Here is a 288,358-nt window from a genome sequence, read left to right as displayed (position 1 = left end):
GTTTTAGATCTGGATAAATCTGGGGGAGTTGGGAGAGAGGTGTTACTGTTGGCTTTCTCCCCTTTCTTTTTGGTACAAAACATAATACGATCTTCCTGCAAACCGCACTCAGCCTGACTTTTCAGCTGGTGATACAATGACATAAAAGCACCAACGTACATCAAGTTGTCAGAAAAATAACAATTGTGATTTGGTATTATACTTCAAGGATCCATTTTCTGACCATTGTTCCCCACTGTCCACTTTATTTTGAGACAACCACTGATCACAATATTACAATTACAATTATTTCTTTTTTTTTTTTTAAGGATGCATCCACGAGGGGAGAGAGGAAGAATTTTCACTGACTGCTTCCCATTTTCCATTGGACAGCTGCTCACACTCAGCTTTCACATTAACTAATCAAGAAGAGAAGGTAGGTCATGTAGGACATGAGTCTGTACCTTGTTTCTGCCAAACTGCAGCATCTACATATGAGGCTGATGATCCTTATACGTAGTTGCTCTCCAGCTAGCCATAGGGAAGATATGACACCAGTCCAGTGACTGTCCCTTTATGTCCAGATGTTCATTGGATTCCTTAAAGTATTGAGCTGTTGTACCACTTGCTATCACTGGACTTTCAGAGGGTCAAGGCCAGACCTCTGATAAAATCACCAGTACATGCTTAGTATCTGGTATCCTCCCCTCAGACAATGACATTGAGTCGTTGGAATGCACAAGGCTAATGTAGAGTCCCAGCCGGGGTGCCAAAATTATTATCCATAAGTTTGTGCCTGGTACACAGATTCAATAAGAACACAGAGTCAGAATCTAAATTGTTTTAATTAATCTAGTCTATTAATCAGTTCTTCACAGAATCAAATACTTGGTGATCATTCAGAAAGAAAGCACACCTCTGACTGGAAGTACCTTTATATATATGCAGCTAACTCGTGAAACTCTCCCTCTGCTTACTTCTGAAAATTTGTCCTAGGTTGCTTAGCTTATTGCCTGTTGTGCTGGACAGCTGAGCTCCACTACAACTGCTGTCTCAACCCCCGTACTCAAAGAAAAAAAAGGGGAGAAAATATAATAGAAAGAGCTCAAAAGATGAAATAAGGACAGGGAGATCATATGCCCATTATCATCACAGGCAAAGCAGACTCAGAGTAGGGAAATTAATATAATTTATTGCCTATCATTAAAAGACTAAAACAGGTAAAAACTAAAAGCAAACTAAAAACACCTTCCCCTTTCAACACTCTTCTGCCTCTTCCTCCTGAGCAGCAGACAAGAATGGGGAAATGAGGATTGTGGTCAGCCCATGGCACTTTATCTCTGCTGCTCCTTCACAGTCACTCTGTGCCCCTGCACCATGTAGGGTCCCTCCCACGGGACGCTCTCCTTTCCCAAACTGAGCCTGCGGGGGATGCCCACAGGCAGCAGCTCTTCAAGCACTGCTCCCACAAAGCTCTGTCCCACGGGGTCCATTCATCCATCCCCCAGGAGCAAACTGCTCCAGCACGGGTCCCCCATGGGTGGGGGCAGCTCCCCCCAGACCCCCTGCTCCTGCGTGGGCTCCTCTCCACGGGCTGCAGCTCCGGCCCGGGGCCTGCTCCTGCGGGGGCTCTCCATGGGCCGCAGCCTCCTCCAGGCCACATCCACCTGCTCCACCGGGGGCTCCTCCACCCATGGGGGGGCTGCAGCGTGGAGATCTGCTCCATGGGGGACCCATGGGCTGCAGGGGGACAGCCTGCTCCACCAGGGGCCTCTCCCTGCACAGCCCGCAGGGGAACTGCTGCTGCCTGCCTGCCTGCAGCACCTCCTGCCCTCCTGCGGCCCTTCTCTTGGGAGCTGCAGGGCTGCTTCTCTCACGCTTTCACAAGCCTCTCTCCCAGCTGCTGTTGCACAGCAGTATTTTCCCCCCTTCCTTAAATGTGCTCCCCCGAAGCCCACCCAGCAGCACTCCCTGCCTCGGCTCTGGCCAGCAGCAGCTCCTTTTTGGAGCCATCTGGAGCTGGCTCTGCTCTGATGCTGACAAGATGGGGCTGCATTCCTTTCCAAACTGGCTGTCATAAAGGCCTTCACCTTTGCATTACATTGAGGCAGCGGTGATCTCAGCCTTATTGTAGTTCTCTGCGTAATGTAGCTCCCAAAAGAGATCCCAAGGTCCAGAACAGACATGGAAAGAACTGGTGGGTTGTAAGGAAAACAATTGTATTCCATCCTACAGCAACACCAGAGCTGTCTGGAGAGTTTAGGAGTCATCTGAATTTTGTTATTTGTGTTTGATCTGAACTAAGGAAGAAAGGACCAGTTACTAGAAAAGAATGCATGCTTGACAATGATACAACCAGATGGGAGGCTGTTTGATCTGGGTCTGTGGGTTTTGGATCTGTATGCTGTTGAGGAGATTGTTGGAATTCTGATTACAGAATAAAGAACCTCCAGAAAGTGCAGGACGCCAGTGCTGGAGAGCACGGCTCACAGTTTGACGCTTCCTGGGACTGCCTAGCACATTAACAGGTCTCGGCCCAAAATGGCTGTGCTTCAAAAAGGTTTCCCTCTCTTAAGCATTTGCTGCTCTGCACTTCCTTTTCTTTCACTGGAGAGTCAGATCAACTGGTTGCTTTGCACTTGGACATGTTCCTTGGAAAGCTGCTTAAACTCTCTTCAAACCCTGGACTACCTGGGAATTGATTGCTTCCTCTAACTGGCACTGATGCTGTAGCTGGATCCCTCGAAATCCCATTTGACTGCTTCTGCTTCCTGAGCAGGTGACAGAAACTTTCACAACCAGAGAGCAGAGAAGAAGGAGTTGGAGTTGTGCATAGGGGAAATATTTGGAAGTTTTGAAGATGTTTCCCCTGCTCAGCTGCCAACCCTACGTTAACCAATCACCTGATCTTTTGCATTCCAGTGTGAGGAATGTTTTAGCAATTTGTGTCAATAGAGAGCTTGAAGGGAAATGCGTTCCTTTCATACATTGTAAACTTTGATTCTTGCCCTATTTGGAAGACCGAGCCATTTATAACACCAGCAAAAGTCTCAAATCAGTTAGGAAGGAAAGTTAGTTCTGAAAATACTCAGTCACCTCTGTGCATGCCAAACCCTTCATGGCACTGTGCAAAACGCAGATTGCAGTGATGAATCGCGTTGTGGAATGAATGGCAACATACATATTTGGCTCCAGATCCAAAATGTCACTTATTTGGCCATTTTATTTAGGGTAGCACTCCCCTCCCCTCCCATTCCCTCCCTGGCCCATTCCTTACTTCCCACCAATACCCACCCCCTCCCCTCCCTTCCCCTCCCCTAAACTCCCCTCCCGTATACTCCCCTCCCCTAAACTCCCCTCCCCTAAACTCCCATCCCCTCCTCTAAACTCCCCTAAACTCCCCTAAACTCTCCTAAACTCCCCTAAACTCCCCTCCCCTAAACTCCCTTAAACTCCCCTCCCCTAAACTCCCCTAAACTCCCCTAAACTCCCCTCCCCTAAACTCCCCTAAACTACCCTCCCCTAAACTCCTCTCCCCTCCCCTAAACTCCCCTAAACTCCCCTCCCCTAAACTCCCCTAAACTCCCCTCCCCTCTCCTCTCCTAAACTCCCCTAAACTCCCCTCCCCTAAACTCCCCTCCCCTAAACTCCCCTAAACTCCCCTAAACTGCCCTCCCCTCCCCTCTCCTCCCCTCCCCTCTCCTCCCCTCCCCTCCCCTAAACTCCCCTCCCCTAGACTCCCCTCCCCTAAACTCCCCTAAACTCCCCTCCCCTAAACTCCCCTAAACTCCCCTCCCCTCCCCTAAACTCCCCTCCCCTAAACTCCCCTTCCCTAGACTCGCCTCCCCTACACTCCCCTAAACTCCCCTCCCCTCCATTCCCCTACACTACACTCCCCCAAACCCCCCTACACTACACTCCCCTGCAGTCCCGTCCTCTATGCTCATCTCCCCTGCACTCCCCTCCCCTGCACTCCCCTCCCTACACTATCCTCCCCTACACTCCCCTCCCCTACACTCCCCTACACTCCCCTCACTATCCTACACTATCCCAACACTATCCTACACTAGCCTACTCTCCCCTACAATGCCCTACATGCCCCTGCCCTGCCCTGCCCTCCCCTCCCATTCCCTCCCTTCCCCTTCCCTCCCCTTCCCTCCCCTTCCCTCCCCTCCCTTTCCCTCCCCTTCCCTCCCTTCTTGTCCTTTTCTTTCCCCCTCTCTTCTCTTCTCTTCTCTTCTCCCCTCTTCTTCTCCCCTCTTCTCCTTCCTTTCACGGATCTGAACGCAGAAGGGGGAGAAGCGTAACTCCAGATCGCTTCAGTCGCTCTGGCAGCTTGTGTCACTGGCTGATCCATGGGAATCCATCAGCAGCAATCGGAAGCGTTCCAGCTGCTGTGGTACCAGTCAGGGAACAGTCTCAAACTGGGAAGCGCTGACTTCCTTCCGCGGCTCAGACAGGTGACTTTCAATTTCGCCCTGGCTGGGTTGTGTCCCCTTGCTCTGTCCCCACCTACACTGCAGTTTGCTTTAGAAGCAGCAGCACGGTTTGGCAGTAGTTCCACTACTTCCATTTTCGGTGATTTGGCTTGGCTCGCCAAGTGGTTTCTGTCAACAGAACACAAGAAGGAGATTTTGGTTAGAAACAACTACATGAGGAGCTCCTTTCCACATGGGCAATGAATATTTATCCTTTCCTAATGGAGACTACAGTGGAAGAGATAAGGACAGATCATTCCGAGAGATTTTTCAGAGAATTGTCCCTTGGGGGTGCTTAGTCCAGAGAACCAGAGTTAATCTGTCCAAAGTACACCATGGAAGCACTCTGAATTACTTCCTAACAGAAGCATGGCCTTACCATGTCTGATACGGCTTTGGCTGGTTTCAGTGTTCTTCTTCACTTAATAAATACCTAAATTAAGTACTGTCCTATCAAGCAAATACCTTATTCTCTTGCTATCTCTGAGTTGATGGAAGACCCAAGACACTTGGCTCTTCACATCATTGGAAGAACCAAGTGTACTTCCAATATTCACAGCTTCGGAGTAAATGGAGATGAGGTTGAGAGTGGATGAAAAACACCAAGTGTTCTTCCCATCTTCACAGCTTCTAAGCAAGTGGAGATGAGGCTGTGCAAGAACCAAACAAACTGCTGATCCAGAAGCAGCCTAAAGACTGTCTTTAAGCAGGGCCTTGCATTCTTCATCTTTCTACCATTACTCGCCTTCAAGGGCATGATCGTTATCTTATTGACTTCCTACCACTACAGCAACGCACCTGCTTCTCTCACAAAACTTACGGGTGGGAACTGGAAATACTCACCAGTATTCTGTATTTCACTCCTCATCTCAATTCTCTTTTGGCCTGCGAAGCTTTTCAGATCAGAGATGAAGATCAGATGTAATCTGGAGTTTGGGATACTGCAAAGGAAAAGAAGAATCATCCTGAGAACTCTTTTCAACCTCACTTGCAAGCGCCAAAGTCAAGAATACCAAAAGGAAAAAGGATGCCACTTGATCATGGTAAGCATAAATTTGAGCACAGGTCTCCTCTAACTGAAGCGAGGTTAAACAGGTTCCAAACAAGGTTAAGGAGCACACCCACAATCATTTCCATAAAACTGTGTTTTCAAACAAATGGTTTCAAGATTTAGATTTTCTTACAAGCGACGAATGAAAAATAAATAAAGAAAAGAAAATGACCGGGACATGCAGTCTAGCTTACTCTAGCTTACTTTGGCTAGTTCAGAATCTGCGTCTTGGGTCACAATCAGGAAGCAGCATTGTGCAGAAATGCCAAAGCCTCCCCAAACTTGTTCTATCTTCATCAACAAGGGCTTTGATACTGCTGCCTCCTCAGCAACATCGGCAATTGACTAGGAAAGTTGGTGTCCACCAGGTCAAATCAGGACTAGGAAATCCCTCTTGCCACAACTGCATACTTGCACCAGAGTTGGCAGGTCAGAGCGATGGACAGAGAAGCATCTAGAAGAGTGTTAGAAAACAGACTTTAGAACAGATTTCCATCAGCCCAGGAACAATTACTTGCTCATCCCTTCAGACTGAACTCTAAGTAGAAGCAGGTGATCCCAAGCTGCATTCCTGACATCTATGCTGCAAAGTCATCAAATGTGACATGTTATTCTACCAGTCTGTAACGAACATAAACAAGAGTTTGAGTTGAGGATATTGGTTTAGAATTAAGCTCAAAGTGTTAGTCCTTTGATATGTTTTTGTCTGCAAGTGTTTTCACTGTTTCCCAGACAATGTCTCCAGCAAGCTAGCTGTTTGTTTCATTTGTTCTGTTCTGTTTTGTTCTGTTCTGTTTTGTTTTCTCAGTAAGGTTTCTTAGAGAGATAAGATTGAAGTGATCGTATTGCATGCCCATCCATCCCTCCCCTTTGCTTGTCCAGAGCTTTTACCTTGTCTACCACGATGCATGAACTTGGTCATAGGCACAGCTGTTTCAAAGACATTCTGCTGCTAGACCTGTTGTGAAAACAGAGAGCTAAGTATTTGGACGAGAACATGCTTCCACCTGCACTATGACCTCCACAACTAGATATGGAGCCATATCAGCCAGAAGGAAGTTTCCTTCACAGCTGCTGCTTCTTACACTATCTGGACTCTTACTTTTACTCTTACTTGCCTTTCCTGCATTAGCACAAAAAAAAAAAAAAAAATAAAAAAAAAGAGATTTGGAGATTACCTTTGCCATCTGATGTCTTCGTTTCCAGAAACTACCCTGAATCACCTTTATGAGAACTGTCCCACACTGCAAGCATGGGTGTTGCAGTCAGGCCAGATATGTCCCTTCTACGTCAATAACCAAATCTGTCAAGTTAAGAACATGGAATTAATGAAAAGGAAATCCTTCTATTTTGATCTGAGTTCACTTTTTTTTTTTTTTTTTTTTCTGTTTCTAGACCAAGAAGAACCAGCAAAAGTCGGGTGAAAAATGAAATGAAAAATGTTAAGGCCAGGCAGCTTGCTCACTGCAAGTGCTAATCTGAAAGCAGATGGAGTGCATCTTCATACACTCCATCCTGAGACACTCCACTCAACAGGCCAGACCAGCTGATGAAGTGCATTGCTGTCCTGAAGCTTCATGTGATGGGCTACTTTTAAGTCTCTTGTTTATGCTGTAGTACTTGAGGTCTATGGCAGGACCACAGCACACTCTTATTTGTCTACCCTTCTCTCTTGATCGTGTGTGGGAAAGAGAGAGCGTGCAGAGGCCCTCAGCCACATCTTGCACCTGTCACTCTGTGCAGCTACATCACTGAGCCAAAGTACCAAACTTCATGCTTGTGAAAGGACTTTACACAAACTACAGAAGACTAAGATGAAGCATCCAAACACTTACAGAAGGGTGGGCCCTCTCGATGCACCTCAACGTGGGATCCACAAGTCCTCACGTGGTTTCATCCAGCACACTTCTCTGTCCCTCCTCGCTCAACTTGCTCAGAGGCAGCTGTTACCAAGGTGTCACAGTGACATCATTCAATTCTGTTTCTGAAGTCATCACCGTAGGCCCCTGGCAGCGGCAACACAACACTCTCTGTTGCTAATGTGAATGTCTCAGAAACAAGTAGAGAAGTACCACTCTCCCCAAGCTGACTTTAATTGGAGTAGTTCCAAAATTATTCCTGCCCCCCTACATCTGTGGAAGGTGTGTGATAAATCTTTTCCTTAAGAAAGGATTACAAGCAAAAAAAAGCTTGCTTCTGATACGTTCCCCTTCCTTTTAGAGCTGTTCACCTTTGATTTCCAAGGAAGAAAAAAGAAGGTGAAATCAACAATTCTCCTCCTCCGAGTTGGGAATATGAAATAAGCCCAATTATTTAGGAAGCCTGAAAAAGGAAACTATACATTTCCTTGTTAAACACCTTGTTGCTTCTGAAAACTTTTCCAGTACTTTGCAGCTGCAGTGCTTTTTGGTGGGTGGGCAGCCGAGCTCCATCGCGGCCACTCTCTCCCTCCCCCTCCTCAAAGAGAAAGGGAGAGAAAATACGATGCAAAGGGCTCAAGGGTTGAGACAAGGACAGGGAGATCGCTCAACAAGGATCGTGATGGGCAAAGCAGACTCAGCATAGGGAGACAGGAAGATTTCCGGCCTAACTACTACTACTCCCAGGCTAGCCAAGTGAGAACCAAAGGAAAGAAACCAAAACCACCTTCCTTCCCCCCATCTGACCTCTTCCAGCTCCTCCCCCCGTGCAGCGCAGGGGAACAGGGGGACTGGACTGGGGGTTGTGGTCAGTCTGTAGCACTTCATCTCCACCACTCCTTCTCGGTCCCTCTCTGCCCCTGCTCCACGTGGGCTCCTCTCCACGGGCTGCAGCTCCGGCCCGGGGCCTGCTCCTGCGGGGGCTCTCCATGGGCCGCAGCCTCCTCCAGGCCACATCCACCTGCTCCACCGGGGGCTCCTCCACCCATGGGGGGGCTGCAGCCTGGAGATCTGCTCCATGGGGGACCCATGTGGCTGCAGGGGGACAGCCTGCTCCACCAGGGGCCTCTCCCTGCACAGCCCGCAGGGGAACCGCTGCTGCCTGCTTGGAGCACCTCCTCATTCCGTCTCTGCTGACCTTGGGGGCTTGCTCTCACCCCTCTCTCCCAGCTGCTGTTGCCCAGCAGTACTTTCCCTCCCTTAATTCTGCTCTCCCAGAGGCCCAACCAGCATCACTCGTGGCTTGGCTCTGGCCAGCAGCAGGTCCCTTTTGGAGCAGCTGGTACTGGCTCTGCTCTGACATTGGGCAGGTTCTGGGCTTTGCTCACAGAGGCCACCCCTGCAGATCCCCTGCTACCAAAACTTTGCCACGTAAAACCAATGTTTCTGTTTAATATGCATGGTACAGAGAACCAGTATGTGTGTGGGGGATACCACTTACCATATTTCCATTCATTTCTATTTTGATGGGTGTGTTTTTTAATATACTAATTGCTCTTAATGAGCAAAAGTTTACTATGGTTCTGTCTGGAATCATCATCTATCCACTTCCTCATTCTTGGTTTTGTTCCTTTTCTCTTTTGCTTATTCTAGCTCAAGGCTAGTGGTCTTGTTTTTTTCAGGTCAGTACTACACTTATGTCTTTGCTTCTGTGTGAAATAAAAGTCTTAAACAAGCAGTTTAACAAGAAAACACCACTGACAACCATAAAGACTTAAATGTACAACCCTGGTAACAAGAATACCAAGGCAAAAAAGAAATGAAGAAATAAAAGATTCTGGGAGGAATGTCTGTGACAATAAAGACTGGCTAAAGAAATCAGAGTACTTTAAGCAGCACATTCTGCCCTATTTTTAGACTCTTGTATTTTGAGTGATTCAGTATGCTCTCTTGCTCTAACTCTGACTTGTTTATGGATCTCAGAAATCCATTAAGGAGGATGATGTGTACACATGCAGGGGTTTAGCCTCATGTTTTCTGAAATCTATGAAGAATATCTTACATCGGGTTACAATTGATTGGATTTAATAAGATACAAAATACATGGATGAATATCTCTTAACTTTGCTTGGTTCCAACTGGAGGAAGTTGGAAAGACTTGCCTCAGACAGAATAAAACTCAAATGCTCTGGAAAAGCAAGGAATACAATTCTGTCAGAATTTGACCTTGTTGAGTGACAGATTATGTTAATTCTGTAAAATGGCACTTCCTGGACCTGAAGTTGCTTTCTCTTTGAGAGGCTTAATATTTGCACTGTGCTCCACCAGAAATATTTAGACAGCTCAATTGTAGTGTTCAGGGTTGTTTTTTTGAATCATTATTTGTAAGTCCAGAGACGGTCAGGAATGTACCAACTCAAATTTTAAACACTGACTTTTATTTATTTATTTATTTTTACACCATTCCTTGTAAGCTATGAGCATAAGTAGAGCTTCTTGCTAATAAATAGAATTTACTAAAGATAGCATAAGGTTTATTCTTCTAATTGTAGAGCTCAGAAACAAACAAACAAACAAACAAACAAACAAAAAACACATAAAGATTATTTTCCTATGTGCATATAATGTTATAATGAATGCTAAGAATCTGACCAAACATTCTTCTAGACTAACTACTTATGCTACCACTGACATTGGAATACCTCAGGGTTCTCATGATCATGTATCACAAGAGACCATGTCTGTCCAGGTAAAAGAGAACAGGTTGAGTGACATCGCATTTTAGTATATCTGTGCATTTTAGTATATCTGTGGCTTACTCCTCCAACATCAGGCTATCCTGAGCGTCTGATAAATCCCTAAAGATGGGTATATATGTGGTCTACCTTGACTTCAGCAAGGCTTTTGACACCATCTCCCACAGCATTCTCCTCAAGAAACTGGCTGCTCTTGGCTTGGACTGGCGCACGCTTCATTGGGTTAGAAACTGGCTGGATAGCCGGGCCCAAAGAGTTGTGGTAAATGGAGCCAAGTCCAGTTGGAGGCCAGTCACTAGTGGCGTCCCCCAGGGCTCGGTGCTGGGGCCGGTCCTCTTTAACATCTTCATCAATGATCTGGATGACGGCATTGAGTGCACCCTCAGTAAGTTTGCAGATGACACCAAGCTAGGTGCGTGTGTCGATCTGCTCGAGGGTAGGAAGGCTCTGCAGGAGGATCTGGATAGGCTGCACCGATGGGCTGAGGTCAACTGTATGAAGTTCAACAAGGCCAAGTGCCGGGTCCTGCACCTGGGGTGCAATAACCCCAAGCAGAACTACAGGCTGGGAGAGGAATGGTTGGAGAGCTGCCAGGCAGAGAAGGACCTCGGTGTGATGGTGGACAGTCGGCTGAATATGAGCCAGCAGTGTGCTCTGGTGGCCAAGAAGGCCAACGGCATCCTGGCTTGTATCAGAAACACTGTGACCAGCAGGGCTAGGGAGGTGATCGTCCCCCTGTACTCGGCTCTGGTGAGGCCGCACCTCGAGTACTGTGTTCAGTTTTGGGCCCCTCGCTACAAGAAGGACATCGAGGTGCTTGAGCGGGTCCAAAGAAGGGCGACGAAGCTGGTGAGGGGCCTGGAGAGCAAGTCCTATGAGGAGCGGCTGAAGGAGCTGGGCTTGTTCAGCCTGGAGAAGAGGAGGCTCAGGGGTGACCTTATTGCTCTGTATAAGTTCATTAAAGGAGGCTGTAGTGAGGTGGGGGTTGGCCTGTTCTCCCACGTGCCTGGTGACAGGACGAGGGGGAATGGGCTAAAGTTACGCCAGGGGAGTTTTAGGTTAGATGTTAGGAAGAATTTCTTTACTGAAAGGGTTGTTAGGCACTGGAACAGGCTGCCCAGGGAGGTGGTGGAGTCACCATCCCTGGAAGTCTTCAAAAGACGTTTAGATGTAGAGCTTAGGGATATGGTTTAGTGGGGACTGTTAGTGTTAGGTCAGAGGTTGGACTCGATGATCTTGAGGTCTCTTCCAACCTAGAAATTCTGTGATATTTTTGAAGTTGCCCACCTACCCTGTATCTGAATGGATGAAGGTGGTTTTGTATGTATTTATAAAGCAGTATATATAGACTTCTGTACAGAGGCACAGTGATGTAATTCTTTATTGTCTTCTTTTCCTGATAGCTTGTAACATATATATTACATTTTGACTACTTTGATGCTTCTGACAACAGTGTTGTAATGGCTTTCAGAGACCTATCCACAGTTCTAAAGCTCTCTTTCCTGAGTATAAATGGATAATCTGTAATCCTTTATTGTCACATATGGTTATTATTTTTCTTTACCTTGGCATTTACTTCAAACATCAAATTTCCAAGATTCAGTTTATTATCCATTCAAACTGTTTTGTAAGATCTTCTGGAAGTTCTTGAAGAAGACAGGAAGATATTCTGACAGATGTCTGACTCCATATTTTTTTCCTATATTCATTTGTAAATGTCTGTACTTGACACCATTAGAAACAAGATATTTGGTCAGACTCTGTATGACTGTGTTCATAGCCTTCCACTGTTCTTCATTGTCAGCTTCTGGGCTGATAAAGTGAATTTTCTGAGATCACATTTCACATTATTAATGACATACTATTAATAATTCACATTATTAATGACGTACTATCTGGTGGCTTAATTTCTAAATTAAACCACTTGATCTGGTGGTTTAATTTAGAAATTATATTAAGACATCTTTTTTTGGGGGAGAAAAAATTTAACAAAGAAAAATTAGTTTTATGCATGCATTTTGCCTTTGTTTTTTGCAGAAGATAAGACAAATATATTTTCTCACCCTAACATCTTTGGAGAAGATTTTAATTTACACTGCACTGCATAGTGACCTTTAATAATAGGCATGATTACAACTATGGTCAAAACCACTTGAGCTGTTGAGGCTTACATAATGGTTTATGCTTAAGTAATGTTCGGGAGATAGGCAAAATTTACTCTCTCCTGCACTGCACTTGTGAGAGAACAAGAATTGAGTAAGGTCAACTTTTTTTTCTGCAGCATCATTTCACTGCTCAGAGTAGTTCCACCCTTCCCTATTTCTCATTAGTATTCCTTCCTTTTTATTTGAAAAAGAATAAATAAGTTCAAGTAAAACTGTAAGCTTTCTACTGTTCTGCATTCTCCATGACAGAGAGGACTGAAAAGATTCATGTCTCCCAAAGGCTCCCTATTTTGCCTCAATGGTAAATGCTTCTGTCTGTTCTAAGATTTTACATCATCCTTCTGCCTGGGAACAATTTCACTGTCCCCTTCTTTTAATTGTCCAGGAAAAAAAAATTGATCTGAAATATTTCAACTTATTTCAAGCAGCTGTTATAACATGGTTAGTTAATTTTCAACGTGAAAATACTGTCTATTCTATCCATTCAGTGGGATTGACTTGATGACAGTGTGGAGAGTGTAATGTGGCATTAACATGAAAATGGAGACTGTTAAGTTTACTGTCTTCAGTGTGGTCTGAAGCAATATACAAATGTTTCCATGTGAAAGCACACCAACAGTTTTGATGAGCTACAGTCAAGGTGAGAAAATTTAAGCAGGATATGTATTTGTTGATTGATAATCATTATTTTTAAAAGGAAATGGTCCAAAACCAATTAAAAAAAAAATAAAGAAAAAAAAAGAAAAAAAAAAAAAGAAAAGTCTGTAAACTTTGCACTCTGTATATGTTCTAATGAAAATTATAATAAAATCCCCTTGTTACAGGTATGTATTTAATGAAAGGGCTAAAAAGTCTGAACAGAAATCCTGTCACTAAGTTTCAAGAGTTATCTGGTGCCATTTGACAATATATAAAAGGGCTGTTAGAAGCATTTCAGAAAAATGACATCAATCCAACCATTTAAAAATTAAACATTTTTTTCTTGATTTTGTGTGTTTGTCTTAGAATGCTTATCTTACAAACATGAACCTAGCTTCCAGTCTGCTTTGGAAGATTTTTATTCTTTAGGTGGTAGTAATGAGGTTAATTTCTTTACTTCAGTTAGTAAAATTTCTTCACTTCTTCAGTCGTAATTGGGGATAGAATGCTGGCAAAAACGGGGTTGCTATTGTGGAGACAATGTAAAGTTTTTGTAGTGATATATTCTTCCATCAAAGCGCAGCAGTTTTAGCTTCAAAGACAATAGCTTCACTGAAAACAAATAAAATAACCTTCCCTTTGATTTTTTTCTCTTTCTCCAGTGGCTTGTAATTAGGTTGTGGCTTAAATTTCTATAACATTTGATAGCTTACAGAAAATTTGATATTTTTAACTATTATAATTTTGGTTATATTTATTATGCATGTAAAAATTCTCTTTTTGAAGTTTGCTATGTTCTCAAACTTCATGGCATGCTGGAAAAATGACTTTCAAAGGATATTGTGCATTACATTAAAATTTGTAATGTGTCTTGAAAAAGAACTTTGAATTGAGTTCCATTTTGCATTAGAAAATAATCTCTCCATTTACCTTCTGAATATCAATCATTATTTATAGATGGTATCAAGATTAATCTTTTCAGTATGTTTTCATTTGACATCTTCCAATAGTCCAGTTATTATTTTACTTTTCTGAGACATTTTAATCTATTAGCCTTTTTGAGTTGGAAAATCCATATATATTATTTTATACATTATTTATTTACATATTAATATTTTCTATACAGTGTATGTCATTCCACATTGTGCTGGGTCTGGCTGCCTTTTATATTATGCTCTGCTTTTGACAGCAACTGGATATGAAATTTGGGTCTTCATTGAGCTGTGATGATTAATACCCTTTCCTTCAATGCTACAGGTAATTTAGAACCACGTAAAATGTATTTTCTTCTTCAGTGATCATTAGTTTGCTTTTACCAACTTTGAAATTTATTTAACATCAGTTTACCACTGACCATTTCATCATTGTCAGTTTTCATATATATGAAAGCAGGTCCTTTTATATTAGCTTTCTGTCTCCAGCTGAGCTTTTGGTCTATACTAATTCTTTGCATCTCATCCTATGACTGCACACTTCCTCTTGTAACCTCAGGTCAAGGAGCTTTTGAAAGTCTAAATAAATGATATCAATCTCTTTCAGCTATTCAATTTGAACACATTTATGAAGATGTAGTAAACTAGTGAAATACAACTTTCCTTTGCAGAAATACTGCTATTTAGAAACAGAAATGTTTTTAACTGTAAAATACACATTTAATTAATGCACTGTAGTTAATAACTAACAAGTATTAACATCTGATCTTGTGACCTTACTTGTGAAAAACAAGCAGCTATATTGGAAAATATTTTGGGTTGGCATTAAAATTAAGATACAGAAAATAATTTCTGTGATGGATGTGTCCTTGAAACAGTTATGAACATGATCTACTAAAGTCTTTCCAAAGACTACAGTGCAGTACCATGGATAGTATTTTTGTGAACATTTGTAGTTATTTTTGTGAAAAAATAAATCACAGATGGGGAAAATCAAAACTCATGTTGTTGAAAAATGAATAGATTCAGTGGTATGAGGGCCAACTGTGCTTGAATTTAAAGAAGAAAAAAAAAAAAGAAAAAAAAATTGAGCTCATGATATTAAAAAAATGCAAAAGCAGTGAAGAATAACCTGGTGTGAAAATCTTATGGATAAATTTATTATTAAGTGATGGGAAAAGAAGAGGAAGAGAAGAAAGACAACAAAACTTGCCAATTTAGTCTGTTCCTAAAATGATCTAATATATGTAGATGTTGAAGATACATATTTATTCCACAACACAAAGGACCTAATAACATATTTAGCACTCCACTTTCTTGACACTGTAGGAGCTCATGGTACTTCATGTTTTCAGTTCACTGTGAGAAAGATTTCAAAGCATGGTTCAGTGCTTTGCTGTACTGTACAGCAGAGAAGGTATATTGGATTTGGGAGTTACAAATGAAGAAGTAAGCAAACTGGATTAATCCTGGTAAGTAAGACTTGAGTCACAAAGTTAAGAAGATTATCCTGATGTTTTAGAGCAAACATTTTGATGTGACTTTTTGAATGGCATAACACTATTTTTTTTCCAAAGTTAACTTAAAGATGTGTTCAGTGCATTTTATAAGGACATACTAATGAATGTGTTTGCTCAGATTAGCATTTGCTCTTAATTCTAGTTGAAAAATTTAGGAGTCTCTGTTTAGTAAAATACAATTCAGTTTTTGCAATAAACACTGCAGCAGCATGGCTGAAGATAAAATGGAATATAGTTACCAGTCCTGCAAATATTATTTTCAAAAGCTTCCAAATGGTAGAAGTGGAATTTGTAGCATGTGAACTGATAAAGAAATATGATATAACAAATAACAGATTCTTTTTATTGCACTACTGTAATTTTAAAGTAACTTGAGTGTTTCAACAAAGTTACAGACATTTAACTAAGTTTGTGATTTTTAAATGAATTGAATTGAAATAATGTTATTATAGATAGAACAGGAGGGTAGGGAGAACACTCTTCAACTGACTGTGACATGCGTTATTTGACTTAAGCTTGAGCTTAGTATATAGTGTGAATGTAAGCACAAAAGATTTGTGACAGGTAGAGACAAAGGTACAAACGTATCTGTAATCAAAACATTATGATAATTGGTGCCACTTTAATGTTACTTTATTTGAAATTACTGCTATATCATCTCTTAATAATTCCATTTGCATGTATATAGAAATGCAATATCTATAATTTTGTATAACATTTTTCTCCTTAAAAGGAAGGAATAAGAGCTCACATACTAGACCTACTGAAAAAAAAAAAAATTATATATATATTTTTTTGTAGCGAGTAGACTAACCTGACATTGTCAACAACTTTTGATTTTAATATCTGATTTTTAATGCTTCCAAGACTTTTACAATAAAGAACAAAGATTGTACAGCTGGGTACTGACTTTATTTTTGATGAAACAATGTTAAGACCAATCTCTACTGTGTACTTGAGGGACAGATCCTAAGGCTATGTTTAAACATATTCAAACTAATTAGATGCTATTCCACTCAAAACTTTCTCAGGGTGATGTAGAGCTACAAATTTAATAAACTGCTATTTTGAGAGAGCACATGGAAACTTTTTTCCACATAGGCTACTCCCTTTCTTAGAGGTATTACGAATTTGAATAATTTACTTAATATTTTTTTTCGACTTTAGATATTGTGACAGGCTATTTTAAGTACAAATTATGTTCAGCTATACTTTCTACTGTTTACAACATTTAGAGAATAACCTTACCAGAAGAGAGTTTATGCCTCTATAAAGTAAAACAAATAAACTATCTGTAAATCTTTTTCTGTATATCAAGATTAGGTTTCCTTATAGCAAGTCCTGGATGAGGCTCGCTAGGGCAGTGGTCATAGCACAAAGACTGATGCTATTCAAGAAGTGCTTAGACAGCATTCTTAGACATATGGTTTACAACTCCTAGGTTGTCCTCTGTGAAGACAAGAGTTGGTCTTGATTATCCTCATGGGTCCCTTCCAAATAGGTCCCTTCCAAGTAGTTCTATGATTCTATGATTCTGTGATTCACAGAATGGTTAAGGGACCTCTGAAGGTCACCTAGTCCAACCCCCCCAGGAAGGATCACCTAGAGCACATTGTGCAGGATGGCATCCAGGCAGGCTTAGAATAACCTCTCCACAACGTCTCTGGGAAACCTACTCCAGTGCTCTGTTACCCTCACAGTAAAGAAGTGCCCCCTCATATTCAGCTGGAACTTCCTGTGCCTTGGTTTGTGCCCTTTGCCTCTCATCCTGTTGCTGGGCAAAACAGAAAAGAGACTGGCATCTTGACACCATCCCCTCAGGTATTTATACACGTTGATGATGTCTCCCCTCACTCGTCTCTTTTCCAGATCCAGTTCTCTAAGCCTGTCCTCATATGACAGTGTGTAGCAGTTAATAAATTCCTATTTTTTTTTTCTCATTTCTGTAATGCTAATTGGTGTAGCAAACTCAAGAAAGGTTCACTTTAAGAAAGATTTACCTTTTCGCAGCTTACTAAGGAGCATAGTTTTGGCCAGGGAAAAACAAACAAACAAACAACAACTAACAAAATGAAGTTCATATGGAACCTAGATTCATTTTTAGGGGCTTAGCAGTCCTGAATTCTAAGAGCAGTTTGAACAGTATAGTTTCTCAAGCTTCATGCTCAAAAAATATTAATTAAATGTTAATTTGGACTGTTTTCAACCAACTCAACTGTCTGAAATTGACAATTATTGCTTCAGAAACCTTTTGCTTATTACCATATTCATTTTAAATACTTAGTAAGATTTTAATTTACACAAAGAGTAACTTGAAAATTAAGCAGGATATTTAAAATTAAATGGAAGGTGAATTTCTAAATGTGTTGAAATAAGTGGAGAACAATGATTTCCATACTTTAAGTAGGTTAATATGTTGCCAAATCACCCAATATAATACTGGATAACTTCTTTAAGTTTCTGAAATTCAACCACTGCTATTATCTACACACGTAACAAATAGATTACAAGAAAAGTACTATAATGCAATATAATTATTCCTTTTTTTTTTTTTTTTTTTTTTTTTTTTTTTTTGGGGGGGGGGGAAAGCATAGATATTCAAATTTTCAACTATAAAAATACTTTTGGGAGAAGATATTCTCCTGTCTCTCTCTCTCTAAATACATTGAGACGTTGAGATTATAGAATATTATTACCAGTATTCAGAAGTAAATAGAGGTTCAATGACTTCTTTAAAGCTTTACTTTGCATATTGTATAGTACGTTTACTTCAGTTTCTCACTCATGGCAACATAATGTCAAATATTCTTATGTTTATAAATCAGTCAAGCACATTATTTATATAGTAATAATTATGTGGAACACTTTGCTAAGAATTATGCAGTTCATGAGTGCTGCCAACTTGTAAATATATTTTTAATGGCTGTGGTATTTCCAGACAGTTATATTAGAATTTTTCTTTAATTTCTACACTTCATTTATATACAGATAATAATAATCACTAAAAATAAGCTGTTGTACAGTTTGTAGAGTAGTTTTCTCTAGTAGAGGTGAGCTAGACTGGAAAATATATAAAATACAAAAGTACTGATTACAAGTAGAAAGGAAGATAACAAATTTTTCTTGCCGTTCTAGAGTGTTAAAATGGCAAATGGTGCAGAAAGAAATCATGGCTATTGCTTCTTCTTCGGTATGTACAAATATTTTATTAACACTGTCTATTCATCATTAACTGCTCCAAATCTAGGAGTGAATGATTAAGTATAAGCAGCATTTCTTAATTTTTTTTTTTTTTTTAATATCTTGCAGTGGTACTTTTATTGGTACAGTACTTGTTACAATTTGTCTAATTTCCAGACTCACAGTTTTACCTCTTTACTACAGTTTACTAAATAAAATCATATGGTTGAATAAAATGTGTGAAAGAACTAGGCATTTTTCACATAAGTATTTTGGCAAAAACAAAAAGGAAAATGGAAAGGGTGACTAAAACTCCAGTGTGGCTCTTAATGTTCTTTTCAAAGAACAGAAATGTGAAACTATTAAGTGAACACATGTATCTTATGACTTCTAGCGAAGAGTGGCCTTTGACTTTTATCTGTTTAGTAAAAGAGCAAGAGAGGATAAGAGAAGTATAAAAAATAAATAAATAAAAGATTATTGACTAAAAATCACAGTAAATGTCTGTGATGTGTTTTCCTTGGCTAACAGTCAGGTGCCCAATATGTTGCTCTCTCACCCTGCCTGCTCAAAAGGAGAGGGGGAGAAAATACATAGAAAAACTTTTGGGTTAGATAAATCTTGGACAAAATGGACTCAATGTAGGGAAGATTCATTTAATTTATTGCCAATTAATAGCAGAATAGAGCATTAAGAACTAAGAGCAAACTAAAACCACCTCCCCTTCACCCCTCCTCCTTCTCTCCCCCTCCCCCCCCCGCCTTTTTTTTTCTACCTCTTCCTCAGCCTGAATGTTTTTTTTGTCATTGTATTTATAGGGAATCAGAAGGCTATGACATAGCAGACTAAGAATGGAAAAGTATTGGTAAAATAAGCCTGAAGAGCCATTATGCCAGTGGAAATTAAATCTTGTATAGAAACTTCAGTGTTTCATGAACAACATAACAAAGTAGTTATCAGGCTCTGGGTTTGTCATGCCAAAAATTTTGAGCTGTGATTATGTGATACCTGCAATAGTCATATTTTCTTATGTAGTTCTGATTTCTAAAAAATTTTGAAGTGTTTTATCATATACCTGTAATCTAACCGCCTACTGTTGTTCTTTTTCCTCCTTAATTATCTGTATTAATATCTAGGGAGATTTTACTAATATTTCTGTTTTGTTACCTTCAATGACTTTAAAAATTCATGTTCAAAATTAAGGTTAAGTCAAAGGAAAGAATTATGTTCTATTTAAATTTGTATTTCCTTGCAGAGGCAATATGTTGATTTGACTCTAATATGCTACCATCAAACTAAAGATCAAATGTAAAAGGTGGTTTCCATTGGCAGAAATAGATTCCTTTCCCCCCCCCCCCCCCAAACTATGGCATAGAGATCTAAAAATATAAAAGTCACTGCATATATATATATTTTTTAATTAGAGTTTATTTTATTGCTTGTTACCTCCTAATGCCTGTTTTCATATACTGTGTATACTGCATGCCATACATTTTAGAGACATTTGGGAAGCATATTAAACACAAATGAAGTGAGTGTAGAAGGAAAGGAGAAGGAATAGGATGAAAGCAAATCATGTTAGCACCTTGTTTTGCTATTACTCTTTTAATTACTTTCTAATGTTTCCTTTATGAAACAATATGTAGACCAATATAGAATTTTAATGTCTTTGATTTTTTTGTGTCTGATGATTATAATTATTAGATCACAGAACAGAATCACAGAATATCCTGAGTTGGAAGGGACCCACAAGGATCATTGAATCCAATTCCTGGATCCACACAGGACCACCCAAAAATAAAACCATATGTCTGAGAGTGTTGTCCAAATGCTTCTTGAACTCTGGCAGGTGTGGTTGACATGATACTGATAATTTGGAAGTATGTTTCCCAAAGCTGAATAATATCTTGAAGAAAATATGAAGGCTTCATCCATCCTCCTGGCTTTGTCTCTGTTCTTTTTTCAAATCATAAGTTATCTGATGTAATACACCCTTGATTTTGTATTACTTACTCATTTATTGTGTCTTTTCTTTATTCAATGTCATTGCCTGATGTAATCACAGAATTATTTTTGGTCTTTTCCAGCCAAGAGACTATGAACTAGAGATCATTTTACTTTATACAATAATATATATTACATTCACTTAAACTCACACACTATTTTTTTTTTTTTAATCAAATGTGAACAGCTAGCCAAGTGTAAACTTCTCTGCACTCACTGCTTCAGAAGTTCACCTCCCACTACAATCCACAACAAGTAGCTTTCTAGCATTCAATCATACAATTACAGATTAAATTAGATTGGAAGAAATCCCTTGAGCAACCAAAAGCGGAGCTAACTTCACAGTAAGATCGTTCCAGATAAAAAGAATTCTGAGATGTTCTAAGGGCCTTATGAAGCTCAAAGTTTCTTATAAGCTTTAGATTTCTGGATTAGATGTCACTTAATGTCTTTTAACCCTCAACTTGCACTACATCCATTTTATGAGGTCTGAGCTTTAGCTTGCAGAGTATTGCGTATATAAGGATAAATGGTGCTATGCTCTGCTACATAAAATAAGTTCTTTGGCTTAGCACATAGGAGGGAATTTCCAGTTGTCTGAGAAATGCTTCTCTAGGATTTGAATGAAAACTATTAATTTCCTAGTTATCAGGAAGCCATAGGTTAACTCATAAGTGTCATTTATGGAGTACTAATAAGCTGAGGATGTTAATAGAATGTTGTTCTTGTTCTTGTTGTTCTTGTTCCTTTGCCTGTTCCCATTCCTGTTCCTGCTCCCGTTCCCATTATTGTTGTTGTTATTGTTGTTGTTCTTCTTCTATTAGTTGTTTTCTTGTGTACATTGTATCTATTTTATCATTTAGTCAAGTCCTTGCAAATATTTAGAACTATTATAGCAAAACTGAAAGAGACAGATTTAAGGATCAGTTTAATTTGCCTAACTTCAGCTACACGTTTTCCATTGTTCTAACCAGTTTAGCTGAAAGAGATTTGAAAAGGCTTTGCTTGTAGGAGTAGACAGAGAGGTTAGGTGGAGGCATTCTCAGTTTGGAGAGTCATATAAAAATCAAGAAGAGAGCTGTATGAAGTAAAATCTCTCTTTTATGAAAATAATTTCAAAAGCTGATCTTTGCACCAGAACTCTTAAAATTAACATTATCCTAAAAAAAAAAAAAAATAGATATGAAGAACAGATTTGATGCTTTGCTGGTAGTCATATAATTAAAGAGACTTGGAACCAATGGGACTCTGGAACTTGCTACAGGCTATATTTGTTCTTCCATATCTACAGATACTTTAAAAAACAATGAAATTTAGATGCATTGAAAGTTACAAATGTCAACAAATCTACTGTGGAAGAGTAATGTGATCCTCAAGATGGTTCATGGGCATGCCAGATACTACTTCTAAATGTACAACGATCTGTATACTATATGATTTTTTAATACTTCTTGCCATGGAAGTATTTGATGGTAGTCTGCTGGAGGAAAGTATTGCCTCTGTCATCTAAAATGACAGCATCACACCAGAAATAGTTACATAAGATGACAATATTTTTGTCTAAACCATATGATTTCAGGCAAATGGAATGACATAAATGAATTATATTTCCAGAATTTGTATTAATTGAATGTGACTTTTGAACTAACATTGTCATAAGTGTTATTCAATCTCCTACCCTTCACCAGTAGGCTCTGAAATCCAGTGATACAGTAATACTGTACAGTAATACTGTACAACTGTGGGAAGTATATCCTGGAATATTACATGTTGGACATTCATGTTAGGAAAAGGTAGCCAAGGCGAAAAAAACACTACTGAGTGTCAAACTACAGTAGCTCCTACTTGTCTGTTCCTTAGATCACGTGACTAATTTGTGAACATATAATTTAATTTACCTCAAACACAGCAGAAGAACAGGGGGACATATTTTGTAGAGATTAGTAGATAAAGGATTGGCACTACAGAGCGACAAACTACAATCTGAGCTCAGTGGGTATCACTTCCATTTGGCCTGCTGACTAGCACATTAGCAAACTTGACAGTCCACCACACGCTTAGCTTGGAGACAGCCACATGCTTCCTCTTGCTCTGCTGGTGATGAAGGACGTTGGAAATGGCTTTTAATCTTTTAAGGTCTGTTGTGGTAGGGCAGAGGTACAGGGTAACTGAAGGACAATGGGATCCAGGATTCTCCCAGGAGCTGATATTGAAGAAACCAGTCTGTAGAAACTGCACTTTGCAAAATCTGTTCAGAGGACACCTACTTAAAAGTTTTGCTGGTTGTATACATGCTTTATGTCTGTACAGTTACAGACTAACTAACTGTAGTGGGTTTACGTGGCAATGTTTTGGTAGCAGGGTGTGGGTGGGGGTGCGGGGGAGGGGAATGGGGGGAGGGGGCTTCTGCAAGAATCCAGAAACTGCCCCATGGTAGATAAGGGCCCCACTTCTGTCCAGAGCTGGGCCAATAAGTGATGTTGTTTGTGGCTCTGAGAAAGGGGAAAAAAAAAGCTTCTGCTCAACAGCATCTGTGAGAGAGTGAGGAGTGAGAAACAGCCCTGCAGACACCAAGGTCAGTGAAGAAAGGGTGGGAGGAGGTGCTCCAGGCACCAGAGCTGACATTCCCCTGTGGCCTGTGGAGAGCACCATGGCGAAGCAAGATTGTTCCCCTGCAGCCCATGGTATACCATGGAGGAGCAAGTTTCCATGGGCAGTATATGGAGAACACCATGGTGGAGCAGGTGGACCTGCCTTGAAGGAGGCTGCGGCTTGTAGAGGACCCGCACTGAAGCAGATTCTGGGTGGGACCTGTAGCCTGTGGAGAGGAGACCATGCAGGAGCAGGTGACGTAGTAGAAGTTGCTGCCCATGGGGGATCCGTATTGGAGCAGTTTGCTCATGATGGATGGACACCATGGTACGGGCCCATATTTTGAGCAGTTATTGAAGAGCTGCTGCCTGTGGGAAGCCCCCACAGGCTCAGTTTGGGAAGAATGGCATCCCGTGGGAGGGACCCCACGTGGCGCAGGGGAACTCAAGGGGAACACAAGGAGGTGCAGAGACAAAACGCTATAGACTGACTGCAACCCTCATTCCCCTCTTCCCCTGTGCTGCTTAGGGAGAGGAGGTGGAAGAGGGTGGATAGCAGGGAAAGGTTTTTTTGGTTTCTTTCCTTTGTTTCTCACTTCTCTAGCTTGTTAGTAATAGGCAGTAAATCTTAGTATCTTACTAATCTGAGTCTGTTTTGCTCATCACAATAATTGTTGAGTGATCTCGCCATCCTTATCTCAACCCTTGAGCCCTTTGCATTGAATTTTCTCCCCCTTTCCTTTTGAGAAGGGGGAGTGAGAGAGTGGCTGTGGTGGAGCTTGGCTGCCCAGCAGAGTAAAAGCAACACATTAACACTGGAAGACAACAAATAGTAGTATTACCAATAGTGTTTTCTGTAGAGCATTGTGGAGGAGTGAGTTTCTAAATTTCATCACTTATGCACAAATTTCTTTACCTGCACATTTAAGTTCTGGAAATGAGACTTGTTTGGGATGAAATTGGTAAGACTGCCTAACTTGCAACTACTGGTGAACAAAATTAATATAATATGAGAATAAGTCAATGCCTCAGAAGGTGTAGACCTACTTTCATGATGCGTGTGTTCTGTCAAAGGGGATGCAGTTGTAGAAAGCAAAATACTCTTGTTTTATCTGGCCTAGCATTGCCTTTAGTGTAAAGCTGTACTATCTGTAAAGAACATGCAGATGGTCTGTCATTTTCCCTTTGTTTCTTCCCTTGAGGTAATGCCTATGGAGATGCTGAAAGGTTTAAAAATTACTGTCTCAAAAATCTCATGCAATAGAAAGTAAAAAGTGAAGCAAAGAAACTAAGCAAAAAAAAAAATAAGGAACAACAGAGGAATGCATCTCCCAAGTCCACACAGGTAAGAAATGCTTGAGTTCCTTTAGTGTCTGAGCCTAGGTAAACCATCTTTTAGTTACGGTTTTCCTCTTATGTCCCTTCTGGGAAAAAAAAAAAAAAAAAAAAAAAAAAGTACAGCAGACAAATGGCTTGCTTGGACTGGTTGGATACTTTTAAGGTAAGATTCCTAAGAGAGGAAAGAGGGGAAAGGGATCACAATTTTAATAGGAAAAAAATGGCTGGCAGCTTCAGGAAAGTTGAGATAAACAATTGCATTTAAGGCAGCTACAATAATTTTCAGAAGTTTTGCTCTGAACCTTTGGCATTCCGGTCATTAACTTCTGCTTCAATAGTGGTTATTTAGATGTTATATTGCATTATCAAGGGGATTATAAAAGCCTTTTGAAACCAGCAGGTTCTACTTTACACTGTAGTAACCTCATCAATGCTATACCAATCATCACTAGATTCATTTTTTGCCATGGAAACTAATTTAGCTTGCTTGGAGAATTCATAATAGCATTTTCCTTTGTTGGGTTTTCTTTCTAACGTGGTGACAAGGATGAATCCTTGTGAAAGACTTAACTCTTTAACATACTGTATGTTCTACATACTATATGTTCTAGCTTTATTAGTATTATTATAGGTGTAATGAAACAACAGATCTTTCATTTTTTCAACATAGTCACATTAGAGTGAATAATTTTTCTCTTCTTGGTGATGATTTATAGGATATGAATATATGCCTATCTATTAAAAGAGCCCCAAGCCATGAAACTTGGATTTAGAATATTCCATATACACATATATTTCATAGCCATATTTACCACTGAGATTACTTAAGTAAACAAAAAAAACAAACAAAAACCTAAGAGTGAAATTAGAATCTGGATCTCAATCAGGAAATGACTCTTCTCACCAAAAACTTGTAAATGGATCTGAGGGCTTCCTTTGGTGTTCACTTTTGGTTGTTGTCCAAAAGTGTTGTTGTCTTCTAGATTTGAGGCATCTGTATATAAATTTTCTAAGCCATGGCAGAAGAGATTTTCTTTTCCCAGATCGTTATAATTAAGATGAAATGGATTAGTCAGTAACATAGTATCTTCTTAGATTATAATATGATATGACTTTTGCTTCAAAGAACATACAGTTTTACCTGATGCTCTATGATGCTAGTCCACTTCCAGATCAAAGGAGTTTTGCAAAAGGTCTCTTCCTCTGCCATGATATCAGAACATTTTTGTTCATAATAGGAACTCATGTTAACAGTTTCAGGATCTATTTTGCCAAATGACAGCAAATGGAACTTTAACCAACAGCAACAGTGCTCTGTAAAAACCTAACTGTAAGTGATTTACAAAGAATTAGTGACCTGGCACTCAGTGGATTGTGTAATAAATGCAGTGTTCTGTGGAGATCATGATTTATTGAAAGGAAAACCTAATCAGTCAGACTGGAGCTTCTGTGCCAACCTGTTTTGTAATTAGCCCACATGAAAGTACGATAAATTTATAAAAAGGCTATGTTTAATGACACTTTCCTTTTGAGGCTGTATACTCTCTATTTGTAAGGCTTTATTAAGACATCTTATATCTTTTAAAAGCAAAATTAGAAGTGTTTTATATTTGATAATTACTCTTGCTTTCTGACAGTCTTCAGGGTTTGTTCAATCATTTATTTTAAAAAGAGAGTGACTACCTTTGGAAACTAACCTTTAGTTTTAAGAGTACTGCTTTGCCAAATAAGAAAAATGTCTTCTGTGTATGTGCTTCGACAGCAATCTTGATGAAGGAATGAGTGAGAGTCTTTCCTACCTAGACTGAAACAGCTTCCTGCTAAACACATTGCTGTTTTGGAAACTGAATTTTTCATGCATTGGGTGCATGGAGCTTCTCAATGAAATGCTTATGTACAGATTACTGTGTATTGGTGTGATTTGTGTATTGACAGTAAATGCTAGTAGTAACTGACATCAAATCCACATTGCCCACAGTTGTGCTCCTGTGTATCCCTTCACTGTTTCTCTACCTCACTCATTCTTATGGCTCACCATTCAGGATCTGCAATGGCATTTCGATGTCTTCCATTCTAGTTGCATGATCAGCACAGTGCAGCTGTTCTGTGATGATTGTTGCTTTATTCCCTGAAATACCAGTGTTTTCCAAAACTTTATTATTATAAATGTTATTCTGCTATATCCTGTACAATATGGCGCACAGATGGTGCAGATGAAACCCATTTAAAAGTTGTATGTCATCTATAGAAAGATAATATTTCACATCCTTTATAGTAAAGTGGGTATTACTACCACTGTGTAGAGGTTTTATTTAGTTTGAGATTTTCTGCTGTGCTCTTTCCAAATTCTGCACAGACAAAAATTCTAATCAGACCAAAGATATGCCATATCCGGTAGTGCATTTTGTCAGGCCCTTGTACAAAAGGCTGTCATCTGATATATTGCTAAACCAACAAAATCATTTGGTAAGTGCCAGCCATATATTACTATTAAACTTAACTATAATTTGGTGAAGACCAAACTGGTGAAGGCTTATCTACCACTTCAGTGCTTTTCCATGTTAATGACTCCCTACCTCTTCACAACCAATATTTCTAAAGACAATAATCAGAAATTATTTGAGCCTCAAGACCAAAGGTTTTACTATACAACACTTCACAATTGCTTAGGAAGATTTTTGACAGTTTCAACACCTGTTAAGTTTAAGTAACTTCCACATTATGAAAAATAATCTAGGTCAATCTTCTTGCTTTATTGGTGAACAGCATGGCTGGAAGACAGAACGATATTGAGCTCTAAGTCTTTTTTATCTGTTTACTTTTGTGCTAAAGGCATAGAGGTAAGTCCCTATGCCTTTATCCCAACTGTCCCAACTGCCTCTATCAAAGACTATATAATAGAACAGTCTTGATACGTCATGGTGTCAGGACGCTTTTGTGGAAACCAAAATTTTAAGGTAGCTAACAGGCATGAAGTCTACTGACAGTTGTAAATGTGCCTATCAGATTACTGAATACAGAGAATACAAAAAATCTGACTTCCTTCACAGTTCAAGAGTGCTAAGTGTAGTTTTGCTTGTATCTTCTTTCAATCTGAAGCTACAGATGAGTGTTAATATACTACAGCAATTGCTCCTTCCTTCCTTTTTTTATTTTTATTTTTTTAATGGTGTCTTTGACATGGTGTCTTTGACATTTTTTAATGGTGTCTGAGATATGTGGAGAAATGGAAAGCGTTTCAGTGTGTATATAAGAAATACCACCATTGTATTATTAAATTCAGGTAATTTCACATTTTGATTGCATTGCTGAATTAGTTAAGGAAGTTACATTTAAGCCTGTATGTAATTTGTAGGTTGTTGTTCTGCTGAGAACTGTATGAGAATGTAAAAGTGATTTTTCTTTAAATGTCATTATTAACTTTGGTAATGTCTTTTTATAAGTAGCAAGGGTAATTGTGTAAATTATCACAGTGATTGGTTCTTTATTATTACAAATGACTAGCTGCTAAATCAAATTATTTTTGTTTGTGATAACATTGTTTGCAAATTTGAGTTTCTCCTGCTGAGTGTCTTATTTGACTGGATTTGGTTGTTGATCAAAAAGCCTCTTTGCCTCTAAACCAATAGCTAAAAATAGATCAGATACAGTCCAACCAGCATCTGTTGCATCCATAGTCCTGAGTCCTTTAATTCATACTACTGTTGTATCATGTACTTAACAAGATGTCATTGAGTTGATCATAGATACAGCTGATTTTTTTTTTCCCTTGTTAGGAGGAAGTTAATGACTTAACAGGTTGAGCTTTTAATGTTTGTTAAACAACATGTTATTTTAGTTTCCTCTCCAGTTTATGGACACACAGTAATACTAAGCCAATTACAGAGCTTTCATTTACTCAAACATTTCCCATAAAGTTTATCTGATTGTCATTATATTGCAATTATTTTTATTAATTATTATTTACTGAGTTAATCCAAGACTCGGAGAAAATGTCTTTCTTGTCCCCTGTGCTATCAATATTGAGACAGACTTCTGGAATTCTTAACATAAAGCTTCTAAGTATGGACTCAGCATCTGTTTGAAATGTCTGTGATCTGGATAACCTTGCTAGAAAATAAGATTTTGTTTTCATTAATTATGTTTTGGTTAGCTGCATTAGGGTCTATCCCATATACAGTCAGTGCTAATCTTTTGACAAACAAATTAGGAGATCACTTTGGAGTTTTATTTAAAAAATAAATAAATAAAGTTTACTAAATCTGCCCCTCTTCCCCTGATTGTTGCTGCTTCTTCCTTTTCCATTTCCCTCTCTCGAGGAGTAGTTGTACTTAGAAGTTGAACTCTTTGAATTCTGTGTCACCTTTTGAAGAGGTCATTCCCTGTTCTAGCAGGGAAAGGAAGGGCCTTAAGCAGACATTGATTGCACTGCTTCCTTTACACAGGCTTGGCTTCAACTTCACTCACATGCATTTACAGCACTGGAAATTACATGCCATGAAAAAGCTAGCTCTTATACAGCTATAAATCAGAGATAATTCTATTATGCTCTTTGGAATCAGATCAGAGAAAGTGAATGAAGACTAACAGCATACTTTTCTATCCAAATTATTCTCTGGAAGATACTAAGCAAATAAAGGAAACAACCTCATTTTGCGTAATACTTTTTTTGCAAAATACATACTTGATGTTTCCATATTCCTTAGCATTTTCAAGTAATACTTACCCTCATAAATGTGTGCCTCCAACTACCACAGATATCATTAGAAATAGCATTTAATTATAGAAAAGCTAATAGTACAGTTTTTCTTCCCCTTAAAAGCTACTTTGCTTGAGAATATTACTAGAACTGATTAACATTTTGTTTCTAGAAATTATGTAAATGTCTACTGCTTTTTTTCTGAGTATTATTAGCATGCTCCTTTAGTTGTAAATTTTGCTTTCTTGAAGAGTTTTAATCCTCCTGTATTTTCTATGCATCTCTAATTTTGGGACAGGACGTCTGAGCACAATGACAAAACACAATAACCATTTTTAACAGTAAGAGGGACATAGATCTCAGATAATGGCTGAAAGAGCTGTGTAGGATTCCTCCTCACCCCTGGAAGCCTCAGCAATGGAAAGAGCATCTGCAGGACTACAGCTTATACCTAACAGTAGAAGTCATACCTTGTTATATGATTATAGTTCTATAGTTCCCATCTTGGACAGAATAAGTATCTAATCAAGAATATAAAATTTGGGGTCTTCTTTATTTTTTATTTTTTGGGGTCTTCTTTATTTTAAATTTGGGGCCTCAATAGGATGGGGACAAATGAATCAGGAAGAAAAGAACACAAAACCAATCAGAAGATTCAGCATTTCTTGAAACCTTTAAGTCAGGCCTGGCTTTCTTATTATTTTTTTTCCAAAAGAGAAATTCAATTTTAACCACATTACTTGGATTTAATAAGGCTTTTTGTTTTGTTTTGTTTTGTGTCAGTGACAAATATTGTTTTTTTGTTTTTTTGTTTTTTTTTTTTTGGAGAAAAATAGATCTGGATAAAATAATGTGTGTGTTCCCCCACTGGCCCTGGAGTAAACACGGGACTTCCAGATGTTCAGTGTTATAAAATACGCTTTACTGTTTTTTTACCATTATTGTGGTAGCATTGATTTGTTTTACAGGTCTCTCCCCCCAGTATCCCCACTCCCCTGCTCCCTCCACCTCCCCATTTTGAGGATTAAAAACGTACAGAATCACAGAATCATCAAATATCTTGAGCTGGAAGGGACCCACAAAGATTACTGAGTCCAACTTCTGTCTCCACGCAGGACCACACAAAAATTAAACCATATCATTGAGAGCATTGTCCAAATGCTTATTGAATGTCAGCAGGCTCTGTGCTGTGACCACTTCCCTGGGTTGTTCCAGTGCTCAGCCAGGGCACTTCTCTCAGTGAAGAACCTTTTCCTAACATCCAGCCTGAAGTTCACCTGTCCCAGCTCCATGTTGTTCCCTTGCGTCCTGTTGGTCTCCACAGAGAGCAGAGCTCAGTCCCTGCTCCTCTGCTCTCCTCATGCGGAAGCTGCAGGCTGCCATGGGGCCTCCCCTCAGCCTGCACTGTTCTGGGATGAACAAACCAAAGGATTTCAGCTGCTCCTCTCATGTCTTGCCCTCCAGACCCTTCACCATCTTTGTAGCCCTCCCCTCTAACAGTTTTATGTCCCTTTTTTTTTTTACTGTGGTGCCCAAAACTGCACACAGTGCTCAAGGAGAGTCTACACCAGCATAGATGAAAGTGGGACAGTCCCTTCCCTCATCTGGCTAGCAATGCTGTGCCTGATGCACCCCAGGGTATTGTTGGTTCTTTTGGTGGCCAGGGCACACTGCTGACTCATATTCAATTTAACATTGACCAGATCTCACAGATCACTTTCTGTGGGGTTGATCTTCAGTCTCTCATCCACCAGGCTGTATAAAGTTGTATAAAGTTATCCCAGGTTCAGGATCTGGCGCTTGCTATTGTTAAGCTTCGTATTGTTGGTGATTGCACAGCTCTCTGGTTTGTCAAGATCTCTTTGTAAGGCCTTTCTGCCTTTGACCAAGTCAACAACTTCTCCCAATTTAGTGTCATCCACAAACTTATTAAGCATACCATCAAGTCCTATATCCAGGTTATTTACGAAGATATGAAAGGGAAACTGGTCTTAAAATGGAGCGATGGGGAGCCACACTACTGACTGGTCACCATCCTGATGTAGTCCCATTTCCTATAATCCTTTGAGCCTGACCCATCAGTCAATTTCTTGCCCTCCATATTATGTATATGTCTAGCTGTATGCTAGACATTTTGCCGTAGAAGGATACTGTGAGAAACAGTATTGAAAGTTTTGCTGAAATCCCAAAAGATTACATCAACTGGCTTCCCTTGGTCAACTAGGTGGGTAGCCTTGTCACAAAAGGAAATTAAGTTTATTAAGCAGGACTTTCATCTCATGAACTCATGTTGGGTATGACCAATGACTTTGGCCTTCCCTTGTGTTTCAATAACTCCCAGGATAATTTTTTCCATAAAATTCCCAGGCATTAAAGTTAGACTGATAGGCCTGTAATTAACAGGGTCTTTCTTGCCCTTCTTGAAAAATGGAACAACATTGCCAGCTTCCAGTCAATTAGGACTTCTCCAGATTCCCAAGACCACTGAAAAATAATTGAGAGGTCTCATGAGGACATCAGCCAGCTCTCTGAGTACTCTGGGATGAACCCCATCAGGCCATTGAGTTACATGCATCCAGCTGGGGCAGCAAGTTCTGCACAAGTTTAGACTTGGCCACGAGTTTGTTGTTACTGCAGTCTCAGTCCTCTAACTCAGGACACACCTGGGAGCCCAGAGCCCACCATCAGTGTTGAAGACAGAGGCAAAAAAGGCATTACATTTTTCTGCTTAGTCTACATCCCTATTTGTGACCATCCTAATCAAGTAACAGACACATTTCTTTGGTCCTTCTTTTGCTGTTAATGCATTAGCAACAACAAACTTTTTATTATCCCGCATACTACTGGACAGCTTCAACTCTAATTGAGCTTTGGCTGAATGAATTTTCTCCCTACGAAGGAAAACAGCATCTCTCTAGTCCTCCAGTGTTGCCTAACCTTGCTTCCAGTAGCTATGCATTTTCTTTTTCCACCTCAGCTCTAGATGAAGATCCTTGCTCAGCCAAGCTGACCTTCTACCCTGACTGCTTGACATTTGAGAATTGCCTGCTCCTGTTCTCTTAAGAGGTGAGAGTCACCAAACTAATAAACCACAATGCCTTCAAATGCAGTTGATTTAAGGTCCTAAGGAACCTTACTAACTGATTCACTGAGCAGCCTGAAGTCTGCTCTCCCCATTTCCAGGGTTGAAGTTTTGGTGACAGTTTTCCTTCTATCACCTATGATATTAAACTCAACTACTTCATTGTCACTATGACCAAGACAGCCACCAGTTCCCACTTTACCCACAAGACCCTCTCTGTTCACAAGCAACAAATATAGGAGGGCATCTTTCCTACTTCACTTCCTTAGTGACTGTACCAAGAAGCTATCATCAAAGTATTTTAGGAATCTCCTGGACCTGCTTGTATGAGCTGTATAGTATTCCCAGTTTATGTCTGGCAAGTTGAAGTCACCTATAAGGAGCCGGGCAGCTGAACTAGAGGTGCCTCTTAGTTCCTGAACAAATATTTCATTGGCATTGTTGTCATGGCTGGGTGGTTTATAGTAGACTCTCACAATGACATCCACTTTATCTGCTTGTCACATAGTCCTTACCCAGAGGCTCTCAACTCTCTTATCATGAATGACAAGCTCCATGCAGTCCAGCCTCTCCATTACATACAGAGCCACAATAAATTTTTATATATAATTATTTTATATTTATACTACTACTACTACTACTACTACTACTACTATTGCTTCAAACGTTATCCTGGTAATATACATTTTAACTTGTAAATAAGTTAGCTTTTTTCCTCATTTCCCCACAAATTAGTAAAAGCAATACCTGGACATTGAGCAATACTTGGACATTAAGAAACAAGCTTTTCATAGCAGAAGGTTTTTTCTTTTTTTTTTTCTTTCTTGAAATATATGTGAGGTTATATACCACTGTTTCCATTTTGCTCTTTATCTGCATGAATCTAACTCATTTATAATTTTGGGAACGATGAACCACATTTGCTAAAATCAGTGAAATTACTTGCTAGCACAAACTCATGCAAGAGTGAGGAAGAACGTTCTCCCAGAAAACATGTACATACCTCTGTTCCAATTAACCCGTGATGGCCCACCCCAAGCACACATTGCTAAATTAGGATTTATTTGCATGGATTTATTTGTCTGTATCTTTTTCTTCGTCAGTATCACACCTATGGTTACCTGGAAAATTCATGTAAAATTTAAACTTTGATGTGTCCTCTATTAAAAAGCCACAGGATTCCAGATACCTGCCTATCTCAAAACAGAAGCACAGCTATAAATCTCTCTTTAAAAAATTCCTGTGATGAGCAAACATGAAGTTTTCTGAAATTGACTGGGAATAAATCATCAGTACAGAATGATTACAATAAAGTGCTTATTCCTCAGATAACTTGCTTGGTTCATTGCTTGGATAATTAATCTCTTCCAGCAAGCTCTTTCCTCTTTCTGATTTATAAGCATATAATGTAGACATGGGACCAAATTAAACATTAGGTTTATACTTCAGAACAGATTATAACACAGACATTTTGTCTCTATCATATGTCTATTATAATTAAGCATGTCAGTCCCATAACAGAACTTTGGCAAGAAAATAGCTGAGAACACACACAGTCAGTCTTTAATGATTTTTTTTCCCATTCTAAGGTGAGGATAGTGTTGTTTTAGGCCCATTTTTATTGAAATTCAGGTTATTTTGAGACATTGTTTTTTTTGGTTTACAGTTGCTTACAATATTAGATGATGTGGCAGAGAAATATGGAGCAGTCATAACGTTGAAAGTAACTCTTGTTCATGTTCTTGTTCTTGTTCTTAATGTATTCCTTACTGAAGTTGGTAGGATGTACCAGAACACATTATTGGCCTGACTGTTTACTTTTCTTCTAAGGACATTAGCTCATCCCTGAACTACTACTTGATGTCTTTTATTTGTTTGTTTGTTTGTTTGTTATTGTATAATATTCAAGAGAATCTTACACAATGATTTATTCTGTATTTAAAATCTTTAATGTTTTGCAGCATAGATGAGACTCATATGCATTATTTATATAATCTGCTGATGATATTTCCTAATTATTCTACCAAGGACACATGATACTTGAGTAAACATGACATTTCTTTTCATATAATCAAGAATTCAACACAGGTAGTTAGACTGAGCTAGCACTATGATACACTTCACATGCAAAAGAATGTTTGTAAATTATATATAAGTTCTCGTGGCTGTGGTACTTGATTATATCTCTTACATTTTAGTAGAATTTAAACCTATAAATCCTATAATCTAGTCTCAGATCTTGGCAATTGTCAGCAATAAACGTATGAGTTCCAGATGTTCATTAATACTACAGAAATTGACTGCCAATTCTGTTTGTGTCACTGGTTATGTGAGAGCTCTTTTTCTCCTTGGAGTCCTTTCCTCTTCCAAGGATTTACAGCATGACCATAAAATGTTGTTTCAAGCTGTGTTTTGCCATACAAATGCCTTAAGAACACAATGTGTTTTTCATAAAATATGACTATTTGAATTATGTTGTTATATGTTTAAGAACTCATCTTTGGGATAAATCTTTACTATTTTTTCTTTCCTGAAATAGAAAATAATTTTGTTAGAAGTACCCAATTGACTTCTAAGCATCATCCTCTTCTCATTTAAGAATTTAGGAAATCTTTAGGAAGTCTTAAAAGAGACAAAGATATCATGGGGAACACTGTCAAATGCATTATCTGGACTTATACAAAACATTTTACACTGTCCCCCCATGATACCCTTGTCTCTAAATTAGAGCGACATAGGTTTGATGGATGGACCACTTGGTGGATGAGGAATTGGCTGGATGGTCACGCTCAGAGAGTTGCGGTCCATGGCTCAATGTCCAAGTAGAGATCAGTAACAAGTGGTGTTCAAAGATGGTTAACATCTTTTTTCAGTGACATGGACAGTGCAATTGCATGCACCCTCAGCAAGGTTGCCAATAACACCAAGCAGTGTGGTGTAGTCAACATGCTGGCAGAAAGGGACGTCATCCATGGGGACCTTGACAGGCTTGAGAAGTGGGCCTGGGTGAACCTCATGAAGTTCAACAAGGCCAACTGCAAGGTCCTGCACCTGGATCAGGGCAATCCCAAGCAAAAATACAGGCTGGGTGAAGAATGGATTGAGAACAGCACTGAGGAGCAGGACCTGGGGGTGTTGGTTGGTGAGAAGCTCAGCATGAGCTGGCAATGCATGCTTGCAGCCCAGAAAGCCAACTGTATCCTGGGTTGTATCAAAAGAAGTGTGGCCAGCACGGTGAGGGAGGGGATTCTCTGCCTCTACTCTACTCTTGTGAGACACTACCTGGAGCTCTGGGGTAAGCTATGCTAAGCCCTTTGCATAGGAAAGACATGGACCTATTAGAACAAGTCCAGAGGAGGGCCACAAGGACAATGAGAAGGCTGGAGCACCTCTCCTATGAAGGCAGCCTAAGGGAACTGCAGTTGTTCAGCATGGAGAAGAGAAGGCTCCAGGGAGACCTTATACTGGATTACCAGTACCTGAAGGAGGCCTTCAAGACAGCTGGGGAGGGACTCTTTAGCAGGGAGTATAGCGACAGGACTAGGAGTAGTGACCTTAAACTTAAAACGTAGATTTAAATTACACATGAGGAAGAATTTCTTTGCTATGAAGATGGTGAGGCAGTGGAACAGGTTGCCCAGGGAAGTTGTGGATGCCCCATCCCTGGAAGTGTTTAAGGCCAGGTTGGATGAGCAACCTGATCTAGTGGATAGCATCCTTGCTAATGGAAGGGGGGTTGGTGTTAGATGGTCTTTAAGGTCCCTTCCAATCCAAACCATTCGATGATAATTCTATGATTCTGTAGATGTAGCTATTTTTAATTTCTACTTATTTTTGTACTTAAAATCAACAGCTACAGTGTATCTAGACTGCTTTCCGTACAGAATTGGTAGCAAATCTGATTAACTATCAAGGAGACAATGTTAGCTAAACTCAAAATGTGGCATATGTTGCATTTTATTTCAGCTGTAGAAAGACAGAAGAAGTCTTTCAAGCTAGTAGGCTGTATCATTCTCGACTTCACTCAGAAGGAAGTGATGAAGATAGTAAGATGAGAAAAGTCAGTGGGAGAGAGAAATCACAAAGTCATCCTATCCTAAAAGAAATGGGGGCATTATGAATTTCTTTGTGGAAGAGTCTTTATCATACACTGTCTACAGAAGCAGTCTATTTGAATTGTTCAGAACAGATGTGTCTTCCATTTGTCTAAATTTTGGTGGACCAAGTCTTTCTCAACTACAGAACAAGAATTCATACTTTTGCTAATAAAATCAATACCTTATGTGAAATGTGTTATCAACATTTTAAATGGTAGAAATGAACATTATTTAAAAAGGAGGGAGTTGACTTAAAATTTTGTCATTTCAGTAGTGAAATATTTAAATGTGGAATTTGTTTCATTTATAAGTGGGCTATTTTCACCCTATTTTTTCTTTTTAATTTCTCCTTTATCACAGGACAGAAAGCATTTTTCTGGCAGATCTACTTTCAGGTCATGAACACATTTCATTCCAGGAAATATAGGCATCTACAATCCATTTAGTCCCCATTTCCACAGCATTAGATGTCATAAGGCAGAATTTTCCTTCAAGCTTCAGTGGCTTAGACTGAGAATCCTTTAATTTGAAAATTAGTGTTTCTTGTCGTATAGGCATTCCTGGGCTATAGGCACAAAGGGTTCGCTACTGTGGTAGTTCCTCAAAGTGAAAAATAGAAATGGAGATCCTAAACCAGTCATCTGAGTTTGGCTGGTCATGCAGCATTTAAAATACATTGTAGGTTTCTGGCAAGCAACTATTTTTTTTGAAATATATCTGATTCTCTCCTGTCAGGTAATGAGGTCAAACCTCTGCCTGTTTCCATATCGCTAGGGTTAAGCAGGTTACAGACATTTCTTTTATTATCAAACCATTTAAAGTCCAGAAGAAAATCCCTTCTCTGATTCTACCCTATAATTTTAGGGGAATCAATTTTTTATGTTGAAACACACCAAACAATTCACTTAGAAACTCACAGCAGAAGAAGGAGTAGAATTTCTTTCCTTTTTAACTTTTGCTAAAATAGATACTCATACTGGGTTGCGTTGTATGGCAAGGTTTTGGTAGTAGGGGGCTGAAGGGATGGCCTCAATGAAAAGAATCCAGAAGCTGTCCCATGTTAGATAAGGACCACTTTCAGCTGGCTCTAAAGGTACATAACGCTGGACTGAGCTGAGCCAGCAAGCAATGTTATTTGCACCTCTGTGAAAGCAGATTTAAGAAAGAAAATAAACCAAAAATGCTGTGCAACAGCATCTGGGAGAGTGACGAGTGAGAAAATGCCATGCAGCCCCCAAGGTCAATGGAGAAGAAAGGGCAGGAAGTGCTCCAGGCACACAGCAGCAGTTCCCCTGCAGCCTGTGGAGTAGCCCCCGGTGGAGCAGGTGGATGTGGCCTGGAGGAGGCTGCGGCCCATGGAGAGCCCCCGCAGGAGCAGGCCCTGGGCCGGAGCTGCAGCCCGTGGAGAGGAGCCCACACATGAGCAAGAGGTCTGGGGGGAGCTGCCCCCACCCGTGGGGGACCCGTGCTGGAGCAGTTTGCTTCTGGGGGATGGATGGATGGACCCCGTGGGACAGAGCCATGTGGGAGCAGTGCTTGAAGAGCTGCTGCCTGTGGGCAACCCCTGCAGGCTCAGTTTGGGAAGGGGTCCCCGAACTGAGGGGAGGAACCCTACATGGAGCAGGGGAGGGGGAGGAGATGGAAGAGGATAGGTGGTGGAAGCAGTTTTTACTTTGTTTTCTTTGTTTCTCACTTCTCTATCTTGCTAGTAATAGATAATACATATCTCTAATCTCCCTATGCTGTCTGTTTTGCCTGTGATGGTAACTGTTGAGTGATCTCCCTGTCCTTTTCTCAGCCCTTGAGCCCTTTTTCTCTTATTTTCTCACCCTTTTCCTTTGAAGAATGGGCATGAGAGCGCATTTGTGGTGGAGCTCAGCTGCCCAGTGGAGTAAAACTCGCCAGAGTTCCTACTGATAGTATGTGGATATAATTCTAGGTGTTCAAAACAATGAATTGACATGCAGAACCCTAAACATGAACATGCACCAATTATGGACATTACACATCTGACAATAGATGTACTTTAAAACTGAATGTGATAGATGAAAGTGGAATTTCCATATTTAGGCTACACAATTGAATGAGCTGTCTTTGACCTCCACTTGATTTACCTTGGATTTTCATTAGGAAAACTGTTAGAATGCATAAGTTAAACGAGTCCTGGTTTTCAGTTTATACAGGTTTTTAAGATGACATTTTCACTTCCTCTTACTAAAAGTTGTTAGCTATTTTAGCAGACACTGTAACCTGAGAATGATGTTGTTGCGTCAGCTTGTGATCACTGTAATACCAGTGGCCCTATTTTTAGCCTTATTCCATGGAAGCTGATCAAAATGAGTCATCTCATTTACAGTTAGTGCCCTTGTGGTCAAGCATATGAATGACAATCTAATTCTATTGACAGTAGTGTCAGAGCTAGAAGATACTGCAGCTGGGAATTCCAGGTAAAAGGAAATGGAGAGACTGCTGTCTCCCTGCTCTGTGTGCCTACACATGAAGTTCAGCACAGCTTTGAGGGCCTCTGAATTGCTGTAAATTGCACAGATACAATATATGAATGAAACTGTCTAACAGCCTATGTACAGGAGAAATCAATATAGGTAGAAATCATTTATAGAGGCATGTTCAGTTTCCCATGCCCATTAATACAGCAAAATAAAGGAACACTGCTTCTAGGTGACTGGAGACAGCAGCTCCCTCCCGTGCTGTCTACACAGCTAGGAGAATGTTGCTACTTACATCTTCGGTTGCTTGCCAGACCTGTGATGAGCCTTACGAAGAAATGATTCATGACTTACTGTCCAAACTGCCAGATTTTGTCTCCTTTATTATTTTTTCTCGCCACTTTTAATTGGTCTGGAAACATAAAACAAAAACAAAAACAAAAACAAAAACAAGTATGTTCCAGAGATCTCTGTATATTTTCCATTATTTTTTCTACAGTTGAGTTTTCTGTTATGAACTCCTAAATTTGCATATTACCTTAGGTTTGTTGTTATTTATTTATTTATTTATTTATTTATTTATTTATTTATTTATTTTTGATTGATTACAGAATCACAGAATAGCCAGGGTTGGAAGGGACCTTTGAAGATCGTCTAGTCCAACCCCTTGCTGAGGAGGATCACCTAGAGCACATCACGTGGGGTGGTATCCAGGCAGAGTTTGTATATCTCCAGAGAAGGAGACTCCACAACCTCTCTGGGCAACCTGTTCCAGTGCTCTGTCACCCTCACAGAAAAGAAGTGCCCCCTCATATTTAGCCAGATCATGTAAAGGTTAGTAGTGATTTGGGTGTTGTTAGATACATCTCTCTCTTTGGTGATACCTTCACTTGGTATGGGTAACATAATGCCTATTTTATTTCCTAAAATAAGATCAAAAGGGAAAAAAGGATGTGCAGTGCCAATAATTTCATAACATTTATAGCTATTTGATTGATTGTTGCTTTTTGTTTGTTTGTTTGTTTGTTTTTTGTTTATTTATTTGTTTGCCTACCCTCATTTTTTGAATGTCAACATTAGCTATGTTGGGCAAGGATATAATTCAAGATCCACTTATATGTTCATCAAATATCTAATGTATAATCACTTATAAAAAAAAATAAAAATAAAATAAAAATCTCCCAGCTCAGGTACTTCTCTTTTAGTTTCTTTTTTTTTTTTTTTTTTTGCTTAATTGGTACTTGGTCATTATGGTTCTTGAGATCTGTAGTCAGAATAAGTGGGAAGTCTGTTCCGTAGGATACAGTAAACTTAGTAGTTGCTGTAGTATTCTGTGTTGTATCACCTAATTTTTTAATCACCTTCCCACACACAAGGTTCTGAGCTCCAGGTGGTTTGCATGAATTCTGATTACTACACAGTGTTCAAGGAGATAGATTTACATTTTCAGTTGGAGATTTCCAATCTATTAATTAATTTTCCAAGAATTTTCTAGTTTCAAGACTTTTAAAGAATAATCAAAGAGTAATCAATGCAAATAGTGAAGTATTATTCAGACCAAAGAAAGAGATGACATATAAAACTCACAGACAGACCACCATTTTAAAAATGCCACTATAGCATCCTCTAAATTAAAAGGTTTATTTATTTATTTATTTATTAACTAAAAAGTTTCTGACACATGCAGTTTAGAGAGGCAGTCTCTTAAAAGATGGGAGAAGCAAGATGGGAGAAGCAGATTTTCAGCAGATAGAACTTCGGTCTTCCTCTTCTTTGGTTGGAACTTTGGTCTTCCTCTTCTATCTTCGATAACTATTTTAACCATGATGCTACTGGAAAAACGGGGGAACAACACTTGAGGTTTGTATATGGTTGATGTGATGCTGCATTAATGAATTGAAGAAAACACCAAATACTTTATTGAGGTTCTTTTATCATGGGTACCTATTTGTGATAAAAATGGCTCCAAGAAAGCTATCAACCTGACATGCAAGTTTTTTCATGACTATCATCAGATTTTACATATTTAGAATCATAGAATCATTAAATAGAATCATCTAGTCCAACCACAACCCTACCATCAATATCACCCACTAAGCATCACATCCAACCTTTCCTTGACCAGGGACAGGGATTCCACCACCTCCCTGAGCAACCTGTTCCAATGCCTGACCACTCTTTCTGAGAAGTAGTTTCTCCTAATTTCCAACCTAAACCTCCCCTGGTGCAACTTGAGGCCATTTCCTCTTGTATTACTGCTAGTTATCTGTGAGAATTGCTAGTTATTGCTAGCAGTAGCAATTACTATTACTAGTTATCTGTGAGAAGAGGCCGACCATCACAACTTCCTTTCAGGTACTATTTGACATTTTTAGGTATACGAAAGGGAAGGAATATAGCAATATTGTGAATTTGCCTATGGAATTTTCAAAGCTTGCTGTTTGTTCTCCTAGTTGAAAAAAAAAAAAAAAAAGAAAAAAAAAAAGACATTTTCTCAGAAAACTTTATCTAGAAACTAGTTGATATCATATGATATTAACTAGCTCATTCTTGTAGAGCATCTTTCACCAGTGTTAAAGGATCTGTTGCCAAGAAGCATAAAACGTTTTTTTGTTGCCCAGACAACCACTCTAAGGGAAGATTAGGTTACTCTTCAAGTCCCCGTTATATTGTCTAAAGAGATTAAAAGTGTTTTGTCAAATACGTATCTCTGATATATTTTCTAAATGAGATTTTAAAATCTAATAATTGCCTGTAATATCTTGTATTCTGCATTTAAATGCCTCTCTTCTTACTTTAGCTTTCATACTAACAACAGTAATAAAATATTGTACTGCTGCTCGAAAATCTTTAACCATGTTCTTTCTACCTTTCTTGGTCTCCCATTTGGGATATATGCTAAAAACAGAGAACACAAATGGGAAACGTTGATTTCAGGTTCAAATCCCTTTATGTCTAGGCAGTCCATAGGCAAATCCAACTCCATTCCTGTCATTTAAGCCCACTTGGTAAATCCTTAAATTGTAAGTGTTCCATGGTTTATAGGGCTTTTCCTTATCAGTGTAATTTGGATCAGAATCTGACTCAATGATCTTTTTTCTTTTTCATCTTTTTGTCAGAAGCATGGTCCTGATAATTCTATGTGTCGAGTTTAAATAATAATAATAATTTTAAAAAAGCCTCAGTTATAGGAAAAATCTCTTGTTTTCTTTCTTTTTCTTTTAGTGTTCCTCTTATCCTCGATGCTCCCACAGTAACCTTGATGGTGATACTTCAGAAAATTCACATACACTGAGAATGCAATTGTAGGAAAAAGGGACAGAAAGACTAGATTTAGCAATAAAATAGGTACAATTGAATTATCTTCTTCACAATTAGTTCATTCTTGAATTAAAACTTGGTGGTTTATGATTATTTTTTTTAAAGTTACTGGAGAACTGCCATGGCAGCTCAGCTTTTTTAGCCATTAGTTTTGCCATATTTACTACTTGTAAGAGGAAGGAAGGATCTGTAAAAATGACAAGAGGACTTGCACAAACCAGTGTTTTGTAACTTAACTGTTTGAAATGGAGCATTGATTTTCTATCTTTGTGAATATTTCTGTATGTCAGAATTATATAAATTTGTGAGTCAACTCAATTAGAAACTTCATCCTGCCATGAAGTGATATAGCTATTCTTGTGAAGCTAGATTTTTAGCTTGTGGACCCTATACACCACAGGCAGTAAACTGGCTATTGTTGTATTTTCTCACTCAGTCAATATAAATATAAATGGCCAAATCAGTTCGCCAAAAATGAACTAGAGAGAAGCTCCCAGACTATATTTGGCAGCCAGAGACATTGGCCCCCAGCCCGTGTGGGTTATATCATAAAGTCATAGAATCATAGTTTGGCTTGGGTTGGAAGCGACCTTAAAGATCACGTAGTTCCAACCTCTGTGCCATAGGCAGGTATACCACCTACCAGATCAGGTTGCTCAAAGCCCCATCCAACCTGGCCTTGGATACTTCCAAGGATGGGGCATCCACAGCTTCTCTGCGCAGCCTGTTCCAGTGCCTAACCACCCTCTGAGTAAAGAATTTCCTCCTAACACCTAATCAAAATGTTCCCTCTTTTAGTTTAAAACCATTTCCCCTTGTCTGTCCATCATTATCTGTCTGTGTAAAAAGTCTATTGGCATTTTTTTTCATAAACACCCTTTGAGTATTGAAAGGCTGCAATGAGGTCTCCCCAGAGCCTTCTCTTCTTCAGGCTGAACATCCCCAGCTCTCTCAGCCTTTTTTTCACAGGAGAGGTGCTCCAGCACTTTGATCATATGTGATCAGCACTTTCATCAGCACTTTGAGGCCCTCCTCTGGATCTGCCCTAACAGATCCACGTCCTTCTTGTGCTGGGGGCCCCAGACCTGGATGCAGTGCTCCAGGTGGGGCCTCACAAGGGCAGAGAAGAGGGAGACAATCCCCTCCCTCAACCTTCTGGCCACTTCTCTGTTGATGCAGCCCAGCATGCAGTTGGTTTTCTAGGCTGCAAATATACATCAATACATGAAAAGATAATTATGTATAATTATTTGTTCTTGTTGATATAGAAATAAATTTATAGTAGTAATTTGTTTTATGTAAATAATTTCTTAACATACAGTAACAGTAACTTTAGATTACTATCAGAGTAGGCACAACTAAGTTGGTAACTATAACATGCTTCTTACTTCTTACCCATTCCAGGAATTTGCATATATTTGTACAAAGTATCTAGTGTTGGACCACTTGAGGAACAATTAGAACTACAATACATCTACTACAACTAGCTGTATCTACTATTAATATAGCTATACTTGCTATCATGTGTCATTATAGTAATAGTGTCCTGGTTTCAGCTAATTTTCTTCCTAGTAGCTGGTAGAATGCTATGTTTTGGCTTAGGATGAGAAGAGTGCTGATAACATGCCGATGTTTTAATTGTTGCAGAGCATTCTTACACCAAGCCAGGGACATTTCAACTCCTTGCTCTGTCCTGCCAATGGGCAGGCCGGGGGTGCAGCAAGAGCTGGGAGGGGACAGACCCAGGACAGGTGACCCAAACTAGAAAAAAGGGGTATTCCATACCATCTGTAATCATGCTAAACAATATATAGGGGTGGCTGGCCAGTGGAGGAGGGCCGGACTGCCCAGGGTTAGGATGGACATCGGTCAGCGGATGATGAGCAATTGCATTGTGCATCACTTGTTTTTTACACATTATTATTAGTAGTACTATTATCATCATTATTGTTATTATTATTTTCCTATGTAAATAAACTGTCTTTATCTGAACTCACGGGCTTGACTTTCCCATTTCTCTCCCCCATCCCAGAGAGGGAGGGGGGAGGGTGAGCAAATGGCTGTGTGGTGTTTAGCTGTTGGCTGGGTTAAACCACGACGGTCCTTTTGGTGCCCAGTGTGGAGCTCGAAGGGTTGAGATAATGACAGATCTGACCAGAGTGTATTAAACTAAACTTGGTATAAGTATTAGACCTGCTTAACAGTTGCTCATCATAATGCTGATTGCTTTAATCTCAAGTCTGCTGCGCCTGTTTTCCAAATTGAGTATTATAGCATGTTATTTTCCGTATGTGCTCTCTGTCATGTTGTTTATTCTCTCTGGACCCTGGTTTAAGATCATTATGGTACTGTGCGTTGTAACAGTGGCTTATGAGACGATGAAATTTCTGGTCATGACTCCAACTTGGTATCGTACTCAGCAATGTTGTCAACTCTATACTTTGGAAACCATATCTCGGAAACTATTAGCAATTACACCTATTGCCTTTTTTCATAAGGGAGCCAATCTGTGGAGGGAAAAGGGAAAGATATTTTTTCTTACTCATTCACTCTCCCTTCCTCCTTCACCACTGTCTTATCCTCCGAGCTTGTTACAATAGTTCTCCAAGATATTGAATATCCTTGGGATACTCAGACCAGCATGGTCTTGTTATGTCTCCTGAATGTGCTTTGGGTTTTGTTTAAAAGTTAAACAACTACTGAGGAATCTCATCCAGAGGTCTGTCCTGAGGCAGGATAGTTGTGAGTGGCAGGACATATGGGAGGATTTGGGCAGGTTTCTAGAGCAGTGGGCACCTCCAGTGTTTTGGAAATTCACCCCTGAACAACTGCAACATCCTACAAAACTAGTAGAATTCTTGAAAAAAGGGTGTCATGATTCTGGCAATTCCAAAGTGACACAAATCACTGTAACATGCTGGGGTCTGGCCCATGCCTATCAAGCTGCAATTGATACTACTATCAACTTAGTGACAGACCCAACAGCCACTCCAACCTCTACAATGGATCCTGCAGTTGCTCCAACTCCTGCAGCTGCTCCAGTTCCAGCTTCTGCAGCCATTCCAGTTCCTTTAGCTGCTCCAGTTCCAGCTCCTGCAGCTGTTCAGCTCCTGTGGCTGGGTCAGAGAAATGAGCTGTAGCAGTGCAAGTTGCTCCTGCAGAGGGTATTCCAACCCCTGTGGTAGACCCTGTGGCTGGGTCAGAGGAATGAGCTGTAGCAGTGTAAGTTAACCCTGTAGAGAAGGTGAAAAAATGGTATAGAGATTCAGGTTGTTTAGAACGCAGAGAGTCTTCTGCTAAATCTAGGCATAGAGATGACAATGCTGGGCCATCAGGGATTCAGGAGGAAGAAGATGAGGATGCCGAAAAATCAACAGTAACTACCAGAAACCTATACCAGCATGAGCTACGAGATGTGTGAAAAGATTTTGGTCATTGCATAGGTGAGCAGCTTGTCACCTGGCTGCTCCAGTGATGTGACACTGGAGCCAATTGTGTAGAATTAGAGGGCAGGGAAGCCAGGTGGCTGGGATCCCGTACTAGAGATGCAAGCATTGACAACGCAATTGCAGATGGAGCACAATCTCACAGCCTCTGGAGATGTCTCCTCTCAGCTGTGAGGGAAAGGTATCCCTTCAAGGAAGAACTTGTATGTCTACCAGGCAAGTGGACCACTATGGAGAAGGGAATCCAGTACCTGAGGGAATTAGCCATACATGAGGTGATTTATGAGGACCCAGACCTTGGACAAACATCTAGAGATGCAGATGAAGTCAGGTGTACATGACCCATGTGGCAGAAGTTTGTACGGAGTGCACCATCATCATATGCCAGCTCATTGGCAATAATGGCCTGGAAAGAAGATGAGGAACCCACAGTGGATGAAGTAGCTAAACAACTCTGGCAGTACGAAGAAAGTCTCTCCTCTTCCTTACAGGCCTGTGTCTCAGCTGTAGAGAAGCTTTCTGAAGTGTTCCATCAACTTAAAGAGAATCTATCTTCCTCCCCACCTGAACAAACTAAAACCTGTCCACCAACTAAAAGAGAATACTTTGGAGAAACTTTCTGAAAAGGTTCACCAACTTGAAGAGAGATTATTTTCCTCCCCACCTGTACAAACCAGTGTCTCAGCTATCAGGGGTAAGCGTTCATCTGCACAAGAAAGATGATACAGTGGGTACACACCCTGTGTCACCCTGTGGTTTTATTTATGAGACCATGGAGAGGACATGAGAAAATGGGATGGAAAATCTACCATGACCCTAGAGGCATGGGTACGTGAGTTGCAAAAGAAAACAGTTGGGAAAAGGATTCTCTGAAAAGTTTGCTGCTCCAACTTCCAGCAGGCAGTCCTTCAAACACAGAAACGAAGAAGATTCTGACCAGGATTAGAGGGGCCCTGCCTCCAGCCAGGGGGAGGAAAGGGACAATCGAGTTTATTGGACTGTGTGGATTTGACAGCCTGGCACATCAGACACACAGAAGTATAAGACTTTAGTAGACACCGGTGCACAATGTACTCTAATGCCATCAAGCTATAAATGGCCAGAGCCCACCTGTATTTATGGAGTGATGGGGGGGATCCCAGCAGTTGACTGTATTGGAGGCTGAAGTGAGTCTGACTGTGAATTAGTGGCAAAAGCACCGTATTGTGACTGGCCCGGATGCTCCGTGTATCCTTGGCGGCCCGAATGCTCGGTGTATCCTCTTAGAAGAGGATATTTCAAGAACCCAAAAAGGTTCCAGTGGGCTTTTGGTATAGCTGCCTTAGAGACAGAGGGCATTGAACAATTATCTACCTTGCCTGGTCTCTCAGAGGACCCCTCTGTTGTGGAGTTGCTGAGGGTCGAAGAACAGCAAGTGCCAATCGCTACCACAACTGTGCACCGGTGACAATATCGCACTAACCGAGACTCCCTGATTCCCATCTGTAAGCTAATTCGTCAATTGGAGAGCCAAGGAGTGATCAGCAAGACTCATTCACCTTTTAATAGTCCCCTATGACCAGTGTGAAAGTCTAACAGTGAGCGGAGACTAACAGTGGACTATTGTGGCCTGAACGAAGTGACGCCACCACTGAGTGCTGCAGTGCCGGACATGCTGGAACTCCAGTACGAACTGGAATCAAAGGCAGTCAAGTGGTACGCCACAGTTGATATTGCTAATGCATTTTTCTTCATCCCTCTAGCAACAGAGTGCAGGCCACAGTTTGCTTTCACTTGGAGGGGAATCCAATATACTTGGAATCGGCTGCCCCAGGGGTGGAAACACAGCCCTACTATTTGCCATGGACTGATCCAGTCTGTGCCAGAGTAGGGGGAAGCTCCTGAACACCTGCAGTACATCGATGACATTGTTGTGTGGGGAAGCAGAGGAAGTTTTCAAGAAAGGGAAGAAAATAGTCCAAATCCTTCTGAAGGCCGGTTTTGCCATAAAGCAAAATAAAATCAAAGGACCTGCATGAGAGATCCACTTTTTAGGAATAAAATGGCAAGATGGATGCCGTCAAATCCCAATGTATGTGATCCACAAAATAACAGCTATGTCTCCACCAACTAGCAAAAAATAAACACAAACTTTCCTAGGTGTCGTGGGGTTTTGGAGAATACACATTTCAAATTACAGTCTGATTGTAAACTCGCTCTACCAAGTAACCTGTAAGAAGAATGAGTTTGAGTGGGGCCCTGAGCGATGACAAGCCTTTGAAAAATTAAGCAGGAAATAGTTCATGCAGTAGCCCTTGGGCCAGTCCGAAATGGACCAGATGTAAAGGATATGCTCTACACCGCAGCTGGGGAGAATGGCCCCACCTGGAGCCTCTGGTAGAAAGAACCTGGGGAAACTCAAGGTCAGCCCCTGGGGTTTTGGATTTGGGGATACAGAGGATCTGAGGCCCGCTACACTCCAACTGAAAAGGAGATATTGGGAGCATATGCTTCAGAGGTGGTCGTTACTGAAGCACAGCTCCTCCTGGCACCCCGACTGCTGGTACTAGGCTGGGTGTTCAAAGGAAGGGTCCCCTCTACACATCATGCAACTGATGCTACGTGGCAAGTGGGTTGCACTGATTACTCAGTGGGCTTGAATAGGAAACTCCTGTCACCCAGGAATCTTGGAAGTGATTATGGACTGGCCAGAAGGCAAATACTTTGGGATATCATCAGATGAGGAGGTGATCTGTGCTGAAGAAGCCCCACTGTATAACAAGTTACCAGAGAATGAGAAGAAATATGTCCTGTTCACTGATGGGTCCTGTCATATTGTGGGAAAGCATCAGAGATGGAAGGCTGCTGTATGGAGTCCTACACGACGAGTTGCAGAAGCTGCTGAGGGAGAAGGTGAATCGAGTCAGTTTGCAGAAGTGAAGGCCATTCAGCTGGCTTTAGATATTGCTGAACAAGAAAAGTGGCCAGTTTTCTATCTCTACACTGATTCATGGATGCTAGCAAATGCCCTGTAGGGGTGGTTACAGCAATGGAAGCAAAAAAAAATAGCAGCGCAGGAGCAAACCCATCTGGGCTGCTGCATTGTGGCAAGATATTGCTGCTCGGGTGGAAACCTGGTTGTAAAGGTCCGCCACGTAGATGCTCATGTGCCCAAGAATCAGGCTACTGAAGAACATCAAAACAACCAGCAGGTGCATCAGGCTGCTACGACTAAAGTGGCTCAGGTGGACCTGGACTGGCAACATAAAGGCGAATTATTTATAACCCGATGGGCCCATGACACCTCAGGCCATCAAGGCAGAGATGCAACATACAGATGGGCTCGTGATCAAGAGGTGGACCTGACCATGGACACTATAGCACAGGTTATTCATGACTGTGAAACATGTGCTGCAATCAAGCAAGCCAAATGTTCAAAGCCTCTTTGGTATGGAGGATGATGGCTGAAATACAAATATGGAGAGGCCTGGCAGATTGATTACATCACAATCCCTCAAACCTGCAACGGCAAGTGCCATGTACTTATGATGGTGGAAGCAACCACCGGATGGCTGGAAACATATCCTGTGCCCCATGCCACTGCCCAGAACACTATCCTGGGCCTTGAAAAGCAAGTCCTATGGCAACATGGCACCCCAGAAAGAATAGAGTCAGACAATGGGACTCATTTCCGAAACAAATAGTTAATAAAAAAAGAGATTTCTGTAGTTTTTCATGCAATAATCTAAAAATGCCTTAGAAAAGAGAACGAGTATTACAGTCTGCATAAAGGAGAAGCAAGTATGTTTGCACAGTGCTAAGTCATGCTCTGCTGAGAAAATCTTAGATCCAATATACTAGCTCAGACCCCAGAATTAACGCATTAATACTAATGCAGAAATCTGCCCAGATTAATACTACCAACTTCTCAGGAGAACTAATCATTCTGCTGACCTGGTTTAGTCTGCTTCCAGTTACAGAGTTAACTGTTCACAGAGCTGCACCATACAGATATCTTCTAAAGTTCATGCTTTCTGAAGGTAGAATCAAATGCCTTGATAGGCCTATTAATAGAAGTCATTGTCCATGGCCCCTTCCTTCTTCTGTCCCTGTTAAATACGCACAGGTGATAGTGAGGTAGCTAAGACTTTCCCTTACATTCTTTGAGCTGCCTTTCAGCTTTGTTGCTAAAAGCACTGCAATGGAAGAAGAGAATGCACCAAAAGCATTCACCTAGTGCGAGTACATGGAGCTCTAATGGGAGGGCATAAAAACTAGAGGAGCACTGTGAAGAGGATTCTTCAAAGAAACTAACTGAACATTCTGATCTTTGTATTTGGTATGCATTGACCGTGAAGCTAATGTCTCTCTACTGAGAGGGAGAAAGGAGCAGGCTTAATGACTATTTGTGACTTATTCCATACCTTTAGGATCACTATACAGGCTGCCTATCAACACTCTTTTAGACTTTTAAGAGTTCTTATAGTTTCAAGGACTAATGCCATACCAAAACTAAAACATTAATAGTTATTGTGAATTGACTGAAGTGAAATAAAACATACTTATATTATCGCCTTTCACTTGTAAATTGTATCTGCACATATATATTTGCAGTGTCATTTTTCTAAATTGCACATTAACTTTGTGTATTAAGATTCTCTAACATTGTAGTCTATACAGAATAAATTTATTAAGATTCTCATGTTTCAGCTTAAGCACTCTCACTCATCATGTCAAGTGTAGGATAATTATTTAGAACAAATTAGTTCTGTTTATTTGTTTTTTGTTTGTTTTCCCTCTGACTGACATTTCTTAAACATTTGTCTTAAAACAGAATCTTTGGATTACTCTTTACATGTATTGAATCCTCCTCATCTGAAGTAAATAACCTTCCACTTTTACATCATTTTTTTTCTCATAAATTGACAAGATAAGATAGATTTGTACATAACACCTTACATTATTTCAGTCAATTGATTTTCTGCCAGCAGAAAGTATGACCCATTATACAACAACATGGGAGGGCTTTCCCAGATGTTTCTGTGTGGATTCAACACATCAACTTGAAAAAGCAGACTGTCCAAATGTAGGCTCAACAACCAGCCCTTGTTTGAGGATGCTTCTTTTATAGAAAGCTTGAAAATACCACTGCTGGGGATGCTATGAATCCAGCACAAAACAGAAAAGCTCTTTATCCTCCCTTGCTCATCTGGATATTTGGTAAACCTTTCTTCCTCCTCTTAGGTACTGCAGTCATAGCAAGGATTTCAGCTTTTGTGCTTGTCTGATGCTGCTTTTAGTACTAGTCTAGCAGATGCTAAGCTGTTAGGTGGAGAGGGTGGAAAGGTGACAGAGTTATGCAGGTTTTTGCATGTACATTATTTATTCCACCTGGATGTTTGTGGTTTCCACCATTTTTCTGCATTGAGAAAAAAAGTTTAGTTGTTCAGTATGCAAACAGAATCCAATATATAAACCTGTTTTTCAGTAGTTGTAATCTGTGAGGCCAATTCAGTATTTAGGGTTGCTAGGACATGTATGAAAACATCCTGGTGCTTGGTTTTATGGCTGCTATGATCACTCATTTTCTTTGAACACTGACTAGGGTGCACAAGTTAATTATGGAAGGAGCTGATGAATTTTAAGTTCAATTGGAACCTCAGAATTCAACCAATCAAATAGAGTAAGACTTTAAAAATAGTTTAACCAACCAATCATATTAGATCTCAAAGTAATTATTTTTTAAATATTTATCTCTATCTACATCTGTTCAACTAACGGAAAACCAGAAAATTAACATATAGTACAAATCAGTAGATTCAGTCTGGAGATGACAGAATCAGAGACAAAAAACAAAATAAACTAAATTTTTAAAGTGTGCAGTTTGATTTGTTAAAATCCAGAAGAATTTATCAAAATAGGCAATAGCAAATTCAGTTCATTAAGACTTCTGTTCATGAAGTTCATGTTCATTAAGACTAAATACTCATGCTTTCATGATCAAAATTCTTCTCCAAAAGGACATAGTGTAAAATGATCTATCGTTTCACAAATGCAGAGAATTTAAATTTGCCTTTGTTAGGTACTTAATTAAAACACATTTGGAAAACAACAGCGTAGTCTAGTTTATCTTAACCTGACATGCTTTTGAAAATGTCGGCTTAAAAGTGTTATGTATATATTTGTCTAAGAGATGTTGGTGATATAAAATGTGAAAACAAAACTGGAGCTCTGAGTAGTAGAACTTTACTATTTGGTATCAGGATATATACCATGAGGCCTAGATCTTCCCTGAGGAGCAGCTGGTGATGTCAATTCCTAAGGTCTCCCACTTGCTGTATGAAGGGAAAGCAGTGGATGTAATCTTTCTGGATTTAAGTAAGGCCTGGCAGCCAAGACAGCAAACCACTTTTTGGGGTGCAATAAACACAGCAAAGCCAGACTGTCAAAAGAGGTGATTTTCCCAGTGCTATATTTAGTGTTGGTGCAGGCTCATCCTGAATATTTAGTGTTGGTCAAACTTCATCCTTAATATAGTATGATGTCTGGGGCTCCACAATACAGTATGAAATGGATGTTAAGGTACTTGAATGCATCTAGAGGAGGGCAACAAAGCTGTTGAAAAGGCTGAAGTCATGTCCTGTGAGAAGAAGCTGAAGACACTTGGGTTGTCCAGGTCAAGAGGAGACTTCATTGCTCTCTACAGCTTCCTGAGAATGGAGAGAAAGGTGTTGAGCTCTCCTTCTGGTTCTCCTGGTAACTGGTGACAGGATGAGTGGGAATGTCACAAAGCTGCACCAGGGAAGCTTCAGACTGGACATTAGGAAAAAACTCTTAACTGTGTGGGTGGTCAAACACTAAAACAGACTTTCTAGGCAGGTGGTCGATGCTCCAAGACTGTCAGTATTAAGAAACATTTGGATAATGCCCTCATTAATACACTTAAACTTTTGGTTCGTGCTGAATTGGTTTGGCAGTTGGGCTTGATGATCTTAGTAGGTCTCTTCCAACAGAATTATTATTATCTAAAAGTCCCTTCATTACATGGACCAATTTACTCATCTTTTCTGCACATTTCACAGAATCACAGAATCATCTAGGTCAGAAAAGACCTTCAAGATCACTGAGTCCAACCTCTGACCTAACACTAACAAGTCCTCCACTAAACCATATCACTAAGCTCTACATCTAAACATCTTTTAAAGACAGCCAGAGATGGTGACTCCACCACTTCCCTGGGCAGCCTATTCCAATTCCTAACAACACATTTGGTAAAGAAGTTCTTCCTAACATCCAACCTAAACCTCTCCTGGCACAACTTTAGCCCATTCCCCCTTGTCCTGTCACCAGGTACGTGGGAGAATAGACCAACCCCCACCTTGCTACAGCCTCCTTTAAGATACCTATAGAGTTCAGTAAGGTCACCCTTGAGCCTCCTCTTCTACAGACTGAACAAGCCCAGCTCCCTCAGCTGCTTTTTGTAACACTTGATCTCCATACTCCTCACCAGCTTCATCGCCCTTCTCTGGACTCACTCAAGCACCTCAATGTCCTCCTTGTAGCGAGGGGCCCAAAACTGAACACAGTACTCGAGGTGCGGCCTCACCAGAGCCGAGTACAGGGAGACAATCACTTCCCTAGACTTGCTGGCCACACAGTTTCTTATAAAAGCCAGGATGCTGTTGGCCTTCTTGGCCACCTGAGCACACTGCTGGCTCATATTCAGCCGACTATCAGCCATCACTCCCAGGTTCTTCTCTGCCTGGCAGCTCTCCAACCACTCATCTCCCAGCCTGTAGCTCTGCTTGGGGTTATTGCACCCCAGGTGGAGGACCCAGCACTTGGCCTTGTTGAACTTCATGCAGTTGACCTCAGCCCATCGGTGCAGCCTATCCAGATCCTCCTGCAGAGCCTTCCTACCCTCGAGCAGATTGACACATGCACCTAACTTGGTGTCATCTGCAAACTTGCTATGGGTGCACTTGATCCCCTCATCCAGATAATCGATAAAGATATTAAAGAAAACTAGCACTAGTACTGAGGCCTGGGGGGCTCCACTAGTGACTGGCCTCCAACTGGATTTGACTCCATTCACCATGACTCTTTGGGCCCGGCTATCCAGCCAGTTTCTAACCCAACAAAGCGTATGACAGTCCAAGCCATATACAGCCAGTTTCTTGAGGGGATTGATGTGGGAAATTGTGTCAAGGGCCTTACTGAAATCAAGGTAGACCATATCCACAGCCTTTCCCTAGCATGTTACTTTGTCATAGAAGGAGATCAGGTTTGTCAAGCAGGACCTGCCGTTCATAAACTCATGCTGACTGGGCCTGATCCCCTAGTTGCCCTGGAAGTGCTGCGTGATGACACTCAAGATAATCTGCTCCCTGATCTTCCCTGGCACTGAGGTCAAACTAACAGGCCTATAGTTTTCCGGGTCTACCTTCTGTCCCTTCATTTGTATGTAATGAATTTTATAATAACACTTTTGGACAGAACTGCAGCACTTAAATATTTATTTCTAGGATCTTTTCTTACTTCTAAGCAAAGACAAGCCAGGTTTTTCTTGCTGAGTTAATCTCTTTTGCTTAGAGTGTTCAGATCTATTCTTGAATCCATAAAACCAAACATGTGTCACCAAGCCTTCCATGGCAATACAGACTACAAAACTGGATAGATGTTTGTCAAAGATCTCCCACTTCAATAGCACAGAGCTTTTCTTTTCATGCGTTATAGATTTTTAAAAAGGAAATGAGTGATCTAATTCAGACTTTGAATATGGGTGTTGATTTGTCCTGAAGGATCTTGATATCAGTGCTTATGCTCATGTGAGTAAAGGATCTGAAAATCTTTTAGCTTAAAGAGCCTACATTATCTGCTTTCACCTTGCACATGCAGCTGAGAATTTGCTGCATCTCCATAGTAACATCCTTGCATATATAGTCTTAATGACACAAAGATGTATAGGTGGACTGGCAGATTCATAGGGAATAACAAAAAAATATATATATTAGTTAAATTTTATAGATAAATGACAGTTTTGTTTTATCAGTGTTAGAAATGAGGCAAGGGAAGTTTGTTAGTTCAGTTAAAGGTGGGAGTGAAACAATTACTTCACCAATTCCAACATCGTGGAACAACAGTTATAGAAACCAATTAAATAAATAAACTAAGTAAATATAAATTTGTTGGACTTAAGAAAGGAGACTGTCAATGTCCAGTATCAATCAGCAGTTAGACTGTTTCAAGTGTTGCATTCATTTCAGCCAAGCAAGAACTGGAAAAAGTCTGGGGCAGGGGGAAGGATTAGCCTTCCTTGAAGATAAAACTTCACCAAGGCTCCCTGTGCAAAATTTAAAAACACAGTGTCTGTTTTACATAAAGTGTTGAAATTTTATTTTTAAAATAATATGTGACATATCCACAGAAAGATCAGACCACAATACCCCCCTCCTAATCACTAAGTGAATAATAAGCCAAGAATATATAGATACCTGTATTTCTACCTTATGATTTTAATTTGCAAGTTGTCTCCTGAAGAAACACAACTTTATTGAAGGTCAGGCTTACAAGAGAATCACTGGGACCCTTTGAATTCATATAGGTGGGTTTGATTTCCAACCTGTCTTCCCAGTATTTAGTTTTCTTTACAGCAATACTTTTGTTATTTTGCATTTAAAAAAAAAAAATCCTAATGCATTAACACATTTTTTGCATTAATAAAACACATTTTTGTAGATTGATTTTTTTTTTTTTTTCCCCACAAACTTCACCCCAGAAGCAATTGCTCTATTTCCACCATTCTGAAACAAATTCCCACTAGAATATGAACTCCAGTATAGCTTGGCAAAGTCATAAGGAAGTGCCAAGCTGCAGTCCAAGCTTAGGGTTAAACAGGTTAAACATAACTACAGGAAGGAGTAAGAGTCGATACTTATGATACTTACACATCCTACATAAGGGGCAAGGAAACATGCCTTTCTTTTTTAGAGGATAGTTTAAGATATGCTAAAATTTAAGCTCAGCTTTTTTTTTTTTTTTTTTTTTTTTTTTTCCCTATTTCTTTTTAACTGCAGTACAGAATTCTGTTTTAAGGCATTCTACAAGATACCTAGTGAAAACATTTTTTTAGCCATCCAGAAGGGAAAAGGAGGTAGGACCATGCCAATGTTAGCAAATGTGCAAGTAAAGAAAGTACTTCATTTTAATTAGTAATGTCAGATTTGTAACCCTGCAGTTTTTCCAACATGAAAAACTGCAGCTTTAAGCCTTCTAGAATCACCAGTTCACTGCACCATAAAATAAGCCACTTACAAGACAGAGTCTCGGTGTATTATCAGTTTAACAGACCATAATATAAAAACAACTACCTCTCCAAAACTATTACCTTGTAATTATATTGATAACATTGAATATAACTGAAAATGAATGTTACCAGTGAATATTCCCATGGAGTCTTTTTTAATTAATTTACAATTCTTTCTGCTGATCCCTGACTCTGTATTGTCAGTTAGTGTATACATTATAAAGGCAGAAAACAGTTAGGATTAAATTTCAGAAACACTTAATGAATATAGAATCTACTTTACACACAAAGCCTGACCAGAAATGCTAATAAAATAATGCTATTATATGTCATATTTATTCTTACAAAAATAAGTCAAAAGAAATCCATGCTTATATAGCCAACAAAACTATAGAAAGAATTTGAATTAGTTGGTGTTTTTGTAATCATTGTACAAGACTATGCCATAGGTACAATGTTTTTGAAAGTCTGTATGAGAAAATGTAAGAATTAGGGGTTATCTCTTCTTCTCATGTTTCTTCTGTGTTTTGATACCTCACAAAATTCACTGTCACAGAACCAGAACAGTGATTTAACCATCAAACTTAGTATCCCCACGACAACTTTTCTCATGGATAAAAAAATGCAAAAGCCTCTGAGTAGTGAGATGCCTAGCTGTTAATGGACACATAGAAGCAATTCATCATGGGAGCTTCTTTTATGAAATAGTGAGTGGGATACTTTATCATAGTACCTCATTCTTAGCAAATTCTATGGATTATCTTTCTTTGTATGTCACATGATTCATTCTAAACTGGGCTGCAACAGAAAACAAACAAACAAACAAAAAAACCTGACACCCTCTACTCTTTCCCCATTCTAAGTTATCTGGGAGTACATGATATACATGACATATTTCAGAATGGTTGTTACTAACTTCACAAGCGTTAGCAATTGTGTACTCATTGTTGTAATAGCATTAGTACAACATTGTACTAGTTTCAGTATTTAGTTTTCATTACAAAATTGAGAACCTTTTTTGTCAAACAGATAAAGTCAGTCTGAATAGAGGGTTTTTTTTTTTGTGTGTGTGTGTATGTCTGTGTGTGTGTATATGTATTTCTTAAACCTAATTTATTTTCTAAGAGCCTTTCAAACTTATAATAAATCTCCCAAATACAACCTGCTAAACGTTTGGAAACAGGACTAATTCTGAACATTGTTGATTTAGCCCATCAAAAACTAGAATCTTTGTCACAACAAACAAAAAGTTATAAAATCCTATCCCTTGTCCATCTTTCACATTACTTTAACATTTTCTATTTCTGCCTTCTGTGGTCTGGGAAAACAATCAGTGTCAATGTGGAATTAACATTTACGTAAGAGGACATCTTTCACATGTTTGCATATGCCTCTTCTGACATTCAATGGACCATCATCAGATACAATTAAATTGGCTTTTTTCTTTTATTGTAAATACTGCCACTCAAAGTTTTCTCAGAATAAATACATAAACATTCATGCGTTAATTAGTTATATTTACATTTGTCATTCAGTTATAAATGCAGACACACAATATAGTAACCTCTCTTGGATTTGTTTGTTTGTTTTTGTTTTCAGTAAGGCACAGTGGAGAATTTTCTAGCTATAATAATTTCATAGAGTCCCTTTAAAATATATTTATAATCCTGTATTATTTTTTTTTTCAATAATGTATCACATGGTTGTCCTAACTTCACCATGACTTTAACAGAAGACTGTAACTGAAAATTATAATAAAGTATACATCTGTATACCTGCATATTCCTGCTTTTACAGAATTGTAGAATGACTTGGGTTGGAAGGAACCTTAAATATCATCTAGTTCCAAGCCCCTGCCATGCCACCCACTAGATCAGGATGTCCAAGGCCCCATCCAACCTGGCCTTGAATACCTCCAGGGCTGGGGCACTGACAAACTGTCTGGGCAACCTGTTCACTCACAAACCTCTGAGTAAAGAATTTCCTCCTAACCTCTAATCTAAATCTCTTCTCTTTTAGTTTAAAGCCATTCCCCCTATCACTATCTGCCTGAGCAAAAAGTTGCTCTCCCATCTTTTTTATACATCCCCTTTAAGTACTGAAAAGCTGCAATGAGGTCTCCTGAGAACCTTCTCTTCTGTAGGCTGAATGTCCCCAAATCTCAGCCTTTCCTCAGAGGAGAGGTGCTCCAGCCTTCTGATCATCTTCATTTTGATATGCTGTCTTCATGAAAGTATGATGTTTGGTTATTTTAATGTGTCTTGGAAAAGCATGAGGACTTTTTCTTACTGAAGAACCTATGAAATGACCTTCAACATATCTAAAATCTTTTGTTCTCTTCCGTGACATGTTAGATAAGCCCCAATCCTTGGCCACATCTCTTAAATACCTCCAGGAATGGAGACTCCACCACTTCTCTTGTGCAGCCCATTCCAATGCCTGATCACACTCTCTGTGAAGAAATTCTGCCTGATATCCAATCTGCAGTGAGGTCCCCCTGGAGCCTTCCCTTCTGTAGACCGAACAGCCCCAGCTCTCTCAGCCTATCTTCATACGAGAGGTGCTCCAGCCCCTTTCTTCGTGGTCCTCCTCTGGACCTGCTCGAACAGACCCACATCCTTCTTGTGCTGGGAGCTCTAGAACAGGATGCAGTACTCCCAGTGGGGCCTCACAAGGGCTGAGTAGAGGATAACAATCACCTCTCTTGACTTGCTGGCCACCCCTCTATTGATGCACCCCAGGATGCAGTTGGTTTTCTGGGCTGCAAGCCTGAGGTACACCACTTGTCACTGGCCTCCACTTGAACATAGAGTCATTGACATATTTCTCCCATCATATACTTTTAGTAATCAACAATCACATTCATCCCATTGTGTGCAGACTCTTCAAAAATGTCCCCCTGGAAATCTGTATACTTCTGCTACTTCCTTTGCTACAAAGAGACAAACTGCTCCATTTCTCTCAACTTTTTAGTAGCATTTGTCCTTCTGGTTGACCCTTTGATGATGACAATTATGCATCTGGCAGCACTGCTTTTGGAGACATAATGTTCTCCATGTTTATTGTTAAGAGTGCATAGTAGCATGCAGCTGGAAATATGCATCCTCAGAGGATGATCACGATATGGGTAGAAGTTTCTTGTATAATGTGAAGACAAATCATGGCCCATGATATAAAATGAACTCATAGCTTGCTGGAATAATTCATTTAGATGCATACAAAGATCCATAGGGTCTGTTTCCCACATGTCAGGTTTAACTAATGATTCTAGAGTATTCCTAGTTGATATAGCTGCTCATCAATTCTGAAAGCCTTGGACAGTGTTTTGCACTTTCTACAGTGTTTTGCACTTTGTTTCCATGTTTGGAAAACAGACAGTATAGCTCTCTCAAAGAAATTTGTAATGAGTGGTATGGTCTCCTCAAACTTTAGTTTACTTTGTCATTAACAAATAATTGTCAGTGATTCTTCCTCTGTGAACCTGAAAATGTTAGTTCCTGGAAAAAGCAATGCAGTTCATGGCACGTGGAAGGAAAAGAATAAATCCCACAGAACTCAAAGGGGAAAAAACTAATAATAATTGTATATATTAAATAAAAAAAAAAAAAAAGAAAGAAAAAAGTGATGGGGATAAAAATGATTATTGGCAGTGATCAAAGGCCACAGTGGGAAGCTGGTTTAGTCTGTGTAGTTGGAATCAGAAGAATCTTGTGTGTATGTATCCACAGCTCATTAATGTGAAATTTTCTCTCCTGCACAGTAGATAGTCTTGACACTGGCTGTCCTACCTTCCTCACAATGAAATGATACTATTTAGCTAAAATACTGTTATCACCAAAGAATTCTGTGTTCACTGTCTGATGCTCCATAAGGTATCGGTACAGTCCAGTTATGATTTCAGCAACAGAGAACACTACAGAAGACTTTAATTTTCATGCATATTCCAATATAGTCCACATGGTTCTTTGAAAACAAAGAACTGCCAGAGGTGCTTTCATTTTTCCCTTTACTCCTTATTTATGATTTTTTTTTCTTCTGTTTCTGCAGTCTTTTCAAACTATTTCTTTCCAGTGGTGTTAAAGATTATTTCTCTCTCAATGATTTTAACATTCTTGATCGTTACATCAGAATGGGGATGAAAAGAATGTAAATGGCTAAGAACTGAAACTTATTGAAATTAAAATATTATACTTTCACTAAAGAGACTACATTAGGTCACCAAAAGTGATGTTTAAAATGCTCAAGTATCTTGTATTTTATTAGCCCTCCTTTCATTTAAGCAAAGGGTCAAATAGACAAATGTGCATCAGCAAATTCTCACTCACTTGGGATCAGACTCTATCAAAAAGTAAATTGATAAAGTGAAGTAGTGGGACTGTCCCTTGTAGTAATAGCATGCTGGGTCTGCAAACACTGGACCAGAGTCTTTTAAAGTATATAATTTCATACTGATATTTTTGTTGCTAGTGAATTTAATATGTCTTTGTAAAATCATCTGTTTCATTTCACGGAATGTTGTCAGGTGGTTTCACACTGATGGGCAGCTATGCTCCACCATGCCACTCTCACTCTTTCCTCAAAAGAACAGGGGGAACAAAAAAGATTAAAAAGGCTCATAGGTTGAGATATTAACAAGAAAATTACCCACCCGTTATCATCACAGGCAAAAGAGACCCAGAATAAGGAATATTAATATAATTTACTATTACTAACAGACTAGCTGTGAGAAAATAAAACAAAAATCACCTTTCCTCCCTATCCACCCTCTTCCACCTCCCCCCCCTGAGCAGCGCAGGGGAACAGGGAATGAGGGCTGCGGTCAGCCCATGGCACTTCATCTCCACCGCTCCCTCATGGTCACTCTCTGCCCCTGCTCACTGTGGGGTCCCACCCACGGGATGCCGTCCTTCCCGAACTAAGCTTCTGGGGGCTGCCCGCAGGCAGCAGCTCTACAAGCACTGCTCCCACATGGCTCTGTACCACGGGGTCCATCCATGCCCCAGGCACAAACTGCTTCAGCACGGGTGGGCTGCAGCTCCCCCCAGACCCCTTGCTCCTGCGTGGGCTCCTCTCCACGGGCTGCAGCTCCAGCCCAGGGCCTGCTCCTGCGGGGGCTCTCCATGGGCCGCAGCCTCCTCCAGGCCACATCCACCTGCTCCAGCGGGGGCTCCTCCACCCATGGGGGGGCTGCAGCGTGGAGATCTGCTCCATGTGGCTGAAGGGGGACAGCCTCTCCACAGTCCGCAGGGGAACTTGTGCTGCATGCCTGCAGCACCTTCTGCCCTCCTGCTGCACTCACCTTGGTGCCTGCAGGGCTGCTTCTCTCACATTGTCTTGTTCCTCTCACCAAACTGCTGTTGCACAGCATTTTTGTTTCCTCGTTCCTTAAATCTGCTCTCCCAAAGCAACCAGGGTCACCCATGGCTTGTCTCTGGCCAGCTGCAGCTTGCTTTTGGAGCAGCTGGAGCTGGCTCTGCTCTGCTATGGGTGCTACTGGGATCCGCTCACAGAGGCCACCTCTGCAGCACCCCTTCCCCTGACCCCCCTCTCTCATCCCACCCCAAAGCTGTGCTACATAAACCCAATATAAACATAAAAAAAGCAGAATACAACTCTTCAAGTGTTGGATTCCTAAACCAATACACACAGAGTTAAAGTGAATGGAGAAATAATTATTGCATCTAGGTAAGCATCTAAATAGTGCTTCAGACCTCATTTGGTCTTGAAGACCTTTCATTCATTTAATTGAACATGGGACCATGATGTGAAACAGAACATTTAGGTCCAGAACATCCAGAACATATTAGCTACCCACCGAATTGATCCTTTAATTCTATCAGTTCCTTTGTCCTACAAAGCTGCTGCTGTTGCAGCACTCTCCTACTGCACTGTGCTCCTGTGCTCCTTCAGTTTAAGAACTGCTTTTTTTTTTTTTTTTTTTTTTTTTTTGAGGAAAAGGCTGTTTTTATGTTTTATGGGAAAGTACTGAAAAATTGTATTCTTAGCCCTTCTTGCTCTTAAGTGTTGCAGTATTGCCACAGTCAGCATGCTAATCATTAAGAACTGTAAAATAGAAAATAAATTATAACTCTCACTAATATCTAATAGTTAACATTTAATAACAGTGATTTTAAATGAGGTTTAAGTATTTTGTCTTGCTCCTTCATGTACAAAGCTAGGAAAGGATTATACCATTTTTTGATTCTGACTAGTGCACTAGTCAGCTTCTTCGGATGGTAGATAAGCATATGCACTGAAACCTGGTTTCAAATGCATGGTCAGATCTTAGAGATGCATGAGAGGTTACAGTATAAATATAACTTATAGCATAAATATAACTCTTTTTAACCTAAATTCTCCCTGGTGAAAGGGTAGATGTATAATATCAACCAGGTGCATTCATTCAGAATTCAGTCAGGAAATAGAAATAGAAGTAGAAATAAAAGCAAAAATGAAATATATATATATATATACACATGTAAGTAAAAGGTAAAAAATAAGTGCCAGCTAAACTGTTGTTCAATATATAGATCATTCTACAGGAACCGTTGTTTATTGCTCCAAGCTTTGTCCAGAATGTATCGATTTCAAAGTGGAATGTACACTGTGGACAGTTGCCTTCTGTAATGAAGGCCAGAACTGGAACAGGAAGTCTACGTGTGTAGAAGCAACAGATTTTGTAAGGTAGCCAAGTTTTCAATCCTTTAATGCTGCTCAGTATCTTAGTAAATTCATGAAAAAAAACTGTTTTTAGCTAGTTGGAAGGAATAGTTTATGCTGCTATATGTCAACATTTAGCTCTGAATGTAATTCTGGATTTTGAGTGTCAGGACTGACTATAGGCCAGTTCCTATTAGGGATTCTGCAAAATGTAATTCTCTTTTTAAAATGATTATTGCTATTATTTTTTTCACTGGAAATAGTATCAAATGGTATATTATAATAAATCAAAAACATAGGATATGAATTTTAATACATGTGAATTATCTTTCCTTGGATACAAAACTCTCTGGAACATAAAGGAAGAGACCCTGGAGTAAAACCTCATAAGAATGAAGAATGTTAACAGGCTTACCTCCTCATACAATTAAAAAATTTATGATTATAGTCCATGTGAAACGCAGGGTCTGAGCTAGTTTTTCAAGGCTAAAGTCTTCATATTTTCTTCCTTGTCCTTTGCTTGTAATTTCACAATTTATGAAAGTGGTTTCATCTTTTAATTAGGGCCTTGGCCCTGATTATGAGGAAGGGAGTTTGAGTGAAACTCTCTATTTTTTATATCATGATTGATGTCACCACACTTGTGGAGGAGAAATTAGTGCTATCATGGGTCAGCTCCCAGGTTCTTGGTATTGTTGCCTAGATTAGTAGCGCATTTGTTTGGAGATTATAATATTTTTCAATGTTGACCCAGCTGATGAACCTGGCAGGTCAACAAGAGGATTCTCAGAAGAATCCCTTGTCAAATGGATTGTTGAAGGATGTATAGCTCCCTTTCTTTCTATAACGTGTCAGTAGTGTTTCCTTAAGCTGCTCCCTGCAAATCAATGTTCTTGTCAAGGAAATAGATTTAACATTCATGTAGTTCAACAAAAAGGAAATGAACACTGTTAAACTTACCAAAATCTGTTGGAGACCATAATGCCAAAAGTGGGGCACATGTTTGAAAAAGAGTGATTTAAATACACTATATAACTTTTTAAATAAAGGCGGTGTGTTATCAATGGCTACTACACACTTTTTTCAAGTTCTTTTTAAACTTGCTCAAGTTCTTTTTAAACTATGTGGTTCCTATTTTCTTCCAAATGTCAACAGACATTGTAATTCTTATTCTACAGATACTGAAATTATTAGTAAATGTCTGTCTACCTTGTTCATGAGATTTCATGAGAATCTTTTTTATATTTCCTAGGAATCAACATAAATCATGGATCAAATTATTTTTTGTATCAAAACAGCTTTCATTCTTTTTTGTATTTACATCCTGACTGTATACCTTCTAGTTATGTACCTCTTCAAGATTCTGAATCAAATAATAATATTCTGTTAGCATTAAGCAACATCTCCTTTTCCCGCTAAGAAGGGCCAAGAGATATTTCTCCTGGTGCATGTTCTGTTGTCAGCTGGCAAACATCACTGAGACCACTTTAATTAAGCAATCCAATTATATTAAATTAATTGATGAGATAGTATTATTTACGATTATTTACAATTCTTTAAGTAAACTTTAAACATAATTAATATTAAAATTAACAGTGTGTATTTGAAAGTATTGTCCAGAATAAACCCTGAATTATAATTAGAATGAATTAAATCTATTTTGATTTGAGATCAATGTAAAACTTAGAAATCATATCTACATTTAATAAATACTGAGCAACAGCAAACTATAGTTTGATTTTTTCTGTCTTGGTTGTAACAATTAACGCAACATGAAATTCTAATGACTGATTTTGAAAAATAACTACCTTGAACAGATAGGTATTTTTACAATAATATTCTACTGAGAGGGGACGAGAAAATAAATACACTTCATATAACTGTATATTTAAGTTCATAATTATATAGAGTTATTGAATACTAAAAGTGGTAGAAGTCTGTGATTTGTTGCTGAACATTTGGCATCAAACTGCAATAATAGATGTAGGAAATGATTGTCACAGTTACACAGTTGCTTTCTTTGTCACATGTGTATAATAAGTACAATTTCTTATAAACATAAAAATCTCTTATTAAATGTAAAAAAAAGTAATGTAAAAATATACATTTTAAAATTATTTTGATGGAAGTGACTTTGATGATAGTATTTTAATAGTATTTTAGTAATAATTTCTTTGATATGTTCAATGTTAGAATTTAAATCAATTGGAACCCCCGATTTTTCAAAAGTTTTCAGAGACATTCACAACTGAAAATATGAGTGCTATTCTCCATTTGAACAGGTGTTTCTCTTTTAAGAGCTCTACACTGAGCCTTTACAGGTAATTAGGAACAGCCTGCTGATATTGGCACCTGTCTTTGAGAACAAACAGTACTTGCATAATTGTTTAAAATCCCATTTATTTACACTAACAGTTTACACATCTCTTCAGGAAAAAGAAAAAGGAGAGAGGAGAGGAGAGGAGAGGAGAGGAGAGGAGAGGAGAGGAGAGGAGAGGAGAGGAGAGGAGAGGAGAGGAGAGGAGAGGAGAGGAGAGGAGAGGAGAGGAGAGGAGAGGAGAGGAGAGGAGAGGAGAGGAGAGGAGAGGAGAGGAGAGGAGAGGAGAGGAGAGGAGAGGAGAGGAGAGGAGAGGAGAGGAGAGGAGAGGAGAGGAGAGGAGAGGAGAGGAGAGGAGAGGAGAGGAGAGGAGAGGAGAGGAGAGGAAGAAAGTCAACAATATTTGAAAGTTTTTTGTAATGATTCTGCTGGTAGGATTTTTACATATATCTTTAACAATTAACTAAAATGTTTATAATGTCATCCAGCCTAACAGTAGTTTACATTGTACATCCTTCACATTTTCTTATGTACTGGGTCTGGCTGGGGTGGTGTTAACTTTCTCTGCAGCAGCCCATGTAGAGCTATGCTCTGCACTTGCAACTAGATCAGCCCTGGTATCACACCAATGTTTTGTCTGTTGCTGAGTGGTTCTGGCAGGGTATCAAGACTACCTCCAACCCCGCCTCCTCCACCCCCACCCCCCCCAAAGATGGTAGGAGGTGGACAAGAGATGGGGAGGGAACATCAGCAAGGCAGCTGGCTCAAAGTGGTATTCCATGCCATATGATGTCACAATCAGCAATGAAAGGTGGGAAAGGGAAAAGAGAAGGGGGTGCTATCATTACGAAGATGTCTGTCCTCCCAAGCTACTGATACATGTATTGAGGCCATGCTCCCAAGGTGTGGCTGAACATCAGTCATTGATGGGAAGTAGAGAATAATTGTTTTCTTCCCTTTTTGCTTCCACACAGCCTTTACTTGGTTTTGTTTGGTTTGGTTCGGTTTGGTTTGCTTTTCACCCTTTTTCTTTTCCCTTTAATTAAACTATCCTTATCTCAACCTGTGAGCCTTTTTTTTATTTCCATCATACTTTCTTCTCCCCTTCTTCTTTTGAGAAGGAGGAGTGAGAGAGTGGTTATGGTACAATTTAGCTGTCCAGCAAGGTAAAGCTACTACATATTGCTATTAATATCAGTTTAAACATTCTTTTGATGTCAAAATTCATTTTGTCTAGAATACATGAAGAAGTGTATGTATGATCACAAAAGCACACGGGATCACAGAGTTTTTTAAGTTAAATGAGACCTATTGAGCTAGTGTTGTCCAACCCCTCTGCTCAAGCAGGGTTGGCTACAGCAGGCTGCTCAGATTTTGAATATCTCCAGGGATGGAGATTCCATAATCCCCACAGTTAACCTGTTCAGTGCTTGACAACCAGCCTCTCCCCTCCCCCCACCCCCCCAAAAAAAAAAAAAAAAAGAAGTCTTTTTCCTATGTTTGAACATAATTTATTGTATTTCACTTCACTCCTATTTCCTCTTGTCTTGTCTTTGGCACCACTAAGAAGTGTCTGGCTTCATCTTTACTACCTCCACAGATACTTATAAACATTTTTAACGTTCCCCTAAGCAGTTTCTCTGTGCTGAACAGTCCCAGCTGAGTCACAGCTCTCTCTACCTCATCACCTATGTCAGACTATCAAAGCCCATAGTTATATTCATGATCCTTTCTTGTATTTATTCCGATATGTTCGTATAAGCCACTTAAACTTTGTCAGATACCTGCCTGCTTATTTCTCCAGCCTGTAGAGGCCCTTCTAAATTGTGGAATTCTCCACCCAACCACTCTTCACTGCTTTATAACATCTGCAGACTTGTTGAGGGTGCACACAGTCTCATAATTGGGATAATTAAAGAACATGTTAAACAGTTGGCCTCTGTATCTACTTCTGGAGTATTCCACTAAGGACTGGCCTCCAGTCGGAGATACGTTTCCACCAATCACCATCCTCTGAGTCTGGCAGTTTTCAGTCCATCTCACTGCCCACTTATGAAGACTTTACTTTATGAGTCTGTTTGTGAGTGCTACACAGACAATGTTTGTTTCAAAAACTTAATAAAGTCAAGATAGTCATCTCCAAACATAATTCTATCAGGTTGGTTAAGGAGCCTTTCCCCTTCATAAATCAATGCACTTTCTTGTTATTTGTGTTTTTTCAGGAGTTGACCATTTTGCCCACCAGGTCCTGTGGATTTAAATATATCCAATTACCTTAAACATTCCCAGACTACTCATCCTCCAACACATTGCTCCAGAATTTCCCCTCTGGTCTCAAGATCCTAGGATTCCCAAAGTTGAGCCTTACCAGTAGAGGCTGAGGCAAAGAAGACATCAGGGACCTCTTCCATGTCTTCTGAAACCAAAGAGATTTAATGTTACTATCTGACCACACCTGTTTATCTGTCTAATCTATTTAACAGTAAGAACTCTGGAAGGTTTTGGGGGTTAGGAAGTGTATAGGAAGGAAAAACAGTATCAATTAAAAGACTCATCAACTAAATATGTTGGAATCAAAATGGAGATTTTGCCTCTCTTGTTAATGCAGAAAAATGGTTGCCATTTTAAATGAAGTTACCTATCAATTTCTACTCTAAACCATTTTGTAGATATTTCTTTTTGTTATTTCATCTTTACCTTATGCTGATTTTTAAAAAGTATATTTAGAGTGTTTCTTAAAAATAAGTGGGGGGAAAACAATAATTTTTTTTGCAATATATAAAAATTACCTATTATTTAATGCTCCTCTAAAAAGCAAAGGGCATTGCAAAATGAAATCTGTCACAAATATGGCACTTAAAAATCTTATGGTAGAAGAAATTGGGTTTGGGTTGAATGCATTATGACCACTTAAAATCATGTATTGAATTGTGAATCTTGCTCTCAGTAGGTTGAGTGAGCTAGTAGAAAAGTGCTGCAGCATACACTGGTATATGAATTATGTATGGATTGAGGTTGCCTGTTTGAGAAGTATCAGAGGAAAATGTCTGAAAAAAAAAAACAGTTCTTGTTTTTCTACCATTTTTTGTTTGTTTGTTTGTTTGTTTTGTTTTGCTTTGTTTTGTTTTCTGGGAATCAGTAAGAGCAGGGGCTACTAGCAGTAGGAGCAGGGGCTGCTCACTGAGAATAGTGAGGGAGCCCAGCAGGATCACAAGGCCCCTTCCCACAGGACCTGTGCAAGGCCAGTGACACAGACTTGGAGATGGTAGCTAGGTCCAACCAAGAATCTAGATCATAATGCACTACAATGTGATGAAGCAGGCGTGAGATCAAACCAGCAGGTAAATCCGTAGGCCAGGACTAAGACCAGATTAAGTGATGGTTAGACAACAGTACAGTCATAGGGATGGGGATCAGTGAGGGAGCTGGCATCAGACATAGACTTCAGGGAAGGGGCCAGACCAAGACCAGGCCAGGCCATCAGCCAGCCTGTGTGTCAGGACTAACACCATGGGGCCCATGGCCTGGCAGGGCAGGGCACTGGGGAGCTAGCACTGCATAGCATCCACAGGGCAGGGATGACAGCTCCAGCTGAGGCTGAAATGGGAACCTGGGATGTGGGTTAGGAGAGAGGAGGCCTCAAGGGAGGCCTACTGGTCTTCTCAATTTTTTTCTTTTTTGGATTTCTGTGAAAATTGTGATACACTTTATGGCTTAACATCTTCATTAATGATATGGACGGTGGGTCATAGTGCACCTTAGGCAAGTTCTCAGACAATATGAAAGTGGGACAGTTGTGCTTCTGTTCCAAGGCCCTCATCAGACAGGAGGTGTCAGACAGGAGTCTGAAAAAGTTCAACAAAGGTAAATGTAAAGCCTTGTCCTCCAGGAGGAATAGTTCCAAACACCAGAAAGGTTTTTACTGAGTTTAGGCACTTCTGCTAGACAGTTGCTGAGTAAAACTCTATTAGGTGGCTGTTTTTTGGGTAAAGACCTAAAATGCACCTCTTAAGCCTCAAGCAATCTCTAAAATTGCTTCTGCAAATTCATTTTAATTTTCAGTCAAAAAAAAGAAAAAAGAAAAAAAAAAAGAAAAAAAAAGAAAGGTTACTTTCCTACAGCAAATGGGTAATGAAAAGTGTTGTTAGTCAAAGCCTGCCTAGAAGCCTTGTCAAGTTTTATTACTGATCAGAATCGGGGAGTCAATTCAATCAGTTCCAAAGCAATAAAAATGACAGATAAATAAAAATAAAAAAGACAGATTTTTTAAAGATACTTAGATGCAAAAAGACACAACAAACTTCCAAATGCCTTCAAAAACATTGTCTTTGTCTTACCAATAATACTCCTGTTTGGTTCAACTACTGCTATCATTATTCATAGTGCAACATGAGTGAAACCTCAGTCACAACATGTGAAATCTGATTTCAATAGCTTATTTACTGGAATTAAGAACAGGATTTGTTATGTGATGTGAAAAACAAGTGAGATCCATAAATTTAAGTTTATTAGCCATTCTTGGGGCATTGCAGCAATTTCCATTTTTAATGGAAATACAGGTTTAGTAACTCCTGTGAAGTATGTTCTTTTCCAATTGGCAAAGAAAAATCAGTACCATGAGGTACATTTATTTTTGATTCATGCTTGTAAGTAGCTGGGATTCATTTTTGGCATAAGAAATAATCAGCAGGAATCTACATTTTATCTGAATTGTTCAGATTATTTCATTGTTTGTTTGTTTGTTTGTTTTTTCAGACTCCACAGGCTTCTACAAGTTAAGAACAATCAAAACTGATGCTACAGTAAGCTGTTCATCTGAATACTCCCAGAAGATAATTTTCACTGAAAATTTTCTTTAAATAACAAGTATTTATACTAAATAAATCTAACAAAAAAGTACAAAGCGCACATATTTCTATATGTTTCATTAGGCATGTTCTAGAAGCACAGGAACAATTTATTATGGCCAAGATCACCAGTGAAAGCACATGTGAACTGCTGGAAGTATTGTGTATTGCACTGTGTCCAAAATCAGCAGATGGTAAGTTAGAGAAATAGGATAGCTATTTTTTAGGACCCAGAGATGTTTGGCTTCATACTTTGTTTGGAAAAGGCAGGCTGTGGTGTAACAAGCAGTAAGGACAGTCTGTAAAAAAAAGTGAAATTTTAAGGAGATTGTAACAGCACCCAAGCAGATCCAAAATAACAGTCACATAAATGTGATAAATAGCTGATGCAATCCACATAGCACCAGGAGTACTGAACTCTGTGCCTAAAAGCAAAAGCCAAATGGATACATGTTATTTGTTTAAAGCTAGGACTTGACTTTCAGTGAGACAAATGCCCTAAAGAAATGTTTTGCATCACCTTATTCAAATGTGCTGTAACCTGTTGAAGAGAATCTAAATGCTGAAAAATACTACAGGACTCCTAAAGCATACAAATTAGTGATAGGTCAATAGCTTTTTTCTTCATAACCATACTCCCACTCAGACTTGACTGACTATTGAATTCAACTGAAGCACTGCTGCTGGATTCACAAATTAGTCCAGATGGTATTTGCTCTAAAACTCAGAAAGCTGTAAATCTTTCCTCCATGCATGCTCATGCATTTCTTCAGACCTCTACAGAGAATTGCCAACCCATCACATACACATCACCAGAACCAGGGACAGAGTGCTGTATATAATTTAATGTTCTATGTCATTAAAAAGATTTAAACATACAAAGTTATTTTGTTTTAAAGCATTTCAAAGTGTAACACCTCATTTAAAAGTGTTAATTTCATTCTATCTTTTTCTATCTATAATGTTTTTTAAAAGAAAACTTATTCCAGTAAAGTATGAGTGCAATTATGAGATTAGGGTGAGTGGAGTTACTACTATCTGAACAAAAAAAAAATCAACATAAACTTACAGATATCAAGTGAAAGCTTTATTTCCAACATAATTTTAAAATCAAATTATTGCTGTTTATATATGTATGTAAAAAATATGTAGAATATCAGTACAGTTTATTGCCTGAATTATACAGCTTGTGTATCATAATGTCCAAATCACTGGAAAGAGTAATGCTGGAAACAGTTCTACTGAATTTCTATATATATATAAGAAAAAAAAAAAAAAGCAATAAAGAAAGGAGAATAAATAGGTGTTAGAAGAAGGTTCCTTAAAATGAGGGTTCAAGCCATGCTCTATTGTCCAGCTGGAAAAACAAAGAAACCAAACCAATCCAGACAAAAATATTGTGTGAAAGAATAAGAAAAACAACAACAACAACAAAACACAAACAACAAAAAACAAACAAACAAAAAAACCCACCTCCTTTCTGGGTTTCTTCATTGGTTCAGAATCAAAATATTTCAGGAATGACTGCTTCTATTTTTGTTTGCTAAGGTAATTGTTCAATAAAGTGATTGGATATCGTGTGGCAGTCTATTGCTGGCACCAGCAGTATTGCTGGTCAACACATTTTTGTGTGGCAAGAGCTGTGGAATGAGTTTGTAACAGGTGAGCTTAACAAAACCCTATTCTGCAAATGTCATTTTGCATACACCTACCATAAACAACAATGCTAATAAAAAGTCAAGAGGATAAAGACAGAGTTAAGAAAAAAAAAAAAAAAAAAAAGAATAAGAATCAGGTTATGGTAATCTTGTTGTTAATCAGAGATGTTAGAAGATAAGGTATGGATGTTTTTGGTATTCACTATGTCAGAAAGAAAAAACATTGGAGTTGTACAAAACACTCAGCTAGCACTAGAAAAATCTGTCAGGTTGTAGATTTTAGTGTTACCATCTGCGTGTGTTCAACTTGACAAGAGCAAATTAAAAGGTTTCTAAGGAAACTCTGTTTAAACATGTGAACATTGGAGATGCCCTCTGGGACTCAGTGACAATAGAAGATGATCTTTAGCAAGACTTCTCTATCCAGACCATTTTCTTTGGGCCATAGTCCTTGCCTCTGCCAGTGTCCACAGCTGTTACATTATGGACTTTGTAAGATACAACCCTAAAGCTATCTCTTTTGGACTTAGTTTCCCTGAGTTTGATGCCTGCTTGAATCTACTGTTACTTTCTCTACAACTTTATTTAGTCTGGAAGTTAGCTAAGTGCTGTTTAAAAAAAAAGTACTGTAACTGTTTTAAAGTTATAGGCTTCTGGATTCAATGGTTGAACTTTGTATATTGTACAATTCCGTGAATGTCACTCACTTTTTCTGCTGCTTTCATTATACCATAAACCTTGATCATATTCCACATCACTCTTTTTTTCTAAATGAAGAATCCTAGAATTTCCAGTCTTAATTTACAAGGTAGATGCTTCTTGTTTTGGTTCTCTGTCTGTGTATATTTTCTAAATGCCCAGTGTCCTTCTTCTTATGTAGAAATCAGAACTACACACAGTAGTTAAAATGTTGGTGCAGCAAGGTCTTCCACAGATACAAAATATTGTATTCTGTCTTATTCTCTGTAACCTTCCCAGAGATGCACAATATTTTGTGGTTTTGTTTGTTTGTTTTTGTGTGCTGCTCAACACATAACATAGGACCATGAAAATTAGTGGGTTTTGTACATTTCATTCAGGTAGGTTATTAAGTAAGAATCCATTGTCAAAGTACTGCACAAGCTTTGAAATTGCTTGTGCAATAGGTTTCTTAGATTTGGAATTACTGTCAGTATGGACTGTAACTAGAATATTAGAAAGGATTATATTATAATTTCTTATCCTCTGACTTTTTCTCCTACAATGAACCAGATTTTTTTATCATTGACCTTGAACCTAGTAGGATCTTTTTTTTCCTTCTGAGTATTCTCATCTCTAAAAATGTTATAATAGTCTGAAATAATTAAATAAATAAATAAGTTGAACAGTACAGATTTAAAATTAAACTAGATATGGTTTTACTTTATTTCACCTAATTCATTAATTTCACCTGAGATATTGTCATAGTAAACATTTGTACGACTCTGAGTGTTCGTATGTGGTAGCATTTTTAGTTGTAGTTGTTACTCGGTAGGCTGTATAATACTTCCATGCTTTAACTCTTCAGAAAAAAACAATATCCTTGCTAATACTAGTAGTTTAGTGCAAACAAATGAGTGTAGCACCTTATACATAAACCTGTATCCCAAAATGTTTTTGTCCCTTTGACCCAACTTGTCTCTTACTTGTAAAGTAATAGCCAAATTACCTGACTTCCTCTTTGATTTCATATGCAATGGTTCTTCAGGCAATTCCCTTAATATTTCTCTCTAAATTTGATCTCATCCATAAGCCTGATAGTGAATATCTCTATGACAACAACTTACAGATCAACCTTGCTTCTCCTCTGTCTTCTTATCTAATGTAAAACCTCTATTTGTCTCTCTCACTTTCTCTATTTCTTGATTAGCATTGACAGTCCTACCATCCAGCCTATCACTCAAATCTGTAATGTGTTTATGATATTCCTCTTCAATTTCTAAATGTTCAGATCTGGAATGTGCCTAAAATCCTGATACTTTTATGAGTATAACTTCAGATGTGGGTGTGATGGATATTTCTTTCCCAAGTAGCCATATGGCTAAATCTTTTTCCTCCAGGCTTTTATCATATTATCTTTTGGTTGCTGCAGCACCCTTTTCTGGGGCTTTGCTCATATGACTCAGAATTCTTCTTCAATAACTTATTTCTTGGCTTTATGTTTTCACCATGTAATCTGTCTTCCTTGTCTCAGCAATGTAATCTGTTTGCCTTCATTTTCTAGCCACAATATCTGTAATTCATATTTTATCTTTCCATTTTCATTAACTATCAGTTCAATCACTTCTCACTTTCAGTTAGTCCATAATATAGTTCCTCTCACCCGTTTTTCTAGCACACCTCTGTTTTCTCTCATTCTCAACTGTGCCCTTTGGAAACACAGTGAAAAAAGACATTCAGCTAATCCTACCTAAAACTTTGCTTTATTGTGATATTCAAAAAATGTTTGAAACCTCTACAGCACTACTATAATACAAATAACATTTGTAAGAACAGTATCCTTGAAAAGAACATCCTGAAGACTGCTTTTGTGAGAATGAACATTTTTCTTCCCTAAATAAATAATGTTCTTTCTTCAAATAATTACCTGTTTTGCAATAAAATGTATTCCTTCTCTTTAGTTGATTGTTATTTATGTAAATGAACCACTCCTGTTTCACAATGCACATTAAGTCCCACTTCAAATTAACAGGTTACAGTGATATAGCTAAGGAAAAAAATTACTTCAAGAACATCTGAATATTTATGAATTCGCAATAACAGCCTCTGTAATATGGTACCTTGTTTGGCTTTTCCCCCCACTATTCAGTTCCAAGAACATTGCATTACTGATACTTCTGTCTTGACTTTGAAGCATTTGCAAGTGGAACATCATATTTAATTACACCACTCTGGCGCTATGCTGTAGCACAAAGAATCTAGCTGTATTTGTAGAACACTGCAGTTAAAAATACGTGTGTAACAAGTTAAAAACAAGAGCTCTAAAAAGAAATCCCTGCAGCCTGGAGGCAAGTGTCTGAAAACGTGATAGTACAAAATAAAATAGCCTTGTTTTATTTGCTAGTTTCCAGTCATTTGTGTCAGCCTACAGTGAGACATTAGAAAGTCACACACTTGCTTCCAGTGTTTTAGGAAATATTTCTGCCACTTTGTTTAGAAATATAAGATGATTCTTACATTACTGATCACTCTGTTACATATACACGTGTGCGGCAGTGATGGTGGTGGGGTGCATTCTCACCTTCAGATATGAATGGTTAAAGAAGGGCCTAATTACTTCTTCCAGGTATATATAAAACTGCCAAATGAAAGCTTTAGTAATATATTCTATTTTTACTTTTATAAGTATGCTTTGACTTTTCATTATGTTTGTTACATCTAGCTGATGAAGAATGTTGCTTTTACATTTAATATTGAACCTGCAGGGATGGATAACTGCTTGTCACTAGATGGGCATATCTCCTCTGGAAAATGAGATAGGCAGCATTCATATCCACCCACGTATTTCTAATCAGCTACACAATCATGTCTGAGATTTTTCACATGCAGAGTCTATGGAATCCTTACAGAATACTAGCAAGAGACCTTCCCTTTTCCCTGAAAACTCATTTTCACGATCCTATAAAAGCCAATGACTTGTTAACACCATCTGCCATTATTTATTATTGTCAACCACAGCACTCTTTAGTAGGTATCTACAATCTTGAATATAAGCAATTTGTCCAAGTTAAAAAATATATATATAAATAAAAAAGACTCATTATCCTTTGCATTACTGCATTGTGCACTGTGATTTTGGCCCAGCTTATGGGGATGTGGTTAGGTTTCTGTTTTTTTTAATCTTTTTTTTTTTTTTCCTGTGATACAAGCAACCTGAAAGTTTTATATATATTGCAAACTTGTGATTATCCTGGAAGTTAGCCAATTATCTTAAGAATAAAATCTTATAAAACAGCTTGAATATGCAATCTGTTGGAACATTGCTTAAGATTGGAAAAGTATACTAGCTGTTACATTTCTTTTCTGGAAAACACTTTAACAGTAAAGAAGTTAGAAATTTGAAGAATAAATTAGGTAAGAATCTGCAAAATAGCCCTGAATTAAGATTTGATTTAAGAGCCTTGCCAAGTGGACAGGAAAAGAAATTACCTAGCTACGTTTGGCTCTAATGGAAATCCATTCTGAAATGGAAGTTGTGAGATGCCGTATCTGGCCTTGGCTGTTCTAATCACTAGTTCTGATAATATCTGGCTGCATTAATTCAATAAAATCCATTGCTGTAGATTTAACCATTTGTTGTTTTTCCTGCATCTTGGAATAAGACCTTCTGGACAAATCCTCAGATGGACCTACTCTCATTTTGGTACCTGATACTTACAGCACTTATCTTAATTTAGGATTTATTTATTTATGTCTGATATTACTTGTCTACGGAGATTAGAGGTACAAGCTGGAGATTATAGAAACATGAAGGAAAATTTCATACTTGTATTGTGTTTAGAAGTCTGGAAGTATTATCTGTCTTTTTTGAAGACAGATGAGGAAAAAGGGAAAATATCTTAATGAGGTCACATTTCTTCTGATGATGGCTTGAAGTCTCAAAAGTTTCCAGAGCTTTCTAAGCTCTAAATCTTCTAGTTCTCAAGATCTTTGAAAACACAGATAAATTGCTAGAGCAAATATGTGTTTTGTAGTTTGTTTTTCTAAGTATAACATACAGTTCTGTTACAGCTATCCAATCACTTGATGTGCATAGCAGTGATATGCATGGACGTTATTTTTTTTATTCTTCCTCCCCCAAATTCTCAGCATGGGATAAAACTGATGCCATGACTTTTGTGAGTTGTGCAGCTTTCTTTCTGAGTTGCATAGCTTTCTTTCTGAGCTTCCTAGTGACTGCTCTGACTATTTAATGAGCAGGGTGATCCATCACACTGAGTACAGAAGAGAGAACATTAAGCTTCACAAAAAGGTAAACCATTTAAAGAAAACAAGTCCAGGCTTGCTGTTTTCATAAAGTCCTAGAATGGCTTGGGTTGGAAGAGACCTTAAAGATCACCTAGCTCCACCCTCCCCCTCCCCCAGTCATAGGCAGGGATGCAACCATTAAATCAGGTTGGCCAAGGCCCCTTCCAACCTGGCCTTGAACATCTCTGGGAATGGGGCATCCACAACTTCTCTGGACTACCTGTTCCAGTGTTTCACTACCCCTACAGTAAAGATTTTCCTCTGAATGTCTAATCTAAATCTTCCCTCTTCTACTTTATGACCATTCCCCTTGTCCTATCATTATCCACCCCAGTAAAGAGTCCTTCTCCATCCTTTTTATAAGACTTATTATAAAGTATTATAAGTATTATAATTATAATTATTAATATTTATAATTATTATATTATAATACTTATTATAAGTATTGAAAAGCTGCAGTGAGGTCTCCCTGGAGCCTTCTCTTCTCCAGGCTGAACAACCCCAGCTCTCTGAGTCTTTCTTCATAGGAGAGGTGCTCCATCCATCTGATCATCTTCTTTCATTTTGAAGCCATTATGCTTTCTCCTATCATTAAAGGCCTTAGTGAAATGTCTTTCACTGTCTTTTCTATCAGCCTCCTTTAGGTACTGGGAGGCTGCTATAAGGTCTCTCCAGAGACTTCTCTTCTCCAGGCTGAACCCCAATCAGCCTATCTCATAGGAGAGGTGCTCCAGCCCTCTGATCGTCTTCATGGCCCACATCTGGATCTGATCCAATATGCCCATGTCCTTCTAGTATTGGGGGCCCCAGAGCTGAATGCAGCACTCTGGGTGGGGTCTTAAAAGAGTGGAGAAAAGAAAGAGAACAGATATGAAGAGAATCTTTTAAGAAGCTTTTAAGCTCTTTTAAGAAAAATGCAATGTCTAAATATTTCATCAAATACCAAGAAACATTTATTTATTAGTCTGGATGCTTTATTATTCTTTTTATTCTATTCTTTTTTAACAGTCACATTGTACACAACATCTGTGAAAGATGTATGATATCTGATTCTTTGTCTTTGGCTTGTAATACATGTAGCTTATTTTCATGAGAGAAAAATATATATGAAGCTTTTTATAACCTAGAAATTATTGTTTCTGTCTTTGTTCTCATACAGATATCAAGAGTATACTCACAACAGCATTGTACTTTACCCCAGGGTGAAATCTTATTAGCTTTCCCGATGACAAGAAACAGAATATTTGAGTAAAATGGAAGAGTTGTGGGTTTTCTGGTGTTTTCCTTCCTTCCTTCCTTCCTTCCTTCCTTCCTTCCTTCCTTCCTTCCTTCCTTCCTTCCTTCCTTCCTTCCTTCCTTCCTTCCTTCCTTCCTTCCTTCCTTCCTTCCTTCCTTCCTTCCTTCCTTCCTTCCTTCCTTCCTTCCTTCCCTTCTTCCTTCCTTCCTTCCTTCCTTCCTTCCTTCCTTCCTTCCTTCCTTCCTTCCTTCCTTCCTTCCTTCCTTCCTTCCTTCCTTCCTTCCTTCCTTCCTTCCTTCCTTCCTTCCTTCCTTCCTTCCTTCCTTTCTCTCTCTCTCTTTTTCTCTCTTTCTCTTTCTCTCTCTCTCTTCTCTCTTTCTCTCTCTGTGTCTCTTTCTTTCTCTTTCTCTCTCTCTCTCTCTCTTTCTCTCTCTCTCTCTTTCTCTCTTTCATCACATCTAAACTGTGCTGCTGATAACACAGATCTATGAGTCTTTAATTTTGGCCTCCCAGCAACAGGAGGACTAGGTAGTACAGCTTCACTGTCATTGCACAGTCAGCAGAGGACTTTCAGCTAGGTTGCAAACAGATGTTCATGCATCAGACCTGGAGAATTTTGTATCTGTTCATAATGACATGTTTTATTGCTGTCATTTTGGAGGATAAAATCTGGCTGACTGTGTGGATGAGTTGGAGCACACTTTTGTAAATTAAGGATTATGGTTGTTTCTGACAGCTCCCTTAATGAAAATTTAGAGGTTGTTTACAACCCAGAGGCCTGTTGAGCTCTTCAAGCCCAACAAGTTTAATAAGACAGGGAGGTGAGTTTTGATCAAGAAGGAAGCTGCCCCGAACTAAAATCTTTTCTTCAGCTTATTTATTTTATTTTATTTTATTTTATTTTATTTTATTTTATTTTATTTTATTTTATTTTATTTTATTTTATTTTATTTTATTTTATTTTATTTTATTTTATTTTATTTTATTTTATTTTGTTTTGTTTTGTTTTGTTTTGTTTTGTTTTGTTTTGTTTTGTTTTGTTTTAAAATTTACCAGCCTTTTAGTCAATGACTGAGAGAATTCTTTTTCCAGCAGATGACTTTTCTCCCCTGAACACATGCCAATTTACTTGTTCCTTACAAGGAACTTTCAGAGGCGTTCCAACTAAGTGTGGACAATTAGGTAAAAAAACCACTAACACTGTTTTTCCACAATAGAGTGTCAAATCTGTATGACAGGAATAGGGTCTACATATTGCTGTATCCCAGATTCACGGATATTAATATTATTCTGATGATTTGAGGTGGTGACTCTGGGGCATCTGTCCTGCTCTCAAATGCAAAGCAGATACTACTATTTGTAGTGAGAATGAAAAATTATGTGTAGTTTTCCCAAGCTGTTTTTTTTTTGTTTGTGTGGTTTTTTGTTTATTTGTTTTTTTTTTTTTTTTAAATGTAGGACTTAATTTTTATGTGATGATTGCCACTCTTCAACTCTGCCTGCTTGGCTTTTCTCTTTCCCCATTAGTATACTCATTCACCTGTTTTCTCAAATGGCTTCTGTTTGCATTTCTTTTTTTTTTTTCTTTTTTTTTTTTTTCAATACCTGAGAGATGCAATGTTTTTATTTGTTTATTTATTTCAATCAGTGCCTTGCCCCAGGATATATTACATTTAAATTTCACAGCTAGTACCTTTGTTTTATTATTTGTTGGAATGGAAGGAGGGACAAAAGGCTCTGCAGGAGCTTAAACTATTGCAGGAGCACCATGTTTTCCTCATTTTTGATCTGAATCATTTTGTTTGAAAACAGGGATAAAGTTTTGTTTCTAGAATGGAATTAATCCAACCAGTAGCTCATGACATTCACAGTAAAATTTTCTTTCTTTCTTTCTTTTTTTTTTTTTTTTTTTTGTGAGACTTGGGGAAAAAATACTGCTCAAAATCCAAGAAAACCATTAAAATTATTGCAGCTGTCAACTCAAAGAAAGGAAAACAAATATTAAATAAAATTTTGACCACTATGCAGTCAGAAATGGAGCATGTATTTGTAAAAGATGCATCTTTATTAATACAACAGTTGAGACTTATCATGTAAATACATCATAGCACAGAACTGTAGTATACTTATTACATATGTAAATTTATTTTTTGTCAAAGCTACCTCTTTCAGAATGACAATGTAGAATGTCTCAGAGTAGTCATCTCACAGTGGCTTATTTTAATTTCCCAGTGTTAGAGAAGTGTTTATGTGTGGGGGGTGAACTCAGAGTGGTTTTGTCAAGACTCGAAGTTCTCTCTTTGGTGTTTTGGAATGTTGCTGTGGAAAGGTGTTTTTACATATTTGTTCCTGTTTTTCTTGACAAATGCTACAGCATAATTCTGCATATGCTTAACTTTCAAAAACATCAGTAAATAGAGCTTTTTGGAGTGGTACAAGAAACACTGATGTGTTTCAGTGATGTGACTGCTCCTCAAGACTAATAAAACTATTTACTGAAGATAAACTCAGCTGGATGGTTTGAATTTCCCAAATCCTTCTGGTTTTAGCTGAGACAGAGTTAATTTTTTTCTTAGTAGTTAGTATCATGCTGTGCTTTGGATTTAGGAGGAGAATAATGCTGATAACACACTGATGTTTTAGTTGTTGCAGAGCAGTTGTCGATGCCACAGTAAACAATAAAAGCTGGGGGAGTTGGCTGGAAGGGACAGCTGCTGCTTAGGGTCTGACTGGGCATTGGTTGGCTGGTGCTTAGCAGTTGCATCATGTGTTCTCTGATTTGTTTATTCTTGTTGTTGTTGCTGTTTTCCTTTTTTAATTTTCTCCCCCATCCATCTCAGGGGAGGGTAAGTGAGCAAGTGGCTGTGTGGAGTTTGGCTGCTTGCTGGGTCAAACCACAACAGTGAGGTAATAATGGCATAGGCATCTTGGGCTGCAGCCTCTCTTTGGGCCCTGAGCTGAATGGAAAATCATTTTATGTGGGAAATATTCAGGACTTTTCACCATGGTCATGTCTTCTGTCTGAATAATTTACTGGAATTTTAGAATATGCTACCAGTGATAATTCAAATTGCAATTCAAAATTAACATATTTATGTTAAGTAATGATAAAGCTTGTAATATGTGAAATATAGCAACCAAGGAGCCCCTGAATACCCCAGTAAGTTAAGGTCAAACAACTGATTTAACATCTCATACCCATATAAAGAAAAAAGAGGGAAGAATAATATAAGAGTAATTAGATTTTTTGTATAGTTTTTCTTTCTAAATAATAAGGTATAAAATGTGTGACATTTACCAGCTTCACCAGGAAATTAAACCCATATTTCTTTTCATTCTGAAGATATAGTATCTTCTACATTTTGGGAATTAGTCCTCAGAACCTGACACGGATAAAACAGGTGTAACTAAAGCTCTGCTAGAATGAAAACTAAGACAATGTTCTGACTTCATGTAAGTAGAGATTGTAAGCAGACAGTCTGGTCTGCTTACTAGTCTCCTGTCCCAGAAAGACAGACATCACCCCTAACTCTGCAGCTGGGACTGGCAGCAAGTCAGTCACATATAAACACAGGGGCTTGGTAGGCTTTGACCTGACCCTTGAAAAGTCCCCTTTGATATTGTTTGCTTGTTTGCTTCTTTAACAATTTGTAGATGTGCAGGGACAGAGTATAGAGTTTGAAAAACACTAAAAGCAAAAGCCACTTAAAAAATTAATAAAATAGAGATATTGAATCTATTCAAGTTCTTACAATTGAGGAAAGTTTATTGTTGTAATCATTTCACTACTACCAAAGGAAAGGAAGATGTTATTTGGGGCTATTTAATTAGGTATATGTTCCAGCTTCTTAAATAACATGAGTTATGAATTGTTCTAATCCCAGTAAATAATTTAAAATAATTTATTGAATTTGTGTTCTAAGACCTTCTACTGCATGACCAGAATGATCATGACAGCTACAAATAAGATAATATAGATTTATAACAGTGTAGCTGTACTCATGAAAGTTGAAAAAATATATGTTTTTCATATCGCAGACACTAATTGCTGAATTCTTTAATGTCTCTGCAGTTACCACCAGAACACTGGAAAATGCAAAAACACTTTTGCAGAGGCAATAATGGAAATTAATTATTTTCAGACTTGAACAGGAAAATGGAAAACAGGGGCCAATGTGGTTAGAGGGATATACAAAGTTAGTATAAGCAATAAGTGTAAGGTTTTTAAGTAACACAATCTGGACAGGGAAAACACTGGGAATCATAAAAAAGTTAAAAGACAGAAGACCAAAAGGAAGTAGTGAGTGTAAAGTTACAGGGGATATAACCTATAAAGATTTATTTGAATAAAGCATATTTTAAGTAAAAAAGGCAGAATAAAGAAAGAAAAAGAAAGAAAGAAAGAAAGAAAGAAAGAAAGAAAGAAAGAAAGAAAGAAAGAAAGAAAGAAAGAAAGAAAGAAAGAAAGAAAGAAAGAAAGAAAGGAAAAGAAAAGAAAGAAAGAAGGCTATGGAAAATCCAAGAGAAAAGCTGAAGGAACAAGCAGATTTGTTAAGGTTACCCTATTTCACAAATTTAAGGATAAAGAGGTGGATTTAAAATTAGGATTGTATGAGCTGTACAGTCAGTAAATTGACTAATGAAAACATTTTGCAACATTAAACCTAAAGGAATAGAATTGTTATTACTGCAAAATCTTCCCAACCTCTTAGATGAATGGACTTCTGCTTGTTTGGTGTTTGCAGTGTCCGAAACAGCCTGCCTCTGAATATTGTACCAGAGAGAGGACTGTAGACATTTCTTAGCAAATCTTCTCATGCTTGTGGAGCAGTAGGGGCCATTGTCAGAGCAGAGCAAGACGTTTTGCTGATCCTCCAAATTCAGGGAATGAAATAATATTAATTCATTCGGAGAATGAAATATACTCCTGGTTGCCATTTATTGACCAATTATTTGTTAAGTACTCACACGTATATGAAGATCTTGCCTAAAGCAGCTTGTATAAAGAAAGAATCTCCTCATTGTTTTGGCTTTCAACACTTCTTTGTAAATGTACTCTGATGTGTAAGGACTTCTGGTAAAGTTAAATTTACAGGCAGTTTGTGCTGTGCTAATTCATATCCCCCCTTTGGATTAGGTAAAATATTCAAACAATTCATGTAATTTGATTTTATGCCTATAACTCCAGAAATATTACAAACATAAGAAATTAATGAAGCTCTGTTTGAGACAAACTTTTTCTCCAGCTCTGCACACCTTGCTTTTCAGAAACTATGTCCTTTACCCATCTGTGTTCCCCAGATTTAATCTTAATGTATTTTCAGTTTTCAAGTATGACTACCCCACTAATTTCTGAACATTAATCTAATATGATTGAAATGTCTGTTTACTCCTAGCTGGCTCACTGGTAGACAACAGAATCATGGAATCATAGAATGGTTTGGATTGGAAGAAATCTGAACGACTGTCTAATTCCAACCCCTCTGCTATGGGCAGAGATGCCACCCACTAGACCAGGTTGCTGAAAGCCCCATACAACCTGACCTTAAACACTTCCAGGGATGGGTCATCCACAGCTTCTCTGGGCAACCTGTTCCACTGCCTCACCATCTTCCTAGCAAAGAAATTCTTCCTTATATGTAATCTAAATCCACGTTTTTAGTTTAAAGCCTACCACTTTACTCCCTGTCAAAGAGTCCCTTCCCAGCTTTCTTGAAGGCTGCCTTTAGGTACTGTATGTCCACTGGAGCCTTCTCTTTTCCAGGTCTCCCTGGAGCCTTCTCTTTTCCAGGCTTCACAACCCCAACTCCTTCAGCTTGTCTTTGTAGGAGAGGTGCTCCATCCCTCTGTTCATCTTCACAGCCTTGGACTTGTTCTAATAGGTTCATGTCCTTCTTGTGCTGGGGGCCCCACAGCTGAAAGCAGTGCTCCAGGTGGGGTCTCACAAGAGCAGAGTAGAGGCAGAAAATCACCTTCTTCACCTTGCTGGCCATGTTTCTTTTGATGCAGCCCAGGATGTGGTTGGCTTTCTGGGCTGCCAATGCACATTGCTGGTGAAGCTGGAAGCTGTTTTTTTCATTTCTTCATTTAATGACTACTATGACCAATGATACCAGGGCATGTACCTTTCACTTGCATCATTCAAACCACATGTATCTGAGAGATATTATAATGACCTTTGGAAAAACTCTGTGAATTCTAGACATATTTGTTGAACCAAAGTACATTTACCTGCTAAATTTCATTGCAGCTGAGTGAGCTTTGAATTATGAAAGGATGATGCTCGTTATCAAAAGCCACATGTAATTCCATTTGGAATATCAAACTTTTCAAGTTAAATACATACATATATTTAATATTACTAAAGATAAATTGTTACTTCATATTTCCATATTCCTTTCTTTAAGTTTACAAGTGAAACTGCTCCTTTCTTTCCCTGTGATGGCAAATAAAAGCTTTGGAATGCAAGAACTGCAGCCCCTTCTAAAGTTCTTGGAGGTTTCCCAAACAATCAGCCTTATAGCCATATCTCACCTAAGTCTAGTAAACTGTGAGATACATTACATAACCCCCAGAAGAGACTTTCAAAGTAAGTATATCATCTCCTGATTTAAAGAATAGACATTAATTCTCTTTAGTTTTCTAGACTGAATTTTATTCAACTTACAGGAAGACCTTTTTTTAAATACCTGTTAAAAATTTTCAGTTTTTATATTTCCACAATTTGAAACTTTCAATAGAATAAAAATAATAATAAAAATAAATTAAAAAGGATAAAGATAAAGATAAAAATAAAAATAAAATGTTTAGTCAATGAATCTAATGATGAATCTAAACACATGAGACTGCAACTGTTTAGATGACTTCATGATATATCAGTTGATAATAAAGTGGGTTTCCTGTGACATGCATTCCTGTGACTTCTCTCAGGGATTAAATGAAACCAATTGATTCCATCAAATATTACATACTAAAATGGGTAAATCACTGCCATTCAATTGCTAACTGATTTATTTATAGTCACAGATGTCTTTCCATGTCTCTGCTTCCCTGCTGTCTTGTGCTTAGATCTATAAGGATCGGGATGAATATCCGCTGGGTTATTGTGAATATGACATTAGTACAGAAATACTAAAGGCAAAATATGTTAAGAATAATTTAGAAATAGGGATCATGAGCAATAAGTCTTTTTTGCCAATAGATTTCTTTCTTGTGTTTTGGAATGAGAACTATGATAATGTCAATACATGTTTTCATCCACAGGACCTAGCACAGTGTGTTCCCAGTCCTGACTCATGTCTGTGTGGTTGTAGTGGAACGATTTGTCACTAAGAGCTCAGATATTATGTCTTTGCTTTTCTTTGAATATCTTCAGTACCATGTGAAGCCAAATTGCATTTCTGACCTGAGAGAAAATACCTCAATACCTTTCACTATATCTTTCTCTGTATTAGCTATCTCTCATGGATTATATGAATAACCCTAAAATGTATTATCATATCTGAGATGGCAAGACGTAGGACTTCTCTGCCGTACGTGGTCAATTAATAATCATTTGGCAGTGGTTTCGTATAGCACTAGGGAGAAAACCATACTTTTTTTTTTTTTTTCCTCCAAAATATCAACCAGTTCCAAACAATGTTGTGCTGTTCCTGTCAGAAATATTATTTTCAACAAAGTTAGTATTTTCCATCAGAAAAATCCTTCATGGGAGATCTTCTGATGTTTTCTGGAAGATGGTATCACATGCTTTGTCTAATAGGACTTTGTAGTTTTCATAAAATCTTCATAGAATCATTCACAGAATCATTAAGGTTAGAAAAAACCTCCAAACTCATTTCATCCAACCATTCCCCCACCACCAATGTCACCCACTAAACCATGTCCCTAAGCACCATGCCCAACCTTTCCTAAAACACCCCCAGGGACGGTGACTCCACCACCTCCCTGGGCAACCTGTTACAATGCCTGACTGCTCTTTCTGAGAAGAAATGTCTCCTCATTTCCAGCCTGAACCTCCCCTGGTGCAACTTCAGGCCATTCCCCCTAGTCCTATCCCTAGTTGCCTGTGAGAAGAGGCTGACCCCTGGCTCCCCACAACTGCCTTTCAGGTACCTGTAGAGAGCAGTAAGGTCTCCCCTGAGCCTCCTCTTCTCCAGACTAAACAACCCCAGTTCCCTCAGCTGCTCCTCACAGGACTTGTGCTCCAGGCCTTTCACCAGCTTTATAGCCCTTCTCTGGGCACATTCCAGGGCCTCAATGTCTTGTGAGAGGCCCAAAGCTGAACACAGTACTCAAGGTGCTGCCTCACCAGAGCAGAGTACAGGGGAACAATCACTTCTCTGGTCCCGCTGTCTACACCTCCTGATACAATCAGGGATTTCATCAGCCTTCTTGGCCACTGGGGCACACTGCCGGCTCCTGCTCAGCACCCCCGGGTTCTTTTCCTCTGCACAACTTTAGAGATACTCTGCCCCAAGCCATTAGGACAGCATGGGCTTATTGTGACCAAAGTGCAGGACCTGGCACTTAACTATGTTGAACCTCATCCCATTGGTCTCTGCCCTTCTACCCGTCCTGTCCAGGTCCCTCTGCAAGGCCTTCCTACCCTCCGGCAGATCAACACTTCCCCCCATCTTGGTGTCATCTGCAAACTTGCTGAGGGTGCACTAAATTCCCTCATTCAAGTCACTAATAAAGATATTAAAGAGGATGACCCCCCTCACTGACCCCTGGAGAACACCACTGGTCACCAGCTGGATTTCACTCCGTTCACCACTATTCTCTGGGCCTGACCATCCAGCCAGGTTTTAATCCAGCAAAGAGTATACCTGTCCAAGCCATGGGCTGCCTGCTTCTCCCGGAGAATCCAGTGGGAGACCATGTCAAAGGCTTTGCTTTCTCAACCTATGGGCTGAGATAACATCTTTACCCTGTAGTTGTTTAGTTTTATCTAATCCATCAAAGATACATTTCTATGCTACATGTTGCTCTTTGCCATAACTCAATCAGATAACTGAAATACATCATCAGTGATGAAAACAGGTGCTGGATCTGATTCATTGCAGAGCTTTAATATTTTATATTTCCATACCGCTTTCCATGTTGTGGGCTGTGAAGACTAAAATTTCCCATCCAGGAATGCAGGAATGTAGAAAACAGAAGCAAAATGAAGAGTTAGAGGCAACATTTTCTTGATACCTGTTTTGTTTTATTTTGGAGAAAACGGGTTAGTTCTTTGTTGATGCATTAAAAAATATAAAATAAAATAAAATAAAATAAAATAAAATAAAATAAAATAAAATAAAATAAAATAAAATTAAATAAAATAAAATAAAATAAAATAAAATAAAATAAAATAAAATAAAATAAAATAAAATAAAATAAAATAAAATAAAATAAATCATTGGACAATAGCCTAATTACTTTTTCTATCACTGTTAAAAGTAAAGTATCACCAGTGTTTGTGGAAATGAGTGTTGCTAATTAGTGGAAAATTATGATTTCCTATAGAATGGAAAGCAGTTATTTGATATTGTTTCACGAGGAAACAAAACCTGGTTTGTTTTTACATAAACATTTATTTATTTATCTATTTACTTTTTTGCTGCGTTCAGTTAATATGTGGACAAAATTCAATAATTTCTAGCAGCTTTAGAAAAAGTGTTTTGAATTTCACCCATCTCCAGAATGATTTATACACCTCCAGCATCTCCAAAATTTTGTTCTGTATAGCTGTAGATGTCTGTCCAAAATAGCTTCATCTAGAACATACCCTTTCTCTCTTTTTTCATTTTTTTCATTCTCTTTTCTGAAAACAAAATAATTAACAAAAACTATGCACAAATAACAAGTAATTTACTACCATATTTTTACTATATGGTCTTCAGTCCTCAGTAGAATATTTGTCATTTCCTTATTTTTGTTTTGTTTTGTTTTGTATATTATGTTACTGAGATGGTAATTTATTTATTTATTTATTTTTAGCTCACCAGAGACTCATAATGAATTGAGCTTTTCCTTTTCTGTGCTCAGTCAAAAATGACTTGCAATTTATCACCCATTTCATCAACAGGTGCCTAAGCACTCTCTTAGAGGAGCAGAGCATCCTGGCAAAAAGCCAATGGTAAGCTGAAGTACTCAGAGCCCATTTTGAAAAGATATAAAAAATACTGTGGCCTATCTCTGCAATTTTAACACTTCAGTAACATTTGGCCCCCAAAACTCCACTACATAACCCATAAATAAAAGACACTTCCTAACCTCTTCTATTTAAAATAGTATTCAGCATATTCAGATGTATTTCCTACTATAATTCAATCTACATTTCAACAAACTTAAAATCATGTAATAACAAAAGAACTGGATGCCTGAGTACTTTTAATTGCATAATAGCTTTAAAATATTCTTTTGTATTTGAGATGGATAAGATATATTAAAAAATTTAGGCATTTTGTTGTTATAAATTTTGCCAAAATTAGGGAAAAATATATTAGTTTATTATTCAGCTAGGCAGGCATCAGGAGTACCACATCATGCTTCTACTTTTTTTTAACAACCCTGAGTCTCAAAGACAACATATTACATATTACCAGGAAAACTGACCAGCATCCTTCTGATCAGTGGAGCCTCCTCTCTGCTTCATGTACCTGGAATTCACTACACTGCTGAAGCTTACCTAGTTTATGTGCAAGGACAGCATGTTAATATACTGTCTCTTAGGTCACCATCAAATAAAAAGGACCCAATTTGGAAAGACAAAAATTTCCCAGCCCAGTCAATATAGGCATATGATTACAGGACAATAGAATAACCACTTTAATTTCTTACTGTACAAATAGTCCTTATTAATGCAATTATTCACTAGTTCTGCTGGTCTACTTGATGAGTAATCATTAGTGCCCTGACAAAGATTCACAAACTTGAAAAGTGTTGAAGTGAGTATAACTGCATCTTCAGAACATAGCATGTTTTACCAACTCCATTGCTTGGAACATTTGCAGCTACATGGGTAGATTTGTTAAGAAATTTAACTATAACAGACAGAGTATACAATCTGCTGACAGATAAACAAGATTATTTTTCTTCCTCATTCTATAAATTTCTTATTATTCAGGCTCAAAAATATATGACTAGTGATTTCCATTTGACATCATTTCTTCCTTAACAGACTACTGTTGTTTACCTTGTTCATAACCAGCAATTGAACAGGAGTTGTGTGTTTTCTACTACAAAGCAGAAATGGAAAAACAAATAGTTGACTTGGAATCATAAATTTCTTAAAGACAAAAAATGGGCATTCCCTTGTAAGAATTCAAACCTTATCCTAGTCACCTTGTTGTTGGTGACTGGTTTTGTTGTTGTCATTGTTGTTCTTTTACCTTGTAAACACTTTTCTCCTAAGCCTTTTCTTTCTTAGATAAGATTTAATCTTGCCAGTGCTCTCCATCACTTAAAATCTAATGTAATTCCTTTTCTCTCCAGAGGCTGTAGAAATCAAAGTAAACTTCTAGCTTTAGAAGGATTTTTAATGGAATTTAGACTAAAAGAGAAAAGAAGGAAAAGAACAGTACAACAGTGTCTCCTCAGCACAGATGTGTTTAATTCTAAGGACTGCTGATGGGAAAAAGGCCATACTACAGACTTGATAAAGATAATTTCTGATGGAGCAAAGACATATGTAACTAAGACAGAGACGAGCTCTCTATTTTATTCCATCTGTGATTCAAACTTATTGCTGATTCTAAGGAGTATGCAACATCATGTTCTGCCTCCCTCCTCCCTCTCCCTTCCTCCCCCCTCAGCCCCCCCCCCATATTTTTTTAACCAGTATATGTATTACAGAGGATCTGAAATGTTTTCAAATTTTTATAAAAAGTGGGGAGAGAGGACAGGAGAGTGAGGCTGATATTGGCTATTCTTTTCCTAATATGATTTCTTCTGTTTTATTTCAAGTACATGGATTTTACTAAGGACAATGATACAGGTGATTCTGCATTGTTTTGTCTTTTTTATATTATTGTATATTCTTAGAGGCACACTCAGAAGAAAAAATCAAATGAAAATCTAGATTACAATAAGCATTTGTGTGGCACAGAAAACATTCATAACCTGAAGTTAGGAGGGAAAACTAAGCTATATCAAACCCCAAACCATTAAATTCTGTACCACTGATTCATAATAGAAAAAACATGCATATGAATATATATATATATATATTTCATTTATTTCTACCCCTTATTAAAAAAAGCTTTTATTTTTTTCTTCATCTGTTTATGGAGAGGGTGCAAGTGATGGTGTGGTAGCAGAGGGGGAGGGTAGTCTAGTAGGAAAGCATGCATTATTTTATTCTTCCTGATAAGCAAGCAAATCTTTGCTATTTCCCAGCTCTCAGTTTGCCTACCTGACTAATTGCTGAGACACTAAAAAGATTTTCAGACAAACTGAGTGCCAACATACTTGGAACTGGAAATTGGAAAGGGAAAAGGAGGCAGAATCTGCTTTCAACTTCTGGTACTAAAGCAAGAGTTCAGGAAAACAACAGAGAAATTTATGACTTTGAATTCTCTTGATACGCAGCAGATTTTATTTTATTTTTTAATGAAACTTATGGTAAGAAGAAATTTCCATTTTTTAGTCACATTAATTGAAATTTTAAAAGTTACTTACACCTCTACCTGTCATGTTAATTAGCTTTCTCAACATATAAGAACTTATCATGCGATATTAATTTATTTTTAAAATATCTATGTATCTTTTACAATTTTCCCAATTATACATGTTAGTGTGTATTATTCCTTGATGTTTAGAATGCTTTGAGGTACCATACATACATTATTTGGCTGTCTGTTCATCAGTATGATTAAACTTTCATATTATGCTCATGGTATTAGGTTTCTGAGGAACACAAAGCACTGTGACAACAAACATCAAAAACAATGTATGGGGTGCTGCTGATATGACAAAGTGTTTGAAGGGATCAGGCTTGACAGAAGCCATTAATAATGGTCTAGAAAGGTGGTAGCTGCTACTGATGGAAAATTAGCTAATTAAATATACCCCCCCACTTTGTGTAAAAGCAAGGAAGAAATTAACGTATTCTTGTTCATCAGTTGAGTCAAATAATAATCATATTCTAAAATTACTATAAGGGAAAAAAGAAAGCTATTATGGAAGGTGTAAATCTAAGTGGGACTGTTGGAAGAAGCTGGGCTCTGTGATTTTGCCAGATCAATGCAGATATGATAGAAAGTTACCTGAAGCTGGAACATATGACATGAAATGTTAACATAAAGGTTACTGAGATTGTGGGGAAAAAATATTATGCCTGGCAGGCTTTTAAAATTGTTCTCTGACTGAACAAAGAGCTAGCAGGTCAAAGCCGGGATTCAAAGAGCAGAGGGCTGAAAGAAGACACCTGTTCTGTGGACATCAGCAGAAGCCACAAAATATGGTTTTCATCTTCATTCTAGAAACTTCTCAGCATCACCGGATGGCACCGGATGGGATGGGCCTCTCTCGGAGAGGGGTAAGGATCTTGGGTCAGGAGTTGGCAGGGCTGATAGATAGGGCTTTAAACTAAGTAAGAAGGGGGATGGGGCTGAAGCAAGGACTGTTGGGGCTGTGCCAGGGGGAACAATGGCAAGGCCGGAGGATAAGGTAAAGGCCCAGCTGAAGTGCATCTACACCAATGCACGCAGCATGGGTAATAAACAGGAGGAGCTGGAAGCCATCGTGCAGCAGGCAGGCTACGACTTGGTTGCCATCACGGAGACGTGGTGGGACCAGTCTCATGACTGGAGTGCTGCGATGCCTGGCTATAGGCTCTTCAGAAGGGACAGGCAGCACAGAAGGGGTGGCGGTGTGGCTCTCTATATTAGAGAGTCTTTCGATGTTGTAGAACTCGAGGCTAGGAATGACAAGATCGAGTCCCTTTGGGTTAGGATCGGCAGGGACAACAAGGCTAGTGTCCTGGTCGGGGTCTGCTATAGACCGCCGAACCAGGATGAGGAGACGGATGAGGAGTTCTACAGGCAGCTGACAGAAGTTGCGAAATCGTCAGCGCTTGTACTCGTGGGGGACTTCAACTTCCCTGACATATCCTGGAAGCACAACACAGCCCAGAGGAAGCAGTCTAGGAGGTTTCTGGAGAAAGTGGAAGATAGCTTCCTGACGCAGCTGATTAGTGAACCTACCAGGGGTGGTGCCCTGCTAGACCTTCTCTTCACAAACAGAGAAGGACTGGTGGAGGATGTGATTGTCGGGAACAGTCTTGGGCAGAGTGACCACGAAATGGTGGAGTTCACTATTCTTGGCGGGGCCAGGAAGGGAACCAGTAAAACCACTGTATTGGACTTTCGGAGGGCTGACTTTGGGCTGCTCAGGACACTAGTTGGTGGAGTCCCATGGGAGGCGGTTCTGAAGGGCAGAGGGGTCCAGGAAGGCTGGGCGCTCTTTAAGAGGCAAATCCTAATGGTGCAGGAGCGGTCTATTCCCATGCGCCCAAAGATGAGCCAGCGGGGAAGAAGACCAGCCTGGCTCAACAGAGAATTGTGGCTTGAGCTTAGGAGAAAAAAGAGGGTTTATAATCTTTGGAAAATTGGGCAGGCCACTAAGGAGGACTATAAGGATGTAGCGAGGCTGTGCAGGGACAAGATTAGGAAGGCCAAAGCTCGTCTGGAGCTCAATCTGGCTACTGCCGTTAAAGATAATAAAAAACGCTTTTATAAATACATCAACACAAAAAGGAGGACTAGGGAGAATCTCCATCCTTTACTGGATGCAGGGGGAAACTTAGTTACAAGAGATGAGGAAAAGGCGGAGGTGCTCAATGCCTTCTTTGCCTCAGTCTTTAGCGGCAAAACCGGTTGCTCTCTGGATACCCAGTACCCAGAACTGGTGGAAGGGGACGGGGAGCAGGATGTGGCCCTCACCATCCACGAAGAACTGGTTGGTGACCTGCTACGGCACATGGATGTCCACAAATCGATGGGGCCGGATGGGATCCACCCAAGGGTACTGAGGGAACTGGCAGAGGAGCTGGCCAAGCCCCTATCCATCATTTATCAGCAGTCCTGGCTATCGGGGGAGGTCCCAGCTGACTGGCGGCTAGCAAATGTGACGCCCATCTACAAGAAGGGCCGGAGGGCAGACCCGGGGAACTACAGGCCGGTCAGTTTGACCTCAGTACCAGGGAAGCTCATGGAGCAGATCCTCTTGGGAGTCATCATGCGGCACTTGAAGGGCAAGCAGGCGATCAGGCCCAGCCAGCATGGGTTTATGGAAGGCAGGTCCTGCTTGACGAACCTGATCTCCTTCTACGACAAAGTGACGCGCTGGGTGGACGAGGGAAAGGCTGTGGATGTGGTCTACCTTGACTTCAGCAAGGCTTTTGACACCGTCTCCCACAGCATTCTCCTCAAGAAACTGGCTGCTCTTGGCTTGGACTGGCGCACGCTTCGTTGGGTTAGAAACTGGCTGGATAGCCGGGCCCAAAGAGTTGTGGTGAATGGAGCCAAGTCCAGTTGGAGGCCAGTCACTAGCGGCGTCCCCCAGGGCTCGGTGCTGGGGCCGGTCCTCTTTAACATCTTCATCAATGATCTGGATGATGGCATTGAGTGCACCCTCAGTAAGTTTGCAGATGACACCAAGCTAGGTGCGTGTGTCGATCTGCTCGAGGGTAGGAAGGCTCTGCAGGAGGATCTGGATAGGCTGCACCGATGGGCTGAGGTCAACTGCATGAAGTTCAACAAGGCCAAGTGCCGGGTCCTGCACCTGGGGCGCAATAACCCCAAGCAGAACTACAGGCTGGGAGAGGAATGGTTGGAGAGCTGCCAGGCAGAGAAGGACCTGGGAGTGATGGTGGACAGTCGGCTGAATATGAGCCAGCAGTGTGCTCTGGTGGCCAAGAAGGCCAACGGCATCCTGGCTTGTATCAGAAACACTGTGACCAGCAGGGCTAGGGAGGTGATCGTCCCCCTGTACTCGGCTCTGGTGAGGCCGCACCTCGAGTACTGTGTTCAGTTTTGGGCCCCTCGCTACAAGAAGGACATCGAGGTGCTTGAGCGGGTCCAAAGAAGGGCGACGAAGCTGGTGAGGGGCCTGGAGAGCAAGTCCTACGAGGAGCGGCTGAAGGAGCTGGGCTTGTTCAGCCTAGAGAAGAGGAGGCTCAGGGGTGACCTTATTGCTCTGTATAAGTACATTAAAGGAGGCTGTAGCGAGGTGGGGGTTGGCCTGTTCTCCCATGTGCCTGGTGACAGGACGAGGGGGAATGGGCTAAAGTTACGCCAGGGGAGTTTTAGGTTAGATGTTAGGAAGAATTTCTTTACTGAAAGGGTTGTGAGGCATTGGAACGGGCTGCCCAGGGAGGTGGTGGAGTCACCATCCCTGGAAGTCTTCAAAAGACGTTTAGATGTAGAGCTTAGGGATATGGTTTAGTGGGGACTGTTAGTTTTAGGTCAGAGGTTGGACTCGATGATCTTGAGGTCTCTTCCAACCTAGAAAATTCTGTGATTCTGTGATCACAACTGATGTTTGCTGTGCCACGAAGTTTCACCATCCTTCCTTCCATAATGTGTTAGATGGACTTCCGAGGAACACAGACATTAACTAAAGCTGCCAAGTGGAAAATCCCATGGAATAAAAACAAAGGCAGTGGCAGTACAGTTCCCCTTTGTTCTGTGTGGTGCCACTATGAGATCTGCAGCACAGCTTAAACCAGACATTGGGAATGTTACTTGGTAAGGATGAAACACATTGTTGAAAATCAATTTGCAGTTCTCCCCTTAAGAAAACATGTACGTTCACACACAGAAGCATGTGATTAAAGCAGAGGGTTGGGATTTATTTATTTATTATTATTAATAATTAATTAATCAATTAATTATTTTTACTGGAACTGTTAAACTCTTTGGGAATTTTAAAATACTTTCTGTATTGCTTCCACTCCCAGTCCTTTCACTCCCTCCCTGACTTTTGTGGTCACAATGATGCCATTATGCTAGTTTCCAGTAAGTATGACACACAGTTCTAATTAAGTAATTTAAAACAACAGTTTTATTGCAAACATATGTGAAACCAAATGTGTTCTTAAATTATTTTTCCACTGCTCTTTTGTGCAAATTCGATGGTTTCAGTCATTGCAAGTGTGATTTAGGAAAGCTGGAGTTGATGGAACCCACCAACAGGATACATTCCTTGTTTACTGAAATATATGCAATGTTAATAGGTGTTTACAAGGAATATATTCAGTTTGTTAAAGTTTAATTCAAATAGATAAATATTACAAAATACTGCTTCAAGCAGATAACCTGTTATTTTGAAATATAAAAGATCTTGCTTTGTTAATTCAGGAATTAAACTTGGATGGAGCAATGCCAGGCACAGACACAGACTGGGAGGTCAGTGATTGGAGCAGCCCTGCAGAAAGGGGCCTGGGGGTGCTGGTGACGGCAGGCTCAGTGTGAGCAGCCAGCAAGTTCTGGCAGCCTGGAGGGCAAACAACATTGTGGGGTGTGTTAAACACAGCACAGACAGCTGGTCCAAAGAGGTGATCTTCCTGCTGTTTTTAGCATTGGTGCAGCCTCATCCTGAATACTGCATACAGTTCTGGGCTCTAAAATACACAAAAGGTATTAAGTTCCTTGAATGTGTTCAGGGGAGGGCAACAAAGCTGGTAAAACTTTTGCTGTAAGGACAGGCTGAGGACACTTGGGTTGTCTTGTCTGGAGAAAAGGAGACCAAGAGTTCTCCTTAGTGTTCTCTACAACTTCCTGAGGAGGGGAAGTGGAGAGGGAGGTTCTGGTGTCTTCTCCCTAAGTAAGTCATGACAGGGGGCATGGGAATAGCACAGAACTGCACCAGGGGCTGTTCAGACTGGCATTGGGAAAAATTTCTTCACCGTGAGAGTGATCAGACACTGGAGCAATCTTCCTAGAGAAGTAACTGATGCCCCAAGCATGTCAGTGTTCATTTGTACAATGCTCTCAATAGCATGCTTTAACTTTTGGTTAGAGAGAAGTCAGGCTTGAAGTTGGATCTACAGATCTTTGTAGGTCTCTTGCAACTTTCCCTTCCCTTCCCTTCCCTTCCCTTCCCTTCCCTTCCCTTCCCTTCCCTTCCCTTCCCTTCCCTTCCCTTCCCTTCCCTTCCCTTCCCTTCCCTTCCCTTCCCTTCCCTTCCCTTCCCTTCCCTTCCCTTCCCTTCCCTTCCCTTCCCTTCCCTTCCCTTCCCTTCCCTTCCCTTCCCTTCCCTTCCCTTCCCTTCCCTTCCCTTCCCTTCCCTTCCCTTCCCTTCCCTTCCCTTCCCTTCCCTTCCCTTCCCTTCCCTTCCCTTCCCTTCCCTTCCCCTTTTAAAAGCTGGTAGTAAATATTTTTTTTTATCTAAGCACAATATTTGATGATATAGCTGTCTGAAACCAAGATTCTACACATAAAAAGCTTTTCACTAAAAAAAAAAAAAAAAGAAAAAAAAAGCTTGTTTAAGTATGAAGTGGAAGCTCAGGTGTAGGTCTGCAAGACGATTTAACCTCAATATGGCAGCAATTAACTGAAAGCTCCTAAATGCTGTAGAAACTATTGCTCTGGCTTCAGTGTTCAAACTCTCTATTCAGTATTTGGGGACACGTGAGTATTTGTGAGGCTGGTCCTCAACAGTTCATTTTCTAAATAGAGAGATGGTCTTCATCTGCTTTATGAATTCAATGACTTGCTCTAGGCAACACCCCTCTCAAAAAAAGAATTCCAAATCCAAACACTTTTTGGAAGAAAGATGTACATGCAAGCTGCTTATCCCACTGTAACTCACCCAGAGAGATTGGAAGCCTCTATCATCAAAACTGTCTCTCTCTCTGAGGACATATAAACCTAATTTGTCTTTCTAGAGCTTCTGTTGGAAGTCAGGTCTTTCCAATTCTTGAGTGACTGATCCTTTTGTTGGATTTTAAAAGAATTTAAGAGCAGTTATGCTCTCAAAAACCCAGTTGAAATTAGTCTAATTTTGTATGATATTAACAGAACTGGCATAGTATTCTTCTCTAAAGTCAGTATTGTAATGAATGGAGTATATTAATGACAAGAAAGAGGAAGAAATCTTATTTGCTATGCATTCTTACTTTAAAGTGATCCACCACTATATTATTTGCAGCTCAAGAAATGGCTGTACTTGTTTTCCCAAAGCTTCTCTATCAGGATTTATATCAGTCTTTATCCCTACTCTCCTTAGCACTCACATCAGGGTAAGTGCAGCATCCTCTCCTGCTTTAGGCCCCAAAGTACAAATTTCCACTGAAAGCCACCAGGGCTTAAGAGCAACCTCACAGCTGCTGTTTGCAGAAACAAAACATGAGGATCCAGTGCAGGCCTTTAGATCCTCTCATCTTCGTTGCAAGCACATTCACTGTCTAATGGCATTTACTGCCGGTTTCTCCTTGGCCACTGAGATCAACTGAGCCAGCTTTTTAACCTGCAACATCATGTCCTTATCGGCTGTTCCCATAGAAACTAAATGTTATCTCTGTTTCTGGCAAGAAAACTCAGACACCAGCTCTGCTTGTTAAAACCTGTCAGAGGGCAAAGAACAAGGATATACCTAAAAACATACATCATCTTAAGAACATTTAAATGGTCTTGTGTATGTTGAAAATAAGACTGTCTTTAGAAAGGTTGCAAATCACTAGTAATTCAAGCATATCTTCATTTTTACATTTTTATACTACATATCACAGTATTCAATGCACATACACCATGATTTCACTAAGGGCAAATAAGGCATGAAAAATCTAATGGCCTGCTGTGATAAGGTTACAGCATTAGTGCATAGGGGTAGAACAACTGAAAAGCATTTGATTCTGTCCCACAAAATATCCTTGTCTCTTAATTGGAGAGACATGGATTTTGTGGATGGACCACTTGGTGGGTAAGGAAATGGGTGGATGGTTGCACTCAAAGAATTGTGGTCAATGGTTTGATGTTCAAGTGGAGATCAGTAATGAGTGGTATTCCTCAGAGACACTGGTATTGGGACTGGCGCTGTTTAAAATCTTTGTTGGTGACATGGGTTATATGGGGGAGATTGAGTGTGTCCTCAGTAAGTTTGCCAATAACACCAAGCAGTGTGGTGTAGTCAACATGCTGAAAGGAAGGGATGACATCCAGAGCGACTGGGACAGGCTTGAGAGGTGGGCCTGTGAGAACCTCATGAAGTTCAACAAGGCCAAGTGCAAGGTCCTGCACCTGAGTCAGGGCAATCCCAAGCACACATACAGGCTGAGTGGAGAATGGACTGAGAGCAGCCCTGTGGAGAAGGACCTGTGGGTGTTGGTTGATGAGAAGATCAACATGAGCCATCAGTGTGCACTTGCAGCCCAGAAAGCCAACCATATCCTGGACTGTATCAAAAACAGTGTGTCCGAGTGTGTCCAGCAGGGTGAGGGAGGTGATTCTCCCCCTCTACTCTGCTCTTGCATGGCTCCACCTCGAGCACTGCATTCAGCTTTGGAACCCCTTGCATAGGAAAGACAGGGACCTATTAGAATGAGTCCAGAGGAGGGCCACACAAATGACCAGAGGACTGGAGCACCTCTCCTATGAAGGCAGCCTGAGGGAGCTGCAGTTGTTCAGCCAGGTTAAAAGAAGGAATATGTTACAACAACCTTCCAGTACCTACAGGGATCTACAGGAAAACTGTGGTGGGACTCTGTCAGGGGATGTAATGATAGGACAATGGGGAAAGGTTTTAAAACAAAACAAAACAAAACAAAGCAAAACAAAACAAAACAAAACATAGGGACAGATTAGATATAACTAAGAAATTCTTTACTCAGAGGGTGGTGAGGCATTAGAAGAGGATGCCCAGAGAAGCTATGGATGCCCCATCCCTGGAGGTGCTCAAGGCCAGATTGGATGGGGCTTTGAGGAACCTGGTCTAGTGGGAGGCTTACCTGCCCATGGTGGAGTGGGTGGAATTAGATGATATGTCCCTTCCAACCCAAGCCATTCTGTGATTTTATGATTCTATGATATGTAACACGTTAGCAAAATAACTTTAAGTCACCTGCTGACTTTACTTTCTCGGGTTTTGTTTCTTTAAATTCTGGATATGGCCTAAATATACCTACTTTCATCAATTGTGTGTAAACAAACAGTTACAGTGATTGAGTGTGTAGAAGAGGAGACCTGTGTTCAAGTCCTGCCTAGTTAGCAATAACACTTCTAAGGTTAGAAAAGAGTAGTGAATGCTTCTCTGCAAATGCATGCTTTAATCATAACGCCATATGTGATTCTCAGTCTTGGATTTTCTCTGTAGATAACAAATATAATTACCATAATTGTTCAAACAATTTTAACAGAAAGAGTGAAATCACAGCATGATTTTCAAAAGTTTCTAAGATCAGTATTAGGCAGGGTCCACCTGCAAAACATTACATACAATTCCCATGCATGGACAGAGGCAAACTGCAGAGGCAAGTTCTCTGGCAGCAGCAGCTCATCTCCATCTGCTGTCCATCCTAGAAACAATTGGGTTTATCCCTTCACCCAATGATGCAATTTATGTCTTCTGACTGTTGTGCATTTCTGGAGCATTGTTTAATATCTGTACTCATCTAAGGGCTTGGTCAAAACATCAACCAAAGTAGGTGCTATACCACTGTGACTGACAGATCTTTTGCAGAATAGTCCAACAAAGGGAAGAGGATGGTAAAAGCTATGTGACAAAAAGACAACAGGAGTAATTCAATTGTTAAAATACTTGCAATTAACACATACTTGGAAGAGAGCCATATAGTACATGCATATCTATATCAGAGCGCAGGTGCAATCAAATGCACAATTGTTTTGAAAATTAGCTCAAGACAAAGGAAGTCAAAAATACTTTGTATTGGTCTAGAGTTGTGTTATGGAGGTGACTGACCGTGGGCTTGTATTTATTAAACCCTGTCAAAATATGCATGTTAATGTCATGCCTTGTGGATAATAAATTTGTCTCAGACCTTGCCATCCAATCAAATATCACAATAATTTTTTGAGGTAAGATTAACACATAAGTATTCAAATTGAAAATACAGTTAAACCAGACCATCTGTGTTTACAACACTGACTATATTACCTGGAATAATAGCACACAACAATTATTATTATGGAAAACAAGATGGAAGACAGGCACAAACTACCAGAAGCAGAAAAATTTCTCTGATTTGCAGCCTGTCTAGAGCTCTTATCTATGAAAGTAATAGACCAAAAATGGTAATCCCTAATTTTTCTATCTATAACTGTTGACTAGTAGAGGGTCTTTGACTGCGCGCATGAATGTACAAAATGAATGTATTTGATTATATCAGGTGGAGTGAGAAGTATTGGATACTTTGTATATGCAGAGCATCATTGTTTCCTCATGTGCAGTACACTTGGTCTATATCCTAAAGGAAAAGATCTACTCTCTGCTTGGTCTACAAATGTATCCTTGAAACATCCCTGTGGTTTGAAATGGAAGAAAACCTGACAACCACTGCCATTCCTTGATTAAGAAATTCTCCACAAAGGTGCATATTCAAGTCTTCTCAGAAACTGATTTCATATCATGTCAGAAAAATTCAGGTATGCTCAGGAGTGAAGTGTCTAATTAACCCTAACAGTAGGAAGCCAGGCAAATGTGCAACCACAGCGGTTTCACTCAAGACCTTCTGATGCTCAACACCAGACCTGCAACTTCATCTGTGAGTAACAGCCATCAGATTATATGATACATATACATATATACGGTATGATACATATCATGACATATATGATACAGATATATATATGACATTTGACATATATGATACATACACATATGAGATATATGATATGATGAGATTTTAATATCTTGGTTGGGTTTCACCTCTATGGACTAAGTCAACCTTGCTCTGTCCAGACAGATTCCAAAGGCACTCCTGATCTTTTCTCATCTGATATGGATAGTGAGCAGAGTTCAGGTCAGAAAAACTGTTCTAGTAATAGTAGCTTGTACTCAGCTGCTGTCTTCCTCCAGGTCCTATCACAACAGAATAGTGAGATACAGTGACACAACTAAAGGTGTCTAACTCCAGAGGAAAATGTGAACAAAGCTTTGAGCATTGTGATATCAGCTCTAAGACACCTGACCTGTGGTGGGGACACCAGAAACCACTGTGAGGTGGAGGGAGGGCTCTTTTTTTGTTGTTCATAGAAAAAGTACACAACCAAAATAGAGCATGCTACCAGAAGAACTGCTTAGGACTAACCAAAAGGACACACTAAGGAAAGTGCTGCATCTTAAATCCCATTATTCCTGGGAAACTAGCTGCTTTTCTGAGAATAACCAAGAAGAGTTCTCATTTGCTGGAGAATCACTCTAGAAGGTATGCTATTGTGTCATTTCTTCCAAAAGCAATGCTGGATTACTAGAATTTAACCCAATACTTAGGTGATAAGCTGTGGCACATTTGGACTATAAGTGATCAGATAATTCACTAGGGATTTTGGAGACCCTAAAATCTTCTTGACTTAATTCAGATACACATCTTTTGTTTCACATGTAAGTGTCCTATGAAACCAGAGATGGAAGGTGTGACATATTGCAAGATTCATAAGGGGTGGTAATAGTATGAATTTATAGCCTGAAGAGTAAGACAATGACTCACTCCTATTTGTCAAAGGACTATCTCTGTATATTATCCAATATTTGAAATAGTATGTTCATAAGTTGCCTTTAATTTTGATTTAAAGTATATGCTTTTATTCAATACAGTTTTTTAAGATTATAGGTTAGAGTTATTTAGTTATTTATGGTTAAGGGTTTTTTTTTTTTTTTTTTTTTTTTTTGATGTGTCATCTGCTCTCAGATGAAGACAATGTACAAAAGGTCTCAAAGTTTTACAAACAAAACCATTTCTGAATGATGCTTCCTCTTCCTCCCTGTATGAATTTAAAAGTAGCCAGGTCTTTAAAAGACAAATTCAGTAATTTTGAACTTGAGCATAACTAACAATTTTAAAACACAACATTTCAGAATTTTCTTCCACTGAAAAGAGATTAACAATGTAAACACTTGCTTCCAGCACTTTTGTCAGAAGCCACATTAATCTCTAAAATTCTTACTTGCAAAAACTAGAATCTGTATGTCTCCATTTAAGAATGTTCAGAAGCCAAGATCCAAAATGAGGAATTGGTATCTTTAGGTGTCTTCTCTTCACTGAAGTGCCTGCCTTCAAGTACAACACATCTCTTAAGACTGACATACATGTATCAATGGAGGACTATGTTCCTTCTGTTCTCTGGTGGCCTACGACAGGCTTAGATCACAGTAAAGGTGCTAGAGTCAATGCTCTTCTCTGTCTCAATGGATTCAGTATGGTGTGACATTCATCTGTGTGACAAGGCCTATCCATAAATCAGAGGATAATTTTCAGTACATTGGGGTAGAGAGACTTAAGTAGTCTTAAAACTTTGGAAATATCAGTTCACAGTTCACAAACTTCAGTGAAATCATCAGTAAGAGCTAGTGTGAGTTTGATCCTATAACTATGAGTTTCTTCCTAGGAGTGCAAAATCTAGGCTGTAATCCCTGCTCTTGTGTCTAATTGCCATAGGAACAATTTGTGCAATGATTAAAACACAGATATTAAATATTTTTACAATTACTAAGTAAAAGCAACAGCAAATCTAAAAACTTAAAACTCTGAATCTGTTGGCTTGTCATGTGCCAAGATAAAGATAAGATAAAATGTTAAGATAAAAAGTAAACTGATACTGAATTACCAGGCCTCCTAATGTCTGATTTGGCAGTGCTGTGGGAAAACAAACCTGAGTCACCTTACCGCAAAAGATACATAAAAGAGCCACAGCAGTGAGTTCTGCACAGACCTCTTTTACATTATGGTTTGAGATTCTTGCCTTTGTAACTTTGCATGGGTGAAGTCCTGCCTATGGCAAAGATAAAATCAAAGAGATTATTTTATTATATTTACCTCCAATTATAGTACAGTTCATACTCATCTTCTACTCCTCAGCTGAGTGAGTGTAATGGCTTGAATTTCTGGCATACAAAAAAGCATTTCAAATATAGTAAACTAATGTATAGCAACACCGGATCTTAATTAGTCAGAAAGTCAACTAACTTCACATAAAAGCATCACATAAAAGCAGACATTTGACAAAAATTTCCGCACTTCAGAATTATTGGAGATGGTCCTAGAAATGGGGATGAATTTTTGTCTATTTCTTGAATAAACATAATCAATAATTACATTTTTTTTTCCCTTTGCAGAAAGCAGAATTGAATGTAAAAAAATCTTAAATGATCCAAGAGTTATAATTTTCTGTTTCTCACTCTACTGATTGAAATTTGTGTGGATGAATTAAGTCTCTTAGGCAACATTTGCAACTGTAAACTTGTCTTGGCTTGGGGGTGCTCTGTGAGAACAGTCATATTTATCACAGAATCACAGAATCACAGAATTGTCTAGGTTGGAGGAGACATCAAGATAATCGAGTCCAACCTCTGACCTAACACTAACAAGTCCTCCACTAAACCGTATCACTAAGTTCAACATCTAAATGTCGTTTAAAAACCTCCAAGAATGGTAACTCCCCCACTTCCCTGGGCAGCCCATTCCAATACCTAACAACCTTCTCAGTAAAGAAGTTCTTCCCAATATCCAACTTAAAACACCCCTGGTGCAACTTTAGCCCATTCCCCCTCATTCCGTCACCAGGCATGTGAGAGAATAGACCAACCCTCTTCTCACTACAGCCTTCTTTAAGGTACCTATATAGTGCAATAAGGTCACCCCTGAGACTCCTTTTCTCCAGGCTGAACAAACCCAGCTCCCTCAGTTGCTCCTCGAAAGGCCTGTTTTGATTTATGTATGTCCCTTCTAAAAATCCGGACAAAGGATGCTTCAACTAATGAACTGTGGCAGCTCAGGCAAGCCTTTGGATCCTGAATAAATAGTATTGAGTGTAAACCCCCTACCTTTTTAAATAAAATTTTCTCTTCAACAGGGAATAGTTGCTTTTTGCAGTAGCAAATGATTAAGAAACCACTAAAAGTTTGGGTCCCAAAATCACAAATGCAGGTAATCAGCCCTGCAGTTTCTGGAATTACACATAAATTTAGGGGAGGTGTAATTCCATGGAAATTTAGGAATGGGATTAAAGATTCTAATGTTTGTCAAAGCAAGAAAATATCTCCAATATTTTATCTCCTATATACTACCAATGTACATAAATAAAAATAATAAAAACTTACTTTTTAATAAAAAGTAAGTTTTTTTACATCTTTTAGACTGTAAATGATATGTGGGAATTTCTTCTTAGTCAGTTCACTTAACACATTTCAAAGTTCTTTTCATAGTAGATTTATTCTGTGTAAAATTTTTTTTAGAGTAAGAAAATTCAATGCTAATTGAACTTAGCATTTTTCAATGCTAAAAAAATAGCAATATGGGAGATTTATATGGCAGCTTACTAAATATGGTACTTGACATCTGCAATGAAAGAAATTTAGGTATAGTTACTGGCTGCATGGAAGTATTCAGTAAAACAAAAAGAAAAATATATAAAGAGTAAAGTAGAACTGCCTTCTGCTGTTTCATTTCTCATTTCTCCTGTTGCTTGCTAAAAAGATCAGAAACCATTCCACAGTTTGGAAACAAAACACGTATTCTTGGTTATGTAGAAGTTAAAGCTCTGTCACTGTGTTGTTTTCATGTTTTTCAGCTGGGATTACAGCTGGGATTATCCAGAGTGCACAGGCTATAGAGCCCATTTTTGTGAACCAGTAACTAAAAATGGACCAGTCGTAATTATCATGAAAGCAAAAGGCACACATGGATCTTGGTTCTGACAACTTCTGCTAGAAATAGTACTTACCTAGGGAGACAATGAGTTCTGAGCTTTCCTAACACAGCTGTGGAGAATTACAAAATCTCCAGAACAAATTCAGAGCTGAGGTAAATGACTGTGGTCACTTTGAATGATGAGTGGATGAGACTTTTGGACATCCACCAGATGTATTACTTGCTTGAAAATAACTGTCATCGTTTTTCAAAGACGCATTTGATAAAATGTACATAGTAGCATTCAGCATTGTACAGCTTAGATTTTAAACACAGGCCATACATCCTGAGAGACTGCTAGAAATGATGTGACTTCCATGGAAATTCATTGTAGGACTCTGAAAGGTGATTGTTTTATAGAAAACATTGTTAAAAATAAAAAAACATGGTGGAAAATCATTAATGGCCACATTAATAACAGGTAATATTAACATTATATAATAATTAGTGGACAATGAATAATGGAAATATCACATGTTTTCATTTAAAACTGACTGAATTTAGAAGTAGAATATAGAAATATTTTCCATTTCATGGAAAATTTTTACTGATGCCCCTTGGTGCTTGAGTCTGTCATATTATGGGTCCAGTTTAGTAAGGCATGGACAGAACAAATGTGTCCTCATGCCATGGCTTGGAGAACAGTCAGTACCTCAAGGGACTACTTGGCACTCATGCAATCCAGTCTTATGTTCGTCAGTGAGTAATCGATCCTTCCCATTTATGTTTCTGGCTTCTCTCTCCTAGCTTGTGCCATGGCTTTTAATATAATTTGAGTCTGGGGAATAAGGGAGGAATTGGCAGAGATTCATTGTCCATCGATAGGTAATTCATCAATCTAAAATGAAAACCTTGAATATGTGAATGTTCGCCTTTGTTTTACTGCATATGACATAGAAATATAGTTTTTTAATCACAGAACCTGGAGTGGCCTTTGAGATAGAGATTGTATATATCCACTGTAGATTTGCAAATTAAAGAATTTAATGGTTTACTTTATTATTATCATTATTATTATTTATTATTATTATTATTTATTTATTCTTGCAATTCACTTTTCTGTGTTTGAGTTAGTCATTTAATTTGCCATTTCTGTTGCTTGGACTATTCTGATTAAGGTGCTTGAGGACAGAATCCAGACTGTATTTTTCTGCATGCTCCAGATGTTTGCAATAATGCACTATACTACTGAAGTGAATGCCATGCCAGTGGTAAAGGGATAATCTTCCACAGGAAATACTTTGCATTTGACACCAACCAGTATCTCCTTAGGGGGAAAATAAATAAATAAATAAATAAATTGCAAATTCATTAGCTGACAGTTAAACAGTAAGAAGTATATAAATAAATGGAACCTTCAGTAGTTCCAGTAAATGACTTTGAAGAAGTACAAGAAGTGACTGACAAAAAATACTGCTCTAGGATTGCTGTATTGCTGCTTCAACAAAGACAAAAAAAAAATAAAATCATCTTGAATTATTCCTATACTTTAGAAACATTAGGATACATCCTTGCCAAAGAGATGCAATAAGCATGGTATAAGCATGTTTTTCATTACCGTCCTCATTTCCTAATTTATTTTTTTTTAACATATAACTCTGTATTGACTTAAGTCAGAGATTTTTGTTAATACTCTCCACTAGAAGAATGGACATTGAAATGAACATTTATTGGAGAACAAAAATACACTCCTGCATCTTTCAAGGAAGCATATGCATATAGTTCAGTTGTCTTAATCTTCCAGATTAATATATATATATTTTTTTTCTTTGTCTATCCTTTGGCTCATTGTTGAATCAAAGCATTGTACAGAGAATTATTTATGCAAGGTTAGAAGACACAATTTCTATAGTATCAACAGACAGTGTTCATAACACTTGGAAAAGTTCATATTATCAGATCAGCTTTAGGTACCATATTCTGAATGACTTTGGTTTTATAGTCATGTCTTATTCCACATACAGTACTCTGTTGAATTTTACATTGAAAAAAGGTCTTCATTATACTAAAGAACTCATAATTGATATGTGCTTTTTTGATAAGATACCCTATTCCTTAATATAGGTACTGAAAGACTGATTCGCAAGTAACAAGTCATTTTAAACCTTTCTTTTGTGTACTTCTCAGAGTGTTTGACTTTTTTTAGAGAAATATCAGTAGTAGTTGAAATTTGGCTGTAAGAAGCCCACAGCAATTTAGTGCCTGGGGAATATCCCAGATGGTTGGCTTGCTATGATTGTTTTACAAGCTTGACAGAACTCTAGTCCTCCAAAGAGGACATAGTTTCAGTAAGCTTATCTTCCAACTGGGTACTATTTCTTCTCTGTTGAAGATCCAATAAATCTTGGGTGAAAGGAGTAAGGCAAGAATGTGGTGAAATTACCATTAACCTGATTTCTGTTATGCTTGCTAATTATTGATTGGAAATGAGCCAACTTAATTCAGAATTGTTTACTTCATTTTGCGATCCAGATTTTCTTTCTAGGGGATTTTTTTGTTTGTTTGTTTTTAAAGAAGTTAAATAACATAACAGTATTTAGTTATACTACACATCAGAAAGTACATTTAATTTTTTCCCTTTAACTGAAGGCAATCACAGAATCACAGAATTGTAGGGGTTGAAACGGACCTCAACAGATCATCGGGTCCAACCCCCCTGCCAAAGCAGGTTCCTTAGAGCAGGCTGCCCAGGTAGGCATCCAGATGGGCCTTGAATATCTCCAGAGGAGACTCAACAACATCCTTGGGCAGCCTGTTCCAGTTCTTTGTCACCCTCACCACAAAGAAGTTCTTTTGCAGGTTGGTGTGGAACTTCCTGTGCTCCGTCTTGTGGCCATTACCCCTTGTCCTGTCCCCACAAACCACTGAAAAGAGGTTGTCCAAATATTGCTGTCTCCCAGAATTAAGATATTTGTAAACATTGATAAGATTCCCTCTTAGTCTTCTCTCCTCAAGGCTGAACAGACCCAGGTCTCAGTCTTTCCTCATAGGGAAGATGCTCCAGGCCCTGTATCATCTTTGTGGCCCTCCGCTGGACTCTTTCTAGGAGATCCCTGTCTTTCTTGTACCGGGGAGCCCAGAACTGGACACACTACTCCAGGTGAGGCCTGACCAGGGCAGAGTAGAGGGGGAGGATCACCTCCCTTGACCTGCTGGCCACACTCCTTTTTATGTACGCCAGTATCCCATTAGCCTTCTTGGCCACCAGGGCACATTGCTGGCTCATGGCCAACCTGTCATCCACCAGGACCCCCAGGTCCTTCTCTGCAAAACTCCTCTCCAGGAGGTCATCCCCCAGCCTGTACTTATACTTTGGGTTGTTCCTTCCCAGGTGCAGTACTCTACACTTGCTCTTTTTAAACCTCCTTTTGTTACTTCCTGCCCATCTCTCCAGCCTGTCCAGGTCTCTCTCAATGGCAACACAGTCTTCTGGCATGTCAGCCACTCCTCCCAGCTTTGTGTCATCAACGTACTTGCTGAGGATGGACACTATTTTCTCATCAAGGTTGTCGATGAAGATGTTGAAGAAGACCGGACCCAGCACTGACCCCTGGGGAACACCGCTAGTCACAGATCTCCAGCTGGACTCTGTGCCACCAATCACCACCCTCTGAGCTCAGCCAGTCAGCCAGTTCTCAACCCACCTTAGTGTCCACTCCTCTATCCCACACTTTCTCAGCTTTGCTAGCAGGATGTTGTGGGAGACAGTATTGAAAGCCTTGCTAAAGTCAAGGTAGATGACATCCACTGCTCTCCCCCCATCTACCCAGCTGGTGATGCCATCACAGAAGGCAACGAGGTTGGTCGAGCACAATTCCCCCTTTGTGAATCCATGCTGACTACTCCTCATAGCCTTCTTCTCTTCCAATTGCTTGGAGATGGCATCAAGAACAAGCTGTTCCAACTCCTTTGCAGGGACAGAGGTGAGACTGACTAGCCTGTAGCTTCACAGATCCTCTTTCTTGCCCTTCTTGAAGACCAGAGTGACACTGGCTTTCCTTCAGTCTTCAGGCAACTCTCTTCAGGATCTCTCCTCTGTTCTCCAGGATCTTTCAAAGACGATGGAGAGTGGTTCAGTTATCACCTCCACTAACTCCCTCAGCACATGTGGATGCATCCCATTGGGACCCATGGATTTGTGAGTGTTGAGACCACTCAGATGCTCCCGAACCACACTCTTGTTAACCAGGGGGGAGATCTCCACTTCCCAGACTCTTTCTCCTCCCTCCAGGGTCCAGGAGTCCTGGGGGGGGAGTCCTTGAAACAAAAACTGAAGCAAAGAAGGCATTCAGTGTCTCCGCCTTCTCGACATTTCCTGTTACCAGGACACCCACCTTCTTCAGCAAGGGACCCGCATTATCTCTAGTCTTTCTTTTATTGTTTGCATACTTAAAATAAACCACTTCTTATTATCCTTTATCTCTTTCGCAAGCTTCACCTCCAGGTGGACTTTAGCCTTCCTTGTCGTGTCCCTGCAGGTCCTGACAACATTCCTGTACTCCTCCCAAGAGGACAGGCCCTTTTTCCACATTTCATAAACCTTCATCTTCCTTTTAATCTTGTTGATGAGCTCCTTGCTCATCCATGCAGGTTTCCTGCCCCTCTTCCCCAATTTCTTCCTCTTAGGGATGCACCAATCCTGAGCTTGGAAGAAGTACAGTTTAAATGTTGCCCAGCGCTCACAAGCACCCTTGCCTTCAAGTAATCTAGCCCATGAGATACCCCCAAGTAGGTCCTGGAAGAGGACAAAGTTGGTTTTCTGAAAATCCAGGATAGCAATCCTACTTTTTGCCTTACTTCTTCCACCAAGTTCTATCTGGAACTCCACCATTTCATGGTTCCTGTATCCCAAGCTGCCCCTAACCCTCACATCCCTATCAGGCCCATCCCTGTTGGTAAGAACAAGGTTCAGAAGCACCCCCTGATGTGACAGAAAATTAGCTTCAACACATTGTAGGAATTGTTTGAACTGCGTGTGCCTGGCCAAGTTGCTTACCCAACAGATTTCTGGATAATTGAAGTCCCCCATGAGAACCAGAGTCCGGGATCGCGAGACTACTTCCAGCTTCTTGTAGAAGGCCTTGTCAACCTCCTCCTGATCTGGTGACCTGTAGTACACCCCCATAACAGTGTCCCCCACACCAGCCTACCCCTTAATTCTCACGACAAGTTCTCTACTCATTCCTCACCATGCCCTAGCTGGAGCTGGGTACATTCTAATTGCTCCCTCACAACATTTTAGTCTCTACAGAAATGAAAAATAACTTTGTAGTCTGTAATGTAAAATAGTCGCTGTGACTTCAGAATAATCATCAAAGAATAGTATACTACTACTACTACTACTACTACTACTACTACTACTACTACTACTACTACTACTACTACTACTAAAAGACAATGACATCCATTTAAATATGGCAGCCTTTTGGAGAGAGATTAGCCCACTACTCTTTTTGGACAAAAATGTAAGAGATCAAAAACTGCAGTTAACTTGCATTTGGAATGCAAGTGACATTGTAACATTGTACTACAGTTTAACCTATTGTATTACTATAGTATAGTATAAGCCATTGTACTATAGTTTAACACATGACTAATATTGAAGCTTTAAATGAATATTATAATCAGCACATGTCTAATATGCATATCTGTGACAACTGAATGAAATTTTCTGCCATGATTTTTTTTTTTTTTTAGGATTAAAAATACAGGCTTAATGCTCCAGTGCTTCCCTGTTTTGTATGGAATATTTCCTTTAGGGAGAAAATAGGGATATAAAGTAAATCAAGGTTTCATTTATCATCTTCAAAACTAGTTAGTTTGCCTAGGTAGCTTTTTGTCTTGTAAATTCTTTAATTGTATTTGGAAAGTGTGAAAATGTTTAAAATAAGTTAGAACATACAGATATAAAAAGTTTTGTTTGGTACAGAAGACTTCCAACTTTTAGATTTGGTAAATGATACAAAACTCAAACAAAATATCTTCAACAGGCAACAGAAAATTAATTTTTAATTAATCTGAAACACTGATGAGTTGGGGAAAGTTCGATACATAGATAGTTCTACATATACATATACACATACATATGTATATATATGTAGTTCTCCATATATAATTTGCAAAGTGCTCATTTGGTTTGTATTCTTCTATACAAATAAGTATGAAAATTTATCTGCTTCAGGTAGTTTATCTGCTTCTAGATGGTTAAACACTTGGGGGTGTCTGTTTTTTTTCTTTTTCTTTTTTTTTCCCCCTTTTCTCTCTCTCTCTCTTTTTTTTTTTTTTTTTTTTTTTTTTTTTTTTTTTGAGGAAAGTGACTAAATTTAAAGTAATTACATTTCTGGACTTCTCATATGATTGGTCTGGCTGATTATCTTGTCTGGCTGATTATCTTGAAAAATGATTTCTGTGATTCATGTGCTTTTTACAATTACTTGTGATTTCCTGCATAGTTTCCAACTCTTTTTGTGACTCCACACATTAAAATAAACAACATAAATAAAACAACATGATCAGATAACTGCTTTTGTGTGGGTGCTGAGTTCACTGTATTTGTAATACTGAGTTATAGGATTTTTTTTTTATTTTTTTTTTTCAAAATGAAAAGTGCCATCTACTGAATCACCAAAATCAAACTTCGCAACATCTTGAAATATTTTCCTGTGAGATGTCCTTTCCAATTACTGATCAGGCCAAGCCTTACTCTACTTGTGAGCTTTAATGAGATCACAGCTGGCAATGGTGCAGCTGAGTGACACATTGCTTCACTAAATAGTCATTTAATGTGTGTTTTGTTTTTGTTTGGGTGCTATTTTCTGGATTAAAAAGTGTTAGTGGAGGGTCAGTGAACTGCACTTTGAAGGCCCAAAATAACTTCCAAAATAACTTCTATTTCCAAAATAACTTCATCTGCCAAGAGTTTTGTGGAAACTTCTTGTGCATCCTCTTCATTTTACCAAGGGCCTGCAGAGGTCAGTAAGAAAATAATTGTAAGATATTAGTCTTTTTTTTTTCCTTTTTTTCCTGATTATCTACTTCAGATATGATGAGAAAACAACTAGAAAGACTTCAAAAAGAAGAAACTGACAGTACACAGATAAATAACATTTACTTGCAGGCTTAGAAACAAAAGAAATCAAGGAATAAGAAATCATGTAACTTTGCTCTGTGACACTGCCTATTTGCTAACTGAAACACAGCTTAGCATGTGATAGCATTTAAAACAAAACAAAACAAAAAAAAACACCTAAAATTAGTCTCAGGGCTTTATTTGGGGTAAAATTACTTTACTGCAGTCTTAGGACTGTGAATTTTGTTTGTTTGTTTGTTTTCCCTCAGTGACAAACAGCAGTTACTTGGATGAACACAAAATATCAGCCATTATATAGACCTGTATAGCTCATAGAAGAACGCCAATACTGAAGTGGAGCTATTGGTGAGGTGGATTTTTATCTGAACTTTTGAAGATTTATATCTTGAAGATTTATATCCTTATATCTTTTGAAGACTTATATCTTCAAAAGTTTGGAAAGTCTCCAGACATGGTCACAGGATTAAGGAAATGTGATAACCAAGTGATTATGGGTAAAGTCTTCTCATGACTTCAACTAGTGTGATAGAACAGAAATATTCTGTTGTTAAAGTAAAAATATTTAGCAGTAGGAGTTGCCAAAGCTTTATACTGAAAACATAAACAGTAAGTCACTGTGTAGGAAAAATATGTCTAATCATGAATGTTCAGTTAGGTTAGACAAAATTTATCTGTAGAAAATCTGTTATCAGTTTTGTCACAATGCTGATGATTTCTACTACAGAAATGTAGCAGAAATGATCCCTTATCTATTTAAACCTTTTTGCATACAGGTGTATACAGTATACTATTACACAGTATCCTTAATTTCTGTCAGAAAATAGACTGCTTTCTCTAATTATAAACTGGATGTGTGCTAGCTTCTACAGAGATATTTTCACTAGTATTTTTTTTTCCCTGCTAAAACAATGCCTTTGAGGAATAGTATTCAAAGAAATTAATAACTTTAAACTCAATCAACAACTTGTGCATTGTTTTCTTCTCAGCTTAGTGGTGGCTTGTCTGAAGACTCAGACAGCATTTCTTTGCAAGCTTCCAAAATCATATGATACTGTTGCTCATACAGAAACTGTTAAGCAAAAATAACCAGCACGGATGCTTTTAAAAGTCACTGTTAGTAGAGCTTTAGCTATGGTGAGATGAAAATAATCCACCATGAGACTTGAGGGAAGTCAAAAGGAAAAACTATTATTGAAAATGGCCTTCTTAAAATTGTTTAAAAGTTCTGAGAGACAGCGAAGGAGAAATATTTTCTAATATTTATTCACTAACAAATGACTTCAGCCTAACGCTGCAGGTTTTTTAGTGGTAAAAAAGTGAAAAGATAATTACATGTAAACCAAGACAGTAAGAGTTGCTGTCAGTCCCTGTTTATTCATATCCCAGTCCCACACCCTTCCCAGAGACAAACTGTTCATCACCACATGAGATTTTGTACCATGTGCAGACACACTGCTCTGGGCAAGGTTTCTGCTTTTCCCAATCTCGCTTAGCTAGGTTGAAACATCTGAGGTTTCAACCTCATAAAATCTCATAAGCATTTACAGCATCAAATTCAGTTGCAGTCATGCAGGGCGATCCTCAAAGCTGGACTTGGCAGCATGCCCTCTAAAGAAGAGGCAGTGAGGCTCTGGCACAGGCTGCTCAGAGAAGCGGTGGATGCCCCATCCCTGGAGGTGTTCAAGGCCAGGCTGGTTGAGGCCTTGGCCAAAGTGGTCTAGTGGGTAGCATCCCTGCTTATGCAAGTTGGGTTGGGACTGGTGATCTTTAAGGTCTCTTCCAACCCAAGCCATTCTTTTGATTCTATGGTCCTGTTCATAGCTAGTGAGAGGTACAAAATACCTAAACCAATTCTTCTTGCCTGAACATGACACCTTTTTGTAGTAAAATGGAAAACCACTGGAGGTGAGGGTTTTCTAACAATCTCTTCCATTTGCACCACAGACAGATCTCTGAATGACGCTGGAAAGAGCATGTTCTCAAAAGCTGCATGGGCCTGAACTCTGGAGAGAGGCAGGCGGTATACTGGGCAGCATCCCAGAGCTGTTCTGCTTCATGCATGTTTTTATTTCTGTCTGATGAGATGGACAACCTTTACTTCCCGACTAAAACAGGGTCTCCTGTGTGTTTGCTGAGCAGTAAATATTGGCGGGCACAGACTGAATGACTTTTCCTAGTTCGGTGGCACTCACAAAACACATTCGTTCTTGCAGCCACTTTACAGCAGCTATCTGAAGCCAAAAACACCCCGAGGAGCCTAGGCAGAGGTGTGGTACGTCCGGGTGTATGGTCCGAGGCTCCGGCACCTCGGAATGCTGCTTTTTGCCCCCCAGAATGGGCACTGCTGTTGCAATTGAACTGCCCTGCAGTTCCTCCGGACGGGAACTGAATCGCGCGCCGAGCCAGCTGCAAGAAGCGTCCCAGTTAAGGGTGGTGGCGGTGGTAGGGGGTGTTTCGGCTGTCACCCATTTTCGGCCGGGCAGCCCGGGGGGTGTCGATGCAGCACCGTGCGCTCACCTAGCCGTGCCGAGCCGTGCCGGGCCGGGCGGGGAGCGCCTCCCGCGGAGCACCCTCGCTGCCTCCCCCTCCCGCGGGGAGCACGGCGGGGGCGACGCCGCGGGCGGCGGCGGCCGCTCCTCCCCCGGTCCCTTCTCTCCCGGGCCGGAGCCGGGGGCCGGGGGCCGGGGGCCGGGGGCCGGGGACCGGGGGCCGGAGCGGAGCCGAGCCGGGGGCGGGCGGGGCGAGGCGCAGGCGCGGCGCACGGCGGGCTGCAGCCGGGCCCCCGCGCCGCTCCCGGGAGCCGATGGCAGCTGCACAGCGCGGCCGCCCGGCGGAGCGCGGCGCGGCGCGGCGCCCCCGGCGCGGGATGCGCGGGCGGGCAGGCGGCGGCGGCGGCGGCGGCGGCGGTGGTGGCGGCGGCGGCGGTGGTGGCAGCGGCTGCGACAGCTCCGGGAGCCGGAGGGACGGCGCCGGGCGGCCGGCGGCCGCCTTGCTCGCCTGACCTGCGTGCCCCCCCCGTGTCCGCGCCGGGCTGCCCCGAAGGATGTCCGCCCAGTCCAAGGGGACCGCATCCTCGTCCTCGTCGCCGTCCGAGGGGCCGCCGGCTGCCTCCAAAGCCAAGGTGAAGGAGCAGATCAAGATCATCGTGGAGGATTTGGAATTAGTGCTGGGGGACCTGAAAGACGTGGCCAAGGAACTTAAGGAGGTGAGAAGCGCCGGCAGCGGGGAGCACAGCGGACGGACCGACGGTCTGCCCCGTCCCCCCGGGGCTCCGCCGCCGTTGCCCCTGGCTCCTTTCACCACTTCTTCGCGGCGGTCCCAGCAACTAGTGGCCGGGCCGGGCCGGGCCGGTGTGGCCCCCGGCCGTGCCCTGAGGGGTGTCTGTGCCTGGGTGGGTGGCGGTGCCCCAGGGGGTGTCTGTTCCCCGGGGTGTCCGTGCCCTGGGGGTGCCCGTACCCCGCTGCGGCGCCCGGCGCTGGGACGGGGCGGGCGCGGCTGGAGCCCCCGCGTTCCCCCCGCAGCTGCCGGGCGGCCCTTCCCGGGGACTTCCCACCCTCCGGAGTTTTCATTCGGGAGGTCGGGGGTGCCCTGCGGGGTCCCCGCGGAGCGAAGAGAGTGCCTGGGGAGGAATGTGCCTGGGGAGGAATGGGGGGTCTGCAGCTTTTCGGCGGATGGAGAGGCAGCTGGAGCGGGTCTCCTCCCGCCCCAGCGCGTTTAACTTTTGGCCGCCCGATGTAAGCCTGTGTGCACCCCCAGGCTGCGGCCCGGCGCCGCTCCGCCGGCTGCTGAGGATCTGGGGGGGGCCCGCTAAGGACCCCCGCACCCGGCGCCCTGAGCTGCTCGGGGTCCCTGCCCAGCCCGGCGGCAGCGGTGCGGCGGGTCTGCCTCTGCCGCTGCCTCTGCAGGCTGCACCGGGAGCCCTGTTTGTCTTGTCGATCTGGCAAGATTGCCTTTGCAATCTTTCCCTTTGCCCGTGGCGAGTGTCGTCTCCCCTAGGTTAATCTGCAGGCGGGGTGCGATTACTGCGGGGATGTTTGTAAGCAGCGAAATGCTGTAGCAGGAGAAAAACAATTTGGCTGTCCTTTTGGAGATGTGCACGTTATCTTGATTTTGCTACACAACTGGTCGACAGATGGTTGGATTATGCACCGAAATTCAAGTCCAGAATCTCTGTGCTGCTTTATAATCCTGGATTTGACATTTATAAGAGGCTGTGTCTTTTGCTATCAAATATTAGTTTTCTATTTTAACAACATTGTCAACAAGTTTTATACAACAGACTTTTGCCATCCAAGGCAGGCTGAAATTCACCCAGTGCTTCATATGATGTTGGCAGATACATAAACACGCGGCTCACTAATCACAGCTGTTAGACTTACTCCCACCCACAACTCCAGATTTCTTCTCTCTTTTTTTTTTTTCTTTTAATATAATTTTTTAAAGTGCAGCTGTCTGCACTGCTTTTATATAAATATATATATATATATTAAAGTGGAAGCAAACATTGTTTATAGAGTAGTTCTTTAAACGTTTTTAAGTCTGATAAAGCAAGCTGGCTTCTGTTGCTGCAGAAGCACATATTTCAGGACCTGGAATTCCCTGCACATAATCACTCCCAGCTTTCCTCTAGTGAGCAAACAAGATCTCTGTAGGTGGAGGTCATGTGTCATCATTTACTGTGGCATGTTTTATCTAAGCAAACGTGTCTATTCTGGTTGACTGCATCTGTGAGAGAGAACGGGGTTTACCTCTGCTTGATGGGGAAACGGCTTGTCTGGAACTTCTTTTCCCAAGCAGAAGTGAAATGTAAAAAGGAAGTTGTAGAACAACTGTGCTGTGACTCTATGAAGTCCTGTGTATGTGTTAAAGGGTAGTAGGATTGCCAAGAGCATCTGTTTTGAGAGCAAATAGAACTATTTCTATCAAAAGGGGACTTAATTCCTGTTTGTAATCACACGAGTTTCTGAGTAGCAATTTCTCTATATATTATACAAAGGTGATACCTGTGATATCATGACCAGTGAGGGTTACATGTTATTGGCTTGTTTGCAACATTATCATTATGTATTACATACACTTTGTATGGCATTTATGGTCCGCTGGAGTTTGCCATATGAGTACCCCCAGTTGTCTGCCTTTTGTAGTATGGACTAATCCTGTACAGGGCTTCTTGATGCATCTGGAATGTGTACCTTTTAATGTGGAAGTGAGGCAATTGATGATATTATAAATTACTAATCATGCTTTTTCGTAGCTTTTTGTAGGTGTTCAAATGCATTTGCAGATGTTTCATCAAAACATGTAGAAAGAGTTGGTTTATTGTTTGGTGTATTATAAACAGAAGTAAATCTGTCCTATTTCTGTGGTTCTGTACTGTAGGACCAGGCAAGGTGGTAAACTCACCCAAATTGTGTACTTCTCAAAATGTTTAGGCTATACTTTTTCTTCATGGTATGTTTGCTGAAGTCAGACTTTTGTACTACCTCCCTCTTCAGTTGTTCTTTTTTTTTTTTTTTTTCACTATTAGGAATACAGTATTCTGAAAATGGCCTTCTTTTTAAATTGTTATTATGTTAAAAAGACTTACATTCTGTTTTAGTGGTAGGTTATGAGGTAGGGTTATTATTATTATATGAGGTAGGGTTATTATTATTATTATTATTATTATTATTATTATTATTATTATTATTATTATTATTATTATTGCATGAAGTTGCATTAATACTTAGTTTTGATTTTGAAAATGCATCATTTATAGAACTTTTTTTCTGATTATGTTTACCTGTATTTTACTCTTAATTACCAATTATATATTATGCAACACATAATATATCAGTTCAGGCATTGGGATAAACTGGATGTCCTCTCCTAGTATCTTTTAGCCTTCATTTTTTAAGTTTTATACTCAAAGTACCATCAAATTGTAAGGTAGTTTTATTGCTTTAGAGTGAACAGTTTTATAACAGTAAAGAATATGGCTTACAAGACTTGTATGTCATTACATTTAGCTTGTTATTGTTTACTTATGTTAATGTTTTTGCATCTGCCCTTTGTTCCAGAGCTTTTTTTCTGATGGCTGCTGCAACCAGCTTTTGTGTTTAAATAGAGGCTGGGCAGGGGAACTAGGGGGAGGACAGACTGTTAAATCCAGATGCCTGAAGTTTAGAAATTTTCTGTAAAAACATAACGACAGAAACATATGGATTAAAACAAATACGTGCTAAGAGTTCTCATGTCTGAGAAATGGAACATCTGCCTCTTCTTATTTTTATTGGTCTTCTTAATCTGAGGTGCCCGCAAAGACTGGAGGTGGAGAAGTGGTGACCAACAGCCACGTTAGATGTAAGGGGTCTAAGTGCAGAGCTTGAGTTTATGTATGGCTAGTCCATAACTGTACTCTCTAGGGTGCTGTTAACTACGGAGGGACTCAGCCACTTCTGTCTCCTAGCTAAAAAGAAACACAAGGTGGGTGTATACCAACAGTGGGATGTGCTTTTGTGCTGGAAGAAATTACTGTTCAAAATGGATTTGAGTAGCCATTATTTGATGAATATTCCAAAGAAAAATCAAAGGAGTGCCAGATAATTGAGTAACATTGAATGTTTCTTTAGTCCAGGCTGTTTCAACATTACGTTAGTGAAGCCTGCTCCGGAGTATTGGATAAAAGACCTTTTTTTTTTTCTTCTTTTCTTTTTTCTTTTTTTCTTTCTTCTATAGTTGGTTTAGAAAGATGGTTATTATTAAATGTTGCTTTGTGAATTTATTTGTCAAGTACCTAAGAAATGAGGTGATGAGCACTACAGGAGACCAGAAGATGTGTGCTAGTTAAACTATTTTGAGTGTAAAATGCACAATGTGGCCCTAATTCTCTTACTGACTTCAGAAGGCATTGTAGGTAGGGGGTGTGCTTGTGCACCTGATGATGCCAGGGAAAGGAGATCACATTTTTAAGACTTCACTGCTTTCACATTTTATGATGTTAGACATTTCTGGAGCCTTGCTCTTGTTTACATTAAGGAAATACTTCACCAAATAATTTGATAAATACTTCTTATTGTAATAAAAGCTCATCATGCAAAACAAATTCCTGGAAGTTATGTGTGAAACATTTGCATGGCTTTTAATTGGCTAAATAAGCTTCAACCTTTTATCAAAAGGAAGCAGCTGTGGAGCTGTTGCCAATATTTAGGATAATCCAAAATGGAGGTGCAGGAGAAACAGTAGCCCTAAGAGGCATTGCACTTGCATCAGTAAATTTCCAGTCTCTCTTAGTCTACCTCCTCTGCTCTAAATTCTCCTAAAATATTTTGCTGAAAGAATGAATGAATAATCACCCCTCACCTAACAGCCACTTTTATTTTTCATAAATATGTGATATATATAACTTGGTTATGACTTAAATAATGTTTTCTGAGTGATGATGGAACTATTAGATGCAAAACCAAACAACAACAAACAACAAAAGAAACAAAATTAAAAGAACACACAGATTTTTGCAGGGGTTGATGACCTGTTTCTACAATAGGGCCAGTCATATTTTTTTAGGTGTGTGTGGGGGTAATGTATTCCCTGATCTGCATTTTTTACGTCTGGCCTGCATTGAGCATATTAGAATTTCAACACCAGTGTTTCCCATTCCTTTCTGGTTTCTGTGTTCAGCTGGTGATCCAGATGGCAGTAAGGCTCTTCAGGTTGTTCTGTGTTCATCCAGAATCTAGGAAACTGCAGATTATATCCAACAAGAGGATTAGAGCGGTGACAATCAATCATCTATTAGTATCTCTGTTGTACACGCAGAAACAAACAGCTGTACGAAAAACACTGTGGTTCATATTGTAGCATGAAGTGTGCGGGGTTATAGTGTAAGTATGGAATGTACTGCATAGAGTCCTGGGGCTAGGCAAAGCAAAGCAAAATGTTTTAATCCCTTCCTTCTCCTGCTCATTCCTGCTATCAAGGAGCTGCAGCTCCTTCTGCTAGGTGGTGGCAACTGAAGGAAGAATTTTTCGAGCGTGTTTCTTCCTGCTGTTAGAAATCCTACAGATGCAGATGCCCTTCCTTACATATGGATTCTGGATGCTGGCACTCTTGAGCATTCCTTTTGGAGTGGGTCTCGCTTCAGTGCATATGGGTTTTGTACATGTGGTCAGTAACGCGTGGGGGGGGAGTATAAGATGAGGAGGGGAATGAAGCTTTCTTGGTATTTTTGTGGTTGTAGCTGAGCTTGTGGTCCAGGTCAGAGACCAGCACCAAGTGTCGTATGCCAGGTGGCATTGTCCATTCCAAAACTTGCTTCTCTCTCCAGCAGCAGACTTTTCTGTTTTCTCATTGCAGTCCTTAGTGACAGATGCAACTGTGAACCCTACCTGGATGTTTATTGTAAGTGCAGAGTATGATTCATTATGTAAGAGAAGCACTGCACACAGCTTTGTTGTGATCTGCCCAGGGTCCAAATGGGGCCATAAATAGTCACTGCAGGTAAATGAATCATAGTTTTCCTTTCCCTTTATTTCTTGTGGCCTATGAAGCATATATACAGTTACACACAATAGAAAAGCACAGATGTAATTACATAAAACTTTTTCAAATAGTATCAACAATGCTAATAGGGCTAAAAGGTAGCTATGAACCTTAAAGAATGTTTTGAGGTTGTCGGGACCAATTTAAAAGCTGATTTAGTACTAAGTAAAGTTGCTCTGTATCTGATTTTTAATCAAAGCTATCAATAATCTATTGTGTAACACAATGAAAGGAATAACTAGCATAAATATAGAGCACTGCTTATTAAAATCAAGAGACTTGATGGAGGGAAGCACACTGTCAATTTGTGCTAGCTATTTTGTTTTTCTAAACACTCATGTCAGCTACTTCATTCCCTTTATGCAATACTAAGCTCCTGATAGTAATGTGCATTGTGCAACCATGAGCTAAATAGAGCATATATAAATTCAGTTTTCAAATAAAAACAGTACCACACTGAAAACATGTATCTTTGTGCTAAAGTATGAACTTCACACAATCTGTGCACTACTGACCGTGATACAGAAAACAGGAGTAGTGAGGCAAGAACTTCGTTCTGTTGCAGTCAGACATTTGACGCTGACTTCAGCAGTAACAACAACAACGTCATGGAGGCAGAAGTTATTTTGGGTCTGCTTCATTTTTGGTAAAAGTTCAAAATTCAGAGGAATCAGTTTCTGCCATGTATGTATATGAATGTGTCATAAAAAATAAATGACTTGGCTGAGTACCGTTATTTAAGTTTTGCAGATCTTTTCTGGTTCCCTCTGAAAATGAAACAATATCTCCCTTCCCATTACTCATATACCTTATGAAGTTCTGGAACAGCCCTCCCACTTCCATTCATAATCTTGCAGCCAAATTGCTGCTCACAATTGATTTATACCCAACTAATTAATGCTGTTTGGTGGAGGTGGGGTGAGGTGCACATACTCTTTTTGAATTGAAAGAGTACTATCTCTTAGTACCTACTTCACAATATCTCTGTAAACAGCATCACTATCATCATCTAGTTTTCATTTTGTTTAGAGTTGCAAAATGTTGGTGGCTTAGAGTCTTCTCCATATGTTAGTCCTATTCTAGGCAAGTGAACTGAACGGTCAGAAACCTCACAGCTAACTCATGTGTATCCTGTTCAGATGTCCCCATACCCATCCTGGAATTTTCAGTAAGGGTTATTGTTGAGAGGCAGACACAGTGAAGGGGTCTGTTTTGCATACAGGCTGCTGTCCTGCAGCAGATATTCAGTCATGCAGGTTACATCAGCTTTGTTGCCTTTATATATATGGGTCTTCGTTTTATTTTGCTATTAGCTGGGCTTTTTTCTTTTTATTTTTATCTCCACAATAAGTAGCAGATAATGTGCTTTGTTGCCTTAATGTAAAGGTCTTGAGGTAGAATTTCACTCAAATGTCAATGCATGGTGCATGTTACAATACTGCTGATTTTTTTTGTGTGTTAGCTGTGAATGTGTTAAGCAGTGCAGCCTATACATGCCTTTCTCTCTCAGCTTGTGTCTGGCTCTGTACATCACTGACTTTGGTCATAGCTATCTGGAATGCTCCAAAATGCCTTTTTTTCTGTACCTATGAGAGGAATGAAGACAGAGGCTGCTTCCACAGTGGAAGAGCTGAGAAAATCCCCTACCAGATCTCTGACTGCAGCTTTCCTTGGTCAGTTGCATGTGTGTGTTGAATTACTGGGGGTGGGAGGGCTTGGTGGCTGAGCTGTTGGCATTCTGGTTTAGTTTAAGATTACTGTACTACAGCTGATTGCAGTCATGAAGGGAAATTGCCTCCATACAGGAGGAGTAGTACTGCCAGTTGTTGCTTTTGCAAAAATAATGGTGTGTTCATATGTCTTTAAAGGTTAACAAACTCATCCGTTGTTTCATGCAGCATGTGCCACATTACATTACGAAGACTGAGAGCACTGGTGTTGAATCACTTCCAGATTTCATTGTAGATTATTTCTCAGTAATGTGAAAAATCCTCCAATGTTAAAACACCTTTTTTTTTTTTTTTTTTTTTTTTCTCCATTAATTCTTTTTGGATAACTTCAGTAATTATTTCAGTCTGTCATCCATGATGGTATTATGTTCTTCCCTTTAGTGTGGTATGTTCACGGTTCTTTCAGTGATAGAATAGCTTCACAATTGCTTCAAGGTAGAAGCAGAGTACAACATCCTTACTTGCACTGTAGTGGTTTATGTTGTAAGAGAAGGGGACAGTTTTTGTACATCTGAAAATAATGGGGGAAGTTTAACATTTGATTAAAGTAAGGCCATCTGCATGGGGCTCCGGAACTTTGGTCTTCCCATTGAACTGCAGAAAGTGAGCTAAGTGCTTGAAGTGTTTATTCAAAACCATCTTGTTTTGATATCTAATAGCATTTGTATTTTGATGGAAAAGACATTTGTTAAAACAGGCAGCTTATGTAACCTGAAAGATGCGGTTTAAGGAAATAAACCCAAATGAAAACATTAACAAATAAACAGTTTGGGCTCGCATCACTATAATAATGGATTGATTTGTACCCATGTAACTCAGTAACCTCCCTGTATAAAATTATTGTGGGAAATCAAGGTCAGCATGTTGTTTCTTGTTGTTTATCTTAACAAAAAACAAGTGTAATTCTTTTCTTCCATGCTTTGTCATTGAGGTTCCTTTGTTTGTTTGTTTGTTTGTTTCTGTTGTTGCTGTTATATGCCTTCTACTTTTTCTTTCAGTTTGTTAGAAATGGGTAAAAAGAATATGTTCATAGTAGTAATTCTCTGAATTCTTGTAAGTGCTTGTGCTAATGTGAGAGTAATTGTCAGCTAAAATTACTACTTACAGTTCAGTAGTTATTAGAGAAATAAATGGAACATATGTATATATTTTTAAATATCATAGAATCACAGACTGGTTGAGGCTGAAAGGGTATTTCTGGAAATCACCCAAACCATTCTAGAAACACCTAGAGCAGGTTGCTTGGGACCTTTTACAATTCAGTCTTGAATATCTCCAAGGATGGAGAGAATACAGCCTCTCTTAGCAACTTGTGCCAGTGTTGAATCACCCTCACAGTAATTCTTTTTTCCTTCTTTTTAAGTAGAATATCCTGTATTTCAATTTTTGCCTGTTGTCCTTTCATTTAGCACCACTGACAAGAGTCTGACATCATCTTATTCCTTCCAATCAGATACATATACACATTGAGATTCCCTGAGTCTTCTCTTCTACAGGCTGAAGAATCATAGTTCTCTCAGTCTCTCCTCATGTGATGTGCCTCCAGATGTGCCAGTCCCTTGGACATCTTAGAAACTCGCTTCAATGTGTTCATACCATTCTTGTGCTATGGAGCCTAGAACTTTGCACAGTACTTAAGATCTGGTGTCAAATAATCAGGTGTGTATTAGGTAAAAATGCTCTGTTAGGAACATCAGCTTCCCTTGATAAACATTTCTTTGTGAACCATTAAACTTTGTGAACCATTCAGGTCAAATTTGTTGCCAGCCTGTGTGGTTTCACTGAGGGCAAATCATGCTTGAGAAATTTGGTGACTTTCAATTATGGGGTTACAGAGTTGGTGGATAATGAAAGAGCAACTGACATCTACCTGGACTTGTGCAAAGTGTTTATCACCATCCTGCACAATATCATTGACTCTAAATTGGAGAGACATGGATTTGACAGATGGACCACCCTGTGAGTAAGGAAATGGGTGGATGGCTGCTCTCAAACAATTGTGGTCAATGGTTTCATGTTCAGGTGGAAATCAGTGACAAGTGGTGTTCCTCAGGTGTTGGAGCTGGGACCAATGCTGTTCAACATCTTTGTTGGCAACATGAACAATGGCATTGAGTTCACCCTCAGAGAGTTCGCTGATGACACTAAGCTGAGTGGTGCAGTGGACACACTGGAGGGAAGAGATACCATCCAGAGGGACATGGACAGGCTTGAGAAGTGGGCCTGGGTGAACCTCATGAAGTTCAATAAAGCCAAGTGCAAGGCCCTGCACCTGGGTCAGGGCAATCCCAAGCACAAATACAGGCTGGGTGGAGAATGGATTGAGAGCAGCTCTGAGGAGAAGGACCTGTGGGTGTTGATTGATGAGAAGCTCAATATGAGTTGGTAATGTGCTCATGCAGCCCAGAAAGCCAACTGTGTCCTGGACTGCATCAAAAGCCATGTGGCCAGCAGGTCGAGGGAGGTGATTGTCCCCCTCTTCTCTGCTCTTTTGATACCCCACCTGGAGCACTGCGTTCAGCTCTGGGGCCCCAGCACAAGAAGGATGTGGACCTATTAGAATGAGTCCAGAGGAAGGCCATGAAGATGATTGGAGGGCTGGAGCACCTCTCCTATGAAGGCAGCCAGAGGGAGTTGGGGTTGTTCAGCCTGGGGAAGAGAAGGCTCTGGGTAGACCTTATAGTGGCCTTCCAGTACCTACAGGGGTCAGTCCTATGGGAAAACTGGGGAGGGACTCCATGTCAGGGGGTGGAGGAAAATAGGTGACAGTTTTAAACTAAAATAAGGTATTTTCCTATGAGGGTGGTGAGGCAATGGATCAGATTACCCAGAGAAGTTGTGGATGCCCCATCCCTGGAGCTGTTCAAGGTGAGGTTGGATGGGGCTTTGATCAACCTGATCTTGTGGGTGGCATCACTCACTGGCCATGGCAGGGGGGTTGGAACTAGTTGGTCTTTAAGGTCTGTTCCAGGCAAAATCGTTTTATGATGCTATGATCCTACTAGTCCCTACTTTTCTACAGACCTTTCATTTTCTTTTCCTAACCCCTGTCCTCTTTTCCACCGTAACAGTTTCTGGTGCTTATGCAGCTTTTGACCTTTATTCATGTCACTGTCAGCAGCTATCAGAACAATGTTTGGGGCTGTTAAACGTGCATGTTTTTCTGACCATTCTTGAATGCTGACTTATGAAGGTCAACATCAAATTTCTGAGCTTTGTCTTTAGAATTTCAGGTGACACTGGCATTTATCTTAGTAACAAAATTTTTCTCTTCATGTGTCTTTTTCATCCTAGTAGGAGATCGTACCATGTAGGATCTGGAAGCATTGGTATTGCTTCTTTCTTAATTTCCAATGTGGTATAGCAACAGAAAGCTGTACTATCTGGATTCCAGTTACCTGGGCTGTTACTACAAGCAAAACTTCTAATTTAAAATTCATTATAGGTTTAGCTAACACTGTTTTCCAGCTTTCCAGTTCAGCATCCAGAATATTTAAAATTCACTGCATCTTTTCTCAAAATACTGCAGTGCTACTGGCCTTAACAAAAGTGTTTCAAATGTCCAGCTACAGTGCACTTCAGGTGCTTTTACTGTCAATTTCAGATGTAATTTGACTGAGCTAAGTTTACAACAGCGTGTGGTTTCCACTAGTTCTACTGAATTTTACCTGGATTACCACTTGGACGGTGAGTTGTCTAGCCTTATTTGACTTTCATTGCTTATAGGGTAGGGCTTTTTTATGAGATGGTTTTAACGCTCAGTAAAGCTGTTGTATTTGGATAAAAAATGGCCTGTGTATGGACGTTGTTTCTGGTATCTTGCACTGTTAATTGAGACTAGGAAACTATACAAGCTAGTCAAAACTATTTATCTCGGCTAAGCTAATAACTTCCTTTTCTTGAAATCAAAATGCAGATGGTACAGTGAACCTGTAAGGCTTTTGATAAATTGTTATTTGACCAAACTGGGTTGTTTACGTTGAAGCAAGAGAATGAGGAGGCTGGGATTGCTAGTTTTTGTAGTTTCTTGTTACCAGGTAATTTGGATGTGCTTATTTTTCAGGCAGTGGTTATTTGATTCCAACTATTAACAAATGAACAAATGTCATAGAATGTGAGTGTTTGGATTATAAACACTAAATCATATGAGAATACTTCAGTTAATAATTATTTTCATTCACTGACTTAAATCTTAGCAAACAGAGTCTTTACTGTTGTGATACTGTGTAACCACCAAGGTTTTTTGACTGAACTGAGAGGTTAAAAGTAGCTTGATTAGTATCCTGGAGAACATAGTGTAGTAGAAAGATATGAGACAAACAGCTGCATGGAAAACAAACAAAAACAAAACCAAAAAGAAAACACAACAACAAAACTAAAAGAAATGCAAAACAAGCCTCAAAACATTATATTGCTAGACAGAGCTATCTTTAAAGTAGGGATGGATGGATGGATGGATGGATGGATAAGTTGTGCAGCAAAAAGTCATAGTACTGCAGGTGCTGAGGATGTTGAGTTAGAAAAAAAACAAAATGAAACAAACAACAACAACAAAAAAAAACAAACAACAACAACAACATACTGTGCAGGAGAACTTTTTATTTAATACAGGCTTTACATAGGCCGTTTCATTCTTCAGGTTGGCTTGAGTGACTTTTTTTTCCCTACTTCCAAGGTGGTCTACACTGAGTAAATTTGATTTGACTTTAATAAAGCTGTTCCAGCTTACATTAGCTAAGACACTGGCCTTTTGTCATTAAGCAATGCCAGTCGTTCTGGAGGTTTCCATGTGTCTGTGAGAGGCTGGTGTCTGATTCATGGGATTCCTGTTCTTTGTGTCAGGAGAAATTAGAACCCTAGTGCTTGTGGAGATAATAATGTGTAGGAATCACAGTGATAAGTATCTTGAGGCTTAATTTCATTGTTTACTAAGGAATCATAGTCTAAGATTGATTAAAGTTAGACACACATAGCAATTTTACATTTAGATGCAGGGTAGCTGATGGAAATGTCTTTCAAAATCTTCAGGAGAAAAAAAAAAGTCCTTTAAAATCATAAAAGTCATCAAAAATCCTTTTGAAGTCTTCCAGTCACTAGTGAATCTTTTCTGAATATCAGTTGCAAGATGGTAAGTGTTGTATGTAGCCATATTTCTGGTAAACCTGCATCTTAAGAATGACTGCAGTCTATTGTTTCTAGGAGATGAATATTTGGCTGGCATCTTCAAGTTACACTTGAAGTTTCTTAAAAAGTAAAAAACAAAAAAGGAAAGAAGATCCCACTTTTCTAGTACTTCAACAGAATATTTAATATTTTCTCCCTAATTTGGTAGTCTGCTGCAAAGCTACTTCTGGCTTTGAATATAAATTATTTCAGAGATTGACTGTTTAAAAGACATTAATCAATCAAGGACATAAAATAGAGTACCAAATGCAAAAGCTAATAAATAGCTCTCTAGATGAATTCTTTCTTTGGCAAACATGTAAACAACCCTTACTCGATGCTTTGTAATTTTAAGTCAGGTGTTATTAATAATAAACTTGTAAAAAGGATGTAGGATCTATATTTTTGAAGATTTTGTTCTTCATTTGCTAAATATGAAGCATACTTCTGTTTAGTTTTCATCACTTCTGACAGTGACATCTCATAATACAGCATTAATGTCCTAGTACTATGTGACAGCTTCTCAAATGATTTTTGTTTCTTTTATAGCTATCTTTTGAGAAAGTGGCAAGTCTCAGAGGGAATTGAGAATGTTACCGAACCTTAATTTTCTGAGAATCTCGTTCTAAAGTTCTTGTTTTAATAAATGGTTTGTACAGGCAAAATACTTCTCCCAAGTTCATCTATTACTTCTCAGCTTAGTTAGTTTATTGATGAAAAAATGAGGCATCTTTGTTATCATTGTGAATTACAGAGATGATATGTCTTCGTTCTATGCATGGTTTCATGGACATAACGAAACAAAGTCGCCTGTTGCATGAATGCTAATTCACTACAATTACATCTTGATCAAGTTGGAAGAACTATTAGATTTTATGCTAATTAAATATCCGTTTTGAACAGATTCAATTGTTACCTGGCTTTTTGTAGAGTAACCATAGTCTTGCAACACTACAGAGTAATTGTTCTTTGAAGAACTTTGTTTTATACTTTTGTGAGCCTGTGTGCTTAGAGGAGAAGACCTTATGATCTTGCTTTTTCTAACACAGAGCAGTAGCAAATATATGTACATTTAAGGTTTTCTTCCAGTGAAGAAGATGTTTTTGTTGTTCTCATGCACTTCCTAATATGGACTGCCATGCAATACAGTTTTAGGAAGCACCGTAAAATGTTTTTGTCCATGTAAACTGTTTAATCTGGGTAAAATTCCTTAAATATGCAAACAAACAGTGATAATAAAATTTTGTTACAATTTCAGTAGTAGTAGAGATTATAAGGTGATTCATAACAAAGCCTTTTCTTTTTAGCAGTATCGTTTATCTTTAATTTCCTTCTGCTTCTGATTTTCATATGGTATTTGAGATGCAAATAATGTGTACGATAAATTAACGTACAAAGAGCACTGTGTTATTGTGTCTATAGACTACTTACAAAACTTTTATCTTATGAGTTAATATGTGCTGTATGTAATTGTCTCTGTTCATGCATGTATGTCCTCCTTTTTTTTTTTTTTTTTTTTTTTTTTAAGGAAAAAAAGCTCTGTAGGAAAAAATAGCTCCATAGAATGAGATTTCTTTGAAAGAATAGTTGTATTTAAAGACATCAAAGGGGAATAAATTATCTTAGTGTTTTCTGTACCATTTCTGAGGAACAGTGAAACTGTAAAAATTCCGGAGAGATTCACAGCCTAAGTTCAGTGTTTGCAAGATGGGTAGTGTGGTCGTCTGAATCATTGTACTGTGTGCATTATCAGGGAAGAAATTGCAGTATGTGCATTATTGGGAAAGAAATCTGGAAAGTGGTCCACTTTCCTAAATGAGAAGGCAAATGTTACACTAAATTCAGCAAAATTTTAACGGTTCTCTTATGAGGGTCTGTGGTGTTATTCTGCAAATAATTTATCTGGATGAATGTTGGTGCAGTGTTACCAGCTTGATTTGCAGAATGCTTTTGGAACTCTGCTTCTTGTCCTTGCCTTATGTAACAAGATCATTCATTTTCAGTAGAGACATAAAGGAATCATAACCTTAGGAATAAGAATTACTGGTGAATTTTGTTCCTTCCTGGAGAAACCTCAGGATATCCTCAGGCACCAGGACTACTGAGATAGAATGAAGGACTCATAAAATACAGGACAAAAGAAAGGAAAGAAAGAGAGAGATGTTGATGGCCAAGGAGGCAGGCATTTCTTGACTATTTTTTCCAGTTAGAAAAGAAGGATGAAATTAGAGCAAAAAACTTCCCAGTCACAAACTCAATTTATGATATTATCTAAAATGCCATGACTTTTCAGTGTTGTGGTCTATGTTTTATTTAAGAAAAGATGAATGGGAAGAAACAAAAAAAAGTGTCTGTGAATCCAGGACCTTTCTGTTGCAGGCAGATCATGTAATGTTTCTTACAGTATATCCAACTCTATTTTAAGTATATCTAGCTTTTTTTTTTTTTTTTTTTTTCCTTTTTTCTTTTCTTCCTACTCTTCCCATTCAAAGTTTATAAGTTTATTGCTAAAAATTGGTGTAATAGCTCGGAATCTTTTAGTTAGTTAGTTAGTTTTTTTCTGGTGTTCCTACTCAGCAGAACAAGTAGTTCTTGAGTATCTCTTCCTCTGCGTGTACTTCTACTTAGGTACACTGATAAAAGCAGTTAGACTCCTTTATTAATTCAGACTCTCCCTTCTTTTGAGGAAATGAAGCCTTTCTGTCCCTCTATTGATTGAGGTTAGTCCTTCTAGAAATGTATACAGTACTGTGGGGAGGTCTGACCAGAGCTTTGTACAGTGTTTCTTATCTCTACTAATTTTTGATAATGATCAAAAAATTATTTCTTTTCATACATCCTGAAGTTACATTTACATTTTGGCATTGGGTTGGCATGAATAGCCATTCAGTGATCACCTGTCCACACAGGTCTATGTCCACACAGGTCTATGCATAAGTGAACTTCGAGTTTGTAGCACAAAGCTGTTTAGTTTGTCCTAGTTGTGATCTTGCATATTGCATGTTGGAAATTTTATTCCTCTTTCAGACATGTAAGATTTACTTCATCCTGTGTGCATTGCCTTCTAGCTCTGCTGAATCGGCAGTTTTCCTCAAAGCATTTGCCACCTTTGTGACAGGGTGATTAATAAAAAGATTGTATGAGATTAGGCAAAGAATGGTTAAGGAGTTTCAATGCTATTTCCTCTGGAGCCAAATACACTGCTTTTCACATATCTAGAAAATCAGTTAGCATATAAAGCAAGCCGTAATCTACCTTGGAGGTGGCTTTTCAAACACTCAAACACTCTGCAATTATGCTGTGGGATATCTTGTCTCTGTGTAGTACAGTGCATATGGTGGTGTATTTTTTTTTTTTTTGTTGTTTTGTTTTGTTTTTCTTAATACCTTTAAATCAACAGTAGACAAAATTATCAAGAGAACAGTCATTAAATGCATAGAAATGCCTAGAAGCTAACTAAATATATAGAACAAAGCACATGCCCTGGGCCTCAGCTGGCTATAACATGGGAGAGTGCTTAAGGAGGGTACTTGCTGTGCTCCTGCTCTTTAGCATCTGTTTCTGATCATTGCTGGAGATGACATGACAAGCTTTTGTCTCATCCAGTGTGGCCATACTTAGGTAGTTTATCATAGTTTAGCCAATTTTACTTACTGCCTTTATCTCTTTCTCATGTTCCCCAAAGTTAAAGGGTTTCTGAAGTTAAGTTAAATATAAATGTAATATAATACATTCTTCTCTGTCACCAGCTATCTCATTTGACTAGCAAGATTAGCAGGTCTTTCTGCTGGCCCTAGAGATAACTCTGTTAGCATTTCCAGAGCAGCAGATCTGAGCTCATTGCATGCTGCTCACCTTGACACATTGTTTCTAAGCTTTAATTTCTATCTCTTGGTGCTTGCATATTCATAACTGATAGGCATAAAAGCCAAGTAGTTCAACCACCATTCTTGAAAGCTAATACAGATTTAAATTTGAGGGCCATCTGTCTTTAAATTATACTGACAACCATATTACTTCATTATCTTAAGCAAATCTGAAGGATCTTTCACTTCTTGATATCAGTTGTAAAGTCAAATTCAGGTTGTTAATGAATGTATCATTAAAAAGATCTTCTTTACTGTTTGGTTTTGTTTTAACGAAGTCTTGATGGACTATTCATTTCTGTGTGCTCTTTGAGGTAGTTACCAAGTTAGCTGTGGAAGTTTAGGACTATGATGCTGATTGTTTTTGCACTTTTACTTGAATAATTTGCCATCCTCCTCCTTATCCACATTCATGAGCTCTTCAGTTAACCTTGTTAATCAGTTCTCTATATTCTGCCAATGTCTATTTTTTTATTTTTTTTTTAAAGTAAAGACCTATTTCTCTTTGCTCTTTCATTTTAAACTAAGTGTGTCAAACTGCTATTGTTTTATGCAGGGCTACTGCTATGATTGCTCTTTCTGCAGGGCCTGAAACAAGGTCTGGAAACAGTATAAGTTTTTTTTTTATGGAAGCAGTAACTAGGTGGGAAGGATATTCATCTTTAGTAATACTTCTATATTACCATTAATGCACGCAAATTTGTGTATGTTACTGGATGTACATGAGTTAGGAGGAGATGGGAATTGCAAGCGCCAGGCAATGAACAGTGTACTGGACAGTGAAGCAGATTCTGCAGGTTTAGTTTGGAATTTAGGTTCAAAGACTAATAGTTACCAAAGACCTTTATAAGACAATGGTTGCACCGCAGTAGTATTACTAAATGATTGTTACAGTAACTTGAATGGCAGATATTAAGCCTGTAAAGAGATGAGCTGTAAAAGAATTCACGAAATGACAGAAACTGATGTTGGTCTTCAGATTCTGAGTAACGTCTGTGCAGTCTGGCCAAGAAATTTAAAATGTTAGGAATACAACTTTAGGACAGGCTTTCTCTGAAATTACTCCTTGCTGTTCCTATTTTTTTCCCTTGTATGAGCTTCTTCCTATTCCCTTTAAATTGCAGCTTTTTTTTTTTTATATATATATATGAAACAGTATATCCTCTGTGATTTTTTAAATGGTGGTAGTCTCATGTTGCTATTAACAGACTTGTATGTGTTTCTTTTGAGATTTTTGTTAATATTTTGTTCTTTATAAATTAGAACACTGTAGTATTTCTGTGACATGCTTGATTAAGAAAGCACACATTTTAGCTCTACTTTTTCTTTGCCTTTTTTCTCAGACCCTGATTATTTTCCAGAAACATATTTCAAAAGATCTTTTCCTGTATTATTACATTTTACAGGAAACAAAAGCTATTTGCATAACTTAAGTTCTATCCTTGTTCTAAGACAAAGTGATGCTTCTAATTAACTGCTGTTAGTAATAGCCTGGCCTAGTTCATCTTGTGGCAACCCCTTAATTCTCTCAGCATGGGAGTGAATTTTTCTTAATGCTTCCCATCTTTCTTGAGGGTTAGGTTTCATCTGTTATGAAAGTATGGCCATGGCGTATGACCTTGGTGGACTTGGAATGTCTTCTCCAGCAGATTTTTTTTTTTTCTCCCCTCTACTGTTGGCTGACCTATGGTAAAGTTTTTCAAGCTCTGGGAAGTGTTATATCAAGATACCCAATTAAAAGCAAGGGTGATAGCAGCTGAAGATAGCAATTTAAGTGGTGTTCTTTTATGAAGGAGTAAAATTAACTGTTTGTCTCTGCATGCTGTTAACAAACATACTCTACATGTATTAGTGAAGTAAAATAATGTTTGAGGGACTGATTTGCTGTAGCATGTTGTATAGTCATGTCAAAGAGCACTGTCCAAAATGGCTCAGTACATTCTAAAGGGCATTAAATACCATTTTGAAGAGTTTTCTTGGATGTGCTAATTTTCATTTGTCTTCCCTTACAGAAAAATATAGTCAGTTACAGATAGTGTAATGCATTGCTAGATTGCCATGTTCTTCCCATTAGAAAGTATCATCTTTTATTATTTGTAACTTTTTGTGTTAAGGCTAAGGAGATTGGAGAGTTCTATAGTAAGTTCTGCATCATGCTTTTTTTTTTTTTTTTTTGTTGTTTGTTTGTTTGTTTTTCCAAACTTTATTTTAGATTTAAATGGTTGATCTAGTTCAGAGCAATAAGCATTGGAAAAAAAACTAATTGTTTTGATTGTGCTTGAAAGTTGTTTTGACCTTTCCTTTCTCTGTGCTATCATAGGAGCATATGCTTTTTTTTTTTTTTTTTTTTTTTTTTTTTTTAAATTGAGGAAGGCTGTATGGTGTAACCAGGGGTGTAAATGCACACTGTGATTTGCACTAACAAGTCTGTGTTCAGGACTCCAACTTGCAAGTTGAAGAGGATTTCTCTTTTCCCCTCCCTTGGGTAAGCCAGGACACTCTGCTGAGTTAAGTTGGTGGAGATACACACACCTGAAATGGAAGGAGAAGGCTGGGCAGCAGGTTAAGAGTAAACTGAGGCGAGGATGATACAAAACACATAAACTCTACGCAGAGTTTCTTTTAGTGTATAAAGGAAAGCTTGGCATAGGGGAATGGGAAAATGACCATAAATGAAAAAATGAGATCCTGATATGACTATGACCAGCCAGGTGAATGAGGGGTCTGGAAAGAAGATGTCGTGTTTGAGAGGTTTGGGTAGTATCCATATACTATGCCCATTTTCTTCAGAGCACTGAGTGAAAAGGCTCCTAGGCTCTCAGTCTCTCCTTCCTTCTCTAAATGTGCAAAACCACCTACTGAAAGGTCCAGCTGCTGTTTCAGGTCCTGCATGGTATGGCTGTCGATTTTATTGTTCACTTGTGTACCAGTGGTCTTAACATGATCCACATGACTCAGCTATCAGCATGATGGCAAATGAATTTTATTTTTTCCCTTTGTTGGTTTTCTTTTAGACCAGGAGATGAAACATAAAGAAAATTAGGGTGTTTATCTTCAGAATGGTTTCTTTATTGATTTTGATGCAGTTTTCAGTTGCATTCCCTTAACTGTTTACCTCGAGACACTGCCTTACTTACAGTATTTGATGATGGTCTATGCTTGCTGTGTAAGTAGCTGTGTGATGCTGTTATTATAATTACTTGGTGTGGTAGCCCATGCCTTATACACAGCATGATGTTCAGAGATTTTTTGAATGAAGGGTTATTTTCCTGTTGGGCTCTTTGGTGATAAGCGTCATTATGATCCTAGAAAGTCTCATGCATGTTTAATGAATTTATTTTCACAATACATCTGTGAGGTGAGGGGGTAATATCTCCCATTCACAGATGTAACACTGAAGAGTGCCAAATATAAAACACTACAGACATTGTTTTTCAGTGTACTACGCACTTTATAGCTGCACTGACTTCATCTGCAATTGGTTTTTCTTTGGCAAATAAGATATGAGTATTTCAAGTCAGATACCAGGAAATAAGGATTATACAACCACAAGGCAGATACAATTTTGATACCACTGATTTCACGCAGCATCATGAGGCTGTGTGATATGGCATAGGTAGTGTAAGGGCATTTTTGAAATTCATTTATTACATTAGCCACTGGATTATCTCCCCTCTCTCTTAGGCTGTGGATTAAATTCAAAATATTGTGCATCCAGGTCTGGACTAAAAAGTTTATATGCTAGGGGCTCCTACTAAAAATGGAGGGGCAGTTTAAACTTGTCAGTTTCTGATTTTTAAGCATTAGACTTTAAAAAGGACACCAAAGAACTATGATGTTTATACTGATTTAAGTAGTCTAAGAAAACTGCATCATTTGTACTGAAACTAACATCTTAAAATGAATCCCTGACTAAAATGAGGGCACTAAAGTGATAAGTTACGAGATAGTTTATGTAAAATGAATCAACAGCTAGCTAAACTTAACTAACTGAATTATGGAGAAGCAGAATAGTGTGTCTATCTGTAAACTGTTTTCAGCTGAAGTGCTGTCATAATCTGCGTGCCCTAATGGAGAAAGTAGCTCCAAAAAGCTGACTGTATTTTCAGGAAGAGATTTCAGCCTGTATTTTCATTATTCTATGTTCTCATAATTCCTTGTGCACAGCCTTTTGCAGCAGGATCTTCTAGTGCTTTACATAATGCTCACTGATCACAAAGGCATCAGATATATGCAGCTAGTTATTTAAAAGGTATTTCAGGATCTGTGGAGTCTAATCAGTTTATGGAAATATTTTCACTTATGATTGATTAAAATAACTGTAAACATTAATTTTAAATGATCTGAATTGCACAGCATTATTAAATCAACTGATTTGTACTGTTGAGATATTATTTTCTCTCCTACAGTCTAAATCTGTATAAGTTTCCTGGTTTGAATTTCAGTCTTGTTTTATCTCATTGCTCAAAGATAATCTAAATTCTTTTCATTATAAAATTAGTCATGCTCTTGAAGAAATGCACACTCTTTTTTTTCCATGTTAACTTTGATCAATAATCACCTTTAAAAATACCCTGACACTCAAAGAGAATCTTTTATTCCCTAATATTGTGGGTGATCCTTGTTATAGTATATACATTTCAGAAGAAAGTGTTACTAAAACACTCTGAAAACAGGTTGGTTATATTTTTTCAGCAGAATTTTAATTAAGCAAAGCCATCAAGGATACAGGGTAGATGCTCTTTAAAATTGTAAATTGAAATACATAAAATACTAAGTGTATTGCAAACAGGAAATTCTTCCCAAAGGTGAACTAACTATGCAATGTGTTCTACTTTTTTTTTTTTTTTCTTTTCCAGGGCACATTTAACTTTCTTTTATTGGACTCATCATACACCTTAAAAATAAATAAATAAATATATAAATGAAGCTATTAATTATATATATTAAACTGAAGATATGAGTCTCTTTAAATACTCTTGCTCTGATGTTCCTTTACTTCTTTTTATGGATGTTGTCAGCATTATCTTTCTTATTATAAAGACAATACAGTCTGCAGCATAATACACCATTAGGGATGATGCTGTTTACTGATGACTCAAAAATATTTTGTGTTCCTGCATTGGGTTGCTACATAAACCTGAAGTCAATAATGTACCTTGTTTTACATCTATTGAAAAGCTCATCAGAATGTGGAATGTGGACAGGAAAGGGGAAACTTGATATTTTTGTCTGTCCTAGTTTTGGCAGGGATAGAGCTAAGTTTCTTCCTAGTCGCAGTTACGGTGCTGTGTTGCAGATTTGGATGAAAATAATGCTGATAACACACTGACGCTTCAGTTGTTGCAGAGCACTGCTTACAGAGACAAGGACTTTCCTGCTTCCTGTACTGCTTTGCCAGCAAGAAGGCTGGGGGTGCACAAAGAGCTGGGAGGGGACACAGCCAGGACAGCTGGCCCAAGTGGACCAAAAAGATGTCCCATACCATGTGGTGTCATGCTCAGCAGTAAAACTGGGGGGAGTTGACTGGGAGGGCCACTGTTGCTCAGAGACTAGCTGGGCATCAGTTGGCTGGTGGGAGCAATTGCATTGTGCATTCCTTGTGGTGTTTAATCTTTTTTTTTTTTGTTGTTGTTGTTATTTTTCCCTTTGTTTTGTTTTATTTTTTATTATTATTCTTTAACTGCTCTTATTTCAACTCATAATTTCTTTTTTCCTCAGTGGCATAGAGCTGAGGGCAGGTCAGAGGGTGAATGAATGAAGAATTGTGTGATGTTTAGCTGTCTGCCGGGTTAAACCACAACTGTCATATTTAGAGGTGTCATATTTTAGCTACTTATAGCTAAAAATCATGTAATCACAGGATGATAGTATGGTTGAGGTTGGAAGGGGCCTCTAGATGCCTCTGGATGCAAAATGAATCTTTTTCTTCCCTATTTGGGTGTTCTTACAAGACATGCAGGATGTGGAGCTAGGAAATTTTGGTATCAGTGTCATCTGCAGTATGGGATTATTTTATGATCTGGGACGAACCCACCTTCATCACTTCTCTGTTGGAGGAATGAGAAGTGAAATGCCAGCCTGTCTTCCAGGATTTTAAGGACTCAATCTTCTTTGAATCCCATTGCATGCCACACAGACACTTGTCCTAAGGCTTGCCTCTGTTTTGAGTGTTTCCACCTGTTGTCCGTGCCCCCTTAGCAGCCCTTTCTGTAGCTGGGTTGCCCTGGGTGAAGTCAGGCAACAGAGAGAAGACAGAGCAGAAGTGTCAGTACAAGAAAGAAGAGGGGATTGGATGCAGGCTGATATCCACCTCAAAAACAGGACATATCCACCTCAAAAACAGGACAAAGTTGTTACCTCAGTTGGGGCAGATAAGCATCCTTGTAAGCAGTGCTGAATCACAGAATCACAGAATTGTCTAGGTTGGAAGAGACCTCAAGATAATCGAGTCCAACCTCTGACCTAACACTAACAAGTCCTCCACTAAACCATATCGCTAAGTTCAACATCTAATGTCGTTTAAAGACCTCCAGGGATGGTGACTCCCCCACTTCCCTGGGCAGCCCATTCCAATGCCTAACAACCCTCTCAGTAAAGAAGTTCTTCCCAATATCCAGCCTAAAACACCTCTGGCGCAACTTTAGCCTGTTCCCCCTTGTCCTGTCGCCAGGCACATCCATCAAAGGAAGGGATGGAAAGCAGGGAAAAGGCTAGCACTGTGGCAGGAGACAGTGAATGGCTCCCAGATCTGCAGATCCATGGGACAAAAATGCCATCTCCCTGTACTTGCCTGGGGACAGGGTGCTACGGCAAATACATGGGGCCACTGGTCGCTGCTGGCTCCCAAAGGGCAACTGGACGCAAAACCTGCCTGGGCAGGGGCCTCCACCAACATAGGACAGCAGGCACTGTATGTCCATTCTGGCATTGTACAGGTCCTGGCTGTCCCAGTGGCTGTAGCTTCACCTGGGGTAGGGGAACCCCTGGAGCCAGCAGCAGAGGCCAGAAATGCTGCACAGAAGGGCCTCCTTCGGAGCTGGAGGGAAAGCTGCTTCCCCTCCCACCTGTGCTGTCATCAGCATCTGCTACATTGCAGATGCATGGTTGCAGCAGGCTTTCCTGTGGGACGTGATGCCACTGAGGCGGCACAAGGTTGCCATGCCCCACATCTGGCTGTCCAAATGAGACTGGACAATGGTGAGGCAGGGAAACGCACCAGCAAAGTTAGGGGGTGAAAGCAGCCCTGTGTGCTTGGCAGCATCAGCTGTGTTGTAGTCATTGCTTTATTTCTTTTTTCTTAAATTAAGAGTATCAACCCTGCTGACATCACTAGCAGGGTGTCCTCCTGTGGGGCTGGGGAGAGTACTGGGGTGTGCTGGCCCTTCTCTTTGGGGCATGGCAGTACTCCTTGGGTGAGTGCTCCATGTCCTGTTTGGGAGCGGAGGGGCTGTGGCTGCAGCCCTGGCCAAAGGGACCTGCCACCTCCTTCCTTGGCTCCTTGTGCAGCTCCTCCTGCTCTGCAGGGGATGGGGGCAGTGAGGATGCATCCAGGACATCCATGAGGAACAGCATCCAGTGTGCTGAGGAGCTTGGCAAGCTGGTGTCTGGGATGGCTTCTGGAGGTGCTTGGTGCCCGTTTTGTCCATGGCGCTGTCCTCCTGCTCCCTGGCAGCGCAGGAGTCCTGTTGGCCCAGCAGTCTGTGGGCCTCTTCACTTCAGCTATGCCTAATCACCTCCATGAGCCAGTGCACAAAGGTCATGGTATGATGCTGCAGGGTGTGCTCCAGTGCCTCACCCACAGCCTGCTCACCCAGTCCACAGAGGCAGAGGGTGGAGATGATGAGACTCTCCATTACAGCCATCTCCACTCTGCCCCTTAGAGTTCTCTCAGTTCCCGTCACAGTCAGGGCAGAATGAGCTTGAAGGTGATGTGTTGCTTCTGGAAAAGGGCTGCCCATATGTTAGGGTGGAAGCTGCCTAGGGGAACATTAAGCACCATCCCAACAGCCCCCTTCTTGTCTCAGAAAGGCATCAGTTACAGAAAGGACATTTGGGATGCCCAGCAGCCATGGAGACTGCCATCATCCGGGTGTCCAGGAGCTTTTTCTGCACTGCTGGTGGCAAACAATGGCTCTCTGGGGTGCATAATGGAGTATGTGAAGAAGTTGTGCACCGACACAGAGAACTTGATGGCCTTGATTTGCCCTGTGCCCAGTCTACTTTCTGCTTGACCCTCTTCGTCAGACATCCAAAGCAGAATGGGTACAGATGTGGCAGGGCAATTGCCAAGTTGTCACTGGTGTTGTGGCAAATGGCACAGGTCCAGTGCGATGGCATGACCAGGGCCAGTGTGCAGTTCAGCAGGCTTGGGAGAGCTGAGAATAAGGAGCTCCTTCTGTGTGCTGGAGCTGTATCTGGGAAAGGGTGTCACATGCTGGAAGAGAGAAAGCAGCCACAGTTATTTGCTGCAATGACAGTGGATGGAAGAAATGCACCAGTACCTCACCAGAAAACCCTCCCTGCCCTGTAGCTGGTTTATCCTGTGCTCCCCAAACCCCAGTGCCCACCTCATGGCTGCACCAGGCCATGGTCCCCACGCAGCTCACCTGCACTGTTGCAAGCATGCCCCGTGGGGTCCCGGCAGCCTTAGGACTGGGGAAGCCCATCAGATGGTTGCGGGCATGGGCACTGAGAGCTGCTGCCAGCAGAGCCACAGCACAAGCACCCAGCCAAACTTTGCTCCACCTGCAGGCCTTGTGGGCGTGCTGGGCCAGGCTCTGCTGCTGTCCCAAGATGTCAGGTTATGCCACCACGGGCTGTATGTCCCTGCAAGCCCTCCTTGCACCAAGCCCCAGCTCCAATGTGGGGTTGACCTAGGCCCGGTGTCTCTGTCCGGTGTTCTCTGGGCACCGATGCTGTACAGTGTTGGTTAGACCCAAGGTCTGTGCTGCTGGAGTGATGAGAGTGGGGTTTGGGATGGTGGAGGAGCCCAGGCTGCTCCCTCTCAGATCTCCTTCTGCTCTGGGAGCTCCTGGAGAACAGCTCCTGCTGCCAGTGCAGTAAGGGGCCATGAGGCAAGATGGAAGGCAGTGCCAAACTCCTCCCACCGGGCTTGTTTATGGGTGGACAGGCAGCTCAGCCCCAGTCCCAGCCCCTGGAGAAATGGCTGCAGGGAGAGGCCAGGCCTTAGGGGTGATTGCCCCACCTCTCCTCCAGTACAGAGACAGCACTGGAGGGGTGCTGTAGTTGGGGCAGCACAGGGTGGGGAGAAGACAGAAGGACATTAACTATGAAGAAAGTAATCTTTGGCCTAAACCAGTGAACAAGGGCACAAGGCTGTATTCATCATGGCAGCTATCAGGACCCCCAGGTCTTCTTCTGCCAAGCTGCTTTCCCAACCTGTATTGGGTGCCTGGGACTGTTCCTCCCCATATGCAGGTCACTTCTCTTCCCCTTGCTAAACTTGTGAGGTTCTTCTCAGGCCGTTTCTCCATCCTATCCAGATCTCTCTGGATGTATCAGCCACTACTCCCACTTTAGTGTCATCTGTAAAGTTGGAGAAGGTACACCCTGCCCCATCATCTAGAACATTAAGATGCTAAACAGGATCAGACACCGTATTGATCCTGTGTGGGGCAGACTGCAAATGGCTGGCCTCCTGCTAGACTGTTCTCCTCTGATCACCACTCTCTGATTGGTGCTGATTATGCCTTCGTCAGAAACTGAAACTGAAGAAAAAAATAAAAAAGATTCTGGTTTTACTAAGATTTTACTAAATCTAAGATTTTTCTTCCATTACGTACAGTCATACACAAACACAGCTGCTCCGTTGTACTTGTTTTCTTTTTAGATCTGGTTTCTTTCTGAACTTTTAGTTACGTTTCTAGGTAATCGTGGCAGTGCTGAAGATCTGGCATTTTCATGGTTCGTTTTTGAGCTTTCTTGCTCAACTGTTGATATTCTTTCCTTTGAACGTGCATATGTTCAGATGGTAAAAAAAAAAAACATCTCTTCAGTTGTAATAGATGAAGGAGAATGTGTAGATTAAATTCAGTGGGAATTGGGGATTATTATTACAGGAAACATCCAAAACAAGTCTTGGTTAAGTCTTTACACTTGAGCTGTTTGAAAACTATTTTAACTTGTAAAATGGCTTTTATATCTCAAATGAAACACTGAAATTAATTATTTTTCCTTGCTTGACCTAGTTGTAGGTTTTATTAAAAATATAGTGCATGCCGAAACACCTTACTAAGAATTTTGAAAATGAAATGCTGTGTAACATTATAGCCTAAACTCAGCTTCACATTTTTGTACTTGGTTTAACTATATTTCTCTGACCTCACCAGGGTGTTGTAAAAATAACTGCACTGAAGATTGTAAAACGCCTATATATTATGGTAATGGCAGCCATATAAGTACCTCAGATAGATGGATAGACAGATATCATTAGTGCATTAGAGGGTTTCTTGAGAACACTAACCAGATTAAGTACCAGTGTTCTCTTATGCAGCAATGTTAATTGCCAATTTTTGGCAGTTGTACAGGCGCTAATTACTTTTTAATAGAACCAATGGAAGAAAATTTTCCACTAAGCTTTTATGGGTAATTATTGCAATTTTTTTTCCTTTCAGGAGCTTGAAAGTTTGCTCTTAGAGTGTCCATCAGATTCATCTTCCAAATAAATGGTAGCATTACAACACATGCAAGATGGTATAAAGCTACTGAATACAATCCCTGTCTGCTTTTTAAATGATACCATTTAGAATGTGCTCCCTCACTGAGCAGATAGTTTATACAGATAATACATTTACATGTTGCTTTGTCTTGTTCAAGTATGTCTTGCTTTTACACTGTGTTACATAACAGACATCTGCAGGGACTGTCCACTGTACTCAGAGCTTTTGAAGTGAAGCCTTGTGACTATGCTGAATAAATATACAGGAGTTCTAGGATGTAATGCACTAATCTTGCCAATGTTTATTGAAAAAGGCTTTCAGGTTTTACTTTTTCTATGGTTCATTCTGTCATTTTGTTGTCATGTGCTCAAAAATAAAAAGAAGAAATTACTGTATGAACAGTATCAATAAGAATAAGATCCAAGTATGATGATAGAAATTAAATTATTAAAAAAGGTGAGTGTGTTACTGACATTGGACTAAAGCAGGACTGACATCATCTTATATCACCGTTCTGTGAAGAGGTTGTTACAGTTCATTGGCATTTTAATGTAAAACTCATCTTTAGTAATATTTCATAAACTAATATGCCATGTCTTCTGTGCTGCAGAGTTAGGCCAAACAGTGGTGGTTTTGGCTGTATATCCCACTGTGGCTTCAGGCTTTAGTACTCCCCATCAGCCATACAGTAAAATAACAGCTCTTCTACTTTATGTGAATTGTAGGGGATTCCTTGAAGTACATGACCTACAGATTCAAAAGGGGGTGAGTGATCATGCTGGTTAGATTCTAGTAGTGTATCAGATTGTACTTAGGATGACAGATGCAAAAGCATGGATGTTTTGGTGGGCTATGGGCCAGTAGGAGCAATCTGCCACAGGCAGTCCCTTTTGTGGAGAAGATTGATCTCTGGATCAATCAGGCATATGAGTCCTACTGTCACTCTTGTCCAGCATATTACTATATAATCCTCCTCTGGCAAGTTGTCTGGTCCTGTTTGAAAGATCACTGGGTTTTGGACAAAATTTTTTCATAGTTTTTTTTTTTTTCTTAAAGTGTTTACTGGAATAACTATCTAACCATTGTATAGATTTGGGCAGTGAGAATGTTGGTGTTTTATGTATTACGTGCAAGAATTTTGTTATTAATGTTGTGTCCCAGGTAATAATTTCAACCTGTATAACTGAAGTTATAAATTACATCATTATATGAAGTGATGATTACAGAGTAAGAAACCTGTGTTTTAACTTTAAACTTATTTCAAACATTAGCAATTGCTAAACATGGTTGAAGCAATTGTCACTTAGAGAACTCATTAAAAAGGTCTTTTTAGTGTTTGTGTGCATAAGGATAATGTGTTTATAATGTAGTGTATGCTTATTCTCTAGAGCCATACAGTTGACTTGCTTTAATTGCTCACTACTTCTTTCTCCCTATGCTTGTCATTGAGGTACACCTCCCTCCCCTCCCCGCTGTCTTCTTTACCTCTCAAGTCTTTTCCACTGTCTTTGAGACTTGTTGATTAGATAGTTAGTGTACTTCACATGACTTTGATTCACACATTTCAAGTGGTTTAAAATGGCAGCTCCATAACTGTTTTAGTCATGATGAGAAAATCTTTTTGTTCCCCTGAATTTCAAACAAATAAAACTTGAAGTTTCATGATCTGCTGCTCTTTCTGGGCTCTTTTGCCCAGATATTTTTGGGCTGGTATTTTAATTAGCTTGTACTAAAATATTCTATTGTTTATTGTAAGCTAGTAATTTATGCACGTACAGACAGATGAACAGATGAGAAAAAGCAGGAGCAGTGTTGGGAGAAGTCTCAAAAAGGAGGACTCTCTTAACAGTTGGAGTGGATAGAGCTTGGCAGAAACATCATCTCTGTGGAGTTATCCTCAGCTTTGGGTGTAACCTAATTGACTGGTTTCTCCCTCTCCTACTTACAGAAACTGCTACAGATGGTTCAAACCAGGTGAATAAGCTATACGAAAGTGTTGGGAAGATGATCAGATCTAAAAAGTGCCATTTTCTGAGGGTGGGTGAAACATGGAGCAGGAAGCAAACAGGTATCAGAAGGGGTAGATGCAAGAAATCAGAGTAACAATGAGGGTGTTTGGAAGAGTGTTGCCAGCAGGACAAAGGAGGTGATCCTCCCCCTATCCTTAGCCCTGGTGAGGCCACACCTGGAGTCTTGTGTCCAATTCTGGGCTCTCTGGTACAAGAGGGGCATAGAGCTACTGGAGCTAGTCCAGCAGAAGGCTGCTAAGATGATGAGAGGACTGCAGCACCTGTTGTACAAGGACAGGCTGAGAGAACTGGACCAGTTTAGCTTGGAAAAGAGACTGCTGAGGGGAGACTTCATCAATAAATATCTGAGGGAAGGGTGTTGAGAGGATGGAGCCAGTCTCTTTTCAGTTGTGCCCAGAGACAGGATGAGAGGCGACGGGCACAAACTGAAGCACCGGAGGTTCTGGCTGAATGTGAGAGGGCACTTCTGTACTGTGAGGGTGACAGAGCACTGGGACAGGATGCCCAGGAAGGTTTTGGAATCTCCTTCTCTGGAGATATTCAAAACCCACCTGGATGCACAATGTGCTCTAGGTGATCCTGTTTTAGCAGGGGGATCGGACTAGATGACCCTCAGAGGTCTCTTCTAACCTCACCCATTCTGTGATTCTGCGACAAGGCATGTCTCCTTATAAGTCACTACACATATTCTAAAAGTTCAATCCAACACTTCCATTAATTTCTAGCATGTGGGTTAAATGGCTAGCACAGACAGCAATAATGGGATTGTCCTCGGCAGTCTTCTATTTTTATAACTCCTATTTATTAGCAGAATATTGCAGAAAGCTGATGCCTGTAGTTCATTCATCAGAACAAAATCCTGAGTGTGTGATGATTGTTGATAGTGTGATGCAGTCCAAGGTGCTTTGTTCAGTTTCAGAATCTCAGTTAATAGCCCTTGTTGAAGGTTAGACCTGCCCCTGTATGTTATCAGATCTGCTGATGCCACTGCCCCTTCAATGTTGGGGACAGGAGTGTGCCAGGAAATTTTGCTATGCACAATTCCTTATTTAAGATTTCAGATGTTATTTGCCATTAGGACACAAAAGATGATGTGTTGGATTCTTGGAAAGCAGGATTCTTCTCTAAGGTAAGGAACAGTGTATGTACAGAAGGGTCGTAATTCTGCACCATAGCCTGCATGGTATTTGAAATGAGTTTGACATTCATTTATAGCTGGGTTCAAAAGCAGATAATTCATAATTCAAACAAAGATATGAAACAGCTTGTGGTTTTGAGGAAAAAATATTCCTTTCAGGGATAAAATGCTGCAGTTTGCCACATGGAATTTTAAACTTACAGGCAAAATCCAAGTAAGGATACTGAGTATATTTCAGTAATTGGTGGTTTCCTAAATTTACATCTGTAGAAGCTGACTAGATCCCACCGGCACAGGAATGGGTAAAAAGGAGTCTAATTGTGCTGCTAGGATTGGATCAGTTTCTGCTAACTTTTTTTTTTTTTTTTAATGTATTATTATTATTATAAAAGTAGATTTATACCTAATAAATTGTAATCTTTCTTTTAATTTCAAGTAATTGGGGGAGAAAATTTTTTTTTTTCATTTTACAGTCAGAAGCAATATTTGATTATTCAAAATCTGTGTTTCTCCAGTTTTAAGGATAAGCAGGTTTTTTATAAATGTGTTTACTTGTGGACTATTCTTTAAAATATCCTTGAATAGATTTAATCCTGCTAATTTTGTCTCATTAGGTGCTGAATAGGTTTCTCTCTACTGACTGTTTAACTACCTGGATGATTTAAATTTATTTTTTTGTTGTTGTTGTAATTGCATCAGGTGGTTTATTTTTTATGATAGTTCATCCAGTTCAATTTTAAAGAAATATTGAAATTACTTGAGTCCATGTTTTGTTAAACATAGATACCTTTAAAAACAGAATACCTTTTTTCTATAAACCTTAAAATACTAAGAAGGCTGTTAGCATGTTTTTCTGTGTGATTTCTTCATAGCAAGAAAAATTAAAAGTTACAGCGGGTTGTCTTTGGCTACAAAACTCTCACCTGACTGCTCTCTTAGTCCATGCCTCAACAGGGCAGGGGAGATAAATAAGAGAAAGCTCACAGGTCCAGATAAGGATAGGGAGATTACTTCATGGGCAAAACAGACTTGACTAATGGAAAATCAATTTGATGTATTAAAAATAGAATAGGATGGTCAGAGTAAACGGCAAAAATAAAACACCTTTCCCCCAATTTTGCCCTTCTACTTTTCTCCTTCATTCCTGAGTCCTCTTAACAAGAGTGGTGCAAGGAGATGGAGAACAGGGGTTGTGGCCAGTCCTTAATAGTTATTCTGTGCCTCTCTGGCTTCCTCACCCTTCTCCCCTGCTCCAGCATGAGTTCTTCCCGTGGGATACAGTCCTTCACAAACAGCTCCAATGTGGGTTCTTCCATGGACTGCTGTCCTTCAGGAACTGACCAGCATGTGTCCTCTCCATTGGGTACAGTCTATCAGGAACAGAGTGCTCAACCATGGATCCCTTGTAGGCTGCACTCCCCACCATGCAGCCTGCTCCTGTATGGGCTTCTCTCCATGGGCTGCGGCATGGGGTAAGTGTCCTCACATGGTCTTCCATGGGCAGTAAGGTCCTACTCGTCCTACTCACCGTGGACCTCTCCATGGGCAGGGGAATCTCTGTTCCAATTACAGGAACACCTCTTCCCTCTCCTTCTTCACTAACCTTAGGGTCTGCAGGATTGCTTCTCTCCCATGTCCTCACTCCTCTCATGAGCTGTTCCAGCATATTTACCCATTGTAAAATACACTTTACCAGAGGTACCACACACCTGGTTGATGGGCTCAGCTGTGCTTTGTGATGGGGCTGTTGGCAACTGCTGTGTCCAGCATGGGGCAGCCTTGGCCTCTCCTCACAGAGGCCACCTTAGAGCCATGTTGCCAACACCCAGATACCTGTAGACAACATAAAGGTCTTTTATTGTGTATAAGTGTATAAGGAGTGTAAAAAAAAAAAAAAAAAAAAAAGGTGTGTATGTTAGTATGTTATGAGGAAACACATAACCACATTGTAGTCTTTAGGTTCTGTGAATGACTATAAAATAGTTAAAGCTTTTTTTTTTTTTTTTTTTTTTTTAATTTATTCTCCATTTACAAGCAAAAAATTGGAATCATGTACTTATTTGTTAGCATTATTAGAGTTTATTTTGGACCTAGTCCAAAACAGTATGAAAACCATGGGCTATGTCCTTTGCTTTGGTACTGGATAGTACTAGACACTGTGCTATACACTGCTATAAACTGGATAGCACAAGTTTGATGTGTGATCAGCCTACTTCCAGGTTGATACCTGGAAGGTTTCTTTTTTGTGAGCTTCAAAGGTGTTTTTTTCCTGCCAGCTTTCCATTAGATTGCGCAGCCATAGCAAACATTTTTTCATAAATATTTTTTTATCTTGATGTTTGACATAGTGATCAAATGATTGCTTAATAAAAAAGTTAATAAACTATTTCATTCAGAGTGCACTAGTGGTTTTTTTTGAGTGCTATGCCAAGTTCAAGTCCAAGCGGGCATTGGACTTTAGGTTGCCATACATAAGGGGTAAATTTCATTGAGTGCTTTGATACAGCTTCAGAGGGACATATCAAGCTTTCCAGCAACACCAACTTCATGTTCTTATGCTCAGCAAGAACACCGAATTGTCAATATATTGTGATGGCCTTTACCCTGGAAACCAAGAGACTTTGTTAGGGCATGAGTTTTATTCTGGCTTTCATGAGATGTAATCCAATCTCCAGAGTTGGAAGATTGTGGTAATTAGTAGAAAATGACTATTTTAATAGGTTTGATAGGATGTTCATATTAAGAGCTTATTACTAAACAATATTATATTCAACATCTTAATAAGAAAAGAGATGACAATAAAAGAAAAGGAATACATTAAACCAGTAGTGTCATACATGTTTCCAAGAGGGTGATTTTAAATTTTTTTTTAATTTCTGTGACCTCTTGTGAATTTGATAACTGAATGACTTTAAAGAAACACTAAAATCAGCATTGTAGGGAACAAATTTCTAGGGCAGTAGAGGAGGGGAGAACCTACAACTAAGGTAAAGTCAAAGTAATACAATAGAGACATTAGAAATAGATGAGAAATAACAATTACAAGCCTTAATATGAGACACTTTGAGCCTCATTCACTTGAGAAGTATACACAAAATATTTTATTTTGAGCAACTATGCTGCTCTTGTATTCATTGAAAGTACTTATCTTGTGAACAGGTGAATGCTTCAGCATGTTCTCAGGGGAAATGCAGATCTAAAGGATTGTGGGGACTGGGTGGTATGAGGGGAAAGGAGTGACTTGACCTCTGAAAGTTCTTTATGTGAAATATTTTAGTTCAGGAGGAAAAGAAAAACTGAAAACAACAGCTGAGGGAGTCTGTACACAGCTGCCTAATTTTGGAACAGGGACAACCATAGTCTGCCACCAGGCTTCCGAGGTTTTATGTAAGTATTTGTACTGCTGCTTAAAACAAAGTACCTCAGGCTGGAAAGTGGAATAGACTCAGTCAGTAACTGAGTGGTGAAGAGAAGGAAATCCACAGGCTGCTTCCACAAGTATTTTGTGATTCAAAATTATTCATGTTATTCAGTCATTTCTCAGTACCATATTATACCAGATAACATAGAAGAAAATTCCCCAATGGCTTGTGCTGTCAGGTTAAGACAGAAATCAGTGGATGAGTATTAATTGGAAGCAGAAGAAAACAGTATTATTCAGTATTAGTTCAGCTACAACCTTTCACATATTTTTGTAAGAGGAAGGTAGTGTTTTTTCACAGAAACCTACCTCTGTGGGATATCATTGGAGAAAGTCTATGAATTCTGACTTGTAAATTTAATGTTATGAGCTAATGATGGAAACTCTGTTATTGCCATTCCCCCTGCAAGCCTGTGTGAGAGCATATAGCATAAAACTGAGAAGAGAAAACAAAACAGGTGATGCTTGAAAAGGAGTTCCAATAAAAGCATACAGAGAGGAACCTCTTTTAAAAGTTCATGGCAGGTAAGTATTCATTGCAACTCTACTTTGGAAAGTTCTGGTGGAGGCAAGTTTTTGCTCTCCAGTGCCTGGGAGAAGGATGTTGCAATAACCTACAGTTGTCAGTGACGGTCTAGCAGTCAGTGATATTTTTTGTAAGCTTTCTACATACAGAGCAAAACAGTGGTATTTGTCCTGTAACAATTACAAAAACTGTTCAGCAGGATGTGTGACTAAGAGTGCCCAGCATAACCAACAAATGTAATAGATCATGGAATAATTACATTCTTCTGCTACTGCCCTTTCTCCACCAGTAATCACTCTGTCTTGAGAAATGGAAGACAATATTCTGTTGTCAATGGCAACAGAACACGTCTTTAAGCGGTTGCAACATGGCAAGAACTCAATGCCGGAAGTAGTATTGATGGCTCACCTCCTCCCAGTTAATTTCAGCAAAGCCAGAAATCCTAGCAGACAGATGACATCACTGGATCTTTCTTTTCTCCATTACTTACCCACCACATGACTATCAACTAAAGAAACTTCTTGTAAGTGGTTGTCCTGGCTTTGGCTGGAATAGAGTTCATTTTCTTCCTAGTGCTGTGTTTCAGATTTGGGATATGAATAGTGCTGATAACACACCAGTGCTTCAGTCATTCACACAGGGCCAAGGCCCTTCCAGCTTCTGGTGCTGCCCCACCAGTGAAGAGCCTGGAGGTGCACCAGGAGCTGAGAGGGGCACAGCCAGGACAACTAGAGCAAATGGACCAAAGGGGTGTCCTGTACCATGTGGTGGCATGGTCAGCAATAAAACGGGGAGTTGGCAGTGGGAGATGCTGTTGCTCAGAGAGTGGGTGGGCATCGGTTGGCTAGTGGTGAGTGAGCACTTGCATATTCTGTATTTTTTATATATTTTTATTATATTAAAAAATTATATATATTTTATTAAAAAATATATATTTTTATATCATATTTTATATATTCTTTTTGTTGCTGGTTTTTAGCCTACTTTTTTCTCCTTGTTTTCTTTTTGGACTGTCCCTGACCAAAGAGTTTTTGCAATTTTCAGTTTTCTCCTGTCCTACTGACAGTTTGAATCTGGAGTGAAGGAGCAAGTGACTGTAGGTTAAACCAGAACAGTAGTCTCTCTACACTCTCATAGCTAATCCTACTCTGTTTTTTCAAGTCAATGTCAAGCCCACGCAAGCCAGTTTCCTTTCAACATAGCAGCACTGTTGTATTCCCCGTTTACTAGCTGTCATTGTTATACCATGTTTTGTGATGTGTTTGTTTTTCTTAAAAAAAATGTAAAACCTAAACCCAAAGTCAAATGCTGGCATTTGTGTCACCCCTTTCATAATAAGTGAATGTCAAAGATTCAAAGATTTCTGACCATCATCATTGCAAGGGTGTATTTACTGAGTACTGCTAAATGCAACCAAGTTCAAATGTACTGCTAAAGCAAACAAGTAGACTCTCCCACCCCCTAATATTTAAGCTATTGTGACTTTTGGGAGCCTGATTTCTTGTTTTGTTTGGAGTTTTTGTTTTCTGAGCTCCTTGTTTGGTAAAGGCTTACCAAAACTCCACTGTGACAGCTCCACTAACACCATTAACTCCGTATGTTAGGACAGTTAGTGTGTTTTTGTGCTGACCTTGTCAGTTCATCTCTTAATGTACAAATGCTAGGTTTTATGAGAAATGATCTTGGGACCCCTCTGCCTTAAAAATCAGCAATTGCAACAGCTTGTAAAGTGTTTTCTTAGAGGAAGGGAGACTAAACAGCTTCTGTCAGGGTCATTTGAAGTTTTATAGTGGTGTCATTTGGATGGAGTTGTCAGAGTGGACCTGAGCAGATGGGCCAAGAGGAGAATATACACTTCTGATCATGTCATGTGTTAAGGGAATGAGTATTACAGCATCTAGTGTTTCTGGAGAAGAAGTCCCCCATAACTGTCCCGAGTTCTCCCTTTCCAGCTATATATTTGGTTGTATGCAGTATCTGTTTCAGGGTGACTGTATTTTACCGATAGTAATTTTGTAAAACTATTTTAATATGTTTTTACAGTCCTGCTTATATGAAGACTGTTATTGTTTGATCATGGTTCTCCAAGCTGAAAGGTATCGTATGTGTTAATTGCACTCCTGTTTTTTTTTTGAGGAGACTTACTACTTAAACTTGAAAACACTATTTTCAGTGCAGGCTGCATTGAGGTATTACTAGTCAGCCAGCAGGAAGGATGTTTTAAAGTATGTTATATACAGAACAGTATGTATTCTGGGTTCTTTTATGTGTATGCACAGATGTTTTGCTCAAATCTATTGCTTTTGCCTTTTGCAGATTGATTTTGAGGCATGTCGTCCTCATCAGAAGACTAAAAAGAAGTCTGAAAATTCTTTCTTGGACAAATATCAGGAATGAATTATGCTCCAGTGAATGATCAGGGTTAACTGAGGGATTACATTGGCCATGAATGCTGAACATAATTTTTTCCAGACCATGCAGGCATGATTCTATTTTATTTATTTATTTATTTATTTATTTATTTATTTATGTATGTATGTATTTATTTATTTATTTCTGTGAATCTTGTTTTAAGTTCTTTACCACTCTAAGTATGTCTTTGAGGTCAAAAGCATTTTTCAGACTTTCAGTGCATTTGCTGCATGACTAATGCAGCCAGATGTGACTTATCACAACATGACTGGTCATCAGAAAAAAGCTGAGAAAACAAAAGCAAGTTCCAGGAAGCTAATGTTGAGAAAACCAGTGTTAAGGGCAGAGAAGGAAAAATGCATGCTTTTAAGAATGACTTTTTTTTTTTTTTTTCTCCCCGTACTCCCTTTACACTTAGAGAAGCTGTCTAATAGAATCTTGGCAAGTAGTAAATTAGAGTAAGATCCTGAAACTGGGGGTTGTTTTCTAGTGATCAGGCAAAGAAATAAAATAAAGCATGTTGCATTGGCTCTCTTTTGTTGTTGTTGTTACTAATCTCTTAATGGGACAGGAAGATAAATAATTAGCAAACTAACTGAAAATTATAGATTTAAAATGCTATCATAGTCTCAGTGGTCACTTACAGTAATTTCAAGTTTGGAAGCATTCATTTTCATTAGTTGAGTCTTTCAAGAGTGTGTTGTCAGCATTCTTTCTTTTTTATTTTTTCCTTTTTATTTTAATAATTTATTTTCTGTGTTTCTGCTCTTCTGGCTTTTCTCCTCCAACTAATAAACTTGTGAAAGTCAAAAACAAAGAATAAATCAGAATGTTCTCCATAGTCGAATAGTAGTATTTGATCATTTTATACATATTTAAGTACATAAATACATTGAAAAGCATAATTAATTTACTGAGATTGTACTGCTTAAGCCTTTACATGGGAAGATAAGAAGACAGTGATAAAAGGAATGCTGACTATTGTCTATAATGAGTAAAATTCCTTATTTAATTTGGTAAGAGTGAGTTTATCTGAATGCCAAGTATAGTGGAAACACTTTTTGAAGTTATTTCAAGGTCTTAAAGTGTTTAGGGAGAGAAATTTTAATGCAGTTACAACCTATAACACCTGTTTTCATGTTTCTGAACATAGCTTGTGCTTTAGTCTTTAGTGTTCAATATTATTTTGTTGGTGTCCTACTTTTAACTTCACAATCAAAATAGAGAACAGCAGTGGGATTCTTGTATAAGAGATAGGTAATAGGAGGCTGATCTTTAAAGTGAAAGAGCTGATCTTTAAAGTGAATACTATTATTTTGGCAAGCTACTGTCAGTTCAAGAAGGAGAAGAAGATGTAAGGAAAATCAGAATGAGTTTGCAGGTCTACTGTCATGACAAAACAAACATAGAAAAGAGACATGAAGTGATATAGCATAAATTCAGTAAACAACATTTGCATCCGGCATAGGAGTTTTCTTTGTGTATCATACACTGAGCATATAAGATTTCTCTTTCAAGAGGCAATGGGCATGAACTGAAACATAGGAGGTTCCATCTGAACATCAGGAAGCACTTCATCACCATGAGGATGACTGAACCCTGGCACAGGTTGCCCAGAGAAGTTGTGGAGATCTCCATCCTTGGAGATGTTCAAAAGTGTGGACAAGTTTGTTGGCAAAAGCTTGGACATGTTCCTGGGCAAAGCAGCTCTAGTTGGTCCTAGACCAGATGAGGTCCATCCAGATGTCTCTGTCAATGCCAACCATTCTGTGATTCTGTGATTCCATGAAAAATTGGTGTCACAGGATCTTGAGAGTGCTGAATATGTCAAATGATTTTTTTTTCATTTTTTTTTTTTCCTTTTTTTTTTTTAAAAATCATGTTTTAGCTCTTTAACACCATGAATTGAAAATGAAATGGTTTTTATTACATGTCACTCATCAATGTTTTCTGATTACATACTTAACTATAAAGTATAAAATTCTTACGGTATTTATTAGTTGTCTTTTGATTAGAGAGGCAGAAGAGCAGGAAACCTATGACAGCTGACCAAAACAGGCTATACTAGAAGTATTTTTCAGTTCAGTTTCCTTTCTGTGCTGTAATTTAAATACAACATTTACTAGTTAAGGGAATTAAAACAAGTTGGCTTAATAGTATTTTATAGTCCTTTCTAAAATAATTTGAAGTGAGCATTGAATAAAAGCTTGTGACTCATAAGGAAAAATTAAGAGTCACTTCTTTCTGTGGAAGAAATTCTTGTTTTGTGTGTTGTTAGTGAAAACTTCTAGCTTCTTGCCATTTTTAAGGAGCTCTAGTATATTATTGGCTAAGAATTGCCTTGAATAAGCTTTAAATAGATTTAAATAGATACTAAGGATAAATCTCAGGCTGCTGTTACAGACTAGATCTTTGACTTACGAACTGAGGGTGCTGCTAAACAGCTCCAGAAATCTTACTGAACTGTGTAGATAGAACAGGAACCATTTGGGCTAACACTTAGCCAATCATGTATAAATGGCATGGAAAATTATCCTAACACATATTTATGTATGATAGTGTTATTGAGTTGGGAAAGTGAAAAAAGAAAGTGAAACAAATAGCATGCTGATGTCAAGATATCATATGGGTAGATTTTCTCATTGTTTATTAGAAGCTTGGAAGGGAGTCTCCTAGTGTAGGTATCTCAGAGCGTGCAACAATCAAACAAACAAACTCAAAACAAAGAAACAAAAAAACTGATTTGTTTGACTTCCAATGTTATGTTATGTTAGAAGCTGGAATTATGTCATGTCATGTTAGAAGCTGGAAGATATGTTTCATTCTGGCTGGGTTGCTGCTTCTTTTGTAGTTGGCAGTTCAGAAAGTTCAGGCAGTTACTCTTTACCCTTATGAATATGTTTCTTTCTGAGGTCTCTCTGACTTCTCAGCGTGGTTGCAGCCAGTTTAATTTGTTTCTGTGAAATAAGTATCAGCAACATGTCAAGTTGGTGACTCCTGAAGAAAAATATCTTTAAGAACCCTATTAAAAAGCATAAACCTATAAAAATGCGTCATCTAGAAATATTTATTTTTCAAGTACTTTGAAGTGCAATTGTTCTTTTTCAAATTGTATTTTGGCTCTGTGCAGAATATATGTGTGGAAAATGTTCTTTTTATTTATTTTTTATTATTTTTTTTATTTATTTTATTTTATTTTATTTTATTTTATTTTATTTTATTTTATTTTATTTTATTTTATTTTATTTTATTTTATTTTATTTTATTTTATTTTATTTTATTTTATTTTATTATTTTATTTTCCTGAAGGTTTCATCTAGCTTGAGGTGGGCATATAAAAAGAAAAGGTAAATGAAAAATGCAAACACAGCTTTGGAAACAACTTTAGTGTTTCACAGAATCACAGAATCACAGAATTTCTAGGTTGGAAGAGACCTCTGACCATCGAGTCCAACCTCTGACCTAACACTAACAGTCCCCGCTAAACCATATCCCTAAGCTCTACATCTAAACGTCTTTTAAAGACTTCCAGTGATGGTGACTCCACCACTTCCCTGGGCAGCCTGTTCCAATGTCTAACAACCCTTTCGGTAAAGAAGTTCTTCCTAACATCCAACCAAAAACTCCCCTGGTGCAACTTAAGCCCATTCCCCCTCGTCCTGTCACCAGGCACGCGGGAGAACAGACCAACCCCCACCTCGCTACAGCCTCCTTTAAGGTACCTGTAGACAGTGATAAGGTCGCCCCTGAGCCTCCTTTTCTCCAGGCTGAACAAGCCCAGCTCCCTCAGCCGCTCCTCGTAGGACTTGTTCTCCAGGCCCCTCACCAGCTTTGTCGCCCTTCTTTGGACCCGCTCTAGCACCTCGATGTCCTTCTTGTAGCGAGGGGCCCAAAACTGAACACAGTACTTGAGGTGCGGCCTCACCAGAGCCGAGTACAGGGGGACGATCACCTCCCTAGCCCTGCTGGCCACACTGCTTCTTATGCAAGCCAGGATGCCGTTGGCCTTCTTGGCCGCCTGAGCGCACTGCTGGCTCATATTCAGCCGACTATCAATCATCACTCCCAGGTCCTTCTCTGCCTGGCAGCTCTCCAACCGCTCATCTCCCAGCCTGTAGCTCTGCTTGGGGTTCTTGCATCCCAGATGGAGGACCCAGCACTTGGCCTTGTTGAACTTCATGCAGCTGACCTCAGCCCATTGGTGCAGCCTATCCAGATCCTCCTGCAGAGCCTTCCTACCCTCAAGCAGATCGACACACGCACCTAACTTGGTGTCATCTGCAAACGTACTGACGGTGCACTCAGTGCCCTCATCTAGATCATCGATGAAGATATTAAAGAGGACTGGCCCCAGCCCTGGGGAACTGAGCCCTGGGGAACGCCACTAGTGACTTGCCTCCAGCTGGATTTGACTCGACTTTTACCACGACTCTTTGGGCCCAGCTATCCAGCCAGTTTCTAACCCAACAAAGCGTGTGCCAGTCCAAGCCAAGAGCAGCCAGTTTCTTGAGGAGAATGCTGTGGGAAATGGTGTCAAAAGCCTTGCTGAAGTCAAGGTAGACCGCATCCATAGCCTTTCCCGCATCCACCCAGCGCGTCACTTTGTCATAGGAGATCAGGTTTGTCAAGCAGGACCTGCCTTTCATAAACCCATGCTGACTGGGCCTGATCGCCTGCTTGCCCTGCAAGTGCTGCGTGATGACTGTCAAGATAATCTGATCCATGAGCTTCCCTGGCACTGAGGTCAAACTGACAGGCCTGCAGTTTCCCGGGTCAGTCCTCTGGCCCTTCTTGTAGATGGGCGTCACGTTTGCTAGCCGCCAGTCAACTGGGACCTCCCCCGATAGCCAGGACTGACGATAAATGATGGTAAGCGGCTTGGCCAGCTCCTCTGCCAGTTCTCTCAGTACCCTTGGGTGGATCCCATCCGGCCCCATTGACTTGTGCACATCCAAGTGCCGTACCAGGTCACCAACCATTTCTTCATGGATAGTGAGGGACGCATCCTGCTCCCCGTCCCCTTCCACCAGTTCTGGGTACTGGGTATCCAGAGAGCAACCGGTTTTGCCGCTAAAGACTGAGGCGAAGAAGGCATTAAGCACCTCCACCTTTTCCTCATATCTTGTTACTAAGTCCAAGTGGTTTTGGAGAGGTACGCCTCCCATTCCTTGTCTAGAGTTAGTATGTGTTTGCACATGACTTGCATTTCTTCCCTACATTACCTTTCCTTCCTTATTTTCTGTCTTGCTTGCAATCGGAGAAGAAACAGTAACTCAGGATATATTTTTCAGCTTTCCAGAGTGGTTTGACAATTTCAATATTGTAATAAGTAGTGTTTGAAAGCACATTTTAGGTGCCATCTGCACGTATATCATTTGTTTTCAGACAATTAGGCTAAATATTCTCAGAAGCTACTGTTCGTACTCATTTAAGCTACTGTCTTAAGCTTGTCACTTCCTCATTTCCATCCTTGTTTTCTTTTTCATCTGTGTATCAATTTGAGGCAATTTAGATCTCTTGGGAGCACTTAACCAATTTCTTGAATGCACTATTTTATTTTTTTTCTAAATTTTATCTAAATATATTAGAAACTGGAAGGCTAAAAACCATTCTACTTTTATATTCCTCAAAAAAGCAAAATTATTGCTACAGTTAAAAGCATTTATCTTGAGGCACAGATCCTTATGCAAATGTCCCAATTAAGCACTACAGGAGAAAGATTTCCAAATTCGTGATATAGAAGGTAGGTAAACAGGTTAAACAAAGGAGAGTATTGTTTGAGAGAAAGAGAAAAAGGAATCAATTTGGAAATCTTTGTGTAAAACAGTGGTCATCTTCCAGAGAGCACTGGAAACGAATACCGACAGAGTTTCTTGGTCTCCATGTGGGACTTGCTCAGATGGATTACTAAAGGCATTAGTACAAAGCATTTCTGCTGTGTTCCATGTGTGTTGTCTGGGCTTAACTGATGACAGCATGACCTGACGTTCATAAAGACAGTATTAAGTTCTTCCAGGCATTAAGGTGTACTCTTTGTAGAGAACTGCCAATGGACATTAGGGGAAGAAAGTATTGGGTCAGGCTGGTATTTCTTATGCTGTCCTCTGCCTCTCACATGTCTGGCTTGTCAGTGTCCTTCAACAGCCCTAGTGTTGTTTACTAGTTTGGAAAGGGTGTGATGACACTAGTCCATAGAAACTTTCATAGAGGGCTTCCTGTGTGGAACTTTTCACTTGCAAATCAAAGAAGTGAGCAGACAGACCTTGCAGAAGTTACATCCTGATTCCCAGGACTCCTGGGTTGCCTACATTTTTCTTGAAAAGGAATGTAAACATAATACATTTTTTGCATCTTTACAGTGTAATTTGATTTGGAAGAAATACTCAAAATGGTACCAAACATGCAAATAAGTAGGTTCTGTTTAGCTTTCACCTTGTTCCCAGTCTCAGCCAGAGCTCTTTGATGGGACTGATTCCAAACTGCTGCTGTTGCAAGAGCTCCTGGTGTGCCTGGAAGTCTTGTGCCAGGAAGTCTCCTGGAAGCATCACAGGAGGTTCCGCACCAACATACAAAAGAATTTCTTCACGGTGAGGGTGACGGAGCACTGGAACAGGCTGCCCAGGGAGGTTGTGGAGTCTCCTTCTCTGGAGATATTCAAGGCCTGTCTAGACACCTACCCGGGCAACCTGCTCTAGGCAACCTGTTTTGGCAGGGGGTTTGGACTAGATGATTTCTTGAGGTAACTTCCAACCCTTACAGTTCTGTGATTCTGTGATTATGTGTGATTCTGTGATCCTGTTCTGGAGGTATATATGTATAAATAAATACATATATATATTTATTTATACATATTTTCAATAGTTTCTACCAATTTTCATACTAATTTTCAATAGTTTCTCTGTTATCAATGTGTTAGAGTCCTGAAATAAGTCTTCTCTGGCTGACGAAGAAAAGTGTTAAAGAGGAGATAGACTTCAGTGTTTACACCATTGTCCAAAAGCTTACCAGGAATGTTTTCTGGAGATTTCACAGTGGTCCTAAAACATGTCCTAATTAGTAAGTAAAACAGACTTCTTTTTTTTTTTTTTTTTTTGATTGGATTCTTTGTTTTCTGATACTACCTAGGAAAAAGAATCAGCATTTTTGAAAATGCATCACTATTTTTAAATCAGGGAAACAACCGTTAACCTGGTTCAGGGAGGTAAAGTGACCCTATTTCTGGCTGAGAAGTTGCATGAATTGCAGGGTTTTAGATCATTGTTGAATGAAAAGGAAGTGTTGGAAATTTTACTTCCTCCTTCAGTTGGCTTTTTGTTTTGCTTTGTTTTGTTTTGCTTTCTGTGAAACTAGAAATAGATTGTCTCAGCCAACTGAGACATTAATGCAATTTAATGGTCAAATAATTTTAGTGAAGTAGTAACACCTTGGAGCTACATAAATTTGAATATGTAGAATCATAGCATTGTAGAATATTCCAAGTTGGAAAGGATCCACAAGGATCATCATGTCCAACTCCTGAGTCCACACAGGACCACTGACAAATCAGACCCATAATGAAAGCATTTTCCAAATGCTTCTTGAACTCCATCAAGCTCAGTGCCATGACCACTGCCCTGGGGAGTGTGTCCCAGTGCTTGACTCTCTGGGTGCAGACCCTTTCCCTAACCCCCAGCCTGACCCTCCTCTGTCCCAGCTCCATGCCGTTCCCTCGGGTCCTGTCGCTGTCCCCAGAGAACAGAGCTCATCGCCTGCCCCTCCGCTCCCCTCGTGAGGGAGCTGCAGGCTGCCATGAGGCCTCTCCTCAGCCTGCTTTGCTCTGGGCTGAACAAACCAAGGGACCTCAGACGCTCCTCATATGTCTTCCCTTCCAGACCCTTCACCATCTTCAGAGCCTTCCTTTCAATGTTCTCTGGTACTTTTATAAGCTTCTTATGTTGTGGCACCCAAAACCACACCACAGTGCTTGAGGTGAGGCCGCTAGTTTGTTTTCTCCAAAACTTCTTTCTTAAAAGACATTTTAGAGTAACATACCAATTTCAACATTCCTTCAAAAAGTTTTGTTGTATCTGTGGTGGAATATCTTGCAGTTATGCAAAACACACAATAATTTAGTGACTATGGTACTTGCCTACAGCACAGGAGAATGAAATTTTTAATCACTAGTTTGAATTAGTAAGCAAACAGACTTAAAAAGGGTCTTAAAGGAAGCACTTTGTTCCCAGCTGAGAGCCCTGCACTCTTGAATACTTTGATCGTGTTTCATTAAAAATTTCAAAAGGTCATGGTTCTCTCCAGTGCAGAAAGGGACTGGAGGGTGATGATGACAATTTTGTTTTAACTGGCTGAAAACCACTTCCTGCACAGCTCTAATGAATTGCTATAAATCAAGTAGTAGGATGTTATGTTAGCATATTGGAGTGCTAGTTTCTTCCTTACTGTTTTTTCTTTCTTTTTCTTTTTTTCTTTGGTAGCAAATGAAGTAGAATGAAAATGACAAAGATCCCAGGTGATATCATCAATTCTTTAATTAATATACTATACGTGTGGGTGGGGTGCTGGTGAAGGAAAATATGCTTACACACATATTTCTCCTCAAGAAATATTACTAGTGGTAGGTTAGCAGATAAAAACTGAAGGACATCTGTCTGTGCTAGCCATGTGTTCCTGAACATGTCTTACTCTTTAATCTCTTTTCAGACTATTGCAGATGTTCAGTGCTTGATTTAGAAAGAGAGAAAAAGAAGGATAGAAAGAATAATTTCAATGTATTTATTTTCTGAGCATTGTTTTTATTTCCTCATTTCCTACCCTTGAACTTTTGTCAGGGATGCAGAATACCTCCAGCTTCCTGTTCAGCAAAAGGGAGGTGTTTTGCGGATGCTCAGTATTTCTCAAAGCAAGCCATATGTGATTTGGCTTATTTTTTTGAAGCATATATCATGATGGTAGTTTTTGAGGTAGAAATACTAACAGCCATTTTGGAGAAGAAATTTATGTCCTTAGGAAAATAAATCTTTTAGGGCTGATGACCTGTCCTGTTTTAGTAAAGGTATTGAAAAAGAAAAGGCATTTTAAAGCCAGAATGCAGGAGTGGCTTTCATTGGGTTATTTATTTATTTTTGTAAGGTTTGGGAAATTTGAGATGTTTTTCATTCATTTTCATCTCATCATATCATCTTCATTCTGCAATATTTATTTATTTATTTATTTATTTATTTTGGAAAATGTGATTAAAAAAATGCATTTTTTTGTAAAACAAAGTAAACTTTCTCATCTCACTTCAGAGGATAAAGACCTTTAACTAAGTTAGACTTCAAAACCTATAAAAAAACAGGGGACCTGGGTAAAGTAACCACTATTCACTCCCTTCCGTACCGTATTATTTTATTCCCTCTCTCTCTCTCTTTTTTTTTTTTTCCCCTCTGTCTAGAAGAAGTAAAAAGACTAATTTAATTTAAACTTGTAATTTACTTGTGCACTGAATACCTAATCAGTTGAAATATGTGTCAATACAGTCAATACAGTAAAAATCACAAATACTTAGAGTTCAGAAATGTTCTGCAGTCTGTGGGTGAATCCTTCTTCCATTGCAAATGAAAATCCTTCTTCCATGGCAAACAGAGGCAGTGGTGAGCTCTTTTGGTCCCTGGTTGCTTCAGCGGACCTGGGTGTTGGGTATAGCCTAGACTAAGAATAGTGACCTCTTCTGCTGCATGTTGAAGGTGAAGCAAAAAGCACCTCCCCAGAGAGGCTTCCTGAATAGAAAGAATATTTTTAATTCCTGACAAAATGCATCACCAAAGTAACAAAGATCTCTTTTTGGTAGCAAGACAGTTGTTTAGAGCATCTGTTACAGTACAAATTATTAGAGATTTTTTTTTTTTTTTTTTTTTTTTTCATGGCATGAGAGGAAAATACAGCTTTCCTTTGCTGTTTGTGTCTTATTTTAAAAGTTTATTCTGAAAGACTGATACATGAGAAAAAAAAAGAAAAGAAAAAAAGAAAAAAAAAGCACAATAAAGAACAGTTTCAATTTTTTGTCTTGCAGATGAAATAAGTAAGGTGGATTTTGGTGGATTTTAATCATTTGGAGAGAAGGGTACTCTGGCTGTCAGACCTGGGAGCTTATTACGTCATTATTCATAACAGCACTGGATAATTAACATTTTGGTGCAGAAAAACTCTGCTGCAGACTAATAAACTGTCAACACTGTTAATGTAAGTGAAAATCAATGAAAATCCATATGAATTGTAATACAGAAGAGTCTGTTTGAGAGACTGATATATCTTCCATACTCAGCTTTTTCTTGGGGTGTCTCTGCTCTTCAGTAGTACAGTTCTTGGGGTGTCCCTGCTGTTCACTAGTACACTTATACACTGTTCACTTTCAAAAGTAAAGCACTTCTCTTGTAGTTTAGTTTAACTAATGAGATTTTTGGTGGCTGACTGCTGTTTCTCTTGTCATGCAAAAAAATGATACGGAGTTTCCAGCCATTTTCATTTTTCAGTTCGATCTAACAACATCAAGATATGGCTGTGTTGAACAAAGGAAAATTAAAGGAAAGTTAGTGCAAGTATGGGTGGAAAAGGTTAAAGTGAACTTTTAAGGTGGAAGAAGAGTAAAATGTCCTGGGAGAAAAGAGAAAACTACTTTTTCTTTTTTTTTTTTTCTTTTGCATGTGTGTGTGTGAAACCGTGGGACAACTCTGTAGTGACAGTATCATTCATTCAGCACCACCAAACAATGCAATGTTAGGAAGAAGGGGAGAAAGGAAGTTGGTATTCAAGCCTGCAGGTTATTAAAAAGTATTTTTAGTAAGTTACTGTACCATTTTATTTTATTTTATTTTATTTTATTTTATTTTATTTTATTTTATTTTATTTTATTTTATTTTATTTTATTTTATTTTATTTTATTTTATTTTATTTTATTTTATTTTATTTTATTTTTTGCATATCCTCATTAGATCATAAGTAGCATTCAGTGTGGAAGGTTGCTTACCTCGTGTTCTACTTTGCTTCTTTGGCTAGCATTTTTATATCCTAGCTCTAGAAGGAATGTAGTCTTTTTTATTATAATAGAGGGTAAGATCTGTAAATAAATAAAGTACTATTTCTTTCTTCTGGAAAGACAGTGTGATTTTAGTTTAGAGATTTGGCAATGAAAGTGGGAAAACCAAAATTCCATTTACAAAATATTTAAATGATTTCAGTTCAGGGTCTGTTTCATCCATAATTCTGAAGCAATTTAGCAGATTTCAGTACTTATCACCCCTATTACTGAGCAGATATACTTCCAAATTAATTTTGTTTTAATTTCTTATTTCTTATTTCTTGGTTACCATTTTACATTCTTTAGAAAAATCTTGTAAGGAAAGGCATTTTGGGGATTGCTTCTCTTAAAAGAATAAATATTTAGCCTTTTTTTTTTTTTTTTTTTTTTTTTTTTTAAGCAAGACAGTGAGAAGCTTGGCAAAGTAAGCATAACTTTAATTTGCTTTCCAAAACGTGAATGCCTCTGAATTGAAAAGACTGACTCTGTTGCAAATCTAAAATTAGATTACTTATAAATACATTCAAAGCTGACTAGCTAAAATTGCTTCATGATGAGTATCATTTTGTTTATATGAAACTTATTTTTAACCACTTTTTATCTGGGCTTTTTTTTTTTGTTGTTGTTTTATTTTGTTTACTTCTAAGCTGCAGTTGAATGCCATCAGATCTTGGAGTCCCATTCTTTGATGGATTTATATATTTCTTTGTCTTAAATGAAATAAAATGGAAGGGAAGGGTGGAAGCAACAGGAATACTTGATGAACATTCCAGTATGTAGAAATTTTTGGATTCTTGAGACAGTTTTCCCATGAGCCTTATTCATACCCAGCAATGGATCAGAAAAATTAAGGAGAGCAGAGCTTCCTGTCTAAACCAGGCTTTTCTACAATGGATCTGCTCAGTGCCAAACTACATGCAAAAGTTTTCCTGATAATTTTATTTTATTTTCACCTTTACTTTTACTTCAGGTTGGCTTGTGTAACTGGGGGCCCAGAAAAGGGTCTCTTTGGACATGTTATCTGTGATACCGGTGCTGTAGGAACAAGCTCCAAGTCCAGGCCCAAGCAGGTATAGTTAAATAATACTGCACCATTTAGTGTGGACTTGCTGGCTTACTTTTGAGACTTCTGGAAGTTTTCCAAACAAGATACAGCAGCTGTGTGGGATGAATCACTTCACTACTGATTTAAGCATGATGTTGCAGTGTTTGGTATGAAAGAACCATGCCTTACATTCTCTGTACTGCACTAAATTATATCTTATTGAGATTGAAAGCTATCAAAAATGATGCATCTGGTGGGAGTATGCCCTAATTCATACAGCTGTACAATGCTTGTTCCAGGCTTGCTCTTTGTGGCAAAAAAAAAAAAAAAAAAAAAAAAAAAATACAAATGTGTGTGGGTGATTTCACACCTACCTGTACCATCTTTTTAAACTCCTCCATGATGCAGTTCCTTCCTGTTGATTCATCTTCTCAGGAGTTAGTTAGCTGTTTCATGAAGATGTGTATTGTTAGCATTATTCCACGTAGCAGTGGAAGAAGACAAAGGCTGAAAATGAATTTGCATAGTATATTTCAAGTTCCTTACTTATTCTCTGTTTTCAGCAGATACTCTTTTTGCTAATGTCCTTCTTGTTTATAGTCTGATTTTTTTAAGCTTTACATCAGTTATCTTAGTTTAAATTTGCATTTGACAGCTTGACTTTTCCAAAGTGGTTTCCTTTATACCTTTTTGGTATGCTGAAGCAGATATCTGAATGGATTACTCATGTCAGAGCGTGATCATGAGATGGATTTAGGGACAGAAAGTGGGTCATGTCAGGCTAGCCTGAAAAAATACAGTCAGGATTTAGATGGCCTGCTTTACCCAGTATTTTGCTTTGATTGTCGTTTAGTAAAATAATTCTTAAAACAGATACTAATCAATTTCATCTTTTCTCTAAGTTATACCTTTGTCAAGATAAGTGTCAATTTAGAGGACTCAATATATATTTCATCACACCTCCTTATTTATTAAAAGTGAAATAATATCTTTTCACATTTTAGCATATTTCTCTTCCTTTAATGGCTCATGTTTAATATGTTCAGTTAATGGGTGAGCTATCAACAGTGAAGGAGCCTGTGCATTTGCAAATATATCTATTCATATCCAGGACAGCACTGGTGGTACTTATGGTAGCACAGCAGTTACACAACCAAGCACAGCAGGTGTGCTTACAGCAGTAGACTGCAGAGCAGACATGCCTCATTAAGCAACAGTAGAATTCCTAAGTTCTGTCATTGATTGTTTTTCCGTATTTACTTTGAATGCCACAAAGTATGGATTGCACTTTTTACCCCCCAAATAAGTATAAACTAAGCCTCAATGAAAAGAGTTTCCCATGTAATGTGTTTGGAATATGCAGTTTATATCATTACTCCACCTAGGTAGGCATGATATTGACTTATAAATGAATTACTACAGATTTATTTGACTGTCTCAGAGATGGCACACCAACAAAATGGTTAGATGAATGCTTGGCCGGCATAAGTCCTTTTATCAAATTAATTGGTAAATTTTATATTTGCATAGAGTCACTTATATAAAATTAATTAATGTAAAATATTTGACATGCCAAATAATCTTACACACATGTGTGTTCTTACAGTGTTTTGCCAGGAGTCACTGTAGTTCCAGAGCTTTCAGATTTTTGTCAGAATGAAGTTTGTGCAAATACTTTATTAATAATTATATTGAGGCATGAAACTGAGTTTACTGTGAACTACCTAAGCACCTAAAACTCACCATGAAAAGGAAAGCATATCACACAGCATGTGAGGTTCAAAGTACTTACACCAAAATTTATGATAAAAAAGAGATACCAATGAGTAGGTGTATTAGAACATACTGCTTGATTGAAAACCTTTAGTGTCTCAGAGTTGGATCAGTCAGGGAATTTCTGTCATGCAGGTTCATGCAAATGTCTCTGAAGAGTGAATAAAGTGCTTGCTCTGTCACCTGCTTTGCACTTCTTTAAAAAAATTAAGAAGAGTGACAGAATTTGTAAAATATTGATTTCCATTTAGGTGAAAGGCAGGAGGTCGTTGTCAACCTGTCTGTGCTTACGATAACAATAAAAGAAAGTATCTCAAATATTTTGAGAATTAACAGCAAAGTAATACTAACTCATATTTTTTGCACTGCGTAATGTAATATAGTTATAATATAGTTCTATTAATATTTGATAGTAGGAAGTCATGACCTTCAGAAAACCTGAGTTCAAGCATGATGAAAGGTGGTGTTCAAAGTAGAAGTTTGCTGCAAGTAACAGGAAAAAAGGCATACACTTTGAAAGATGATGTTAACAATAAAGAAAAAAAAATGTTATGCCAATGTTTATTTGATAATTAATTAACATCTTGCCAAGGGTAATCACAATTCAGATGACTTGTATGCTTCCTTTCTAATTGCTGTATTCTGTTCTTTTTAATACTTCATGACTTTCATGTAGCCAACAGCCTTCCTGAGGATATTTTTGGTGGGATACTTGACTAAATGGTATTTTTTTTCCTAGAAGCCTTCTTTATACATTTTTTTTCCCCACAGTTCTACAAAGGCTTTCTATAAATTATCTCAAAGCAAATGTAATATGACTTGAGTACTGCAGTCAGCAGCGGGGGGGGAGGGGAGTGGAGCACTGTGACAAACTGGATGTACTCTGAAGTGTATGTAAGCAGAGCTGATTTTAAGATAGAAGTGGGATAGTCAGGTCTTTCTTGATGCCAGCATATTGTTATATTGCAAAATGGAGTGCAGTGCAGAGATTTCTGAAGTAGGAAAAAGACTAAAGACTCAGTCAGGCCTTCTCTTCTGCAGAGGAGAAATCTTCAGCTCAGACAAATCTCTTCATGTAATCATGTAATATAGGTATAAATTCTGAAAGTGTTTTATGCTCATCTATCAATTAAAACTAACACCTATCTATTAAAACTGTGGAACTGTGGGAACATACTTTCAGAGGAGGCATACTATTCGGTAAAGTGGAGTTGCACTTCATTGCTGCAATGACAAGTTTTTATTGAATGAGGAAAATAAAAATGGTCTTGTATTAAAAGTATTCAGCAAATGCATTTCTTTCCAATTCCATGCAGGAATCATTTTCTGTGATGATACTGATGATATAATTGCAATACTCACAGGGTCACTGTTTCCTGCAGAGAAAGCATCACAACATTAACTACATCTAGCAAGAGGAGCTGACAATGCAAGTAGGATTCTCAGATGTGTTAAAAGGTGGTTTGAAACTAAAAATGTGGAAGGGATATGTTAGAAATGATTCATGTGGAACACTGTGTCCAATTTTAGGCTGCTTTTCAAAGGCGAAAAAATAACAGAATTAATAGGATTGGGTAAGTTAGATTAGAATGGTTAGTGCATGGTGTGATTTACTGCATATGAAATTGAAGATTACAACTAAGTGAAAAAATAATCAGGATTTGGATCAAGCATTCAAATTATACACGCTTATGAAAGTGAATGGCTCTTTTTTTTTTCTTTTTTTTTTTTTTTCTGTTGTCTAAGGAACTGAAATTATTATAGGATACTGTCTGCACTTATTTGTCTACACTCCTGGTCTTAGCACCCTCTGCTGCAACTTGTCACTGAGCAGTGTTTTTTAGTGTGGTTATATTACAATTACTATTGTTAACCCGTGTGACTAGCTGCTGAAGTTTAAAACAACTAGGTTTTTCAATTTCTGTCGTTCATGTTGAGGATTCTGGGTAAATCTGAAAAAATGCGGTGCTTTAATGATAGGATTTTCCTCTTCTGTATGTCTGAAGTTCTTCAAAGCCTGTGTCTGAGAACAGAGCATCAGATAAAATAATACAATCAAGTGTGGCAAGTATGAGGCGCTTCAGAAGGGTAGTGTTATAAGCATTAAAACTTTCTGTAAAAGAGGAAACGCGAATGTAGGTGTTAACTGGTAAAAAATCATTAAGCCAAAAGTCTCATGTTGGCCACTTGCTAGACCTGTCAGGACCCGCTTCCTGGGCTCTTTGATGTTTTTAAGACCTGTGAAGTCTGGAGCAATTCTGGGTGCTGACTCTCCTGCTGCAGCCTATGGTTGTGCCCAAGGCCCTGTGCCGCTCAAATGGAGACCAGTCTGTCTGCCTCTTGTGGAATCATAGGAATTCTCCTATGAGGTGAGAGCTGGGGAGGTTCACGGTGCCTACAGCTGCTGCCAGCAGGCCAGCCCTGGGATCAGACTAGGCCACTCAGGCAGGCAGGGAGCCTATACAGCCCTGGGTAGCCCATGCCCCTCCTCATCTCTGCTCCTGGGGAGAGGTTTTCCAGTGCCAGGCCCTTGCCCTCCCACCGTACCCCAAAGAGAAGAGCCTGGCTCCAGCTCCCCGGTAACGTTGTGTGGGCACAGGGGTGCTTTTGGATGCTCCTGGCCCTGTCCCTTCTCCAGGCGCATCTGGGCCTCATTCCTCGGGCCTCCACAAACAGGGCTCCAGCCTTAGGCACCTCAGGGCATTCTGCTGAGCCTGCTAATTGTATGTTTCACATTAGGAATCCCCAAACTGGGCACATAGTCTGTAGAGTAGAAGCATACATTCACAGAAGCTGAGGTACTTGCTGACCTCCTGTTTGTACAGCTCAAGTTGCTGCTGGCCTTCACTGTCCCCACTGGTTCAAGCGTTATATCACAGCTGTTGCTGAGATATAGTCTTTCCTAGAGGTATTCTGAAGATTTGCTTTTCAGCTGCTTGGAGCAATGGATTTAAGCAATAGATGTTGTACGTCATTTACCAGCATTGCATTATCTCTAGATGGTAAGAGAAATTATCATAGTGAAAATCATGTATCCTAAATAGAATCCCCTTACTCAAGTTTAGCATTTATGTAAAAGCCTCTGAAATCTTTTGGTGATTGTGAGGGTGTCACTAAAAAGCTTCCCCACAGCCTTAGTTACTGAAATTATCAAGAGAAAATAAGTGACTCCATTTTGGCAGTCTTGCAACTTTTCAGCCAATTACCTGGGAAGCATCCACAACATATGAATAACTCTCTTGTGTACCTGTTCTGACACCTGACAAAACTGGTGCTCATCTACAGGAGCTAGCCTCTCATCTAGAGTAAACTGTATTCAACACTAGTGAATAATATGGATACCTTCTGCTTAGATCTTGGATGTCAAGAATTGCATATCACCTTTTGTCATAAGAGTATTCATAGCTTACATTCTTTTGTTCAAAATAAATTGCTTTTTCTCTGATGCTGTGAAAATGCAAATGAATTTGGCTTGTTATTGAAATTGACTGTTGCCTAGTCAAACAGCTAGCCTGCCTTTAAGAAAAAAAAAATGAAAAAGAAAAACCTCTGTTTATCACGGATTGGGGCATTTTTTTTCCTGTTGTCTGAATCTCAGGATTTAGAAATCAACAGTCATTTGTGCTGCTTCTTCCTTCGCCATCCCTCCTATTCTTTCATGATTATTCAGGCTCCTCTGCTTTCTGTAGCTCTGTAGCTTTTTTTTTTTTTTTTTTTTTTTTTTTTTTTTTTTTTTTTTTTTGAGGTAGTTAGGAATTTACTACTGTGCTTTAAAAGCTAGCAATAAAAATGCTAGGATAGCCTTTGCTGTTCTTGCTTTCTATTTGAATCATGAAGAAGTTTTGCTTGTTATGGTCTTCTTTCTAAGTATTAAGATCATTCCTCCGCTTATCATATACTCATGTATTTAGATTTTTGTGTTGTTTATTCAGATGGAAGCTGACTGTTTTTTTTCTAGCTCTTGGAAAATAGTAATACGCACTTCTTATATATTTTTTTCTGTGTTCAAAGTTCTGTAGAGTCGTTAATTAAATGGATAACAGAACACTTGGTGGAGTTGGATTCCAAGGCTAAATTAAATGCAAGTCTTAAAAATAAATAATAAAAAAAAATGGATGTAGTATGAGGAAATTACATTGGTTTCATTTTTCTTTTAGTGAATATGCTTATTATGAATTATACGCATCAATATTGTAACATCAAATATAGTTATGATAGGTTATACTTAGCAAATTTATTACGTTATGCTTATCAATATGGCAGATTATTTGCATAAATACGTATTTATAAAAATCACCTGTACCAAGGGCATCAAACTGATCCCAGAAGAGGTGTGAAGGTAATCTTGACATCTGAGGGTGTAAATGAGAAAACCAGTTTCAAAAGATTGACTGCCTCCAGAAGTGGGCCCACAAAGGGGACCAAAATAATGTATGGAGAGTCACCTAGAAGTGCATCCATGTCACAGGATCATGGGATCGGGTGATGGTCTGGAGTTAGGAGTCAACCAGTGATGGTCGACCTGTTTTAAATACTAGAGAGAAAAGTATGTGCAGCACAGAGAGTTTCTCAGGGAGGGAGAGAGGCTTCAATTTGGGTAAAAATCAGAACATTTTTATATCTTTGAGTCATAACAGGGCACAGGACATCAGAACTTCAGGTAACCAGTAGATGCTGTTAATTTGTATTCTTCCTCAGACAGCCGACAGATGTTGATGTTTCTTATTTTATTTTATTCTATTAAAAAAAAAATAATCCCACTTTTTTGGGCTAATTTCCTCATTCCCCTGACTATTTTTCACTTTCTCAGGCATTAAGTTGTTCCTTAGTTTCCTGTTTGTCTTTATCCATGGTATTCAGGATGTTCCCAGTTCTCAGGTGTCCAGCTACACTTCATGGATATAGCCTGGACCCTTCAGGGTTGCTTTCTGGTTCCCAAGCCAAGTTCTGTAGCTATAGGGGCTGCATTCCCAGACTGGCAGACATTTATCCTGTCAGTGTTTAGCAGCCATTTTATGTCAATGCTTTCTCATTTCAAGTCCCCCATAAATAGACAGAGGATACTTCTAAATTCAAGCTGCCAGAACTACCACTCCAAACTAACTTCTACGGATGTTAAGAGTAACTGAAATGGTGCACTACCATGAATTTTAGTGTAATTCACATTAAGTACACATATATGTGTATTTTAATATTATTTTGTATGAACGCAGTCATCTTTCTTATCATTTTTAGTATTCCAAGATATTGTACAAAATGTGATGTTACTTAAACACAGATTGCTTTTTCAGGTCTGCTGCCCATTTATTCTAAAGCAATAATGCACAACTGAGTTACGTTTGTAATCTTGTTTCAGTATTAATCTAACTTTGTCCATATTTTTAAAATTTTGAATTCAAAACCAAGAAAGTAAGCTTTATAGTATACAACACTATTTCATATAGACCATTTATACTCAGTTTTTGGGGGACAACGATGTATGAAGTATTTTCTAATCACATTATCACATTGTTGTATCCCTGTTTATGAAAATATTTCATTTGAAAAATAGATCATAATGGGCACTTTGAAGCTCTGATGCTTCTCCTGTTGGTAGTCCTGATCAAAGCAGGAATTGGCACAAGATGGTGTGGTGGTTTTACTGTGCTGGGCAGCCAGACCCAGTACAGATGGTATAGTCTGTTACATTAGTAATGATTTGAGGATCCCAAAGAGTTCACATTGGTATAAAGGAACGTTTTAGCTGAACCATCATGTTAGTGGTCTACAAATATAATTTATATTGTCAACTTCTGCTAATCTTATGTCTTATGTCTGTGGGAAAAAGTCTTATATGATGACTGAAAAAATCTTGTCTGTAAAGAAAACAACTGGAAAAAAAAAACACATATAAATAATCTCCTCGGTATTTCATAACCATTAAATAGTTGCATATGATCTTTTAAGAAATGTAATTACAGTATTTTATTTTGCAATAAATAAAGCTTTTATATTGATTAAAAGACTAAAAAAAAATAATTAGCAAACAACTATTAAGATAGCCTCAAACTATTGCAGTTGCTAGGCACAGTAAAATGAGGAGAGGGCTGTAAGGAAGATTATTTTATGTTGGTGTTTGTAATCCTTGTAACTTTACAGAAGCAAGATGTTGAAATCACAAACTTTGAATGAAAAGTTTGAATGCAAACTGTAGCATATACTCCTGTGTCAGACCAGCTCACACTTTTAAGTTAGATAATGTATTGATTGTTTATAATGTTTGATTACATAATGCTTGATTACATTATTATAATGTTAATAATGTTTGATTACAGGTGCTGTTTGGGAAAAAATGTAAATGCTGCCATTTGTGCTCATCATCTCTTACAGGTGTGAAATTCAAAAGATAGCATCAGTCTGTATCTGAATTTTCTGATGTGGAGCTGCATTGTTACTGTAGCTGGTAGTTCATTGATTTTGCTGTGTATCAACACCCAGATTTTCATTTACATACCTGTCTAAACAATGTGATTTGGTAATATTTCTGGTGTTATCTGTAAGAAGGTACTTACCAATTTACTTAGTTCCATGACAACTTGTGTTGTATGAAAAACCCACATTTTAGTGTTGAAGAAATAAATGTAAGGTAACTGATCTGAAGCTCAGCTAAGTCAAGAAACTGTTCTTGGGTTTCTAGTGACCTGGACAAGATGACTCTACTCCATAGATGGAATTGATCTAGATTTCACATCTCAGTTCTGTTCTGTCCTTCTCACAAAATAGAGTGCTTGGGTCAAACTCCTTTGAACAGCACAAATTCTGCTCCGAATGGCAGAAGCTTATTAATCTTTCCCTTCTGTGGAGCTCCCCCAAAATGATTAACACCCCAAGATATCTAAGTGCAAGAGCTCAAAAATATATCCCAAGAAGTCAGGAATTCAAATCCATTTTTCAACTCAGACCCTAGTGAAGTTGTAATAAAGTTAACATGAGTTGAATATTAGAGAATGGGAAAGTAGAACTAAAAGTCAACAGTAAATTAACTCAACCCCTACTTCCTTGATAAGAACTTCATCATTTCACCTTGAAGATTTTTTTATTTTTTTATTTTTTTCACTAAGAAAACTGACTCAATGCACGGGAGAAGATGTAAAGCAACATACAAACGTTTTAAGAATCTTCTCAGCTTCTATGGGCTTTGCTGATAGAGCCCTAGTATGAACAGATGCTCTAACAGATGTCATACTTCTCAGAAGCAAGGAAGTTGATGATTTAAGGGTTTCTTGACTGGCAAATATCACTGGCAGAAGATTTAGAGCGTGTAATGCAGTACTGTGTTAGCTGATTGCTGTTCATACCCATCTAGATTGCACTTTCAGATTGGTCATTGCCAGCAAATAGGTGATGGACATAATTGGAAGGAAGTTAGCAGAAATAAAATTCTAAATTTTAATAAAATTCTATTTTCTATATATTTTCTAGAATTTTCTAAATTCTATTTTCTAAAATTTCTATTTTCTAAAATTCTAAAATTTTATTAAATTTTATAAAATAAAATTTAATAAAATTAATTAAATAAAATTCTAAAATGAACACTAAACAGAGACACATTTTTTTTTCTTGATTTCAAGAATCTTGATGTATGTAGGATACAAAACATCTCCAAAATGAAATTAGGCCCAAGTTCTGAAATTCATAGCTCTGCAACCAGTTGTAGAGATGCTTGCAAACGTTCAGTATTCTCAATGTTTTATGTTTATTAACTCATACTTTTTTTTTTTTACTTTTTTAAAACTTTTTTAAACTTTTTTTTTTTAAACTTATTTATTTATTTCAGTGTTTAAGTTTATTTATGTTGATATGTTTAAGTTTCAGTGTTTAAGTTTATTTATGTTGATATTATGCGCTTAATCTCAGTTTGCAGGTGTCAATATGTAGGGCTGAAATGCCTTTCTCCTTTGCTAGGCCCCTCTTTGTACTATTTTGTGATGAAGAGGCAACGTGAAGGATGATGACCTATTCTCACTTGTGTAGCACAGACTACACAACACACAGACACAAAGCACTGGTTGGCAGGGAGGAAATTGAGTTTGTGGGATGCAGGTTTTAAGTAATGGGTTTTCCTCCTCTTGAGTCTACAGAAGTGGACTGGAGACCAATAATCAGCTCATCCTAATGAAACTTTAGAAGATGGTGAAACTCACAAAGTAAGGTTGCCGCTAACGTTAGGGTGTGACTCCTTTTGGCTAGATTGAAACCTAATCTCAAACACAATGAGTCCAGAATAAGCATTTTCTTCATAAATGGGAAACTAGATATTTCTGCTTCATAAATTAAATAGATTGGAAGGCTTAAGGAATCCCTGTCACATGATAACTAATGTCTTGTCATCTTGCTTGGAAATCCTACACAACTCAGACCATAGTGGAACCAGGCAGTCCTGTTCTTTGAACAGGAGAAGGACATGGAGAAGGCCATTATTTTCCATTCTCTCAGCTGGCAGACAAGGAGCTGAAAACTGGACTGCCAGTAAGTGCAAGTTAACCTTGTGTATAGACTTATGTTTAACAGAGAGGTCATGAGGAGTTTGCTGTAGTTGACTAAGGACTCAGTCTGTTGTTTCACTCCATGAACTTGCTGATAATGACAATCTCAGGTCATCTGCACTAGCATTGTGTGAACAAAGGACAGTCAGGTCTTTCCAGCTTCAGGTAGGGCTAGCAGAAAGTTGGTGTATTAGATATGTAAGCCCATAGTGCTCAAAGTAAAAAAAAATAAAAATATATATTTCTTGAGGACAAATTCACTGAGTGCAACTATCACTTTGATTTACTGAAGAAAGAGCATTTTACTTTGAGAGCGGGCTAACTTTCCTGATAGTGTTTGAGACTAATGATGTATATGCTCTGAAACAAACAAATAGAACTCCTTTTATTATTTTTTTTTTCAGGCATAAATCCTCAGAAAACATAAACAATTATTATTTTGAAGTGCTTAAAGCATGAACTGCAGTCTGAAAAAAAATATGTAAGCATGAAAAATACTTTTTCTTAGAATAAATGAATGAGTATTTTGCACTTGTCAGTGAACAAATGCTATGAACATTTAAAGAAATGTCACCATGTTGTATCTTTGCACCTTTAACTGATTTCTATGAGTTTAATATAGATTTTTTAATTGTTGCTTTCTCAAGGCAATTATGTTTTTTAGTACAGCTACAGATGGCATTAAAGTAGAACCAATCAATTTAGTTAATTCTGCCAGTCTATTACTCCTCTTCCTAGGAGCCTGCAAGTTAAATGATTTATTTATTTATTTACTGGATATGGTGGAATAAAAGAGCAGTTTATCACAGCATCTGGTGGAGAATAATTCAGAATTTAAAAATTTTTTCACTGATATCACAGCCAGGCCATGTGCTTGCTATATTTTAAGAAATCTGATTCACCTGGGAGACAACTGATGTGAGGTCAGCTTCAATGACAAGGTATTCATTGTTAGTAACTCAGGTAGTTTCTTCATGTTTTATTCTTCTACTCGTGCAGATATACCTGTATAGAACATTAAGTGTTTTTTAAAAATAAATGAGTGCAATGTATTTTAATAATGAATTACGAATGTTGAACTGAGATTAGCAATCAGAATATCTGGCCTGATTCTCCAGCTAATTAGAGATTCAAGGATAGATACATCTTTCAATCCTACCTGAGAAGATATGGTACCTCTATCTGTTTTGTATCATTTCTGATCTATTTCAGATTATTCCTATGAAAAAAAATCTTGTTGAAATTATAGTAAATCACACAACATTTGTAGGGTAGTGACTAGATTTTTTAAAGCAAACTGGCTGGAAATTGAGTGAAGATTTGGTATTGTGAAGGTTTTAATATAAAATTGGCAAAGTGTATGTGAGAGAAATCTGATAACATGATTAAGCTCATATTCTTCATGTAGTTATAAAATGTAGTTTACGGTTAAAAATGAAGACTGACTGTTCTGTGTAGAAGAGCTAGTTCTATGTAATATCTTGAAAAGATCTTACAAAACCTGTGAGAGTCCTCACTTATTTGGGGTCTCATTCCCATACAGGAACAAAACAGGTGCAAGACCAGTACATGAATTGCTGGCCAACCCAGTGCCAAGCCGACCTGCATCCCTAGCAAAGGCTCAGCTGAATCAGGTGGTTACAGCAGCGAGCATGGGTTTAGGAGATTTGGGGCAGAAAACATGGTCCATTAACAGACACACCAAAACAGGAGGGCAACAAAGGACTATCAGAAGCAATAATGGTGCAGAGCAGAGGACATAATACTAATAAAAATGCCAGGCAGAGAAGGACCTGGGAGTGATGGTGGACAGTCGGCTGAATATGAGCCAGCAGTGTGCTCAGGTGGCCAAGAAGGCCAACGGCATCCTGGCTTGTATCAGAAACAGTGTGACCATCAGGGCTAGGGAGGTGATCGTCCCCCTGTACTCGGCTCTGGTGAGGCCGCACCTCGAGTACTGTGTTCAGTTTTGGGCCCCTCGCTACAAGAAGGACATCGAGGTGCTTGAGCGGGTCCAGAGGAGGGCAACGAAGCTGGTGAGGGGCCTGGAGAACAAGGCCTACGAGGAGCAGCTGAGGGAGCTGGGCTTGTTCAGCCTGGAGAAGAGGAGGCTCAGGGGTGACCTTATTGCTCTTTACAGATACCTTAAAGGAGGCTGTAGCGAGGTGGGGGTTGGTCTGTTCTCCCACGTGCCTGGTGACAGGACGAGGGGGAATGGGTTTAAGTTGCACCAGGGGAGTTTTAGGTTGAATGTTAGGAAGAACTTCTTTACCGAAAGGGTTGTTAGACATTGGAACAGGCTGCCCAGGGAAGTGGTGGAGTCACCATCCCTGGAGGTCTTTAAAAGACGTTTAGATGTAGAGCTTAGGGATATGGTTTAGTGGGGACTGTTAGTGTTAGGTCAGAGGTTGGACTCAATGATCTTGAGGTCTCTTCCAACCTAGAAATTCTGTGATTCTGTGAAATCGTAAATTGGATCAGGAAATTAGAAATCTCTTTTCTTGGACTTTTTTAAAATTATTATTATTTTTATTTTTATTATTTTTAATTAGGATACCCTATTTAGTTTTGGTTTTATTCTTAGAGATGTCACTTTTTCCAGTGAATGACCCATATCTATAGTTAAATCAAATCTGTGCTGGAAACTCAAACCATCTGTTTCATATATGGAATTTGAACTTTGTTATTATTGAAGTAAAAGTCTTTTGTTTAACAGAAAAAAACAGTAAACATCATTTGTTAAACATTTGTTTAACAGTAAAAATCATTTGTTTAACAGAAAGACATTCCCTTCCTAATGGAAACTTTCATTTTTTTTATAACGCAAGGTGGTTAAAATAGAATCTTTTTTTATTCTTTTTGCATTTTGCTGGGAAGTCTACATTTTATACCAAAAAAAAAAACAAAAACAAGAACAAACAAACAAAAACCAAACAAACAACCCCCCTTCCTCTCCCCCCTCCAAAAAAAAACAACCAACCAACCAACCACCAACAACAAAAACACACACACACAAAAACTATTGAATCCTGCCCCTACTCCCTGGTCCCAGAAACCAAATGAGAAATTTTCAAGATAATGAAAGGAGTAAATTTCTTATCTTTGTTGTCTGATGGAGTGTAACAATGTACACAGCTTCTGAATAAGTCATCTGTCCACATTTTGCAGCATTTTTCAAAAACATTTTTATTTTTTAAATTTGTTTTTAGTATTCCTTCTTGCCAGCTTCCAGTCTGTGTGTTCGTGTGCAGAGTGCATAAGAGTATAAATCATGAGGAATAAATCTAAAGGGGAAAGAAGAATGTCAGTGCCAAGATGTTTGCTGGTACTTGTTAAAGCCCTTCCTAGATCATCCAGGAAAATGCGCATATAGTGCACAATGCATGCATCTGCAGGAACAACTTTAATTGAAGCTATATGGATTCCCAGGTTAGTTCTCAATACCAGCAGACATATTTACTCTTCCTGCTAGACTGGCTAAAGGAGATTGAAACAGTTGAAGGAAGCTTGGCCGAGAAGGGAAGTGAGCTGAGGAGAAAAGCTGCTTGCTCAGGCTGGGGAGTGAGTGGAGGCGATCTGCTCTTTATTTTTAGCCCAGGAGGGAAAACTGCTGTCTGTCACTGCCACACTTCAACCTGATTGAGCAAATTGTCCCTGAATGGTCCCTTAAACAGCTATTGCCATCCTAGTGTCTGTACCGAATAAGATTTAAAGATGAGAAATTAAAAATGTTTGCTATCTTGCACAAATTAGCACAAATGGTCAAGATGAGTCAAGAACAAGTAAAATTTAAACGTAAAACATTACTTAGAATTGCATCTTTATTATTATTAATATTATTTTATTTTATTTTATTTTTAGATAGAAGATGCTGCTTAATATTTGATTTCTACCCTTCAAAATAAATCATTTGAGATTCTTAGTTTGACAGAAAGGGAAGAACTGATTTATGTGCACTTATCTATATTTCTCTCTGTATTCATGATGTCATGATTCATTTTTCTTTCTGTTCTTTGGTGCTTTTGATTAATCGGATTCTGTTTAAAGAACATTGCTATTATGTGACATTTGACTAATGAAGGTGGGGAAAAAATGATTTCACAGACTATGGTTTGAAAAGTTGGCTCAGTTAATTTTGACAATGAATTTGATATTGGCCATTAACTTCTCAGTCTTTTTCAGAAAATCGGGTAATTCAGAAAATCAAGTAATAATAATTCAGAAAATTGAGTAATGCTGGGTGATATGCCCATCTAAACACATTCCATTATTTGCAATTTTAAATGAAAAATTAAGTGGTGTTTTTTTTTTTTTCTTTTTTTTTTTTTTTCTTTTTTTCATTTTAATTATTTGTTTATTGTCTCTCAAGATGTTCTGTCTCTTTATGCTGGCTGCTGCCTTCACAGATGCGAAATAGATACAACTGCTGTGAGTAGGGATAGAGCCGATAAAGACATCATGGATTTAGAGACCTGTGTGCACCATGCATGCTCAATGAGGTCTGGAAGCAATTTATTTGTGTTCATCTGACTCTTCCTGAAGTGTAAATTTATCTCAGCTTTTGTCATGCCATGTGACAGAGCAGGGCTTGTATGTGCATATGGAGCCTATCTGCTACATGATGCAGATAGGGAGCTGTCGACCTGAGCACATAGGCTACTAGTGTAACAGTGAGGGAGATTTTGGCACATCTAAGTTGAGATGGCAACAACCAACATGCAGGACAGGGAAACTGAACAGGTCGAGAAAATGCTTGTGATGCCACATATATTTTAATACCACCTCTGATCACAGGTTGGGTGTCCAACTCCTTCCTAGTGTGAGTGCTTCCTTTCATAAACAGCAGAGGCATCACTTTGTTTCAGAAAATGTCAGGAAGTGTATGGGAGGTGGTATCTAAAAATAACAGTGATAATTGCTTTCTGCTGGTGGGAGGCTTTATTTTGGAACACAGCAAAAGAAGGAAAGAATGGGAAGGCTGCAGGCAAGGGAAACCTTAGCAGGCTTTAGCCTCCATGTGGTGCTCGCTCTGAGTTACTGGGGGGTGATTTTTAATGCTGACTGCCTGCTTGCTTGATGTAGAATTCCTTAGCATGGGTATCAGACCTGATGAGACATTTGTGCCTTATTTTGTTGAAATTGCTACTGTTACCAGCCACTGATCTGGGGGTCAGGTAGTGCTGGTTGGGTTGGAAGCAGCTTGCTGTTGTGTGCTGAGCAGCATTCAGTGCAAACAAACAAACAAAACAAAACGAACAAACAAAACAAAACAAAACAAAACAAACAAACAAAGAAACAAAAAAACAACAAAGAGCAGCAGGGATTCAGGGTAGGTTTATTGGAAGGGAATAGATGGGAAACTGTAGTAGATGAGGACTTACTTGCCATTATTTTAGTCTGAAGGGTTAAGGCTGTGATTGAGACTAACCTACTCCATTGCTAGGAACAGAAAAGGTGACAGATACCTATCCACCTACCTAATCTATTGCATCTTTTATGTATTAGTATCAGAAAGAATAAAACTGGACAATGCTTGAGAATTTTGGCTTAAGCAGTAGTATGTGATAGTAATGTGTGCAGCTTCAGTGAGCTGGAGGTCTGTTGTTAAGGGATGTTGAAATAGCAAAACATGTGCTTTATTTTGTTAAAGAATGCTATGGGGTTTCTTTTTTGTAGTCCTCATTCTTAGTACCTGTTAAGATGTTGCATGTCTACATGTTTATTTATACCAAGATGTGTTTATAAAAGTTAGTTGTGCTCAAGTTTGTGAGATATACTTGTTATGACATTTACAGTACATAATATACCCAACAAATGCTAAAGTGAATAGCACAAGTAGTATGGTTCAAAAACTTAATTTTACATAGGCTTTTGATGTGGTTTAACCCTGCAGGCAGCTAAAACCTTCACTCCTGCCCCCTGTCAGTGGGATGGAGGAAAGAATTGAAAAGAAAAGTGCAAGAACTCTTTGGCTGAGATAAGAACAGTTTAGTAAGGGGGGGGGGTGGGGGGGGAAGTGGAGTTGGGAATTAACAATAACAACAAAAAGAATAATGCAAGTGATGCACAATGCAATTGCTCACCACCAGCCAACCACTGCCCAGCCAATCCCTGAGCAACAGCAGCCCCTCCAGCCAACCACCCAGTTTTATTGCTGAGCATGACATCATATGGTACAGGAGTTCCCTCTGGTCCATTTGTGCCAGCTGTCCCCTCCCAGCTCTTGGTGCACCCCCAGCCTTCTTGCTGGCAGGGCAGCACAAGGAACTGGAAAGGTCTTGGCCCTGTGTGAGCACAGCTCTGCAACAGCCTAAGCATCGGTGTGTTATGAGCATTGTTCTCATCCTAAATCTAAAACACAGCAGAATACCAGCTAATAGGAAGAAAATTAACTCTGTTCCAGCCAAAACCAGGAAACCTTATTTTTTTTTTTAATATCAACAATGACAACAACAACAAAAACAAGTAAGCAAACAAACAAACAACCTTTTGCTACCCTAAATTATTTTCTCAGGTATATTCTGCTCGAGTAATTAAATAATTTAGCTTTCATTTCCTAAAATCAACAGGGAAATTAATATATGTTCTTTTCCCATATCTGTGCTCCAAGGCTGGATAAAATCATGTCTTCTATGAAGATATCAAATGATTTTGATTACACGAAATTCCTAGTTGATCCAGTACCATGTTTTGTTGTCTTTACTGTTTAATGGAGTCTGCTTTACTGCAATTTAAACTGGTTTCTCTCTCTACTTCTTTGGTGTATAAAGAACCTGTTCATTCCAGTTGTCTTTGCAGGGACACCTTGCAGAAAGATGAAAAACTGTTTTCAAATATTCTGATCTCTTTTTTTTGCTGTTACTGCGCTAGGGAGTATGAAGGACTGATCAGAAAGAGAATTGTAAAAAAGAAAACCGCATCAAAAAAGCATAAAACGATGGTAAGACAGAGATTACAATTTTACTAAGTTTAGTGACTGATCATTCAGCATAAAGTATTGGTAGTTTGGATGACTACTAGGTCAGTCCTGATTGGAAATTGTTATCTGTTGCTTTAATGAAACAACTTGATTTTTGACTCATTTCTTGTGAGCAGACATCTGCACTTTCAGTCCATTCTTGGAGGACAGAATTTGTTGCTGTTTTGGCAGCTTTAATTAAGAAAACAAAGAATTTCAGATTAAAAACGGAATTGGGTTCTCCATAGGTAAGAGTTGAAGTACATTGATAGTGAAATTTATAGGGCACATTGTCTGTTGGTGTCAATCTTGCATTGGGCAGAAAGACAATATTGTTTCTGGATGTGTCAGTCATGCACCTTTCAGAGGTAATGAAAAGCAAGAGAGACTCTTCTGAATCAGGTCCTATTCTGACACTCATTCCAGTTTTGAAATTTTACTGCTATGTCAGGAGTACCTTGTTTCCTCTCCTAAGATGGAATAACAAACTTTTCCTTCATTGGTGCTGTTAAAACTATTACTAACCGTAGATATTCTTAAATCCTTTTACGTAGTACACAAACAGCCACACCAGAAGTATTTATCTCAGGTAGATGCAATATTTTGACCCATGCCAAGCTGTATTTCTTTAATATTTTTTTTCTTTGATACATATATGTATCTCTCTCTCTATATATAGATATTATTTTTTTTTTCTAACAGATTTATATAGCAAAATATTGGGAACTGACTGCAGGCCATGAAAGTATGAAAGCTCATTTTCCATTGTTTTTGACATCTTGTTAATTTAAAAAAGTAACAAATCATGAAAAATAGTGGTTCACAGTAAACAGAGTAATTTGAAGATAGCATTATTGATTGCACCAGTGTTTGGAAAAAATGGTCATATAGCAATAATGCTAGCATGTCTAGTTTTGAAGTCTAGCGGCTGTGTCTCTCTTCTGTGTATAACGTATTCTAACAACCTCAGAAGTTATATAATTTTATTTTTTTTTAGGGATTTTTTTTTCCTAGCTTTGAAAATGTAATATTCTGCTCATGTCATTGCAGAGGTTATGTTTACAGGCATGCAAGGAAATAGTATTCTCTTTGTGAGACGCTGATACAGAACTGTGCCTTTCCATCCATTCACTTCTTTTGTTCAAATAAAATTATAGCTGATACAAATGCCAAAGTAAATTGGTTTATTCTGTACAAAATCCTGGCTTATCTCCTTTCCTGTTCTGGATCTGGGACATGGGTGGAGAGAACTAGCAGCTTTTTGCCCTGTTTCCTACAGAATTAGCAAGTAATATGCTGACACAATATCAGCATCAAGAACAGAAAGCTGAGTTTCAGGTGTGGCCCCTGAGCATACTTTGCTTTCTAGAAGCAAGAATCTACAGTAGTCTTGCTGTTGGTTTATATAAAAATCAGTTCTGGCATCAAATCCCTTTCTTTGTATTTATGGAAGTGTTGGACGAAGCACAGTGATTCTGCGTTGGGTGAGGCTACTCAGCAGCAAAAATTCCTTAGTTATGCCTGCTAACCCACTGACTGAACTGGACATAGTACCAGTCACACAGGGGTTTTTGACATGTGGGTATAAGTTAGCAGCACAGCAGCCCATGACACTCCTGTGCTCGAAGGGAGGTTCCTGTCCTTTTCTGCTTCAAATTAAAACAACAGTAGCCAAATAAAAAAGAGGTTTTGTTTTCAGGCCATGCAACACTCTTCAGTCTTTTCTTTGCAAACTTTTTTCAGCTGTCCTTGCTGTGATCCTGTACATCCTGTCACCCCCTAAGTTAGTTCTTTTTATCTGCTCTACTTCACTTCTACTGCTCCATCTCCTGTAGTCTCTGAGTTCAGCCAGAATAAACTCATGTATTGTTTTGAAATTATTATTTTTTTTTTTCAGTGAATCTTCCAGAGACCCGGAACAATGAATATCTGCATGTAACCAGGTTGGATAAGATAAAATGTTAGTATTTTTCTTGGCTTAAAATTTGTAACAGTATTCAAGTGTCCCTGAGGAAGTGAGGCTTTCCAAGGGTTAATAAAAAAATTACCTTAATTTTTTAATCAGACCACCAGGATAGGGTAATATCTGCAAAAGACTGAAACTATCACAGTGTCCAAGGGAACTATTTTAGTATGACTCATTACATATCACAAATATTGAGTATACAAAGAAAAAAATCTTCCTCTGATATAGCACCTCTGTAAGTGAAAGTATCCTTTACTTAATGCTCTAATATCTTCAAGCATTGATGAAAGCTTGTTTCTTCTAAAACTTGGCAGTGAGGTAACTGAGGTTAATGTTTCTGTAAATATCCAGAGATTACCAGTTTCATCTTCTATATCATATTATGGAAATAGAAATTTAAAAAGGTAAATATATTTATATTATTTACTAATACAGTCCAAAGACATCTTCCATGAAATACTAATAAAAGTATTTATCCTTTCACTAAATCTCCCGTCCATTTCAATGTATTGTAATTGCTTAAAGCAATTTTTGGGAAAAGGAAAAAAAAAAAAGGAAGAATTCCTATGAAGGTGGAGCTGCATTTCTTCAGGATCTGATAGCAGCTAGCTTTTTATAGGCATTTTATTGGCTAGCATTTGAAACTGGGAAAGAATATTAAAAGGGTGGAATCCATGGAGTTGCTATGGGTTTGATGAGAAATCTTTTACATTGTTAGTGGAGACATTTTTTGCTGTAACCTCTTTTTGATATCTTGATTTGTTTTCTTTTTGTAGAAACCTGCTTTGATGGCTCCTATATTTACTGTGGGTGCCAGATCTTTTCCTCAGATTTAGCTGTTTCTTCCCCATCTTGTATTTGTCCGGCTGATTGTAGTTTTATCTAAAGGCAGCACATAGCAGGCTCACATCCTAGCTATTTCAGATCACTTCTCAAGCTTGTTGTGATTATTTTGAATTCTAATCCTCTCCTACAAAATAACTTAGGTCTTCCCAAGTTGCCAGTGTCTGCAGATTTAAAAAGAATATGCTCACTTTCTTAATGCAATTCATCAGTTAAAATGCTGAGTGGCAGCAGACCCAAGAGAAATAACCTGCGCAGTCACTTGGTCAATTTTTCCGGTTTGACAGAAACCCATTTCCACATATTTTGACAGTGTTTTACTGTGAGTTTCGCTGGCTGGTACAGTAATATCCCTGTACGAAGTGCTGTGGAGTCTGTAAGTATCTGCAGGCAAGCCTCCCTTCAGCAGCATGCTTTGGGAATGACAGCAGGTTGCAATATTCTCTTCTTTCTTTGGTCTGTCTGATACTCTGTCCTACACCTCAGCCTAAAGGGCAGCAGGGGTGACAGGGAATGGTTTTATAAGATGCTAGGGCTGGGAGGTATTTCTGGCATAGAGAAGCCTCCGTGGCACCCTGAACACATTACTTCAGCTTCCAGCCTCTGAAATGGGAGCCCTGTACTGAAGACTTCCTAGAAAGGTGTAAAGAGCAGCATAGGCTTAACTCAGGAGCTTTCGAGGTCAGCATCCAGTGGGTCTAAATAAACATACCAGTGGATATGTTGTGACATGTGGTAGTGACATGCAGTAGATTCTATATGATTTTTTTTTTTTCTTTTTCTGAGATATCCTAGTTCCCCTCTGCCTTGATTAATGGAAATTTGAGTTCCTTTACTAGTCTAGTCCCAAATAAGCAAATGTGAGAAAAAGTGTAATAAAACTTAGTTGTATCTTCTGCATGCATGACGTATGTGGGAAAAAGCCAAGACATTGCATCCTTGTGTCTTGCTCATCCATTATACCTGATGCCCTGTCACAGAAGCAAATTAGATTTGTTTTGACAGGATTTGTTCCTGACAAGTCACTGCTGGCTATTTCTCACCTCCCTGCTGTTTTCTCTGTGTTCCCAAGCAGTTGGTTTGACTGTTTTTCCAGTAGATTTTTTAGGAATTGAGTGATTTCCGGCAATTCTTGCTATTCTGTAAATTTTTAAGGGTAGGTGTTCTGTTTGTCCTGTCCTAGTCATCTTGGATCTTTCCCATGCACCACAGGGTTTCAAAATAGTTATTAAAAAACAGTTATTAAAAGTCTAGGTCATAGGGCAGGCAATTCCTTAAATATTCTACAGAGATTCTTCATCAGGCTCAGGCAACTTGAAAACCTCTACCTTAGCTAAGATTCCAGACTCTGTAGCTAATCTAAAGTGGATTAATAATCTTCGTATGTTTTGTTTGTTTTATAACATTTATTCATTAAAAATAGAGCATGTTAGCCTTCTCAGATTTTTTTTTTTTTTTTTTCTGTTGACTAATAGATCTACTATTTTCTTGTCTTTTATAAGCTAGTGTTCTTAAGAATATTTCCTTTGGACTAATTACTGTATCCTATCTAGCGACTGAGGATTTCGTTTCTCATCTTTGGCCCTTAGGGTTTAATATATACAGCTCTTTGATTTTCTATTCATACATACCTGTAATCATTTGAACCATTGTTCATTTTTTAATAAATTCTGTTTGAGTTTCACCTGAATAAAGGAATCATGTTCTACGCAATTTGATTTCCCTTTATAATTGGTTTCCTTCCATTGGGATAGATTGAGAGGTTGGACCTTTTGTATTATCTAAGAAATAAAGATTTTTTCCTTTAATCCATTCCTCCCATTAGATCTTGTTTATCGATTCATTTGCTGAAGATGAATGTCTTTATGTGTCTTCCCTTGGAGGTTAAAAAAAAAAAAAAAAAAAAAAAGGCCATGGAGTTCACTGAGTCTAACCTCCTGCTTTACCAGAACTGGTTTCAAAGTTCAATGAGGCTTCTCAGATCAGGTTATTTCTGTTCCAAAAATTAATGTATTCTGTATTGTGTGAGTAGCCTTTTACATTTTGACCAGCTCCCTTTCATTTTTTTCATTTTTTTTTTTAATGTCTTTTGTTTAAAAATTTCTAGGAAGATGCCACAGAAACATCGCACACTGACATATTCTTTTTGAAAAGATGTCATTTAGAACCAAGATCCACAGTTATCGTGGTTCTCAAACATGCAGCTCAAAAAAAGCCTGTGCTATGATGATTTCTCCATGCTTCACGGACTGCAAATTGCTTCTAGGATAATGCTCTGTTTCTTCTCTTCTGACCAGATATGTGGGTAGTTTAAATAGTGTCTTGTTGCTTTTCCCTCCGTCCCTTCCCTAATGTTCCCTGTCCTTCTGTATCGGTTTCCAGTGATGACAATAATCTCACTTATTTCTGTCTGGTTGCCTAAGTTAGCTAGGTAGCAAGTTTCTAATGTGCTAGAAAGCATGGTCCTGAGCATACTGTAAGCTTCAACCAACTCAGCAAATAGAACCTACAGTGAGGTGAGACTCACATATTCCTTCTAGGAAATACAGTTCTTTACTCTTCTGTGTTCCTCAGCTTCCTGTGTGCTGCCTATTGTTCGTTGCTAACGGCGTGTTTGCAGTGGCAGCCTTACGGAAGCAGAACAAGAGAAAATACAGCAAAGTGCAGTAGACAGCTGTATGTTGCTATATTATTTATTTCTAGTCAAGAGAGATTAAGTTATAATTCATGAGAGGCAAGACACTGGGGTCAGACTTTTCTCAGCAGAAATAAATTGTGTGTTATATATGGCTGTCCACCATTTTTTGGCAGTAACTACTAGTTACCAAGCCAGATATTATATTCTTTATTTTGTCACTTCAGTTCATAGTGATGACATTTTGAAGGTGGAATTGCTTTTCTTTATGTCAAAGATGTAATCCCATTTGCCTATCCCCCCCAAGCCTCCTCCAAAAAAAAGAAAAAAATAAAGAAAAAAAATTAACGGCCAGACAAAGCACCTCAGAGACCTCACGTCCACAGAGAAGGTGTAAATGCAACTGCATATTACATGCATATTCAGTTACGGTTTATGAACTCAAGTCTGATGTTTTATGGCTAATTGATCTTCTAAAGTAATGACTCAGTCGATTGTTAAAATACTTAGTTTATATATGACTGTTTCACCCTTGAAATGAATATGTAACCATAAAAGTAGACTGTTAGTTTTCTGGAGCAAAACAGTTTTTGTCTGTGTAGCCAGTAGGCTTGTATCCAAATTGATGTATAGTGCTTCAGAAGTTATTTTAACACAACATGGAATGTGGCAGCAGCGTGTTTATAAACTTGCTTTTGGTGGTGGTACCTGAGTAAGACCTGTCTAATAACCTCTGCTGTAGCACAATTTGCATTCATGACCTGTGGACTGATACGGTCTAACCAGAAAGCCTACGATTAAGCTGAAGATTTTCTAGGCTTTCAGCCAAGTAGTTAAAAGGTCTGTCTCCAGTTTGCAGTTTTGAGCCTTTACTGTCTCACATTTGAATCGTGGAAATAAAAGTCCTGATAGCCTTACAAAAAAAATATAAATTAATTTCTGAGCAACTATAAGAAATTGAAAACTGAAGGGTTTTTTTGTTTGTTTGTTGTTTTTTTTTTTTTTTCTTTCCTCTGACAGGGACTGAAAGCTTTTTCACATTTTTTTTTTTAATTTCTAAAAATAGGGAAATTGGGGGGAAAAATAAATAAATGGGGGAATAAATAAATAAATAAATAAATAGATGCAGCTAGGTAGACAGTTCAAGTTGAACATTGTTTTTTCCCTCATCTTTATTCTCCAAATTGCCTTTAAAGATACTCTTCTGAATTCTTAAGTTGTATTTATTTATGGTGCAGTCAGCTTGTCATGTATGAAAAAAGTAATTTCTGTATTATGGTTTTCCATGTAAAGGTGAAACTTGAAACTTCAAAAATAATTTAAGATTTCATAAAGACCAACTAATTGATATGTTCTGGTTATAACCATTGTTTCCAATTCTAATTCAGTTCTTTCACCGTGTCTTCATTGCTTTACCTTAAAAAAGAGCAAAAAAATAGCCACAGTTGAAAAAAAGGCATGAATGGTTATAATGCTCAGCTAAAATTTCCTTAAAACATTGTGGAAATCTTAGTTAATCTCATGGTGATTAATCTCATGGTGGCTTGAAAAAAATGGTTGTTTTGCTAGACAAGAAGACAAGGAGTATACCACTACAAAAGAAAAATAAAGACAAGTAGCATCTCCTTAGAAAATTTTATCTGCTTTATGTGACCTCCTAGTAATCCAGTTATGTACTGTCCTTAAAGCAGGAGAGGTTTCTCTGCATCTGTAGCATGTACTGCCAAAAGAGACCAAACCAGTATTTTTCCAGTGATGTTTCCAGTGTAACTTTTGCAATTCTTACTCTGGAAATGATATATTTTAAAGTGATTTTGGAATTTACATTAAGCAGCTTATTGCATACAAAATAAATAAGTATTTTATATTAGAGAGCCTTTGCCTATACAACATACCAGAAAACACAATGCATGAGTAACACACTTGAATGATTATCATTTACACTTTTCTAACTTCTGCAGGAGACTGATGCATTGGCTTATGTGAGAGGCATGTGTGTTAAGCAGATGACAAAGTGGGAGAGGAACCACAGTTATGGCATGTCTGCAGCTGGGAAAATACTTGCTTCAAGTGTGGCACAGCTCCAGGAGAATGAAGCATTGTATTTTCTTGCTTCTAGTGTGACCTTATTCTCCAAATGAAGCTGAAGCTCTGTATTGGGGCCAGCCAATGGTTTCTGTTGTATGGGATCTTGGAGTGTAAAAGGGAGTTTGGAAGACCTTGTAAATGCCCAAGCTGTAGGAGTTGCAGCAGAGAACTGTGTGGTTTGATAGCAAGTGAGCTTTGAGTCATCTGCAGCATCTGGTTACTGAATTTATAATAGAGAGGAAAGAAGTTTTAGCTAGAAATGGCAATTTGAATAACTTGAATACACCAGTTTCAGATTGTTTTCTGATATAATCTGCATGCAAGGGGAAAACACACAGGGGGTAAGATTTCATTATCTCCCATAGCTTGAATCTCCTGCCTCACCAGTTTCACAGGACAGGACAGCAGAGCTGCATGGCATTATAAAAAAAAAAAAAAAAGTGCAAAAAGACATTGGTGAATTGTTTCATTATAGTTTAAAATGTGACATCATCTAACTTCTCTTGGTTTTATCCTAGCAAATGTCTAAAAAGCTTATGGGCTTGCACTGTCTTTTGTTTGTACTCTGCAAAGCAACATAGTCATACCAGCACAGAGAGCAATGCAGGTGCAAAACCTACCCAAGTTTTACATAACTGATTTATTAACAAGAGAGATGGTTAGCAAAGGCTAGGCTAAGCTGTATGTTACCATGGAGACCTTATTAGCAACTTTATTTTAAAGTTGGATTGGGTACATCCATGTGAACTGCAGCAGTAACTGCAGGGAAGAATACCCTGAAGGAAAGATGATGGGATTTTTAATCTTCCTTAATCTTAAATGCAGTTTTGTCCAGCCGCTTAATGAACAATAATAAAATCATTTAGCATCAGTTCTCCCTGATGCTGTTGGAAAGTATTTTGTAACAGTATTTCTGCCCCCATAAATTCTGGAATTTCACCTGAACAGGTTGTTCTGCTTCCAGTGACAAGCTGCCACTTCTGTCTCACCCCTGTGTTTCTTCATTGTAACATGCTTTCCTGTGCACACTGGAAAACATTTTTCTGGTCTCCTGCAGATGTGCTGATGAAGAATAATGCTTATTGCACCGTATTTTAGCCCCCACCCAGTATAGCATGTACCCAATTGCATGGCTGGCAGTGGCCATGCTGGCCAATGTTCACAGACAGCATGCTCCTAGCTGCAGGAGCCCACTCTGAATTATAGCCAAGATGTACGTAGGGATAAAAGTGACCTATTTTAACTCTCTTGAGGATACTTCCAGCCTATTCTCTCCTTCTTAAATCAAAGCTGGCTTAGACCCCCCCACAGTAGTATGCTGAATTTAAGTTTGCTTGTTCTGTACATAGTTAGGCATTACCCGCAAGCTCTTGACCACCGTTTAGAGGCATCTAAAAAGTACAACTGGAGACCAGTGTTCAGAAGGTCTAATCACTGCCAGATTTGTATGGTGAGAGAGCAAAACCCTCCTTCAGCTGCATTTTGCTCTGTTTGCAGAGAGCTTTGGAGCCATCAGTTAGAGGGTCTGTATCCTCATCTAGTTCCTTGAGATGGTTGTTTCCATTATCTTGTCAATGAATGGGACTGAATTGCTTGTCATTCCTGGGAGTACTCATTTGATAGGACTATATAGAGTATGGCTGGGTGGTAGTCACACTGGATGAATCTTCTGTTCGTTATGTTTATGTTTAAGTGATTCTTATGTTGTTACGAATAGTAATAAACTGTCTTGATGCCTTTTCCAGCAAGTATTTGATACGCCATCAATTAGGCATATTTTGAATAGGAGAATGTACTGGTGACAGTATGCTGGACCATGCACTTATGTGTAATCTTTTCCTTTCCCAGGGATCAGAGTTGTGTTTATATTGTAACTGCAGGGTTGCTCTTAGCTGTCAAAGTGCCTTATCCTCAGTTGTTCAGCTGTCAGATGATTAGTGAAAACCTTTTAAAGAAGATAACCTTAAACTCAGTATTGACAAGCTAGCATTTACTACTGTGATTGACAGATTCAAAATCCATTTTCAGCAAGACCCTCTTCTCTCCCTTCCCCCCCCTCCTCCCCTCCCCTCCCCCAGAATTCAACAATTTGGGGAGAGATTTAGCAAGATTGGATAATATCTATACTGTGTCTGCTCTAACATTTGCAACTGAGAAGCTGAATTGTAGATAATTTCCATCTTTCAGAAACAGTACCAAATTCTTTCCTAGTGTAAAGATTTTGGAACATGATACCAAGGTAATGACTTCACACAAACTCTTCAAAAACAGTTATTTTTGCAGTTAGCCCACCAGGAAAAATGAGTCTGCTGTGCAGTTGGAGAAATAATGTTGTGCTCTGTAGCAGACCAGCACAATCTACAATTCTGTTAAAATTCTTATGGACACATTTCCACTAGCCTCCTCCTTTTGTTGGTGCTCATCCTTCCAACACTGGGGGTTGTGTGGTCCCTAAGGTCATTGCCTTCAGTTTTGGTGGGTTGTGTGGGTGCAGCAAACTGCCAACACCCTCATCCTGTGCCATGAGGGGTGAAGGTTTCTTCCTCCTCTTTGCCAAGGGAAGCATGGTATTGATGGTATCTTCTCCCTCAGTCTGAGGCCTTTAATTTTACTTTACATCTGAATTTGCTGTCTGTGGTGGATTTTATGTATGATGGTTAGCTGATCTTTGTTCCCAGTGTTGTTCCTCAAAAAGTGTTTTACTCAGTTCCCAGGTTTGCAATGTCTTTAACTGATGGTTGGGGAGCTGTTTATGGCCATGAGATCTCCACTGCCATCCTGTGCCCCCTCTCTTAATCATTCAGCACCCATGCTCTTGAGGCTGCTGTTGTTAACACGGTGCTGTTTTTATGCCTTTTTTTTTTCTTCTCCTTATACATTACATCATTATGCCAGGGTCATAAGTATTTAATTATATGTAGCTTGTTATTACTAGCTGTATAAAAACCATGGTTATACCACATTGTTATGCAAAGGTTATTAATAATAAAACATAATAGATAGTACACATGTAGGCATTGAAAACAAATTGCTTTTACAGCCAAACCAGCTGAAATGTATCTCCACTCAAGCCAAGACGTACTCAGGCAAACCTTGACAAGTCCTGAGACCTTTCAGAATCAGTATGAAATCAATGACTAGCAATGGTGATGATACTGTAGTCACAAGGCTACAGAGCAACAATACAAAGCATATGCAATGCATATTTCATATGATGAGTAATTTGTTGTATAACAGTCTTAAAGAATTCTTAGCTGTCAGGAGATCTTCTGAATTAATATGAAAGCCAACTGTGAAGAAACTGAAAAAGCTGATAGAGGTCGGGTAGTAAAAGTCTCATAAACTCTGCTGTTTCCAGCATGCAACTCAACATCAAAGACACTAGACACAGCAGATGTGCATCATCAAAGTTACATTTTTTTATTAAACGGGAAGTGGAAAAACACATTTGATATAAAGAGAAGTAGATATAAAAAAGCCTTATTAATATTGGCAAAAAAGCGGGGCACCGAGATAAAAACCAAAAAAAAAAAGGATAGAAAACTGAACACAGAGAGACTAAAAATGCTTGAAGGTAGGATAGCAGAGTGGTAAGTCACTAGCTTTCAAGCTAGCATTAGGACAAGACTGGAAAAAGTCTGGTAGTTATGCAGACCAAATTATACACCTGGTGACTAGCTCATTTCTGCTGCACCTTAGATATGAGGAAGTTGGAAGTCTTAATGCTATAAAACACAGATGAAGGCTGTGTTTATGTATTACTCTGTTTGCCAGACTGTTTCTATTCTTATAATGCAAGTTTAAGTTTATGACTTGGTAGAATTTCTTTGTTTTAACTTTTTAGGTTTTCTGAAACTGCTAATGAGTCCAGGTGAATATGATCATTACAGGCACTCTTCTTCAGAGAAAATGGATCCAGAGCAGACGTTTCTTGCCATATTGTAAAGCTGACAGTGTGATCGGTGTTTCTGGGATACTGAGGAGAGTTCTGTTTTGCAGTGAGTCTTTTACTCTCTGTAGATGGCACAGAGAAAGCCTTACAGGCATAAGCAAACCCTCAAGTGTTATACTCTTACTAGCCCTATATTTACTAATCCTAACCTTATCTTTTTAATTCCCTGGAGGGATTAAAAGTATTGATGATGAGTTTATGCGTATGTCTTCATTCATGGAGACTTTCAGCATCTTAATCTTCCTTATGTTATTTTTGATACATATTTTCAGCTGCAGTCTTTTCATAAGTATATTAGAGCAAAATTAAATTACAAGGTCCCTAGTGTAAGTAATCTTAAGCATGTTTTATGTAATTGTAGACTTAATTTCTCATTATATACTGAGTTGTATAGATGCTGCGATGCCTCTGTGGGGAGGGAGAAATGGAGAACCAGGCCTTGGAAAGAAGAGATTAGAGGTGTCAGAGGACTGAGCAGAAAATTTGTACTAGGTAGCTGAGCAATTTTGTATGCTTCTTTGTATGCTTTCACTAAGTTAGTTTGATATAACTTTGGTCTAGTAACTTTGTATACCAATATATTTTGGTGTAATCCCTGTTAAGGGGTTAGAAAAGGATCCTTGAACTTTACAGAAGATAATGGTGTCACGGGAACAAAAGCAGTACTTAATAGAATAGTTTCCTTTTATAGTTTCCTTTTTTTTTTTTTTTTTTTTTTTTAAAAGCATATATACTGTTAAAATTGTTTATTAATGATTTTACTTCATAAAAAATATATTTCATTTATTTTCTTGGTGCTGATTATAAACTCCCAGATTTTTTTTTTTTTTATTATTATTTTTTTTTTTTTTCGTATGTCCTTCATAACCAGATTTTCTACATGGGATGAAACTTTAATCTCATTTGACCATCCTCACCATACAGAAATTCTGAATTGTTTTTCTCCCATGGTATCTTTGCCTTGCCTTTGTTTGGTTCTTTGCTTTTCTTATGTTAAGAAGAACAGAATTTTCTTTCTCAAATGAATACAGCCATTTAAGGATAGTGTCCTAAAGAAGATTAGGCATAATATTAAAATTACCATTCTCTGAAAGCCTTTTAAGGAAATTGTGCTTTCAGAGAAATAGGGCATGTCTGAATTGGGAGGAGCTGAACTATAATAAAACAGCTTTGCATCCAACAGTACTTTAAAACTGAACTTGCATTGTAATAGTGGATCCACTAACATAGTATAGGAAAAAACTTAAGTGTATGGGATGGGGGAAAAAGGCCATGTGTTTTTTCTTTGTCTGCAGATGAGAAACAGCTAACCAGACTGCACTAAAGGAGTCACATTTTAGCCCAAGTGTAAATGGGGCAGGCGTACTTGCACAAGACAGTTGGTAACACTGAAAAATAAAACTTACACCTCTCATATCTGAAAAGGTCTAACCCAGAACCCTAAGTTTTGATGTGTCCGTATTCTTCAGGTTAGCTGATGTTACATGAATTGACTCTTAGTTTGTCTCCCCAGACAAATTAGACAATTAGACAGAAAAATAATTATGAAATTGCCTTTCAAATCTATGGATTCTTTTTTTGTGGGAAAAGGACATTGAAATTAAAATCAGTTTGAAGAAGGTAAGGTAGAGAAAAAATGTTATTAATGAAATGCAGGAACATTGTTTACTGTAGATCTTCTAGGGGTGGAACATAAAGTCTCTTGACCTGCACCAATGGGATAAATTATGAAGATATTGCAGGTGATTCATCACAGGTTTCCTACTCCCTTTGTTCTCCTTTGTTCTAAATTACTGTAACTTTTGAGACACCAGTGCTAAGGATTTTGTTGTTGTGACACAGTTTTCTTCAATAAAAGCAGGAAATGGAATCAGAATGCAATATATTTACTTTAAAGAGTTTTATTTTATTCATAAACGTTTCCTTAAAATATTAATATGGGATCAATGTTGGAGAACCTTTAAAAAAAAACAAAAAACAAAAAACAGAGCAAAACCTAGTAGCACTGTAGCTGACATCTTTGACATAATTAAATAAATATTTTTTTAGGTTTCTGGGATGTTGGCTATAGAAATGCAATTTATTTCAGGCAAAGCAGACACCAATAGCATTTAACGTTTCCTTGTTTAAGTTCAGGTAACAAAAAGCCTTGCTAGCCTTGCTCTCACACTAAATTTTGTCTTTGAAATTAAAGACTGGTAGTTCTAAGTCTTCCTCAAGAATTCTTCTCTGCTCTGTTTGTTACCTTTCTTTCTAAAGTTTATGGAAAATGTGACAAAATGTAGTTACAAAACTTTGGAAACCGGTTATTTAATAAAAATAAAGCTATCTAAATGATGTGAGATCTGAGACAGTGTGTGACAGGTTTCTTAAAGATCTTAAAATGTAATTTAAACTTAGGTATAGTTGTGTATGATGGCTCTGGGTGGTAGGGTTAACTGTGAGAATTCTCCAAAACAGTAACTGTAGGGTTAAAGGTAGAAAAGGATTAAGTAATAATACCAGATTATTTAATATCCATGAAATGAATTTTTAGGAGTCTGGCCTACAGATTTTAAATGATCATGACATAAGCCTTTTCTTTCAATGTCTCAGTATCATTAAATTGGAAATGTGAGAAAATGATAAATCCGAAGTGCCAAAACATGAATGTGTTAAAGCAGTTAGGAACTTTCTCCCTGCAAATCGGCATCTTCCAGGGGAGGCTTTCAAAGATTGAAATGGAATAATATTCCAGTTGCCTTGACAGTTCAATGAGGTTTGGAAGCCTAATTACCTTGAAAGCTTTGCATTTCACATTTTGGCTTATTTCAGTTGCAAATGAAGCATGTGCTTTTCGGGAGAGAAGATGCTGAACTGGGGAATCACATTGGCCTGGGAGAATGAGAGCTTTATGATAGCTTCAGAGAAAGGATTGAACATGTTTCTGGTGGAAAGTATAAGAGAAAAATATCAAATTAAATGCTCAGAATATTTACTCCTACCCCATTCACATCCATTTAATGTAGCAGTATTTGTTTGAGTTTATATATATATATTATATTATATTTAGTTAGTTAGTTAGTTTTTAAACACAGAAATTGTTGTTTTGCTGCATTGTTCTTCTTACTGAAATTACCCAATGTTGTGCTGCATACCAGGATCCTGTGAAGCTGTATTAATAGAATTTGTCTGAAAAACATGTTGCGTTTCATATATATATATATATATATATATATATATATTTTTTTTTTTTTTTTTATGGGATTACAAATGGATAGAGACATTATAAAATGTGTTTGACAATGAGGAAAAAGAAATTCAGACTAACTCTCAGGGGACATATCAAAGCTAGTCTATTAAATATAGTATATTATTTGAACCATTAACATTAATATGGCGTTTTACCACAAATATTAAATGTATTAAATCAAGAGACATGCAGATAATGAAATAAGTTGCAGAAATGATTTTTTTTTCTTTTTGAAAAATCACATGCTAACAAATGGAAGAGCTGCCTGTGGCTTGCATGCATTCCTATTCAAAATGTAAAGAAATATTATTATGTTACTTTTTTTTTTTTTTTTTTTTATGTCAGCACCTTAAGATTGTAACTACTAAAAAGCTGATAAACACTAACTGTTTGAAAATTTCCAATGCTGTGCACCTAGCAATTTCTGTATTCTTGAAATAAAAGATTTATGTCTGACCTCAAGAACTTTTTGTAAATGAAAAAAGAACAGATGGATATCGCTATGCTGTTAGAAGTACATTGACCATGACTGTACAAAAGTACACTTTGAAATTCCAATAATATGCCAATTTATCATACAAATAATTTTACTGTAAATTATAGAACATGAAACAGTATATTAGCAAGATAGTTTTAAGTACTCAATAAGTTATTGATGTGAAATATGAATAGTTTAGTTTCTGAACAGTTCCAGAATATACAGAACCTAGAAAACATAGTACTAAAAATAAAACAAAACACAACTCTATTTTGAAAAATGGAAAACAATATCATTAAAAACCATTAACACTGTATCACTTGTCATTGATACCCAAGAATTTATCTTTTTCAAAACCTTTTGTGTCTTTGCCATCCTTGGAGGATCACACCTAAGGGTTTTACCTTTACAGAAGAAGTTCATTTTTCTTGAGATTATTTATTGGATAGTGGATCTCTTTGCAGGTCTTTGCAAGCAGGAGAATTTCTTAAAGCAATACATAAACTCTTCCTGTTGTACCAGGACTGTCACATGCTCAAGGGTACTGAGCACTTGATAGTTACAGGGGTTGTTTCTTAGCTATGTAGCATTCGAGTCATATATAACAAATGCTAGCAAAACATGTTACAAGTAATGTCTAGTAAAACCATAAAAGCTGCTGAGCATTTGGAAAGCTGTTTGGCTTCATAATACCTCTGAAGGTCTTTTGTGTGGTCAGGAGCGTTCTCTGAGGTCTCTGCTTGTGAAAGCAATTTGTTGGAATATTGCTCTTGCAATCACCTCTCTTGTTCCTGAGGGAGGGTGATGCTGACTGCCTCTGTAAATCACATTCGTTCTCCTACACTTGTTGCTTACTGTTGTTCTCCTTTTTTCCTTGACAAATGCTACATTGATAAATGCAGTTTGGCAGGCATGCTTGAGGAAGAGTCTTTGTATTTATCACTTCTTTATAGACGTGACTTATTTTTCTCAGAATCAACAGCTGGCACCACTCCCAGTCTCCTCTCTCACTCTGTTGAATTACTCCTGATAGTACACATTGGTTGTAACTCTTTTTAAACTTTAAGGTTGGGTTCCAATCACAGACAGATACATGAAGGCAAGCTGATTTTTCAATAGTATTAAAAAATACCATTGAAGCTAGAAGTGGCTCGTAGTGCTGCAGTGTGTTTGAGAGCACATCTGGGCTTCCTGTGTCCAAGTTTTGGGTATCCCAGTGTGAGAAGGACATCAACAGCCTGGCCAGAGCCCGGAAGGTCTCCAGGTAGTGGAGCACATGGGATGTGAGGAGTCACGGGGGAGCTGTGCTACTTTCTTCTGCAGAGAGGCAGACAGGGTGTCCCTCTTGAGCATCTTCTGCTGCCTAATGTGAGCTTTGAGCAAAATGCATCTGGATTGTCTCAGATATGCATAGCTATATCAAGGATAAGAGGCCACAAATTGCAAGGGAGAAATTCTAAATGTGTGTTAGTAAACAGAATATTATGGCCAAGATGGTGAAACTGGAGCAGGGGCCCAGAGATCAGGGAGTATTTACGTATTTTTAAAAGTCCTTCATTTATTAGAGTGATAAACATCTGAGGAATATTGTAACCAACCTTAGAATTTACTTAGAATTTATTTTTAATTAAACCTTGGTGAGGATCTTCAACAAATATAGTTTTAGATAAATCTTGCAGTACCTATGGTATTATACTCAGGAACCAATACTGCTTTTAGATTTTGTGATTGTATGTCCTATTTTCATGAGCAAATAGCCTCAGTGAAGGTATTTAATTCATTGTATGGAACCTGTTTTCCTTCTTGTCTCAAAAAAAAAAACAACCAACCAACCAAACAAAACAAAAATGCAGATTTTTTTTTTTTCAGGTACTAAGATAGTCTTTCAAAACAAGCACATTGGAAGACAATTGAATGCTCTTTGATAAGGAGAAAATTAGACTACAGTCAAAGGAAGAGAGTATGCATGAAAGATATTTTCATATTATCTGCTAATAGGGGTATTGGTCGTGTGTTAAGAACTCATGGATATGAGTTCAGTCATGTGAGAGCTCCTATGCAGTTGAAATGAAGTGATAAAGAATTAAATGTCAATATTGAGAGATTTTGATCATTTTGAGGAATAGCAATACAGGCACACTACTATAGAAGATACCTTAATCATCTTAAAATGTGAGTCTACAGTAATACTCCCTGACTCCTTGATTTTTTTTTTCATCTAAGTCTTAACACATATATGGAGTTTCTATCCACAGGGCTGAGAGATAAATTATGGTCTTCATATTAATGCTTTATTATACTTAGAGGCACCATTACATTCTGTGCCAGACCACAGAAGACAAGTAAATTTTTTTAAAAAGAGACATCAAGTCTGATCCTCAGTTGCTGTACGTAGTGAGTTATAATTAAGCTAAATGCAACAACCTTGATTTTAGAGAAATTTCTTCTTTCTTTTTTTTTTTTTTCTTGTTTTTATTTATTTATTTATTTATTTTACTTTATTCAATCATCAGAGAGGGAATGTGGGAGTCAACTTTTTATCTGTGGCAGAATTTAGACCCCTTCTGGCATCTATGGACCCCACTACAGGTTGTCTCTTGAGTTCTGCAAAGTAATATTTAATAAAAATAGTGGTGTTTTGTTGTTGTTTTGTTTTGTTTTTCAATGAAAATGAAATTATTTAGAAACAAGGAAACAAAGGCAGGAGCTGGGTTAGGTCCAAGAAATGTATAGTCCAATATCCAAAACATTCTAGGCAGTGCAAGCCTTCAAAAAAAAGCTTCTTCCAGTCAGTCAGAATGAGTTTTATCAGTTTGGGTTGGCTAAAGAATGATTAGGTTTATGATTGACTTTAAATGCAGAGTGCATTAACACTCCAAAGATGCCTTTCAGATTAAATACTTTTTGAATATACAGAGCATATTTTCTTGTTATAATAGCTGACATTGAGTATATTTATCCAAAACTGTAACTCAAACTTGATGCATTCTAAATTGACACATGAAAAGAGTTGTGGTTGGTAAGGTTATATCTAGCTCAAAACCTGCTTCCAATGGCAGTCAGCAGTGAATATCTAGAAAAATGCATGAGATTAATCGATTTTTATTATGTGATTAAAGGTCTTTTAGATACTACCTATTTGTACAAAATTCTGTCAGTGTTTTCATCTCAACTGTTCAGAGAGGAAGACACTGCTATAATATCACAGTTGAGCAGCAAAATTAAAATTTAGTTTGATTTTATTTCTGTACTGAGTTGCAGCCTTAACCTCACTAGGCTTTCTATTGGTAACTCTGTCTCTTCTGACTACAGTATAAATTAAAGTCAGGCTTGTCCCCTGCCCTCTCTGTTGAACTCTCCTCTTGTGATTATCAGAGCTTGTTAGGATCCTGTGTGAAACAGAACACTGGATCTAGGTGACTTCCACCCTACTGCAGTGAATATAAAGGTGCCTATAATGGTATGGGACACATTGCTTCTTACAGCATCGCAGCACAGTACCTTACATGGAGAACCTTGCATTTATCAGCATTGCTTCTTGAGTATTTAGTGTCAATACTAGTATTAAAACTATATTTGGAAGAATAAAGCACTTAGCAGAACTAGTTTGTATGTGTTTTGTTCTTATGGTTTAAATACTTAGAATTTTGTCTTCTGTCAAGCTTCTGTTCAACCAGGCAGCATCTCCTGCCATGTTGATGGGAATGCTTCTCAGGAACAATTACCATGCACACAAATAATCAATCAAACAAACAAAACAACAACAAACAAACAAAACAAACAATCAAACAAAAAACACAAGACCCACTGTTTTGTTGTGGATGCCAGAGATGTATCTCACCAGCACTGAGCAGCAGGGAAAGATCACCTCCCATGGCCTGCTGGCAATACTCTGGCTCATGCAGTCCAGAAGGCTGATGGATTTTGTTGCTGTAAAGGCAGACTGCTGGTTAGTGGTCAGCTTGGTGTCTGCTATGGCCCCCAATTCCTTTTCTCTGCAAAGCTGCCTTTCCCCCCAGTTAGCCACCTGGTGGCAGAAATCAGGCGCTTCAAGCTTTCTTCATCCCATCCAGTGTCAGACTTGGCTTCAGTACCTTCAGGGGTTCATACCTGTGAAGCTACAGAGTCTCGGAAGGAGACATGATACATTTCTTTCTTGTTACCTCTGATGCTGCTCAGGCTTCTGACTTCCTCTTACAGCTCCTTTCCTTTGCAGCACAGATGGTTCACCAGTGCACACCTCCAACAAGCACTGTAAAGGTAAAACTTCCCTGTTTTAAGGTAAAACTCCTAGGAAGCTGGGGTTACTTCTGGTATTTCATACTGATTTGAAGAAAAGTGAAAAATATGTTTAAGACCTTTCACCTGATTTTTTTTACCACTGCCTTATCACTGCTTTATAATTGCATGTTTTACCTTTTATTTTATCATTTGTAATAATTGTGAATGCATGTTTGCAAAATTTGATAACTGTGTGTTTTCAAGACTTTCTCCATTTGTCAGTCTGTGAACTTTGGTTCACAGTTGGTTCTTGGTGTTGGTTCTTGGTTTTCTGTTTTCAGTCTAAATTTTCCAGTTTTCACAAAAAGCTGCTAATCTTCTATTTGTCTTCTGTGCAACTAGAAGCATTATTTGTCACAATATTGACTACTGGTGCAGGCCAAGGAGGTTTCTGATTTTAAAGATTCCTTTCTAAGAGAAGTAACTTAAGTAACATGTAACTGGATGAGAGGGATTTTTCTTACCTGACAAAAGGAAAAGGACAGGAGTTCCACTCTTTTTGAAGGGGACGAAAAGCAAATGAACTATGGAACAAAGTAGAGGAGAGAGAGAATGAAAAGAGAGACTTTAAAAGAGAAGTCATGCAGAAGAACAAGGAGAAAAGGGAGAAATGGGCTTCTTGGAAGAATCCAGGCTCAACCTGTAAATGTACTTCAGTACGCATAGGAAGAGAGATAAGAAATTACATCTAGGTCTTGTGTTTTTCTCATCCATACATTTACTCTGCTGCTTAAGTCTCAAAACTTGTACTTATGCATTGAGGGTGTATGTCGGATTTGGGGAAAGGAAACAGTAAAAGCCTCTGGCATGTGGATGGTGCTGGACAACAAACCAAGAGCCAGGGATGGGAAGCTAAATGTCTGTGTCATGTCATCAGCTGAAACTGAAGGAAATATCCATTATTCAGTCCCAGTACAGAAATCCCAGTGGATTTTAGCTGCAGGGAGATCTACTGTGGCTTGAAAATAAGCTTCCCCATTCATGTAAAATTAAACATAAGCAAATAGTAAATAATCTGAATTTATATTACAGCCTGTTTTCCTCTGGCATCTGGCTGAAATTGCGTTCTACTCTTCTAAATCCATTTGTTAGGGTGCCTGCAGCTATGAGGAGAAATTAAAGTTGTTTAATGTTATTTGATGAGAAGTTCATGCCTTTAATTCTAGAAACTGGAATAGCTGACCTCTCTGTAGAGGTCAAATAATACATAATACCAAATAATAAATTGTATCAAGGATGATAATTGCTGTCAGCCCCCATTTATAAATATATGTGCTCACTTATATCACTTGAAAATTTTAAATTAGAAATGCCTTTTCAGTAAAGAGATTCATGGGGCATTTTATTTCCATGCATGAAGAATTAGTTGGATAATTTTACAATGGCATACAAAGATTGTAGATTCTAGTGTAAGCTAAGAATTCCTTTCCTTTGTAGTTACAGTGTTCAATATAGTTCTGACTATCAATTTTTGCATTCCTATTTAGTCTGGTAGTCTTTTAGGCTGATGCTCACATTTCTGAATGCATAGCCAGCCTCTGAGAGTAGGCAGCATTCCTGAGAGGTTATTTCCAATCAATATTATTTTAGAAATCTGAGTTCAAGTACATTCTTTTTAAGAGATGAGAGAAAAATGAGTCTTGCCTTTTCACACAGGATAAGGAAAGCAATGCTACAGGCAATATAGGACAACGGGTAAAGACCAGCTCTTTCTTAAGAGGTCTCAGCCATGCAGATACAACTTTTGTTATCTTACAACCGGTATCATGTGAGTAATGATGAAGATACCTATTCAGTCAAGTCAGTTAATGTGAGCAAAGATTGTACAATTTGAAGTTTATCTGTTTGATTTGTTTGAATGCTTCAGTACTCTTCATATCATTTAACATGTCGTGCTTTCCTACCACACACCACAGTGGTCAAAGTATCAGTCTCCAGGTGTGTTAAATGTTGTGTTTCTTTTCATCAGGTTATTGTGGTACTTGCTTTCATGAATAGTTGAAGTAGCAGTGATACTTATGTTACCTAAAAGTGACAGAAACTACATGTTAAACATCAAAAAGCAGTATTTTAAAGTTTCTACTTCCACAAGAGTAGAGAGACTTCCATACTAAAATTTCAATGCTTTTTTATTTGATTGGTTTGTAATCTGAATTATGTGTACATTAGGTTAAGGTATCCTGTTTTTCATTTCATGGAAAAGTTGCCCAGAGGATTGTATCAATTGTGACATTTAAAATAAAGATGAATAGTTTTATCTTGAAAGTTGCTTTGCTCTACTAACTGAAAACAGGACAACATGAAAACGAATAACACATAATTGTAAAAATAATTGTTATACTTAGCAGATGGGAACACTTAAGAGGCTTAGAGCAAATAACAGTTGAGATCACTAGTTCTCTTTTTTTCCCTTTTACCAAAGGTACATAGCAAATGTTTAAGGAGGAACACATTTCTTACCCTCTGCTGTGCAACAAGGAAATGAAAGAAACACAGAAATTGTGTTTATAGAAGTGCTGATGTTCGATCAAGAGTAGCATGAAATTCACCAACTGTAAGATGAAGGCAAGGAAATTATTGTGCTTCAAAAAATGTGTGGAAGATACCTGGGAGAGAAAATTAAACATATTCCAAGCTTCCAGTGTCTTTATCTCTTCATGTCATGAACTCATGTTTCATCAAGTTTTATAAAACAACATTTTTCTGGTCATGTTTCAAAAGTATCACCATAGGATCCCAGGCAACAGTGAGCTGTGTAAATTGTTCCCCAGTCCCTGCGTCTTCAATCTGTAGATACGTAGCATTTTAAAATAAACTGGAGTGAACGCTCCCTTCCTTGTCCCTAGACACTTCATCATTACTATTCAGCTTTGCTATTTTTACTTTTTCATTTATCTGCATGAGGAAATAGGTAATTAGAGCACTGACATCCTTTCTGTCACAAGACTAAAAATGAAAGAGTTATGATAAAATTTTGTTCCTTTCTAAAATTATTCTGTAAGATCTAATGTGGCAGGTGTGGTTTTAAATTCAGTACATCCAGAGACAACAGAGAAAGGCACTGCTGACCTCTCACCCCTCCTTCACATAGCTGAAACTGGCCCTGTGTTGCAGTTGCTATTGCTTAAATGGCAAACCATGTGGATTTGGAGAAAATATTTTGTGCAATATATCTGCAACAAGGTATACATGTGTGGAGCTTGATTTATATGGCTTTTTTTTTTTTTTTTTTTAATGGCCTTTTTTTTTAATGTGAATTTTAGTCCTAAAATACTTCCTTGGGACTATACACGCTGTATTTCCATGTATATTTTTAGGTATAAGAAATACAAAATAACAGTGAACATTCAAAAAAAAAAAAAGATTTTGTATATGATGCTTTCCTGTGTTTTCTTTTTAAAATCATCCCTAGTATAATACTATCTTTTGATATTTCTTAGGCTTTTTTTTTTCCCTTGTTTCAAGTGTTATACCCTGACATTTATTCCAAACATAAGGTAAAATTTCCAAGGCGTCTGCATTATTGCTTTACATGCACGAGCTTCATAAAAAATACAGTTATTACTAAGAAAGAGTACCAGTGAATTGTTTTTTGGACTTGAATCTGCAAGGGAAAATGGCATGCTGCTGTTGCACATCCTAGCAAAAGTAACGACATACAGGTGTTGTTTTAGTTTCTTTATGGAAGAAGAAGAAGTAATTTTGTATTTCTTTGAAAGAAACAAGTAGGGACCTCTTTCTTGGTAAATAGGTGGTACTTCCTTATTTCAGACTAACATTGGGGTGGCTTTTCCTGATTATGAGGCAAAATGTGAATTTTCAGTGGTGGAAGGAGCTGTGTATGCACTGCCTTGGGACAGTGGACAGCATTGCATAGAATAATCTCTGGATTGCTGTTACCTGAAGTGTTCGGGAATTTCAGGCAAAAAGTATGCTATGAAGTGTTAAAGTGTCTTAAATCATACTCGTTTGTCATCATTCAAGGATATTTTATTTTAAAATATCTTAATTAAATAGGGGCTGTATGAGTGAGATGAGCACAGTGCCTTGGATTTAGATTTCCAGTGTTCAGTTATTCGGAGGCCCAATTTTACATTAAAAGTCTTCCCTGAGATAGAGGAAAAATTAGAAACCTGAAAGAAAGGGCATAGTGATTTAAGTAACTTAGCACATATTTCTGAGACGAGCATGTATAGTTTTTCTTCTAAAGTTTAGCATTCAGTATTAAAAAGCTTGCAGGTTTCTTTAAATAAAATAAAATAAAAAAATCCCTATTTTATTTTTTCCATATTCTCCTTTCTATTAAAGAAAAAAAAATGGCAGGGAAAGTAGTTTGTTTTGTGCTAGGAAGTCACTTATTCTGAAGGCAGCCAATTGCAAGTTTGTGAAAAATATAAGCCTATGTTCACTTCTTCGTTGAATAATTGTATTCCCCTAAGATGTGACTTAATTTACATGTATGAAGGGTACAATAAATAAAGCAAGTGTACTATAAGAAGTGCTGTTATTGTATCCAAATGGTATTTTTGGACTATTTATTTATTTATTTATTTATTTTTCTGAATATGCTGATGCTGTAGGTGAACTGAAATGGCACATATTTCATCTTGATGAGCTACTTTTATCACATTATATCTGAACAAAAGCAGTAATCTTTAATAATCTTTAATTGCATGCATGTATATTTGATTCTTCAATGCTAGCATCTTAATTTATACCCAGACAAGTTTTTCACTTTACAGTGGACACCTGTCTCAAGGGTGTATGTGCTTGAGGAGAGTTGCTGATGGGGGCAGCTGGACAATTGAGTCAGTAAGTGTCACAAATTGTCTTATTTCTTGACAATGCAGCTTGTTTTTCTTTCTGTTGAAGTGTTCAAAGGAGTGTCATCTGGAGACGATACTCTTGTGTGAAATTTGTCCCAGCTACCTGCATATCAGTTCTCACATTTTGGTTATTATTTCCTCCTGTTGCATGTTTTCACATTTTTTCACATAGGAGGACTGTGTGATTCTTGAATTCTCAGGTCAAGCATTAAGTTATATTTCCTTAATTTTATGTCATTAATTACCCAAAGACCCAGTTTTATTCAACAATTAGAACTTGAGTTTCTTCCTTTTGGGGGGGCGGTATAAGAAGATAAGAGGTCAGAAATGAACAGGGTAACCTGGCAGTTTCTTAAACTATAGTATTGCTCCTTCCTTCCTTCCTTCCTTCCTTCCTTCCTTCCTTCCTTCCTTCCTCCCTCCCTCCCTCCCTCCCTCCCTCCCTCCCTTCCTTCCTTCCTTCCTTCCTTCCTTCCTTCCTTCCTTCCTTCCTTCCTTCCTTCCTTCCTTCCTTCCTTCCTTCCTTCCTTCCTTCCTTCCTTCTTTTCCTGAAAAGTATTTAGTCAGGAAGAACACATTGGAAATGTTTATGCTGAAAACTTTCAAGTTCTACTTTGATTTTTCTGAAGAATGAATTTCCTGAGGAAGAGTGCAGGAAATCTTCAAGAATGTCTGCTTTTAGCCAAGACAAAAATACCAGATATTCCATGTCTTGAAATTGCTTCTTGATACTTTCATTTATTGCTCCTCACATTTTGCATTACGTATGTGACTAATCTTTAGTGATGCTGAATAGGAAACAGATTAGTCACTCATACCAAGGTGTTGCTGAATAGGAGTTTGATTTGATTATCTCTTCCTTCAGCTTTTCCCAGCTGAAGAATCTTAGTCTCCCCTCCCCTCCCCTCCCCCTCCCCTCCCCTCCCCTCCCCTTCCCTTTCCAGTCTACCATTCTAGTTTGAAACAGACGATAACACCAAGAATTAATAAAAGATTAGGCTGAGTTGTTTTTTTCCATGGTGGGCAGTAATCAAGCATTGCTTCTGAGTAATACATTTTATTCTGCATTTGTAATTTGAGTGTTTAAGGGAAATTCTATTCTAATATTCTTAGTACTTCCAAAGTTGAATACATTGAATTTTCTTTTCATGAACTTTCATGAGTAAATAGGTCATTTATAATCACAAGCATTTATGAATGAATAAGGGCCTGTTTGTGAATTCAGTGTACTGATCTAAACATGGAATTGCAATAATTTATGCTGTTACCATAAAAATAGTCATGCAATAATCAACACTGAACTCTGACCTCAGCCTGTGAAAATCAAGCTTATTAAGTCATTTGTGGTGTTCCTGCATAACATTTTACTGCATAAGATTTTGTTAGTGCTTTATCAAGCTTATTTTTTAAATGCTCCAATCTGCAGGTCTTTTTACAAGCGTTCCCCTTGGTTGACCTCATTACATATACTTTCAGTGTTTTCTGTACAATTAGATGCACAAAGACAAATCCAGAAAATGTTCTAGTTTTGTTAACTCTTGTACAGAGCAGGGCTTTTCCTTTCCTCTTTCCCTGTTTCCTGTGCTGGAGCTGTACAAATTCCTCGTCACAGTAAATGATTCATCCCACCATACTCCATCCTCTTCTGTTAACATTTAAAAGGCATAATTGGATTTCATGTTTTCTGGCAATTAGGTAGGTTTATAGTCTATCTGGGTTTGTGCCCAGAGAACTGCTGGTGGTGCAGGTAGCATGTATGAAAGCATGGGCTTCCTCTACCCTTCAGCTGCTACACCAGCCCTGCCAGTATCCCCCCACATCAGCTTGTTCCCTCTAAATTCCCTGATGATTTCCTTGAATTTATTCAGTGGCCTGGTCCTCACAGAGCAGATCTGGGAATTAGAGTGCGGTTGCTTTATGTAAGGCAATACATATACATATACATATACATATACATATACATATACATATACATATACATATACATATACATATACATAGATATATTTGGAGTTTTACTAATTTGAAGATTTCTTTTTGAAGCTATTCATTTCTAAAAAACCAATTTAGCAGCTATTTCTCTATAGGTGATATCAAATGATTTAATCTGCTGCCTCATCGAGCAGATTATGTATGTGCTATGCTGGGCTCACTCAGAAAAATGAGATATCTTCAAAACGGATTATTTTATTTTATTTTTCATTACTACAGTGAAATAATTTCTGGGAGACCCTGTGTTCTGCAACATTACAAACACATACATTTTTTCTCATGTTTCATTCATTGCTAATTGGTGTAGTTATATGCATTGTTCTTCTGTGGACTTTTATTTTGCAACTTTTTGCACAAAATTAACAGATACATGATGTGTTTATGTATATGTTTGTCTGTATGAGAGTGCTCATAACAAAGTGTGTGTACAATGTACATATAAATGGAAAAAAATAATCTGTTTTAAGAAAAAGTGCAGCTGTCATACACTGGAGAAATGAGGTATAAGTTAATGTTTTTAAAATGAGGTAGTGCATTCAGTAAGGATGAAATGCTCTAAATGGTTTACTCAAACTTTTGATCTGAAAGCAGTTCAATTTCCTGGGAATTGACAGAGGAACACAAAACATATCCTTGGACATGTCCCAGCCCATTACTAGTATCTCAGCCAGGGGGTCTATTTGGTGAAGCAGGTTTTGAGCCTTATGCCAGCACTCTAATACTCCTGTGAATTTCCTGGATTTGCAGTTGCCTTATGTGATGCAGGAGTCAGGTCAGGAGAATGTGGTATACAGACAGTCCTGAGCTGCTTGTCCCTGAGGCTTTACAGTGTTGCTCCAGGATATTGAAGTCAGGAATATAGTATATGCTGTGAATCAGTGGAAAGTCAGTCATCCTTGTGTGGTTAAATTGTCTGTTGGGCCAAGTACACTGAAAGAGAGGTCCAGATTTTTTGTTTATAAATGTCAACTGATTTCTGAATTCAGTGTAAAGCCTTATTAAAATGTTTATAATATTTTCATGTTTATAATATTTTCTTTAAATGTGTGTGGTTTTACTGTGCTAGGCAGCTAAACACCACAACTGCTCTCCCACTCCCCCTCCTTAGATGAGGAGGAGAAGAAGTAAAGAACAACTCACGAGTTAAGATACGGATAATTAAAAGGGAAAAAAAATAATTTTTAAGGAAAGATTATTATTAACTAAACAATTTAACTAAAGGGAGAAAAAGGGAAAGGGGAAAAGGGAGGGAGAAAGAAAAAAAAAAGAAATTAAAAAAAAAAAAAAGGCAAAATGTGGAAGTGCAGAGAAAAGAAATTACTCTCTACTTCCCACAAATGAGTGATGCTTGACCACGTCTTTGAAGCAGGGCCTCAGCGCATGTAGCTGGTGTTCAGAGGAGGACTGACGTTTTCACAATGAGAGCCCACACCTCCCCTCTTCCTGTTTCCACCTTTTATTACTGAGTGTGACACCATATAGTATGGAATATCCGTTTGGTTGGTTTAGGTCAGCTGCCCTGGTGATGTTTCTTTTCTCACTTTTTTGCCCACCCCCTAGGAGGGTTAGAGAGAGTCCTGATGCTGTGCCAGCACTGCTCAGCAGCAGACACAGCACTGGTGTGATAACACTGCTGTTCCAGCTAAAAGGGCAGAGCACAGCACTGTATGGGCTGCTGCAGGGAGAGATAACATCCCAGCCAGACCCAGTACAGTGTGATAATCGTTTTCATTTTCATTCATGTCAGAAATGCCATTTGACCATTGAGATGTATTGAAAAATTAACTAGTGTTTGGATCTCTCTCCTTATCAAAGGAAATAGTAATCACTGTTCTGAGTACTCTTTAGGCTTGTTCATGTAAATCTTCTCTGAACAGTAAGAAGCTTAGCAAAGACAAAAACCCAGATAATAATCTTTTCCAACAGACCATCATTTCTAGGAGCAGAAATATAATGTTCCAGTGATCATTTTTCTCTCATTCTCTAAAGAAAATACCAGGGCAAACACTTACATTGACAAAATAAATATTTTTACTAATGTGTGAACTTCTTTACAAGCAGGGTCTCAGTCCTTGGGAGTGAATAAAAATAGTCCATACCAAGCTGCAGCTTTCTAGAGCTGTCTGTCTACATAAAATATCCCTAAAATGTATTTACTCTCTTGCTTTCTGTGACATAGCATCACTCTTGGTAAGTTGATATAAATTTGAAAATAAAGTTATGCAGCAGCAGGAAGAATTGCAAACAATTACAAGCGTGAAAAGACATTTTGTTTTTCTTTTTGTGATGTTCATGTAGTCAGTCAAAACAAAATTATACCTTATCATAAAGAGTATTTAGTGCAAATATATCTGATGAAGAGAAATCAAAAGCAATATTGAATCTGAACCCATTAAAGCAAGATAATGGAAATACATCTCTTCTCATGGAGAAAGTTACTTTATATGATAAACAGGTCAAAAAGTGCCTGTAATTTATACAATTCTTTGATGATCGTTTATCAAACCAAGATATATATATATATCTTGAAACAATGTAATTTTTAGGGCTTTCAAAACAAAACAAAACAAAACAAAACAAAACAAAACAAAACAAAAACTAATTAGATGTCCTGCTTGTTAGTCTTTGTTAGTATAAACCATATTTTTAGAAATTTTCTTACCCTTAAAAAGACAGTTTTCTCATTTGAGGCATCTGAATTCTTTTCTACAAGTTAAGATTCAAAACTCAGTAAACGCATTTAGAGAATCCTCCCTCAGAACAAAGCCTGGGCTTGAGCTGTGGGTTTGTAAAACATTCTGTTTTGTCTCTAGGCTTGATAGACTGACAATGCAAGGAAAAGTGTAGTGAGGTGCCAGTTAAGAAAGGATTATCAGTTCCACCTCCTAGATATCTCAGCAGAACTAATGGAAAGCAAAGGATGGTAGCCAGAGTTGGGGTTTCCTGGGTTATGGGCGAATGTTTGCAGACATTGTGTTGCTCTTGCTGATGCAGCATGAACCCTGAGACTGGAAATTTCACCTTACATGTCAGTTCACATGTCAGTTCACTTGTTGAATTTCAAATTCAAAGCTGTAATAAAGTCTCCTGCCTTCATTAAGGCTGTTGGTTTGGTGGCAGCAGGGACTTTTCTATCACAGTGGCAGCATAGCCCAGTGGAGGAGCTGGCTATAGAGCAAAGTGGAGATGACAAGCCAGCAAGAGTTAGCCTTCACTGGCATGGTGCTGCTTGCTCCCTGGCTTTGACGGCAGAAGAGGTCAGGAAGGAGCCTAAATAATGTGATTAGGCCAGCAAAACTCTGTATCATGCAATTGGTTTATGCAGCTAGTCTGAAACTTGGTGATTGATGTTGCCTCTGTGGTGTTACCTGACTAATGTTCTGGTACAGGTGCAGTGAGTATGGTAGAGAGGTTTTGGTCTGTGAAGACTGCACAGTACATTTCACAGTCACTTTGCATTCAGGCAGTGAACATTTTTTTTCCTGTTTCTAGCAATAATGGATTCCTAAAATCCTCAGGAGAGATTTTGCTCAAGTTTTATTTAAAGATTAGCATGTCTTGTAGAAGATTGGCTGTTCAAAATCTTCCCTCTATCATCTTGTTGGTAACGTGCTTGCAAAAGTGAGGAAGAGATTATACGGATATATTGTTAACTTGCTGATATGTATAGTATCATTACTTTCAGATCTATGAGTATTTTCTCCCTTCAGTCCTTCTGTGTTTTTAACTATCAGACATCCAAAAGAAGCAGGTACATTACAGTCTTTTGTACAAAGATGCATTCTTGCATATTTGTCTTACTGTATGTTAGAAAGCAAGAAGAGTCTGCCATTCAGTAATACACTCATTGCTTTGAAGGTCATGACTTGTGTAGCTTTGAAACATTGAGCATGAAACATGAAATTGGGAGTCAGCACATTTCTTACAGTTTGGTACTAGTGGTTACTAAGCTTTGGGAAATGTGAATTGCTCTTGCACTTTTACTTGCTATGTGAACACTGCACATGCATAGTGCTATTGAATATGAAAACTTTAATGTCTAGTTTAATATAATCAGTGCAGTTACTTTGGTACCTCACAGTGGTACAATCTGGAATACTGATGTCTTGGCAACTGTAGCTAATTACAAATCTCCGTGTATAGACTTTATGAACATAGTAGTTTGTGTCAGCTAATAGAACAGGAGCTCAGTGGAGAAATAATTATTTTTCTGGGATTATTGTATATTCATGAGGTAATTTTTATTCAGTTTAGCTATAGCTGCTTTAAAAGTTGACCGATGTAAATGTCAGACATGCTTTGAACTAATACAGTCCTACTTTTGTGTGGCTCAAATGTTAAATATTTTGTACTAGACCCATTGCTACAGAGAGACTGTTTGGCAAAAGATAACAGTGAAAGATCTGAAGAGCAAATAGGTGTGGGAAATGTCAGACATACAGATCATGAAAAGCATGTTTAATTTTGTTCACACATTTAATCAAAACAATGTAGGGTTTTAGAAGTAGTGTGATGAAAGTGGACAGTGTAAAGGAGACTTGCAATATCTTCAAATAATAGATTTCAGGAGCTCTGACAAGACACTGAATCAACACAAGATAGAATTTAATTTGAATTTCATTGAATGTTGCTTTTTTGGGTAGAGTATTTCATTGCTCATGGATAGAAGACTGCTATGTCTTCTTTTCTCATAACAAAAATAATTAATTTCTCCTCTGATTTCTGATTTTGTAAGTATTAATTTTTTACCCCTTCTTTTGGTAGAATTCACAAAATGAAATGGTGGAATGTAATGTCTGGGTTTAGTAAAGCACTTGGAATACCCAATCTGTGTTTTTTTTTTTTTTCTCTGTCTTTTTCAAAGTTTTCATGTTACTGAGGGAAGGGACTCCATGTATAAAGGTGTTTAACCTGGCAGAAAACTGGAAAGAAGTAAAAGCAAAAATACTCTTTTTTTTTTTTTTTCCTTGCCTAATAAAGATCCTGTGTATTTGAAAGTTGGCATACTTTGTTCCAGCCATCAGGTGCATCAGATGGACTTGTAAAAATATTACTACTTGTTTCTTTCTGTAAGTGAACACATTAATCTGGAAGTTAGATGCAGTCGGATGTCCAGATAAGGTGAGTTTATTTTTAAATCAAAGTCTTACATATAACAATCAGTAAACTCTCCCAGGTATGAAATTTATTAATTTAAGTTATGAGATTATGAATTTAACAATGGCATCCTGCCTAAAATGCAGATTCTTTTTTTTCTTCATTTCCACAATTTGGATCTGTTATCTTATATTTTCATGCATTCCCTTTTCTCAAAGGGCAGGGTTTACATAAGGATTAAAGGTCTCTACTACTGTTAGAGACAATGGAAGAACTGTATTATTGCTTTTATTTATAACTACACATATTTTCAAATATATATATATATATATATATTTAATATTTCAATTATTATTCTTTTTAATTATCTATCCTTTACTATAAACCACTGGGAAAAAGGTAATTCTTCTTGCTGCCCAGATATCAACTGATTTTTAATACATAAAAATACAACAGAAAGTGTTTTACTTGATTTGTAAGTAGCATTCCAGCATTTTTCTTAAATTATTTTGAGGTTTATCTTTTGCATGTGAGATATGCTAAAAATTTTGAATTGCATAAGGCAGCCCAGAGAATGCAGGCTTATGAATAAGCTGAACAATTTTTATGCTGCATTTGCTTCATTACCTTTCTGCTGTGAGTGTGCATGTACATGGATGCAACATGCGTATATTTTTATAAATTTATTTCTGTGTAGTATCCACATTTAAATGAAAGCATGTTTGTGCAGCTTATTGTTTTTGCTAGTCACTGAGATACCATACTAGTCGATTATTTTCATACATTCATGCTTACCACAAATTATTGTAGTCAGTTGTGGTAGAAAGTAGTATTTTCTGTAATAACTTAGAACAGATAATTAAAGCTACATTTTTCAGTGTGTTGTGTAGTCAGTGAGTGCATTGGTCTCAGTGCATATTGAAATTCAGTGCCAGAAACTGAATGACCTCAGTTCTAGAAAGAGCTGTGTGTACTAATCTGAGTGAAATTGTGTTGGTTTGGAAAGAAAAACTGTAGGCAAAGTGTACTTGATGGAGAATTTGTGAACAATTTTATGTCAAGAGATATTAATGTTTTTCTCACTCCTAGTATATAAGCACCTGTGGGTACCAGAGAGGATTTAGGGTTTCTGAGACCTAGGAACAAACAGGCAAATCAAACAAGGACAGACAGGACCAGATAATTCATAGTGCATGATTTAAGTAACCTTGCAAATGTACATTGAAATGGATAAAGATGGATAGATAATGGCTTCAGAGAGTCATAGTGATTTGACACACACTGTATATCCTTCTATTAACTTGCTGTAGAACTTGCTTTATTAACTTGCTTGCATGGAAACCTGGGGCACCAAGCCAGACAGTAACAGAACAAATGTAGCCTGGGAGAGCAATAGAAAACACTATGAGTGTGTTGGTGGGGACTTCTTCAGGCTGGTATCTTACTGACGTTTTTTTTCCCCTCAAAACATGGTGATTTTGAGATGGATAATTCTATGAAAGCTGAAACCTGAAATTCTTCTGAACCTGATCAGTAAGTTTTATCTTTCAGTACTGTAGAATAACACTGCTCAGCTGCTAAGGCCGTTTTACTGTTGCTTTGTGTAGCTTCTCTACAGACGGTCTGAGAGATGGGCAGGAAGAAACCAAAGGAAGTTTAAAAAGAGCAAGTGTAGAGTCCTGCACCTGGGAAGGAACAACCCAAAGTATCAGTACAGGCTGGGGGACGACCTGCTGGAGAGGAGCTCTGAGGAGAAGGACCTGGGGGTTCTGGTGGACGACAGGTTGACCATGAGCCAACACTGTGTACTTGTGGCCAAGAGGGCTAATGGGATCCTGGCGTGCATTAAAAGGAGTGTGGCCAGCAGGTCAAGGGATGTGATTCTCCCCCTCTACTCTGCCCTGGTCAGGCCTCACCTGGAGTAGTGTGTCCAGTTCTGGGCTCCCCGGTACAAGAAAGACAGGGATCTCCTAGAAAGAGTCCAGTGGAGGGCCACAAAGATGATACAGGGCCTGGAGCATCTTCCCTATGAAGAAAGGCTGAGAGACCTGGGTCTGTTCAACCTGGAGAAGAGAAGACTGAGAGGGGATCTCCTCAATGTATATTAATATCTAAGCGGTGGGGGACAGAAGGATGTAGCCAGCCTCTTCTCAGTGGTTTGTGGGGATAGGACAAGGGGCAATGGCTGCAAGTTAGAGCACAGGAAGTTCCGCACTGACATGCAAAAGAACTTCTTCACGGTGAGGGTGGTGGAGCATTGGAACAGGCTGCCTAGGGAGGTTGTAGAGTCTCCTCTGGAGATATTCAAGGCCTGTCTGGACGCCTACCTGGGCAGCCTGCTCTAAGGAGCCTGCTTTGGCAGGGGGGTTGGACCCAATGACCTTTCAAGGTCCCTTCCAACCCCTACAGTTCTGTGATTCTGTGATTCTCCTCATCCTGCACCCACTATATCCGTCTTTTGTGTAACAGGTTCTGTGGTCTCCACTCCTGCATGAACTTAACTCATGCATTGGATATGTATATATACTTCGGATTTATTTGTTTATGTAAAGAAAGTGGTATTGCTTTCTTCTTTAAATTTGGTATCTGGGACAAGTGACTTAAATCACTTCTTGAGGGATTAGACAGGTATGAGCGGTATTTGAATGTCAGCAAGATACAAGATATAAGTAGTGCTTGGGTATGATGATCAGTGTCTGTGAGGGCATGGCAAGGGCTTTGCAGTCAGGGACAGCATGGCATGTTCAGCTTTTCCACTGGGGACATTTAGTGTTATGCACCCTAGTATATCATATAAATGTGTGTTACTCATGAAAAAATCCAATTTCTAGAACTGCTTGCAATAGCTATTATCTAAAACACATTTTCAACAAAATATAATTAGATTAGGTGAATTTTGAGTTGGTTTTGTTTGTTTGTTTGTTTGTTTGTTTTCTTTCCAATGGATTTGTAGAGCATACATTGTAAGGAAATTATAATGAAAGGGATATTTGATATTTTAACATCTGCACTTGAAACTTGACTATTTAGAGTTTCATTTTTCTAGCTGCAGAAGGAACCTATTGCCCAACAATATCAGCAAATGGGATTAGCCAATGTTGTTTTGCTGTAACATAATTTGTTGAACAGTAATGGTAATAAGTAGTGCATATTTGGGGGGGGGGTGAGGAGGTAAGGGGGGAGAAGTGTCTGTATACAACAGAATCGTAACTCCTCTGTCAGAGTGTACAATCTAAATAAGGAAAAGATAAAGAGCAAGAAGATAAATGGTGTTGCATAACGGCGAAGCATCTTTCTTAATTTAACACAACACTTAACAATATTTGTGATTTTTTACAGTGTTTTTGTATTAAGTATTTGATATTAAGTAAAGTAGAAATAAGCATAATCTTTGTAAATTCAAGTTCTTTTTTTCTCGTATGTTCTGTCTAGATGATGGTAGTGGCATGTCACAGTTATGCTACACAGAAACAAATGATGAAATCAGACACATACTTAATATACTTCCATAAAGCTTGCCAGTATAGTGTTTTTTTTTTTTCTCTCTCTCTCTCTTTTTTTTTTTTTTTTCCTTTTTTTCAGTAATAGACCAGAAAATGATTAAACATATTGTCATTTGTTTGGTGCTATCTGATTATGTGATATACAGCAATAGCAGATGAGTTTTGATGAGTTTTATGATAAAATATTAATGCACATACTAAAGTTCTGTTGTACATAACCTCTTTTCTTCTCATCAGCCACATTCTGTTAATAATGGGGCTGCCATTTTTATTTGAAATCAAACCAAACCAGGATGACCTTTGTAGTGTAGTGAGAGAAGCAGGCACTTGATCTATCTTCCTATTGCTTGTCTGTGCACCCTGCCAGCAGCACTGGAAAAATCCCACTCTTTACATGTAAGGACCACTTCAGCATAATAGGTACAAAACATTTCATTCTTGCTGTGACAAGAACTGCAATTATCAGAAAGGGATTGGGAATTATAAGGACTGGACATGAGGACTCTTCAAAGCAGATTAGTAATGTGGGTGGCAATCAAAGAAATTATTTAGTACTTGTGGTATTTTGTAATTAACCTGAGCAGAAGTTGTTTTAAGTGAGAGAGAGGAGGTATTCATGTCTTGTAAATTCCAGAAAATAATATGAAATGAAGATCTGGCAAACAAGAAGTTGCTTTATTACTTCCCTCTCCATAAGGTTTGGATCAGATTTTCTTCGTATTGCCATAGTCACCACAGAAACAATTATCCACAGCTCTAACTATTCTGTAACTTTCTTATTAGTGTGCTAACTCAATGCGTAGTAGAGAAGCCAAAAACCAGAACAAACCTCCAAAGGCTATGTCTCTGCTGCTTATGCCAAGGTACGCATCACTGACCTTATCTTTGATGTAAATTTGCAGCAGTTACACTGAACCTCAATGGCAGTTTGCTGCTCTGCATGGCTGGGATAGGGGTTGCTCTCCCCAGCCCCTGACCCCACTAACTGTGTTTTGCAGATCTGCTTGGAAATTGTTTTCTACTTTCTCTATCAATATAGTCTACTACTGCAGGTTCCTCCTATAATGTAACTATTTATTTACTGAAGTAAACAGACCTCTTGAATTTCACCTTCAGCCTTTAATTAATGCTTCTAAGTCACACTTCTCTTGCATTAAAAACAGCAAAAGTAACTAACTACCCCCAAGAGAAACGTGTGCCACAGATGCAGAGGGATCTGAACTGAGTGCACAGTAGAGTGGCAGGACCACAAGCAGTGAAAAAACAGCACCATGGTGCTGGTGTACTGGGTCTGGCTGGGATGCTAACTTTCCCTGCAGTGGCCCATACAGTGTTGTGCTCTGCACTTGTAGCTAGAATTTATTATTATATTATTATTATTTATGTTATTATTTTTTTTCCCTTTAACTAAATTATCCTTATCTCAACCCATGAGTTGTTCTTTACTTTACTTCTTTCCCTCCTCATCTAAGGAGGGGGAGTGAGAGAGCAGTTGTGGTGTTTAGCTGCCTAGCACAGTAAAACCACCACAGCTGGATACAGCAGATGAACAAATAAGTCTTTGATACCTCAACTAAGAATGGTTAAAAGCTAAATTCTCATTTAGTCACTCAGCAGTTCCAGAAGTGTAAGCACATTACAGACCTAGCAGTCACTGTCTTTCTGTATGTGAAGTATTCCAAGCAGTTAAATTGCATCTCTGTTTTCTGAGTGTTTTGAATGTGGGTGTGTCTTGGGTGCATCTTGGGATGCCTGTGCTTGCATCCCAAGAGACAGAACTGCTCAGTGAACTTGAATTGACTAACACAACATAAAATCCTTGTGAAAATGAAGCTGTCTGGTGTGTATGCATATTTAAATAGGTCAAGTAAGTCTGGATTTGACTTCTTGGTTTTGTCACAATGTTCATTTTACCAGATTGCAGAGAAGCAGTGTTTCTGTTTTGCTACATATAACCTGACATTTAACCAGAAATGGATTTTCAAAAGCAGATAATAGTGCTAAAAACATGAGCTAATGGTCTTATAAGGACAAAAATGTATTAGCTGTTACTTAAAAATAAATAAATAAAAATACATAATATTGCATTTTGGCACACTTTGAAACAATTACCTTCTTCAAAAGTACTAGAAATACCTCAGTTACAGAGTTCATAGACAATCTTCTTCCCTGCCTTCCTTTCTCTCTGCCTTTCTCTTGGTATGATTAATAGTACAAATACTATATCTGAAAACAGAATAGTACCTAAATCTTGAAGACATCTTAAAGAGTTTATATAAACATTTGCAAAGTCCAGCAAATAAAATGTGTATCTCACTGCAAACTTCAGCTCTAAACTCTGCACCTTCACCTTTGCTCTCCATGTGCCTTTAGTTCCATAGAACCTTAACTTTATGGTTCTATGGATCCTTGTGGGAAGGGACCCACAAGGATCATCAAGTCCAACACCTGGTTCCACATAAGACCGCACAAAACCAAATGTTATGTTTTTTGTTGATTTTTTTTTTTTTTTTGACTGTAAGGCAACCAGAAAGCATTTCTTCAAACTGTGAAAAAAACATTTTGATGAAATTCAGCTTTAACTACAAAGTAAGCAGCCATCTATATTAATGTGTACCACTAGACTGTGTAATTTTGAATAGTTTGAACAGCCTCAGCAAGACTTATATGCTATTGTGAACACTGTAGTCATCACTTTATCATTTAAGTATATTTTTAATTGTAAAAAGTAGATACAATTTTTTTACCCTCTGTTTAAAATACATACAAAACAGCACTAATGTCCCAAAGGATTCAAATTTATTTATGTGTGTAAGGGATTTTTTTTTTTGACAATATTGTTATTGGCTTTCTTTATATAATTAGCAAATTGAATAAAAAATGTGGTTCAGATCAAAGCCATGGAAAACAGAGAAAAAATAATCATTTTTAATGTTTTGACTTGTATGACATATACAGAAACAAGAATGAGCTAGAACCCCTAATTTTTGTATTTCTTTTGTGCCAATGTAGTGTTTACTTAAAAGGATATGAAAAAAATGTTATCCATAAATATTAAGTTAAAATATTCCTTTAATTTTAATTAAAATCTTTACTTAGTATGGGATGCCGTGTGAGCAGAAATCATTTAACTTGGAGCAACTAATAATTAAAAGGCAATCAAGTATTCATTTCTAACCTACAAGGTTCATAGCAACTACTCTCTCTAGTAGCAGGGTTCAACTGATTTGTTGCTATTATTTATTAGTGACACCATTATTTATTAGCGGTATAAGCTAACGATGGGCTATCTCCTGCTATTTATTATGTCTTGTACCTCCAGATGGAAAAAGTCAATTGGAGTCTGAAGAAACCTCCACCATCAATATTAAAACATCTTTTTTATTCTCTCATTCTTGGAGCAGCATCTGCAGCACATTTACTTCAGATGTAGCCAACAGCTCATAGGGGGAGCAGGGGAGAGAAAACTGCTCACCCACCTCACATCATAGGAACTCTCAGCTGAAAGACTTATACAACTTCTTAGTAATCACCATCATTATCAATATAATTATTTTATCAAGACAGGCCCTTCAACCTTCTGCTTAAGCAAAAGTTGTTTCTTTTAATGTAGTCATATTATGTTAAAGAGTATTTCAGAAAGAGTATTTCAGAAATATCTGAAGAGAAAAAGCATTCTGATTCAGGGGGTTGTTTTGTTTTTCACTGTAAAAAGTGGAGGATACTGTCACTTCTTCAAAACTTTGCTTTGACCTTTGGATTTGTCCAGACTTTGAATTAGAATGAAACTTAATGGATTGTGGGTAGTGTTTTGAAACCAGCGGACAAGTGGGAAATGTGTCTATTAAGCTAAATATGTCAGTTCTCTTCAGATCTGTTGGTATTGTGTAGTCAACGTCCAACACTCTTAGAATTATTGCTTCCAGATTAATGCAAATTCATCACACATTGCATTTGTGCTTAAATGTGGTTTAAATTGTCACATAAATGTTGGTGAAATCTTAAAATACGGAGGCCATATAGGCTCGGAGTGATTTTTTACTAATAAAATCTTTTTAACCAAAAAAATCCAAGTCTAACACATGGTCTCCAAAAAGATATACAGGCTGTTCTTGGGGATCTTTTTCTTTTTTTTCTTTTTTTTTTTTTTTTTTTTTTTTTTTTTTTTAACTAAAGGATATTCAGCATGTGTTTCCAAAGCCTCTGTTGGAGTGCCAAGGAAAATAAAAAGTAGTGGTTAATTCTCTGCCTATTGTGGTGGTAGTAGTGGGTTTTGTTTGTTTGTTTTTCCTCTTTATTAGAGGGGTTTGAATTTATTCATCTATCTATCTTTCTATCTATTTATTTTCCCAGTGCTGTAATATTACAAGTTTGTCTTTGTTTGGTTTGGTCTTAGTAGTTATTAGGGTATCTGAATAGTATACCTAGGACACTGTTTATGTGTTCAGTTGTATGCTTTTTTCTAATCCTACAGGGGTATATACAGTCTCCATGGTGAGCATTAATAGCTTGGGGATGCTTGTACTTTAAGGATCTTCTTCATGCTGCTTACATTAACAGTTATGAGCTTAGAGAAATATTTAGCATTCATTTAAATTAGCATTAGGTATTAGACAAGTTACTGTATTTGTAATCATTATGAATCAATATTTATAGAAAAAGATTGTTACATAGGGACGAAAATCTCAAATATTTTATGGTGCTGCATTTTTAGCTGTTTTAAGAACTTTCATTTAGAAAGCATTGGAAGTAACAAGAATGCACAGATTAGCCATTCCTTAGTTTTTGTCAGTATTCAGCCATTGTTCAGTTTTATTTTCTGCTTTTAGAGAGAAAAACAGCAGTAAGCAGCAGCTTCTAAACTGTTATTTTAGAATGTATGTGTTATTCAGAGGACACACCAAAGTCTCGTAGCTCCAGTGTTCTGTGGATGCTGTATATTAAACAAAAGAGGTTCACTGTGAAGGAGTATTACTGAAGCACGTACTCAGGGGTTACACTTCAATTCTCTTGTCTCTTTTACACAGAGGCCTTTGCACTTATGTGTACATGTAAACATTGAATGCTGATTAGCAGTTTGTCTTTTAAATTTTCTGTTTTGTGATGATAAATTTAAAAAAATGTGTATACAGAAATCATGGATCAAATGTACATTTACCATGTCCAGAGTCATCCTTTTTATTTATTTTTTTCTTTTATTTTCTCACCCAATAGATTAAAAATTAAGGTCTTCAATCTTTATGTTTCTAAAAATATAATTCATAATTCCATGAATTCAGAATAAAATAGACTGAAACCAAATAATAAAGTAGTTGTACAGTCTGCTTATCATAGTCTTATTCTAGCCATTTTGAGAGATAGGATATGCTGTAGATTATTATGTTCTCAAAGTGAAAGTGAGCATTACTGCATTACTTGCATGAGCTTAAATAGTCACAGAAACTGTATCTATGCTGTAAAACTGAAATTTAAAGAGCAGATAAAAAAACTTAACATCAGTTTGATGATAAAGAAAAAATTACTGATTTCCCATTAACTTGCGGCTTTCATTGTGAGTCATATGAATTATCATTATTTTTTAACATTTATTTTGTTATGTAGTTGACATTCCTTTCTCTGGTACTTAAAATACCTTTTTTTTTTAATTTATTTTAGTTTTTTTTTGAGTAGATGTTCAGGGCAAACAGTACCAGATTAACTTGCTGCTTTTGGAATCTGTTCTTGAAGACCGCTAAACACTGCTGCCCATAGAGATTGCATAGTAAAGACTCACTTTGGAAAAAAAAAAAAAAAAAAAAAAAGTTTTGCATGTGTACTTAGTTACATTGAACATTGATTTTTGTCAACAAAGGACTAACTACTCTGCAAGATATAACGACTTAAGATGATGGGAAGGTTAGGTATGACAGCTTGTCTTAGAGAATTCTGTAGTAATTATAGCAAGTAACTGATTTCTTTTTGGAAGACTAGAGAGGGAGTCAGAAGATACTAGGAGCTACTGATATAGCATGTTTCCAATTCTTTACATATAGGCAAGCATGTCTTCTTTCTGGTGGACTGGATTGCAGTTCTATTAATTATGAGTTCTAATAGTTTGTCTTGAACTTAATTTTTGTACATACAGTGAAAAATTATCCATGTCAAACTTTGCAAGTTTTTGGAATTGATACAAAAATACCAGAATGAAGACTTCTTTATTATACTTCTTTTCATTAAAAAATATGACTACATTTTGTTCATTTTGCCAGTATGCTGTTTAGTTCAAAGAAAGCAAAAAAAACTTGTGCTAGGCTCATGACCTAATGTGTCTTTTGTTGGTTTAAGGTCAAGATCCATATCTGTCTGTAATTTTCTCAAAACTTCCACCAAAATGTCATATCAAATCTCATAGCTTTACACTGCTGAATTGTAGTACTAAATAGCAATACATGGATTATAACTATTATATCTCAGAAGTAATATCAGAGCTAAGTACTGTTTCCATTTTGCATATGTAGCTTTTTTCAGAAGTGCTAGCTTGTAGAGCTGCAAGTCTTTTCAGAAATAAAATCTTACTCATAAAATCACATGAAACATTAAAGAACATACAAAGCAGTGAAAATGGATGGTTGCCTCAGAAAAAAAAAATAATTTTGAGTTCTGTGAACTTAAAATCTTATGAGTTTTTAAGGCTATATTATTTTGTTTTCTGAAAAGTAATTTGCTTCTTTATTCAAGATTTGAAGATTTGAAAACAAAACAAAACTTTTTTTTTTTTTTTTTTTTATGGTGAATTGCATGCAGCTGGTGGTTTATATATTCATTGAACATCAATACCTTACTGTCTTGTTTTCCACTGCCTTTAAAACAGAAGAAAAGAAAAACTGGTGGAACATTTAATGTAAACAGATTATAAAATCTACTATATCTAGTAGATCAAGTATACATTTTTGGATGTGTATTGCAGAATTACACAAAGACAAGTACTCCAAAAAGTGATTGTAGCTAACAAGATACTCTTTTCAAAGATAGGGTTAAAAAATAAAATAAATTGTTACTTCTAATGTCATGTTTTACTAGTTATATTCTTATAACAATATCCTGGCACCCAGTAAGAAATTGGAAGTTTTGAGTGTTGATCTAGCCAAGTTAGGATATTCACCCAGAAAAGTTCCTTACCACTTAGCGGAGTTAACAACCAGACAAAATTTGTAAATTAAAATTGAAAAATGAAAATGTTACGCCAGCCTGTGCAGCTTTTGAGAATCACGAGACATTTTATTTGATGACATTCTCAGTTACATTAAACAGGGGCTGCAGTTTAACTTCAGTGAGAAAGCAATACGTTATACTCTCTCTATATTTTTTAAGAAATTTATTTAAAAAAAAAAAACAAAAAACTGATGCGCTACAAATTGCTTGTAAAATTAGTATATTATTCCTTTCTTTCTCCCTCCCTCCCTCCTTCCTTCCTTCCTTTCTTTCTTTTTTTTTCTTTCTTCCTTCCTTCCTTCCTTCCTTCCTTCCTTCCTTCCTTCCTTTTTCTTTCTTTCTTTCTTTCTTTCTTTCTTTCTTTCTTTCTTTCTTTCTTTCTTTCTTTCTTTCTTTCTTTCTTTCTTTCTTTCTCTCTCTCTCTCTCTCTCTCTCTCTCTCTCTCTCTCTCTCTCTCTTTCTCTCTTTCTCTCTTTCTCTCTTTCTCTCTTTCTCTTTGTGTTGGGGAGTTATTACATCTTTTTGACCACCCAGAAAAAATTACATACATAGTACCAACATATCCCAACATATCCTCCATACAATGCTGGTTGCAGTGCAGAATTTCTATGAGTCTAAGTAGTGTAATATAAAATCCATAAAGTGGGTCAGACTGAGCTGACATCCTTGTTTATTCGGGAGTGTCACATAAGATCCCGCAGAGCGAGCAGGGGAGAAGGGGGCATCAAATCTGGTTAATGGCTGAGGAGCTCCTCAGGGTATAAGAAGATGACTCTCTGTACTTGCACTTGTGAATCAAATCCTGTTTTATCACTGAACAGATTCTGCAGAACTAGAGCAGCTTTTTTGTTTCTAAATATTGTCTGTACGACTCCATAGGAAGTGTGTTGTGAAATGGAGTCTATTTTTCTTTTGACTTGCAGTTTTTTACAGCATCAGTGTTAATGTCTTAGTCGGTAACTGTTATTTTTCCATCTCATTTGAATTTTTCTTTCTGGGATGAAAATGAAACAAAACAAAAGAACATAACGGTAAACAGAATCATGAACTGTGTTGGCAATTAATTTGGACAGATAAACTTTGTTGTCATGTCAGAGCCATTTTATACTATTTCTATGTTTTACAAATGGACAGGTGACAGAAAATTTCCATTGTGTACTACACAGTTGCCCAGAGGGCAGGAGATAAACTCTACAGTGATTTAAATTCAAGCATGGTTCATAGGGCCAGACTCATGTTACTCCTGAGAAAATTTTTGCATTGCCAAAAGAGCAGTTTGAATGGACACAAATTTTCTCATCACCAGGATCTGCCATTTTGTGACACATGTGATGCATAATTACAGCTATGACCTCGTATCAGGAGTGGAATATCAATTTTAATGTCTCCATTTCAAAATAATAAATACTCATTTCTGTTTCTCTAGAATCACATTGCATGGAGTACATTTATATTGTACTGTGTGGAACAGAAACAATCTTTTTGTTGCACACATGAGGCCTAAGCAAATAGGCTGTTATTTGTGACTGGTGCTACATAAATAAAGGAAATAAAATTATTAGAAGTTTTTCCTTGTGCTAAAATAACATTTAAATACTTTTCTTCTTTCTTGGAAATTTCATATTGGAAATTGTGAATTAATTGTGCATTAATTTTATTAAGCTAATGTACACTTAGTGTATTGTCCAGCTAATCTCCATGAGATATACGTACAGATAATAGTACAATAACAACATCAGCAATCTATAGGCTTTTTCCTCACATATGCAGTGTTGATTTCCGTGGTCTTAAATGGTTATAGATACTTTGAGGGGAGTACCATGGTAGAAAATAAAGGAAAGTAAACAGCGTTTTTGCTGAAATAATCCCATTGCAATAGAAACAAACCAAATGTTAGTCAACAAAATATCAGATTTTGCATTATTAGATACTGTAATATAGGCCAATCTGCTGTACAAGCTTTCAAACGTTTCTGTGTTGAGCAGCCTTACAGTTATGTCTTGCATTTCAGTCTTCCCTGCAGCTGTTTAACATCTCTTTTTTATTTCGCTACTTTCCAAGGAGTTTCTTGTGATTGCACGAACCCATTCCATAGCTCTAACTGATAGTTAAAACAAAGAAACAAACATATATTAGATTTCAGAAGAGGATCCAATAGTATATTTAGCCATATACAGACCCTAATACTGACACAAATCCACACTAAACTTGCAGAGATATGTTTGAATTTCATGCTTAGTGCACATATCTCAAATGTACCGTCCTTGTTACTTTCATTTTGAGAAGTTTTCTATGTCTTGCTTACATATGTAAAGTGAAGTGAAAATATGAATTCTTTCTCCTGTAAGCTGGCTTTCCTGCTATCCGAAGATACCGATAGAATTCAACTGTATCTAACATTTAAATCCTAATTATTTGGGAGGAGTAAATCTTGTATGGGTATAATTTTATGTTATTATTATTATTATTTTTGTAGAGAAACCAAAATGCTAAAATAGAAAATTAAATGAAACAAGGTCTTTGGCTTTGAACTACAAATAAATGAATAGTTGTTTTGGTCTTGGAGAGGAATCAGATTTTTTTTTTTCAAAGATATTTTGTCAGATTTCTTTCTGAACCATGGTTATCTACATGTTTGCTTTTTATAAGAAGAAAGAGGGCACTGATCGCTATAAAACTAAAGTATTGCATGTGAATTTTTATGGTTTTACAAATACACAACTTGTAGTTACAGTATGAAGAGTGGAATCTAGGGAGCTCTTTCATGCTATTGAGTTTTTGTTTACTTTTACCTGTGGGCACAGGAGTGAGTTGACCAGATAGAATTGCTGCCTTCAGATTTATTTTATTTTATTTTATTTTATTTTATTTTATTTTATTTTATTTTATTTTATTTTATTTTATTTTATTTTATTTTATTTTATTTTATTTTATTTTATTTTATTTTATTTATTTATTTATTTATTTTTGTGATTAACATGTGGCAGTACTTGAAAAAAAAAAAAAGTAAAAATGAAAAACTGAAAGGGGTAAGGACGATTGTGGCAAAACTGGAGGCACCCAGCCTCATGCTCTCCTTCCAGAACATCACACATGTCCCATGGGTCCCCCAAACAATGGTGCGAACATTTTGTTAGTGAAATGAAGTTAACTAGTAGCCCTTCAGCTCCTGTGATTAGTTTATGTATATCCTGTGAGAAAATACTTAGTTCCTGTGTTGTGGTTATCTGTAGTTTAAAACTAGTCATTCAACTACAAATAGTGTGAAAGGCAGTTTTCAGGAAGGCCTTTTGACTTTTATATTACAAGTTTTGGTCACCTAGTAGACACTATCAGTTGCATGTCCTACATAAAAGTGACTAAAAAAGGAATCTGGAAGACTAGAAGAGACGAGGCTTTATAAAAATGAACAAAACATAATTACAGGTGGTAGACGAGATCATTAAGTAAAATACATGAGTGAATGAATGCTTATACCTTCAAAAATAAAGCTGTTTTTCCTTTTCTCTGCAGCAAATGCTATTTCATGATTACTTTAGAGGATAACAATCTTAAGGAAAATTCATAACAGCAGATAAGGCAGTCTGAAACAGGAGGGTAGTTGCTCCTCATTACTTTAATTATGTTAAAAAATAGCCAGTAAAGTGTGTACCAAACTTAAGATTGTAGGTGTGTAATACCACTGATACAGTGACGTGTATGCAAATCTAGATTGTGTGAAAGATCAGAGCTGAAAAATACTCTGCAGCAGATTTAGATTCAGAAACTGTCATGTATAAGCTAAAGTTAAATAATTCAGTCTCCTCCTGCACTGGAAGGCAAAACATATTACTGAAGGATTACTGTTCATGTACAATGATATTGCCAAGTAAACCCTAGAGGGAAAGAAATGGAATTTCATTCTGGAGTGGTTCAAGTTGTATTTCTTCTGTATTCACTTGTTGAGCTAGCAAACTACCCATCCCATTGTTAAGTTGGCAAAGTAATAATAATAACAATAAAAGTGGTTTAAAAAATTGTGTACTTCAGATCCGGGAAGGAAGAAAACTGTTTGCAGAGGGTGCTTCTGTTCTGTGCCTTTGCAGGGACAAGCTTTTCTCACTGTATTCTCTCTGGCCATTGTGCAGGTGGTTGACCAGATCGACACACTGACATCTGACCTGCAGCTGGAGGATGAGATGACGGACAGCTCCAAAACAGACACACTTAACAGCAGCTCCAGCAGCACAACAGCTTCCAGCTTGGAGAAGGTCAAGGTGCGGGGCAGTGCTCCGCTCATCAAACCCCCTGCGCACCCCTCTGCTATCCTCACTGTGCTGCGGAAGCCAAATCCTCCCCCACCTCCACCACGACTGACGCCTGTCAAGTGTGACGAGCCTTCAAGGCTGCCTCCTTCGGCCAACCCTGTCAAGACTAATGGTACCCTGCTGAGAAATGGGCCCAACCGCATCCCAAATGGAGATACATGCTATATACCGAACAGTAATTTGGACAAAGTTGCAATGCAGCCTCTAATGCATAGACCTGAGAAAGAGCGGTGTCCTCAGCCAGGAGCAAGGGAACGGGTGCGATTTAATGAAAAAGTGCAGTACCACGGTTATTGCCCAGACTGTGATGTTCGGTATAACATTAAAAACAGGGAGGTGCACTTGCACAGTGAGCCTGCCCGTCTTGTGGGAAAGCTGCCGCATCAGTGTCCTCCTCTGCCACCTCCACCGCCTCCACTGCCTCCATTTCCCTTAGAAAATGGAGGGTTGGGGATAAGTTCCAGTAATAGCTTTCCTCCTCCAAGACCCGCGACTGTGCCTCCACAAACTGCGCCAAAACCCCAGAAGACCATCTTGAGAAAATCAACCACTACAACAGTGTGATGTATGCCACTTGAAAAAACTCTGTTTTTTCCTATATATAAACATAAATAGGTAATGAGCACTTTCTACTTGAGCAATAAAAAGACCCTATGTATTACTCCCTGTGTCCAGTGAAGTGGCATAAAAATCACATGGTAAGTACTTAGAGGAGTGCTTGTTGATTTTACTTGTAGTCACTGTAAAATATCATTATGGCAAAGGGTACTGAAAAATGCACAGGATTCAGCGCATGGGTTGTAAACTTCTATTGCAGTTTCATATCTGTGGCATGGTTTAAAAAACTGAAAAGAAAGTTCAGTTCGAAAATACAGAGTGGTGATTTGTGATAGATTTTCACTGGACTTAGTGGAATAAGTAAGTGGAATAACTTCAGGGTTTGGGGAAACTTTCTGTTTCTAGCTACTATGTTTTAAAATGTTATTTTGATGAAACAAAGTGGAGTGCTGGATAATGACTTTTGACTGAATTCTAGCAAAAGCATTTCTCTCTACCTGATTGCTTGAGCAAAGGCATTGTGTGTGGAGCTGTGCAATAGTAGGCAATCATCAGACTTACATGCAGCTTGATCTTTGGTAGGGGAGTGAAGAAGTAATTGAAAGGTATGTTGACATTTCTTTGGAAGTTATCTCACATTTTATTTCTCACTTGTTCAATGTGCTGCAACCAAGGAGGACGGAGCTTTCAAGGGAGCAGGGACTGTCTCATTCAGTTCCCCTCTATTTCCACTACTTCCACATGAAGAGTGGTAGTAATATTTTATCTCACTTACATGTATGTCCACTGTAGATTAAAGCAACACAGCACACTCCTGCATTTTTTACAAAGCTTTTTGTCTGGTGCAAATCTATTTTTGAAGGCAAAGAAAGTTTTGCCTAAGGCCTCCAGGGACATCTACTTAATTCTTGTAAAGAGCTTTGAAGTTGAAAAGCTCTGTGCAATTATGAAGCATTAACATGCAAAACAAGATATTGTTCATGTTATCACATTTTGATGGTGAACCCAATTAATATTCTTACTAGATGAAAAAAGTCCTCAGTGTTTTTAATTATATTTTGAAAGAACCTTCTTTTATTCTCACAGAGAGAATTGTTGGTACCTAAAGTTAAAACCCATCCAATCAGTGAAGAAAATCTGATGATGAATCTGTTATTTACAAAGTTGTGCTTAATTAGGATCTCAAATGGCCCAACAGCAGATGCTATATAAAAGCAGGTTTTTTTGTTGTTGTTGTTGGTTGTTTTTTTTTTTTTTATTAATATTTTTTTCAGTTGAAATGTAAAACACACTCTATGGTTTGATCCAGGTTGGCTTCTCTAGGGTATTATGACAGAAAACAGATTTTTTAAATCTGAATTTCCACTTACATGCAGTAACAGGAATTTAATTGGAAAAAAAAATCATCAAGCTGTACATGTAGTTTCCCTATATACACACACTGTAGCACATTTAGAGTATTTAAACCAAAATAATAATAATCATAACAAAAATTTTAACAGATAATTACCTTTGAAAACTTCTACAATGAGCAAAGATTGTATATTGTGCAAATATTCATGCTTTCCCTAAGTGCTCCCCACATGCTTTTCATGATGCACCACAAGTTTTGCATTGTTTGACTACATTTAATTTTATGGGGGTTATTGCCAAGTGAAGTCCTAGCACCTGTAGGAGAAGGCAGTAAGTTGTTCTATGTATGCACGAGATCTGTGCTGCCTGAGTTAAGCTTCTGTTGCATGGATTAAGCTCATGCCCTGCCTTTTACATGGAAAATCTCTTCTAAATTCATTGAAACAGTGTGGGGATGTATCTACATATCTGCATTGTATAGCTTCAGTTTTTCAAGAAAACTGACCATCATGATGATTTTATCACTGCAGAGGGGAACATATATCAATCCTTTTAAATGGTTTAATATTTTTTTCCTTCTTAAAAGAGCTGTTGTGTACAAGAAATTATTGGATAATGCAAGTCAAACCTTCCATATATAATATAAAATATTTCTCTGTCATCTTAAATTTAGGAAAATAACAGTGAATAATTGTAAGCGAGAGGGTACGCTGCATGTATCTTACCTCACTTGGCTCAGTGTTTTACAATATAAACTAATCTGTGATAGCAGTGCACAGAATTTCTCCTCTGTGTTCTGTCCGGGGCTTGTCGGAAACTCATGAATGTATTAGTATCTCCAAATAAAGATACTGTACTCTGTGGATATGCTTTGATATGCATCCAAGTTACAGTTTCATTGCAATGTTTTGTTTATAGTTCTCAGCTCTGGAAAGTGGCAGCTAACTCAGGATTGGCTTTTGTATTCTGCTAATTAAACCTAGGTATTTCATGTTCAGTTTTGTTCTCCTACATGTTCCATATCTCACTTGCTCTCCTCTTTCAGAATGTTTTCTTTTCTATTTCACCATGCCACTTTAATACCATTTCACAAACTGTGGAAAAAATGATTTATGCATTTTGATGGGTGGAAAAGTACTGTGAAGTACTGTGTATGCACCTTTTCAAATGTAATGCTGCTTTTGGCCATAAACAAAACAAAACAAACAAACAAACAAACAAACAAACAAAAATAACAACTTAGAAGTGTGAAGCTTTTTACAGCTTTTTTTTTTTTTTTTTCCAGGTAGTTTGCTAATCCAGGCTATCTTTAATGAACCAAAGTGTTCCAGGTTTTCTGTTCATCATGCTTCCAGAGATGAACCAATTCTTCTGTTTTAATGAGAACCTCTGTGACCTGTGTGTCATACTGGGAGGTAGTTTTATCAGTAGAATATTTTCACAGTATTAACATGGCAGAATAAAATCCAGTTTAAAACAGGTATGCTTGAAAGGCATTTGAAACAATTAACTTTGAGCTTTGCAGTGCTGTCTAGAAAATTAATTAAAATGGCATCAGAAAGAATGCAATACTACATTCAACCAACGGTGATTTTTACATTTAAATTAGGAATGTAATCTCTGTGAAGCATTTCTGAACACCTGTAACATAGGATGTTTCACTCCTGTGCAAAACGCAATAATCTAACCAGAATCAGACAGCAGTTCTCTGCCCTTGAAACTTAAATATAATTTCATTGAGATTGTATTTAATGTTCTGCACAGATGTTAATATGCTGTATTTCTGTACTGAACTTTATGTATTATATACTGAAGAACTGAAAGGCCATTAACAGTATTCAGAGCTTTAATGCAATATTTACCATAATTTCAGAGTTCTGCTCATCTTTGATTCCCCAATATTATTTTAAAGTTTGAATTGTCTGGATCTGGACATCTCAGAGGTAAATAGAAAGAGAAAGTATTTTCTATCAATTTAATGAATGTGGCAAGCTTAGGAGGATGGAAAAAAACAGTGTAAATATCTTATTTTGTAATAATGGCAGTGATTAAAAAGCAGCTAGCATACGAGTGCTTAGTAAGAAAGGAACACCAGGACTGCAAAATTGAGTAACAATCCATCTTAAGGATCTATGGTAGAACTCTTCAAAAAGATTGCTGATCTTTTTATCACTTCATAAAAATCACTGTTCTTCCTTCTCTCTTGTCTTCCTGAGTTGTTACTCCTTTCAACACAGCTTTCATTGATCACAGAAGCAGATTTCAAGTCTTCAGCCTCCTTTTTTTATGATGAGATCAATATTTTATTTAAAATTTTATATGCAGTAGGTAGTGTAGAATACAGCTTTTGTTAACTTCTTAAAGATAACTTGATTATTAGTTTTGAAGTGAGTATAGTGTGAATTCATTAATTACCAGAGGGAGCTGTGCAAGCTGTCTGGACCTGCCCATATCTCCATATTTCCATGTTCTAATTATGGCTTTCCTTTCAGTGAAACTGCAAATGGTGAATTTACATGTGGAGATAAAGTCATGCTATGATTGCTACCTCTCTCTGCTGATGTATTCTTAAGTTAGTCCTTGAGTATTGGACATATATTTATAGAGGCAGCATTCTTGTGTATATGCTGTGTATACGTACACCCACCCCACACTTTTTCAAGGGGTGGGTGTACGTATGTATGAAAAATACGTATCCACTGCTAAAACATTGATGAAGTTTACAGTTGTGTTTCAAACTAGTAATAAAATCATCTTGTTTAGAATGATGTAAGATTGGAAAAGTGAGACAGGCACAAAGGCATGCAGTGAAAGAAGTGCAATGGTCAGCAGCGTTACGCACAGTGTTTAGAACACTTGGCTCTGAAAAATACTTGGTGCCTTCTGTGTAGTACATTGTAGGTCAGTGTGTGACATATAGCAAATAGTAAAATCATCCTAGCGATTCAGAATGTGTTGGCACAGACCATGCTGCTCACAGCTGCAGTGGCAGCAGCAGTGCTGGTGCTGCTGGCTCAGCTTGCAGCAGCGCACTGCGTGCAAGCCGCAGTTCAGCCTTGTCTTTGCTGCAGAACAGTTGTGGGGTAATGGTTTATTTTGTTCAGTTTCTGTTTGCTTGTTTGCTCTTTTAATGGGAGAAAAAATAGCAGGGTTTTTATCTCACTGGGTTGTTTTGCGGTGAAAAGGAGCCCAAAAGCGGAGAGCAAGCTTTTCCCCCATATGTAATTTTGACAAAGTGTGGTAGTCCATCTTGGGATACCTCTGGGAAATATGTGCAAGTTACTGACATTCCTGATCATCAACAATTTGACATCTGGCATTGTTTGATGTCTGGCATCATTGGATGTCAAAGAGCTCTCATTAGTTGACACACGAGCAGCTGGGATAAATGGGCTTGACTATGTGTCTTGCTGCAGGAGGATGGCCCATGCTCATGTCAATCTCTGCAAATCTGCTGCTGATCTCTGTGTTTTCACATTTGTTCATGAATGGCAAAGTCCTGGTGCTCTGTGGCATGGGAGGTTTGGTTAAGAAGTAGCAGTGCCTGTCAGCTAAGCTGCATTATTCCAGCAGCATAAGAAGGTGAGGCCGTGGCTGTGCCTGGCGTGCTATGTGTTTCATCTTTGGAAATTTTAAGTCAGTTTTCTTACTGCTGAGATGACCAGTTTTATGTCAGGTTATAAGCCAAGAGTCTCATATGCAGGCATGGCCAAGTGGAACTAGAACCTTTCGTTTTTTGCAGGGTTGTTTTTCTTTTACATAACTGTATCTTTTGTGGTGTTTGTTTTTTTTTTTTTTTTTTTTTTTTTTGTTTGTTTCTTTTTTTATTATATGTATGTATATATATAAATATATATATTTAGGTAGCAAGATGTGGAAATAAGTCAGATCTGGCCCACTAAAAAATACAACATGAACTGCACCCAACAGCCTGTCAACATCAGTGTTATAAACAATGAGTAAGATCAGGCCCATTTTGCTGCTTCACTTGGGAAAATAATGAGAGGAGCTTGCAGTACAGGGACTCCAGAAATTGCTGTCTCTTCTCCTCTGTAGAGGAAGAGATTTTTTTTATTTTATCCTGTAATATTTATGTGCTAAGACTCTTGAAGGAACAGAGCACAATCTATTTCACAGTTGGCTGTAAATTATGTTCATAATATGAAATTATATTTTTATAAGAGTTTTCTTATCTCAGATCTGTCCCTTGATGCTGTTTGCCTGATTTTTTTGACTGACCTCTTTTACAGTCTTGCAAGCAATAAAAGGAAAAATGTCATTTACATACGAAGGAAAAAAAATATATGAAAAAAGAATTTTGAGCAAATATGTTGAAGTAAATTCTTCAGCAGTGTCTCCATGATTCTGACTAAACCAATCCCAAAGTTTGTCTTTAAGTGGGGTTATTACAATTGCTTGAAACTCAAACTTGAATCGTTTTAAACATGAGAGAACAAGAATAAAGTGACAGAGCTTTTCATAGAAGTGTTTATTTCCTTTCCAGTTCAGTGTTGCCACATATAAGTTATTAATGCATGTTAGTCTCCTTTTGATGGTAGTATCTTCTTTATAAGTGTCACTGTGATGATAATATATTTATAAATCTCTATTAATATAAAATTTTTATTTTTAGCTCTATTTTATTTTTGTAGGTACAGTGTAGGAATATATAAAGGAATGCCAAATTACATTGTCTTCTGTCACCAAGGAGTAACTATCCTATGCTGTAATTGTAATGGATGATTGTTTTCCCTTGGTTTCACAATTTAGAACCACAAAATCATAGAATATGATTGGAAGGGACCATAAAGACCATCTAGTTCCAACTCTCTGCCATGGGCAGGGACACGTCTGACTAGACCAGTTTGCCCAAACCCCCATCCAGCCTGGCATTGAACACTTTCATGGATAAGGCGTCCACAGCTTCTCTGGGCAACCTGTTCCAGTGCCTCTAAACCTTTTGAGTAAAGAATTTCTTCTCAATATCTAATCTAAATCTAGCCTTTTTTTGTTTAAAACTGTTGCTTTTTCTCCTATCACTGGACTCCTTGACAAAGTGTCCCTCTCCAGCTTTCCTGTTGGACCTCTGTAGGTACTGGTAGGCTGCTATGAGGTCTTCCCAGAGCTTTCTCTTTTCCAGGCTGAACAACCCTTACTCCCTCAGCCTGTCTTCATAGGAGAGGTGCTCTATCCCTCTGATCTTCTTTGTGGCCCTCCTTTGGGCTCGTTCTAATAGATGCACATCTTTTTGTGCTGGGGTCCCCAGAGCTGAATACAGTTCTCCTGGTGGGGTCTCACAAGAGAAGAATAAAGGTGGAGAATCCCCTCCCTCACCTTGCTTTTGGTGCAGCACAGGATACGGTTGGCTTTCTGGGCTGCAAGTGCACATTGATGGCTTATATTGAGCTTCTCATCAACCAACAACGCTCCTCAGAGCTGCTCTCAATCCATTCTCCACCCAGCCTGTATTTGTGCTTGGGATTGCCCCAGTCCAGGTGTAAGGCGCTTGGCCTTGTTGAACCTCATGAGGTTTGCACAGGCCCACCTTTCCAGCCTGTCCAGGCCCCTCTGAATGGTATCCCTTCCCTCCAGTGCATTGACTGTACCACATATCTTGGTGTCATTGGCAAACTTGCTGAGGGTGCACTCAGTTCCACTGTCCATGTCACTGACAAGGAAGTTAAATAGCTCTGGTCCAGGTACTGACCACCAAAGAACACCATTCATTACTGATCTGCACCTGGACATTGACCACAACTCTTTGAGTGCACCCATCCAATTTCTTACCCACTGAGAGGTCCATCCTTCAAATCCATGTCTCTCTAATCTAAAGACAAGGATATAATTTGGGATAGTGTCAAATGCACAAGACCAGGTAAATGATGTTGGTTGTTCTCCCCCTATCTATTAATGCTGTAAGCCTACCATAGAAGACCACCAGGTTACAACATGATTATGTAATTCAAATTTGTAAAGTTAATTTTGGGCCTCTGACACACATGAGACAAAACACTGTGTTCATTGGTCATTGAGAACAACTAAAACCGACAACAATGTATGTTCATTTCTGAAGCAAACCCATTTTTCTTTGCACATTCTTTGGAAAAAGAAGAAAAAAAATGGAAAAAAAAAAGGTTGCAGAATCTTCTGTTACTACATAAAAAAGTTTTTTTGTACACTTGCACACTATAAGTACATTCTAGTTTCATCCTACTTCTTAAAAAAACTCTCCAAGTGACATCTAAATTGGTAAACATCAGATTTTCAAGTATTTTCAAATCAAATATAAGGAAATAATGATTAGCTGAAGGTAATGTAAAGTAAAAGAAAAACCTCACTGATCTTCACAATTTCAAGTATTTACTCTTGAAAACTACAGAACAGATCTTTCAAAATAGTATGTAAAAACACACATATGAGGAAATATTGCAATACATCAGTCCATATTGATGAAATGCATGAAGGAAATTAACTGGATTTTTTTTTTTTCTTTTAAGCCACTGTGAACCTCTATCTATCTATCTATCTCTCTATCTATCTATCTATCTATCTATCTATCTATCTATTTAATCTACCTATCCATTTATTTATTTAAAGTGAAGACATGCACATGTTTGTGGAATGTCTCTAGAGCACAAGGAGCTCTGTGTGTAGTCCAGGCAGAATTGGAAATGAAAGAGCCAAACTGTCCAGTGCAGGCTGGAAACATTAAAATCGACTTTTACTTGAAACCTGGTTCATTTTATTCCATAAGTTTTGAAGTTCATTGTTATTAAGAATTGTTCATAAATAAATCTGCTGATACCTTAACTTGTACTGCATTACCTAGAAAGTGTTTGAGATGCTTATCACTTTTTACATCAATGACTAAAGAAATGATTAAAAGTCACTTTTGCTATTTACGATATAGCTGAGCAATAATGGTGATACACTCATTAAAAGCCTGTTTCTGTGCTAGAACTGAAAGTAGAGAAATAACCCAAAAAGCAAAGTGATAGAACTTTCATAGAACTTTTCAACAGAACTTTCACAATTAGCTGTAGTGTGGATTGAATATGGAGCCCAGTAATGAATGCATAGAAAACAAGAAATTTAATTGCACATAGCAAATAAAAGAAAAATATGGGTAAGTGCTTTAAATGCTGTCCAATGGGAGAGGAAGATGATAAATGGAAAAGAAGATACTAATATTATAGTAAGAATTTCATATCGCTGGGACTTGCCCTTAAGGTATAACATGAAACTAGGTATGATGCATAGCGGCAATGCCCATGAGGAGCACTGGCAGGCAACAACAAACTTCTTATTGGACTGACTGTTCCTAGCCTTGCGGCATTTCTGGACCTGAAGCTAAATCAGATTTATAAGGGACATTATGTCTCAGTATCCCTTGCCAGACAGGTCTGCAGGTCAGTATAATATGATAGCAGTGCCCGAGTGCACTACAGAAGACACAAACCCTGTAATTTGCTCAACTCAGGGTTTAATTATATCAGAATTATAAAGTGTTTAGGTTAGTCTGAAAGTTTAGCTTTTTGTACCCTTCATAATTTTTTCTTTCCTGCTTTCCCCTTTCTTTCTCCATAAATGTGTATGAGTGAGAGAATGGCATAAAGTTCACCTCTGTTTAGCTTAATTTAATGTTGATCAATATTATTAAGTTTATTAGGTATGTCAGTAAGAATGTTTACAAAGGATATTCAGATACTCTTTGTTCACTTCTAGCTGGAAACATATATATCATCAACAGTCAGTGACATAAACTGAACAAAGAGAGCGAACAAATTACCTTCCATCCTTTAGCATGCCTTGACTAGTAATGGACTTCCAATTTCACTCTGAGAGCTATCACTGAATTTAATTCTGAGTAGGTGATTGAAACTAGGTCTTTCTGGTTATCACAAATTGAAGTGTTGTATTTCACAGATTGAAGTTCTGCTTGATATATCTGTCACATGAAAACATTCACATCTTTATGGTCAGTGCTTTTCAACCTAAATATTCAGAATTAATTTTCTGACACTGTCCCTCACACTTGAATGCTGGAGGAGGGGGAGATAAAGGGCATCTTTTATGACCCCTTACTGAAAAATAGAAAGCTTTCCATCAGAAACCTATGTAGTTCCTTGTCAGAATAGGCATGGCTTTCTGGAGTCTGATTTTAGCCTGAAAACTAAAGAACCTAGATTTCCAAGGACTCTAAAATTCCAACCAAAGTATTGCTAGTTCAAGAGGTCTGTTGTTATTGCTAATAGTAGTAAATTTTTGAAAAGATTGAAACAAAACACTTATTTTCTGAAACAAGTTTAAAGTTACTTTTGTTTCTATGAATTTTGTAATAATTCTCCATTGTTCTACAGTGAAAGAAAACATTTAAAATGTTATAATTCCATACCAATAGAAGTAATCCTAGCTCTTGTTCAGTGAAGTTTTCTAGGCAGCATATACCGTGGGCAAGAAAATTTTACAGAGGGACTCTTTGCAAATCTGAAAATTGCCTTGTGTGTTTGTTCAGTGAGGCACAGGATTCTTTGCTGTTCTCACATCGGTCCTTATTTCCCGAATGTATGTTAACAGGATGTGGTATACAAACTTGTAATTCTAGTTTTATTTTGTACTGGAAATCAACCCTTCATTATTTTTTCACCCTTTTCTAAAAACCAATAATATTTGATGTGTGTCCAGTGCCAAGCAGCAAAATGAGGGAAAGAAAGCCTTGTGTAATACAAATATCCCAATACATGATTACCAAATATCTCTTAAAATATATTCATTGATAGGATTTAAATATGCTTAGAAATTTCATTGAAGGGAAACAAGGAATCAGGTGTTTAAAATGACATAGCTCTGGTATTTTAAAATGCAAAGAAAAAAGTGCTTAATTTATTTCATTTAAATAAAGTCTCCAGTTGTCTAAGTTTTAAGCTCCAAGTGTGTAATACTCCTGATAGAAAAGGATAATGACAGTCTCTGACTCTAGCTAATTTACTAGTGTAGATTCAGGAAATCCCCAAAGTTAATTTACACTAGCTGACTTAAGAAAAAGAAAGTATTAAAACTCTAAGGACTATATTGTCCTCTAATATAATACATTTTTAATTTGAAGATCTAAAGGAATAAAAGGATATCTAAAGAGATAAAATAGAAAGTTCTCACATTTAGCTGTATGTAACATTTTTAAAGCTCAGTTTTCATCAGTATTGGGGCACAATCAAGTGTTTTGGTGGACAAAGAGTTTAAAGAATCACAGAATCACAGAATCATCTAGGTTGGAAGAGATCTTCAAGATCACCTAGTCCAACCTCTGACCTAACACTAACAAGTCCTTCACTAAACCTTATCACTAAGCTCTACATCTAAACGTCTTTTAAAGGCCTTCAGGGATGGTGACTCAACCACTTCCTTGGGCAGCTGATTCCAATACCTTGCAACCTTTTTGGAAAAGAAGTTTTTCCTCTTATCCAACTTAAACCTCCCCTGGTGCAACTTTAGCCCATTCCTCTCTCTCCCCTGCCACCCCCTTCCCTTCAAAAAAAAAAAAATAAAAAAAAAGCAATCACATAACCCCAGAGAATCAGTAATAGAGCTGTTTATTGCCTGGACACCTTGAAGGCAAGCCTGCAGGATGTCTGTGGTGTTTGGTGGCTCCAAGCTAATGCTTGCAATGGAGCCTGAGCAGCAAGTAGGGGGCTTGTTGGGAACTCCTGCGATGCTGTAGGTGCTCTTGGATGGCAGAGCACAAAGACATGCCACAGGAGTCCCAGGTCTGTTCTGGCAGAGGTGGATCCGCTTCCATCCGTTCCTCCATATCTGGTGGATCCAGCTCCATGGGCTCCATGGTGTTAGGCAGAAGGCTAAGCCAGTCCTTGCCTGGGACTGCCCAAACAGGATGCCTTCCATCAGGAATGTTTTCAGGCCAGGGTGCTGAACCAGGCGGTTGTCCAGTTCCACACCTCAGTCCCATGCCACTGTTGGCTTACTTTTAATGCATGGGTCCGATGGTGCCATCTGGTTTACGGCCATTACTGAGTCCTGCACTGTGCTCTGGACTATGGGTGTGCCTCTGCTCCCTGTGGCTGTCTGCCTGATGCTCCTGCCTTCATTCCACATCACTGCTGCTCCTATGGTAAGGCCCATGCCCCCTGTCACTGTGTGTTTGAGGGGCTGTCCTGTTCCTTGCATTGTTGTGATGCCAATGGTACTGCTGGTATTCTGGTTAGATGCATTCCTTCTTGGTGCTTCACTGGACTACATCACTGTCCTTGCACACCAAGGAGGCCTGCTGCTTGCTTTGCTGTTTCTAGTCTTCTTCCTGCCACACAAGCTGGCAGTCAGAGGGCCTAGATCCTCAGCGAATGGTGGGCCAGCTGCAGGGGTCCTGTTTTATAGGGCCTGCAGCAAAGGCAGGGCAGTGGAGGCCACTGTGACCTCAGCAAGCCTCTCTGATGGATTGGCCCACACATGGCCAAAGGTGGCTATGTTGGGAGTGGCCTGGAAGATGCCCTCACATGGACAAGGATGAGCGTTGGGGGGGGGCTGAGGGCCCCTTTTCTGGGGCTGGCTCCCCTGGGCCATTTGGCTTGCCAGAGGGAAAGACTGTCCCTCAGCCACAGGGACTGCCCTGCACCTCCCATTCTGTGCCCTGGGTTTATTTTTAACATTGGTTTTTAGGCAATTTCATTCTATTCATTATGGAAAAGGTGCTGAATAGGTGTCAAAAGTGGGAAGCAGTAAAAGGACATAATAGCATATACATTCTATTTTAGCTTCACGACAGCAATCTGTTAAAAATACAAAGGTTTATGTTGTACTGCAGGATACAGGATAGAGAAAACCTTACTGATATCAACCCTATGCAGCTAGACTAGGTTGAGACTTTGGAAGTGGGTGGTGGGTTTTGACTTCCCTTTGTTTGATGGGATGGGTGTTATTTGTATGGCTGTCATTCCGTGATCATGTGTCTTTGGTGTACATCTATCAGGCAGCTTTTCAGTGCAGCCTGGATCTGGGGTAGGTGTGTGAATCTGGTGACACTTCAGTTGAATTATCCTGAGAGAACAGTGTGTTTCTGTGTGTCTCTGTCAGGTTGCCACCCACTGCCCATTCTTCTCAAACTGCGGTGGCTGGAATAGCATCTCAGGCACTACCGGACTGCTTATGTTGTCTTCATGTCTGAACACAACCAAACTTCTCAACCAAACTGCTTCAGAGTCCATTATTAACCCTGGTCTTGCTGCAGGTGCACTTCAAAGCATTATTCTTGTTCTTGTCCCCATTTTGGCTCTTGCTCATCTTTAATGGTGGGTGGTTCTCATGCTTTGGAAAGCAGGGGCTTGATACGGGACTGGTAAAAGTAATTTGATCACATCAGCACTTCTACTTGATTTGTGATGACAGGGGAGGTGGTTAAATTGTGATTAAGAATCATGAAAAATAGTGGATTGCAGGATCACTTTGGTGCAAAGATGTGCAGTACTGAGCTTCTGTGGGCACAATATAAATGTTGTCCTGGCTCATTTCCTAGGATAGAGGTAAATGGTTCCTCTTCAGGAACTTTTAGAAGATCACCCAAAAATATGTTGACGCAATTTTACCTAAGTCATAATATGTCTATAGTAATGTATTTATTCAGTGGTAGTATGTTAGCTAGTAGTGTTGCTGTCTTGTTAGATAGGCAAAGAATTACTTCTTTGAGTAAGTGAACATCTCCTTTTTTTTTTTTTTTTTGTATTTACTAGTCCAGAAGACATCTTTCAAAGAGAGGTTTATTCATAGATCACAACCATTGCAATACTAAAGTCAACTGGCTAAAATAAGGACAGGAGTGTTTAATCTGTGGGCTAAAAAACTCTGTGAGCTGTGAAGCAAAAATAGGTGGTACTAGGAAAAAAATATGATGAGTGGTTACTACACCAGATACTAAAAACAGATGGCAAATATACCCTGTTACTGGCCTTCGGAGAAGTATTTAACACAGAGCTGCTCTGACAGGATTTTAATGTGGTAAAATACTATATCTTGGCTATTTGGCTTAGACATGCTCACTTTAATGGCTGTACACTGAAGCATTGATTCCTAGCATTACTAACCTTGATGAGCAGGTTGAGCAGCAAAAGTGGTGTCTATGAGTGCCAAGATTAGAGGTTATGAGGAAATTATTCACTTAGAGGGTGGTAAGGCATTGTAACAGGTTGCCCAGAGAGGTTGTGGATGCCCCATCCCTGGATGTGTTCAAGACCAGGTTGGACAAAGCCCTGAGCAACCTGGTCTAGTGGAAGGTGCCCCTACCCATGGCAAGGGAGTTGGAACTGGGTGATCTTTAAAGTCACTTCCAATCTGAGCCATTCTATGATTCTATGGTTCCATGAAGATCTAGTGATGCTGTTACTGGAAAACTGTCTTTATTATTGATCTTCAGAAAATATAATAAAAAAAATAAATTTGTGATTTCATATTCTTAAAACCTTACTGGATGTTAAAATTTGTAGATGTGAGTTTAAAGGATTAGAAAGAGGCTCACTCATGAACTCAATAGAAATAAGGTTTCCAATAACAGAGGGCCCATGCATATAGTAAAAACACAAGGTGTTCTTGTCCAAGTTAATACAATCAGACTAGAAATAATCTATGCAGTGAGGCATGTAGCTATGAAGCAGCTTACTTAGAAATGTAGTCAGTGATCCATATGACAAAGTTTGTAAATTAAAATTGAACATGTCTTAAAAACGGACATACAAATTCTGAGGAAATCACTTTGAAGATCTACAGTGATAAGCAAGAGGGCAAAGTAATTTACTCTAACACTCCCTGCTAGCCATTAGATGAGCAGTTGCACCTTTCATTAAAAGACAGATGAAATATATAATTTTCTGATGTTTCCAGCAAGTGCAATTTTGTACTTGACAAAGAAAAGAGATGAGAATAGCAGTTAAGCATGCCAGAAGAAATGGAAAATTAAAACTTTGGATTTCAAGAACAGACACAACTCAGTGCACAGTATTAATAAAATGCTTCTACTTATGTGGTGGCTTGAAATTAAGGGGTTGGATGACTTTTATGGATGTACTTGGATGTGCCTCTCTACCTTTTAAAATGATTATTTCAGAATCAGACATATTTCTGGTATCAGTATGAAATCCGCAACAGAGATCATCTGTAGTGACAAATCCTTTTGGCAGCCGAAGTGCTATTTGGCTGTCTAGGAATCAGCCTCAGAATCAGCCTGTGGATGTGGCCATAGACAAATGCTCCTCAATTCCCAGTGCTGATGTTATTTAGTATGCACTTTATCCAGCATTGTTTCTGAAAAACAATCCTAACCCATTTTAGCTGCTCATTCTTGTGCCAGCCCCTACAATGAGTCAACCACAGACATTTTTTTTGTGATGAAGCAGTGAACCATATGGGAAATCAAAGCTGCCTGATTTTTTTATTTTATTTTATTTTTTTTTCCTCAAAACTGATGTTGATGCAAAGTAGGAAGTGATCTACGGACAGGCATGAGATTGTCAGTGAAATAGGAGAAATATTTTCTTTTTCTTTCCTTTTGGACACTGGGTTTATATTTATACTAAATCAAAAACAGACCTAATGACTGCTTTATTAAAAGTGAACATCTAAGGCTATGTGCTTCTTTTGATTTTACTATACAAGGATGAAAAAGAATGAGCATCAGTCACATGGATGTAGATTTCTGTCTTGGCTTTGCTAGTATCTAAAAAGCATGTAAGGATGCAGGAGAAATGTTTTGATATATACATACCATGATTTATTGCAAATGGTATGCCTTAGTCAGTGTAGCTGAGGAGAAGATATAATCAAAAAAATGAATTTGAGTTACAATGTGATTTGAGCAATCCTTCTAATAAAATGCACTTCTTCATTAAAATTAAGGGAAACTAGTTTGCAACTTCTAAGAAATGTATAACGTATTTCTGTACCAGTTTGTCATAATGCCGATAAAGTAGTGAATAACAGCAGGAAAAAAAATAGTCATCTTTGCATTAATAAGGTAGTGGTCAAGCTTTAATTTTTTTTCCTGCTAAGGGCTTGTTGGTGGATTTCTTTTTTTTTAATTTACTTATATTTTATTCTCCTACCAAGAATAAATAGAAGGTGGTTTTGTCTCTTTTAATTGTTCTTTAATTTTCAGTTTGTGTTCTTTCTGTCTAAAACCAACCAGAAAAACAAAACAAAACAAAACAAAACAAAAAAAAAAAAACAACAAAACAAGAATATCCAGGACTTTTTTTTTTTTTTTTTTTAATGATATATAAAGTGTATTTAGTGTATTTTAGGCTGTTTAAAATGCTTCAATACATGCCACCTTGTCATCCCCTTATAGATTCGGACAATTGAATTACTAGCAAAAAAGTAACCTCCCAAAAAATGGGAATAACTATCAAACGAGTAATTATTTGACTGATATTTAGTTAAACATATCATAGAATCATAGAACATCTGATTTGTAAGGGACCCACAAGGATCTTCAAGTCCAACTCCTAGATCCCTAAAGGACCACTAAAAAAATAAATAAATAAATAAAAATCAGGTGTTTGAGAGCATTGTCCAAATGCTTCCTGAACTCTGGCAAGCTTGGTGCTGTGACCTGGGAGCCTGTTTTAGTGCCCAGCCACTCTCTTGGTGAAAAGCCTTTTCCTGATAATCCAGCCTGAACCTCCCCTATCACAGCTTCAAGCCATTCCCTCAGAACCTGCCACTGTCCTGAGAGCAGTGCCTGCCACTCTGCTCTCCCTCATGAGGAAGTTGTAGACCACAATGAGCTCTTCCCTGTCTCTTCCAGGTTAAACAAACCAAGTGACTTCAGCCACTCCTCATACATCTTCCCCTCTAGACCCTTCACCATCTTTGTTGCCCTTCATTTGTTCACTCTCTAATACTTTTATATCCGTCTTATACTGTGGTACTCAAAACTGCACACAGTGCCCAAAACTGCACACACTCAAGGTGGAGCTGCACCAGCACAGAGCAGAGTGGGACAATTCCTTCCCTCACCTGGCTGGCAATGCTGTCCCTGATGCACCCCAGGGTATGGTTGGCTCACTTGCCTGCCAAGGCACACTGCTGGCTCAAGTTCAGTTTGAAGTCAGTTAAACACACCCCAGATCCCTTTCTGCAGGACTGCTCTTCAGCATCTTGTCTGTACATATAAGCAGGATTGTCCCTTCCCAGGAAGGGAAGCGATAATATCAGCAATAATTACTGAAAAAATTGCGCTGGAGATTCATCCAAAAAAGATTCAGTGCTCCTGCACTTTTTGACAAAAAGTCAAAGTAAAAAAAGTGTCATGATTCAAAACAGAAATAGTGAGGCTCCTCCAAGAACTGATATGGGATACCTTGTGTGCTTATCTGCATTGCAGTGATAACTGATTGGAGTTATTGGTTACCAGTCCACGCAGAAAAACTTGTTTAGGTCCCCAAGCCTACATAAGCCAAATTGTGATGATGTGTTCATTGTCATACTTGAAATTTTTGCAACCTCATTGATAATATGTTACTGGGAAATTAAAACAAAATGAATATCATCCTGAATACCTAACAGAGTGATTGTTTATTTTTATTTTTGTGGTGACCTGATTTTTAAATACAAGAGTAGTATTTCAAGAGTATGTCTAACTTGCAAACATGTAATAATTATACACTATTTGGAGACTAGCTGTACTATTTGAAACTGTGTTTTTCAGAAACTGGAAAAACAGTCTTGCTGAAAGGACCATTTTCTTACAATATTGCAAAACACCGTTCTAATTAGAAAAATCTTTTAATAGAATATAGTGAATAACATGTATTTTCATGAAAATATGAGAAGGATATTATCTTAGTGACAGGATGAGATACTATTAGAAAAATAAGAATGCAGCCTTCATCTGAATGCCAATAGTTAACATTGACTTCATCTTAAAGCAGGCATATTTACATTTTGTTTTATTATCATTTATATTTGAATTTTTCACTGTGGTATACAAGCCAAGTATGACAGTGTTCACTGCAAAAATACACAATGTGTCAGATTCTGTTATAGTAGGTAGTTATAGTCCAGAACAATCTGAGGTCAATTCTGATCACGTTCACGCTTGGCAGTAAATCTACTAAAACTGTTTCCCATTCCTTCATGTGGGAGACATATATGTGTTTTTATACACTATTTTGAAAAACCTGCTCTGTAGTTTTCTCATAAACAGCTGATAGATTCTGAATTGCTGAGGCAGAAGTAGTATTAAGGAAAAAGTTGAAGCAGCACAATAAATTTGATAAGCAAAACTTCATATAAACTTAAGGCTCAACAAATAAATTTTGTAGTGTTAATGCATTTTACAAGCATTGTTCATTTTCTTCCTCTTTATCCTGATGCTTGCTCCAGCTGTACAAAGACATATTTTTCAGTCACTTCTTTTATGGCTGTGAACAGGAAAAAAAGTTGTAAAAAAATTACAAATGACTCATTTCTGGTAAGAATAATTCCAACATAACAAGCTTCAGTGGTGGTCTAACAATTTGAACTCACAAGCCGAGGCAGGGAAACTAGTAGAAAAGCACTTGTACATACTATTACCTCTTTTATCAGGTTTGTATCACTATCATTCATTAACCATACATGTAGGGGATTAATTATTTCTCTCTCAGACATGCAATGAGTCTTAAATCTTGTTCAAGTGAATACTTGAGCTTTCAGCAACTGCATTTTTTATGGCATGTTTTCAAAGAAAATTTGGGCTAGTATAGAAGCCCTAAAATGTCTGAAATAAAAAGCAGAAAATATTTATTTATTTAATAGTGATAGAAGATTCTGCAATACAAAATTAAAAATTAGAACATATTATGTGTAGGAAGGTGTTGTACTGTTGCACTCTGGTTTGTGTTCGATAGAGAATCGCCCATTAGATTGTACCACTCTTCTTCTCTTACTTACTAGAAAAAGTCTGACCTGTTCTGATTCTACTGCCTATGCCTAATTTCATCCCTCACCTGATTTGACCTGTGGGTTTGTGCCTTGGTGGTCAGCTGTTATCCATGTGCCCTACATTTGCATTGTGTAGAAACTGGTGAACAAGAATAGGAGGCAGAGGAGTGGTACTGCTCCACTTTTGGCCTTTACCCAGATTGGGCATACCTGGGACACAGTCTTGGCCTAGAGAACCCTGAGTGCTCCTAGAGTCCCATATTTAGATAAACTGAGTAACCACAGTAGAACCTATGCTGGACTAGCTTTTGCTGTTCTTGGATTATGTAATCATAGAATGGCTTGAGTTGGAAAGGACCTTAAGGAACACCTAGTTCCAATCCCCCTGTGTGGGCAGGGGTGTCACCTACTAGACCAAGTTACTCAAAGCCCCATCCAACCTGGCGCTGAACACTTACAAGGATGGGGCATCCACAGCTTCTCTGGGTAACCTGTTCCAGTGCCTTACCAATCTCTGAGTGAAGAAGACTAGAAGGCTGTTTTAAGGCATCTCCAAGCCTGCTCTTCACCAGGGTGAACTTCCCCTGCTCTCTCAGCCTTTCTTCAGAGGGGAAGTGCTCCAGACCTTTGATCATCTTTGTGTCCCTCCTCACTACCCACTCTAACAGATCCACATCCTTCTTGTTCTGAGGGCACAAGGCCTGGAAGCTGCACTCCATGTGGGGCTTCACAAGGTCAGAGGAGAGAGGGGAGAATCACATCCCTCGACCTGCTGGCCTCTTCTCTGTTGATGTAGCCCAGGATGCAGTTGACCTTCCGGGCTGCAAGCACACCCTGCTAGGTTGTGCTGAGCTTTTTGTCCTCCAGAACCCCCAAGTCCTTCTCTGCAGGACTGCTCTGAGTTCTTCTCCCAGTCTGTGCTCATGTCCAGGATTGTCCCAACCCAGCTGCAGCACCTTACACATGCACTTGAACCTTGGTAGGTTCGCATGGTCCCACTTCACAAGCTTGTGTACATAACATTTTATTCTTTAAATACCATTGAGTCTGAGGTAAAGAGAGGTTTCAGAACCTGTTCCAAGGAATAAATTTTGAATGGTAATTAGAAAAAATGAAGTAGAAACATGAGTGAAATTTCATAAGCACTTGTAATGCTTGAAATGTAAATTATGTACCACTCCAGAAGCCTAGATTCTGTGCTTAATAGTGTTGTCAAGCCATTTTTTAATTTTTAATTATTTTTTTGGGGGGGAGGAAGGGAGAGGGGAAATGATGGGGGGGGGGGGGGGGGTTAGCTAGGGAATGAATCTTGTATTACTTCATTAAGATTGAGAGAAACTAAAATCAAGCCATAATACCGATAGATGTTTTCTGCTTATCAGATAAAGAGTTTATTCTGGATCTGTTTTCAAAATATATCACATGAGCAAAATCAAGCAAGCTGTTTATTCATGTATTAATTTCACATAGTTATATTTTTAACTTAATGTTACTTAATATTTAAAAAACTAAGATGAAAGAATATAAAGCAAAATAAATAAGATTTTTTCTCAGAAACTCAGCCTTCTTTTGGTTTGATTATGAAATTATGTAATATATCTCATATCCGATACACTCTTATTTGTGGTGCAGTAACAAAGGACCTTCAAAACTACATCTGTTTCTTCCCTTTCTAAAGAAGGGATCTAACATCAAATTTGCTTTAAAATTTCTCACTGTGGGGCAGAGTGATCATCACCAAGTGATACAAATCTCCTAAGTATGAGCAAAGCAAAACTTGTGATACTGGGTTTCAGTTAAATGCAGTTAAGTGCTGGAGGAGATTCTACAGTAGAAACTAAGTTTATAAATGGTATTATATTGCTGCTGTAGTTTATCAGTGTAGATGTAGTATGTGGGTGGAGAAACTAATAATAAATATAGTCTTCCTCACTGCTTTTTCAAAGGCTGGTAGCAAATGAGAGTGTGAACAGCTGGAGCCAACCTGCAACCACATAGAAAAAGAGTGTAAGTAGCAGTGAGAGCTGAAGGAATGGTGAGTAAGAGTCCAAGAGATGGGTGAGGAGAAGCACATTTTTCCTGTCCTTTTTCCCAACAGGGTTTGACAAAGGCAATATCTCATCCATTTGCTGTACAGAACAGCTTATATACCAAAGGCTGGAACTGGGATTTAGTGGTACATTTTTACTGCTTGGTTTCTTGGTTTGGATCCAATTTATTGCAGTAACTTGCTTAACTCTAACCATCTGTTTCATGTAATGTACAACAATGAAAAGTTTGTTTGTCCTCTTTGGAGAACTTTTTGGCTATTTCTCATTATTTATTCATACCTTTCTAAACCCAAGAGCATACAGTGTGCCAAAGACTTGAGTTATCAAAAAATATATATATATATATTTTTGCCTACTCACTTTTCATCATTTTTTCTTACTGTCAGAGAGTGATTTGGCAGCCTGAAATGTACAGGTGCTACATTCATTTTACATTAGAAGGTTTTTTCAACATGTACAGTAGCAGGAATTTTGGTGTAATAGTGAAATTTTAAATGTTTTCTTTTCCCCAGCTATTGCATGCCTGTGTTTATATTTGAGCAAATATTTACATGCAGCTAGCAAAATATTAGAAAAGTAGGGAAAATATTTTATTGGTCAAGGTTTCAAAATGAGAGACTTTTTTCCTGGCTCATCATTTTAGAATACTGCTTTAATAATTAATTTACAAAAGCCAAAGCTTCAGCTTGAATAGAAGAACTTGCTATTGTTTCAAATATGAACAATTTAAAATAATCTAATTTGTAGGCACTTTGTTTTGTGTATGACTGTACACAACATTGTTGTAAGTAGAAAGTACAAATTTCTCTATTATTTTTTGATTTTGTAAAGAACAACAATTTAATGGGTAATTGTGATATGAGTTTCTTTAATACCTGTCAAAAGTTCTTAAGGGCCCATTGTCTGGACGTAGGGCATTGCCGAGAGTTACAGCTGTTGAGGGGGATGTTCTTAGCAATGTAGTACCATACCCAAACAACAGAAAGTTGTTTTCTAGCCCTCCCAAAAGCTCCAAAACTTGATGTACAGCACAGAAACATCTTTAGTCCACTAAAACTAAAGAAACCAAATGGCTGAATGACCATTGCTAAAATCAAGGCATGACTTTTCAGGGTTGAAAAGCCCTCCTTTGGACAGGATGAATAAGAAAGATAAAGAGGCCAGGAAAAGAATGACTCCCAGTGAAGTGGGAGGTAGAGGGAGGGGTAGAGGTGAAGAACAGTAGGTGAACGAAGTATACAGAAGGAGAAAGCCCAGCTAGAGAGTATTCTGATAGCTTCATCAATGTCTGACATCCCAGTTTAGATTAGTTTTACAGGTGATATGCAAGTGGCTTCTTCACAAAATTTCTTTCCTGAAGGCCACTTTGTATATGGGATGACAAAGTATTATTTGTTGCTTTTCATTTGAACACATAAGGAATGGGCAGAGAACATTTGCTTTAACAAATGAAGAACAACTTCATGTGTTTGCTGTTGTTTTATGTTTGTTTGTTTGTATGTCTACAATACCTGTAAGTCCATGTGTCTGACTGGGAAATTTTTCTTCTGAGTTTTTGTGACAAACAGAACCAAAGGTTTCCTTTTCCCTGGAAAAAGGAAACCTGTGGTTATGTTGCTATATTTCTGGTAATAATCCATTGCCGGAATTTCAAATGAAAGAAGTGTTGCATAGAATAGGTAACCTTTGTAAAAAGCCATAGAAGTGGTCCTGGGAGAAAATGGAAATTATAGGAGAACTACAGTTGTATCTTACGGAACATGGTAGTTAAGAGGAAATGGCATTGAAATGTCATTTTAAATAGTTTAGACAGAAATTAACCCTCTGAACAGACAAGGCCAAAACCATCCATAGAGCCAGTAGCTGTATTAGTTGCATCAGGGATAAATCTGGTCCACTGTACTGATGGTAGGATATGCAGCTTGAAAAGGGCATGAAAAAAGATGAATTGGAAACAGATGTCAGAAAACATTTTTAGAATCATGCATTTATGAAGTAGCTACTGGGCAAAGCAGTTGATGGAAAACACAAGGGGACAAGAAGTAGGGGGATGGGGGGGAGGGGGGAGGAGTAATTTGATATCTCTCAGTAGCTTCTTCAGATGAAAAAAAAAATATATGCAGGTGCAGTCTGATATCCCTAATATTTCCTTCTAATCACTGCCATGTTGAGGTGTAAATTGGCAATATTGAAACCCATTTAATAATTTCTCTTAAAGTCTTACTTTGTGTATCAGTCAAATTACAGCAATTACTTACAAAATTGAGCATGTGCCAGGTTATTAAGATTATGGAAGTCATTTCATAACCACTTATTGTAACTGCAGTTTGAGGAAGACTGTGCTCAGAAGACTTCAGGGAAACTAACTGCTTACCTAGTGTACCAGGCCAAAGCAAGCTTGTAATGCCAGGAGACAGGTTGTAGAATTACATCTAAGGTGCATTTACCAATGACTATGTTCAATAATGCATCTCATATTGATACTTCCTAACACACGGTCATCAGAAGAGTGGTATAAATGGGTATCCAGCTTTTGAGTCATAGGTATGAATTGAACATTCAACTCTATAGTATGGAACTTTCCACAGGCAAACTGTGGAAAAAAAAAAAAAAAAAGAAAGAAAAAAGAAACAGCAGGAGGAGGCACAGATCTTCCTTGCCTTCATGGAAGACAGTCTGTGCAGCATATGTGCCTTCCTGAGCATGTGAATCTGTAGAACACACATCTGCATATGTGTGAAGACTTTATATTCCTTGGGAAATTATAGATGTGGAAAGAGTAGGTTTTAATTTACACACACAACACACATGTATAAAGCATAGGTGTACCTTGAAAGGCAAAGGAGGATTTTATTGAGAGAACCTCTGCACCATGTGCTCAGATGTCACAGTGATATATAGCAGATTCTGCAGAATGGTTACATGCATTTTATACCTGTATTTCTAGAGATCTGCTAGAAGCAAGGCTAAGTGACATTACTATCTGTTCAACTACTGCTCTATTTTGAGGGTCTAATGGTAAGACACAGGGACTTGTTCAGTTATTTCTCATTTTCACACTGATTTTACTGATTTCTTTCATACTAACCTGTATAGGCTATACTGCCTGTAAACATTACGCTCCACTTCTTGCAATGGTTTCTTACCAGTTAATCACCAGTTAAGCCATCATAAACTCTCCTTTCTATTTTCTATTTTTATTTTTATTTTATTACTTTATTATCTGACTTTCAAGGTTGGGCCATTCTGGATAAATAATCATTTTTTCAAGATGACCCAGATTGTCCAAAATAGGGATAAGACTCCGTGTATATATGAGGCTATACACTGTCTATGGTGAGAAGACATTAATTGATTTTTTAAATATATTTTTAATATAATGCTTTTGATTGCGCCTAACTCTAAACTTAAAATCACATTAGCTGTATCCAAATCTTATGCCATTTAAATAATTTTATAATAATCTAGTAGAAAGGTAAGCAATCACAAAAATTCAGCAGGCATTTTCTACAGGGAAAAAAAACTTCAGAATGATGTATTGACCATAGTGTTCTTTTGTAGTGCCAGTGACCAGATGTATGAATGTATCACATGTATTCTCAGGTTTATATTTAGTGGCAGGTCTGTCTGTGTAAAAATTAGGAGCACAAATCCCTGGGAAACTGAAGCTTAGACAGTTCCACGGTATTTTTAAAAACTTCTTATTAATAGGCAAACATACAAACTTAACAGGAGCTGCTTGTCTGCTTAGCTGGTTGGACTTAACATTTGAAAGCTACTTGCAAGACTGATGTAAGCACAAAATATATATCAGATAACCAAGAACGCAATTTGGCTCAGCTGAGATTTCTACTTTTCATTAGACAGAGAAAATTACATTTCGATCATTAAAATAGCACAACTGACAACATTCAGTGAAATAGCATGCATGATTTGAAATTTTCAAAGCTGTAAATATACTGGGAGTAAATCCTGCTGCTTTTTACACTTCAAGAGGAAATAAGGCCAAAAATGCCAGATGTTCTGTGTTTATATTTGTGTCACTTTTCCAATGTGCTATCCCAGCTTTGATGATACTGAAGAAAACTGGCCTTTCTTACCTATGAAACTTTAGGCATTTACTGTTACCATTGTTTGGTTTTCTTCCCAGAAAGATAAACTTATTCTGGAAGTTTATTATGGGACTAATGTTCGCTGCTTTATTTGTTTTCCCCAAAAATACCTCTCAAGAAAGGACTGCGAAGAGTAATAATATATCCTTTTTTTAGAATGGATTCGTACTATTAAAGTATGTACAGTAAGTACACATTCTATGTTTTAGACATAGCTGAAACCTTATGTTAAATAAATCAGATGAATATTTTACAAAAATGACATTATTATTATTATTATTATTTGTTAAGTGTAATTGATTGATGGGAAGTTGTTTGTTTTGTTTTATTATTTCTTTTTTAAATTTTTATTTTTCCTGGAAATTGATGTGTAGCAATATATAAAAACAATGTGCCAGTTTGGAAGCTGATAAATTAATCCATAATTTTGCTGTTGTTGCTGGTGATGGTTTTGTTTTTGTTTTCTAAGATATTACACAATTAAATGTGCAACCATAATGGAATTGCAGTTGACCCACTATGAATCATACTAAAAATATAATTTAATTCTAAAATAATTGCAATTTCAAATCTACATGCTAGTCTATGTGCCATAAGTAATATTTTATATTTACTCTGCTTGGAAACAAATGTTGCCCAAGGTTTGAAGCTTCAAATAACTGTGCCCTGCTATTTTTAATAACACTTTGGACAGAGAGGTTAATGACTGTCTTTCACCATGAAGGTCCTTTCCACTATAGAGTCTGCCATAAGTTTCAAGCAGTTGCCTTTATGTTAGATAGCTCAGGCTGTAGTTCAAGGCAACCTGTTTATTATAAACCTGTAAACAAATTCAGCATTGTCAGAGGCAAACAAATTTCACAAGAGTAAGCATGACCATTTATATGAATGGTGGTTTTGGTCCATTAAAATTTGGTCCATGAGACCATCAGCTTCCCCAAAAAAACAAGTTCCATAGCTCTCTTACTATATGATGGAAAAGTTTCTTTGAGCACTCAAAGATTAATTACTGCATTTTTCCTCAATTTATTTCACATCGTATCAGTTGTTCACTAAAACTGTTTTTAAAAAGGTTTTGCTTTTAAATATTTTTTATGACTTTTTTTTTTTTTTTTTTTTTAATTTCAGAGGCTTAATATAAAACTTTCCTCTGCCAGCTCTAGAAATGACAGTGAATCTTATTCAAAATTGCACTGTTGGGCAATATTTAATCTTCAGTAGAGAAAAATACTACAAAATTTGCATTTTTCCAGTTACAGTGAAGATGAATGACAACATCAGAACATAAATAAACTCATTATTCCATTCTGTTTGTGACAGAAGTCTCAGTGTACAGTTTTTAAAACCTAGGGTTTCTCAAGGGCAATTATTCAATTATATTTTGAAAATTCATACATTAATTTTAGGCTTTGTGTGGAAAAGCTTACATAATAATTAGGAAAAGGGGACCAAATTTTACTGTTGAGGAATGTGGTAGTAAGTTTTTTTTAATATTTTACATAATACATTATTTATTGAAACTAGCTACCTTCACATACCATATTTAAAAATATTTGTGACAATGCATTTGAAATGTGAATGTTAAAGTTTTTACTGTGCTGTCTGTTTTAATGGAAAGATTTCCTAAACAGAGCTGTTTAAAGAAAACCTCAAACCTGCAGTATAGTTCCTAAATTTGAAGCACAGAAGTTTGCAAGTATCTCATGAAACTCCATTAAGGGTTCTGCACTCTGTACTTCACTATACAGTCATTGGGCAATGAGCTCTTCCTGGGATCTGGCATCTAACAGCAAATGCATGAGGTGACCTGCTGCTTTTTCCTGACAAAAATTATTTGGGCAATTCTGTGGTGGATTCTTCTCCAAAATAAAATGACTTACTAAGTGGAAGTAAACCACTTAAAAAAAAGATATTTATTCAAGCATCAGAAAACATAAGTATTTATTAATATTTCTTATGCTGAGTAAGCTGAGTAAGCAGTAGAGGTAGATGCTCAGAGTACTGTGTGTTATAGATCCCTGGAAAAAAAAAAAAAAAAAAAAAAAAGCCTCTTTGGGACAAGGCCCAGAGCAACCTGGTCTAAGTGTAAAGTCCGATTTGCTTTGGGTTAGAATCCACTGGACTCTTTCCAGTTATGGTTTTCTGTGATTTTATTATCTCAAATTGTTGGCTGCATGTAATTAAAATAATCTGAAGGAATTGGCTTAGAAGGCTACTGCTTATACAGCATCCATCAACATGTAGAGTTTTACTAATGGACAAATATTGTTAAAAATATGTAGCTTAATCATGAAATTGTCTACAGAAGACATAAGGTTGAGATTGTTATTAATTTCTAAACCATTTGTTAAGCCTGGTTGTGCTCAGAGATTAGCGTACAGTGGAAGGTAGGTATTAATGCATATTTAGGCCTTAAGCTAGTTCAGATTTATCAATCTGGAGAAATCTATATTAGAATTCTCTCATGCATGTAGTGGTTCTGGATGGTTTGATTTTCACTTTCTTGAGTTACTTGAAAAGTGACAGGTATTATGTTTCTGTGAGTCTGAATTTGTCAGAATTCATGGTAACGTAGTGGTAGGACAAGAAGTAATGTTTTTAAACTGAAAATATGTTTTAAACTGAAAAAGGGTAGATTTAGATTACATATTATGAAAAAAAATCCATACTCATGGGGTGGTGAGGCACTGGAACAGGTTTCCCAGAGAAGCCGTAGATGCCCCATTCCGGGGGGTCTTCAAGGCCAGGCTGGATGGTGGTTTGGGCAAGCTGGTCTAGTGGGAGGTGTCTTGGCCTGTGGCAGGGTGGATTGGAGCTGCATGGTCTTTAAGGACCCTTCCAATCCAACCATTCTGTGATTCTAGGAATTTCCCTCATTGCAGATTATGTTTCAGTCTTTCTTAACGCTGAGTGTTATCTGAAGTTAAGTTTAGCACAGTTCTTTTTCCTACTCCAAGGACATCAGTGTATGTCTGTTCCTTCAGGCAGTTCACTGAATTCTTTCCATAGTTGATTCAATCCTCCCATCACTAAGTATATTCTTAATTTTGTTGTTTTGTCAATTGAAATGAAAAACACTGTACTACTATATCATTTGCAATATATGTGCTGTTGTTTACAGTTTGAGCAGAGAGTATAACCATCAGAATTTTCATTAGTTTTAGTTAATTACATTATCAGTGGTATTATAATTTAACATTTATTTCCTTAAGTTTTACCACACAATAATATCTTCAAGCATAATCGTGCCTTTCTTTCCATTCCTTAACACATAGGCATAAAAATGTGCATTCTGTTACTCCAGTATTGGTAGATGTTTACAGTGTACTGTCCCATTGAATTCAGAGCATCAGTAATGTAGCGAGTTAGCGATTGGGATATGGATACTACTTAGGAAGTAGCTTACTCTAAAAGCTTTTTTTTTTTTTTTTTTTTTTTTTTTTTCTGGATTACATTTTTGCCAATAAGAAACATTTCCTTTTCTGAGATAATTAATAAAAGTTGGACTGATTATATTTTTGTCATATCAGCAGTCAAGTTTAGAGTAAAATGTCATGTGTCCAATTAATAACAAATAAACAAGGAAACAAACAAAAACAACAGACCTTTTGTATCTTCCAATGTTGGAAACTTGTGGAGCAAATAAAGTCACATTTTGGTTGGTGACTTCTGAGTTCATTTGTTTCAGTAGCAATTAAACATTTTTCAAAAATTTTGGACACTCATAAATCCTTTCCAAATATTGCCACTGCTTTCCAGTAGCACCAACAAATATTGTTTTCTTGAATATCGCAAAGAAAAGAACAATATGTAGATTCTATGTGTTCTTTTTACAGGTTGAAATTATATTAATTTCATTTCTAAAGTAATAGCAGATGCCATAGGTATATCCTGTGGGATAATTTTTTGTGAAATCTAGCTTCTCTGTTTGCCTGTTTTTATTTTGCTTTTGGGGCACTGTGCAGGTACTGTAGGTACAGCAGAGAATGAGGAAAGATTGTGCCTCCAGGGACAAGAGGGAAGGGTGCTGCAAAATGAAACATTTGGGCAATGTGGAGTAGAAATTTTGGAATGGGCAGAAAACATACATATAGTGTTATTGCACTGGTGGTCTCCAAGGAAGAACCAATTATTAAAAAAAAAAAAAAAAAAAAAAAAAGACTCTTTAAGGGTTGTTGAATACTATGAAGTCACCGGAAAGGCTGAATATAGAGCAAGTCTGGAAGGATATGCAAGGAGAGATTTGTTAAAATCCATTTTCATTTTTATCCAATCTCACACTATGCCTTTTTTCTATATACTACCTTATTCCAGGAGCCCTACTGAAACTTAATATTAAAAATTCAAAGGCCTGTGGTATTTGAAGCATCCTCAGTTTTAAGGAAGAGTCTTTCAGATCCACCTGAAAACTTTATCCTATTTCAGGTCCTGAGGGAGCATTTTTGCTTATAATTTCTCTGCTTAGTGCCCTAGGGTAGCTGTCAAAATTCTTTTGCATAGCACAGTATCAGAATAGAAATGAGAAGGGAGCAAGTCTGTTTTTAATACAAAATTTATTTCTTTGTTTATAATCCACTTTCATCGGAATCCTTCCATCACCTGCAGTGAGTCATTAGTTGCATTCATGCTCTCTTCCTCGATGACTCATGCATTATTTTCTGCAAAAATTGCATAGTGTCAGCAAAAGGAATGGGGAAAATCCCACACTAAAGAGTAATTTGTAATTGGTGATCCTTTTGCTCTTGTAAATAGATGACGGGTGTTAAAATCCAGTCACACAAGGGAAATGAAAATTGCATTTCTCACTACTAGATTAATACTTTAAAATCTGTTTCTATCTATTACATCTTCTCTTCTCTCCCACTCTCTTCTATCTGCCTACTGCCCTGAATGCTTTTCAACAGGAAAAAAGAATAACCTTTGAGTGGACCTGACCTGGTCAGTTTTTACTAGTAGAAAGTGTGCTCACAAGGAAATCCAGTGGAGGAACATTTTTTGGATCCCAGTTAATTAAGAATGTCAGATGGGCCAAGTAACTCAAAATGCTTTTGCGCATATATATATATTTATATATATATACACACACGTATGTATGTGTGTGTGTGTGTAAAAGTAAGGTTGCAACTTGCAGCTTTTGTTAAGTAAGGGCATCTCCACTAGCCACTAAACACAGGGATTTTCAGGATAGTAATGTTGAATCTTGTACTTGTGTTGCATTCTAGGCATCTTTGCCACTAGATCTTTCTTGTAGCCCATTGGACAGAACTAGATGAACTTTGAAGAACCCTTCTAAGATAAACTAGTAGATTTGGGTCTCATCACTACCAGAAATCTTAACAAGCTTTGGGGAAATTCAGGTATGTCTAGAAAATAAATTAAAAAAAAAAAAAAAAAAAAGGAACATAAATTGTAGAGATTACACCATCAGTTGACTGGCATTTTATCCCTGCCTATAAAAGTTACACTGAGGCCATAATGCAATATTTTATATTCATATACTTTCTTGCATCTTAGGAACTTATATTCATAGACTTTCTTGCATCTCTTAAGTTGAGAGTGTGTAAATAATTTTCTTTCTTTAGAAATTCAACATTAGGAATTCTCATCCTCGAAATTAATTTTATGTTCCCTAAAACTATTCTTCTTCCCAATCCTCTATGTTAATATGTATGATCACTATTTTTTTTTTTATCCTAATAGGTTACCATATACAAAATATGATCAGAATTGTAAAATTAAAAACAAATATATATTTTTTTGGTGTTAAAATACCTCTTTTTTAAATGGTCAAATACAGGAAAACGTAGAATTTTTGTTGTTGTTTCAATGCCATAATTTATAAAATTTGGAGTGGACCAGAAGCATGTTAATATGTCCATATAATCTTTATCAAATCTACAAATCTACAAATTCTTATCTTCAGACATGTTGCACTTTGGCTAGTTGAAATTCACAGAAACTCAGCAGTTAAAATGAAAGGCATAGTGTCTAAATATAAGCACAATTAATAGGAACTTTCAAGGTGGCTAGTAGCTCCTTTGATACTCAGTCCAGGAAGAGGGCTTAAGCAAACATAATCAATTTTTATTATTTGATTTGAAAAAGTCTTATATGATCATCATATTATGTTCAAAATGTATCACTGTAATAATGAGTTCTGCATTGAACAGGTTTTACTGAAGCGATAATGAAATATAAATAACTAATCAGTGGATAAATAAAATACACCTCTTGAAAGTACTGTAAAGCTTGTTACAAATCAATCCTTCACTAAACATTGGGTTAAATATCAAACCATATATTTCATTCATTTGCAGTTAGTTGTATTTAGAAATTGTATAAATAAATTTTAAAATGTGTTAATTAATAAGTTCTCACCCTCTATTTGATTTGTGCAGTGGGTACAAAATGTTACTTTTTTTTTTTTTTTTTTTTTTTAAGTGGTGACTGTTTTCATTTTGTAAGTCATTAGTAAGTGGAACTGTAGGAGAAGGTGCATGTCTGTAATAGATACAGGAACATACCCTTCTCTCTGAAGCTTTGTTGGAACAGTCAATGGGCATTGAACAATGTAAGAGTAGAGGAATGAGAAGGAATGGAACATACATGAATAGCATGATTAAGAAATTAAAGAAGAGCACTGTTTAGTGATTGATATGAATGCTAGAAAGCTGGATAACAAGCAAAAAGAAAATGGGAGAATTCCCATTTGTTTTAATAAATCTGGTTTACTTTTTACATTACCTAAAGTTCTGGTTTTCACCTCCATACTCTGAGGCCCAGAGCCCAGAGCCTTTGTAGTCCCCCCCCCTTTATTATTATTTTTTTTTTTTAATCCGTATCCAAATTTCCCCAAGCTTTCCTTTTTTTTTTTTTTTTTTTGGTTATTTTTCTTCACTTTCACTATCACTTATATGATCACTACTAGTCTGTGATAAGTTTACATATAAGATATGTCAATAGACACATGATACATAACTTTAGATTAATTCTTTCTAATGCTAGCATAGTAAATGCCTATGGAAGTAAGCAGAGAGATTAAGAGAATAGAAATGAAGAAATCTCATAGGATCATCCACATGCAAATTCATTAGCAGTGTTTGAATCACTTTTTCTTTAGGAAATGATAAAAAATATTGGAACAGAGGAAGAAAAGTTCATCAGGTAAGCAGGGTTTTAAGAATATCACCATCTATGGAGAGAAAATTTCCATTTATCACAAAGTAAATAGGAAGCATAATGTAGCAAGAACATATTTTATCTGTGTTGAAAACAGTGTCCTGACAAAAAGTACTTCAGTAAATACCAGTAGAAATAAAATGGCAAACCAGAACCCATTTTTATATTTTGGAATTTTACAGACAATAATTTTCCCAAGGAAATGCATGTACTGTATGCATGTAGTCTGTGCTATACACTGCCTGTTGGTCCCCCAGGCCTTGGAGAAACTGATACTCACTAGGAAGACACAAGATACTGTTGGGTTAGGGACACTATATTCCCATCATGTGTGTAATCAGCAGTGGTGGGTGTAGATGTGTGCTAGGGTATCACAGAATCACAGAATCACAGAATTTCTAGGTTGGAAGAGACCTCAAGATCATCGAGTCCAACCTCTAACCTAACACTAACAGTCCCCACTAAACCATATCCCTAAGCTCTACATCTAAACGTCTTTTGAAGACTTCCAGGGATGGTGACTCCACCACCTCCCTGGGCAGCCTGTTCCAATGCCTCACAACCCTTTCAGTAAAGAAGCTCTTCCTAACATCTAACCTAAAACTCCCCTGGCGCATGTTCTAAGAGAAAGGAGTTTTATCCTTTGGTGCTCCCAGACTGCTGGTTGAAAGGACTCGAGCTGTCACTGCCTCTGCCACAGGTTTACCATTGGTTTGGTTTGGTGCTGCTGCAGATAGCCCACTTGTGGTGCAGACTATGCTCCCAGCCAAGTTGCAGGGCTTATCTGCAGCTGAGCATCCACCTAGTGTGAGGTATAACCACTTGTACTATGGTGGAGTAAAGAAAATATATATGCAATGGCCTTTCACAAAGCTTCTGTGTTACAGTCTCTGTTGAAAGGTGCAACTGAACCTTAAGAAATATACCACATGGAGCAGAACTGAGTCAGCAGTGTGATTAAATTATGTGATCAATGTATCTTTTATTTCTATGTGTTCCATCACAACTGCTCAATTCAACACTAGTAAGGTGTCACAGTAGAAATGAAATGAAAAGTTTACTTTAAGAGTGTTAAATCAAGCAGTGACTATTTATATTGATTTTTGTTTGGAAATAGATTTTCTAAGTTCCCAGGCATTTTTATAAGTACCCAAAGGCAGTCAAATTTAGATACTAATGAATAAGCATAACTTCTGAATATAAGGTCAATTTTATGTTTAATGAAACCTTGTAAAGTTAGGGGGCTTTTGAAAATAGGCTAGTCCAGCATTAGGCATTCTGTTTTACTTAATACAGATAACATAAATAACTTCATTCGATATTCTTTATAATTCCTTCTCATTAACAGGGCATTATTTTAAAATACTATTGAACAAAAAGGTATGTGTTTTCTGTTGTTGTTTTGGTTTGATCTGTTTTTTTTTTTGTTGTTGTTGTTTTTGTTTTTGTTTTCAATTCTATTTAGCCTTATATGTATAATACATATGTTTGTGGTATTACCTTGAACAAGTTCAAGAGTATGATCTTGAAGAATATGACCCAATTTTTCCATTACTCTTTTCTGGATGCCTCCTTTTAAAGGAAAAAAAAAAAAAAAATCAAAGGCACCATTTTCCTATGTATTTTTTGTACTACTACTATTTGACAGCTGCGATAAGATGAAACTTGCTAATTGCTTCTACACATAGAATGAATTAAGGAATTCCTAACAGAACAGCAGAAGAATTGTGTTTCAATTTAAACTTCTTAAAAAGAGACCACATATATATATATATATATATATATATATATATATATCAATTGTATACTATTGATGAATTCATAGCAGTTAGTTGAGCTTTCAGCTAACTCTTGATCAGCTTGCCCTTTTTGAACTTTTCTATTTAAAGGAGCTTTTCATGGGATAAAGGAGGAAGAATGATACATGGAAAGAATTATGCACCTCTAATCTCTACTGTAGAAAATCCTTGCACACAAGATAATTCCCTTTATTAAAAAGGGTATAGTTTGATTTCAGCCAACAGGCAAGATAGAAGCTTCATTTTTTTTTTCATTGCTATCAATAGCTATATTGCTACATTTCTAATAAAATTAGAAACATGATAAATCTCGCTAACACAGCACAGTCTTAAGAGTCCAAGTCACTGAAAAGAAACGGAATGGTAGCAATTTTACTTTACCACTGTCCTCACCATCTGAGGTCGTGATTACATAACATTTTAAGCAGTGGAAGTAAGCAGGGTCCAAAGTGTTCATTTGTATTGATATGTTTAATTGTAACTGAAAGGAAGACCAGTGTGTTTTGACTCCCACTAAAAGTAAAACGTGATTGCTTATCTGTATGGCTGAAATGAAAACCTGAAATCTGTCCTTCTGTTCTGCATCTAGTTATTCTAGCTGACACATATCCAATTGTTTTATTTCATTTACTCATAAATAAAGCATGGGACAGATGTGCTAGATTTACAAATTGCTGGAGGAGATGGTTTCTGTAGACTGGCTTTCCTTTGCCCTCTGTCACGAAAGGTAAGAGAAATCCAAATTAAGTTGTTTCCTCTGCCAGAGGCATTTTGAACCCTCACCTTCCCTTGAGTCTGAAGCATGCCCTGTTTCTGTACTGAGCAGTGTGGCTTCAGCTGCTTATGGCTGAGCCTCTAGTTTGTTCAAAATCTTGGTAGAGAAAGGCACTACAAGGGAGGAGTGAGTGCTGGGAAAATTATTATTTATTATTATTATTAATAATAATAATTTCTGTTCTGGAAATGCAGTAGGTGCTGCACTGAGAAGAAAGTATTCTTATTTCATCTGCTGCATCCTGGAGGGTGGAGTGCACTCCTCCTATACAGCCTCTACAAAGTGCATATCCTCTTCAGTCTGACAACTATGACTGCTCTGCCATGGTCACTCTTTTTGGGACATCACATCCAAAGCCTCTTGCTTGCCCAGACTTCCATGTTGGAGCTCCCCTAGGCACTTAGCTGCTGCTTCTGCAAGTATGTCCACAAGCCAGGTCATTCTTTGTGCTAGGTCTTGAACACCTCACCAGAACCTCATCCAGCAAAAACCTGACCAAATGTTGTCCTCACTGCTTGGCACCCTCACCAGAAGCTGTTTTTTCCCTGCCTACAAAGGGTTGAAGTCTTCTGAATCTTTCCAACTTCCTCCCTCTTGCCACGCCATCCATCAAAGGAAAGCTATACTCCTAAGTGTATGTGATGACTCGTTTACCTGCTGCTTATTACAGTAACTGAGTGTCTTTCCTCTTGCTCTCTTCTGGAATATATTTAAATGTTCCTTAAAATAATCTTGGATCTGGTTCTCAGAGAAAAAATAAGTTCTCATTTATATTAAGCCATTTAATAGAAGATTTCAGGAGGATGCAGCTAGCAATTTACCATTCAGTGCACAGGCTGTGTTGGTGGGAGGAGTGGAAGACTTCACTCAAAATGGGTTCTGGCATTGTATAAAAAACCTCTTCTGAAGTGAGCTGTCACCTTGTCATTTGTCCATTACATACCTTGCAGGTTTGACATGGCACATGAAGATTTTGTTACATCAGCAATGAACTTTCAGTCACACTAATTTTCATTTGTGATTACTTCTACAATTTATATACCCACACTATTAGGAGCTTTTTATATTTCTTCCAGTTTTTCTGCAGCCTTGTTTTCTAATTGTGAAATAATTATGAAACAGTTTACAAAGGTGAATCTTTACTCTTAATGTTGTATCAATGCCTTGTTTCTGATCTAGAGAATGTACTTTGTAAGTTTAGTATTTCTTTGTAAGCGGTTAGTTAGTACTTCTAATTACTGATACAGATGATCCAGTTTATTATCCCAGTTTATTGTCCCAGGACACATTTTTGGCTATGAAATATAAATACTAGAAATAAAAGCAAGCTGTTCTAGTTTTCTTCATTTGAAAGCTTTGGAATTACTCTTGATTAGGGCTCTTATAGGCATTAAGAGTTAACATGCCTTTAAAAAACTTTAAAAAATAGAAGTGATATTAAGGATGAATATATTTTTCAGCATTGATTTTAGAAGTAAATTTAATATAGCAAAAGTTCCAGCATATTCTGTTGGGTTTGCAAGTGAGATAACATACATTTTATTTTTCAGTATTATTTTCATTAGTAAGAATTCTGAATGAAGTACTTCACCTCTCCATTAATCCAAAGCAGAATTCTTTGCTCCAGAAAAGAAATAAAACAGGGTGCATTGTGACTGGAGTAGAGCTGATTTTCAACTATCTGAATTTGCAATCCAAATTATGGATTCAGGTGTTTATACTTCCTCTTTTTGCTCCTGTATGCATTGCTTTGTTACACAGTGCTTAACAGAGAGTACATGTTGTCTTCACCAGGCTCACTTATGTCTAAAATCATGTCTGTTCTCTACAAAAGACTTCCAGAGGGTTAATGAGGGTTAATTAAAAAAAAAAAAAAAAAAAAAAAAAAAACAATAATCTCATCACTGAATTTACTTTTTGTTTGTTTGTTTGTTACTGCATTTATTTATTTATTTATTTATTTATTTATTTATTTATTTTTCCTTTCTGTATGGCTTACCACACTGTCAGGGCAGCTGAAAACCCACTGTGTAAATTCTTTTGTCTAGTTTTGGTGTAGTGACTCAATTGCTGTTTTTCGACAAAAACATTTAATTTGTTCCATTGTCATGTTTAATACAAAAATGTCATATATGTTGGGTAATTCTGTTTCTTGTGAAAGCTAACACAATGTAAGTGAGATTATCTTTTGAACTGCTGGTCATTGCCTTAGATGGATTGTACTCTCTAAACTAATACTTATTTCTATTTTTTTCTGAAATTTTAGTATTAAAATGAAGGAATGAATGCAGGAAAAGAGTATAAATCTGAGAAGTCAAAAAGCATCAACTTTTCAGTGATTTTTCTTTTCCTTTCTGATAGATAAGATAGAGAGTGTCCTCCAGGATCATCTGGGCTCTGCCACAGGTGACCAACAGAGCTTCTGGGTGTCTCACATCACATCTTTTTCAGTTTTATTTCTTATATTATTGCTGATTCTTACCTCTTCATTATATTGAAAGAGGGACACTGAAAATTGTTGGGGACACACAGACACCTTTCAGAGCATTTGCAGAAGTGTCAGAACAATAATTTCCAGTGACTCTTAAGATCACCTTCCCATGTAAGGTAATGGCAGCAAACAGTTTTGTGTTAGGCCATTTGTGTGGGGGATTATACAAGTGAGAATTTACTTAGTTTCAAATATAGAAAGTGAATGTTAAGAGACCATAAGATAGGATTAAAAAAAAAAAAAAAGCTACTAAATACAGTAAATTAAACAAATCTGAAATTTATTCTTATAACTTTTTTTTTTTTTTTTTTTTTGTAAGCATAGACTTAACAAGATTTGGGAATCCATATTTATCATTAATTACTTCTAATAATTTTGACTGCCTCAGGAAGAGCAAACCATTTTTGGCTGCATCAATTCCAGAAAGCAAAGCCAAGTGTCTTTGCTGTGTACCAAGACAGATTGAACGTCCATCCTACTTGAAAAATGAATTTACAGTGACTTTGGCCTTCTGTTACGTGTAGAGGAGGAAATGCTTGAAGAGATGTTTCAGATGTACAGAGGACCATCTGTGACTTATTTTGCTACAAACTCTTTTAGTTTGAACTATGACTTGGAAAAACAAACAAACAAACAAACAACAAAAAAAAAAACTTTGGAGAGGACCTTAGCCAACTCAGTGGGAACAAAGTAGGTTAAACATTTCAAACATAATTACAATCCACATTGCACTTTTTCCTCAAAAGAATAAGCATTAAAGCTTAATGGTATGTATGCATTCGAATTTTGAGCTTCTTTTATTGACCAGAGTATCTATTTTGTTAAGCAAATCACTCCAAAGCCAGATGAGCATGGATATTTGTGTTGAATCAGGGGTGGCCAACCCGGCTCACTCAGCAAGCCAATCTGTGCTGGCGAAACTGTTGAGATTAGCAAATGGTGCTGTTGAATTTAAAAAAAAAAAAAAAAAAATTTGGAAAAAAAATCACATGACCTGACGTTCATTGTTACCCATGTCTTTGAGTATATTTGATTGACATTATGAAGTATCTAAAGTGGAGATGCATTTTGGTTTTGAATTTTTCCTGTTACAAGAAAAGAGATCTGAAACTGGGGTAGTCTGTTGCCTGTGAAATCATCCCATTTTCCTGTTGGAACTCATTGTATTCTGCTACCTATGTACATGTACCTGAAGTAATTCCTTACTATATTTTTTTTTACATGTATTGATAAGTATATCTGTGTTAATGATTGAGAGAAATAAAGTTTCTTAAAGGCTAAGCTCAGCCTTTCTGCTGAGCTTATGTTTGACTGTCCTATCCAGTTGTATATAAAATTGTAAATCATAAGAGGTGGATGAGGAGAAACACGTTATCACTAAATTTATAAAAAAATATTGTTTCATCCAAGTCTAGACTTCTGGGAATTCAGCTCAAAATGGTTAAACAGACTATGGAATTAAGGTGATCTGTGGCGGACCTGCAGAACAAGAAGCTGAACTGTTGATCTTCATTTTTTTCCAAGAAAAGTCCCATTTTCTGTTTTCTTTCAGATGTGATGTTTTGTCACACCAACATAAAAAATAAAACTCCAACTCAAAATAAATTCAAAGACATCATTTTGAACACCTAAGGAAAACATTAATTGTGATTGTCTCTGATATTTCTGCTTCTTAAACATTAGTCACATATGGTTTGTTACAGTTGGAGTGGTAGATATGTGGGAGTAAGACAGACCATAAGTGGGCTTTAAGAGACGATGCACAAGAGCATCATCTTTATATAGAGTTATTTGAAGAAACTGCTGAAAAAAAACCTTGGCTGCTTAAATGCAAGCTTGTAAACTTTGTATATATTTGCAAAAATTTTAGCTGCTTGTATTCTGTATGTCTTTTTCTAAACTATAAGCAAGTGTGTTCTAATAGTGTACGTAACTCTTCACAAATCAGTGCAGTATCAAGGGTTACATTTGTACACTGTATTTTGTTGTATCCCCTCCAAGTTTCTTGTGCACCCCCAGCCTCCTCGACGGGTGTTCTGAGAAGCTGAAAAGCCTCTTACTCTGTTTAAGCACTGCTCCGTAACAACTAAAACATTGGTATGTTACCAACATTATTTTCCTCCTAAATCGAGAACACAACATGATACCAGCTACTATGAAGAAAATGAACTCTATCCCAGTTGAAAAAAGGATAATTTGTAATAGAATTTGTATTTCTCCAGAAAATAAGTAGCACTTTCCATAAGCAGGTTCTTCCATCTTTCTTCAATGTAAATATCATGTCAGGCTGGTCTCTTTCACATACACTGTTGCTGAAAGTTAAAATAATATGAAAGTGCTAGGAAATTTACTGATGTTTAGCCATGTTTAATTTTTGCTTTCTTATCATCTTCCTATCTAAGAATATATTGTTTTATTTTCTAAATATCTTACTCTGTGTCCACCTAATTTCCTCCTAGTAAAGAGGGTTTTTATTTTATTTTTATTTCCCTTTGGGAACTCTAGGAAGGAGCTGGGGGAATCTTGGTAAATAAGTGTGTGGTACTTTCATTTCTTTATTTTTATTTTTATTTTTATTTTTATTTTTATTTTTATTTTTATTTTTATTTTTATTTTTATTTTTATTTTTTCCAACATATGAAGTCTCAAATGGTAGATGCTACCCTTTCTGTTGTGACTTGTGATGGAAAAGGTCAGGAGCCAGTGATACAGAAGTCTTCTGAGAGGCTTCTGGAGTGCAGAGTGACTTGCAGTACACACCTTCCTATTGCTGTATGGCCTCTGGGCCTTTCTTTCACTGATTGATTTCTGACCAAGATTCAGCTGTGATCTACTCAATAATTTTTAGCAGCTAAGCATTCCTAGTGACAAAAACTGTATTTCCCACTCTTCAGAACCATAACACAAAACCTTCTCCTTTAGTAATGAAAACGTGAGTATTACAGCATATTAGTAGTTAGTATACTAGTTATTTTAGTATATTAGTGTATTTGTAATATATACAATATATAATATATAATTGGTATATTAGACAACTAGTATACCTCAGAATTGCTGTGACCTACAAGTCATATTAGCATGTTTCGGGAGAAAAGGACAGTTTTGGTAATCTCCACATCTCTACTGGCAGTGAAATCTGTCTTTAGTCTTCTGTGGCAAAATGTTTGTGCCAAGTGACAAAGGAACAAGTAAATCCCATCAAACATTTGTTAGAAAACAGCATGTTGTCAGTTAGAATCATGAATTACTTCATCCCTCAGTAGGCAAACCTGCAGAGAGGCTGTGCCAAAATATTTACAGATACTTTTTGATGTCTTTTAGGTATTCTTGGCTTGAAAAGTAGTCCTAACCTTATAGGACTAGTGGATTGCTTGAGTAATTTGAAATAGAAAGATCAATAAATGTCAAGGAAAAGCAGAAGTATTGATAGTTTCATTATGTGCTACATGACTTCTTTCACCTTTTTCCTTTTCCTTTTCCTTTTCCTTTTCCTTTTCCTTTTCCTTTTCCTTTTCCTTTTCCTTTTCCTTTTCCTTTTCCCTTTCCCTTTCCTTTTCCCTTTCCTTTTTCTTTTTCTTTTTCTCTTTTTCTTTTTCTTTTTCTTTTTCTTTTTCTTTTTCTTTTTCTTTTTCTTTTTCTTTTTCTTTTTCTTTTTCTTTTTCTTTTTCTTTTTTTTTCTTTTTCTTTTTCTTTTTCTTTTTCTTTTTCTTTTTCTTTTTCTTTTTCTTTTTTTTTCTTTTTCTTTTTCTTTTTCTTTTTTTTCTTTTTCTTTTTCTTTTTCTTTTTCTTTTTCTTTTTCTTTTTTTTTTTCTTCTTCTTCTTCTTCTTTCTCTTTCTCTTTCTCTTTCTCTTTCTCTTTCTCTTTCTCTTTCTCTTTCTCTTTCTCTTTTCCCTTTCCCTTTCCCTTTCCCTTTCCCTTTCCCTTTCCCTTTCCCTTTCCCTTTCCCTTTCCCTTTCCCTTTCCCTTTCCCTTTCCCTTTCCCTTTCCCTTTTCTCTTTCCCTTTCCTTTTTTTTTTTTTTTTTTTTTTTTTTTTGTCCTAAATGAACAAGTGGAAACCTGCCATTTCACTTATCATCCTTCCTTCCTAGCTCCAGGCTGAATGAGAAAAGGTTATACCTGTCAACTGGAAGATACATTCTGGGCAGAATTGTTTTCAAATTATTATGTGTCACTTTAACACATGTAATTATAGAATAAAACAAAACAACTAACCAACCAAAAGAAAACAAAAACAAAACAAAACAAAAAAAAACACACATCTAAGTTCTGAAAATTAAACATAAAGCCCTGAAGTTATTAAATAATACCAGGTACAAATCATTTAAAGCATTTAACTATTCTGTGTGAACTTGTTCTGTGAATAAATTCCTTTTCACTGAGGGAAAAAAAAGACTTCTTCCACTGGTGTGTAAATCATGACATATACTCAAAGAAGTTTTTTGTTTGGTTGGTTGTTTGGTTGATTTGGTTTGATTTGTTTTTTTTTTTTTTTTTTTTTTTTTTATTCAGTGAGTGTAGGTTCACAAGAATTTGTGATAAATGTGTCTGTTTTCTGTTATAGATTCAGCTTCAGGAATTGACTTAGTAAACCATATTAAATACTATTTTTTACAGAATGAAAAAAACCCTGACACATGCTGGGGTGTTTAGGGGTGCAGGAACTTTCTAACCTATCAGATCTTCCAACTCTTTGAGTGTCTGCCAACAAATAGGGAGCATGAAGATACCTTCAGTGAATGCAGGGCAGTGGTGGAGAAGTATTTATATTACCCATAAAGTAAAAGGTCCAGCATTGACAGAACCTTTCCAACAGCAGACACTGGATCTGAAATTCTCTTGCAAAATATTGCAAATACAAAGCTACTACATGCTTAGTATTTTTATTTAATTACTTGCTCAATATGGTATCAAGATCCATGCCTTGTCCTTTGCAAAGAAAGATAGCTCAGATTTTGTATTGTGTACTAGCACAGAGAAGCTGATTTCCTTTCCATGGATAATTTCTTGCTTTTTCTGAGCATGATAGTCAAATACAAGATAAAATATAGTCCAAAGCTAATGGTTTGAGATGATAGCTGTTCTGGTTTCTAGTAAATATGTATCCAAAATGAAGAAAAACCACTCTTCCAGCATTCTTTAGTGAGTACTTGCCTCATGAAAGATGTGTCATAACATATCCAACTGATGAAAAGAGAAATAGGCTTCCCAGCCATGTGTTCTCCCGTGGCATGACCAATTATATCATAAGAGATGTTTTAAAATATTGTCGCAATTTTCCAACATATAAGAGGATGAGTGACCAAAAAAGTTTAATGAAAATAAAAAGGGTCATATCAAGAAAAATGATTTGATAAAAATGTTTCAAATGGTCAAAGATGCAGAACAGAGATATCTCAGAAAACAAAAAAAGTCAGAGGAAATTTAAAACTTATTCCAAATATTCCCAGAATACGTCATCAGGAGTTTTACCAGTTTTCCACTCCTTTCTTTTTAACATTTTGGCATCAGCATTTTTATATTTTTAAGAATGATAATTCCTAATGTAAAATATTGACTTCTACTGTGTCAAGATACACTGGTAACTTTAGTTGTCTAGATTTCAGCTGTGTTGGTAACACGTAGTACCAAGAAAAAAGCATTAATTTCCTGTTGTAAGTCCTACAACTTTCTTCTTTCAAATCTGAACTGTTTGGGACATTTTAAGAAAAACACTACAGCAATTTGGTCCTTAGTTCATAGGAAACAGACTTCTAGAAACATGTTATTTAAGCAGTATGCGTTCAGTTCAAAAAGTGCATTTCATAAATATTTTCATCATATGCTCTGACATAATTTGAAGACCTCTATTTAGGAGTAGATTTAGAGAGCTATATATAGGACTCCTTTTAGAGAAAGCTCTAGGGGTAGAACAACAGAGGATTTGATGATTAACTTAATCACATTAGGAAAGATTAACAAGATGATAAGAAAAATATTACTGTAGAAACTAGTACATGCTGTCAAAATATAAATAAACTGTGATGTGTAAACTAAAAGATTAAAAATATATATTTTTAGATATTTTAAATTTGCACACCGTTTACAATCTCCTTCAAATCTTTAAGAAAGAAAAACAGCTCCAATAAGCAATTGGGAATTCTTGTTTTCTCATTGGCAAATAAAATATTTACAGACTGAAACAGCAGGATAAGGCTATCACACAGAAATTGGTATATTGAAGGTTCTGAGAAAAAAATAGAAGAATTCTAATTGTGGTGGATTTGTTAACATTCTGCGCTGTTTACATGTATGTTCCATATGGCTTTATGTAGCTAAAACATCGATGGAGAAGTAAAATGCTTGGTAAAAACATTGTTCTTGCACTTGACAGAATTACTGTAGTCACTTTTATGTGAAATGTTCTGGCTTCTGACTGAAAATGCTTATCTTCTGAAATCCATGGTTTAAATTTATTCCTAAAAAAATAGGAATGGTGTACATTTCTTGGACATTAGCAGCTTAAAAAAAAGGTCTCCAAAACATCACCTTGCCTTTCAATAATTCCTTCTTCAGTTGACAGAAGTTTCACAGTAATACATCTGATTTGAAAGGACTAAGAAAACACAGGGAAAAAAAAAAAAAAAAAAAAAAAAAAAAGATAAAGTAGTCTATATCTGAATGTAAGTATTTCTGTATCTTTCAGGTGTAACTGAGTAGCTGCAATAGATACTGATACTATTTAATAGCATCTAGAATATATGTGCAATAAGTTTAGGAGGATTTATTATCAGGCGACTTTCATTATTTTTTTTACTAGTAATATTTCTCATACTCTATATACAAATAATAGATTAGCTGGTGCTCTGACTGCCAGCATACTTACTCCAGTTAACAGCATATGTCCAAATTATTCTGTTTGTGCTAAAATGGTCGAAATAACGGATATTTTAATTAGGCTACTATTTCAGGTGTTTTTATCAGGCTTTTAAAATGATTTAGGGTTTTGTATAGCTAAGTATTAATCAAGTACATCTCTCTCAATTGAATGTGAAGCTGATTCCTCTTCTTTTTTCTTCTTCTTAATGAATGGGAGTAGATGCAGCATAGAAAGTTGCACTTACTGTGTCATTTTCTGTGATCATTGGCAGTCACTATTGAACTTAAAATTTGTCAGTTAAAATTTGATAAATGCCTTCTATATATTTTTTTTTATATATTCCTATCATAACTCTATAAAATAAACATATATTTATTATTCTTTAAATATTGTAAATTGAACCTGACTATCTCTGTATTTTTAAGCTAAATTTGTTTATTTAACTAAGATTAAATAAATGTTCTCTTCTATAATTTTCTTGTTTTGTGATAAACCTGTAAACAATTGTGCAACTCATAACCAGCTAGTTATGCATAGCTATCATGCATAACCAGATAGTATGCATAGCTATCTCATAGAACTAGGGAGAAACGGTAGATCTTTTTAGTAGCCTTTTTTTCTTAACATTCTCCATCTGCAGCTCTTGTATAGCACTCTGTGCAGTGGCACTGTGGTCACTGCCACAATGAGGAGAAGGATGAAAGGATGTGATTCTATGAATCTATGTCTTGGTAGAGTAGACCAGACCCACTTTCAGTTCTCAAGAAAACTGTGTGACAAACAGAGAGAAAACAAAAAGAGATGGTTTGGTGATAAGAAAATCATAGAAGTAAAACATAATTAAGAAGAGTAGAAAAGTGATTTTGAATGGGGAAAACAATGACATCGATTTATTTGGGTCTCTTTTTTTTGGTACTGAATACTGATACTGTAGAAGGAAGACTGATCCAGTGATGTCACAAAAACTAAGGAAAGGGGAGGAGAGTGAATGTAAGTGAAAAAAGCTGTCTCCTGTAGATTGTCTGAACCCTTGCTCCCTTGCAAGGACAATAGTTTTGCACTATGAGGATATTGACAAGTCAGGCTCTGTTGAAGGGGTTTTATAATGATGAATTAAATGTCATTATTTGAATGTAGATCTTCCCTGTCAAAATACTACTATCTACAGAAATAAAAACTGGAACATATTTTTTCCAAGGACTTACCTATTTTCCTCACTTCTTCATCTGTATGACAATGATTTGTAGCTATTGATGTGTTATTATATTATTGGGAGGGGTGGGAAGAGGGACTGCTTTTTCTGTTTTTAATGCACATTGTCCACTTACAGAATATCATTTAGCAAGCTTAATCTTAACCTTCTAATCTGAACAAATTATTTACTTAACGTGAAGAGGTATATCACATTTTTCACAGCAATGCGATTTGTGCTTTTTGGCAGAAATATCATTAAGAAACAAAAGGAAGATTTTTCTTTGGCAGAGCATTGATGAAATAAAGGTGGATGTCATGGTCATACAACTGGGAATAAATCATTTTGTGTGGGTTGATGATTGAATTAGAGAGATGGTAGAGGAATCCAAGTGTAGCTGCTACACTATTTACTGGTTTTGTAGTCATGATACAGGATATATGAACATATATTTAAGCCAGAGAAAAATAAAAATAATATATTGCTTTTCATGAGGGTAAGTATTCAACATTGTATTTTTAAATATTCTGCATTCAGAATAAATTTAAGGAACAACTGTTTACTGACAGAGAATAAACACTATTTATAGATAGAAACATAGAATCATTCAGGTTGGAAGAGATCTCTAAGATTATCTAGTCCAGCCTTTAACCTGGTGCTGATAAGCCCACAATTAATCCATGCCTCTAAATCCTATATCTACACATTTCTTGAAGATCTACAGGGAGGGTGACTCAACCACTGGGTAGCCTATTCCAATGCCACACAACACTTTCTGTGAAGAAATTTAATATCCAACCTAAACCTCCCCTGGTACAACTTGATGCCATTTTCCCTTGTCTTATCACTTGGTGCTTGGGAGAAGAGCCCAATCCCCACCTCTGTATAGCATCCTTTTAAGGTAATTGTAAAGTACAATATGGTCTCCTTCTTTTCTCAAAGCTAAACAACCCCAGCTCCCTCAGCTGCTCTTCACAAGATGTTTTCTAGACCCTTCACCAGCTTCATTGCCCTTCTTTGTACACGCTCCAGCACTTTGATGTCCATCTTGCAGTAAGAGGTCCAAAACTGAGTATGGCATTTGAGGTGTAGCTTCATCAGCGCTGAGTACAGGATAATCACTTCCATAGTCCTGGTGGCCACACCATATCTGATACAAGCCAGGATGCTTCTTGGCCACCTAAATACACTGCTGACTCATATACAGCTGGCTATCAAGCAATACCTCCAGATCCTTTTCTGCTTTCCAGACACTCTTCCCCCATCCTCCAGCATTGCATGGGGTTGTTGTGCCCCAAGTGCAGGATCCAGCACTCGGCCTTGCTGAACATATTTGTTTAACTTATTACAATATTTGCAGTATATATTTCTTTTTTGATTATTATTACTTTTACTTTTGTGAAGTTGTTGTACAATATCTATCCTTTTCCATGAGCATTAAGCAGAATTCTAGGGCAATACCATCATTTATATAGACATATATATATATATATATATATATATATTTTTAACGAATCGTTCTCCCGAGTTGTAATTGAAGACAAAAATTATGACAACTGAAAATGTTTTGTTTGTTTTCAGTGATATGAAGAATGTCCTCAGTTAAAAAATACACTTCTAATAGATATATAGGATACTCACCTTTCTGATTTCTGTAAGCCAAACCAAAAATAGTTGATTAGTAAAAAATTCCACCCCTGTATCCAGAATGCAAATGTGTTGTACCATGTCTGTTAGATTGTTGGGCTAAATAGGGTAGTTGTTGCAATCTTTAAAGTTAAGTAACTTTTTTTCTGAACAAATTATATTTTACTTTAGTTTTTGGGAAAAAAAAAAAAGTTTCATATCACACCAACTTCACACTCCTTCTCCTCCTCTCCTCTCCTCTCCTCTCCTCTCCTCTCCTCTCCTCTCCTCTCCTCTCCTCTCCTCTCCTCTCCTCTCTCCTCTCCTCTCCTCTCCTCTCCTCTCCTCTCCTCTCCTCTCCTCTCCTCTCCTCTCCTCTCCTCTCCTCTCCTCTCCTCTCCTCTCCTCTCCTCTCCTCTCCTCTCCTCTCCTCTCCTCTCCTCTCCTCTCCTCTCCTCGAGTCTCCTCGAGTCTCCTCGAGTCTCCTCGAGTCTCCTCTCCTCTCCTCGAGTCTCCTCTCCTCGAGTCTCCTCTCCTCGAGTCTCCTCTCCTCAAGTCTCCTCTCCTCGAGTCTCCTCTCCTCTCCTCTCCTCTCCTCGAGTCTCCTCTCCTCGAGTCTCCTCTCCTCGAGTCTCCTCTCCTCGAGTCTCCTCTCCTCGAGTCTCCTCTCCTCTCCTCTCCTCGAGTCTCCTCTCCTCGAGTCTCCTCTCCTCTCCTCGAGTCTCCTCTCCTCGACTCTCCTCTCCTCTCCTCTCCTCGAGTCTCCTCTCCTCTCCTCGAGTCTCCTCGAGTCTCCTCTCCTCGAGTCTCCTCGAGTCTCCTCTCCTCGAGTCTCCTCGAGTCTCCTCTCCTCTCCTCTCCTCTCCTCTCCTCTCCTCTCCTCTCCTCTCCTCTCCTCTCCTCTCCTCTCCTCTCCTCTCCTCTCCTCTCCTCTCCTCTCCTCTCCTCTCCTCTCCTCTCCTCTCCTCTCCTCTCCTCTCCTCTCCTCTCCTCTCCTCTCCTCTCCTCTCCTCTCCTCTCCTCGAGTCTCCTCGAGTCTCCTCGAGTCTCCTCTCCTCTCCTCGAGTCTCCTCTCCTCTCCTCGAGTCTCCTCGAGTCTCCTCTCCTCTCCTCGAGTCTCCTCGAGTCTCCTCGAGTCTCCTCTCCTCGAGTCTCCTCTCCTCGAGTCTCCTCTCCTCGAGTCTCCTCGAGTCTCCTCTCCTCGAGTCTCCTCGAGTCTCCTCGAGTCTCCTCGAGTCTCCTCGAGTCTCCTCGAGTCTCCTCGAGTCTCCTCGAGTCTCCTCTCCTCGAGTCTCCTCTCCTCGAGTCTCCTCTCCTCGAGTCTCCTCTCCTCGAGTCTCCTCTCCTCTCCTCGAGTCTCCTCTCCTCGAGTCTCCTCTCGAGTCTCCTCTCCTCGAGTCTGCTCTCCTCGTCATTTTTCTCTCTCTCTCTCTCTTTTTTTTTTTTTTTTCTCCCATGCTGATCAAAGGAAACTGTCCAGTCATTATGAAGAAGAGGAAATGTTAATGAAGGGCTAGATTTATAAGACTAATGGCAAAGAAGTAATTTCCCTTCTTGCAGTAGGGCAGCTCTAGCTGTAAATTACCAACACTGGAAGGGGAAGTTCTTATTCTCTTTTTCAGGAAATGTTAGTTTATAATGGTAACCCAAGCTAATGCCCTAGCTACCAGAAGGTAAGTATTCCGTGGCCTCATTTTCACATGCTGCTTTATCTTGTCTAACAAATAAAGTACGTAAACAATATAAGACAGGGAATCTCAGCACTGAGTTGGAGCATTATTCTCTTATACTGCCTCGAGGACTATTTTAGTGCTTTATGCAAATTACAACTGTGTCACAAAAGGAAACATTTAAGGTCCAATACAAAATACTGCATAGTATTTTAGTGATTAGGAAACTTGTCTGTCAGGTTAAGAAGCTCCTGTTGAGATGTGCTTCCTATTTAATTTTAGAACAGGGACTATAATCCATATTCTCAGGTTCAATTAAGCTTCAATTCTAGAAGTTCCTCAAATACAAAATATTTTGCTCTTTGCTTATTAAAATCTTGAGTTCATTTCATTTTACGTATATTGTTAAGCTGAGTTGATGTTTTAGGGAGATTAGCACCTTAAAACTCGTCACTTTAAGACCTGTATATAACCCAGGACCTCGGACAGTAATGATCAGTTTCTCAAGTGGCATAATCTAATGTGATTTCAAAGATACCAGTGAACTTAAACCCATTTGCCCTGGCAGAGAACTAAAGCATGTATCAGTAATAAAGTACAACTATAAAAACTCAAGGTTCGGAATATCAAAATTCTTTCAACTCTTGTTTACATGAAGAATGGAATGATTGTTCAAACTTCTGCTTTGTTTACTACTAACTTTATCAATTTAATGTAACATTTTTATAACTTCATCCTTGTCTTCTTTTCTTTTTCACAGCACCTTCAGGCTTGAAGGAATATCTATCTGGAGGCACGTCAGTTAATTTCTTGCATATCAAATTCATCATTGTGACTTCTTGCACGCCAGATCTGAAAAGTAATCAGGAACCTGACCTTCCATGGAGCATGGGAAAGCCCTTCAAGTCAGAGCACAATGAATCATGAGTGTAATCTGTATTGAGTCAACTGTCTCAGATCAGAGGGCTGCAAGCTGAGTCCTGGCAAAAGCCACAGCCTTAAATTCCAGTTAGTGGGAAAGAAGAATAAAGAGGACTAAACATCTTGCCCCATTTCAGAAACTGCTCTCCAAGCCTGACACTTGAGTTCTGTGCTGAGCAACCAGAGTAACAAACGATGAGTTTTTCATGGGTCAAGCCAGCATCCAAAAATATTTCAATATGTAGCCAAAAGGAGAAATGAAGCATTTAGGTGATAGCAGGATATGAATGCATTTACTGCAACAGAGGAATGTTACTGTCTATGGGGAAAGAAGATCTCTGTCATCCCTTGTACATATTCAAAGCCATACAGGAACAGGGCATCAGTGATGTTAAATTGCTTAAAAGGATGCTGTCTCCTGTCCTCCATCCAACTTTGAAGAAGTTCAGCTGTTAGAGATTGCATCTCAATGCACTTCTAGTATTTGCACTGTCACTTCCATTCAGGGTAATGACGTGTGCCACTGTTTGCACAGACAGCCCCAGGAGATTTTTGACCACAACAAGCTATATTTTGCTGGGGCTTCAAAAGGAATATAAAAGTTAGAACTGAAGAAAAACATTTGTGCGCGCTTTCACTATGGGGATCTCTTCACTGAAAGGACTATGGTCCTTTCTTAGGTTTAAATAAATACATACATATACATACATATATATATATGTATATATATGAAAAAGCATCAACATTATAAGGTGTGTTTAAAAAGGGGATATAATCTTTTTTAATACCATCCATTTTTTATCATATTAGCAGCCAAGAAATTTAATCTATTGAAGTATACATCCAAACCGCTCCTGTTGAACACTGACATTATAGTCCCAGTTACTGTTAGAGAAAAGAAGTCATTTGTAATATGTATTTGACATAATTTTTTTCTAACCATTTGTCTATACTTCATGGAGAAATTGAACAGACAAGCAACATTCTCAGTTTATTTTTCTAAATAAATGTCTTGTTTATATTATTTGCAGTCACTTATTTTGGCTGATTTTCATTATCTCCAAAATATGATTTAAAGACAGAACCAAAACACAGAAATCATTCATTCATGTTAAGCTGTAATGATTTGCTGACCAAAAGCTTTAATATAAATATTGTAATTTGTAAAATGATGAAGTATATTTATACCGGCAAATATGTATGGTAAACAAGAGGAGGTATTTTAACTCTTAATTTCAGAACATAGTTTATTTTAATATCCACATGAAGAAATCTAAATATATAATGGGATAGATTTTTTTATTATCAGTAAGTTTTAGCAAGTAAAATTTGGATGTTTAAATGAAAGGAATGTAGTCTAATAATAGTAGTTTCCCAAATTACACAGAAATCTTTTATCAACTTTCTCATATTATTCAAAAACTATTTTTGTTGTTGATTATTTGTTTGTTTGTATGTTTTAGTATACTGAAAAGGCCATGAAGATGATACCATTTGATCACAAAAAAAATTGAGAAGTTATAGGATAAGAGGTTGTTCCTTAGAACAGTCTACAGTTTACAGTTAAGAACAGTTATTTTTATTCATCTACTGCAGTGATTTGTTATCAAGTTATTGAAAATTTCAATGCTAGCACTCTTTTGAATAAAAATATTTTCCTTTTTCCTTAGTCCATTAGCCTGTGTGTAATTTTAAGAGAAAAGTAAAACATGTGATTCCCTATTCACTTAAAGCATTCATCTTAAATCAAGTCTTGTGTATCTGATTTATAAAGCTGAAGAGGTTTTTTGTTGTTGTTATTGTTGTTTTGTTTTTTTCTTTAATTCCATTGCTCTTTGAAACCTATTAAGTGCTCACTAAGAGAAAAATGTTCTTTCAAAAACAACAACAAATGGAAAATCCAAGCCATTTTTCACCTGTGGGTTAACCTTGTAATAGGCAGATGTTTTAAAAATGTATTGCTCTGCTCTAGTGTACTAACAAGTGTATGCGTGTGTTTGTGTGTGTGCACGCATGCGCATCCCTACCTGCTGATGAATGCCAGCTCTGCTGAAGTAAGTGCCCCAAGTCCTGTTATTGCAGGAGATGCTCGTGTTGTATATTTTGGAAAAAGACTTGAGTGCTGTCTTTGCTTGTGACTCTGAAGCCATAAATAGATTTACAGTTTTTTGTGAATTAATCAAATGAATTAATTAAGAGAATATTAGTCTCCCTTACTGGGCAAAACTCGGAATCATCTCATGGTTTGACTCTCTTTTTCACGGAAAGCTAGAGGTCAATTTCCACTGGTGCAGTTGATAAATGAAACCTTTGTATCTGCTAAAGAATGATGATTGGTGTTTTTTATTTGTTTGTTTGTTTTTCCCACATATTTTATCTTACGGTTTACTTAAAAGCATTTAAATATGACTTTACTTCTTTGTCATCAGAGTCATGTATTTGGACACACAGCTTGCATGGGTTTCATTATGTACACTCTTTGGATAGCCTGTGTTTTAAAACTGGGGATCTTACTCCTTCAGACTAATATTCAGAGTTGTTTAATGAAGGGACATTATCAAAATAGTAAGAAAATTTCAGAATGATAATTTGAGCACTTTCATTATCATCTAATAACATTTGGAAAATCTCTTTTTTATTTTATTTTATTTTTTTGTGAACAGAATGCATTCATCTATATTTGAAAATAGCCCAATAAAAGTCTCATGAAATAATTAATTACTACTTGCTAATACTTTTCTGCTGTGCTAAGTTCTAGATCAGCTCCTGTGTGAAAATGTTATTACATACATCACCCGAAACAGTGTAAAATTTTCTTCAGAAAAAAGCAACAGATGAAAAATAATAACCTCAGACAGGTTTTACACTATGTGTGCAATGCAAAAATGATAAACATATGAGATGTGGACTGAAGCATATATAGTTGTCAGAGGACACTGCAAATCATGGTTTTCATCAATCACATGCTGTAGTTTACAACTCCAAGTTAACTGGGGGTTTCCTGCTGGACAGCAAATTTCAGTGCATATACACATGCACATGAGAATACACATATTCTGTCTTATTTTGCCAGCAGTGGGGCTGAGGTAAACCTAGATTCCTTGACGTTTTAGAATTAAATTTTTAAGTCTTGAGGTAGGTATTCAGTATTGTGATATACATTGAGCTGATGTCTACGTATTATGCAGATGTTCCTCTGAGATAACAGTTCAACACAGAAAAATAAAATGTTACTGGGATTTCAGATTATTATTTTTTTTTTATCCAATTTTCTTCAGTGTTTGCAAATAATTAGAACTGAAGGTTTTTTTTTTTTTTTTTTTTTTTTTTTTTTTCATATATTTTAAAACCAGAGGAGACAATTATCTAATTCTGTATACTGATGCCACAAAAGTGTTATTTTTCCCATTATCTTAGGCTAAACATTTTGACAAAAAACTGCAGAATGTTTTCAATGAAGGCAATGTTATAAAGACACATTTTAAGTACCAGGGTCTTTTGTTGTTGTTGTTTTATGTTTTGTTTTGTTTTGTTTTGTTTAGCATTATGTATATAATATCTGCAGAACTGTTTGTACAATACAGTGACGTTTCTTTATTTGGCATCTGAAAAGCTAAGAAACCAATGTGCTTGAAATGATGAAGCTTACGAAACAAAAAGCTGACACAATTCTGGGTGTGTCCACAAGACAGAAAATTCAGTTAATGAACTTTTTTATACACAAGGACCATTGTCAATTTCCTTTGTTTCATGAGAGAAACAGAGATGTTAAAGTAGCTGTTTCATAAAGCTGAAGCAAAAGACTGCATAAGTCTGCTGATGATCAGGATGATTTTAAAGTGCCCTCTCATTTAAGCAGTTGCCCCAAGTGTCACATGGCAAGAATATTCCCAAGGGACAGATTTGTTACTACCAGGGAATACATTCTCAGTCCACACTGAAGCTCTCCAATGACTTTTCAAATAATCCTGTCCACAGGATAGTTTAGCTGTGCCAGTTATGGTGTCTGGGGATGGAAAGGTATGATGCTACCCTGGTGCTCCTATTGAAGGTAGGTGTCTGTTTCCACACATGGGTTACTCATGCACCTGGTAGACCCAGAAGCCAACCAGAGACAGCTGCACAGGAAGCATACCAGCAGTGAGGAGGAGACAGGGGACAGAAGTCCTCTGGGTGCCTGTGACAGAAGAATAGGAGGCAGGAGACCCTTAGGCAAACTTTCAAAGGTATCAGGAAAGACACTGTGAGTGTAAACCTCATAACTGAAATTATGGAGTGACTGAGAGATAAAGCTCAGTTTATGTTGTCTGGTATTAAGTACCATTGCTCTTTTGTGGGTTTAAGAATGACTTATTTAACAGATGTCCTCAGCAGGTGTTTGACAGCAATGTTGCAGCAGACTAGGATCTCTTCAGAGACTGTTTCTGTTTTATAGAGTAACTGAGGGGGAATATTTTCACATATAACTGCAAAAATGCTGCAAGGAGAAAGTTCGTCCAAAAGAGACCTCAAGAATGCAGGAGGCTGTAAAGAAAAGTTCACATTTAAATTGAGACCAAAAGTGAATCTAAGAGTGGAAAAAAGGCAGTAAGTGCATGTAAGTAAGGGCATGTGGGGGTACAGCTACTGGGGAGAAATTATAGAAACATGTTGTAAGGAGAAGATTGAGTCTTATAAAGAAAATTAGACTGAAGAGAGTAACAAATACACTAAAGAAAATATAAGTTTTCCTAGAAAGCTGCAGAGACTATCTTATTGATTTTTTTAATGGATTGGATAGTTAAGGATCCCATGAACGAAGCAGCAAAAGCTAGGTGGATGTGGTGCAAAATATTTTAGCCGAAGTTCTCTCTAGATTCAATATCCTTGCAGGACTGCAGAAGCCAGTAAATCTCTCAGTAGTTGTGTTCAACTTCAGAAAAGAGAGTTACATACAAACAAGGACTCCTGCTAAGGAAGAATCTGGAAGAAATCATTAAGAGTTATGTCATGGCAGATGGCACAGATGCTAATTAAGATACTTCATTGAAGACAGAGAACAAATATTTCCTGCTTAGTAAGAAAGGCTTGAAAAAGGGCAAGAAGGAGCCTGCAAGGCTAGGCAGCATGATATCAGAGACTGCTAAAAGCAAGAAGGCATCCTTCAGGAACTTGAAGACTTATGAAGAGAATAGAAAGGACTGTAAATTTGTTAATATTAAATATTAAAATAAAATCCAAAGCAAGGCATATCAAAATAATTGCAAGATACATAAGAGTATTAACCTAAAGATACACAAGAGAGTTAACCAAAATAGTTGCAAGAAACTTGAAAGTTAAGAAATGCTTTTTCTAAATTATAAGCAGCAGGGAGTCTGGTGGAGAGTCTGTCATGCCAAAAGATATTCAAGGGAAAGAGAAACACTGAGAAGAGTTATAACAACAAAATTGTTTTAATCTTTTACTTCTGCTTTCCCTGTAGGAGGATTTGGGGAGACTGTCACAGAGGACTTTTTCTCCATGATGGAACTCATCTGAAGTGGTGGTAGAAAACAAAATGTAGAAAATATCAAAAACAGATGGCACCCACCCAGGATTTTTAAAACTACTCAGGGGTGAAATATTTAAAATGGTAGCTGTGGTGTGTGAAATTCATGTTTAAAACCTTTGATGCTTTTTTTGAGATGTGAGATTGTAAACAATGTTGCTAATTTTAAAATGAATCTATGAGAGGTTAAGAGAAGAAAATAGACCAAAAAGACTGTAATGGGCAAATTAGTAGAAACTATAAAAATGGATCTTTAAAAAAGGATCAGAAAGTAGCTAGCAATATCAGAGTCACCAAACTCTCTTGAGAAAAGAATGTTTAAGGCTGTCTTAGTAGCAGTGGCTAAGAAGAAAGTTCTTGCAATCTTAAAAAACTAGCTAAAGTATCAGAGGGAAGGGTGGTTTTCATGGTCAGTTTTCACAGCAGAAATAAGCCACCAATGAAGTCTCGTGGAGCATGTACTGGGATCCATGCTCCTCAAAATGTATGTGAGCATGTGAACATGCTGGAAATGTAATAAATAGTTATTTCATAAATTTGCTGATCGTACTAAGTTATTAAAAGTGGTAAATATGTGTGATTTGACTGTTTATTAAAATAGCAAATGAAATTAAGTGAAGGTAAACATAACAAGTGACATTTTATTTAACATAATATTTCACTTATCTTGATATTTTTCAGTTAAATATTTCTATGAAAATACTAGGCCTGTGCTTAGCAGGTCAAAAAGCACAAGTATGCAGTTGAGAATTATTAGGCAAGTGACAGAGTAAAGAAGTGAGCATCACTGCATCAATATAGATGTATGCTAGGCCATGGTATTTAACCTTTTAAATAAAGTTTGCAGTTTTGATCCTCATCTGGAGATAGGGGAAAAAACAACAACAACAACAACAACAACAAAACTAAGAATGTAATCAAGCTGAAAGAGCTTCCGAGAATGGGTGAAAATGATAGTCAGTGGGCAGGAGATTATTCTGTCCAAGAAGTGGCAGCAGACAATGATTCTTCACATCACAGGAGAAGCATGAAAGAGAAGTACAACAGAGATCAATAAAATCATGAGTGGTATAAAGTGTCTAGTTCTAGGGGGTACCAAAAAAGCTCACAACAAGCAAGATGACAACAGAAAAAAAAGTTATTTAAGCAACATGGTGTGAAACTGGGGAACTGTTGCTTAGCATATTGCATATGCATATGGGACTCAGGAGAGGCTAAGAGGAACAGAAGGAAAATTGGCATCAAGAGTTGCTATTTAAAATGATAGTATTTCTGGCTCAGCCATGAGCTATGAACCATTGGTGGCAGGAAGGCTGTCTGGAAGAAGCATTTCTACATGGATGCCTTTGATCATTGTCAGATGGTTTTTAGCACAGTTATACTGCTAACTTAAATTGAAAAACTTTGAAGTCACTGAAACACTTATCAATGGTCAGAAAAATCTCTACTTATAAAGTTTATTGTGTACTTTATAGAGGCACTGTTATTACTCCAAACAAATCAACAGAACTCTCCAAGAATGATCATACAGAAAGGACTACAAAAATGTCTAAAAAAAGTAAGGGATTTTGTTCTGAAAATCATGCTATAATGAAAAATTCACCTGTGTTTGTGCATTACCATGTTTAGGCACTGATAGGCATGTGTAGGAGAAGAAAGCCAAGAAGAGTGAAAGACAGGGAGATGCATACTTTGGAAAGAAACATGTTCCTGTGTTGCTATAATTTATGATCTCTTGATTAGTGCTGATTATATACGTTTACTTAAAAGTAAACTTGTCCTCTATATATTTCCTTAATTTTTATACCTGGAAAAAAATACTCTACTGATAAATGCAGTTGCGCTATACGTTGTGAATAGAAATCATTTGAATAATTGGAATGGGTAACTTACAATTTAATACTGAGACTCACTTTGATTGGACAAAATCCCTTTAGTTTTCTGCATTTGAATATTGAAAGAGTTTTTTATGTTTCCACTAAAGTAACATGAGCTGTGCATATGACAAATCTGTTACTTATAGTGTAAGCTTTATCTAGGCTTTTCATGTTTCTCAAGTTATCACAGAATCACAGAATTTCTAGGTTGGAAGAGACCTCAAGATCATCGCGTCCAACCTCTGACCTAACACTAACAGTCCCCACTAAACCATATCCCTAAGCTCTACATCTAAACGTCTTTTAAAGACAGCCAGGGATGGTGACACTTCCTTGGGCAGCCTACATGCATTCCAATGCCTAAAAACCCTTTCAGTAAAGAAGTTCTTCCTAACATCCAACCAAAACTTCTGGCACAACTTTAGCCCATTCCCCCTCGTGCTGTCACCAGGCACGTGGGAGAACAGACCAACCCCCACCTCGCTACAGCCTCCTTTAAGGTACCTGTAGAGAACAATAAGGTCGCCCCTGAGCCTCCTCTTCTCCAGGCTGAACAAGCCCAGCTCCCTCAGCTGCTCCTCGTAGGACTTGTTCTCCAGGCCCCTCACCAGCTTTGTAGCCCTTTTCTGGACCCGCTCAAGCACCTCGATGTCCTTCTTGTAGCGAGGGGCCCAAAACTGAACACAGTACTCAAGGTGCGGCCTCACCAGAGCCAAGTACAGGGGTTGATCACCTCCCTAGCCCTGCTGGTCACATTGCTTCTTATGCAAGCCAGGATGCTGTTGGCCTTCTTGGCCACCTGAGCGCGCTGCTGGCTCATATTCAGCCGACTGTCCACCATCACTCCCAGGTCCTTCTCTGCCTGGCAGCTCTCCAACCACTCATCTCCCAGCCTGTAGCTCTGCTTGGGGTTATTGCGCCCCAGGTGGAGGATCCGGCACTTGGCCTTGTTAAACTTCATGCAGTTAACCTCAGCCCATCGGTGCAGCCTATCCAGATCCTCCTACAGAGCCTTCCTACCCTCAAGCAGATTGACACACACGCATAGCTTGGTGTCATCTGCAAACTTACTGAGGGTGCACTCAATGCCCTCATCCAGATCATCAATGAAGATATTAAAGAGGACTGGCCCCAGCACCGAGCCCTGGGGAACGCCACTAGTGACTGGCCTCCAGCTGGACTTGACTCCATTCACAACGACTCTTTGGGCCCGGCTATCCAGCCAGTTTCTAACCCAATGAAGCGTGCGCCAGTCCAAGCCAAGAGCAGCCAGTTTCTTGAGGAGAATGCTGTGGGAGACGGTGTCAAATGCCTTGCTGAAGTCAAGGTAGGCCACATCCACAGCCTTTCCCTCATCCACCCAGTGCAGCACTTTGTCATAGAAGGAGATCAGGTTCGTCAAGCAGGACCTGCCTTTCATAAACTCATGCTGACTGGGCCTGATCGCCTGCTTGCCCTGCAAGTGCTGTGTGATGACTCTCAAAAGAATCTGCTCCATGAGCTTCCCTGGCACTGAGGTCATGGTCCCAATTAAAATTATCTATTCAATGCACTGGTTCAGGCAGAACCTCCTCTGCTTCAGTTTGTGCCCATTAACTCTTGTCCTGTCTGTGGACACAACTGAAAAGAGACTGGTTCCATCCTCTTGACACCCTCCCCTCAGATATTTAGACAGATCTATGAGGTCTCGCCTCAGTAGTCTCTTTTCCAGGCTAAATAGACCCAGTTCTTTCAGCCTGTCTTTGTATGACAGGTGCTCCCTTCCTACATCTTTGTAGCTCTCCATCTCTCTTGTAGGGATGTAGTTCTACAACCCACTTGTACTGTGGAGCCCAGAACTGGACACAATACACCAGGTATGACCTCAGCAGGGCTGAGCAGAGATCATCTCCCTTGACCTGCTTGCAACACTCTTCCAAATACAGACCAGGATACCGTTGACCTTCTTGGCAGAAAGGTCACATTGCTGGCCCGTGGTCAGCCTGCTGTCCACCAGGACTCCCAGGTCTCTCTATCATTATTTGATTCCATTTAAAGAGATTTTGCAATAATGATTAATAGGTTATGCAACAATAAATATATATACTTTTTTCAAAGAAATATTTTTCAACTTTTGTAGATGACAAAGTCAGTAAATCACTTCTATTTATTCTAATTTAATAAGTATAATATTGAATAATTGTGTGTGTCACTGGTACAGCTGTGGTGCTTTGTAGTCTTTACCCATGTATTTTGTGAAGACAAGTAGTCAAGTCCAGTGGAATGAGCAACCCTATGGAACTGAGCAGGACAAGAAGTAATTTCTAAATGGTGTCAAGAACCTGTTCAACCTGGATGTGAGGAGAAAGCTTGGGACAGAAAAAACATTGTAATAGGTCTTATAGTCTTAATCTTGACATCTTGAAGTATACAGAAATCTGACAGGAAAGATTAATGCACTTTTGTTCAAACACAGAGACAGGGGAGTGACCTCGATGACCTTCTTATAAATGGGGAAGAAGTTTTCAAACAGAATATGAGGCTGTGAATTTGAGTATTACTAATACTGCCATCAATTGGGAGCAAGCAACATGGTAAAGGAAAGTGAGTGAGAGCCCAAGAGTAAAAGTATAAGTTACACCTCTGATGTACTTGTCAGGATTTCAGAGAGCTGTGTGGTGTTCATTATGGTATACATGGATATTACCAAAGAGGGTAATGCTATTACCATAGGGTGACCCAAGCAGAAAATATTTGGTTGTCAGATCTTATAAAATTTGTAAAGGTTATCAAAACACTGTAAAAAAGCTTACAAGAATGTGAAATTTGCAAACATTAAGTATTGAAAGGTCTGCTGAAAAAAGATTTGAGACCAAAAGTGTCTGTCATGCCAACAAGCACAGAACCCCTTTAAACACGCTATCCGGATTTACTTTTAATTCATTTGTCCTCAGCCCATATACACAGGAAAGTAGATTGTTATCTGTGTGGACAAAATCATTAAGAAGGGCAGAAAAAAAAAATAAATTGCTTAGGACTTTGTTATCACTTCTACTTAATCTGGGTATGTAGCAGGGTAAAAATAAGTATGTATGTTCTTTTTTGATAGTTTGTTCTCACTTTAATTCTACTTTCTGTTGCCAGTATAAAGCAAAAGGATTTACTTAAATAAAATAAGACTTACTCTCCTTGGCAATATTGTTTTATTCTAGTCAATAGGAAAATGAATAATCATTTGCCATTTGTACGATAGGTCCTGAATTAAGGAAGAACCAGGCTAGCTGATTCCTCAAAGTCTCAGTGAAATGTGAGTGGGAGAGGGGTTGAGAACAAATAATATTTATTTCTCATTATGTGTTGTGTGAGAATTAGAATTGTTTTCTGGATGTATTTCCTTCTACTAGCATGAAGCATGAAAATGATCTAGATTAGACACTTAAGTTAACTGAAGCTACATGAGTAACAATCTTACTAATGTAAGATATGAAAAATGACAGAAGTCCTCTTTATTCAAGAAGGTTGGTGAAATAAGTTTTGACTAATATTTAATGGCCGTATTTAAAAGTAATTAAGTAACTTATGAATGGATTCATTGAGCATGAACAGTAAGAGCAACAGATAATCTATCTTTTACTAGGACTTTTATGAGCAAAGGAAAAAAAAAACATTTATCATTATGGCTCTTTCTAAAACATTCTAGTATGTTCTTGTTGTATTTGCTCTGATCAGCTAATAGAAAACACAAAGATAGTATAAGGAAAAAAAATATCCAGATAAATAGAACATATCAACTTCACAACTTTTCATAAATATTATTAGTTTATCATCTCTACATGCCTGCAGTAATATCTGTCTTTTTTCTAGAATGTTCTGCATAAACTAGAATATATAGGGAAGGGGGAGTATCCTACTGACAAAGCAGGGTGACAAACCAAGGCAATTACTCAGAATATGTAATTTAGGTGTTAATATTTCTAAGCAAAAAAAAAAGTCTAAAAAATCTTTTCAGAGTCCCATTAATATACAATATAAGATTATATATATAATATAAGATTACACTGGGCATCAGTGTAATCCTTGAGGGATGATATCTTAATTTTGACTGAAGCAGGAAATGCAATTTAATGATGTCTCTAAGGACAAAAATATTGGGGCTGCGGGCAGAAACATAAAAAGCATAGTGAGTTTTCAAATGCATGAATGGCAGAGGTAATACACTCTGTTCATGTACCCTCTGGACTCATGTCTTTGATAAAGGTGTGTTTTTACATAGATGTAGGAGGAAATCTGCTGGGAAAAAATACTATAGACAGCACCTGCTGTTCTCCTGCTGTGAGTTACTGTACTGCTTTGTCTTCATAGAAACTGTTTACCAGACAGATGTATTTTTTAATTGGTTTTGAAATTTTATCTATTATGGATTTACATTATATTATGAATTTACTAGCTACCATTTATTCTGGTATGTACAATCTCCTTTAATACTCCAGAACAAGCAAACAAAAATATTTAATTCACTGAAGTATTATTAAGTTCTCAGGTACAAAGGTCACTTGGACCAGCTAATAAGCCACATAAGTTCTTGTCTATTATTCCTGTTTTGGTATTAATTGTATCTCAGATTCTCTACCTCTCTCTCTCAATTTATCCATTCTCTTCTTTATATTCATTTTAAACCAAGCTAAGGTTTATTTGATCAACCATTTCTAATTATCT

General features: G+C 38.1%; 1 protein-coding gene and 1 long non-coding RNA gene across 5 annotated transcripts; one reads left to right on the top strand and one right to left on the bottom strand.

Annotated features, from left to right (window-relative positions):
* Positions 1-110,682: 110,682 nt before the first annotated feature.
* On the bottom strand, positions 110,683-114,197 carry LOC137848089 (uncharacterized). The gene is made up of 2 exons (XR_011091173.1): positions 114,036-114,197; positions 110,683-111,391 (listed from the first exon to the last, which is right to left on the bottom strand). It is a non-coding gene; the product is annotated as an uncharacterized lncRNA (long non-coding RNA).
* PRR16 (proline rich 16) lies at positions 114,073-278,586 on the top strand. 4 transcript variants are annotated; one of them, XM_068667000.1, is made up of 4 exons: positions 114,073-114,723; positions 226,572-227,449; positions 247,532-247,592; positions 276,099-278,586. In XM_068667000.1, exons 1-2 carry the CDS (start codon positions 114,562-114,564, stop codon positions 227,313-227,315), a joined length of 906 nt encoding a protein of 301 aa, XP_068523101.1. In that variant the 5' UTR covers positions 114,073-114,561; the 3' UTR covers positions 227,316-227,449; positions 247,532-247,592; positions 276,099-278,586. The 4 variants fall into 4 exon arrangements, with proteins under 4 accessions (XP_068523101.1, XP_068523100.1, XP_068523099.1 ...); XM_068666999.1 differs by having other exon boundaries at positions 247,532-247,620; XM_068667002.1 differs by lacking the exon at positions 247,532-247,592 and adding an exon at positions 204,578-204,647 and having other exon boundaries at positions 114,669-114,723.
* Positions 278,587-288,358: the final 9,772 nt, after the last annotated feature.

This window comes from Anas acuta, chromosome Z (assembly GCF_963932015.1).
Source record: "Anas acuta chromosome Z, bAnaAcu1.1, whole genome shotgun sequence".
Taxonomy (NCBI): Eukaryota; Metazoa; Chordata; class Aves; order Anseriformes; family Anatidae; genus Anas; species Anas acuta.
Note: the sequence above shows the minus strand (reverse complement) of the source record. Positions and strands in the feature narration are given on the sequence as shown.

What these genes read in the sequence shown, in the direction of transcription:
- PRR16 (XM_068667000.1), top strand. Translation starts at nt 114,562, where the DNA reads ATGTCCGCCCAGTCCAAGGGGACCGCATCCTCGTCCTCGTCGCCGTCC. An exon ending in TGGCCAAGGAACTTAAGGAG is followed by an intron (nt 114,724 to 226,571) that starts GTGAGAAGCGCC and finishes GCCATTGTGCAG; the next exon opens with GTGGTTGACCAGATCGACAC.